At 39.8% G+C, this 288358-nt stretch overlaps 7 protein-coding genes across 12 annotated transcripts; 3 read left to right on the top strand and 4 right to left on the bottom strand.

Annotated features, from left to right (window-relative positions):
• Positions 1-9372: 9372 nt before the first annotated feature.
• fbxo45 (F-box protein 45) lies at positions 9373-23564 on the bottom strand. Its single transcript, XM_057824810.1, has 3 exons — positions 23074-23564; positions 16494-16850; positions 9373-11659 (listed from the first exon to the last, which is right to left on the bottom strand). Exons 1-3 carry the CDS (start codon positions 23389-23391, stop codon positions 11474-11476), a joined length of 861 nt encoding a protein of 286 aa, XP_057680793.1. The 5' UTR covers positions 23392-23564; the 3' UTR covers positions 9373-11473.
• A 9552-nt stretch (positions 23565-33116) lies between these two features.
• On the top strand, positions 33117-46175 carry fam168b (family with sequence similarity 168 member B). The gene is made up of 7 exons (XM_057824811.1): positions 33117-33268; positions 34817-34901; positions 35027-35110; positions 36505-36647; positions 36730-36928; positions 44559-44689; positions 44774-46175. The coding sequence occupies exons 2-6, from the start codon at positions 34832-34834 to the stop codon at positions 44675-44677; spliced, it is 615 nt and encodes a 204-aa protein (XP_057680794.1). The 5' UTR covers positions 33117-33268; positions 34817-34831; the 3' UTR covers positions 44678-44689; positions 44774-46175.
• Positions 46176-49119: 2944 nt separating this feature from the next.
• On the top strand, positions 49120-89930 carry rbbp8 (retinoblastoma binding protein 8). Of its 2 annotated transcripts, none has more exons than XM_057824764.1 (19): positions 49120-49267; positions 51712-51806; positions 51957-51999; positions 59921-60016; positions 60197-60288; positions 60404-60473; positions 65406-65587; positions 65689-65778; positions 66389-66450; positions 66539-66603; positions 66700-66973; positions 69551-69692; positions 76684-76772; positions 84611-84704; positions 84794-84922; positions 85252-85291; positions 88063-88150; positions 88228-88369; positions 88434-89930. In XM_057824764.1, the coding sequence occupies exons 2-19, from the start codon at positions 51716-51718 to the stop codon at positions 88529-88531; spliced, it is 1887 nt and encodes a 628-aa protein (XP_057680747.1). In that variant the 5' UTR covers positions 49120-49267; positions 51712-51715; the 3' UTR covers positions 88532-89930. The 2 variants fall into 2 exon arrangements, with proteins under 2 accessions (XP_057680747.1, XP_057680748.1); XM_057824765.1 differs by having other exon boundaries at positions 76687-76772.
• LOC130908867 (transmembrane protein 241) lies at positions 88675-109463 on the bottom strand. Its single transcript, XM_057824766.1, has 15 exons — positions 109253-109463; positions 103899-103945; positions 103711-103788; positions 103538-103619; positions 103386-103463; positions 101999-102024; positions 101875-101926; positions 101747-101795; positions 101606-101651; positions 95703-95738; positions 95592-95626; positions 95418-95487; positions 90936-91029; positions 90786-90850; positions 88675-88982 (listed from the first exon to the last, which is right to left on the bottom strand). Exons 1-15 carry the CDS (start codon positions 109322-109324, stop codon positions 88922-88924), a joined length of 891 nt encoding a protein of 296 aa, XP_057680749.1. The 5' UTR covers positions 109325-109463; the 3' UTR covers positions 88675-88921.
• Positions 109464-109696: 233 nt separating this feature from the next.
• On the top strand, positions 109697-155713 carry nsmaf (neutral sphingomyelinase (N-SMase) activation associated factor). Its single transcript, XM_057824231.1, has 31 exons — positions 109697-109812; positions 115246-115332; positions 117182-117260; positions 121139-121200; positions 121426-121462; positions 121639-121689; positions 122895-122966; positions 123058-123105; positions 123188-123240; positions 130654-130783; positions 130903-130974; positions 131055-131163; positions 131522-131698; positions 136594-136673; positions 136905-136995; positions 137080-137143; positions 137328-137379; positions 137989-138109; positions 139617-139748; positions 139819-139861; positions 139956-140122; positions 140232-140343; positions 140420-140478; positions 140544-140611; positions 144927-144994; positions 145073-145196; positions 145284-145367; positions 146290-146440; positions 150221-150323; positions 150397-150506; positions 154967-155713. The coding sequence occupies exons 1-31, from the start codon at positions 109775-109777 to the stop codon at positions 155059-155061; spliced, it is 2739 nt and encodes a 912-aa protein (XP_057680214.1). The 5' UTR covers positions 109697-109774; the 3' UTR covers positions 155062-155713.
• On the bottom strand, positions 152911-194904 carry LOC130908614 (cyclic nucleotide-gated cation channel beta-3-like). Of its 4 annotated transcripts, XM_057824233.1 has the most exons (18): positions 194493-194902; positions 189733-189874; positions 187843-187894; positions 184984-185147; positions 184616-184915; positions 182727-182935; positions 182601-182651; positions 182427-182513; positions 182160-182224; positions 181844-181966; positions 176722-176863; positions 176496-176655; positions 176320-176417; positions 170077-170160; positions 169865-169983; positions 158357-158509; positions 155779-155908; positions 152916-155657 (listed from the first exon to the last, which is right to left on the bottom strand). In XM_057824233.1, exons 1-18 carry the CDS (start codon positions 194583-194585, stop codon positions 155637-155639), a joined length of 2193 nt encoding a protein of 730 aa, XP_057680216.1. In that variant the 5' UTR covers positions 194586-194902; the 3' UTR covers positions 152916-155636. The 4 variants fall into 4 exon arrangements, with proteins under 4 accessions (XP_057680217.1, XP_057680218.1, XP_057680215.1 ...); XM_057824235.1 differs by lacking the exon at positions 158357-158509 and having other exon boundaries at positions 152913-155657; positions 194493-194904; XM_057824232.1 differs by having other exon boundaries at positions 152914-155908; positions 194493-194903.
• Positions 194905-195217: 313 nt separating this feature from the next.
• Positions 195218-220941, bottom strand: LOC130908616 (cyclic nucleotide-gated cation channel beta-3). Of its 2 annotated transcripts, XM_057824236.1 has the most exons (17): positions 220868-220941; positions 219755-220031; positions 215810-215964; positions 210298-210609; positions 210005-210213; positions 206324-206374; positions 206167-206253; positions 206034-206098; positions 205817-205939; positions 205447-205588; positions 200978-201137; positions 200781-200878; positions 199232-199315; positions 199024-199142; positions 198795-198947; positions 195568-195718; positions 195218-195472 (listed from the first exon to the last, which is right to left on the bottom strand). In XM_057824236.1, exons 2-17 carry the CDS (start codon positions 219979-219981, stop codon positions 195455-195457), a joined length of 2154 nt encoding a protein of 717 aa, XP_057680219.1. In that variant the 5' UTR covers positions 219982-220031; positions 220868-220941; the 3' UTR covers positions 195218-195454. The 2 variants fall into 2 exon arrangements, with proteins under 2 accessions (XP_057680219.1, XP_057680220.1); XM_057824237.1 differs by lacking the exons at positions 219755-220031; positions 220868-220941 and having other exon boundaries at positions 215810-215984.
• Positions 220942-288358: the final 67417 nt, after the last annotated feature.

A 288358-nucleotide genomic window follows, 5' to 3' on the forward strand; every position in this document is an offset into this window, starting at 1 on the left:
CATAGGCTTTACACTTATTGAAGACATTGTGCACGGTAGACACAGGAACATTCAGGTCTTTGGAGATGGACTTGTAGCCTTGAGATTGCCCATGCTTCCTCACAATTTTGCTTCTCAAGTCCTCAGACAGTTCTTTGGTCTTCTTTCTTTTCTCCATGCTCAATGTGGTACACACAAGGACACAGGTTGAGTCCACTTTAATCCATTTTAACTGGCTGCATGTGTGATTTAGTTATTGCCACCACTTGTTATGTTCCACAGGTAAGTACCAGGTGCTGTTAATTACACAAATTAGAGAATCATCACATGATTTTTCAAAGGGTGCCAATACTTTTGTCCAGCCCATTTTTGGAGTTTTGTGTAAAATGATAATGATTATTTTTTTTCCCATTGTCTTTTTTGTGTTATTTTCATTGCAAGCAAAATAAAAGAAGATATTACTACCAAAGAATTAGTGATTGCTATCATTTTCTGGGAGAAATTGAGCATGATGTGACAGAATTGCAGAGGTGCTAATACTTTTGGCCAGCACTGTATAAGGCCATTGTGGAAAAAAGACATTATGAAAAAAATGACATTGTGATAAACGCTTTTTATCTTGTAAAATCTCATTGTGCTGAAAAACGACATAGTTGTGGTCACTTTTGAAAGCTTAGGTTTGAAAAAAATTACGTATACCCATCTTGTTTCTTCTGTCCTCAAGTGGTTTGGCTAAGCAAAGCAAATGACCGTCTCTAAGGTACTAGTCACATGATCTGTTCGAAAATTCATTTTGATTTTGTTCATTTAATTCATTTTTGTTTTATTGCTATACAACTTTTATAGACAACATTTTACCGTTAAAGTCTTAATTTTAAATTCATATACTGGAAAGTCAATTGCATGAAATGACATTTTCGGCCCCCCTTGAACTCCGCGTATGCTACCTACATGTTTTTCCTTTCGTGATAATATTTCCTTAAATATAGTACTTATCTTGGTTAATATGAGAGTTTAATAATTTCCTTAATTGTTTATACTCATGGAAATTTGATTAGATTGGTAAGTGCAAGGCCGTAAGGCAGTTGGTTGAAACTAATCAGAGCATGTCTAATGTTGTGTTGACTAAATATGATTCTGAGGCACTGTTGTTTGTTGAGCTTCAGGGATTAAGGCCGTGATGAGGAACAGTGCAGTATGTAAATCTGTGTTCTATTTTTTGAACACTGAGTAGGTGGGAAAGTAGTTGCTCTAGCAGAAGGATGTGGGACATTTTCCTGCAAAAAAAAATCCACTAAGTATTCTATTTTCTGCTGTCTATAGTATATATATTTAGCCAAATATGTAGATATAGTATATTATTATTTCTACATACCGGTAAATGGTTTATTAATGGTTGATTACAGTCTGAGTACACTGTATGTGCTGATGTTGTGGCGGTATCAAATGTTGAGTCTTGTTAGCTCGAATTGCTGTGTTCAGCCGCCGCAACTCTGCTGCTCTCTGTGAACTCTCATGAACTCTGAACTCAGCCGGTGTTGTGCCGAAAAATGTCCCCCCCGCGTGAAATGTCCCCCCTGAGGGAGCGCTTATTTATGAGGCTTTATTGAGGTGAAAACGTCAAATGGTTTCATGGACGCATTACAGTAATGGATTTACGACTGTAAAATCAGTTTTAAATAAATAAATTACACAAAATACTAGTAATGTATTTTGGTAACAAATCGTGGACTGGGCCACATATAACCATCTTTGAACAGAAATGTATTAGTCTACAGGTTTTCACGACCATATCCCGATGACAATCACACAGGTATGACATTTATTAGTTCAAGCAGAGCAAAATAATACATATTCACAGTACAAGATTCATTAGTTCAAGCAGAGTAAAATAATGCATATTCACAATACAATATTTATTAGTTCAAGCAGAGTAAAATGATACATATTCACGGTAAAAGAAAGTCGTTTCTGTGTCCATCGATTGGTAAGAAAAAGCTGTTTGTACGACCGACGTGTGGGGGACATTTCACGCAGGCGGCTATTTTTCGGCACAACACCGGAACGGGCGTGGCTATTAAGTGTCTGTGTCACGTGACTGTGACGTAGTCGGTAACGCGCTCGGCCAAACGTACACACAAGTTCTGTTATGTTATATAATAAAGGGTAACCACACAGGTCCCCCCAGAATTCACCCACACAGGACGCCAGGCGCAACCCGAATCAACAGAACGGAACGGATGGTTTGCGCGGCCAGGGCGTCTGTGGAAGACGACCGAACAGACGATCAGGCGGCTGTCCAGAATGCCAGATACAGGACGACCGAGCAGAACAGTCTGGAGGACGCCCAGGATGCCAGGCGGCGGGCGACCGAAAGCGACGATCAGGAGGACGTCCAGGACGCCCGGCGGCGGACGACCAAAAGCGACGATCAGGCGGCCGTCCAGGACAAGGAGCACGTCGTGCAGCACCACCCAGGCGAGGCCTGAGAAGCGGACGCCGAGAGAGGTGGCACGCGTTGCTTAGCTGCGGTCGAGCACGATGTCGAGACGTGCGACGAGCAGGGCCACCCAGTCGAGGCTGCAGGCGAGGGCAATGGGCGCGGCGGTCGGAGCCAACCAGTCAAGGCCGGGGACGAGGACAACTGGCGAAACACACCAAGCCGACCGGACGCAGCAGAAGCGAAGGAAACGCCAAAACCGGAGTCGAAGAGACGTCATCGTTGTCCAAAAGCGGTGGATGAGGAGAGACGTCGGGGGCGGCGTCCGCAGGCGCTGGCAGAGGTGCGACCTCAGAGACTTCCGGAGGTGCCGGCACAGCAGCGAGGTTAGCGGCGGTGGCCAGCGGCGCTGGCAGAGGACTGACCTCGGAGACACCCGGAGGCGCAGGAGCAAGGTCAATGGCGGAGGCATCCAGCGGCGGCGGAAGTGTGGCGACCTCAGAGACTTCCAGAATCGCAGGTGCTGGAGCGATGCTAAAGGCGGACGGGGCGTTGTGGAGTAGGCCGTAGGCCGGCGCACCGTCATCGAGTAGGCCGCAGGCTGGCGCATCGGCGCCGAAGCCGAGAAGGCTGGGGAGGGGCGCAGCGGCGTCGACGGAGAGCAGCGCCTGAGCCGAGGCGAGCGAGAGCGGGGCCAGAGGCAAGACAGTAACGTCGGCGTCGGGAAGCGCCAGAGCAGAAGCGTGCCGTGGTGGCGTGGGTACCGGGACAGAAGTACGACTGCGAAGAACTGGGGCAGAAGCGCCGCCATCGTTGGCGGGAACTTCTGGCAGTAAGGCTCTCGAGGCGGGCACGCTGGGCGACTTCGAAGTCAACTTGTATGACGGTTCAAAGAGTCTGAGGAGGGGCGCCTTGAGCCCTGAATACTTGTCCACCTTCGGCGGATAAACCACGAAGCGCTGTGCTCTAACCACCGTCGAGTACCCGAGCGCGGCCACCACATGGTAGAAGCTCATGGTATCGTCGGAAATACCACGGAGGATGAACTGCTCCTTCGCGTACGTACAGTATCTTTGTACTCAACTGGTCGTCGCCATACATGCTTAAGACCATCGGAACCAAACAAATTAATCTTCGTCTCATCAGACCATAGGACATGGTTCCAGTAATCCATGTGCTTTGTTGACATGTCTTCAGCAAACTGTTTGCAGGCTTTCTTGGGTACCGTCTTCAGAGAGGCTTCCTCCTGGGGTGACAGCCATGCACACCAATTTGATGTATGGTCTGAGCACTAACAGGCAATGCTGACAGCACTCCTGTAGCGAGTCACATGACATTTTGGAGGGAAAATGACAAGCAGTACTCAATTTGGATGTACGTAGTTTCCATGCGGTTTACTCACTTTTGTTGCCAAGGGTTTAGATATTAATGGCTATATTTTGAGTTATTTTGAGGAGAAAATAAATTAACTCTATTATATGACCTGCACTCAGACTACTTTTCATTGTGTCAAAGTTTCATTTGTCAGTGTTGTCCCATGAAAACATAACCTTAAATATCTGCAGAAATGCGAGGGATGTACTCACTTTTGTGATACACTGTATCTTTAATTGATGAAAGTTTTAAAACGTTCACATGTCAAAAGTAGACAAAAGCGAACTAATGCAATAACGGGAGCAATTTTAACAACTTTAACGGTTGATTCAAAACATTAAATGACTTCCAAACACAGCAAAGGTTACTTTTTTTTTTTTTTTTTTTTTTGAATGAAAAAAAAAAAAACATGAAGGGTAACACCAGTTACTTTGCTAAGTAACTAATTACTTTTACGTTCAGGTAACTGTGTTACTAACTCAGTTACTTTTTGGGAGAAGTCATTTGTAACTGTAATTAATTACTTTAATTTTTTTTTTTTTTAAGTAAGATTAATAACACTGACCACGACTGAGAGGAGTGATTGCTGTTGTGTCATGAGTGTTCTGTTCATTCAAGTGTGCTGTTTATTGGGGTTGTGTGGTGTATGGGGTACAAGAACAGCAAATGTTAAAAACAAAAGCCAGTCTCTGTCATTCTTCTCCACGTCGCTCGCCACAATATTGACTTACCAAATCGATGTGAAGTAAGCATTGTTGTTAATAACGGCGTTAGAGCATAGCAGCGTTTCTAACTACATTTTTTTTCCCAATAGTGAGTAATCTAATTAATTACTATTCCCATTGCAACGCTGTTACCGTTACTGAGGATGTGAAGGGGCATGTTACTACAATTTTGGTTGATACACGAGTTGTCTGATTTTGTCACAGCTTCCTGGAAGAGAGCAGAGCTGACGGGGAGGAGGAAAGGGGGTGGTGATGCCATTGCAAACACTATGATGATTGGCTAGTTGGCTCGGACCGTTAGCATAGCATATGCGTTCTCTTTAGCATTAGCATTTAGCGATGTGAGTGTCATCTTAAACTCTCGGGTAACTTTTTTTTTTTTTTTCCATTTTGTGGGGTCTAGGTGAGTACAATTAATTAAGAATAATGTACTATTTTCCTGCTGAGTGGGCATTATCACCAATTTGGCATTATTCTTGTAGAAGCTACAATATAATATATACAAATGGCGGAAAAAACTCAGGTGACTTGAAGTTCTGCTCTGAGAATCCCAATTTGGCCAAATTTCAAAATTGTCTGATATAAATATGTGACACATCATTGGAAAGCTTAAAATTTTTGAACAGGAGGGCATTTAAAAAAAAAAAAACTTTTTAAATGAAAAAATAAAAATTTAATTCTGAACATAAATTTAAATAAAAATTTAAATAGCCAAATCCTACCTGGAGGTGAGAGCAAACGACCGCAGAATTACAGACACCATGACTATAACAAGATATTATTGCGTAAATACCTTGTTTCGATCCATTAACTCCATGTAGCATGTATCACTGAGTATCAAGACACAGCTCTGAATGGCCACAGCTGGATTTGGGGGGGATTTTATGGGTGACACATGGTAGTGTAACAAAGGTCACGATGCAGAAATCGCAGACATCAAGGAGTAATCGAGATTTTCATATATTTACACTTTTAAAACGCAATTCAAACCATCTATAAAATATGCCATATTTTTCTGTAAATTATATATTCTGTAAAATAAATTGTTTGAATGGAAAGATAAAACACAAGATGGATATATATACATTCAACATACGGTACATAAGGACTGTAGTGGGCATTTCACTCTACTGTCATTTAAATCTGTCTATGCTGTCCTCACTCCGAAGCGTCCACTTTTTCCAAAGCTAGACAGCTAGTGAACGACGCCTTAATAATTAGACTTCTTCCTTTTTCATCTGATTTATTAATAAAATGGCCTCAAACCATTGTCCTCTTTAGACCGTTGTAAAACTACAAAATAAAAGTACACAAGCATTGCATTAGCAACAAGGTTAGCTTAGCACGCTATACAGGTTCACCAAACATAAACAAAAAGCGTCTCATACAAAAAATATAACATTTCGCTTACTAACATAATATGTACATTCTTTACAACAACCATACTTACGGACAAATCTTGTCCAAGGATCATATAAGCACAACATTATCAGCCCGAGACGTCGTGCAGCCATAATGAACTGGCAAGAAAATAATAAACCATGTCGCAAAGCGACCACAAGAGTTCGCTGTTGGACAGCAAAAAAAGCCTTGCTGTAAAACTTACCAAAAGGCAGAATACTGTCTGAGCGGGACATGTGCGTTAATTGCGTCAAATATTTTAACGTGATTAATTTAAAAAATTAATTACCGCGCGTTGACGCGATAATTTTGACAGCCCTAATATATACATACATATAAATATATATATATATATATATATACACAGGGGTGAAAGTGGGCCAGAACGGTCAGGAATGCAGTTCCGGTATAAGATTCAGGGCCGGAATGCTGTTCCGGTACACGTTGCTTTGATTCCAAAAATATGACAGCAACTGTCAAAACGCTATGTAGGGAAAAAAAAAAACAATAATGTTAAGCTGCCACAAATGCATTTCATCTCCAAGAAGAAAACAATCTACCAACATCAGATTTACATACACAAGTGTTAACAACAAGCATAATAAAGTGCTTGTGTTGCGCAATCTGTTTCCACCGATATTTATTATTTATTTTATTCCAGGAACGGCATGGAGGTTTCCTCAGCTGCTGCAGTTATCTGAATCTGACGATGATGAGTCAAGTCAATGTGTGAATGCACGCAGCAAAGCAAAACGCCTGGACTCATTTATCTGTTCAATTGGTTGCATGTTTTCAGGAACAGCAAAAAAAAAAAAAAAAAAGTTTGTTGAATTTATGCGACAAAAAAGGGCAATGCAACAGAAAATTTATCAAATGGTGTTCTACTTATATAGCGCTTTTCCACCTTTCAAGGCGCTCAAAGCACTTTACACTACATCGCCATCTACCTACTGGTGACATCTTTGGCTTATTTATAATATTTAGTTTTATTTGCTCTGATGGGAAGGTTCAGAACATCTTAGCTGTCAATGTGCACTTTGGACTTATATTTGTTCATTTATGTTAGGCTACTTATTAATTTCCTTATGATCTAAAAAAAATCCATGTTTGCGCGATCTTCAAAATATATTCCATTTCACTCTGCATAATATACAGTGCCTTGCAAAAGTATTCGGCCCCCTTGAACCTTGCAACCTTTTGCCGCATTTCAGGCTTCAAACATAAAGATATAAAAATTTTAATTTTTTGTCAAGAATCAACAACAAGTGAGACACAATCGTGAAGTGGAACAAAATTTATTGGATAATTTAAACTTTTTTAACAAATAAAAAACTGAAAAGTGGGGCGTGCAGTATTATTCGGCCTCCTTGCGTTAATACTTTGTAGCGCCACCTTCTGCTCCAATTACAGCTGCAAGTTGCTTGGGGTATGTTTCTATCAGTTTTGCACATCGAGAGATTGACATTCTTGCCCATTCTTCCTTGCAAAACAGCTCAAGCTCAGTGAGGTTGGATGGAGAGTGTTTGTGAACAGCAGTCTTCAGCTCTTTCCACAGATTCTCGACTAGATTCAGGTCTGGACTTTGACTTGGCCATTCTAACACCTGGATATGTTTATTTTTGAACCATTCCATTGTAGATTTGGCTTTTTGTTTTGGATCATTGTCCTGTTGGAAGATAAATCTCCGTCCTAGTCTCAGGTCTTGTGCAGATACCAACAGGTTTTCTTCCAGAATGTTCCTGTATTTGGCTGCATCCATCTTCCCGTCAATTTTAACCATCTTCCCTGTCCCTGCTGAAGAAAAGCAGGCCCAAACCATGATGCTGCCACCACGTTTGACAGTGGGGATGGTGTGTTCAGGGTGATGAGCTGTGTTGCTTTTATGCTAAACATATCGTTTTGCATTGTGGCCAAAAAGTTCAATTTTGGTTTCATCTGACCGGAGCACCTTCTTCCACATGTTTGGCGTGTCTCCCAGGTGGCTTGTGGCAAACTTTAAACGAGACTTTTTATGGATATCTTTGAGAAATGGCTTTCTTCTTGCCACTCTTCCATAAAGGCCAGATTTGTGCAGTGTACGACTGATTGTTGTCCTATGGACAGACTCTCCCACCTCAGCTGTAGATCTCTGCAGTTCATCCAGAGTGATCATCGGCCTCTTGGCTGCATCTCTGATCAGTTTTCTCCTTGTTTGAGAAGAAAGTTTGGAAGGACGGCCGGGTCTTGGTAGATTTGCAGTGGTCTGATGCTCCTTCCATTTCAATATGATGGCTTGCACAGTGCTCCTTGAGATGTTTAAAGCTTGGGAAATCTTTTTGTATCCAAATCCGGCTTTAAACTTCTCCACAACAGTATCTCGGACCTGCCTGGTGTGTTCCTTGGTTTTCATAATGCTCTCTGCACTTTAAACAGAACCCTGAGACTATCACAGAGCAGGTGCATTTATACGGAGACTTGATTACACACAGGTGGATTCTATTTATCATCATCGGTCATTTAGGACAACATTGGATCATTCAGAGATCCTCACTGAACTTCTGGAGTGAGTTTGCTGCACTGAAAGTAAAGGGGCCGAATAATATTGCACGCCCCACTTTTCAGTTTTTTATTTGTTAAAAAATTTTAAATAATCCAATAAATGTTGTTCCACTTCACGATTGTGTCCCACTTGTTGTTGATTCTTGACAAAAAAATTAAATTTCATATCTTTATGTTTGAAGCCTGAAATGTGGCGAAAGGTTGCAAGATTCAAGGGGGCCGAATACTTTTGCAAGGCACTGTAAGTCATTTGTACTTATTTTTCCGAATGTATGTTACTTACAGTGGGGAGAACAAGTATTTGATACACAGTCAATGGGAAAACCCATTGGCAGTGTATCAAATACTTGTTCTCCCCACTGTATATCTTATTTTTAAAAAAGAAGCAAAAGTAAATGTTTACATTAACTTCAATTTTAATATACAGTACTCTGCAAAGGTTTTAGGCAGGACACCTGCCTAAAACTTTTGCACAGTACTGTATATATATTTTTTTTAATTATTAAATTTATTAGGATCATGGAAGCTTCCACTTGGGGAAAATTTATACATACAGTGTATCCTGTATATACATAATATAATAAAAATATACCTATGCCTAAAACTTTTGCACAGTACTGTACAACCTATGTTCTTAAGTAGTTAAAATTGAGATTTGGCATTTAGTATGTGAGGAAATGAGGGAAAATAAAAATTAGGAGATGGAGGTTGGGATTATTGCTGTTTTTGTTAACTTTTATTTTGCAAATCATTGAAAAAATATAATTTTAAATGAAAATCAGTATGTTGTCAGTTGTATGTGTGATAGAAATAACTGTCGCAAAACAGTTTTCTTTGTATTTCAGTAGTTTTAGGTTTGACCCCCCCCCCCCCCAAAAAAATAAAAATAAATAAACAAACACAATTTCTGGATCGCGACCTTCACGTCAGGGAGTTCCGGCAAGAAATTGCAGCCACTTTCACCCCTGTATATATATTATATAATTAGTTTTTACATTTAATTTTATTTTATTTTATTTATTATTAAAAATAGTCACTTGCCCTAAACTTTTCTTGAATGATGTATCCATGAACCTTGTGTTTTTTTTTTGTTTTTTTTAATCAAAACAACTAAAGCAAAGATTGGAGAGGCAGGAGATTCAGAGCCTCACTGCATATTTAAACATATGTCTATAGACTATATATTAGGGTATGACGATACACACAAGTCACGGTTCAGTTTGTATCTCGGTAGGGAGGTCACGGTTCAGTGCGGGTTCAGTAGAACAGGAAAAACAAAAAGGCTCCCCCCCCCATAGCGTTTGAAAGTTTGAGCTTGTATACCATAACACTAATTTAGGTAAATTAAAAAAAAAATTTTTTTTAAAGGTTAAAAAGTAAAAAGTGTGACATGTTTTTTTTTTTTTTAATGAAAAAGTTCTTTTCAATCACTTAATATAAACATCTTTGATGTGAAAGATGTTATAGAATGTATCATGTAATAACGTGTAGAACATGAAAAGTAACCAGTTACTTTGCTGAGTAACTACTTACTCTTACAGTGAGGTAACAGAGTTCCTAACACAATTATTTTGGGGGAAAAGTCATTTGTAACGAATCACTTTTTTAAAGTAGGGATAACAACACTGAAAGTAAGTGTAGATGTTGAAGAGAGCTCTGGTTATACTATATAAAGTTATTGTTCATTTCACACCAAGCAGTAACAAAACATTCAGCAGCATGTCAACAGCCAATGTTGCCTATGTCTAAAATGCATTGTTGAGCATTTTAAAATAAAGTTTAAATCCCCTGAGTTAATCCATTGAGTGTTATCCCTATATTGATTTAGGAGTACAGTCATTACTGTTTGAAAATCTGTTATTAAATTAGCATGTACTGTTTATATTGTAGAATTATTTCAGGTTAAAAAAAATAAGTTTACCTGCATATGACAATTGAGTAGCACTTAAGATAACTAAGGTATCACTTTAGTACTGGAAGCTCGCAATAAATAAATTACTGTAATCTAACTCACTGAAGTAAATTTGAGTACTGCAAATTCAATAAAGCAATTTACTATCATCCAACTCTTAATGTCGAGTCCTTAAAACTTGAATTAAGTAAATTGCATCACATTAATGTAACATAAATTACATTTTCTAAGGCAGCAAGTTTGCTTTTTCATTCGAGTAAAGTCAACTTATACAGTATTTTACAATGTACTTTTGCCACCTCTTGAATAGAAATAATTCATTGGGAGAGTTCTTTGTTGCATAGAGAGCATACCGCACATAGGGAAATTGCTACACTGACCTCTTGTGGAAATATTTTGAAATCAAAAGTTGATCGAAATCAGTCATTCTGTGGAAATAACAGATGCAGTGCCTGATCACTATACAGTGGCAATTTCAGCATCGAGACACGTCCACTATTGATGTGATCATCAATGAGATCTCACATCTTCATAAACTAACACACCATCATTCTGGAGTGGCATTTAGTATTACTTTATTCTCCAGCTTTAAAACCGTACATTATCTAACAGTACCATGGATAAAACAGAGAAATAAATAGGATAGTGTAATACTATAGCAACACACAGAAGACACACTGACATGAAATACAATTATTACTCTCCCTGTATTACTTCCCATGCATAAAAACTACTTGGTCAGGTTGTGTTGATGTGGCTTAATTAATAGTAAATATTAAACCGGGATTCTTTAATTAGATGTTTCCTGAACTCATACAATAGCGGGCTTTATTATATTAAAAATTTAGTCGTGTGTGCCACAGTCTAAAATCGTCTGGCTGGGCCTTTAAATCTGTGTTCAGCCCTGAATAGTGTAAAAAGTTGATATACTTGGATGTAAAAGGAGTCTGTATCCAAATTGTATTAGCTCCCACACTGACACATAAATAAACAGTCCTTTTTATAGCCCAAACATTTGACTTCATGTCGAGTTGGAGTACAAATTTTAACAACCCTTATTATGAATGGAAAGGACTGCTTTGGTGAAACAACAAGATGTGGCTCCTAGCCATCCAGTGGCTTCCCCAAGTACACCATGGTGACCTCAGTGTTGCCGTAGACCGCGGAGACAGCAGGGAACAGGCAGGCCTTTGGGAGTCCCCGAAATGCAACTCCCAAAAACTCAAAACCCCTCTCGAAGGCTAATGTCTTATCATCCATGTCGAGAATCACCCGTATCCTCTCTCCGATCTGCAGAGAACAACAAAATGAGCAATGTTTTCATTAATATTCATTTTTTATTTTTTTAGAAACAGGAGTAATCACTCCTTGATTTATAAACTAATAATGTGTGTAGTAGGGGTGGGAACCTCTGGGTAGCTCACGATAAGATACGGTTTGCAATACAAGGCTCACAATAACAATCTCATGATACAACAAATATTCTCTCGCCTCATCTCATCCTGTCTTTCCTCTGCACTTTGCTTTTGCTACTCGTTTTGTGAAATATCAACAGTGCTGTCCTGCTCATTAATGTTCCTTTCAGGTTCAAATTGAAAGGGCTGAACAGATGACATGTTTATGTCGCTAGAGCGGTGGTTCTTAACCTTGTTAAAGGTCCCGAACCCCACAAATTTCACATGTGGATTCACCGAACACTTCGGAATGAGATAATAAAGCATTTTTTTTCAAAATTCATTCGAAACTGATATATCTAAGCTAGCAAGCTAATAATTTAGCAAATTCCCGTTCAAAATTCTTCTCATTTTGACAGCATTTTTTTATGAGCAGGTCACAATTTGAGACTACGCTGCCCATTGGTCTGTTGTATTCCCTCATACCAAGTGCGAGTCAACCTTCCACTGAGCAAACCTGTTCCTCCTCCCATTAGACAGAGGACTAGCAGAAATGGATTAAGCCTGTATAATGGAAGCAAACCAGTCGAAAACCTGGTCTAAAAAGCTACTATGCCTAGATTTAATCAGCGTACAAAAACAGGGCTCTGCGTTTCTTAACCTTCGCCGAACCCCTTAGACTTACTCACCGAACCCCTGGGGTTCGATTCAACCCAGGTTCAGAACCACTGCGCTAGAGTGACTCTGAAAGCCCGGCAGCGCCACTCATTGACGTCACCGCCCACAGTGCATTGCGACGCCAACAACAATGGCGACCTAGTTGTTAAACTAATTTTATAAAAACAAAAACACCAAGAGGGGTTTTAATACCAAATTATTATAACTCATACTAACATTTATCTTTTAAGAACTAGAAGTCTTTCTATCAGTGGTTCCCTTTAAAAGTAGGTCATTTTATTGGTAAAAAGTCAGTCATTGTAAGTCAGCGGTTAAGTAATATGCCATTATTTTACAGGAGAAAGTACATGTCAAAAACATTATGTACTGAAGAATTGGTTTTAAAAAACAAAGAACAAACATTGACTGAGTCCACTATAATTCATCCATATTTGGATCATATAAAGTAATGCGGTTTATCATTGTGTCATTGGGCAAATTATTATTGCACTTTTCCCCTTGGCCAAAAGTATTGTCACCCCTGCAATTCTGTCAGATAATGGTTAATTACTCCCAGAAAATGATTGCAATTACAAATGCTTTGATAGTAATATCTTCATTTATTTTGCTCGCAATGAAAAAACACAAAAGAGAATGGGGACAAAAAATAATCATTATCATTTTACTAGGGCTGTCAAACGATTAAAATTTTTAATCGAGTTAATTACAGCTTAAAAATTAATTAATCGTAACTAATCGCAATTAATCGCAATTCAAACTATCTATAAAATATGCCATATTTTTCTGTAAATTATATATATATTCTGTAAAATAATTTGTTGGAATGGAAAGATAAGACACAAGATGGATATATACATTCAACATACGGTACATAAGGACTGTAGTGGGCATTTCACTCTATTGTCATTTAAATCTGTCTATGCTGTCCTCACTCCGAAGCGTCTATTTTTTCCAAAGCTAGACAGCTAGTGAACGACGCCTTAATAATCAGACTTCTTCCTTTTTCATCTGATTTAGTAATAAAATGGCCTCAAACCACTGTCCTCTTAAGAAAAAAAGTACACAAGCATTGCATTAGCAACAACGTTAGCTTAGCACGCTATACAGGTTCACTAAACATAAACAAAAAACGTCTCATACAAGAAATATAACATTTCGCTTACTAACATAATATGTACATTCTTTACAACAACCATACTTACGGCCAAATCTTGTCCAAGGATCATATAAGCACAACATTACAACGTAGGCGTCAGCCCGAGACGTCGTGCAGCCATATTGAACTGGCAAGAAAGCAATACACCATGTCGCAAAGCGACCACAAGAGTTCGCTGTTAGACAGCACAAAAAACCTTGTTGTAAAACTTACCAAAAGGCAGAATACTGTCTGAGCGGGACATGTGCGTTAATTGCGTCAAATATTTTAACGTGATTAATTAAAAAAATTAATTACCGTGCGTTAACGCGATAATTTTGACAGCCCTACATTTTACACAAAACTCCAAAAATGGCCCAGACAAAAGTATTGGCACCCTTTGAAAAATCATGTGACGCTTCTCTAATTTGTGTAATTAACAGCACCTGTTACTTGCCTGTGGCACATAACAGGTGGTGGCAATAACTAAATCACAAGTACAACCAGATGATTGATTAAAGTTGACTCAACCTCTGTCTTGTGTCCTTGCGTGTAGAAAGAAGGCCAAAGAACTGTCTTGAGAAGCAAAATTGTGAGGAAGCATGGGCAATCTCAAGGCTACAAGTCCATCTTCAAAGACCTGAATGTTCCTTTGTCTACCGTGCGCAGTGTCATCAATAAGTGTAAAGCCCCTGGCACTATAGCTAATCTCCCTAGATGTGGACGGGAAAAAAATTGACGAGAGATTTCAACGAACGTTTGTGCGGATGATGGATAAAGAACCTCGACTAACATCCAAACAAGTTCAAGCTGTCCTGCAGTCTGAGGGTACAACAGTGTCAACCTTGACTATCTGTCGGCATCTGAATGAAAGGGGACTCTTTGGTAGGATACCTAGGAAGACCCCACTTCTGACCCATAGACATAAAAAAGCCAGGCTGGAGTTTGCCAAAACTTACCTGAGAAAGCCAAAAACATTTTGGAAGAATGTTGTCTGGTCAGATGAGACAAAAGTAGAGCTTTTTGAGAAAAGGCATCAACATTGAGTTTACAGGGGGAAAAACGAGGCCTTCAAAGAAAAGAGCACGGTCCACACAGTCACACTTGGGGGAGGGTCCCTGATGTTTTGGGGTTGCTTTGCTTCCTCTGGCACTGGACTGCTTGACCGTGTGCATGGCATTATGAAGTCTGAAGACTACCAACAAATTTTGCAGCATAATGTACGGCCCAATGTGAGAAAGCTGGGTCTCCCTCAGAGGTAATGGGTTTTTCAGCAGGACAATGACCCAAAATACACTTCAAAAGCACTAGAATATAGTTTGAGAGAAAGCACTGGAGACTTCTTAAGTGGCCAGCAATGAGTCCAGACCTGAATCCCATAGAACACTTGTGAAGAGATCTGAAAATGGCAGTTTGGAGAAGGCACCCTTCAAATCTCAGAGACCTGGAGCGGTTGGCCAAAGAAGAATGTTCTAAAATTCCAGCAGAGCATTGCAAGAATCTCAATGATGGATACCAGAAGCTGTTATTCGCAGTTATTTTGTCTAAAGGTTGTGCTACCAAGTATTAAGCTGAGGGTGCCAATTTTTGTCCGGTCCATTTTTTGAGTTTTGTGTAACATGATAATGATTTATATATATATTTTTTTTATATATTTATATTTTTATATATCTATTTTTTATATATCTATTTTATATATCTATAATTTTTCCATTCCATTTTGTATTTTTTCATTGCAAGCAAAATAAACGAAGAAATTATTACCAAAGCATTTGTAATTGCATTCATTTTCTGGGAGAAATTGAGCACTATCTGTCAGAATTGCAGGGGTGCCAATACTTTTCGCCAGCACTGTATGATTTAATCAAAAATTAGTGAAAAAGATAACTTCTAAATTGTTTTCCCAAGTGCCTACTTTTAGCCACATATTATGCAGACTGGACTTGGTTGTAGGCTCTTCTTCTGGCTCAGTAAGTGGCCTTTTCCCCGTCAAAAAGTTGTCCGAAGACGTCGCTGCCTGCAGCACGCTGCCAACCGTACGCTGCCAACAGCAGCTAACGTTACTGTTTACATTGACTGACGCTTGGTAAACACCCCAGTGATGTCGGCCAACCACTGGAGGGCGATGTACACAAATCTCTACTCGGATTAGTCAATAAAGTAGACAGGCATATTGATGAGTCAAGAGGCACAGGCCAGGTTGCGGTCGTGAACAAATTATTTATAATTTCTCTGCTGCCCCGCAGACCGGTACCGGTCCCCGGCCCGGTGGTTGGGGATGACTCCCCTAATGAATAGGGAATGGCTCAAAATCATCCGGAACTAACCAGTAAATGCCTCAAAAGAACACGAAATGACCTGAAAACCCCCATAAAAGACTGGCTCTGAATACTCTGGTTTCAGTGCCATTGATGGTGCTAGATGTCCAATTCAGTCAAAATGTATTGGATGTCTAGCTCCGTCAATAGCAGCCAGTGAGCTAACGTACACACTATTCTAATGTATGATTTTGGATGCAAATGTGTTGGTTCCTTTTGGGTTTTTTTTGTTTCAAACAGTGACACCTGCTTAAAACGATATATCGATGCTTGGTGGGAGCATATCGATAACCTTTTGGGCTACAAAGCACCTTTTCCATATATTGTGACACTCCTAATGAATAGTCATAACTCTATACTAGAGCCACAAATACCAAATATACATGTTTTACTTTTGTGTGTGTACTATTCCTGTTGTGTGCATTAAACAAATACAGAGATTGTCTGCAGATTTCAGAAGTGCTATGCTATTCAAAATTTGGCCTTCCCAATTTGGTTCAGAACAACCTTTTTACTGTAAAACTTGTTACTGTACAGCAAATTTTAACATCTAATTGCTTATAGAAACAGTCCCATTGCTAACCATTTGTAGCTCCTACCTGATATTTGGGCGCATTGTTACATTGTGGAAAGTTCCCGTTCACCTCCCCATTGTGGAGAAGGTTGTTGTCAACCAGGTTCCAGCCCCAGCTCTGGTCATCACTGCCCAGAAGTGCCACATAGCCTTGGCACTGCATGGACGCCCGCTTGGTGGCGATGCCGATCACTGCCACTGTGCCCAGAGGACCTTCCCACCAGATCTCCCAAGCGTGTCGCCCTTCCGTGAAGCCGATCTTTCCCCGCGCTCCATCTGTGCTCTGTGCGATGGGGTTGCGGTGCAGGGTGAATCCATTCTTCTTCACGTACACATTGCGAGAGCAGTCATGGGAGCTCAGAGCGTGTTGGAAGGATTTGAGCTATAAGACATAGGGCATTTGTCAGAATTCAGAACATTTTACACATTGAGTTTCTAAAATCCTGAAAATCAGGATATTGAACCTCACAATTACTCAACTACATACATAGCCAGGGCCGGAGTGGGACTCATTTTCGGCCCTGGAATTTCATGCCTCAGACCGGCCCACTCATTTAAAATTATGTCATTATGCATACACGTGTTAAGTTCAGTGTTCTCTAAAGCCGTGTACTGTAATTCTGTGTATTCCAATTCAGTGCAGGTCATGGTTGTTTAACAAGGTGGCTTTATTTTAACAAGTGCAACACAACATATTTTGAACAAATTTAAAAATGGATTTTAAAAAAAACTATATTAAATGATACATTTGAAAAATAAATTAGGCCTGTCAAATGATTAAAATTTTTGATCGAGTTAATTACAGCTTAAAAATTAATTGTAATTAATCGCAATTCAAACCATCTATAAAATATGCCATATTTTTCTGTAAATTATTGTTGGAATGGAAAGATGAGACACAAGATGGATATATACATTCAACATAAGGTACATAAGGACTGTATTTGTTTATTATAACAATAAATCAACAAGATGGCATTAACATTATTAACATTCTGTTAAAGCGATCCATGGATAGAAAGACTTGTAGTTCTTAAAAGATAAATGTTAGTACAAGTTATAGAAATTTTATATTAAAACCCCTCTTAATGTTTTCGTTTTAATAAAATTTGTAAAATTTTCAATCAAAAAATAAACTAGTAGCCCGCCATTGTTGATGTCAATAATTACTTACACAATGCTCATGGGTGCTGAAGCCTATAAAATCAGTCGCACCCAAACGCCAGCGGAGGGCGGCAAAACTCCATAAAGCACAATTAACAAGTGGGCATGTCATTGTACTGTCATTTAAATCTGTCTGAGCAGGGCATGTGCGTTAATTGCGTCAAATATTTTAACGTGATTCATTAAAAAAATTAATTACCGCCCGTTAACGCGATAATTTTGGCAGCCCCAAAATAAATGAATAAATAAGACCTTTTCTGCAACATCAAATATTAACAAAATGAGTGCTTACAGATAAAACAAACATAGCAACATAACAATATGAAAAATAAAGAATACGTATTGCACATTGTAACAACTTCTAATGATACTATTATCCATTTTCCATTTCCACTTTAAAAACGCCACGTAATTGATTATATTAATTCTAATGTTCACTCGCTGAACGACATGGCAATCCTACCTTCCAGCTCTGCACCTGTGGTGTGTTCATTATGGCTAATGCTTGCTGCTACATATCCCTTGTGAGGTGCTACAAGAAGCCAAAGTTTCCACAATTACATATTGTCGTATCACACGGTGCAAGTTGCATTTTATTCGCCATCTGGCCTTACCACTTTCGTTGTAATCCTCTGTAGTTTGAGGCAGCAAGGTCGTTGCATGAAAAAAATTAGCTATTTTCGCGCATTTTGCCGATTCTTTCACGAGTGCTTTTCTCTTTTTAATTCTTATTTTTCAGCGCCACCCTTGCTCTTTTTATCCATCCGAGCACCGAGATAGCAGCTAATTTGGCTCAATACAGACTACAATTAGGGGGCGGAGCTGCATGCTGTATTTTTCGTCTGCACACGTGAGGATGAGTCTGGAAAAAAAAATAATACTGTTTTTTTTTTTTTTAAGACGGCCTACAGGGACAGCGGTAACAGAATGTAAGTTATACTCAGTGACACTGTCATAAATAAATACCAAACAAAAAATGATAACAGTGTAATTTATTTTTTTATTTTTTTTTTAATAAAACGCGGACCGGCCCATCTGGCCGGCCGGCCCTTCTGGAATCGTCCAGAAGCTCCCGATTAGTCACTCCGGGCCTGTACATAGCATACATTTTATATGCTGCTTGTCCTCATTAAAGTGAGGGACTAAGCTGGAGCCCATCCGAGCCATGAGTGAGAGGTGCAGAACACCCCTTGACTGGTCTCTAGCCAATGGCAGGGTACAACCATTGGCATTCACTCACATTCATAGGCGTGGATCATTTTTAATACAGTGTTACCTCAAGATTTGAAAGCAAACAGTTCATTTGACGAAACATTTTTCGACTCTATTTTTCGCTTCATATTATGAAGTATTATTCAGAATACAAAAGACAATACCTACTGTAACAGATCATTCCTGCTCGCAGCAATGCAATAATGTAACTATATTTGACTATAAATGTAAACAGACAAAATATACACACCACAATGTGCTTTACAATGCTCATGTATATGAAACAGGACTATGACTTACAAGCAATGCTTTTTCAATGCACAAACGGCGCACCTTTAGCTTTCTGTGTTTGCTATGAGCTCAATAGTCATGTGATAACGTCTGTAGTAGGGCCGCAGCTAACGATTAATTTTATGATTGATTTATTGGATGAATAATTAAACGATTAATCGGATAAATGTCTCTTTTTTACAATTACCTTCACAATTTAACTTCAAGTTGCTTTAGGCATGTTGCAAGAAACAATGACAAAGACAACAAAGACAAAATCAATGACTATTTCCTTCAAGAATAATATATTTTTTTAAACAGCTTCCTGAGTTAACTGTAGTCTACAACTGGTTTGTTTTAATAGATTTAAGTACAAGTTTTTAATAACGGTTCTGAATATAAAACTTAAACAATTTCTTAGTACACAAATCAGACAAAAGTCCTGTTCATTCAAATTTTTAAAAAAGTGCTGCTGATTGACATTTTTTGCCTGTGGGCAAAGGCTGATATAAATTGTATCAAAGACTCTTTTAATTTTCAAAACAAATCGAATGAGGAGGAAGCAGACAGTAATAATTCAGTTTTCTTGATCAAACAGTTGTTCATAAATATAACCCAAACCCAATTTCGCTTGTATGACAATTTACAGTTTATATGGGAGTTTGTGTTGAAAGCTATTACATGGATGGGTCTTATGTATGTGGTGTGGTGACCCTTCGTTCTGTGTTCAAAATTCACCCATGGACCTAATGTGGGGCATGTTGTGTTCTGAGGGGAAAGTATTTGTCACGCGTGTTACCAGCAAAGTTGGAAGAGACACAAGCGGCCGAACACGGCAACAAGAACTCAACTCAGCGAGCAAGAAGACTCACCAACAACATCTGCTACAGTGTTTTTTTTATTTTTTTATTTTTTTTAAATAAAACAGAAATGAGACGTTTTATCTAACAATAACTCGAGTGCTAATATTATTCTCCAAAACACAATATAAACGGACACATAAGACACTGATTAGCATAATCGCTAACTAGCTCAATGCTAAGTAGTAACGTCTCATCAACAAAAAATACAAACAATAAAACCTCTGTCGGAGACACGCTGGATCTAACAACACAAAAGACAATCTAACTCTTGACAGTTCGTAATATGGCATTATTGATTTAGCAACCCAACCTGAGTGTAGCAGCGAACTCTCTCCCTCTTGCTGTAATCAGGCATGAAAATGGGTCAGGGGTTAAAAAGGTGAGAAGGGTGTGGAGGAAATATGTTCCAGTACACTGTATTGTACACCCCAACAAAATATTGAGCTCTGTCGACCCACACTGTGTTTCAGCAGGGCCGTGCAGAGACCGGTGGAGGGGTGGGTGCTCGTAGATCAAAAGGGGCACATGAACAAGTATTTAATACACCTTAAAACAACATAACTTCAATTTTAATCAGCTTTAGATAATAATTGGCTGCGACTGTGACATACTTTAATTGGGAGGGGGCAACAGTGAATAGAAATCAAAACTGTCATCAACACTTTCTGGCTGTGACTCAGTCTGTCTGCCTCTTTTCTTCCTTCAACCTCTGCATCAAAACTTCTTTCTTCAACTTGTCCATCTGAGAACAAACCACATCAGATGGTCACTGAGCCACCAACAGCACAGTTTTCTTAAAACTATTATTTCATTATTATCCATACTTAACAACTCTAGCACCTAATGATTAAAAAAGCAATGACATAAAAATCTTATAGAAAAATAACATTGTAATTGTGTTTATAATTGGATTTAATGCCCGACTATCCTTGCAAACTTGTTCTTACCAGGTCTGCTATTCACCCAGCTGATGAGGTATCCACTGCCTTTAGCAGCCTCATCTAACTCCTTTTTTTATCCCTCAATCTCCTTCCCTACGACTCATGTCTATGTAATGAAATATAAATATTTAAAAAAACAAACAGACTCCCCGGTGGCTTTTAGTTTTAAAGCTTTCTTAATTTCTTTCTCACTCAATAACGATGGAGTTAGATTTGTGTTTTTATTATTCAATCAAAAAACAAAGTTACTTCTATCAAAAACAAGGTTGCTTCAATCAAAATACAGTATATACTTTTAATCCCAAAAAGTAGCTTCAATAAAAAAAAAAAAATGTTTTTGATTGCAATAATAAATTTGAGACAAAAAAAGCATTTGAAAACTATTTTTCTTGATTGAAACAAATTTTTCCATTTAAGTAATGTTTTGCGTTTGGGCCACATTTTGGCTAGGACATTTGTGTCTTTATTATTCAATCAAATAAGTTGCTTCAAACAAAAAAATATATATAAAAAGAAAAACTTTGCACATGTGCCAATCACCGTTTACCAAAGCCTGAGAGGGTTTGAGTAGACTCACTATGAAGCTTTTAATAAAGCCAAGCATTTTCTAACAACTTTATTCCTGTTTAAAAATAATTCGGTGGGGCAGTAACATGTTTAAAACTTATCATAATTCTTACATTTTGAAGTGCTTGAAAACCATTTATAAATGATACTTTGGTGAAAAAAGTGAAAAAACATGTATTATATATATGTATCTTTTTTCCAATGTAAAATCTGAATAAATGCATTGAACACGCACAAAAAAAAATGGGGTGGGGGTGGGGGGGCGCTACTTCGCGGTTTTCACTTATTGCGGCGGGTTCTGGTCCCCATTAACCGCGAAAAACGAGGGAATCCTGTATTTCTGAAAAGCTTTAAGAAGCAGGACTCATTCCCACCACTTGCCGGGCCGCTGTTGTACCGACACCGGCCGTCAGCTCAAATCCAAGCCGAAAATAACGCGTCTCCGGCGGACGACGGGAGCGATGTGAGGCGCCCCCCTCCATCCGAGAGAATGCCGCTTAATTTGACTAAACAGTGTGTTTCTGCGTTTATATTACCGCTAAATACACAAGCTTGACGCCAATTTAACGGGAGATATTTTTTTTCATGGGAGATTTGGCTAGCTCTGGCAGTGTTCAACGCAAGCTGCAACGAATGGCAGTAACTTTTTTATATCGCAAAACGTGAAAACGATTGAAACCATTACTCACCAAATTCAATCTGCTGGCAAATACAGGCAAGTGTGTATGCTGCGCTCTGGTCTGCCCCGATGTGGATAAGGCCTGCTTTTTGTTTTCGCAGCTTTACAATGCAACCGAAGGCTCTCCGAGCACTCCATGTACACGCGTAAGGAGTGCGCGCGTTTGGAATAATGGAACGCAGCTTGGGCCGATGATTGGTTCTCGTCAGCGAAGCATCTAGAAGGATTTGCTGACTGTGTTCTTAAGTGCTCAGTTTACGTACTAAGTTAATCACATGATGATAATAATAATAATTAAATAAAACCTCCCGACCCCCCCCCCCCTCCCAAAAAGAATTTCTCCTCGGATCAACGTAATTCACGTAGGTCGCCCTTTTTGACTTCAAAACGGCGAATTTCGCCGAAAGGTGAGAGATTTTCATGCCTGTGTGATTCACTGGCACGCACGTGGAGCCTCACATTACACACAAACAAGGACCCAAACGGGACTGTTAAAGCTTCCGCCAAAATCAATGATCAAATTCATTGGGAGGTAAGTTATTCATCGATTTTAATTGAATAGTGTTTGCAGCCTCAGTCTGTAGAATGAGCTGAAACCTAACAAATTAGTTACTTAGCGCCACGAGGCGGCGACAAAGCATTACAAATAAAGACAGGCAATCAGAGGAGGACATGACAGCCAACGTAATGTGTTTTAGTAAAGCTTGGAACGAATTAGGTGATTTACATGTAACACGTAATTCATTCTACAGGGGAAAAAAATCATGATACGAAAGCCACCCTGGAAAGATTTAATATCGTATCTTGAGGTACCACTGTATATGGGATCTATAAACTAACTGGCTTCCACTGACACAAATAGGTGTTACAATATGTGTTATGTTGGTGCAAATTCCACGTTAAACCCACCTTGCCCTTGTATGACGGGAGATTACACAGAATGTCAGATCGCAGAGCTTCTTCACTAAGAGTTCGAGCACCCAGGCTGCGCCACACCTCGCTATTTTCATCCGCCAGAATGTTGCTCCAATGCCAGCACACCAAAGCACACCGTGTCAAATCTGCCAGGTCTAAATACGAGAAAATGTGTTCCAGGACCCGAGCAGGTAGCCTCCCAGCCACTCCTGCTCCTCCCCCGGATGCCGCAGCGTGAACACCGGCGGAGCTGCAGCTAGCTCCTGCTGCTGCGCCCAGACAAGAGGAGCCTCCGCCAGCAGCGCCCGACATGGTCGTCCCACTGTTAGCAAACCAGTGAAAACAGGCACCTAAAACCGCAGAATGAGCCGCACGGTTCAATTAAATCTCGACATTTTAGCTGTTGACATGGACATGGGTGATACTGCTATCACAACAGTATGGATCCCATTCTTCCCAGTTCGAAGGCTGAAGGGAAATGATGCGTAAACGTCCTTGAAGAGAAATAAATACAGAATTATCATAGAATTATTCCCGGGGATATAGAGTGTAAAACCTTTTAGTTTTGTTCAAAATTCTAACTGTGCTTAGTTTGTGGTATTTGAATTGAGAAACAAGTATGAATCATCGCTACATTTAAATGTTGTTTTTAGTCACACACTAGGACCTGCAATGACGTCACAACACACGCATTGGCATGTTGTGCTTGCAGTCTTAATTCAAAAATGAAGTTTCTTTTAAAATAATTAACATAATTTATCCAGTTAGATATTTTATTTCGAAAGGGTTCAATAAGAACATTGACGTAAGCTGTACCGTTTGTTCTGCAGGCCAAGAGTCTGTTGTGTATTTATTTTAGCACTGCCCTTAGCGAGGGCGTAGGTTTGGTCTCAACATTGGTAGGGAGGATATGACAGCATAACCTGCATGTCCACTTTTTGCTCGGGACGGGACATTAATCAGAACAAACAGATTGGGTGAACAGGGGTCAGGGTTAAATTTCTCACGAATATGAACCTAATTCATTGATAGGCTAAATGATCCATGTAAAATAAATCTGTATTGACTGATATCAACCTTCACATGCATCTGTTCAGGTGGTACACCGTTCGGGTCAAACCTTTGTTTTCAAAAACTACTGAAGAAACATTTTGAAAACTTCCAATTTTATGAATTTTATTAGCAAAATTAAATTGCAAATTTGTCAAGAATCTCTAAAATATCCAGGAACACCAAAACTAAATTTCGTCTTTCCATAGGCGGAGGGTGACTTTTGGGGCGGGGGGGCACAACATGTTGATGACCCCGAAACGCAGCGTCAGCAATAAAATTAATTTACAAGAATATTTATAATAATACGTTGACAATGATTCCCCCCCCCAATTATTCTTGAGGGGAATTTTAAATCAGGCTGCTTAGGCAATACTTTTCGCCAAGATCGTCATCCATTCAGGGGCGGACTGGTAATCTGTGGCTTGTTATTGTCTCCTCTGTCAATCTAGTTGAATCTGCAACCATCATATGCTTTTGATAGCATCGTCGGTACGTATTTGATTTCTAAGATGTCATTTTGCATATATAGATAATTATTTTTGGTAAATTTAGTTATTGTGGAATATTATGTGAGAATTTATTTTGTCATTGTGCCTGATGGTTGTAGCGTTCTAATTAGCCAGTTAAAGAGAATAAATACAAGTGATAATAATTAACAAAGACGATTAATAGTATAAATACATGTTTAAATAGCAGTTAAAAAGCAGGTTGGTTTATTTCATTCACAAATTCAGTATATTTACATTGTATGGGAAAAAGATATTCATTTCATTTATTGTGTTTCAGTTTTACTCTTTACACGATGTCAATAAACCTGTGGACAATGGACAGCTGTCTTCAGAGTCGTGATGTCAAAGAGTTATCTAACTGCCAAGTAGTATCCAGCGTTCATATACCGAGGGCAGTACAGTTGTTATTGTCTCCTCTGTCAATCTAGTTGAATCTGCAACTATCTTATGCTTTTGATAGCATCGTCGGTACGTATTTGATTTCTAAGTTGTCATTTTGCATCTATAGACCAATATTTTTGGTAAATTTAGTTATTGTGGAATATTATGAGATAATTTATTTTGTCACAGTGTATGATGGTTGTAGCGTTCTAATAGCCAGTTAAAGAAAATAAATACAAGTGATAATTATTAATAAGGATAATTAATAGTATAAATACATGTTTAAATAGCAGTTAAAAAGCAGGTTGGTTTATTTCATTCACAAATTCAGTATATTTACGTTGTATAAGAAAAAGATATTTATTTCATTTATTGTGTGTTTCAGTTTTACTCTTTACACGATGTCAATAAACCTGTGGACAATGGACAGCTGTCTTCAGAGTCGTGATGTCACTAAAGAGTTATCTAACTGCCGAGTAGTATCCAGCGTTCATATCTGCCATGAAATACGATGGCGGAACGCCATTCCAGCAGACAATGCTTTTATCTCGAAGCTATGACGGCAACTGTCAAATGCCCATGTTTGAAAAAAAATATTTAAAATCTGCCACGCTGCCACACACGCATCTCCAATAAGAAAAAGCTACTAACGTCAGATTTACATACACAAGTGTTAACAAGCCAAATAAAGAGCTTGTTTAGCGTCATCTGTTTCCACTGATAGTTGCTATCCATTTATTCTACATAGTCCTTCCCAGCATCTCTATCTGACAAGTCACGTCGCCCTGCATACATATGGGGCGCCATTTGTAAAGCAGCACATGCAGAAATTTACGACAACATTTTCTCACATTTAGCGTCACGCAGTGTTAAAAATGTGTGAAATTTTTGCAGTCACTTTTTTTTTGTACATTTACAACATTATATAGCAACTTAAATATTTATTTTTAAATAATAAGTATTGGACTTGAATGTTTTAATCCAGAACTAAATATTTATTTAAATCTTAAATGTAAATCTTAAATTCATATTCTATATATATATTTTAAACTTATATCCTAAATACAGTTGTGGTCAAAAGTTTACATACACTTGTGAAGAACATAATGTCCTGGCTCCCTTGAGTTTCCAGTTATTTCTACAACTCATATTTTTCTCTGATAGAGTGATTGGAACAGATACTTCTTTGTCACAAAAAACATTCATGAAGTTTGTTTTTTTTATGACTTTATTATGGGTGAACAGAAAAAAGTGATCAAATCTGCTGGGTCAAAAAATATACATACAGCAGCGCTAATATTTGGTAACATGTCTCTTGGCCATTTTCACTTCAATTAGGTGCTTTTGGTAGCCATCCACAAGCTTCTGGCAAGCTTCTGGTTGAATCTTTGACCACTCCTCTTGACAGAATTGGTGCAGTTCAGTTAAATTTGATGGCTTTCTGACATGGACTTGTTTCTTCAGCATTGTCCACAAGTTCTCAATAGGGTTTAAGTCAGGACTTTGGGAAGGCCATTCGAGCCATTCCATTACCACTTTTGATGTGTGTTTGGGGTCATTGTCCTGTTGGAACACCCAACTGCGCCCAAGACCCAATCTTCGGGCTGATGACATTAGATTATCTTGAAGAATTTGAAGGTAATCCTCCTTCTTCATTATCCCATTTACTCTCTGTAAAGCACCCGTTCCATTGGCAGCGAAACAGCCCCACAGCATAATACTACCACCACTGTGCTTGACAGTAGGCATGGTGTACTTGGGGTTAAAGGCCTCACCTTTTCTCCTCCAAACATATTGCTGGGCATTGTGGCCAAACAGCTCGATTTTTGTTTCGTCTGACCACAGAACTTTCCTCCAGAAGGTCTTATCTTTGTCCATGTGATCAGCAGCAAACTTCAGTCGAGCCTTAAGGTGCCGCTTTTGGAGCAAGGGCTTCCTTCTTGCACGGCAGCCTCTCAGTCCATGGAGATGCAAAACAAGCTTGACTGTGGACACTGACACCTGTGTTCCAGCAGCTTCAAATTCTTGGCAAATCTGCTTTTTGGTGATTCTTGGTTGAATCTTCACCCTCCTGACCAGTTTTCTCTCAGCAGCAGGTGATAGCTTGCGTTTTCTGCCTGATCGTGGCAGTGACAAAACAGTGCCATGCACTTTATACTTATAAACAAATGTTTGCACTGTTGCTCTTGGGACCTGCAGCTGCTTTGAAATGGCTCCAAATGGCTTTCCTGACTTGTTCAAGTCAATGATTGTTCAAGTCAATAATCACTCACAAGAAATTGCTAATTCGTGTTGCTGTATGTATATTTTTGACCCAGCAGATTTGATCACTTTTTCTGTTAACCCATAATAAAGTCATAAAAGAACCAAACTTCATGAATGTTTTTTGTGACAAAGAAGTATCTGTTCCAATCACTCTATCAGAGAAAAATCAGAGTTGTAGAAATAACTGGAAACTCAGGAGAGCCATGACATTATGTTCTTCACAAGTGTATGTACACTTTTGACCACAACTGTATATATATATATATATATATATATATATATATATATATGAAATTTATATCCAAAATATATATCCTAAATCTGAATTTTATATTAAATCCTAAATGTATATGTTATATCTAAATACTATATTTAAATCTGGAAACAGTTGAAACTAAATATTGAGCGTAATATGCAAATTTACATGACGGGAGACCGGAAGTAACAAAATAAAAGCTGAAGCAGCTCAGACTGTTTGTTTATGTTGCTTGAAAATGAATAAAACCTACTCAACGGTGGCAGTCGGCTCTTGGACATGATTTATTGTGATAATAACAATATCTAGGTAAAATACACATTTAGGAGAAACCATTTAAGTAGTATTTTTTGCGGTACCCATTGACCGCGAAAAACGAGGGATCACACTATAACTCATTGATTTGATGATTATTATAGCCAAATTTCATACTCACAGGAGTAAATTTTTTGGAAAAAAGCCATGTTTTGCTGCGTTCTGCAACAAGTTCGAACATTATATTTTGACGACCAGACATTCTACGAATATTAAGGCAATTAAACTGTTTATGTATGTACTATGATTGGTATATTTCTATGATCTTTTTTTTTTTTTTTTTTTTTTTTTTTTTTAAAACCTTAGAGTTATAGTTGGTTATTTTGTATGTGTGAATCTATATATGTATATGGCGGAAAACACTCAGGTGACTTGAAGTTCCGCTCTGAGACCCCCAATTTGGCCAAATTTCAAAATTGTCTGATATGCCTGTGTGATACATCATTGAAAATGTTAAATCTCAATCTTCTGGGGGAATAAAAATTTTGAACAGGAGGGCATTTAAAAAAAAAAAAAAAAATTTTTTTAAACAGCAAAACCCTATCTGGTGGTGAGAGCACGCAAGAGCCGAATTACAGACACCATGACTTTAATGAGATATTATCGCAGACTTGCCTTGTTTCGATCCAAAAACTCAATGTAGCGTGTATCACTGAGTGTCAAGACATAACTGTGAATGGCCACAGCTGGATTTTTTGGGGATTTTATGGGTGAAACATGGTAATATAACAAGGGTCGCGATGCAGAAATCGCAGACATCAAGGAGTGGTCAAGATTTTCTTTTTCATATATTTACCATTTTAAACGTTTTATTTTTTTTTTTTTCCCAATTTTTCTTTGTTTGGATCAATTATTTATCATCTAACATATCGGAAAAAATGCAACAGTAGCAAAAAAAATACAATTAAGCGATAGTTATGAGGTAGAAATCCGTGACTTTTTTACAGACACCATTTTTTTCATTGTGACGTAATTTGTTTGTTTAAAATATGTGAGTGAATAATTTTTTAAAGTCGTTTTTTGTCTTTAAACAAAATATTAGACCTTAATTAATGATTCTAAGCTAAAAATGACAGACATTTTGAATGCTAAATATAATTAGTTACCTTCGTTTTATGGCTGGGTCAAAACAAAAGCGGTTGCGCGACGTCTGTAAACGGGGGTTTTCAGGGTAAAATGGACAAATTAAAAATAGTTTGGGAGCTTAATGAGCCATGAATCTGCTATGGCAGCATATAGACATATTGTTCTATCAAACACAACAGTTGTTTTGGCTTAAAATACAGCAGTTTCTCTTAAAGAGGAGTGGAAGAGCAGAAACTGCTTTTTCAGTCTTGTCTGTGTTTTCCGCCATTATTATTGTTATATATATATGCAATTAATCGCAATTCAAACCATCTAAATAATATGCCATATTTTTCTGTAAATTATTGTTAGAATGGAAAGATAAGACACAAGATGGATATATACATTCAACATACGGTACATAAGTACTGTATTTCTTTATTATAACAATAAATCAACAAGATGGCATTACCATTATTAACATTCTGTTAAAGCGATCCATGGATAGAAAGACTTGTAGTTCTTAAAAGACAAGTTATAGAAATTTTATATCAAAACCCCTCTTCATGTTTTCGTTTTAATAAAATTTGTAAAACTTTCAATCAAAAAATAAATTAGTAGCCCGCCATTGTTGATGTCAATAATTACTGACACAATGCTCATGGGTGCTGAAGCCTATAAAATCAGTCGCACCCAAGCGCCGGCAGAGGGCGGCAAAACTCCGAAAAACACAACAAGTACACCTTTCACTGTGCTCCCATTTTAATCTGTTTGAGCGGGGCATTTGTGCGTTAATTGCTCAAATATCTTAACGGGATTAATTTTAAAAATTCATTACCGCTCGTTAAGGTGATAATTTTGACAGCCCTAATACATACATATATATATATATATATATATATATATATTATTGTTATTGCCATTTTTCAAGAATTAATAAACATTGTTAAAAAACAGAGAGAAAAAAAGGTTGCAGTCTTAATGTTTTGGGAGTGTACTTAATCTTCACATTTTTTGGGTTGACCTGAACAATTTTATCAACTCTTAAGTTGAGCCCTCATTGAAAATAGTTTTTAGACATATTTTGTTTGGCCTGTCCAACCATGAAGAACTAGAAATAGATTAAAATATATGAAATACATATTTTCTTAATTTGAGCAAAATTCCACTTTCATTGTGTAAAATATGCAGTGGTGGATGAAGTATTTACTTTTTTTTTTACTTATGTAAAAGTACAGATACAGGTGGAAAAAAGTAGCAGCTTAAAAAAAATACAAGTAAAACGTAAAAGTATTTTCTCTCGAGGCGAAAATTTATGTATACAATATATATATATATACAATCACCCGCCACTTTATTAGGTACACCATGCTAGTAACGGGTTGGACCCCTTTTTGCCTTCAGAACTGCCTCAATTCTTCGTGGCATAGATTCAACAAGGTGCTGGAAGCGTTCCTCAGAGAGTTTGGTCCATATTGAGATGATGGCATCAAACAGTTGGTGCAGATTTGTCGGCTGCACATCCATGATGCGAATCTCCCGTTCCACCACATCCCAAAGATGCTCTATTGTATTGAGATCTGGTGACTGTGGTGGCCATTTGAGTACAGTGAACTCATTGTCATGTTCAAGAAACCAGTCTGAGATTATTCCAGCTTTATGACATGGCGCATTATCCTGCAGAAAGTACCCATCAGAAGTTGGGTACATTGTGGTCATAAAGGGATGGACATAGTCAGCAACAATACTCAGGTAGGCTGTGGCATTCCAACGATGCTCAATTGGTACCAAGGGGCCCAAAGAGTGACAAGAAAATATTCCCCACACCATTACACCACCACCACCAGCCTGAACCGTTTATACAAGGCAGGATGGATCCATGCTTGCATGTTGTTGACGCCAAATTCTGACCCTACCATCCGAATGTTGCAGCAGAAATCGAGACTCATCAGACCAAGCAACGTTTTTCCAATCTTCTATTGTCCAATTTCGATGAGCTTGTGCAAATTGTAGCCTCAGTTTCCTGTTCTTAGCTGAAAGGAGTGGCACCCGGCGTGGTCTTTTGCTGCTGTAGCCCATAAGCCTCAAAGTTTGACGTACTGTGCGTTCACAGATGCTCTTCTGCCTACCTTGGTTGTAACGGGTGGTTATTTGAGTCACTGTTGCCTTTCTATTAGCTCGAACCAGTCTGGCCATTCTCCTCTGACCTCTGGCATCAACAAGGCATTTCCGCCCACAGAACTGCCGCTCACTGGATATTTTTTCTTTTTCGGACCATTGTCTGTAATCCCTAGAGATGGTTGTGCGTGAAAATCCCAGTAGATCAGCAGTTTCTGAAATACTCAGACCAGCCCTTCTGGCACCAACAACCATGCCACGTTCAAATTCACTCAAATCACCTTTCTTCCCCATACTGATGCTCGGTTTGAACTGCAGGAGATTGTCTTAAACCATGTCTACATGCCTAAATGCACTGAGTTGCCGCCATGTGATTGGATGATTAGAAATTAAGTGTTAACGAGCAGTTGGACAGGTGTACCTAATAAAGTGGGGAGAACAAGTATTTGATACACTGCCAATGGGTTTTCCCATTGGCAGTGTATCAAATACTAGGGTTGGGGTTAGTTAGTTAGGGTAGGGTTAACTTAACGGCAAATACAATTGAACTACGAGTGCCAAAGATCGAAAAATGTAGGGAAAACTTGCCAGTTCGATACAGAGACAAACTTGTTACCACGGCGAAGGACAGATATGTGAGCAATTTTAAGGATGTGAACAATGTTGACCCTCACGAGCAAGCCGAACACAAATGGAATAAAGATGTCGACAAGCTTCCACCACTACGCGAAATGGACATCATGCTGTATTTAGTGTTTGGTGTATGTTACTACACTCATCAGCAATTCCGAAACTACAAATCGCTACAAAGCTACGAACAGTTTTGCTGCGGATGGGTGCAGGATCTGCACATTATGACCATAGCAAACGGCAACACCATCTTTCTAGCAAAGGTAGGCAATGTGTGTTTACATTAGTCTGTGACCACGGATGTACAAATTTTTTGTTGCAGAAAATGTAGCCTGTGTATAAATTCTTTGCCACTCTCTCACGTCAAAATATTACAGCTTTTTCATTTAGCAACGACAGGAATTATGTCTTATGAAGACAATGCACATGTATGCATGCTAGTTGTAGCTATAGCTAACAACAGGCCGACTTAGGTCGTAAAGTTACTGAAATTTGCGTAAACAAACGAAATTAACTTACCGGAGTGGAAGTGCATAGAGCAAACTCAGTGTGTAAGTGGAGAATCAAACGTTATGCCTTTCCTTCTGATCGAGGCCACCCATGCCATTCTTAGACGTTTGGTAAGTTCAGATATGACCTTTCCCTCGCCTTTTCTCCATGTAGGGATCCGGAAGAAACTCAGTGGTGTTCCGTCGAGCTGTACATTCTCCTTTCTATTCGATCGGTTGTTGCAATTCTTTACCGCACAATAATTTCCAACCATTTTTAAAAAGCGACCTGTGTTGAAATGCCTCACTGTTTATGTTTCTCGCTTCCAAAATGGCGATAGCAGCGGAAACCTCGCGAGTGCCACGTCATACGCTCGAGCCTAATAGACATATTGTTGTATCAAACACAACAGTTGTTTTGGCTTAAAATACAGCAGTTATTTTTTAAAGAGCAGTGCAAGAGCAGAAACTGCTTTTTCAGTCTTGTCCGTGTTTTCCGCCATATATAATGCAGTTATGTTTCATGAATAACATTTATATGCAAAAGATTTACATAAAATATTAATTTATATTTTTGTTTTTAGTTTCCGATTACATTTTTAACGCATACCATGTTCGTTTCAATATTGTTTGTGTTGTTATGTCACTTTTTAAAAATAACAATAAAACATACTTTTAAAAAATATATATTTTTTATTTATTTTATTTTACAAACACAAAAATTACAGACAACACTAATAACAAAAAAAAAAAAAAAAAAAAAATACAAACACAAATATGCCAGGGGGTATAAACACACCAAACATTGCGTAACAGAGAAACAAAAGATTAACGAATAATACTATGATCAACTATTCACAAAAAAGTCGTAGCTTTTCACAAATACCAACAATTTTTTCCGGTTTCCTATTCTTTGATTTTTTTCAGCAGATTCATGTACAATAAAACATACATAACGTTTTGCTGCTGGTCCACGTGACACTGCACGGAAGTGACGCGGGGCACTCAAAAGAGTTCAGCATCTGGGAGCAAAACACCAGCCAGCCTCATTTTTACTTGACATCGGGGATTCCAAGAAGCGTATTTGCAGACGGCAATAACCTCTACCAGTAAGTTATAGTAGTTTAATCGAGTATTTTGCATGCGTGTTGTGGTGTCTGCCATGTTGGGACATTCAGTGGTGCAGAACACAGCTGTCCGGCTGGCTGCCTCCTGAGCTGCGGCCTGGCGGTAAGATGCCTCCTCCTGGCTGCTGTGCACGTACTCCATACCTCCATAGGTTGTTGTTGTCTTTTGTTTTCGTGGTCAGACAGGTGCTTGGCATGGCGACCACCTACTAAATAACACGATAATCATCGGATATTTTACGCGCAAATCCATATGACAAACTGAGGTTGAGCTGCTAGTACGGCTCACGCGTTTTAAGCTAGCTAACGATAACAAAGCGTCGCACGGTTCACCTTCGCACACCTTGCCAAAAATTCCTCCACAGCATCTTCACTACGACATAGAGCGCAGCCATCATTGCTTTGTGATTTCTAATAAAATGAACTTGTGAATTTGTGATCATTTTAAAAGAAAATTTGTCAGAAGCCCGCCAGCAATCAACTTCTTATCATTTTAATCACAAATGTTGCTAAAACTGGGATGTAAAATGCGTATTCGGTTTGAGGTGAATGACATTTTCTTTTTTGACATTTAACGACTCATCTTGTCCGGTTGTGTACTCGGACTTGTGGATTGTGTATTTTTATTTTCACAACTGCGTAACGAGTATTTTGAGCCCCAGGACGCTCGACATCGTCTCAGCCATTGGTGTAATGATCACGGCCGCCGTTAGAGGGGGATCTGACGTAATCTCTTGGGTTCACAAGATTAAGACGTGAGCAGGTCCACTGTCCAGGACAATAAGCACACTTTAAACATGATCTCATTTACCTGATCATTAAGTTCATCTTGATCACATTTGAAATATAATGTGAAAACAAAGCATGAAAGAAGGGTTGCACCTATGTTTTCCTGCCATTGAAAATGAAGGGAAATGTTTGCCATTCGAAATGAATGGAACGACGTAAATGGCCGTCAATGGCATCTTCATTAAAAATGAATGTTTTTGGGGAATTTTGAGGGAACCGTAAATTTTGGGCAAATTCTGTTTACAACTTTTATCCTGCCTACCGTCCTGGAATTTTTGATGTGTAAATTATGCAATTTGGTCAAAAATTGTAGTACTAGATACGCTTTGATTTTTTTTTTTCCCCCCCAGAAAAACCCGTGTTTACGGGCGAACGGAAAATTTTGGGATGTCATTTGAAAAATTCCCTGCGTCGCGTGAAAATTCCGGTCATTTTGATATTTGAACAGTGACAGTCGGTCAAACGGTTTGGGCTGTGCGGCGCACCGAAAACACTCCATTTAAAAAAAAGGGAATTTTACATATGTGCCTTTGTCTTGCAAAACCCCATATGAAAGCGCTATATAAGTATAACACCATTTACCATAATAATGATAAAGCTGTGGCAACACCTCATGGCCCAAGGGGCAAATGAAGAGGACACTGGGATACACATACAGTCTCTTTTTAAGAGAATGTAATAAATACACAATTTTTTGTATACACCTTTTTTTTTTTTTTTTTTTTTTTTTACAAATTGCAGGTTTTGGTGGCCATCATGAATCCAGTGTACAGCCCTGCACCAACAGGGGTCCCCTTCACCAATTCTAAGGGTATAGGCTATCCTGGTAGGTTATTGGATCAAATATCACATATAATGGTACAATGCAAGCATTTAAATGTTTTTTGTTTGTTTGCCCCCCCACCCCCCCCACCCCACCCCCCACCCCTTCCCCCTATTTGCTCCTGAAAGCTGGCTTTCCTGTTGGGTATGCTGCAGCTGCCCCAGCATACACTCCAAATGTCTATCAAGGAGCGAATCCAGCCTTCTCAAGTGGTAAAGTCAATCTGTGGTGTGATACAGGGTTTATGCGGGTCATTAAAAAGCACTACAAGTCATGAAATGGATTTTGTCAAAACTAAAAAGCATAAAACTAAATTTCCGTGGCATTAAAAATTATGTAAACTTGATGGCCCAAAAAAATCTTTTTTTCCTCAACATAATTTATGAGTGTGGTATTATCGGTTAGCGAATAAGATCGGCCGAAAGAAGCATTTTAAAAGGATATCTGATAATATCGAGATTGGTTTTGGGCCAATATGCATGTTGCCTTCAAAGTGAATGTAGAAGCCTTTTGCCTTTGTACAAGGGCTGGTCACAGCTTAGCACAGTAGTTATGCCTATTGACCATTAGATTTCTCCAAACTAAGATGCTTGATTTGTTGTTTGAGCAGACCATTTGCATTCATATTGCAAAAATTAAACGAACAATAAAGGATTGAAAAATAACGAATTATAAACTCATTACATAACTCATTCACTGGACTGAAGCTGCGTGCTTTCGTTGTTATTTTGAGCCAGAAGCACTGGGTAAGGCATATGTGATATGGCAGCACCTTTTTGGCACTTTGCACTAACAGTTGTTTGAAAAACATGATGTTTGCATTATTTTGATTTCAACAATACAGTGTGTGTGTATATATAGAGGTGCCATATCAGCACTTTTTCATAACTTCAGTGGAAGTTCTTTTTTTCCCCACAGAATGTTTTTTGGGAAAATCTTGAAGTTGTTACATTTATCATTATTAAAGTATCTAGTGGGGCATCAATACAATTAGCCATATTATGGATGGGTGGATGTTAAGTTCACGACTGCATAAATCGGTATCGGATTTTTGGAGTTGGGCAATATCAGGATATCGGTTAAAAGGCCGGACAACTCTACTTACAATTTGTGTGTGTGAAACTATCTGCAGTCGGACTTGGGCATTAAATTAGTTTGAAGTAGTGTTAAAAAGCATTAAATGAGATTTGCTGATACCTGTAGAAACTCTGTTATAGTAATATGGGAATATTCCCATCTGTCAAAAATGCTAATCACATATAGTAGAATTTCTAATATAGTACAGTCGTTCATTTATTTAAAATAATGTGTTTTGTTCATTCATACATGCCACTGTCAAATAATGTGACGGATTACATCCTCTTCCACTAGCTAGAAGAAGGTAGCAAATAAACCTGTGTAACCACGTTTTGTAATATTTTTGTCAGATGTTTTTCAGTGTAAAATAAAACCACCTAAATGTTTCATTAGCATTTTTTTCCCATTACTGTACTGCAAGGAAACTAGTAAACTGTTAATTTAAAAGCCATGAAACTTAACATATTTTGCCTATTAATGTGATTATTAGATATGTGAATGCGTGTCATTCTTCCTCTCTATGATCCAGGTTATGCCCCTGGTGCACCATTCAAAATGTCCTGTTCCCCCAGCACTGGGACTGTCCCACCGTATTCGTCCTCCCCAAACCCTTACCCTGCTGCTGTATACCCAGTCAGGAGCACCTACCCTCAACACAACCCTTATGCACAGGTCTGTAGTACTGTGTGAAGTTGCCTATTTTAGAAATGACAAAAATACTAATGAATGAAATATCCTGCTTTGTGTGATCCAGGCATTGATTCCTTCACAACAGCAAGGTACTTACTTCACGCAGCCGTTGTATGCGGCGCCACCTCACGTGATCCATCACACAACAGTGGTTCAGCCTAATGGGATGCCTGCGGCCATGTATGCCCCGTCCATCCCTCCTCCCCGCAACAACGGGGTTGCCATGGGTATGGTCGCCGGGACCACGATGGCCATGTCAGCTGGTAAGTAGCTTTAAAGTAGTAAGTGGTGCCTTGAGATCAGATTTGGGACAATATATCTTTTGACGATATGAAACTTCACAATACGCGTCGACTTCGGAGAAATTGGATCGCAATATATAGACTAGATGCACTGCTACATGACTTTAGTAATGTAGCACATAAATATTCTAGTGAAATTGATGACCAATCTTAGCAGCTTTACAAGAAGTAGCCACTGACCATTAAGTGGCACTCGTAAGGCAGAGTAGTTCATTTTCCACTTACATTATGTAAGCAGAAGAACAGGCTTCCACCCTTTTCGCGAATAATGAGAAGGCTCTAGCTGCTGCCTGCAGACTCGCCAACCGCACCCCCTGCTTTCAACGACCCTTCCCCTAACCCAGGGGTGGGCAAACCGGTCCTCGAGGGCCGCAGTGGGTCCTGGTCTTTGTTCCAACTGATTCAACACAGACAATTTAACCAATGAGGTTTCAGTGGAAACAAGAAGCACCTGACGGCAATCAAGTGATTACACTTGTAAGAAACCAGATTGGTGAAAGGCTGTCCTCATGATGGGTATGAACAAAAACCTGCACCCACTGCGGCCCTTTGTGGAATAGTTTGCCCACCCCTGCCCTAACCTTAGTTACCAAAATATACAGGACAGTATATACCCTACCCACCGACGTCACAAAACCACGTGCTCGCTGTGTGGTTCCGCCCACTTGTCCGTCATTTTGTCTCTGTATTAGCATTGTTTTCAATTGATCGAGGAATTTAAAATGCATTTCATGGAAGACCCGGTGCTTTCTGATGCCGTAAACTCACTGGATGTGTTGCATAAAAGGCGTTATGTGGAAAAGCTTCGTTCTATACAGTCGCCAGATCCATATTTGATGCCCAAATCGATGTTTTTCGACCCACTGTCTTCGCCCTGTCTGCCTGACATCTGCTACGCTGATATTTACAATTATCTTGTCCACACAAAATCAGCCTATTCTCACGAAAATTTGAAAAACTTCAAGAGCTTGGAGGCTTATAAATACTTCGTTGCTGGTTGGGTGAAACAGGTCCTCGTCCACGAAAATTCGGCAGGAATCTATCTTGTGCTTGGAAAGGTGAGTTACGAAATTTTCAATTCAAAATCTTTTGTTATTGCTAACATCCACTGTCAAGTCTAGTGTATTTCATGTCGTTTGTCAATGGAGTTAAGGCTTTTAATGTTTATATGGTTTAGCGATAGCACTCTCACTACATACATACGTGTATGTTGTCGCCGATTAGCCTAGCAATGATCTTAATTGTGGTTATTTGTCAGCCCCGTAGACGAGGCCAGTTTCTTTCACTTGGTACCAGCTAAATATTATTCAAAAAATAACGATGGTGGAAGAAAGGGAAGTCACAAACATCTTGAATTTGAAACTATGTCGTACTACGTCGTATGTTGTCGGCGATTAGCCTCGCAATGATCTTAATTGTGGTTATTTGTCAGCCCAAAACCCTCTAAGTATATCTTAAATGCATCTTACCGGATATAAAATGATTACTACATAGTCTGTGGTGATTTTTTGGTGCCCAGTTTTCATGTCGAATTGCAGCCGTCCATTTCGCTCTCTTTGGATCCCTCAGAATACGGTAAAACTTCAAGTCTCTCCTTCCATCTTCTCTGTTAGTGCAACCAACAGCCACACACGCCGTCACCATTTTGATTATTAATGTTAAGGAGCAGAAAAACACGCCGTAAATAGGAGAAATGTACGTAGCCGTAACAGGTTAACACTATGTTTTGACGGACAAGTGGGCGGTACCATTCAGGAGAGCGGAGTTGTGACGTCACGTGGGTAGGGTCTATAGGCATGTGCCAGGATGCGATTCTGACGGTATGATAACCTTAAGCCAAAATATCACGGTTTTACTTTGAAATATCTGGGTTTAAAAAACAACTTTTTTTCCTTTGAACAGGATTTTTATTTTTCAAAACATATTAGTAAATTTAAACATAAGTATAATGTTAAAATTAAAAAAAAAATCTATATTCTAAATAAAATTAAAATAAATGCAGTCCTTTAAGTAAACCTAAACCCACAGCCACAGCTCAACTTTATTACCATCAAAACAAAAATAATTGAATACTTTTCCATAAAAAGCATGCGTGTATGACTCGTATCATGTTGACATTACACACTTTCTGAACACAGGCAGTTGCCAGAGAGAGAAAAAACTCCACATTTTACCACCGCTAGACACACTAAACACGCTGGAGTTAACTCGTAACTGGTGGGAAACGTACATGACTGTGTTTGCTAACATTTAATTTTGTATGAATGCGAAATCATATTGGAGCTATTGCCTCCTCGGTAGCCACTTTCCGCAAACATGTCTTCCATTTCGGTTGGCCCTGCTCCTGTAAGCGGCGGCCGTCTGTAACTTTTCTGTAGCCGAAGCATAGGCTTCATAACCTATTGACATGACATGGGAAGCGGGGCCGATTCGTAGGGGGCCTAGTTTCAAAAACTTCAAATATTTTCAAAACCAAAGCTGCTACCGACCTAAAACCAAAACGGCCACCTACCTTAGCCATATAGGAGTCTCCATGAGCAGCGGCATCAAAAAAGTCAAAGCCATTCCCTTATAAAATCCCGATATTAATTATTTTCTATGTAAGTATAACACAACTTAAAATGGCTATATAAGTTAGATTTTACACTAGATGCACAAAAATCACCAAATGCAGAGATAATCACCTATATTTTCAGGATCAATAGCAATATTTAACATATCGTGTAAGTTTTTACCAAAATAGCAACTTAATTTTTTTTATTTACTGCAAGTTTTCAACAGCTAATTAATCACTCAATTAAACATCAGAAACTTAATACTTGAGGAAAACATGCAGAATCAATCGTAGATAATATTGAAATAGATAATCAATCAATTCTATATACAATCACAACTTATTATAGAATAGAATATCCCCTTATTATCATTATACACTATATACTGTTAGCAAATGAGGCTAGCTTCAATCACGCATGCATGGTGCGAAAAATATATTTATCTTGAATCCTCGAACAAATCACTCCTGAGACAATGCTTCCTTTTTGTATGTGTTACAGCTTTTGTCGTTAAATCCAATCGTAAGTAAATCCAAGCTTAAATCCGACACGAGCGTGTGCCGTCGTCGGCTATTACTAAATGAAGCTCTGATAAGGCGTGACGCAAAGAATGACGAAGTGTCAGGTCAATAGATTTTTTAAGTCTATGGCTGAAGTAGTCCCATACCAGCGATTTCGTTTTCTTCGATGGGGGAAAAAGTTTTTACCTCCTCCAGCCATCGTGGAGCACAGCTTACTCACTGACTCTGAGCAACAACCGGTGGGGGTTGGTTGAGCCTTGCAGCTTGAAGTGAGGGATTTCTCCATGCATTATTGGGACATAAAAAATAGCTAATACCCTAGGGACGGTATTACGGAAAATTTTTGCGGTTTTGAAACCTAGACGTTTTCATATCACGGTATACCTTGAAACCGGTAATCGGCACAAGTCTAGTACAGTATAATAGGAACAGTTCATATAGATAACTGTGTGCCGAGAAAAAAAATACCATTGTTTTAAAAACAACAACAACAAAAAATTCAAACATCCTCAGCCAGTGGTTCTTAACCTTGCTAAAGGTACCGAACCTCACAAGTTTCACAGGTGCATCCACCGAACACTTCGGAATTAGATTTCAAATTCAATACTGCTATTTTGCTATATCTAAGCTAGCAAGCTAATAGCTAAAACATCCTCAGCTGGTGGTTCTTAACCTTGCTAAAGGTACCCAACCTCACAAGTTTCACAGGTGCATCCACCGAACACTTCGGAATTAATTTCAGATTCAATACTGCTATATTGCTATATCTAAGCTAGCAAGCTAATAGCTAAGTGAATTCCTGTTCAAATTTCTTCAAATTTTGACGGCATGTTTTTTGAAACTGATCAATATTTGAGTCCACGCTGCCAATAGGTATGTTATAGTTTTTCATATCAAGTATGAGTCAACCTTCCACTGAGCAAACCAGTTTCTGTTACAGTCAGATAGAGGACTGGCAATTGAAAGAATGGAATGGAGTAAAGCATGGGTGTCAAACTCATTTTGTTTTGCAGGCCACATTTGGAATAAATTAAAAAAAATATATATATATGTATATAGTGGGGAGAACAAATATTTGATACACAGTCAATGGGAAAACCCATTGGCAGTGTATCAAATACTTGTTCTCCCCACTGTATATATTCTAAATAAAATTAAAATCAGTCCTTTAAAGTGCATGTAACACGAAAAAGCATGTTTATTCATAATATACGCGGTATTTTATGCCCCTGAATGATATGGACCGCTTGGATGTGTGTGGAAGCGATCGCTATTTTTATTTAGTTTTTTGAATCCCGCGCCATGAAAATGAGTGACTTCCGGCTTCGGTCTTGCATTGAGGATGAGGACGCTGTGACGTGTACGGTAGAAGACGTCCTCTTCCCGCCACAGTGTACTGTTGTGTATGAGGACGAAGGATTCAGCTGATTTTGCGGATTAATACGTTTATTTTTCGCATCACGCCAGCCAAACGGCTGCGCAGAAAAATAATTCTGTATGAGGGAGAGGCGTATGCGCCTTTTTGGAGTTTCAAAAGGTTCCCCATTCACCGTGGATATTTACTGTGGGACCATTGGACTTACGAGGAAGTGAGTAAACATCTTGTTTTGTATTATGTCAAATACGAATACAGCGATTACAAAGTAAACACTACGTTTGATCATTGATAGGCATGTAAAAAGCTCTCCTCATGCTCATTAGCAGCACGTTAGCTGCACAACAACTCCAGCCACCCTCCTCCGGGGAACAAACTGTAAATTGCTCTCCGCCGGGCGGTTTGCCGATCCGCAAAGACAATCGACAACCGGGTCGTCATGTCAAATAATCCAGGCTAGTTATGTGTGATTTTCCGCTTCGAAGACAAAATTCATAATAACATCACTCGGTTCGGGTTAGCATGTCGGCGAGCTGTCACGCCTTCTGGTTTGTTTACATTCTCCGAAGCCAGGGAAGGGAAATGACATATGTCCGATTTAGGTGTCATAGAATATCGTTCGGGAGGTGCGACAGTAAAGGTGAAGTCGACAGTTTTGACCATTATGGAGTAATTTTGCTATGTCGTCCTGAATAAATGCATTTTTTATTATTTCATATTCCATTCAGCACAAGACTGTTATTTGTCATGACCATGCCATTTATTTAGCAATTGGGGAAAATACTTGGATAAAAAGAATATCCTGTAAAAATATTGAAGTAAAGAGACAAAAACAATGACATTTTGCCGCTCTCTTCGTCGCGTTTTCCTCGTTGTGAATAGTTCCCCCTCGACGGGCTGAATGGTCCTTCTCAAGCCATTTTTTAGCTATTGGGGAAAAATACTTGGATAAAAAGAATATCCTGTAAAAATATTGGAGTAGAGAGACTGAAACAATGACATTTTGCGGCTCTCTTCGTCGCGTTTTCCTCGTTCTGAATAATTCCCCCTCAATGGGCTGAATAGTAAAACCGATGAGCCCAGTCTACCGCTGACGTCATCCACCTGTTGGGGACGCTAAAGCTCTATAATGGTAGGCGTGGCTAACCGGCAGATTAAAAGACTGATTTCTCGTCATCTGCACTTTGCTAAATTGTTGTATATAGTCGAATCGTCTCAAAATGTGATTCTAATTCACATAATAATGCCATTTAAGACTTTTTTGTCTCGTGTCGTATGCTCTTTAAGTGAACCTAAACCCACAGGCACAGCTCAACATTATTATCATCAGAACAGAAATAATTGAATTATTTTCCATGAAAATCACACGTGTATGACTCGTATCATGTTGATATTGTACACACACACACTCTCTTTCTCAACACAGACAGTTGCCAGAGAGAGAAAAGCACCACATTTTACCTCCGCTAGACTAACTAAACATACTGGAGTTAACTCGTAACTGGTGGGAAACGTACATGACAGTGTTTGCTAACCTTTAATTTTGTATCAATTCGAAATCATATTGGAGGTATTGCCTCCTCGGCAGCCACTCTCCGCAAACATGTTTTACATTTCGGTTGGCCCTCCTCCTATAAGCGGCGGCCGTCTGTAACCTTTCTATAGCCGAAGTATTCCCATACCAGCGATTTCGTTTCTTTCAATGGGGGAAAAAGTTTTTACCTCCTCCTCCCATTGTGCAGCACAGCTTAAGCCTGAGTTATACTCCCGCGTTGCGGTGACGGCGTAGCGACTACGGCGTCATTCGACATTCGATAGTTCTGCGGTGAGGGAACGCGTTGCTCTGTAATTCACCGCCAAGCCACTAGAGGGATGTGGCGTTATGTTTGTACGGTTTTGGGGCATGATTGTTGACTACTTCCGCTAGTCGGAGAAAAAATAAACAATGCAAGATGGAACTCTTGAAAGTAAATATTCTGCTCATCAACACTGAATAAATATTGAACATACAAATGTTGACGGGCAGGCGACGCAGAAGACGGTTTCGAGGCGGTCTGGCCGACTTTTGATGCCGCACAGAGAGTTTTAGACTCGGGTGGAGAGAGCTAGCTGTGGCGGCTAGCTTCAAACTGGCGTCGAGCACTGCGTTCAAGGTCTGCAAAGCCCTCCAGCCTGATTTGTTTGCCGTGTCCTACAACCAGCCAGTGGGAAGCCATAGCAGATTTCTGGCGTCTAAGGAACTTCCCAAACTGCGTTGGGAGGCTTGATTTTAAGGTTATCATAAAAAGCACCGAGGCACTCTCAATCAGTGATGATGTATTGTGTGTGTGAACTGTCTGTTATTGAAAATTAAAGATCAAAACAACTCTTTGACACCAAATCTGTGCTTTATTCTTCATATACTTGAAACATATGTACACAGTAAATGATGAAGTGCACCAACCAAAAATACGACATAAAGTGATAAAAAGTTGGCAGTTTTTGGCCGACTGTGTCACCGCTTCGTGTGGCCACTCGATTCCGACCACCCACGTCTCGGTGGTTCTTCCATTTATTTATTTTTTCGATCGCCGACCTTGCCATTTGGCAGTCACAATAATAATTTCTTGACGAGACTTGCTCTTCGATGATACTCCCGTCGGCTCGGTGCATTTTTGCGTGTAGAAAATAATGTTTGATTCTATTCTACAATGGCGGTGTTTTCGCCCGGAAACAACAGTCTGAGCGGACCAATCACAGTCAGTTTTCGCTACGTCAACGCGTGTACGCGACGCGAAGGTTAGAAAAATCGAGAGGTGCGCGTCAGGCTACGGCGTAGGGTCGTAACTCGATTCTTCCTTGACGGCGTAGGTCTGACGCGGAAGTATAACTCGGCCTTTACACACTGACTCTGAGCAACAACCAGTGGGGGTGTGGTTGAGCCTTGCAGCTGCAAGTGAGGGATTTCTCCATGCATTTTTGGGACATAAAAAAAAAACTAATACCTTAGGGACGGTATGATGGAAAATTTTTGCGGTTTTGAAAACTTGACGTTTTCATACCACGGTATACCTTGAAACCGGTAATCATCACATGTCGATTTGTATGTAAAGTTAATGTCCTGGATTTACACTGTCAATCCCATTCACTCTGCATGACAGGAACTTTGCTGTCGACTCCGTCACCAGCGCCCGCTGCTCTCGCACCACACCCAGTCACCATGCCCACATATCGGCCAGCCGGCACGCACAGCTACAGCTATGTGCCCCCACAGTGGTGAAGTTGAAGCAGAGTGAGTATGACACATGGCCTTTTAACATGCTCAAAAAGTTATTTTTTTTTTGTTCTCACTATATGGACTTGTGTATCCCTGCAGGTGAGTTAGATATGCATTCACACGCCACTCCAGTGTTTTTTGCTAGAGGTGGTGGACCAACTCTGCCAGCATCTGCAACCAGTTTGTCTTCTTCCAGTATAATGTGAATCCAAAACCATGTAGGTCCATTAGGATAGAGAGGGGGGTCGGGGACGTTAATCCCCATATCTTAATGGAATTAGGCTTCATTCCATGCTGCACTCCTACAAGCCTGTTGCATATCTCACATCAAAACAGCCCAAGCCTCCATGCAATTGTTAATGCAGGCTCATGCAGATTTTTAGAGTTTTAACTAGCTTGTGGTGAAATCGGAGTTCGGAGTAGTTTATCCCCACCTGTTTCGGAGATGGCGTCTGATGTTGAATGCATGTTCTGTATGTTGATATGTTAAGTAATGCTAGCTCAATCGATCTGCTGTGACAGATGCAAACTCCTTCAAAAGGAACACATCCAAAGGACGTTAAAAGTAATAAATCCCCAATGCTGACTCCCCAGTCGCACCATGTTAAATGTGAAACAAAATGAGAAGTATTCATGCAAAAATAATAATAAAAACGAAGAGCAACGCTGCACTGTCATGCAGAACCAACTGTTCTGTTTTCACAGCTTTGTGTTTAACTAAGTGGAGCTTGTTTGTTTTATTTGATTTCTTTCGGTGATGCAGTACGTGCATTGTGTTTTACCGTTAGTGTATTTAAGGGGAAGAGTGTGACTTCTTGGCTACGGCTGAATGCCCGGTCCTTAAAATCATTTCAAGTTCTCAAAATCTCACAAATAATGGTTTCGTGCACAGGTTGAGGCAGTTTTTTGATTTGTACCTGAATTTTTTTTTTAAATGGAAAGGTGGTCAAGCTATTTTAGCCAGGACAGAGTGAATATACAGGAACCATTGTGTGAGTTTAGATTGATCGTAAAACCATAGGAAATTGTGCAGGCCATTAAATGGTCTCAATTATTTTTTTTCTTAGTAGGTCTTAAACACTACATCACTGCTAACTACTAAAATTTAAGAAACCATTTACTATTAAACCGTATCTGTGAAAAGCACTACTGATTGAAAGCACTAAGTGATTCTAAGCCGTTTTTGACATTGCTTGCAGTTGTAGCATCAGGCACTCTTCAAATCACTGTCTCAGCCTTGCTTTACGATGTCACCTCAGTCACCTGAGTTCAATAATCTGTTTTGTACATGTTATTTTGGTTCTTGTTTTGTATTCTAAAGAAAAGAGCAAAAAATAAAAAGGAATACAAGAATGGACTTGTTTGCTTTATTTGTATACATGTACTTCTTAATGTAAGGGCGTAGATTTGCATAGGGACGGTAGGGACGTAACACTGACAACTTTTTAGGTTTCTCAGATTGTCCCCCGTCTTTTAAGCAACCTTATTTGCATTAAATAATGACTTTAGTTATATAGGTAGTTTACATTGTTTTCCCATATGTTGTAAGGATAGAATTGACTCTACAACTATTAAGTGACAAGATGCCGCTGCCTCCGCTCCCTTCGGAGAGGAGGGATATAAAAAAAAAAAAAATTCGGCCAGCAGCAGCAGCTGCCAAAAAGATATCAATGTTGTGGAGGTGGGGAACGCACCACTAATTTTGCTACTGTAAGTCCGACCTGCCTCAGAGTTAGCGTAACATTAAACTGTGTGAATTTGCTAATCTGCAAAACTTGAGTAGGAAGCTGCTTAGAAGTGTCCTCCTGTAACTACTTTTAACGATAATTAAACTGAGAAATGTAGTGAACAGAGGTTTACCCCCCTTCTCCCCAATTTTCATTTTTATCTTATTTATGTGGTCTTAAAGCAGCCCAAAAGAGTTTTCATTTTTTGTTGCGTCTGCTTGTGGACAAAAGTACAAGTAGAAGTGTTTTACCTGAAGGAAGGCTCCATTGATATTTATTTTTGTTATTCCCTGAGAAGCTTGTATTTTTTTTTTTTTTTTTTTTTTTTGCATTCCTGGCTAGTTTAGAGATTATGAACAAGTTTTTAAATATTGTGTATGTTAATTTATGTTCAAATATTGCATTTTAAATGTGCTAATAAAATCCACACATTTATTCTTGAAGTTTTCAAAATGTTGCATTAGTATCTGAAAATACAGGTTTGAATCAAACGATGTATCACTTGAACCAATACAAATCAAAGTATAAGTCAGTACAGATTCCTTTTGCATTGATCACTTAGCCTATCAAATATTCGTTAGAAACGGTGCCCTGACCCCCGTTCACCCAATCTGTTTGGGCTTAAAAAATGTCCCGTCCCCAGCAAAAGTACATGCAGGTTGTGCTGCTATATCGTTCCAACCAATGTTGAGACCCAACCTACACCCTCGCCTTGGTGAGAATGAACATCAGTGTGCATTGTAATGTTACAGTTTAGGTTAACCTAAGATACTTATATCAAATGCTTGTATTGATACATAGTCTTACATGCATGCATTGGCATGCAAAATATTCAAATAATGTACATATGTTTATATTTTTTTTAGGGCTGTCAAACAATCAAAATTTTTAATCGAGTTAATTACAGCTTAAAAATTTATCGTAATTAATCGCAATTCAAACCATCTATAAAATATGCCATATTTTTCTGTAAATTATTGTTGGAATGGAAAGATAAGACACAAGATGGATACTGTATATACATTCAACATACGGTACATAAGTACTGTATTTGTTTATTATAACAAATCAACAAGATGGCATTAACATTATTAACATTCTGTTAAAGCAGTGGTCCCCAAACTACGGTCCGCGGGCCGGATACGGCCCGCCACCCCATTTGGTCCGGCCCCCTGAACAATTTATTATTATTTTTTTTCAATAGTGTTATTTATTTCCTGGCTTTTTTTTCTGTGAAGAACGCAGAGAGGGTTATTTGGTTATTATCTATTTAATTAATAGTTTTATTATTATTTATTATTATATTATGATATGATTTAATATAATATAAAATAATATAATATATCATAATATAATATATATATATTTTTAAAATTTTATTTACTTTTGGTCCGTGAAGAATCCAGAATGGGTTATTTGATAGTGGCTTTCTGAAAAACAATAAATTTTTACATTTAGGCACTCCTGCAATCGTCACACTTTTTCTGTTACAAACTGACCCGGCCACTCATCAGAGAAGGGAAAAGTTATGTGGCCCTCGCAGGAAAAAGTTTGGGGACCCCTGTGTTAAAGTGATCCATGGATAGAAAGACTTGTAGTTCTTAAAAGATAAATGTACGTACAAGTTACAGAAATTTAATATTAAAACCCCTCTTAATGTTTTCGTTTTAATAAAATTTGTAAAATTTTCAATCAAAAAATAAACTAGTAGCCCGCCATTGTTGATGTCAATAATTACACATTAAACCCATAAAATCAGTCACACCCAAGCGCCAGCAGAGGGCTACAAAACTCCAAAAAACACAAGTAACAACTTGGCATTGCACTGTGCTGTCATTTTAATCTGTTTGAGCGGGGCATGTGCGTTAATTGCGTCATATATTTTAACGTGATTAATTTAAAAGATTAATTACCGCCCGTTAACGCGATAATTTTGACAGCCCTAATTTTTTTTAGATATCAGGCCCCTAGATGGTGCGAATACACTTCTAGTTTTCCAATAAACAAGAGGAAGAAAGCCAGGTTGGGGGGTGGGTACACCAACATAGATGTCACATATATTGGACTAGATGTCCGATGCGTGCTGTGAGCCAACGGAGATAGGCGTTGTCACTTGTCGGCCATTTTGCGTCAGGCCCATTCAAGCGTTTCTTTAAAATAGCCTGCTTTTCAACCAGTTTTTAAACCGCTTAATTTAGCATAATAGCTAGAGATCCAGTAAATTTACTGCATACAAAAACAAAAATTACTTATTTTTACTTTTCAACACCAAGCCCTAATCAAAACACGTTATGTAATTTTGTTATAAACCAAACTGTTGCTAATCCGTCATGAATTCAGTATGTTAAGAAAATTTTACTGGTGAAAATCACTCAGTTACGTCCAATGCATTCAAACCCAACAGGGAAATCACCCGATGCAAGATGGCATGCTACTTTTATAGATATATCCTATGTTAGGCTAGATGTATAAAGCACGCCAAAGCCAAAGGGGACGGGCGTAATCAATTTTCGGCAGGTTTGCGTCGAGAACACTCCTTAAACAGAACATTGTAGTCAGTTGAATAAGTAATTATCAATTATCAACCAATTTTCAAACTCCTTTTTCTGTCATTAACGTCAGAGATGTTGTAAATTTACTGCATACTTAAAAAGCCAGGTGCAAGATGGCAGCCAGTGACTTACGCTGCCAAATCTAACTTTAGGCATCTAGCCTTATCTTAATGATATCTACGTAAGCAGTGTTTTACCGCGCGAATTTGTAATTAATATGGATTTCCAACTCGTCGTCAGCAGCATTCTATCTTGAAGGTTTTCATTTGAAATGCCAATTCCTCTGCATTCGGCATCATCTCGTACTCATTTGCGTGAGTTGCATTGATGTCGCCGTGTTGTATCTGGTTTGTCGTGTTTGTAAAATGAATGACAAAGTTCTTGTGACTAATTCAGTGGTCTGTAATGTTGTGTCCGGCATGCAGTATGTTTTTCTCTGGGGGGAAAAATGACATAAGTTAGCGACTTGTCTATTTGGTTTGTTCGTCATGGTATGGTACAATTCCTAAACCTGTGGTCGCATGTAATTTCCAAACACATTGGTGAGGTCTAGGCAACATTACACATTACGGTAAGCAGCGCAAGTACTGTATAAACAAAAGCTCGAAAATGACTACTGTATTGCATTGAGGTAAAGAATGTAGCAAATATAGTATGGGCTGAATTGCTTTTGAATCTTAACTCTCATTTACAGTATATGAAACGCTCCTTTCGTTGACTTAACAAATTAAAATATTTGTGCACAAAAATAGCTTCCCCAACCTTCATGGAGCTCCTATTAAAAAGAAAGAAGCTAATTAAAATGTGTTGCCATATCATTCCCATTGTTGTGAACTGACTAACAAAGTAAAACAATGAAGTCTTGATAAGTGAAAATGCAATTCACTTTACCTGTATGTTTGTTTGTTTCCCAAGTTAGAGAGCCAACCTTCAAATGCAAATTTAGGTGGTTTTAAGGCTGACACGAGACGCAATGGGCTTACCATAAACATTGTTCGGACTGACGTCAAACAATTATGTTGTCTGAGATTTCATTGAAAGGCAAGGCAAATTTATTTGGACAGCATAATTCGACAAGGCTATTCAAAGAGCTTTACATCACATGAATCTCCACAAACAGAGATAAATGATTCGTAACAATCACATGAAATTAAAAAGAAAGTTAAAAACAAAGACAATTGAAACAGGAAATAAAATGCATAAAAAATTCACATTAAATCATCAAGAGAATTAAAAAGTAATTGAAATCAGAAATGGAAATAAAAATGAATAAATAGGAAATAACTTGAAATTTGAAATATATTGACAGTTATGGATATGCTGTGGTAAACAATAGTGTGTTTAGACCTGATTTAAAGAAGCTAACAGTTGGAACACACTTCAGACCTTCACGTAACTTGTTCCAGAGGTAAAAAGAATTGTAACTAGTAAATGCTGCCTCGCCCGGCCTGGTTTTTGTTCTCGGAACATATAGCAGAGTGGTTCCAGATGACCTTAGGGCTCAAACAAATCAAGAATGTACTTTGGTCCAAGTCCATTAAGTTTTGTAGACGAGCAGTAGTATTATATGGTCTATTCTTTGACTCACTGGAGGCTAGTGTAATGATTTCATAACCGGAACCGGTGTAATATAGTCCACTTTCCTTGTATTTGTAAGGACTATGGCAACAGCATTCTGTACGAGCTGCAGCTTCCTGACTGATTTTTTAAAAGAAGACCTGTAAATATACCGTTGCATTAGTCCAGTACTTCTCAAATAATACACCCCCCCACCCCACCTCGGAGGGCGCAGAGCGATGCCGGGGGTGGTGCATGTGACCTCGGGAACATACTTTTTTGCCGTACTAGAATAAAATGTAATTGCACATGCACTCAGTGGGTGGCACTCTTTTTTTATTTTTTATTTTTCAACCAAACAAGAGCACATAGCAAAGAGCACTTTATTTGGAGACAAGGAAATATGACGAAGTGTATGTAGCATTTGGCTTTGACTTTTAATACCGTGAGAGACGAGGAAAGACCAGTCTGTCTACTGTGTCTTAAAATGTTTGCAGTGGACAGCAGGAAGAAAAATCAATCAATACATCATTTAAAGACATTAGACCCAGATCGTCCTGCTTTGTCATTGCCTGCCTTTACACTGCCTTATATCAGTAAACCAGCGAGCATTGTTAGCATCATATAAGGTGGCATACAAAGTTTCTCAGTGCAAAGTAACCCCACACCATAGCAAAGGAGCTGATACTGCCTGCAGCAAATAACAAAAAACTGTTTTTTTTTTTTTTTTTTTTTTTTTTTGGTCAAATTGTGTGGCATGTTGGCCTCCTGAGTTGCAATTCAATTTGAATTCATTCTTATTTATTGAACCTTGAGTGTATTTTTTACAGTTCGGATGTGATTTTATTTATTTATTTATTTTTTCCAGGCGAATTTGTGCACTTTAAGTGTTTTCTGTTACAAACAAAACAATGTCAATAAAGTTTACTTTATTATTTATTATTATTATTTTCTTAATATTAAAAAGGACACAATTTTATGCAGAAGTGTACTTATAATAATAATTTTATAGACAAATTATACGATTTCAGTGGCGGCAGGGAGTTGGGGGGGCGTTTACGTCTTCCTGGGGGCGGGGATGTAACCCAAAAAAATTGATAAGTACTGCATTAGTCCAATCTACTAAAAATGAATGCACGGATAAGTTTTTCCATGTCTTGTTAAGACAAAAGCCCCTTAATTCTGGCTATGTTTTTAAAAGGAGGATGACCAGCCCTAGAAGCACACCCAAACCAGCTGATCCCTTTCACACTTTATGGATACAACTACAGGAATGCCATCAAAAGGGACTTCAGGGTAACATCTTTACAAATTTAAAAATCTTACTTTCTCAACTCGGCGGGATAGAGATATGATTGAACGTTAGGCCTGTATTGGGATGGGTGATAACCATTGTTGTATCTTGTCTTTAGTGTTACGACATGCACATTATATTTCTACTTTCAGAACTTGAGGAAAAAGTGTGCAAGTTGAAAAAAGAACGTCGATTGTGAGTACAACACGTTACCCTATCTTTAAATATCCTGCTAAGTCCTTTTTTGTGATTTTTTTCCCAATAAAACTCTTTGGATATACTGTAGGTGCAGAGCACATGCAAAGACAAATCTATTTAATGCAGGTGTACAGTGGTCCCTCAATTATTGTTGTTAATTGGGCACCAGAACTGACTGTGTGAAGGGGAAAAAACACGTAGTAGTGTCACCGCTTTCACCATTTTTAACATGTTTTTGTGTATACTGTATATAATAGAGCTGGGAATCTGGGCACCTCACGATTCAAATACGATTATGATTCAGAGGCTACGATTCGATTATTAATCGATTATTGAAATTGTTCAAAAATCCTCTCAGGCTAAACCAAACTACTATTTCAGTATCAAGTTAACGGTTCAAAACAGTAAATAAAATACTCGAGTCCCCATTTTGTATCAGCAGCTTTAAACTACATTCAGTTAATTTAATGTTGTGAATCAACCGTTATTATTCCATAATTTTATAATTATTATAATTACATTTTTGATAATATTTCCATAATTCCGCATGTGAAAGTTTTAAAACTGTTTTATCAGTTAAAGATAGATTCAAGTCAAAATTTTGCCGATTTAGGAGTATTTTAGATAAAAAAGTTAAATAGGTTCGCTACAACAGAGAAGTCTACTGCTTTAAGATGGCGGCTGTTTACTAACGCCGGCAAGTCTGTCATTTTGCATCTAGTTCTTGTTAGAGTTAGGAAAATTGCGTATAACATAAATGTTGTAATGCTGCCGTCGTCTGTCTTTTCACCACTAGTTCCATATGTGATATCTACTGTAGCATTATGTGGACGTATGTTTGTAGCAACTAGCATCTGGGCGTTGTTTGAAGCGCCTGTCGGCCGCAGTCAAATATTATTGGGTTTTTATCTAGCGTAATGAGTTGAACATGATATTTACTCTCGTCCGTTTTTCATAGCGTCCCGAAGACCACGCTGACTGTTTTTTACTTCGGCTTTACCTGGTATAAATGAATAATCGAAATGTGGATGTTTGTGAATCGTTCTCGAATCTTCCACGGCTGAATCACTAATAATCTAAGAATCGGAAAATTTGCACGCCGTTAGTATATAATACCAATAAGTGTATATAAAACTAGTGATGCACGATAATACATTATTCAACCGATACCGATAACCGATAATTTCCTCCTCATTCCAACCGATAACGAATAATGTCAAGCTGATAATTCTATTAAAAGATTTATGTAAAATTTTAAATTATACACAAAAGAAATATTACTGTGCAAAAATATAATTTATTGCTCTTTTTTTCAACATAAAATATGAACAAGTCGTCAATTCAAACATCTAAATAATGACAGATTGTCTGACATTGTGTAATGGTAAACTTTTGGCAACAATTACTTAAAGAGTGATTGACTACTTTGTGCAACCTAAGTTGCACAAAAATGCCTTTCAAAGTAAGCTATTCCTCACATATATAACATTAATACACTGCAAAACACACCTCCTTAAAAGTAGTCAGTTGTAAGTGTAAATCTATTGGCAATAAGTGAAATTATCTGCCATCGCTTCAAGTGTATTTCTCTCAGATTTCTTGGAAGAAAAATAGCTAGCTGAAAATAATCTTAACAGCCTTGTTTTAAGCAATACATTATTATCCTTCATCCTAAAAAAAACAAAAACTTGGAAGAAGGAAAGATTTTGAATAATATTTGTGGCTACAGAATATTGATTTAAGAATTTGATTATCTACTGTGGCTGTAATTGATCAGAGAAATAAGTTAAATAATTTGAAAAGTGATTGCTAATGTTATATGCTTTGTTGCACACTGTGAAAATGATTAACTCAAAAGAGCGAGATGTCATGTACCCAATCTGCAGCGCTTTGTTTACATTTGCGGCTTTCACGACATTTGCTTTACAGCAGCTAAACTGATACACGGCAGTACTATTTGGACGGAGTTGGAGCTCGCATCCGCGTGCGTGTTTTTTTGTGCCTGAGTTTTGTTAAGCCGAAAATAAAGGCAGTGTTACAAAGTCATCTGACCGCTCATCATTTTACATACTGAATGCATTATTGACTGGCTGACTTCGTTTTCTCCATGTTTAAATTATCATCTAACCACTGTGCCGTCATGATAAGCTTGCTTACTGGAAATCACTTTTTCATGAAGAATGGAGATCGCATAAGCTGCATTATTTTTTTTATCCAGGGCTTTGGTTCTCGGGTCATTTAGGTTAAAAAAACCACAAAAAAAACATGTCTCGTCTCGGCGGCAGCTACGTTCGTACCGGATGATCCGCCCGCCCCAGCCGGTTCGCCGCCCTGGCTCTGCTCGCACACCGTAGGGGAACGCTCGAGAAACCGGGGTGTTCGCCGGAGGTCCCGAAGCCGGGGAACCGAGCTCGGCCCGCCCCGCCTATGGCGAGGCGGTGGCGGCCTGCCGGACTGGCCAGAGCGGCGGGCTCCGTCGGAAGACGGCTACTTGCCGACTATCGGTCTCCAGTCGTGCCGGTGTTTAGCCTTAGATGCGAATTTACCACCCGCCTTGGGCTGCATTCCCAAACAGCCCGACTCTGTATCGTCACAAGCCCTGTAGTTTAACTTAGTTAGTGTTTACAATAGCTTTAGCATTCCCGCTAGCAGCAGCCTCGTATTCGTTCCAAAAATCTTTGTGATGCAGTTTTAAATGGCTGCTGGGTTAGTGGTTTTGAATGAGGACACTTTCTTTCTGCCTCGTGGAACTTCTACGGTACGTTTCACAGATGGCGAGAGCGTCGTTTTTTAGTAACAGCCGCCATAATATTCAACTACTTCTTGTCGTGTAACTCCGCCTCCTCAACCCCTCCTCCCTCAGGGGCTTCAGAGAGGGGAGGGGTTGAGGAGGCGGCGTGCTGAATTCTTCGGTTGCACACATGTGGAGGCTAAATCAAGTATATAATTATCGGATTGCATTATCGGTTGAATTTTTTTATTATCTGGATTATCTGTGTGACGTCATAATTGCCATTATCGGCTGATAATTATCGGTGACCGATATTATCGTGTATCTTTAAACATTATAAATGTTGTAATGCTGCCGTCGTCTGTCATTTCACATCTAGTTCCATATGTGATATCTACTGTAGCATTATGTGGACGTATGTTTGTAGCAAATAGCACAGTACTTCTCAAATAGTGGGGCGCGCCCCCCCAGGGGGGCGCAGAGCGAGGCCAGGGGTGGCGCGAGTGACCTCGGGGAACATGTTTTTTTTTTTTTTGGCCGTACTAGAATAAAGTGTACATGCACATCCACTCAGTGGGTGGCAGTGGCGCTCTCATTTTCATAGTGCGCGCAGTATTTTTGAAGTAAGCAGGAGCACACAGAAGAGAAATATGAAGAGCTGTGCGCCGTTTTCGAAAGCCGTTTTTCGGCCGGACTCACGCAGCGACCCACTGTCTTCTCCGGTTCTCACGTGTCCGCCCAAGAAGCGCCATTTTCGGCTTGGGATCGTCACGACGACCGCCCTCACCTACAGTTCTCCTTCAGCCGCCGAGAATGCGCTTTTTTCGAGCCGTTTGCCTTTGACTTTTAATACAGTGGGAGATGAGGAAAGACCACTGTTTACTGTGTCTAAAAATGATTATATCGGATAGCCGGAAGCCAAATCAATTAGGACGCCACTTAAAGACATTAGACCCCAATCTCATTGATAAGCCGCTTGGTTGTTTTTCAGCGAAAACGTGCCAAATATTGCCAACAATCGTCCTGCTTTGTCAGTGTTATATCAGTAAATCAATGAGCACTGTTAGCATGCAAAATAACCCAACACCATTGCAAACTGGAGGTGATACTGTGAGCAGCGAGCAGCGAAAATAAAAAATGTCCTTCTGTCCAAAGACACTCTTTTTTTTCCTTCTTCTTCTTCTAATCAGTTTTGTTTTTTCGGTCAATTTTTTGGGCATATTGTCCTCATGAGTTCATGTTTCTAATCAATTTAAATTTGTTATTATTTACTGATTTTATTTTTCAGTATCAAATGGTCAAAGATGTACCTTGAGTGTATTTTTACAGTTTGGATGTGACTTTTTTTAAATTCAGGCAAATTGATGCGCGTTGTCTTTTCTGTTACAAACAAAACAATGTTAATAAAGTTATACTTCACAAGTTGATCTGTTATTTTGTCTAATAGAAAAAAGGACACAATGTGAGGCAGAGGTGTACTTATAATAGTAATATTCTAGACAAATTATACTATTTACAGTGGCGGCAGAGTTTGGGGGGGCGCGAAACATTTACGTCTTCTTTTGGGGGGCGTAATAGAAAATAATTGAGAAGCACTGAACTAGCATCTGGGGATTGTTTTTAGCGCCTGTCGGCTGCAGTCATATATTATTGGGTTTTTAATCTAGCGTAATGAGTTGAACATGATATTTACTCTCGTCCGTTCCTCATAGCGTCCCGAAGACCGCGCTGACTGTGTTTTAGTCCGGCTTTACCTGGTATAAATAAATAATCGGAATTTGGATATTTGTGAATCGTTCTCGAATCTTCCACGGCCGAATCGCTAATAATCTAAGAATCGGAAAATTCGCACGCCTCTAGTATATAATATAAATAAGTGTATATAAAATTCTATAAATGCATGTTATCATTAGAAGATTAATAGTTTGAAACATGTAAATATTTATAATATAAATAACATGCATAAAATGATGTATAAATAATACATACTCTACATTAATGCTCTCTCTCATATGATGTGGGGGTGTGTAGGTGTTAAAGGTTCCGATACTTAGATTATTCGGCCGCTGAAGATTTGAGAACGATTCACAAAAATCAATAATCTGATTATTTAAATATACTGAGTAAAGCGGAATTAAAACACAGCCAGCATGGTCTTCGGGACGCAATGAGGAACGGACCGAGTGTAAACATCCACAACTCATGCCGCTAGAAAAAAAAAAAAAAACAATAATACCTGACTGCGGCCGACAGTTGCTACAAACAATGCCCAATTGCTAAAAACTACCCCCACATAATGCTACGGTAGATATCACATGTATATAGAACTAGATGTGAAATGGCAGACTCGCTGGTGTTAGTAAACAGCTGCCATCTTAAAGCAATAGACTTCTCAGGAAGGCTCTGTTGTAGCGTACCTTCCGAGCGAACCTAATTAACTTATCTAAAATACTTCTAAATGGGCAAAATCTTGACTTGAATCTAGCTTTAAATGATGAAACAATTTTAAAATTCACATGTCAAAAGTAGACAGAAGGGAAATTATGGAATAACGGGAGCAATTTTAACAACTTTAATGGTTGATTCACAACATTAAATTATTGAATGTAGTTTAAAGCTGCTGATACTGAATGGGGACTTGAGTATTTTGTTTACTGTTTTGCACTATTAACTTGATACTGAAATATTAGTTTATTTAAGCCTGCGAGTATTTTTGTAACTAATGTACGAAACATGAAAAGGAGCTAATAATTGTGGGGGGGTGCATCAATAATCGATTTATAATCGAATCATAGCCCTGAATCGTAATGGAATCGTTAGGTGCCCCAAGATTCCCACCTCTAGTAGGTGCGTGTGTGTAAGTGTACGTACATTTCTAGATTCGTGTTGCAACAATTAATCGATTAACTTGAGTAGTTTGATTAGAAAAAAGCTTCGAATCAAATTATGCTGCTTCGAGTATTCGTTGAATTAGTGGCGTTGTAATGATTTGTTTTGAAAGTGTTGCATTTAGTTTTATTAATTTGGTTGGATACACTGCCCTCTTGTGGCAACAGTGAATATGCCATGGCTGAATTCAGATGCTCCCTGTTAAGACCAATATAAGATATATATATATATTTTTTTGTTTGTTTGTTTGTTTGTAATATGTTTGTTTATGCATTAGTTTACAAGTATATTTAGCATTTTTTGTGGGAATATGTGTTTGAACGTTTTGTTAAAAACTTAAAAAAAATAAAATATATATAAAATGCTTGTTTTTATTTTAAGTTGCACCGATACCGATTCCAGTATCGGCAGGGGGCGCCGATCCGGCCCGAATTGGTGGTATCGGTATCGGCATCGACGAGTACCAACATTTAGGTCGCCGATACCATGTACTGGCATCATTTGAACGCTAATATACTGTCCTCCCCACGTGAGCTAACTTCCCAAATCATTACATCTGTATGTTTTTGTCTCGAATTTACTACACAAAATTTACACCTTCGTCCTCAATATTACGGATGTACACTATAACGCATATCCGCGATGTTACGCTGCTCGTTTAACATGGTATTCACAAACGATTAGCATGCGTAAGCTAACGCTTGCTGTTGTAGCGCCGATGGGATCAGAAAGGCTAAGACCGTGGGACACTCAGCAAACTCATGGTTTCATGATGAACAATGAGTGGCAAATTAAGAGTGCCGTACTTCAAACTCGTCCTGTTTATGAAAGTCGATTGTAATATGCTGGTGTTGTGCAGTAATGAGTAGAAGTGACTTCTGTGGCCAGAAAACACTCAAGCGGCGCAGCGCGCACACTAGATATCATCAAATAGCAATCTAGATGTCCTGTGTTAGATCCCATGCCAACTCTCGCGCGCACACACTAGATATCATCAAATGGCAACCTAGATGTAATACATTAGATCCCATGCCATTAGCTGCGTGAGCCCAGAGCGACGCGTAGTCCATAGACTACATTGAGTAAATAGAAACCGCCATGACTGAATGGAAGTTTAGCAGGCCAAATCAACCCATACCAGTGACTATAGATAATGCTGCAAATACTGTTAATGCAGTACATGTTACAGGTGGACTCGGACCACAAATAGGATGTTTAAATATAGCTGCTAAGAGAGCTGCAGCAATCAACAGTGTGACCCACTTTACAAACAGTAAAAATTGTTCTCAGCACTTATATACAAAATTTTTCTTCAGATCAGTAAGAAGTAAGCACATAAATATTATGCACTAAAATGCTTGTTTATATGATGGCACTGTTATTTTTGCTTGTTAGAAAAAAAATAAAAATAAAATAATAATAATAATAATAACAGTTGTATTTTCTGTTTCAGAGCATTAAATGTATTGAATTGTATCGAAAATCGTACCGAACCGTGACTTAACTGTATCGTTGCATCCGTTATACGCACACACATATATATATATATATATATATATATGTTTTTTTTTTTGTTTGTTTGTTTTTTTGTTGCAAACAGAGTGGTATCGGAATGGTATCGGTATCGGCCGATACTGCACAGCCAGGTATCGGTATCGGGCCCAAAAAATGGTATCGGTGCAACACTAATTTTATAGCATTTAGGCTAGCGGACTTTTGCTTTGCAAGTTAGCCAATTGCTCTTTTGTCGTACTTAGATCCTCATTTATTAAGTTTTCTATACCGTTTGATGCTAAACTCGGGTATTTTTATTTAGTTTTAAATGCATGTAATGCTCTTTTGTAAGTGCAATCTTAGCAAGCTAAAATAAATATTTAGTTGCAAGAATAAACACGTGTTTCTTCTGTTTTACATCTCTTAAAATATATTCTTCAAGCCATTAAATGTTTGTAATCCGATTATTTGAACTAATCAATCAATAGATTAAACGATTATTCATCTAATCTATAGCTGCAGTCCTAACGTAGGTGTAAATAAAGCATACATAAATGTTTTTTTAAAACAATAATACAATATTTAAAAAAAAATCTGCAATGCACTGAGGGCACGAAAGTTGAGCTGTGAAGTAGCGAGGGATCACTATATAGCAATAAACTTTTTTTCACCACCTATTTCGCATTACAGGACATTGAAAGAATTAGCATCACAGTAGTTACTGTTTGTCACATTTAGCTCGGATTAGTTGTTCTTACTTGAGATACAACCAAGCTAAATTGATTCATTGTTTGTTTGATATAGAGATGCTGAGAGTCTTCAGCTGTTTTATAGTCGTAATCAGGAGCTAAAAGAGGAAAACAAAACTCTCCAGGATGCCAATAGTCTCTTGGAGCACAGGTAACTAAACCAGTGGACTGCTAACCTTCAAATTTCTGTTTTAAGGGAGCTTAGACATGACGCTAACATTTTTATGTGCTTATTCACAGTATGAAGTGTAATTTGTCAGAATTATTATGATAAGGTACTTTAGAATACAACACACAGAAATCTGCCCTCTCTCACTTAAAATGCTTTTAGACTGCGTACAAGGGATTGTGATCGATGTGCAACCTTGGAGGAAAACTTGAAAAATTGCCAAGATTACAGCGAACAGACCATCACCAAGCTGAGTGAGTGCTTGTGTGTCTGTATTCATTGTCTTGAGTGTTTCCTACGTTTGTAAAAAAAATATTTTACAATTAAAATGCACCAAAATGAGTGTTTTTTTTGTTTTGTTTTCTACAGAGCACGAAAGGAAGTGCCTGGAGGATGAAAACAGCAAACTCCACGCTGAGGTGCAGTTGTTAAGAGCATGGTGAGTGCACCGTGACTCATCTTTTAATGTGTTTAGGAGTCATTTTGTATCATATGTGCTTGGTTTTATGTAGAGTTGTCCCAGCCACATATTTTTGCACCTGAGTTTGAGTCTGAGTCACCTGATTTTGAGAATCTGCTGAAACAGTACTGATCTGAAATCTAGGCAATTATAGTGGTACCTCGACATACGATCGCTTTGACACGCAACCTTTTCGGAATCCGACTTACAATTTGACCCGCCATCGGGTTCTACATCCGACGACATGCTCGAAATATGACGGTTTATGACAGAGCAGTAGTTTCTTTGTTTTCTGCAAGACGGACGCACGGCGGATTTGAGAGCAATCAAAATGGGTTCGAAGAATGTTAGTGCAGGTGGTGAAAAAAGGAAAATGGTGAAGCTTACCATGGGAATGAAGATGGAAATGATAGAAAAATATGAGCATGGTGTGCCCGTCCATGAACTGGCTCGACAATACTGCCGTAGAATGGCTACGATCTCGACGGTCCTCCTCCGACCTCCATTCACCAGTCTTTATAAGTTAAGTTGACAATTTTTATGATTGTAAGCTCGCCAAAAAATCGCCATCTTCGTCAGATTTTCAATCATTTATAGCATTTTAGAACTTTTGCAAAACAACATGCCTACTCACCACTGCAGCTGAACATGAAAAGTGAAAGTTAAAAAGTCCTCTAACTCTGGCACATCAGCCACGTGGTGCGTTCATGTACACCACGCAAAACACATCCACCACATTAGAACCCAATTCATTACATTATTACAGGTATTATTATCGTTAATATTATTAATTATTATTCCGATTTTTAGTCATAATTTATTTGTTTTGCTCTGTGTAATTGCTCTGTGTTATAGTACCAGCAGCATTTACTAAGGATTTAGTGTAGGTTTTCGAGCTGTGGAACGAATTAATGGTGGTATAATATATATATAGTCGACATAGTCGACGTCATCGATGACGTAAATCCATCGACGAGCACAACATCCCGTTGACGGTTAATGAAGGGTTAAAAAAATATATGCGTGGAAAGTTAGAATGTCGGATGCTCTGTTTGCAAGCGGGGAAAGCGGCACAAAGCCAAAAAAAGCGCACCAGAGTGTCCAAAACATTGACTTATTTCAAAGAAACTAAGGAGAGTACACTCTTCTGTCCTGTCTCTTCAGTGCCAAGCTTGGCTGCACGTCGGCCGTGAATAAACACCTCAAGCGCCTTCACGCAGTTTGTAATTATTTTTTTTTTGTTTATTTTTTGTACACCAGAGGGTGCTGTCGCCTTACTAAATGTTTAATTGACAATGGGCCTATAAATGCTATTAGTATTGTTCTTAATGCTAATTGAAAGGTTTATTTCATCTTATGGTTTATTTTATGGTATAGAAAATTATATAAGGGTAAAAGGTCATAAATATATACAGTATATACAGTGATTGCACTCAAGGGAGAGATTGTCAATGATAAGGTAATAAGGTAAAGGCAATTCATATAGGCAATTCATTGATATATAAATAAGGTTTAAAAGGAAAAAGGTGAAAAGTTTTTGTTAATTTCTAATTGTGTTGCTTTATTTGTGTGCACCGTAGCTCTTACGGTGTGTTTACATCAAGGATGGAATAAAAATTGTAAACCATCAGTTTAAGAGACCATCTTTTAAATCGGGATGCTACACTAGTTAATTCTATCAGCATTTGAACTCATTGTTTATTTGTGATTTATTATTGTTATTTACGTGTTTATTTGTACTTTAATAAATGATTTGAGTGTTCCAGTATGTTTTTTTGTGAATTGATAAGCATCAACCAAAATTTCATTGCTAAATTCGTTTTAAAAAAAAAAAAGAAAAATTATTAAATTAGTCGACTAATCGTAAAAATAGTCGGCTGACTAATCGGGAGAAAATTAGTCGTTTGGGACCGCCCTAATATATATATATATATATACATATATATATATATATATATATATGTATATATATGTATACAGTGGTACCTCTACATACGAATTTAATTCGTTCCAGGACCTTGTTTGTAAGTCGAAATGGTCGTATGTCGAGCAGGATTTTCCCATAGGAATACATTATAATTCCATTAATTCGTTCCAAAGCCTAAAAACATACACTAAATTCTTAATAAATACTGCTGGCACTGTTACAAATGGCAATTAAACATAGAAAAACAAATAAGTTATAAATAAATAAGTCAGAATAATATAATAAGAAGAAGAATAATTAATAATTATTCCTGTAAATAATGTAACGAATTGGATTCTAATATGGCGGACACTTTTTACTGTCCCTGAACGCACCGCGAAGCTGACGTCACGGTGAGATAGGTCGGTGCGGTAGAGATAATATTTTCGTTTTCTTGAGAGCAGTCAACTGCTTAAGACAATGGGCGTTTTGTGTTGGATAAGTTCTTAAATAAATGATAAAAACGTGACGAAGCTGGCGATTTCCTTGGCAATGTTACCACAATAATAATTGTCACCTTAACTTATAAATAGTGGCGAACGGTGGTCGGAAGAGGACCATGGAGCTGTATTGTTGAGCCAGTTCAGGGACGCGCACACCAAGCTCATATTTTTCTATAACTTGCATCTTCATTTCAAAGGTAAGCATCACTTTTTTCCTTGTTTCTCCAACTGTATCAACTTTTTTTGAAAACTGTGTTGATTTCTCACACAAGAAAATCCACCGTGCGTTCGTTTGCAGTGCTGTCATGTCGTCGTATTTCGAGCAACTCGTCGGATGTAGAAACAAATGGCGGCTCAAATTTTACGTCGGATGTCGAAAAGATCGTGTGTCGAAGTGATCGTATGTAGAGGTACCACTGTATATATATATATATATATATTAAGGGTGTAACGGTACTTGTATTTGTATTGAACTGTTTCGGTAAGTGGTGCTCGGTTTGGAACGGAGGCGTACCCAACGAGTTTCTGACGTAATGTAACCCTTACTTTTTCAGGCTGTGAGTCGATCGGGTTACAGTTTCTTTGTGTAGATTATATTTACTCCGTCTTTTCTACTATAATGAGGACCAACACTGTACGACAGTATAACCCAGAAACGTCAACGGCGTGACAACGTGGCCGCCGCGAGAACGCAGTGAAACGTGGGCGCTAAAGTCAATCAGCCAATGCACACCAGTCGCAGTGCGGCCGCGTGTTAGATGCGTCCCAGAAGCGGCTAAACGCGACGCACGCGAAAAGAACGGCAGAGTTTATTATTTGACGTGAGACGCGACCCTCCTGCGTCACTACTACTACTGGTAGCTAGGATCGGGCAGAGTGGAAGTCACTCGTGTAAAAATACGGTGGATCCGGTCGATTTTCAAGCTAATATGCAATCGTAACCCACTTTTTGAGTCCATCAGATCTCTTGAGTGGTAGATCGGGCACAGTTGACTTGTCTTTGTTGATTTACTGCTGTCTTCTCTGCTATAATAATAATCAACATGGCCCCGTGTTCAATACAAAACCCTTCTACCACAACAAAACAAGTTGGAACTAATATTCACATAGGAACTAGTTGTACAACATAAAATATACAATATAAATGAATACTAAATCACATTTGTAAAATATAAACACAATGAATAATAGCCCAAATAAAATAAATTGAGCTTAAACACCTGTAATTAAATAATAAGAATAATACACAGATCCTGCTTACACAATTAAATTAATTAATTTCTGTGTGGCGCTTTAACTTGAGAAAATCCACCAATAAAGCTTTTGAAAACCGTTCATAAGAAAAATAAATATTCATCGAGGCATTTCATTTGTAAAATACATGTTAAAATCTTTGTCATTGGGATTACTTTTCTCTTTAGCTCAGGACTTCTTTTTTCTTCTTTCTTTCAGAAAGAAAGCTGACCAATACGCGGGGTCTGAAAGGCAAATTGTTGTTGGATTATCTTTAAATACCCGCTACTCTTTGAGCAGAATTCTATCTTTATATAGGCTAATGTTCCTATTGTTGAAAGCACAAAGGTGTGTAATAAACAACTAGCACATTTATATTTTGCATTTTGTTTTCTTACTGTACCGAAAATGAACCGAACCGTGACCTCAAAACCGAGGTACGTACCGAACCGAGATTTTTGTGTACCGTTACACCCCTAATTATATATATATATATAATATTCTTATGGGAAAATCCTACTCGACATACGATCATTTCGACTTACAAACAAGGTCCTGGAACGAATTAACCTTATACGGAGAGGTACCACTGTAATTAATTTATTAAATAACTACAAAACATCGTACATATTTTTAGTTTCTTTGACGATATCATTGTGGATCTTGATTATTTTGTTGCTTTGTCGGATTTAAAAAAAATCTTAACACAATCTTTTTTTCTTCTAAATATGTTGCGTGTTTCAAAACTAATTTTTGGGGTTTCTGTTGATGTGCCTTGTGCGTCTTATGTAGTTGCTTTTTCGCCCTTAGATTAAAGAAAATATCTTAAAAACACGATATTTTTCGTCTGATTCTGATCATCTAAAAATGATGTGATTTCCGACAACGTGATTGGATTGGATGACATATCTAATTGTTACACCTCTGGACAGCGTGAGACATCAAATTTATTTGCACTGGCAAGGCGGGCATTGAGTGCTTATGTTTCACTGACATTGACAGCAAAAGATATCCACTCCTATTTCAATTCCCTACCAGTAAAAATGGACTGGGCTACTATCACTGTCAATGAGTTAATACTTGCAAGTAAATCAATGCATTTTAAAAACCTGATCTTTTTCACCTGATTCAGATCTTCTAAAAATGACCGGATCGATTCCAATTACCGATCATGTGATCTGATCGTGGACATATGTTTTTTGTTTTTAAGTAGATGTAAGCTTTAATTTTAAGTTCCCTAAGCTAATTGTTTGATATTGTTATTATTAGCTCCAAACCGCTGGTAGCCAATTCCCCAGAACATGAGGTTGGATTCATCCCAGACTCGCCAGTCATGGCAAGCTCGCTTCCTGTGGCCAACAAAAAGAAGAAACGTAAATACACGGACAACAGCAAACACGTTCACTACGCAGAGGCGCCCTCATTTAAATTCAACAAGTCACTCTTCAAAGGTCAATTTAAAATCCGGTTTTTAAAGCTAAATAATGTTTCTAAATTGATATATGAAAAGGAAGGTTGATTTGTATTTTTGTGTTTTTTTTTCCCCCCTCAGATATAGAATCAAGCGACGCCTCAAAAAATGCTAAAAGGGCACAAGTACTTGTCCCTAACACATGTCAAATGGAAACATCACATATTTTAGGTAAGATTTGATTTGGTATTATTGTGAATTAGAGTACCGTATTTTCTGAACTTATAACAGGGTTCCCGCGGGCCCTTAAAAAGTCTTAACCCTTAAATACCTGCAACATGAAGCAATTATCAGAGAATCCCAAAATTTGAAAAATAAGGTCCTAAAGAAACTTTTTTTTCAAATTTGTAAAAAGAAAAGTCAAAATGAACATGTGTAATAAGCGCTCTAATATCTATAACCCTTGCTAAATCCTATTTTTTTTTTCTCATGGAACCTGCAGATGCATGAGTTGACTTGCAGCCATCATTTTTTTATTTTTTTTTTTTCAAAACGAAATGTCAAAATTCTGAATTGGTCTCAAAATCATGACATTTTAGGTGTATCAAATGTGATACATTTGGCAATAAAGGGTTAAAGTGTCTCAATTTTAAAGCACAGATAATAGTTCTTTAATGGAAAATTGCAGGAGGTATTAAATTTCCAGACGATGAGTTTAATGCCAGGCCACTGTAGTCTTGCCGTAAAACGTCTAATGGTGTGTATTTACTTGTATTTGTTGTATTTACTTGTAACTTCTTTTAAAATAAATTGATTCAAATTAGTGTCCATCTAATGTCAGATGAGGAGAATGGAGAAGTGATAGCAGAAACCTGCGGCCTAGAACTTAATACATCTCACGTGGTAAGTTTTTTTTTTTTTTTTTCCCATGTTTTCAAATCCCTTTCTTTGACTTCTCTTTCTGATGTGTGGTATAATTTTCTATTCTCAGAAAACCACAGCTGCAATTCAGCAAAGTAGTGCAAAATCACCCCAGTTGGCTGATGTTCGTCTAAAGTAAAGTTTTAAACAACAAAAGAAGATACTATCTAGTACGGTACCTTTTTTTGACCTCCTTAATAATTTAAGTGAAATTTGTGTGCTCATGAAAAGGCCTCGTCGTATCTCCTCGTCGCCCCAAGCCGTCTACAGTCCTGACTCAACCACAGCAAAGTCACCATCTATTGTCCCTCATAGTGAAAAGGTAACCGATATGAACCGTACTGGCAAAAAAAAGCTGGAAAAAGACGATGGACCAAAGAAGCTGGAGGAGGGACAAACATGTGACCAAGGAAATGGGAAGAAATTTGACATTCAAGTGGAACTGATGAAGAAAACCAGCAAGACCATTAGTGCTAAAAGCTTAAAGGAGCCTGCTGACAGCAAGGTTTGCTATGTATTCTCAAGATACAATGTGCCCCAACTAGTTACAATGTGCTCCAACTAGTTGCGTAATACAGTGATCTCTCGCTACTTCGCGCTTCAAACTTCGTGCCCTCAATACATCGTGATTTTATTTTATTTTTTTTCAATTTAAAAAATAGAGATAAAATAAATACAGATGAGCCCTGCTGCTCTTTGTCGGTCAGGCAGTGCACTGGAGTTGCTTATTAAAGTTAACGATGATAGAAAGACGTTTAATATTTGATCTTGCCACAGTTGAAGCTGAATCTTCAAAGCGCCGCATGCGTCAATCATCGTTTAACTTGTTAAACAGTTGCTATAGCAACTCATTGTGGGTAAGTGAGCAGCTTACATAATTAAATTAATTTAATAATTTGGTGGGACAGTAACATGTATAAAACTTATTATTTACATTTTAAGTGCTTAAAAACCATTTATTAAAAACAATATCTATACATAAAACTCCTAGACTTTATAATGTATTGACGGGGCGTGAAGCCGATAAATAGGGGTCATTGTTGGCCGTCAAAGTTGACCCAGTGGAATCACAGAAAAAGAGCTTTTTTCGTTAAAGATTCTTGTGAAATAATGCTTAAATCCCTGAATTCATTATAGATATGGACGTAAAACAGTCTCGATTCTTGGTTAAAAGCAATTTTAAAAAAGTGTAGTTAGCATTTATTTTGCGGAAACATGTCGAAGTACAATTCTAGTCTGTTAGTAAATGCAGCTAGCGGCTGCCATATGTAAACAGAGCTTTTCTGGTGAAAATTCTTGGGAATAAATGCTTTAAATCCACGAATTCTTTATAGATATGGACGTAAAACAGTCTTGATTCTAGGTTAAAAGCAAAAAAAAAAGTGCAGTTAGCATTTATTTTATGTAAGTATAGTGAAGTATGATGCTAGTCTTTTACTCAATGAGGCGGCCACCATATGTAAACAGAGCTTTTCCGGTGAAAGTTCTTGTGAATAAATGCTTAAACCCCTGAATTTTCTATGGATATGGACATAAAATGGTCCGATTCTTGGTTAAAAGAAAAAAACGTGCAGTTAGCATTTATTTTACGCAACTATGTCGAAGAATGACGCTAGTCTCTTTGCTCTCTGTTGTGTTAAGTTGGCTGCCACAATGGCTTTTTCCGTTGAAAATTCTTTTGAATGAGTGCTTTAATCCCCTAATTCCTTATAAATATGGACGTAAAACAGTCTCTGTTCTTGGTTGAAAGCAAAAAAAACAACAACAAAAAAAAAACGTGCATGTAGCATTTAATTTACGTAAATGTTGCGAACTATGAGGCTAGTCTGCAAGAAAATTAGCAGCTGCCATATGTAAACAAATAACTTTTTCTGTTGAAAATTCTTGTGAATAAATGCTTAAATCCCTGAATTCTTTATAGATATGGACGTGAAAGAGTGGATTCTTGGTTGAAAGCAAAAAAAACAAAACGGACAGTTTGCATTTACTTTATGTAAATATGTCAGAGAATGATCCTTATCGGTTAATTCCTCCCATTGATTTTATTCACAACATTTGAAAATGCGTGCATGGTACGAAAAATATAATAATTATCTTGAATACTCGAACAAATCATTCCTGAGACAATCCTTACTGTTTGCATGCGGTACAGCTTTCGTACTTTTTCAATCCTAAATCAGGCGTTGGATCACTGCATGTATTGACTCTGCGACCGACTGCGTATAACTGAAGCGAACGGTAGGGCGGCCCCCAACTTAAAGGCGTTGTGCAGTGAAGGTGGAATCTGACCCGTCAATCATTATGAAGTCTATGATGAAAGTTTTTTCACTGTAATGCGTCCATCTAGATTGATAGAAGACGGTCCTTGGATCAAACAGAATTGTGGCAGACTTTATAATATTGTATTGGCAAGTTATTGTATTATTGTTTAAGTCAGGGGAGTCAAAATAATCTTAGTTTGCGAGCCACATTTATGGCAATTAGATGTCATGCGTGCAGGACCAACCCACGGCAGCCAGTGAGTCAAATTGGATTGGACGCTGAGAGCCGTCAATGGCACTGAAAGATGAGCACTCACAGTGAATCCTGCCAGTTTAAGTGAATTGTATGTGTATTGTTGGCAATGGCAGGCAATGAGTTAATTTTGCATAACATCCTCGTAATTTTAAGATACTTATGGGTCACGGTATACCTTGAAACCGGTAAATGGCACATGTCTCGATTACACAAATCAAATACTGTATCAACTGTTTTACCGCGCCAATATAAAAAACATGTAATTTTGTATGTACTCTTTGAATGAGCTACATACAACGTGTCTGGTCGGACAGGACACCCCTCCCCCTCGCGGGCTGCACATTTGACGCCCCTGGTTTAAAGATATTGTTTTGTAATGTCATGATAGCACAAAAAATCCAACTCGATATTATCATTCCAATTAAAGTTATTATTTCGTGATTGATTTGGGGGGGGGAAATTACAATGGTATTGTAAAAATTACTGATAGGAATCTTACAACCACTATACAAACTGGTGACCCTTATGATTAGGCTTTAAGAATGGTTTAAAAATCTCTTACCAGGTTCCCAACCAAATGGTAGGTGATGAATGTGAGAGTCCAGCTTTTAAGAAGCCAAATATGAAACCTAAAGAACAAGCGCATCACAAACGAAGCCATCTTCAAGTCCAAAATGCCTCACTGAAACGAGCACATACAGAAGCTGGTAAGATTTCTTTTTGAATTGTTGATTACGGCATGGCCTAATGCAGAGTTGCCAACTATGTCGCTCGCGTTATAGAAAAATTAATATTCTTTTTCTTAAGGTTTGTCGTTATTACCATGTGTGACCACATAACCTCATATGTTGTTTAACAGAGTTCCCATACATCGATTATTAGATTCATCGCGATTCGACATGTGACGATTTGATTACGATTCATAAATGTTCAAAAACGATTATTTTTCATAATAACGTAATTACAGGAAGACAGCCGCTGTTCGCAGAACGAAAGTAAAAGACACGTCTGCCCTCCGGACACCTATAGGAACGCTGATGGCTGGAATGGATGTTACTGAACGGGCTATTTACTCCTCAGGCTTAAAATCTAGCGTTTGGAAAAGAATTTGGGGTTTTATCAACATGACAATAGAAAGGGCATTGACAAGTTATTCCATATGTAAGACATGTAAAACCAGGATTAAATACAGTGGGAACGCGACAAACACCAGCACCTCTACCGTTTCAACCCCGGTTTAGCGGAGAAGAATCCACCTGTTGTTGTTGTTGCGGTGCTAACAAGCGAACAATTGAAGGGACTGTCAAAACTTCCACGAAACACTGAAAGGGCGAAACGAATCTCGTCATCCTTCGCAACCTTTATCGCTAAGGATTTATGCCCATATATGATCATATGTCAAGGTAACTGCACGCTTTATGAGTGAGTTAAGCAACGACTGGGCGCTGGTAAGTTACGTCCTCCAAAAGAGGGTGATGACTGAGAATGATGACAGCAATGGTAGTGATAGAGACAGCAATGGTGTTGAGTAGGAGATAATTTCATGTTGCACTTAAATGTTAAAAATGTTAGGTACCGTATGTTTCGGAATATAAGTCGCACCTGAGTATAAGTCGCACCAGCCATAAAATGCCCAACCAAGAGGAAAAAAACATATATAAGTCACACCACAGTATAAGTTGCATTTTTGGGGGAAATTTACTTGATAAAATCCAACACATAGAACAGATATGTCATCTTGAAAGGCAATTTAAAATAAAAATACAATAGAGAACAACATGCTGAATAAGTGTACAGTATGATAATGTGTACATGATGCATAAACAACGAAATGCAAACGTGGCCGGTATGTTAACGTAACATACACTAGCTATTAAGAGTTATTCAGATAACTATAGCATAAAGAAGATGCTAACAAGTTTACCAAACTATCAGTGTCACTCCAAAGCACCAAAATAACATGTGAAATGATATAATAATGTGTTAATAATTTCATACAGAAGTTGCTCCAGAGTATAAGTCGCACCCCCAGCCAAACTATGGGGGGGGAAAAGAAGAAAGAAAAAAAGCGACTTATAGTCCGACAAATATGGTAAATGTTAAGACAGTTGATTGTTTTTTTTTTTTTTTTTTTTTGTAAAAGCACATAAATCTGAAAAAATGTTTCGTTTAAAGGTTTTATTTACTTCTAAGGGCACATTGTTTTCCAGAAAATATTGAATTCATTCCACAAGAGTATTTTTTAAAGTATTGTTAATTGGGAAATAAGTACTGCCTTTGAAAAAAAAGAAAAAAGCTTAAGTGCAGCTTTTTGTTGTATGGGCATGTTTCCATCATTAGTGTTGAATCATTAGGATATTTTAAATAACTAATGGACATAAATTTGTTTGGCTACTTTATTAATCAATACAGTATGGCACATCAATAATCGTGATCATCGTTTAATAATCGTATCGTAGCACCCCGAATCGTAATTGAATCGAATCATGCGGTGCCTCAGATAGCGCACACCCCTAATGTTGCTCACACAACATAATTAACGGTGTAAATCAGTGGTCCCCGAACTACGGATACGGCCGCCTCCACATTTTGGTCCGGCCCCCGGTCCCTACTTGTGTTATTTATTTCCTGTTTTTTTCTGTCAAGAACCCAGAGAGGGCTATTTGGTTATTATCTATTGAATTAATAGTGTTATTATTGTATTATGTTATGTTATGTTATATTATGTTTAGGGCTGTCAAAATTATCGCTTTAACGGGCGATAATTAATTTTTTAAATTAATCACGTTAAAATTTTTGACGCAATTAACGCACATGCCCCGCTCAGACAGATTTAAATGACAGTACAGTGAAATGCCCACATATTAATTGTGTTTTCTGGAGTTTTGCCGCCCTCTGCTGGCGCTTGGGTGCAACTGATTTTATAGGATTCAGCACCCATGAGCATTGTGTAAGTAATTATTGACATCAACAATGGCGGGCTACTATTTTATTTTTTGATTGAAATTTTTACAAATTTTATTAAAACGAAAACATTAAGAGGGGTTTTAATATAACATTTCTATAACTTGTACTAACATTTATCTTTTAAGAACTACAAGTCTTTCTATCCATGGATCGCTTTAACAGAATGTTAAAAATGTTAATGCCGTCTTGTTGATTTATTGTTATAGTAAACAAATACAGTCCCTATGTACCGTATGTTGAATGCAGGGGTCGCGTTAACCAAATATTTTCCGTCGTTGACCGGTTTTTTAAAACGGTGACGGAAAAAACTGAAGTCCGTCCGTCATTTTGACAGGTTGCAATTCACACCCCAGACCACAGGGTGGCGAGTGAGCATATTAATTAGCTATTGTCTCTCTTAATGCAGATTCAGCACCCATGAGCATTGTGTAAGTAATTATTGACATCAACAATGGCGGGCTACTATTTTATTTTTTGATTGAAATTTTTACAAATTTTATCAAAACGAAAACATTAAGAGGGGTTTTAATATAACATTTCTATAACTTGTACTAACATTTATCTTTTAAGAACTACAAGTCTTTCTATCCATGGATCGCTTTAACAGAATGTTAAAAATGTTAATGCCGTCTTGTTGATTTATTGTTATAGTAAACAAATACAGTCCCTATGTACCGTATGTTGAATGCAGGGGTCGCGTTAACCAAATATTTTCCGTCGTTGACCGGTTTTTTAAAACGGTGACGGAAAAAACTGAAGTCCGTCCGTCATTTTGACAGGTTGCAATTCACACCCCAGACCACAGGGTGGCGAGTGAGCATATTAATTAGCTATTGTCTCTCTTAATGCATGACATCGTTGGCTATTCTGTCAGAGTATTGTAGCGTCACCGGGGTCTGGCGGCGGCACCGTGATTGACACATCAACGCGAGGTTCTTATTGGTGCACCCGGTGTGCCAGCGCGTCATCCAATTGGTGGACTAGATTGCCGCCTGTGTATAGACCCCAATCACATGACGTCACAACTCCGCCCCCCTGACTGGAGCCGCCATATTGTGTGTCAGCTCGTCGTGTGTACACATTACCGCTACGTACATGCCTCCTATTACGGCGTGTTTTTCTGCTACTTAACATTAATAATCAAAATGGTGAAGGCGTGTGTGGCGGTTGGTTGCAGTAACAGAGAAGATAGACGGAGAGACTTGAAGTTCTACCGTATTCTGAGAGACCCGAAGAGGAGAGCGAGATGGACTGCTGTAATTCGACAAGAAATCTGGGCACCAAACGATCACCACAGACTATGTAGTAGTCATTTTATATCTGGTAAGATGCATTTAATATATATTTAGAAGATTTTGGGCTGACAACCACAATTAAGATCATTGTGTGACGTTGGTGATTGGGGTCTATATAGTTGCCTCTTTTTCTTTGGGGGCGGAGTTGTTGTTTCGTTAGTGTTGTTGGCGGTAAGCAGAGTAAAAAGAGGGAGAAAAATACCACGACTTCCGTGTCTAATTTTTCGCCGCCAAGCAAGCGTTACAATATTGATTAAAAATGAATGAAAACTAAATACTATTGAATATGTCATCATTATCATTTTAAAAATTTAAGTGACGGGTAAAAATAGATTATGACCGGATTTTTATGACCCTGACAGTCAAAATGACAGACAACGAAAATGTCTAGCGCAACCTCTGGTTGAATGCATATATATACATCTTGTGTCTTGTCTTTCCATTCCAACAATAATTTACAGAAAAATATGGCATATTTTATAGATGGTTTGAATTGCAATTAATTGCGATTAATTACGATTAATTAATTTTTAAGCTGTAATGAACTCGGTTAAAAATTTTAATTGTTTGACAGCCCTAATTATATTATATTATTATTTTTTGAATTTTATTTACTTTTGTTCCGTGAAGAATCCAGAAAGGGTTATTTGATTGTGACTTTCTGAAAAACAATAAATTTTTACATTTAGGCACTCCTGCAATCGTCACACTTTTTCTGTTAAAAACTGACCCCTGCCCCTCATCAGAGAAGGGAAAAGTTATGTGACCCTCACAGGAAAAAGTTTGGGGACCCCTGGTGTAAAAAAAAAAAAAAAAAAAAATGCAGTTTGCCCTCTAAATTGGATCCAAAACATGCTGTTCATTTTTATTTTGAAGAACACTTTTTAAAAGGTTTGTTTTGCTTTTAATGAAAGCAGGTTTTGTCACTGCAATACATATAACATAACACATGATAACATTGGTGAGAATTGTGTGGTAGCTTGTTTGTTTTCGATGACAATAAGTACCAGTGTTTCCCCTAGGATTTTTTGAAGCTGTGGTGGTGTTGGTGGGCCGCGTTAGAGTGGGGCAACACCATCATGTGCCGCGGCGAATTTGTTTCATATCATGACAAATAAGATTTTTTTCACAACATTAATTTTTTTCTAAGAACCTTAACCTTTGCAAAGTTTGCATCCTGCCTGCGAACATTTGATTTTACTGGACTAAAAATTAAATAAATAAAAAGGGAAATCAGCAATAAATGGTCAATTTTTAATGAGGCGTGCTGCAAGATGGTCCCCCTGATTCTCAAATCTGTCTTGACCTACACAGGAATAAGAAAAAAATGAGATCTAGGAAATGAAGACACTCAAGCATCTCTAACTTACATTGTACAGTTGACTATAGCCATGTCCACACGTAGCAGGATTTTTTAAAAACGAGTATTCTGCCCTAATATGTTGGGGAAAAATAATTGCAGCCACACCTGCACGTTTGTGTAGAAAAAAAAAAAACCTTCCAGAGCTAACCACTTGCACTAATTTTTAAGAGCATTCAAAACAATAAAATAATTGTCCAAAATACCCATTATTCAATAAGAAGCACAGCAAGAGTTTGTAAAAAAAAAAAAAAAAAGGAAGCAAAAAAGCGCCTATTTAATATACTCCAAATGTAAAAATTGGTCTCATGTGCGACATGAGGACAAAATTTGTCGCAGCCAGCGACGTAAAGCTTCGGTTATCAGTGTCCACATGATGGAGCCACAAACACAGAATTCGCACTTCTTCACTTTCCTCGTCGTTCTTAAAAACTCTGGTTTAAATTTGCGTGTGCGTGTGGATGAGAGGCCAAACCGTAGAAAAATAACTTCTTTTTGCCAAATACCCTGCTACGTGTGGACATAGCCTCAATGTCTTACTCTGTTCATTGCAGACAAATCTCAACAGTGAACTGTGAGAGATGGGCACTGTCAACACAATGGCCGACAGTTGCCGTCAGCAGCACTCCCCATTTATCAGTCTGTGATGCCATTTTTGACATCATGACATCTGACCTGGTCCATATTCTGAAACACATTCAATGTTTTACCCATTTGGATTTAAATCAAATATGTCTAATTTACATTAGTCAATCCGACTTCAGTTCAAACTGAAGTCTTTGTTAGAGTTACTTTTCTGATTGTTAGTGCAAATTCATATGATTTGTTTCAATGAGATGAAAAATACTTCTTTCAAGGTAAATACGCCATCTGTCTTGTAATTTTTTGTATAAAGCATACGCCTACGCTGAACTGTGCGCTTTCCTGATCTGCGTCTCCAGCTGTGATCTTGCCTCATTTTGAAAACTTTGTATAAACATTAAAATATACCGCTTGCCATAGCTATTTGTTTTTTCCTACTCCTCAGAACGTGAGAGCTAATACCTTCGGAACTGGGGCGCGTGTGCCTCACGTTCTGAAATATTCAATTAGCTTCAGACGCTAATTCAAAATTTAGACACATGACGGTCTAGATCACCACAACAATAATGGTCATTTTGTTAGCGGACCCTCGTATTCAGGAGCTTTTGTGTTTTCAAAATACTGTACTTCGAAATCCTCATCTGAAATTACAACGAGTGATGTCAGCGCCGAGCAAATGCTATGCTAGGAGGCGACGATTCGGGTCAAAGACACGCCATGAAGAACTTACGTCAATGTCAATATTAAGGTCGTTTTTACAGTATAAGCCAGAGGTAAATTCATTAACTTGGAATTTTTCTCCCCATTTCGATCTCCGTGCCGACGACGCGCAAACCTTCAGTAGGAGAACTGATGCGCTTTTCAAAATAAAGCGTGTAAAGGAAAAAATTGTATTTGTTGTGCTATTTCAAACGACTTATGGCAAATAGTGCGTAAAAATGAGCTTCTTATATTCATTTTACGTCATGTTGAATGATACAAATTAATAATTAGAATGAATTTTACAACAACAACAAAAATCTCATCTGCGAGGTGTGGCGGCTTTTATTTTGGTGTGGCCCATCGCCACTATTATTAATATGTAGGGGAAAGCCTGAGTACATTGGAACGTAACAGTGTTCATGGTTTTGTTTGTCTTGCTTTTGAAATGACTCATAATCATCTGACTATGAATACAAAGCTTTGTATACTGCAGGCTAAATCCGCAATGGATTTGACGTCAATGTGTTATGTGAGAAGAGCCTGTTGCACAACCTTATGTGAATCTTTATTTACTAAAAAAAATCTCTGCAGACAAAACAAAAATAAAATCGTCTGCATCTTAAACCAACCTAATCTTGATTCCAAATTCAAACGTTCACTTGACTAAAGCTAGTTAAAAAAGTTACTTTTCGCCATTCTCTGGTGATTTTTGCACATCATAAGCATAATCATGATCAATGTACTATAATTGGATTAATTTATATGTTTTTTTTTTTTTTTTACTTTAATAAGCAGAGAGGAAGCACAGAGTAGAGAATATGTGGAGCATTGACCCTGCAATCAACCTCTCCATGTATGACACTGAGCAAGGAGCAGATGAGGTATAGTATAGAAGAATTTTATAAGAATTTTCTTTTGCTTTGAGGTTAATACTGTGGGGCAAATAAGTATTTAGTCAACCACCAATTGTGCAAGTTCTCCTACTTGAAAAGATTAGAGAGGGCTGTAATTGTCAACATGGGTAAACCTCAACCATGAGAGACAGAATGTGGGGGAAAAAAACAGAAAATCACGTTTGATTTTTTTTAACGAATTTATTTCCAAATTAGAGTTGAAAACAAGTTTTTGGTCACCTATAAACAGGCAAGATTTCTGGCTGTCAGAGAGGTCTAACTTCTTCTTGCGAGGTCTAACAAGGCTCCACTCGTTACCTGTATTAATGGCACCTGTTTTAACTCATGTGTATAAAAGACACCTGTCTACAACCACAGTCAGTCACACTCCAAACCCCACTATGGCCAAGACCAAAGAGCTGTCGAAGGACACCAGAGACAAAATTGTAGACCTGCCCCAGGCTGGGAAGACTGAATCTGCAACAGGTAAAACGCTTGGCGTAAAGAAATCAATTGTGGGAGCAATTATTAGAGAATGGAAGACATACAAAGCCACTGATAATCTCCCTCGATCTGGGGCTCCATGCGAGATCTCACCCCGTGGCGTCAAAATGATAACAAGAACGGTGAGCAAAAATCCCAGAACCACACGGGGGGACCTAGTGAATGACCTACAGAAAGCTGGGATCACAGTAACAAAGGCTATTATCAGTAACACAATGCACCGCCAGGGATTCAAATCCTGCACTGCCAGACGTGCCCCCCTGCTGAAGCCAGTACACATCCAGGCCCGTCTGAGGTTCGCTAGAGAGCATTTGGATGATCCAGAAGAGGACTGAGAGAATGTGTTATGGTCAGATGAAAGCAAAATAGAACTTCTTGGTGGAAACACAGGTTCTCGTGTTTGGAGGAGAAAGAATACTGAATTGCATCCGAAGAACACCATACCCACTGTGAAGCATGGGGGTGGAAACATCAGGCTTTGGGGATGTTTTTTTGCAAAGGGACCAGGATGACTGATCTGTGTAACGGAAAGAATGAATGGGGCCATGGATCGAGAGATTTTGAATGAAACTCTCCTTTCATCAGCAAGGGCTTTGAAGATGAGACGTGGCTGGGTCTTTCAGCATGACAATGATTCCAAACACACAGCCAGGGCAACAAAGGAGTGGCTTCGTAAGAAGCATTTCAAGGTCCTTGAGTGGGCTAGCCAGTCTCCAAATCTCACCCCCATAGAAAATCTGCGAAGGGAGTTGAAAGTCCGTGTTGCCCAACGACAGCCCCAAAACATCACTGCTCTAGAGGAGATCTGCATGGAGGAATGGCCAAAATACTAGCAACAGTGTGTAAAAAGCTTGTGAAGAGTTACAGAAAACGTTTGGCCTCCGTTATTGCCAACAAAGGGTACATAACAAAGTATTGAGATGAACTTTTGGTATTGACCAAATACTTATTTTCACCATGATTTGCAAATAAATTCTTTAAAAATTAATGTGATTTTCTGTTTTTTTTTCCCCCACATTCTGTCTGTCATGGTTGAGGTTTACCCATGTTGACAATTACAGGCCTCTCTAATATTTTCAAGTGGGAGAACTTGCACAATTAGTGGTTGACTAAATACTTATTTGCCCCACTGTATTAAGCTCCTCTAATTTAAAGTAATGTTGAAGAAAAGATAAAAACTGGTCTTTGCGAGAAGGAAGAATTGGCCTCAAAAGGGGCGTCATTAGACGAAATAGAATATTGCGTCACAGTGGGGCATTGACGAGTGAGCAAAATTTTTTCCAGCACTTATCTATCATAAAAAGTCAAACGTAGTGCTTTAAATTATATATAAACGAACCGAAATACAAATTTCTGTGAAAAAAAAAAAAGTGACCTTTAATGTTTTTCAGCCATCAGTATTCAAAATTAAAATTGGGACATACCTTGTTGATAGTCAATTCACCTGTGCTCATGCTCATCAACTTCCATCTCCCCCTTACCTCTTCCTAGACACTGCTGCTCTACTTTATCTGAACAGAAATGGGAATAAAACACTGTAACTGTGATGCAATTAATCATTGTTTCTCAACTGGTTGGTTGTGACCTAAAAGGGGTTTATGTTGCCTAGGTGGGTTACTTAGCTTACCTCTCTCATTCCTGATGCCGGGTTATCCTTGCTGCGAGCAAATTACTTTCTAATATCCATTTGCTAGAGTAATGCTGTTTGAGTCAAATGCAAATAAAAAATAAAAAGATTTTGTTACAGATTACAGGGACTGCAGCAACAAATAAAATGATTGTAAAACATGGAAATTATGATGAGCACATGTACCTAATTGTTTGAGGCCATATCACATAGATAAGAAAGTCATACAGATTGATTCTATTCATTTTGGTTATACTGTATAAACAAATAGCAGTAAATAGCCTCAGTATTGATACAGTTCAAATATCACATAAGATATAAGCACAATATTAGATAAAGCTCTTGAGTGAGAGTCTCTCACTGAAATCACATTTGTCATTGTATTCAAAGCCAGTTAGCTCAAAGACAGCAGCTAATCTGCTAGTTCAATTTGCGACCAAGCAAATATCAACACAGAGGTAAAAACAAACGACAAGGATGAGCAGTTTATCTGGCACTAACCTGTAAAGGAGGTGAGAAGATTTAATTTTCACAATCGCCTGTATGATTGGCAGTTTGCAGGCATGAAAATCTCTCACCTTTTGGCGAAATTCGCCCTTTTGAAGTCAAAAAGGGTGACCTACGTGAATTGTGTAGGTGGGGGGTTCGGCAGATTTCTTTTAATGTTGGACGCTTAGTATGCAAGCGGGGAAAGCGGCACAAAGCCAAAAAAAAAAAAAAAAAGCGCACCAGAGTGGCCAAAACATTGACTTATTTCAACCAAACAAAGGAGGATACACTGTTGTGTCCTGTCTCTTTAATGCCAAGCTTGACTGCACGTAGGCCGTGAATGAACACAGCGCCGTCACGCAGTTGTAATTTTGCAAGACGACAGGAGACGATTACAAGCTGGCAGATTGTAAGTCCATCTGACTAAGGACATGTTTTATTGAAGTTGCTAAGCCTGTCACAATATTCAATGAGTCAATTTATCGCACAGTAAATAAAAAAGAGGGCGGTAATTTTCACAGCTGCGTTTTATCGTTGCTTTCGTGCATGCGTGAATGCTTACATCTGTGCGTGCGTGTTGATGGCAAATGAGACTCCAGTTCCTTTGCCAGATGTTTATTGGTCATCAACACGCCATAAAATTAAAGTTTAGACATACAAAATAAGGAAACACATCTACAGTGCTGCTCAAAAGTTTGTGAACCCCCTCAACATTTTGGAATTTTCTATTATTTCAACCTGATTTCCTAATCAATCAATTCAGTAGTTTTTTTTTTTGTTTTTTTAACAGTTGTGTTGTCGAGACTAAATTAAAAAGAGTTTTCATCAACTGATGTAGGTGCAAAATTGAACTGTTTGGTCACAACCAAAACCGCCATGTCTGGCGAAAAGTCAACACTGCATACCACCAAAAGAACCTTCTCCCAACAGTGAAGCATGGAGGTGGGAATGTCAAGATCTGGGCTTGCTTTTCATCCTCAGGACCTGGACAACTCCACATAGTCCAGGGAATCATGAATTCTGAGGAATATTGTCAAATCCTAGAACATAACCTGACGCCATCTGTTTTGAAGTTAAAGCTTGGCAGAAGGTGGATCATGCAACATGATAATGATCCAAAGCATTCCAGCAATACAACCAAGGAATGGCTGAAAAAGAAGAAGATTCGTGTTCTGGACTGGCCCAGTCAAAGTCCTGACCTAAATCCCATTGAAATGCTGTGGCGGGACCTGAAGCGAGCAGTTCATGCCAGACGCCCATCAAACCTCTCTCAACTGACTGCGTTCTGCAAGGAAGAATGGGCAAAAATCCCCCAAAGTAGATGTGAGAGGCTGATTAGTCACTACAGAAACCGTTTGGTTGAGGTAATCTCTGCAAAAGGAGGCGCAATATCCTATTAACTGAAGGGGTTCACATACTTTTGCACACATGATATCTGAGTTTTTCTTAAATCAACCACTTTTGTTAAATAAAGAATGACAATATAACTATTTCTTTTGTTTCAGTCCATTATTTGGAATGTCAGTATTGTGGATTTGGGTATAACTTAACATTTAATAAGGTTATTTTAGTTTTTTTTACAAAAAATCTGACCATCGCTGTGGGGTTCACAAACTTTCGAGCAGCACTGTATATTAAACACTATAAACGTTAGCATTGCTACACTGAGGCTAATGTGGAAAAAAGACAACCTACTTTAGCCTGCTATAAAACATTTGCAGACTTCTCCAACGCAAACTTGCGGTTAAAAGGTGACACTTCAAACATGAAAAATTGCTGGTTAACAACATTTGCAAATGAAAAAATGAAAAAAATGTATTACTGACACCACACACAATGACAAAAAGAGCTTTTTTTGCGGAGTGTAAAGCTTATGGTTAGCGGTTTAGCGAACGTACTTCCGGTGAACATTTAAAATAAAACCACGTCATGTTCGTCATATACATAACGATTTCTGGGGTTAATCCCACATACTGCAGAATTCAGATTCTACACTAAGAATAGCTTTAAAATGACACCCTTTATGAAAAATCTGATTGGCAATGATTATAATCCTATTATATATAGTAATATACTATAATATTAATGATAGATTTTTTTTTTTTTAAAGAATTGCTTTGAATCATGTTGGAAAGGCGAAGTCAGTGTTCTGAATCTGTTTACATTCCATTTTTTTGCACTAGTTCATACGATCAGCATTTGACCCCATTGTTTATTTGTGATTTATTGTTGTCATTTACGTGTTTATTTGTACTTTAATGAAGAATTTAAGTGTTCCAACAAATTTTTATACTGCGACATTGGTAAAAAAAAAAAAAAGGGGGGGGGGGGGATGATTAGATTAGTCGACGAATCGTACAAATAGTCAGCTGACTAATCGAGAGAAAATTTGTCGCTTGGGACAGCAATACCGGAACATATTTCCTCCACACCTTTCTCACCTTTTTAACCCCTTACAAAGCCTGAACGATATATTGTTTAAACATCGCCATCGCGATGTGCGCATGCGCGATAGTCCCATCGCAAGGACGCGCGAGTTTTTTTTTTCCTTTCCAATCCACAAACCTTTGATCTGCTTCATTCGCTCGCACAGCCTCTCTCACCCCCTTTCCCAGTGCTCAGTCACCGGCACTTATTAATGATGGCTTTGATCTGGTCAAAGAAGCCGGGCAGCAATCTGTCAATCATCGTTTGACTTGTTAAACAGTTTCTGCAAAGAAGCGCGGGCTGGGATGAATGTGTGTGTCTGTGGGGGGAGAATATGGAGACGTTCGAGACATATAAAATAAACGCCAGAAGTGATTATGAGGAGTTTGTCATTTCTACATGTCACTCCAAAAGTCACAGCCATGTTAGGTAAACAGAAGCATTTAATAAAGCCAAGCATTTTTCTACTACAGTACTTTATTCTTGTTTAAAAATGATTCAGTGGGACAATTATGTTTAAAACTGATCCTAATTATTACATTTGAAGTCCTTAAAAAGCATTTATTAAAAAAGATATGTAATATACATTTTTTAAAATCATATTTTGGGGGGAAAAAAGTGAGAAAAAACATGTCTTATATGTATCTCTTTCCAGTGCTAGATCTGAATAAATACACTGAACACACACACACACAAAAACATGGGGGGGTAGGGGTCGGGGATGCGCTACTTTGCGGTTTTTCACTTATCGCGGCGGGTTCAAGTCCCTATTAACCGCGAAAAACGATGGAATACTGTACTCTAGGCCTGTCGCGATAACAAATTTTAGTGGGCGATAAATTATCTCATAAATTATTGCGATATGCGATATTATTGCGCCCCCCCCCCGCCCCCAAAAATTAACCGATTTACAATAACGCAGTGAGAATACAGTATATATTTATATAGACCACCAACACCCATTTAAACGCAATAAATGTTTTCTTTTAAATTCAAAAATACCTTTTAAGAAATCACACCTAAAAACAATAGACCATGCCTCTTTCATGTAAAATACAACAATATTAATACCGCACAGAAACACATAATAAATAAAATGTCTTTTTTCGAGAAAAAATAAAATTGCACTTAATAACCGACGCATTTAGGCACATATGTATAAAGTTGCAGTAACAGTAATTTCACTTCAACAACAACAGAGAAAAATAGACTAATTAAGTTGCAGTAACAAAAATTTAGCTTCAAAAGGTATCAAATAACACTAAACAGAGGTTAAACGGTCTCATTTCTTCAGCAATGTAGCAGATTTCACTTTCCGTGAGGGAACCTATTTTGCGCGGTGTCGTCTGTATTTCTCACATCAGGCGAACACCTCTAATTGTCAATTAACGTGACGAGGAGGCTCCGCTTGTTGCGATACAGTTTTCCTACTAAGCAGTGAAAACTGGAGAGGGTGATAGTGTTTCAAATGAGCATGTAGATTTTTTCTGTTGGCCATCTTTGTTGAAACAACCTCCAGAAACATTTTGCTGACTGGTTCGTCCTCTTCCTCACTCCGCTCACTCATTGCTGTGCGCCGACAGTGCACTCGGCCCTGCCTCCCTCCATTGAATAACGGTCACTCAAACTCAAATATATAAAACGAACATACCCAGAAGTCAATAAAACAGAGTGAGTCCTCATCCCAGCGTGTTGCGTAGTTGGCAACAAGGAAGCTGAACTTTAAACAGTGCTGTCAAGTACGTCTGCCACACATCTGCCGCAAGTGCGTACGCACGCGTGCGCGCACGTGCACGCGAGGAGATAAATCGCAGCGGGAAAATTACAGTCTTCATTTTTATATACCGCGCGATAAATGGAATTATTGCATATTGCGGCAGGCTTACTGTACACTGTGGTCATGATGAGTCATCCAGTCTTTCCAAACAGCTATTCAAGTCATCTAGTAAAAATTTCTTTAAAAAAAAATACACAATATTCTAATTTTTTGAGACAGTCCCGTGTATATATACAGGACTGTCTCAGGAAATTAGAATACACAATATTCTAATTTCCTGACTGTCTCAGGAATATGTCGCAAACCCCCAAAAAATCGCAGCAATAGTTTTTTCCAATATCGTTCAGCCCTACCCCTGACCCATTTTCATGCCTGAGTTTGGCACACGCACTGTTGTTGGAGTAATTGGAAAAAATGAATCTCTATTACATGGTTTCTATAAAAAATGCCAAACAGTCACTCAACTTGTGATATATCGATGGAATATCAAAATGGGCTACTCTTTGTAGCAACCATGTTTTTACAATATTACAACACATAAGATTTTCCAACTTGGGAACTTAGATCTCCCGACACACATGAACGCAGCATAACTCCCGAAAGTGCATCTCAACTCATATGCCTATCACAGCCAAAGTTATGTGCATAAATTACCAAATTAATAAGCCATGTGCAGATTGTGTATATGGAGTGACTAGAGTAATATGACCATATTAAATAAATGCATTCTCTAGCTTATGCAATGTGGACTTAAAACTCCAAAGTATTTTTTTATTTTTACCGGTGAAAATTATACTGGGGCATTGCAGATCAAAACTGGGGCATGTGCCCCAGTGAAATATGTCTGTTGATGCCCATGGACCTCACTGCGAGCAAATGTAATGTACAGTAAATCTACCAGTACAACTAGATTTTTTTTTGTTTTCTGTCTTTGCCAGCATGAGGAATTACTTGATAGTGACCGCACTTGGATCAGTCTATTTTGTTTTCTGTCTTTGCCAGCATGAGGAATTACTTGATAGTGACCGCACTTGGATCAGTCACAGCATGCTTCCACGTCGTGGCGAAGAAGATCTGGATGAACAGACTGTGTCAGGTGAAACACTCAAATATTGTTCCCATCCCGTTTGACGTTTATTGGCAAATCTAGATGTTGTCAATTTTAACTGGTGTTGTCTTAAAAAGGTATTGGTGACAAGGCAAATGACAGTCTGGATCGAATGTTTGACACAACTTCCCACGAGGAGTACATATCTTATAACAGCTCACAAGTTGCCAGTCATCCCTGTGAGGATCATGAGGAGAAGGAAGATGGTACATATACTGTTGTTTGACAATATACACTCACCACAAACCACAACATTGTGTAGCTTTATGACCGAACACAAACTTTATCAACATTTCAAAATTATCAAATAATACATTGCAAGACGAGGAAACTTTTATTTTTAATCAGCATGTTTGTGATTGTAGTTTGCATGTGCTGACACTGTTAAATGAATGAGTACAACTGATGATCAAAACTCATCATTTGTATAAATTTTGTCATGAATTTGAATTTGAATGAATTGGTTCTGTTAATGGTATGTAAAGTATAACATAAAATGTACAGTATAATTTCAACCTATAATCTTTTCAACTAGAACAAGAGTCTCCAGGTTTGTCTCCAGTGCGTAAAACGCGGTGAGTTATTTACACTTTAACCTTCCCACACGTTAAGATTTCCCAAGATATTTGCTTGTGTCACTTGAACTCTTATTATTATAAATACAATCACTCTATTACATATCACCCTGTGAGTTTATGGCAATTGCTGTAGATTTAAGTCAGCTTGTCGCGAGATGCCATAAGTAGGCCTGTCACGATAACAAATTTTAGTGTGAGATAATTTATCTCATAAATTATTGCGATATTATTGTGCCCCACCCCCATTTTTTTAAAAACCAATTTACAATATCACAGTGAGAATACAGTATATATTAATAGATCAACTACATCCATTTAAACGCGATAAGAAATCACAACTAAAAACAATAGAGCATGCCTCTTAAGTAAAAGACAACAATATTAATACCGCACAGAAACACAGAATAAATCAAATGCGTTTTTCAAGGGAAAAAAAATACAATTGCAGTTAAGCATTTAGGCAAATGAAAACTTTTCCCCTCATAGCTTCTGCAATGGTGTTCCATAGGGATGCAACAATACAGTTAAGTCACTGTTCGGTACGATTTTCGATACGGGGGACACGATTTTCGATCTGATTCAATACATTTAATTCTCTGGGGAAAAAAATTACTATATTTTTTGTTTCGTTTTTTTTTTTTTTGCAAACAAGCAAAAATTAAATTGCCATCATATAAACTTGCATTTTAGTGCATAATATCTATGTGCTTACTTCTTCTGATCTGAAGAAATTTACTATAAAAGTGCTGAGAACAATCTTTACTGTTTGTAAAGTGAGGCGGGGCACCCTGTATGCAATGATCCCAGTATCTGACATAATACAAAACACAATGTTTACTCACTTCCTCAAAAGTCCAATGATCCCACAGTTGTCGGACTTGTTTTGGTCCATCTTGGGGTGGGGTTTTTTGAAACAAAACCCTGCTGCACATTTGGCTGGCGTAATGCGAAAAATAAACAAATTAATCCTCAAAATCAGCTGAATCTGCAGTCCATCTGCATGCTATAGAGCAATGCTGTCATGTCAGATGGTGACCCGGGACACGTCACATTCGCATTCCTCCTCCTTTTCATGGCGCGGGATTAAAAAATTTGAATAAATAAAACTATCGCTTCACGCACATCCAAGCGGTCGCGTTCATTTAGGAGCATAAAATATGAAATAAACATGCTTTTTGTTGTGCCCTTTAAAGTGCCTATGACACGAAAAAGCATGTTTATTTCATAATACACGCGGTATTTTATGCCCCTGAATGATATGGGCCGCTTGGATGTGTGTGGAAGCGATCGCTATTTTTATTTAGTTTTTTGAATCCCGCGCCATGAAAATGAGTGACTTCCGGCTTCGGTCTTGCATTGAGGAGGAGGGCGCTGTGACGTGTACGGTAGAAGACGTCCTCTTCATGCTACAGTGTACTGTTGTGTATGAGGACAAAGGATTCAGCTGATTTTGCGGATTAATACGTTTATTTTTCGCATCACGCCAGCCAAACGGCTGCAGAAAAATCATTCTGTATGAGGGAGAGGCGTATGCGCCTTTTTGGAGTTTCAAAAGGTTCCCATTCACCGTGGATATTTACTGTGGGACCAATGGACTTATGAGGAAGTGAGTAAACATCTTGTTTTGTATTATGTCAAATACGAATACAGCGATTACAAAGTAAACACTACAAACTTCCTTTAAATGAAGGATTACTTACGTTTGATCATTGATAGGCATATAAAAAGCTCTCCTAAGGGTCATTAGCAGCAGCACGTTAGCTGCACAACAAATCCAGCCACCCGCCTCCGGGGAACGAACTGTAAATTGCTCTCCGCCAGGCTGTTTGCTGATCCACTAAGACAATCGACAACCGGGTCGTCATGTCAAATAATCCAGGATAGTTATGTGTGATTTTCCACTTCGAAGACTTTGAAACATCACTCTGTTCGGGTTAGCATGTCGGCTAGCTGTCACGGCTTCTGGTTTGTTTACATTCTCCGAAGCCGGGGAAGGGAAATGACATATGTCCGATTTAGGTGTCATAAAATATCGTTCGGGAGGTGTGACAGTAAAGGTGAAGTCGACATTTTTGGCCATTATGGAATAATTTTGCCATGTCGTCCTGAATAAATGCATTTTTATTATTTCATATTCCATTCAGCACAAGACTGTTATTTGTCATGAACATGCCATTTATTTAGCAATTGGGGAAAATACTTGGATAAAAAGAATATCCTGTAAAAATATTGAAGTAAAGAGACAGAAACAATGACATTTTGCCGCTCTCTTCGTCGCGTTTTCCTCGTTGTGAATAGTTCCCCCTCGACGGGCTGACTGGTCCTTCTCAAGCCATTTATATAGCTATTGGGGAAAAATACTTGGATAAAAAGAATATCCTGTAAAAATATTGGAGTCGAGAGACTGAAACAATGACATTTTGCGGCTCCCTTCGCCGCGTTTTCCTCGTTCTGAATAATTCCCCCTCAATGGGCTGAATAGTAAAACCGATGAGCCCAGTCTACCGCTGACGTCATCCACCTGTTGGGGACGCTAAAGCCCTATAATGGTAGGCGTGGCTAACAGGCAGATTAAAAGACTAATTTCTCGTCATCTGTGCTTTTCTAAATTGTTGTATATAGTCGAATCGTCTCAAAATATGATTCTAATTCACATAATAATGCCATTTAAGACTTTTTTTCTCGTGTCATATGCTCTTAAAGGTAGTTAAACATGTATAGTAGCTTCAGTTAAAGCAGAATTGATTCAACGTTTCTCTCTGGTTTAGGCACCCGACATTTGCACATGTGGCAGTGGTCCGCAAGAAAGACGAAAGAAGAAAATTGAAAGGGACTACTTGCAAAGAATGTGAAATTGTAGGTTTTGTTGCGTGCCATATACCGGTACACAGAATTTCATGTTATTAATATGTATATCAACGTGCCTCTGCCAGTATTACATGCATCTCCCTGAAGAGGAGAAACAGAAGAAATTGTCTGAGTGCTCTCGGCACCGCCATCTCTTTCTTCCGCCCAACACGCCGGAGAACTTCTGGGAAGTGGGATTCCCGTCGACTCAGACATGCGTCGAAAGAGGTATTGAACTGCTTTCCCTGCGTGTTTGTGAACTAAAAATTGAGTTTGCTTTCTGTTTGAACAGGATATATAAAGGAGGAGAAGATTCCACAGTCTCGTTTAAGGAGGAAACAGCCTTTCCTTGCTCTCTTCTCCCCGAAATGTAGCCAGCAGGAGACCTAAGCACCATTCAAGTCGTGTCAAAACTGCTGCAGTTAAGGTTATTTCGTACATATGTACATACGTTATTAGTTCTACTCTCCACCCACTTACTAGTTTGACTTTATTGGCTTTGGAGATGCTGAATAAATGAATACTAAGAGAAATGTTACAAATGCAGATTTATTATTTTTTAATTTGACATTTTTGCTTTTGGTGTACAATAAGGCTTACAAAAATGGCTTTCATCCCATACTCTCATCCAAGTTACAAAATAGATATGTAAACAAATATTTTATTTGGTCTGTCGTGTATCAGAGCAACAATAAGGTAGTACAAATATACAAATACAGCATATATGAAGAACTTTTGTTCGGGAAGTGCAGGTTTTTAGGCCGTCCTGAAGTGTTGACATCACTGTGTTTCTCTCTCAGAATATACCAGCACAGCCTCGCTCACGTGACTGACTCCCATACTGCAACCAGACCAGTAAATAACATTTGACAACAAACATTTTCCAATAGAGTAGCGATTCAAATTTTCAGTCAAGTAGTGAGTAGTGCTGCAATAATTAATCGATTAACTCGAGTAATTTGATTATGGAAAAAAAAGCTTCGACTCAAATTTTGTTGCTTCGAGGATTTGTTTAATTAGAGTGTTGTTGTAATGGTTACTTTGGGAAAGGTTTGCAGTTTTATTGATTTGGGCGGATACACTCCCCTCAAGTGGCAAGAGTAAATATGACTTAACTCATTTAACATGGCTGAATCCAGCTGCTCCCTGTTAAGACCAACATAAGTTTTTGTATCCGTAATTTAATTTAGAAGTATCTTTAGCAGTTTTTTTGTGGGAATATGTGTTTGAAAGATTTAAGAGCATTGTAAAAAAAAAAAAAAAAAAAAAACCTTCGCATTTTGTAGCATTTAAGCTAGCAGACGTTTGCCTTCCAGGTTAGTCAATTGTTCTTTTGTTGTACTTCGATCCTCATTTATTTTTTATACTGTTTGAAGCTAAGCTCAGGCATTTTGCATAGTTTGAAGGAACACTCGGGAATCTTATTTTGTATTCACTTTTAATGCAAGCATAAACACTTTAGTTGTTTAACGTCTCCTAAAATGTATTCTGCAACGCATTAAATGTTCGTAATCAGATAAGTCGATTATTCGAACTAATTGATCGATGGATTTATCTCCTTCGATTACTTATAATAATCGATAGCTGCAACAGTTGTAGTGATTCCCAACCAGGGTGCAATAAATATCGGTTCTTTCCCATTCCTCATTTTCTACTTGTGCATGTGCTTTAATTATGTGGCAGAAATTTAATTAAACTAGCTCAATAAATGTTTGGAAACATTGAGCAGTGTTTGAAAACCCATCTATCAAGGAGGTATTATTACGGGGTGCTGTTTGTAAAGCAGCACATGCTGAAATTTACGACGTTTTCTCACATTTAGCACCACACAGTGCGTACATTGTGTGAAAATTTGAGAATTTTTTGTTGTTGCACATTTACAACATTATTCAGCAACCTAAAAGATTTTTAAATAATTAGTATTACACTTATGTAAATGTTTAAATTCAGAAGTAAATATTTAAATCTTAAATATGAATCTTACATCTAAATCTTAAATATATTATATAATGATATAAATAAATCTTAAATATACTGTATATCTTAAATGTAAATCTATTCTTAAATCTAAATCTTGAATATATATCCTAAATGTAAATCTTAAATATGAGTCTTAAATCTAAATCCTAAATCTAAATGTTGAATCTCATTCCTAAATCTTGAAACGGGTGAAACTAAATATTTAGCTAATGTGCGAATTCACATGACTGGTGACCGGAAGTAACAAAGTAAAAGATGGAGCAGCTTTGTTTGCATATTAGCTAAATATTTAGTTTCACCTGTTTCAAGATTTATGATTTACATGTATGATTTACTCTTTGGATATATATTTAGGATTTAGATTTCAGATATAAATTTAAGATACTGTATACACATGTACACATGTATGTAACGATTAGGTTTATATTTAAATTAAATATTTTAGTTATGGATTTAAACATTTAAGTCTAAAATAATTTATAATATTTTAAATGCAAAATAATGTTGTTAATTTGCAAAAAAAAAAAAAAAAGGGGTGACTTTAAAATTTTAGCACCGCATTTTAAACACTGTGGCACTAAATGTGAGAAAATGTTGTCGTAATTTTCAGCACTCTATGTTTTACAAACGGCACGCCAAAGTATTAACTAAACTTGTTACTTACCATATCATCGACGGCGTGTTCATGTCCATATAGAAAATAAGAGGTGACAGGAACATGGCAGTGACCTGTGACAAATACATTTGTTTACCAATGTGTAGAACTATTTTATTACCATTAACATTTGGCATTGCAAATAATGTATATCTTTACCTTGGACATAAAAATCCACACTGCAAAGTGCTGAAGGGATAATCCACTTTTTAGTTTGACTGTGGCCAAAAGCAGCAAAAAGCCCAGTAAGGCACTGTAAAATGACAATACAATGCAAATCTGATTAGTAATGTAATGTAATTTTCTTCTCTGCTTGAGTTTTATGTAAATTACTATCCATCAACCTACTGTAATTTCACATTTTAGTAGTAATTACAGCATTGTTTTAAGTGATGTTACGCCACACTGCACCGTCATCTTATTGGCTTCCATGAAGAGGTCAAAATTAGGGCTGTCAACCGATTAAAAATTTTAATCAAGTTAATCACAGCTTAAAAATTAATTAATCGTAATGAATCGCAATTCAAACCATCTATAAAAGATGCCATATTTTTTTGTAAATTATTGTTGGAATGGAAAGATAAGACACAAGACGGATATATACATTCAACATACTGTACATAAGTACTGCATTTGTTTATTATAACAATAAATCAACAAGATTGCATTAACATTGTTAAAGCAATCCATGGATAGAAAGACTTGTGGTTCTTAAAAGATAAATGTTAGTACAAGTTGGAGAAATTTTATATAATAAAACTAGGGCTGTCAAAATTATCGCGTTAACGCGCGGTAATTAATTTTTTTAATTAATCACGTTAAAATATTTTACGCAATTAACGCACATGTCCCGCTCAGAAAGTATTCTGCCTTTTGGTAAGTTTTACAGCAAGTCTTTTTGTGCTGTCCAACAGTGAACTCTTGTGGTCGCTTTGCGACATGGTTTATTGTTTTCTTGCCTGTTCATTATGGCTGCACGACGTCTCGGGCTGATAATGTTATGCTTATATGATCCTTGGACAAGATTTGTCCGTAAGTATGGTTGTTGTAAAGAATGTACATATTATGTTAGTAAGCGAAATGTTATATTTTTTTATGAGACGCTATTTGTTTATGTTTAGTGAACCTGTATAGCGTGCTAAGCTAATGTTGTTGCTAATGCAATGCTTGTGTACTTTTATTTTGTAGTTTTATGACTGTCTAAAGAGGACAATGCTTTGAGGCCATTTTATTAATAAATCAGATGAAAAAGGAAGAAGTCTAATTATTAAGGCGTCGTTCACTAGCTGTCTAGCTTTGGAAAAAGTAGACGCTTCGGAGTGAGGACAGTGGGGCAGGGTACACCCTGAACTGGTTGCCAGCCAGTTGCAGGGCTCATAGAGAAAACTAGCAGAGAATGGTATGACCCCGCTCTGACGCACTCAAGGCTACACTATGTATGTGCCCTGAAGCAGGAAATAAAAATCTGTCATTGTTATAACGTCTAAACATGGCAAGTTGTCATAAATAGGGTCAGAGAAAAAAGAAAAACGGGTGAAGATCATGGAGGTGAACAAGAAAAAATGATGGAAGTTTTTAAAAGGGGGGAAAAGAAGCCAGAGAATTAGGGCTAGAGTTTGCTGTGGACGGTGATGTTGTAAGTGAACAACAGCCACTAACTCTGAACGTTTACATTTGCGATCAGTGACCAAATCCCGATTCGAGTCTGTCACTGGACGTTTGTAGCCTATTGAGCTGCAGTATGACAAGACATGCTGCTCGCGTTGAGCCGAGGAGAGGGAAGGTGATGGGAGATCAGGGATATATGTTAGTCCGTGGGCAGCAGGTGCGCGAGGCTGAACAGACTCTGGTCCGGCGGCTGGATTTATCTTGGGTTTGGTGGGGCTTGCGTGCGGCTGGATGTGATTGGGTGGGCTCGGGCGGGGGGTCTCGATGCCGGGATTGGGGATGGGGCGGCGTAGGGTTGGTTGCCAATGGGCTTACACTCAGAAGGAATTCACACGATTACTGGGTTCTAGATCACAGAGCCTATTTGTGTACACTGTACCCCTCCCAATCACTTAGCTTATAGACTCCCCCACCCACCTCCCCTTCTTTCCCTGGTCAACAGGCCCCCCACATAGTGTCAACCGGAAATACATCTAGCTGATGATAGCACTAACATATTAATAGTTAGTGTAGGCGTTCAATGTATTTCTTGTTGTTGTGTTTTTCTTTTTTTCTTGTGCGTCTTCTGTTCCCCCATAACCCCTTCCTGTTCGCTGCTTTGTCATAATAAACGAGGTACAGTATACTCATACTCACCGGCCACTTTATTAGGTACACCATGCTAGTAATGGGTTGGACCCCCTTTTGCCTTCCGAACTGCCTCAGTTCTTCGTGGCATAGATTCAACAAGGTGCTGGAAGCATTCCTCAGAGAGTTTGGTCCATATTGACATGATGGCATCACACGGTGCTGATTTGTCGGCTGCACATCCATGATGCGAATCTCCCGTTCCACCACATCCCAAAGATGCTCTATTGGATTGATGGATCTGGTGACTGTGGAGGCCATTTGAGTACAGTGAACTCATTGTCATGTTCAAGAAACCAGACTGAGATGATTCCAGCTTTATGACATGGCGCATTATCCTGCTGAAAGTAGCCATCAGAAGTTGGGTACATTGCGGTCATAAAGGGATGGACATGGTCAGCAACAATACTCAGGTAGGCTGTGGCATTCCAACGATGCTCAATTGGTACCAAGGGGCCCAAAGAGTGCCAAGAAAATATTCCCCACACCATTACACCGCCACCACTGGCCTGAACCGTTGATACAAGGCAGGATGGATCCATGCTTTCATCTTGTTGACGCCAAATTCTGACCCTACCATCTGAATGTCGCAGCAGAAATCGAGACTCATCAGACCAGGCAACGTTTTTCCAATCTTCTATTGTCCAATTTCGATGAGCTTGTGCAAATTGTTGCCTCAGTTTTCTGTTCTTAGCTGAAAGGAGTGGCACCCGGCGTGGTCTTCTGCTGCTGTAGCCCATCTGCCTCAAAGTTCGACGTACTGTGCATTCAGAGATGGTCTTCTGCCTACCTTGGTTGTAATGGGTGGTTATTTGAGTCACTGTTACATTTCTATCAGCTCGAACCAGTCTGGCCATTCTCCTTGGACCTCTGGCATCAACAAGGCATTTCCGCCCACAGAACTGCCGCTCACTGGATATTTTGTCTTTTTCGGACCATTCTCTGTAAACCCTAGAGATCCCAGTAGATCAGCAGTTTCTGAAATACGCAGACCATCCCTTCTGGCACCAACAACCATGCTTTGTTCAAAGTCACTCAAATCACCTTTCTTCCCCATACTGATGCTCGGTTTGAACTGCAGGAGATTGTCTTAAACCATGTCTACATGCCTAAATGCACTGAGTTGCCGCCATGTGATTGGCTGATTAGAAATTAAGTGTTAACCAGCAGTTGGACAGGTGTACCTAATAAAGTAGTTTTAGAAATAATAGTATTTTTGTTGTACTTTCACAAAATGATACTGTAGTGACTTAACTGTTCTTAAATGCCCAAATGCATGATGGGAAGTTGCGCAGCCATGACTGTCAGTGGCGGCTGCAAATGGTATATCTTCTCTGCGTTGGGTTTAATACAGGGCGTTAAGAAAAAGCTCATCGCCTGTCATTCTTCCCCACGTTGCTCGCCACAATAGTTATAATTGATGCGGAAGAGATGCCAAAGCTTATACCAATAAATAGCGCGGCTCCCATGAATGCCTGTGTCCACTACACTCGCTAGTCTCTGCCTCTTAGCTCTCAATATACATAAAACAGCGCCATTGTTGTCTGTTCGCGACATTGCGTGAGTGGGTCGTTCCGCGCATGCATTAAATGCGTTAAATATTTTAACGTGATTAATTTAAAAAATTAATTACCTCCCGTTAACGCTACAATTTTGACATATAACACATATGTGTTCTAACCAAAACTGGGTAACCTAATTTGACCTTTTTGAATGTATATGCCAACCATTCAATGCTTCAGTAAACCTACTCTCTCACATTTCTCAAGGAAATGAATGGAGAAATTCACGTTTTGAGCGATGAGTCAATAAACAGTTCTTCCTCATCCTGCTGACAATTGAGATCAAGATCACAAGGGCAAGTTGTGACATTTACTTAACTGTACCTTTGGAATTGAATAGCTTCAAATCAGATGTTACTTAGGAGGGAGTGGTCACTGACCGTGTACAAAACAGAGAAACATGGAAGGGGATTCCCGTGGAAACTAAAAAAAATGTAGTGATACCGCTACTTACAAAATTAATTGGTTCTGGAAGTAGTTTCTTAACTTGAAAAATCTGTAAGTGGAGACTTGTTTTCCATGCAAATGCTCTAATCTGTTCCAAGCCCCCCAAAATTCAGACATAAATCTTTTATAATGCATCAAAAACTTGTAACAAATACATGTTACAATTAGATTACAGATCAGAGTTGCGCATAATGTAAAAAAAAAAAATAAAGAAAGAATAAAAGTTAATACACTCATGTAAAGCTACCATCAATGTGAGCATTTTCCATAATACCTATAACTTCTATTATATTGTAGGTGTTAGTATTTGTAACTTGCTATGGTGGGTTTACCTCACCTGGCACAGCAGCCCCCGCGGAAGTAGTACGACTGAAGCGAAGGGAACTCCAAGGCACTTGTGAGGTCACCTGCAGGGAAATGAAGGTCATTGGGTAAAGTGCAGTACTTCCCATTGCATATGTACTACATACGAGAAGACGTTCAAGACAACTGATAAAAAGTACATTGTCACCTGATGGATGAGCAGCCATTCCGAGAAGCAGAACGCTGTAACAAAATCCTCTTTTTAATATCCAGTTTAGGTAGTATAATCCCCAAAATATTCTGAATAATTTGTTATTACCTGAACAAGTAGTTAACGCATTGTTGTTCAATGTCGCTACATGAGAGAAGTCAAAAGGAAGAGAGTAAAAACATGATTAAGTAGAAATCAGGTGTCACTAGACCTAATACAATACTGGGACACAGCGGGGCACTGGCGAGCGAGCAACTTTTTTTTATTTTATTTTTCAGAAATAGCACTTCAAACTATATATAATCAAACCAAAATACAAGTTTCTGTAAAATACTGTTTTTTTTTTTTTGTTTTGTTTTTGTTTTTAAGCCATTTGTATTCAAAATACGAATTGGGACAGCCGTTGTTGATCGTAAATTCACCTCTGCTCATGCTCATCAACTTCCATCTCTCCTTCACTTCTTCCTACCATCTGCTGTTCTACCTTGTCTGGACAGAAATGGGCATATATCGCTGCAACTGTTATGCAACTATACAGCGATTCTCAACTGGTAGGTTGTGACCTAAAAGTGTTTTATGTTGCCTAGGTGTAAGGGAGTTCCAAAAAATCGGTTATTAGATGCATCGGGATTCAACACGTGACAATTCGATTACGATTCATAAAGGTTCAAAAACGATGACTTTGCCTAATAACCATATGACAGCCGCTCGTAGCGGGACAAAATTCAAGACACGTCTGCCGCCCGGACACCTTTAACGGACACATGGAGGTTAGATCTGGCCAAAAAAATCCAGCCCGATGCGGCCCGAGCCGGAGCAATTAACTTGATTTGCAGGCCCAAGCCTGAAAAAACTCTAAATGTTATGTTTTGTTTGTAGGCCCGAGCCCGAAAAAACCCCGAAATGTTATGTTTTATTTGTGAGGACTCAGGAGGAGGAAGAAATGCGGGGATGCTATGCGTGGGTGTGTTTTGTTCGATCACATTTGCGATGATGCCTGTGCATAATGATAACAAATTGAAGCCTGTCTTTTGTAACGAATTCCCCCAGTTAAACAAGACTGTAAGATGCATATTCAATAAACATTGTTTATATTTGTGTGTCTGTTCTATCAGTGGATTTGACATTTATTTTAATTAATAATTTTAATCAGAAAAAAAGTTTTCTAAATGTTTAAATAGTCTACATATTTTTATGATCATTATAAATGCATTTACACAACAAAATAACGCTGGAAATTTATTTATTGTATGAAAGCAAAGTGCCACATTCGTTTAGATTCAGCGAAGCCGACACAGGTTTCTGTATAGCATCTTCAACAATCAATTCGAAGCCCTTCCATACACTACTCCTACCACAGTGTTTGCTTTTCAATACCCCTGTCTGTGGTTTGTTTTTCACTTCTAGCTGCTCCATATCGAAAAGGAAATACCAGGATGCTCTTTGCACCTTCTTGTGAAAAAGAGTATTTCAAGATCAGCCGCGTGTGGTATGGGCATGTTGAGAAATAATTACTGCCTTTAAAATGGTTAATGTTTTTTGCACTTTCTTGATTTAAAAAAAAAAAAATAATAATACAGTTTAAGGGCCCCTTTTTGTTGTATGGGCATGTTTCCATCGTTCCTGTTGAATCATTAGGATATTGTAAATAACGGACATAAATTTGTTTGGCTACTTTATTAATTAGTAATGTACGATGCATCGATAATCTCGATAACCGTGATCATCGTCAATACCGTGATCATCATTTAATAATCGAATCGCAGCACCATCAATCGTAATTGATTCGAATCGTGGGGTGCCTAAATGGCACACCCCTACCGAGGTGGGTTACCTAGTTTACCTCTCTCAATCCTCCTTGCTTATTTATCCTTGCTGCGAGCAAATTTTGGTCATATAAACTAAGCTGGTAATCCTGCACTAACCTGTAAAGCAGGTGGTAAGATATAATTTGCACCATCAACTGTATGAATGGCTGTTTGGCACACGCACTGTAATATTGATGCTGCATTCACGTGTTGTTGGATTAATTAAAAAAAAAAAAAAAAATCAGTATTACATGATTTGTAACTCAACTTGTGATGTATCGTTGGAGCATTACAATAGGCTGCCATTCTTTGTGGCAACCATGTTTTTATTCGCCATTACAACAGTTTTTTTCAACCAGTGTGCCGCGAGAGATCGTCAGGTGTACCGCGAGAAATTATCCTTTCTCGCATTTTTTTTTTTTTTTTTAATTCGACGGGCCGAGTTGCAGTAGGAAGGAAGGATTAGATAGAAAGTTGCAGTCGTGTCCAGATGAGTGAAGTATTCCTCGTGTCGCGTTCAATAACTGCTCTGATTTCTAGCCATCAGCAACCTTGCTGTCCTTGTCACTGTGGACCAAATCACCACTACTGTACATCATTTGATTAGACTCGTCAAGACTCAATATACAGGAAAGTGTCCTTTCCATTTTATCCATATCTGACGACCATCAATCCTCCCCGTGTTTTGTTCCAACACATTGTCGAGGACAGAAAAATGGCTGACGGATAGAAATCCGAGCAGGTTTTGAACTCGACACGAGTAGCTATCCTAAACGTCATCTCCAAACGAAACACCTGTCACTTCAAAACTAGTCGATGGACAATTTCGTTCGCCTTCGTGAAAACACAGACAAACAGGCAACTTTTTTGAGAAAAACTACACAGGTAAATGAGAAAGCCCTCAAAGGCAGTAACCCTGTGTTACTAAATTAAAAAAAAGTCCCACACTGTGGCAGAGACCTTAGTACTACAAGCCTGCAAAGCTATTGTCAGCGGGCTGCTCGGCCCTGATGCGGTTAAAGACATTGCTAAAGTCCCCCTGTCTGTAATTCAGAGCTTTTCAAGCCTAACTGCTATAAAAAATAAATACAGAGACTGAGAGTTGTTGATGAAGATTCCTGCTAGGATATCGGCTTTGGATTCATCCAAACAGGCTCAAGTTTCACACTGAGTACGTAGAAATATTGAGAAATTATTTTAAAATTAAATATACTGTACAGAAAGTAATTTTGGAACATTTTGGTTTGTGGTGTGCAGCAAGATTTTTTTCCAATGTAAAAATGTGCCGTGTCTCAGAAAGGGTCGAACAACACTGATTTACAACATATCAAAACTATTTTCCAACTTGGGAACTCGGATGTCCTGACACACATGAACGCAGCATATCTCCAGAAAGTGCTTTGTGGAAGTATCAACACATACAGTATGCCTATCACAGCCAAAGTTACGTGCATAAATTACCATATTAAGGAGCCATGTGCAAATTGTGTAAAGTGCTTTGAAAAAGTATCTGAACCTTTTGGAATTTCTCACATTTCTGCATAAAATCCCCATCATATGTGATCTTATCTTTGTCAAAATCACACAGATGAAAAACCAGTGTCTGCTTTAACTAAAACCACCCAAACATTTACAGGTTTTCATATTTTAATTAGGATAGTAATAAAATAATGACAGAAGGGGTAAAAATAAGTGAGTGAACCATCACATTTAATATTTTGTGCGCCACCCCCCCCGGCAGCAATAACTTCAACCACATGCTTCCTGTAGCTGCAGATCAGTCTGCAACATCAATCAGGACTAATTTTGGTCCATTCCTTTCGACAAAACTGCTGTAGTTCAGTCAGACAGATTCCTGTCTGGTATGAATCGTCTTTCGGTCATGCCACAGCATCTCAATGGGGTTCAAGTCTTGACTTTGACTTGGGCACTCCAGAACATGTATTATGTTCTTCTGAAACCATTCCGTTGATTGATGAACATCCAGACTTTTAGAGATGGTTTAGTATCCTTTCCCAGCATTATACAAATCAACAATCCTTGATCGCAGGTCTTCAGACAGCTCTTTTGACCGAGCCATGACGCACATCAGACAATGCTTCTTATCAAGACATTACTGACTAGGTGTGTGTTTTATAGTGGGCAGGGCAGCCTTAAACCACTCATCAGTGATTGGGCACTCACCTGACTTAATTTTTGCTACAAATTGTTTTCAAAGTCTCAATACGCAGAGAGTTCACTTACTTATTTTTCCTCTTTCTGTCATTGTTAGCATGCTATCCTCATTAAAATACGAAAACCTATAAATGTTTGGGTAGTTTTAGTTAAAGCAGACGCTGTATTTTTTCATCTGTGTGATTTTGACAAAGATCAGATCACATTTGATGGGGATTTTATGCAGAAATGTGAGAAATTCCAAAATGTCCCCAGTGAAATATTTCTTGCATCGCCCATGGTAGAATTTGAATATTACTTTTACTCTGGATTAGGGCTGTCCCAAACAACTAATTTCCTCCCGATTAGTCAGTCGACTATTTTTACGATTAGTCAACTAATCTAATATTTTTTATTTTTTTGGTACTAATTTAATAATGAAATTTTTGTTGAAGCTTATTAATTCACAAAAAAATATTTTGGAATGCCTAAATTCTTTATTAACGTATCAATAAATAATAATCAGTAATAAATCACAAACAATGAGGTCAAATGCTGCTGGCATTAACTAGTGCAAAAAATGTAAACAGAAACACTGTGACCACCTTTTTAACAGGAGTCAAAACAATTCTTACATTTTTTTGTGGTATGTCATTGTCTAAATTTTTCTAAATGTTAAAATGAATCGCAATGTTCATTTCAAATCATTTTCAAAATACTTTGTGTGAGTTCAGATGCTCTTTCTGGTGTGTATTCTGCATTTTTTGGGGAGGGGAAAAACTGTTCAACTTTTGTTTGTTTTAACCTGAAAATAGATAAAGCAGAGGGCAACCTGAAATGTTACAATTATTTTGAATGAAAGGCACACATAGTCATGTAAAAAAAAACAACTGCTAGCATCGCAAGCGCCCGCCATTCTAAACTTACTTATTCTAAACGACCGTATGTTTTGCCCGTCGACGCATTTACGTCATCGATGACGTCAACAACGTCGACTCGTCGGAACAGCTCTACTCTGGATCAGGGGTCACGTTAACCGAATATTTTCCGTCGTTGACCGGTTTTTTAAAACGGTGACGGAAAAAACTGAAGTCAGTCCGTCATTTTGACAGGTTGCAATTCACACCCCAGACCACAGGGTGGCGAGTGAGCATATTAATTAGCTATTGTCTCTCTTAATGCATGACGTCGTTGGCTATTCTGTCAGAATATTGTAGCGTCACCGGGGTCTGGCGGCGGCACCGTGATTGACACATCAACGCGAGGTTCTTATTGGTGCACCCGGTGTGCCAGTGCGTCATCCAATTGGTGGACTAGATTGCCGCCTGTGTATAGACCCCAATCACATGACGTCACAACTCCGCCCCCCTGACTGGAGCCGCCATATTGTGTGTCGGCTGTGTTTACACATTACCGCTACGTACATGCCTCCTATTACGGCGTGTTTTTCTGCTCGTTAACATTAATAATCAAAATGGTGAAGGCGTGTGTGGCGGTTGGTTGCAGTAACAGAGAAGATAGACGGAGAGACTTGAAGTTCTACCGTATTCTGAGAGACCCGAAGAGGAGAGCGAGATGGACTGCTGTAATTCGACAAGAAATCTGGCCACCAAACGATCACCACAGAATATGTAGTAGTCATTTTATATCTGGTAAGATGCATTTAATATATATTTAGAAGATTTTGGGCTGACAACCACAATTAAGATCATTGTGTGACGTTGGTGATTGGGGTCTATATAGTTGCCTCTTTTTCTTTGGGGGCGGAGTTGTTGTTTTGTTGGTGATGGCGGTAAGCAGAGTAAAAAGAGGGAGAAAAATACCACGACTTCCGTGTCTAATTTTTCGCCGCCAAGCAAGCGTTACAATATTAATTAAAAATGAATGAAAACTAAATACTATTGAATATGTCATCATTATCATTTTAAAAATTTAAGTGACGGGTAAAAATAGATTATGACCGGATTTTTATGACCCTGTCGGTCAAAATGACAGACAACGAAAATGTCTAGCGCAACCTCTGCTCTGGATCCATATGCACACCCTTACCTCAAATTACTGGATTTATAGTGGACTTGAAACACTCGGTATGCCCCTGAAAAACAAATATTTTAAAGTCATCTCAAAAGCAAAAACCAAAAGTGATGCTTAAACAGTGTATACGTACAGAAGTTAAAATTCAAGACATACCAACACAGAATAGATGAGCAATGGCCCACATGTAACCGGTGAAGTCAAACTACAAAGTTTACAATAACATTGATTAACTTAAAAATAATACTGTATGTCTGTATGCTATTAAGAAAATGAAGATTTACCTGGGGATCATAGGCAGGAAGTTTGATGGCTGAAATCAGCATGAGACAAATGCTAAGAAAGGAGGAAGGAATAATGGAATTAAAGGGGTTCCTATTTTCGTGTTTAAAAATATATAATACAAACCTGATGAATTTCACCCACTCAATTTTCTGTAATGAGACAAACATTTGAGGTTCAAATAATACTATGGATTTAATAAATTCCCAGATTACGTGTTATATATAACGGCATTTACAGTGGTATGAAAAAGTATTTGAAACTTTTGGAATTTCTCACATTTCTGCATAAAATCACCATCAGATGTGATCTGACCTTTGTCAAAATCACAAAGATGTAAAACAGTGATTGCTTTAACTAAAACCACCAAAACGTTTATAGGATATACTGTATATAGGACACAAAACCATCTCTGGATGTTCATCAATCGACAGTCCAAGAAGTTGTCTACAAATGAAGAGAGTTTGGCACTGTTGCTTCTCTCCCAAGGAGTGGCCGTCCACTAAAGATGACGCCAAGAGTTCAGTGCAGAATATGCAGAGAGGTAAAAAAGAACCCTAGACTGTCTGCTAAAGACTTACATAAATCACTGGTACAGTCCAATATCTCTATGCACACATCAACTATATGTAAAACAATGGCCAAGAATGGTGTTCATGAGAGGACTCCACAGAAGATGCCAATACTGTCTAAAAAGCATTGTTGCTTGTTTAATGTTCAGTAAAAGGCACTTGGACACTGCACAGAAGTTTTGGCAAAATATTTTGTGGGCTGATGAAAGCAAAGTTGAATTGTTTGGGAGAAACACACATCGTCATGTGTGGAGGAAAAATGGACCAGCTCACCAACATCAACACCTCATCCCCACTGTGAACCATGGTGGAGGGAGCATCATGATTTGGAGCTGTTTTGCTGCCTCAGGGCCTGGACAACTTGCAATCATTAATGGAAGAATGAGTTCAAAGGTTTATCAGGATGTTTTGCAGGAAACCCTGAGGCCGTCTGTCAGACAGTTGAAGCCAAAAAGAGGATGGATGCTGCGACAAGACAATGATCCAAAATACAAAGGTAAATCAACTTCAGAATGGTTTCAGAAAAACAAAATACACGTTTTGGAGTGGCCAGACTTGAACCCCAATGAGATGCTGTGGCATGACCTAAAGACAACGATTCATGCCAGACATCCCAGGAATCTGACTGAACTACAGCAGTTTCGTCTAGAAGAATGGGCCAAGATTAGTCCTGATCCATGTGACGTACTGATCTGCAGCTACAGGAAGCGTCTGGTTGAAATTGTTGCTGCCAAACCTGGGGCCACAAAATATCAAATGTGATGGTTCACGTACTTATTTTTCCCCCTTCTGTCATTGTTTTATTACTATACTCATTAAAATATGAAGACCAATAAATGTTTGGTTGATGTTAATTAAAGCAGACAGTTTTTTCATCTGTGTGATTTTGAAAAAGATCAGGATCAAATACTTTTAAATACCACTGTACCATATACTCTTACCTCCCTATGAACAGCCTTTGAGATGGCATAGCTCACAACATGCGATGAATTCTGTAGAGTGAAAAAGAAAGGAATTTCCTGCAAGTAGAAAGAAATTTGATGATATTAAATTGATTATTACATACATTAGAAGGCTCAAGTAAGTGACTCACGAGAAGTGATAGTGCTCTGGAGCCTGCATAAATGTTCCCGACAAACAGGAGGGAGCCTGGAAGCCAGGCAAAGGCAGCTGATCTGAAATTCAGTATTTAAATGGATCAGACACCTTAACCTCTCAAAGTGGATGTAGTTTAATTCAAATGACTGAATTGTTAAGAAAGTATACCTGGAGATGCGGCTCATTTCCACCCAACCCAGCTTTCCAGAAAGCAGGAGCAATAGCGCGCCGATAAATGTCTGCCATCTTTAACCAAAGAGTAGAACTAGTTATGTTTGTAAAGCACCATGGTAACCAGTCATCCACTGGGCTGCTACACATAATAATAAAATGCCATACTTCAATATACCACTCACCCTTGGAATAAGGTCGGATAGGTGAATTTCATCACCGACAGGACAAACTGAAAAACAGTGGTTTCATGTGACTACATAGCAAAAAGATGTTGAAAACAAATTTAATCTAGTGACTAAATTACAACAGATTTTGCAATGTTAAAATTGATGTGCGTTAAAACACAGAAGAGAGCTAGTTAAAATGAACCTCGGACTTTAAGACTTGCAGGCTCTAATAAGCCACAATTCTTCTCTTTTCCTAAATTATGATGTTAGGAACACATACTAGTATATTATTGCCATTGATTTTAAAATCTATAATATTTATTATGTAAACTCTACTATATTTAGTCTCTAAACCGATCCTTGGCGTCATGCCAAGACATTGACTTGCTGCCATTTGACACTTTGTATATCCCTTCCTTGCTAGTTGCATCATTGCCTTGTTTTTTTTTTCATTTGTCTGTCTCATGGCGGTGTCTGTCTCCCTTTTTTTTTTGTTTGTTTGTTTGTTTGTTTTTTATCGACCCACTGTCACGGACACTTTTTGTGTCTCCCTTTTCATGATCGTTTGTGTTTTTTTGTGTTCAATAAACCCTTTTACTCAATCCCTTTTTTCTAATTCCGTGGTCAATCCAGCCGGACTTTCTTTTTAGTTGCGTTTCCCTTTCAGGTTTTACAGACAACGCATGTGGGTTGCAGTTGCTTTATACGGAAAATCATGACTCTGACGTCACGCGGAATTATAGTCCTGTTTTCTACGCGCTCGTCTGTCGCACGGGAATCTTTACCGCTCGGGTTCAAATTGGAAGGGCAGAACCGACGACATGTTTATGTAGCTAACGAGTGACAATGTGGAAGTATGGCAACGCTGCCCAGTGACGTCATCGCCCAGAGTACATTGCGTCGACTTGTCAACAAAATGGGCGACCTACTAGTAAAACTAATGTTTCTAGTTTTATAAAAACGAAAACATTAAGAGGGGTTTGAAAATAAAATTATTATAACTCATACATTTATCTTTTACGAATTACAACTCTGTCTGTTAATCCCCTTTAGGATATTTTTTATCCAAATTTGAAATGTATTAATCTTTGTTTTTCCTTATGTAGGCTTATTAGAACAAGGATTAATAGTGTAACAATTGGGTTGCAGCCATTGATTTTTTAAGTAATCGATTAATATATGAATTAGTCTGCAATCTGCAAACTGGCCGGTACAGACCCCAACACAGGACAAAGTCAAGACAAAACGTTCAAACACATACTCCCACAAAAAACTGCTGAATATGCTTCTAAACTACATAACGAATGCATAAATAAACATATTGGCTCAAACAAAAATATTCCCTATGTTGGTCTTAACAGGGACCAGCTAGATTCAGCCATGTTAGACGAGTTATGGCATATTCACTGTTGCCACTAGATGGCAGTGTATCCACCCAAATGAATACAACTAACTGCAACACTTTGGAAGAATGTTCTCTGGCCAGATGAGACAAAAGTAGAGCTTTTTGGGAAAAGGCATTAACATAGAGTTTACAGGGGAAAAAACGAGGCCTTCAAAGAAAACACACGGTCCCCACAGTCAAACATGGCAGAGCTTCCGTGATGTTTTGGGGTTGCTTTGCTGCCTTTGGCACTGGACTGCTTGACCGCGTGCTTGGCATTACGAAGTCTGAAGACTACCAACACATTTTGCAGCATAATGTAGGGCCCAGTGTGAGAAAGCTGGGTCTCCCTCAAAGATCAGGGGTCTTCCAGCAGGACAATGACCCAAAACACACTTCAAAAAGCACTAGAAAATGGTTTGAGAGAAAGCACTGGAGACTTCTAAAGTGGCCAGCAATGAGTCCAGACCTAAATCCCATAGAACAACTGTGGAGATATCTGAAAATGGCAGTTTGGAGAAGGTACCCTTCAAATCTCAGAGACCTGGAGCAGTTGGCCAAAGAAGAATGGTCTAAAATTCCAGCAGAGCATTGTAGGAATCTCATTGATGGATACTGGAAGCGGTTGTTCGCAGTTATTTTGTCTAAAGGTTGGGCTACCAAGTATTAGGCTGAGGGTGCCAATACTTTTGTTCGGCCCATTTTTGGAGTTTTTTGTAAAATGATAATGATTTATTTTTTTTCATTATATTTTGTGTTTTTTGATTGCAAGCAAAATAAATGAAGATATTACTCCCAAAGAATTTGTAATTGCAATTATTACTGGGAGAAATTGAGCATTATCTGAGAGAATTGCAGGTGTGCCAACTTTTGGCCAGCACTCTATATGTATACAATACAGTATATACAGGATGTTCCAAAATGTTTGACCCCACGTCGTACGCCAATAATTTTGACAATTTTCGTTGGAATTACCTCAAATTTTCACAGCTTGTGTAGAAACGTTTCAGGTTTTTGTGTGTAACGTTTGGCATTTCTATCTTTTCAGGTTAAGAAATGCCGTTCACTTCAAAAGAAAAAGCATTTTGATAAGGCATTTGCAGGAGGCGCTCATATTGAACATTTATGAACATCTGTCATAGAACCAACAAATATTTGTACTTTTCTTTGTAAATTTAACCAATAAAACTTATGACCTTCAACATATGTAAATGTATTTATATATATATATGGCGGAAAACACTCAGGTGACTTGAAGTTCCGCTCTGAGACCCCAAATTTGGCCCGATTTCAAAATTCAAAATTGTCTGATATGGATGTGAGATACATCATTGGAAAAGCTTAAAATCTCAATTTTCCGGTAGAAGAAAAATTTTGAAAAGGAGTGCGTTTAAAAAATTTAATTAATTAAACAGAGAAACACTATTTGGAGGTGAGAGCATGAAACAGCAGAATTAAAGACGCCATGACTTTAACGAGATATTATCGCGTACTTACCTTGTTTCGATCCCAAAACTCCATGTAGCATGTATCACTAAGTGTCAATGGCCACAGCTGGAATTTTTTGGTATTTTATGGGTGAAACATGGTAATATAACAAGGGTCGCGATGCAGAAATCGCAGACTTCAAGGAGTGGTCGAGATTTTCTTTTTATATACAGTGGTACCTCTACATACGAAGTTAATCCGTTCCAGGACCTTGTTTGTAAGTCGAAATGGTCGTATGTCGAGCAGGATTTTCCCATAGGAATACATTATAATTCCGTTAATTCGTTCCACAGCCCAAAAACCTTCACTAAATCCTTAAAAAATACTGCTGGTACTATTACAAATGGCAATTACACATAGCAAAACAAATAAATTATAAATCAAAATCGGAATAATAATAATAATAATAATAATTCCTGTATTAATGTAACGAATCGGGTTCTAATGTGGCGGACGCTTTTTGCTGACCCTGAACGCACCGCGGGGCTGACGTGCCAGAGACAGACCGGTGAGCTTGAGTTTCACTTTCACTTTGAATGTTTTCTTGAGAACACCGTCAATTGCGGCAGACAGAAGGTGTTTTTGTTTTGAATAAGTTGTGAAATAAATGATAAAAACGTGGCGAAGTTGGCGATTTCTCTGGAGATGTTACCACAATAAAAATTGTCAGCTTAACTTATATAGACTGGCGAAAGATGGTCGGAGGAGGACCGTGGAGATGTATTGTTGAGCCATTTTACGGATGCCCACCCTACGCTCATATTTTTCTGTCATTTGCATCTTCATTTAGAAGGTAAGCGTCAACTTTTTCCTTGTTTCACCACCTGTACCAACCTTTTCTGAAACCAGTGTTGATTTGTCACACAAGAAAATCCGCCGTGCATTTGTCTGCGGTGCTGCCATTGTCGTCGTATTTCGAGCATGTCGTCGGATGTAGAAACAAATGGCGAGTCAAATTTTACGTCGGATGACGAAAAGTTCGTGTGTCGAAGCGATCGTATGTAGAGGTACCACTGTATTTACCTTTTTAAACGTTGTTTTTCAATTTTTCTTTGTTTGGGTTGTTTATTATCATCTAACATATCGGAGAAAATGCAACAGTAACAAAAAAAAAAACAATTAAGTGATAGTTATGAGGTACATATCCGTGACTTTTTTGAAGACACCATTTTTTTTTTCATTGTGACGTCATTTGTTTAAAAGTTTAAAATATGCGAGAGAATCATTTTTTTAGTCATTTAATTTTTATTTATTTTTTAAACAAAATGTTAAACATAGATTAATGATTCTAAGATTAAAAATGACAGACATTTTGAATAATAAATATAATTACCTTCGTTTTATGGCTTGGTTGAAACAAAAGCAGTTGCGCAACGTCTGTAAACGGGGGTTTCCATGGTAAAACGGACAAATTAAAAATAGTTTGGGAGCTTAATGCGCCAGGAATCTGCTATGGCAGCATATAGACATATTGTTCTGTCAAACACAACAGTTCTTTTGGCTTAAAATACAGCAGTTTATTTCAAAGAGGAGTGCAAGAGCAGAAACTCTTTTTTCCAGACTTGCCTGTGTTTTCTGCTGTATCTACATATGTATATATATGTGTCAATATAGATTTACTGTATTTTGCATTGATCATTTAACCCAGGGGTGCCCAATCCCGGTCCTCGAGAGCCCCCTATCCAGCTTGTTTTCCATGTCTCCCTCCTCTAACACACCTGAATCAACTAATCAGGATCGTTATCAGGCTGCTGCAGAGCTTGCTGATGAGCTGATCATTTGATTCAGGTGTGTTAAAGGAGGGAGACATGGAAAACAAGCTGGATATGGGCTCTCAAGGACCGGGATTGGGCACCCCGATTTAGCCTATCAATTAATGAGGTTCATATTCATAATGTTCATAAGTTAGCCCTGACCCCTGTTCACCCAATCTGTATTATTGGCAAATGGCAACCAATTGGTATTATTAATTTCCCATCCCCAGCATAGAAGTGTACGTGCATAAAAGTGTACATGCATGTTATGCTGTTTTATCGTCCCTAACAATGTTGAGACCAAACCTACGCCCTTAACTAAGATGCATAACTAAATAATTAGAGGAAAAATATTATGGCTTTCCTCCAAACTCACCAATATTCTTGTTTATTTGTGTGTGTTTTTTTAACCATAAAGTAGCTACCCGGGTGTGACTAACACACAAGTAGCCTAAGATTTATCATTGTCACTTTACTTTTCGGGATGGTTTTAATTTACTGTACGAGCTTGTTATTATTTTTGACACGTGTTGCATCTCTGAGAATGTTGAAGTTCCTTTCATGACACTATTCTGGGTAACTAACTTCAAAAGGATGTAGAAAATGTTTCACTTTAATCTGCCCGTGAAAAAAACACACGTCCATTACTGTAAATGAACGTTCGAAAGAAATCTCTTCTAAAAGAGATGTATTCAAAAGTAATCACTTCCCCTTAAAAAAGGTGATATTTGTGAGAAACCTACCTTATTCGTGAAATACGATACAACAAAAAAGAAGCTAAAGGCGAGCCCGCAGAAATTCCTATTCCACTGCATTTCGACTTGCTAAAACGCAGCATGACTTCTGCGCAAACACTAATCCAATAATATTATTAGCATGTTTTCGACTACAGTACTATTATGTCGCAATACGAAACTTCTGTCACTGGACTGACTTAACTGACTGACACGTCAAAACGTCGTCAAACTAAGATCGTCTAATGAGTGAAGACTGCCTGATAAAAAGTATGATGAGAGACAGAAACAAATGAATTCCTGTGTCAGCTTGATCATACCTGATTATAAATATATATATAATAATGTCACGTAATTATTTTGCCATGTTCTTATAGGGTATATTTGTTAAATATGGTAAAAATATGTGCTATTGGATGTTCTGAACTCCCAAAGATCGCTTATGTGAGGTCACGTGGTGTCGAGGAAGTTTCCTTGTTTACAGGCGTCTGACTGAGCAGCTTCGGTGTCACAGAAGGATGTTTTACAGTCATGGCATTTTTGAAGACAAAAGAACGAACAAAGGAAAGGTTGGTATCTCTATTATTTTAGCGTGGTGCCTTGTCAATGTGTGTGCTGCAGCCTGCATTGCTAACGCTGTCGGTTTTCGAATGTGTAGAGAATCCCAGTAGAAACAGTCATACCCAGTTCAATTAGCTAATGAAAGATGCTGAACATGCTGTTCTGCGAACATTGACATATTTACCGACAGTTGTACGATTTGTGGAAGTAGTCTGGGCTTTGGCAATAGACTGGGGATTTATGGGAAATGTAGTGTTTTCTTGGACTGAATTTACTGCAGAGGTTATTGAATTTTATGCTATCCACACTTGACTTTGCTACATAGGATGCTGGCGTTCAATAAGGCAACATTCGATTCACCTCTACAATAAAGTGCCTAAATAAATAAACTTGTTTGTAAATAAAAAGTTTTTAAGCCCTTCGGTAGCATGTCATTGCAATATACAGAGGGACGAGCCCCAAAAGGACTGACATTTTCAACGGTGTATAAAGTACTTAAATTTTTTTTTTTTTTTTAAGTAAAAGTACAGATAAATGTGCAAAAATACTTAAGTAAAAATACAAGTATCTAAAAAATACTCAAGTAAAAGTAAAAAGGTACTTGCTGTAAAATTTACAAGTAAAAAGTAAGTATTTTCTCCCGATGCAAAGGGCAAGGAAAGGCAAATTTATTTATATAGCACAATTCAACACAATTTGTTACAGAGGTGCGGCGCATAATAACTACATGCTGCCTCACCCTGTTTGGTTCTTGTTCTTGGAACATAGAGTGTATCACAAAAGTGAGTACACACATCACATTTTTCTGCAGATATTTAAGTAGATCTTTTCATGGGAGAACACTGGCAAAATGACACTTTGACACAATGAAAATTAGTCTGTGTGCAGCTCATATAATAGAGTTCATTTATTTATTTTCCCCTCGAAATAAAGCCATTAACATCTAAACCCCTGGCAACAAAAGTGAGTACATTGCATTGGAACTACGTACATCCCTAAATGTCCAAATTTAGTACTGCTTGTCATTTCCCCCCCAAAATGTCATGTAACTCATTACAGGAGTGCTGTCAGCATTGCTGCAGAGATTGAAGAGGTGGGGGGGTCTTTCTCACCACCACGCTTGACTGTAGGCATGACACACTTATGTTTGTACTCCTCATCTGGTTGCCGCTACACATGCTTGAGACCATGGGAACCAAACAAATTAATCTTTGTCTCATCAGACCATATGACATGGTTCCAGTAATCCATGTGCTTTGTTGACATGTCTTTAGAAAACTGTTTGCGGGCTTACTTGTGTACCGTCTTCAGAAGAGGCTTCCTCCTGGGGTGACAGCCATGCACACCAATTTGATGTAGAGTACGCCGTATGGTCTAAGTACTAACAGGCTGACCCCCCCACCTCTTCAATCTCTGCAGCAATGCTGACAGCACCCCTGTAACGAGTCACATGACATTTTGGAGGGAAAATGATAAGCAGTAATCAGTTTGGACATTTAGGAATGTACGTAGTTCCCATGCGGTGTACTCACTTCTGTTGCCAGGGGTTTAGAAATTAATGGCTATATTTTATGAGGGGAAAATAAATTATCTCTGTTATATAAGCTGCGCACAGACTACTTTTCATTGTGTCAAAATGTCATTTTGTCAGTGTTGTCCCACGAAAAGACCTTAGGGGTCTAGATGTTTCCTAGGGATCCAACAAATAAAGCATATATTTTGGTCCAAGGCCATTAAGTGTTTTGTAGACGAGCCTATTGTACTTTATAGTCTGTCCTTTGACTCTCTGAAAGCCAGTGTAAAAATTTCAAAGCCGGCATAATGTACGGTAGTCCAGTTTCCTTTTATTTGTAAGGACTCTGGCAGCAGCATTCTGTACTAGCTGCAGCTTCCTGACTGATTTTTTTTTTTATCAATAACTGTAAATATACCTTTGCAATAGTCCAATCTACTGAAAATGAATGCATGCATAAGTTTTTCCATGTCTGAAAAATATGACTGCCTTGCATTTTTCCGTTCCTGATTATATTTGCGAAGACTCTTTGTAGATATCATAAAAAACCTTTGTTTTTTTGCCACCTGCGTTCTGCTCGTCTTCAATCTTGCTTTTGTTTTAAAGCTAGTTTGGCATTTCTCCAGGGTGACCTCTTGTTTCTTGACAAAGTTTTTGTCTTAAATGTATGTTTTAAAATGTAATATAAATGTACTGTATACTTCTAAACTAAATAAAGAATGCATAAACAAACATATTAGTTCAAACAAAAACATACCTTATGTTGGTATTTACAGGGAACAGCTGGATTCAGCCATATTAGACGAGTAATGGCATGTTCACTGTTGCCAGTAGAGGGCATTGTATTCACCCAAATCAATAAAACTAAAATGCAGCACTTTCAAAACAAACCAATACAGTCACTCTAATTAAACGAATCCTCAAAGCAGCGAAATTTGATCCGGGATGTAAAAGGAATTCATAGTACCTGGAGAAAGCTCAGGCTGTTACGTGTGAAACTTAATTTAGATAGTCAAGCCATAGGATTTAGTTTTTTTTTTTCGATGGCTAAATATTCCATGTAGCGGTTTAACCCTTTAAGGTCTGGGCCTATTTTGTCTGATTTTGCATGCCTTTGAAGTTGCCTTTATATTTCAAAGAAAGAATTGTTTACGATGGCCTGGTTTGGTCCCTTTTTTTGTGACACCTTGAACTTCATGTCCAAACTGTTGTTTCCTTCACTGACCAATTATAAATCATCATTTTGGGCCCAAAAAGACCAAAAATTCCAAAATCGTTTTGTGAAAATTTTTAATATTGATGTCCAATTGACAACCAAACATGCGTAAGGAACCGTTTTGAAACTTTATAATATTTATTCAACATGTTAGGATGAACATTCAACCAAAAAAATTTAGAATAAATAGTCTTATATTTGACAATTCAGCATATACAACAGGTATAGCCATAGGCGTTTTTTGGTTTTATACATGCTCTAGTCAAAACAGGTTATATACAGCAGACCAAACACTGAAGAACAGTGAAAAAATATATACAATCTAACACAAAAAGTGTTTAGAGGCCATCTCTTTATGAGTTTAGGTATAAAAAATATTTACAATAAACAAGTTAAATTTTTTTCAGGCATGCCACTCTGAAAAGCTGTTACGTCCTGGAATTCCTTGCCTTCCAATAATCTTGCACAGTTGGAAGTGAAACCAAAGACATGTACAAGAGGAGTCCAATAAATTTTTCAAGCTCCTCCACTGTAGTGTCTGTCCACACAAACTTTTTCCCAATCTCTTTTCGGACTCTGCCATACTGGTTTGTGTGTTTGCACATATTCATCAGTGTCGATGAGGTGAAGAACAGGTCAAAAAGTTCTTTTGGGGTGTATGCATGGTCACGATTCACCTGAGGTCCTGGTGGTCTCCGGGGTGTGAACCGGCTGCACTGTGGGGCAGTGTCTGTGTCTTGCTCTGTGCTCCATGGCACAGGTGCAGGCTGAGCCAGTGGTGATCGGCTTCTGCCGCGCTGACTTCTCCAGCCTCTCCTCCGCTGACATCTCATCGCTCTTCCGTGATGACCCCTTCTCCCTCGTCCTCTTTCCATTCGGGCAGTGAATGTAGATTTTTCATTGTCACTATAAATGTACATGAAAAAAAAAGTCAGTATTTATGAAAATAATAAAGTATAAAATAAAATTATATAAAGCAATAAATAATAATGGAAATCTATATGTATGACAATAGAAAGAATACCATAGCAATACCATAGCTGATGAATATGTGCTACATCCCTAATCTACATATAGAAAGAAGAACACAAATTATAAATTCCTGCCTGGGATACACACAGTGCACGTATGACTTTGATCTGATATGCACATTTTATTATTATATACACAAACACACACTTATATTGCATCAAAATGAACTTTGTCTTGCAACTTTCAAAAGAAACTTTTTCAGCATTAAAAAAAAAAAAGTGAGTTGGCTTACCTCTGCTCGTCGATGGCGTCACCCACGTGTTCAAATCCGTCACTATCTTCACTCGAGGACTCTTCCGAAGAAGACGATGATGACGAATTTAGACCATCCTCTTCCTCAAGTTGATCAAAAAGCACAATTGCTTGCGCTAAATTTAGTTTTCCGTTCATTCTCAAAGTCACACAAAGTCGCTGCTTGATCCAAACGGCCGCCGCTCGCCACCTCGCTGCTTCAGAACACTCCTCCCTCTCGTTCGGTGGAACCTCGCACGGCAGTTTTATTTATTAAAAAAAAACGCATTTTGTGCTTCCACTGTGACTTCGAAAGGGTTCGTTTGATTTGTGTTTTTTTTCATGGAGCTTCCGTTTTGAAAAAGGACAAGAAGTGATCGAAATATAGACATACTGGACTGTCTCAGAAAATTAGAATACACAATATTCTAATTTTTTGAGACAGTCCTGTGTATATATACAGGACTGTCTCAGGAAATTAGAATACACAATATTCTAATTTCCTGAGACAGTCAGGAAATTAGAATACACAATATTCTAATTTTTTTAAAGCACAGCCCTGTGTATATATACAGGACTGTCTCAGGAAATTAGAATACACAATATTCTAAGGACTGTCTCAGGAAATTAGAATATTGTGTATTCTAATTTCCTGAGACAGTCCTGTATATATACACAGGACTGTCTCAAAAAATTAGAATATTGTGTATTCTAATTTCCTGAGACAGTCCAGTAAACAAATGATCCATGCAGCGTTTTAATGTTTTTTTGAGAGGACAATAAAACTATCAAACTTAAATGACAATATCTCACGTTTTAGTTGGTCGATTGACTTAAAATAATAACGAGGGTAAACCGCAACTTCCGCACTTTAAAACGAGACCAACCAACGGCATGTGGGTGACGTAATTAAAACGTGAGGGCGCTTCAAAGAGGACGTGCGCTGAGGACGCGCCGGCGCGTCCTTCGACTCTCAAGGGTTAATCCATTCATGTATAACTGCTCTTACGTTCATGCGTGTTCAACAAACCCTGTAAAAACATTTTTTTCTTTTTACATGGGAATGAAAGCAGAAAACAACCGGAAAAAAATAAAAACGCTTGCCTCATCAAAAAGTATTTGACATTTCCCTAAACTCTCGTATGAATACCTGATATTGCGTCATACTTTCATGCAATTTCAGTTTAAGGTCACTATGGTGCCGTTAAAAGCTATCCAACCTGAAGATCCAGTATGACTCAGCACTTTTCAGCAATGAGTACAATGATTGATATAAAATTGTTCTGCTGTAATTATCTCAATGAAAGAAGTCTTTGCAAAGTGAAGTGATGATTAAGCGTGTGTAGAAGATGACCCATTTACAGTCACATACTTAAATGTTTGCTTGTTTTAAACATGTCTTCACAAGTGAGTAAGAAATTATTTTTGTGTGTGCTGAATCTTTTCTAGATTTTCTCTTTTGTTATTGGATTTGGAAGAATATTATTTTGAACAGCACACTGCATACAATGTGACAAGAAGCTCGGCCACGAAGAGGTAAGTAACCTTCTCATCTTTTGATATGTACTATCAAATGTTTTTGTATTGTGAGAGAAAGCCAGAGAAAAACCCATGAGGAAAGAATCTAAACTCCGTATAAGAAGGCCAGAAATCAGATTTGTAACCTATACATCGAATGCGAAAATTATTCTGTTAAATAAATATCATCGTGTTTTGAACATCCTTCTTTTTTCTCTCGATATGGTTATTAATATTATATACAGTGGTATGGAAGTGTATCTGAGCCTTTTGGAAATTCTCACATTTCTGCATAAAATCACCATCAAATGTGAACCGATCTTTGTTAAAACCACACTGATGAAAAAACTGTCTGCTTTAACTAAAACCGCCTGAACATTTATAGGTTTTTCATATTTTAATGAGGACAGCATGCAAACAATGACAGAAGGGGGGAAATAAGTAAGTGAACCCTCTGCCTAAGGAGACCTGAAGAACAATTGAAACCAAACTTTACCAAACATTTTAAGTCAGGTGTGTGCCCAATAACTGATGAGTGGTTTAAAGCTGCCCGGCCCACGATAAAAAACACACCTGGTATAAATGATGAGAAGCATTGTCAGATGTGCATCATTTCTAGGTCAAACAGCTGTCTGAAGACCAGCGATCAAGGATTGTTGATTTGTATAAAGCTGGGAAAGGATACAAAACCATCTCAAAAGTCTGGATGTTCATCAGTCGACAGTCAGAGAAGTTGTCTACAAATGGAAAGAGTTTGGCACTGTTGCTTCTCTCCCAAGGAGTGACCGTCCACCAAAGATGATGCCAAGAGTTCAGCGCAGAATACTCAGAGGAGTAAAAAAGAACCCTAGAGTGTCTGCTGAAGACTTGCAGAAATCACTGGCACAGTCCAATATCTCTGTACACACATCAACTATATGTAAAACTATGGCCAATTATACTATTCATGGTAGGACTCCAAGGAGGAAGCTACTGCTGTCTAAAAAAAAACTTTGTTGCCCGTTTCAAATTATTTTGTGGACTGATGAAACCAACGTTGAATTGTTTGGGATTAAAACACAACCTCATGTGTGAAGGAAAAATGGAAAAGCTCGCCAACATCAACACCTTATCCCCACCATGAAACATGGTGGAGGCAGCATCATGATTTGTGGCTGTTTTGCTTTCTCAGGGCCTGGACAACTTGCAATCATTAATGGAAGAATGAATTTAAAAAGTTTATCAGGATTTTTTGCAGGAAAACCTGAGTTTAAAGCTAATGATTTAAAGACAATGATCCAAAACACAGAAGTAAATCAACTTCAGAATGGTTTCAGAAGAGCAAAATACATGTTCTGGCCAAGTGGCCATGTCAAAGTCCAGACTTGAACCCAAATGAGATGCTGTGGCATGACCTAAAGACAGCGATTCATGCCAGACATCCCAGGAATCTGACTGAACTACAGCAGTTTGGTAGAGAACAATGGGCCAAGATTAGTCCTGATCGATGTGCCTGACTGATCTGCAGCTACTGGAAGCGTCTGGTTAAATTTATTCCTGCCAAAGGAGGACGGGGGGGGGGGGGGGGCACAAAATATTAAATGTGATTTTTCACTTATTTCCCCCTTTCTGTTATTGTTTGCATACTATCATTAAAATATATAAACCTACTGTATAAATGTTTGGGTGGTTATAGTTAAAGCAGACACTGTTTTTTCATTTGTGTGATTTTGACAAAGACCAGATCACATTTGATGGGGATTTTATGCAGAAATGTGAGAAATTCCAAAAGGTTCAGATACTTTTTCACACCACTGTATCAACTTTGTTTTTTTGTGCATTTTGCAGTCTTTGCGTTTCTAATTGTGTAAAACTATTTCATATCCAGAAAAATCAGAGGCTCATTCAAGGTCTGTTCCAGATCGGTCATTTTTGACCCTGAAGATTTTACAGAACCAATTTTAAAGGTATGTATTATTCATTTTCAGTCGGCACGTCCAATCTATATACAGGATACGTTTGCAGTGGTTAAAGTGGGATTTATAAAATTCTGCAGAATAGGGGAACTTCCATACATGTATTCTCAAAAGAGAAACACTGGCCAAATTAACAGGAAAAACATATATGGCAAGCTATTATGGCTAACTAACACAAAGGAAAAGCTAACTAAAAGCTAAACTAAAAGCGTAACACAGCAACTTTGACAAACACTAAAGTGAAAACCAAACAGGTGATTTAAACGAGACTTCACTTTTGTCCTGTTTTCTTCATGCTCCTCCATCTTTAACGACGAAACGGATATTAACACTGAGATTAGGGTTTCCAGCAGCTACTGTATATAAATACAGGCAGTCCCCGGGTTACAACGTACTCAATTTAGGCGATTTCGACTTTACAATGCTGCAGTCCCATCCACCATTTTGTCTCCAGTCATTTTTTTAAGTCGCATAAACAGTACCTTATTGTACCACACAGTATCTTATTTTTTACTTGACTTTATTACTATTATTTGGCTCTGAGGTGGCAGAGCTGAGCTTCGGAGGGCTATGGCTTACTTTAACCCCTGAGTATATGTAAAGTAAAAGTCTATTCTGTGTCCATTATGTCAGTGCTTCTCAATTATTTTCTGTTAGCCCCCACCCAGGAAGACGTAAACGTTTTGTGCCCCCCCCATCTGTCTCCCGCCACTTTAAAGAGTGTCATTTGTTGATAAAATTATTATTATTATAGGTACACCTCTGCATAACATTGCGTCCTTTTTAATATAAAAAAAAAAAAAAAAATTATATAGATCAACTTACAATAAAGTATCACTTTATTAACATTGTTTTGTTTTTCACAGAAAACTCTTAAAGTGCATCAATTTGCCTGAATTAAAAAAAAAAAGTCACATTGAAACTGTAAAAATATACTCATGGTACATTTTTTGACCATTTGATACTGAAAAATAAAATGCAATAAAATAAATAAATGATAATAAATTCAAATTAATTAGCAAGAGGGCAATATGCCAAACCGAAAAAAACAAATTAAAAAACAACAACGACAGTGTTATTGGACAGAGGAACAGTTTTTTATTTTTTGCGGCAAGCAGTATCAGCTCCTTTGCTATGGTGTGGGGTTATTTTGCCCTGAGCAACATAGTATGCCACTTTGTATGATGCTAATAGTGCTCGCTGGTTTACTGATGTAACACTGACAAAGCTGGATGATATTCGGCACACTTTCGATGAAAAGCGGCTTATCAATGTGATTGGCGTCTCATGTATTAAAGTGACGTCTTAAAAGCGTATTGCACGTAACACGTCACCTTTGCTCATTAATATTCATGACTTTAGCTTAGCATCTGTTGCTAGGGGGGGTCAAAGTTGCTTTTCTCCCTCATGCTAGATGCATGTAAATATTTGTATGAACGAGGTGTTTACTGAGCTTAACGTACCAATTCTGTCCAAAAATAATGTCCCTGATGCCAAATTCACTGGTGAAGATGTGGAAGAACATACAAATGTTCAGTTAAAAAGCTGACATGAGTGTCAAGGGCTGAAAAAGACGGGAAAAAGAGCTGACCTGATCCAGAAGTAGCTTTTTTATCGACACCTTTTTCTTATGTGCATTCATGCCTTACGCCACTGACAATGACATTCTCCTGTTTCAACAATCTATCCTTTACTACCATATTCCCTATGCCCTGTCTTTCCTATATATTTTATCCTCTGGTTGTCTTAAGTCTCTGACCGTTCTTGGGGGCAATTTACATAGGTATTTTTGTGTAGCGATCGCAAATGCTACTCAGTGACAGACAATGAACACTTTAAATTTTTTCATAAATAACAAATCTTAATTCTATTAATTTATTTACTATTCCTCTTGCTAAGGTTGTGTCTTTACAACAGAAAAAGTAAAGCTGTTAAATTTAGAGCCTACCTGTAGGCATGAACGGGCTTACTACAAAAAGACCAAGGCCAAACATGGCTAATTTGTTTAAAAATCCATATTTTAGAAAAATAAGCCTACATGACTGTTGTGATATAAAAATTTAATTTAATTTTTTTTCCAGGTCATTCATTCAAAACGCCACGCTAAAATACAAGTAAAAATATTAAAATGGTTTTCCACTTCGGGGCAGGCAATGGATCAGGATTGTCGATCTGTAGGACCATGCCCCCCAACATAATGTTTACTGCATATGAAGGTGAATGTCTTCACCTTGCTGGTGTTAAACTGGTCTTTTGGACGTCCGCATGAGTTGATCCATTGTTCACAATTTTTCCCTCTAAATTTGTGGCTTTGGGAAACGTACGACGGTAACATCCTTCATATGTGGATGGTCTTAACTCATTCACTCCCAGCCATTTTCACCGGAGCAAGGCCCTTCGCTCCCGGCCGTTTTAATGAATTTTGACTGATTTTGCAAGGCCCACAGAACATTCTGTTCTATGGCTATATAAACATGGAACACACCAAAAGAAAGATTAGGCTCTCTTCTTTCAGCAAGAAAAAAGTAATTTCATATCTTTTTCATTCTTTAGAAATCAGCATTAGAAAATAGCTTAGTTTTGGCAATTTTCCAATTTCTGATGAAAAAACAGAGAAATTGAGTTTTTTGTGAAAGCATACATTTCAAACATAACTTTGACTTTAACACAGCTATTTTTTGCTTTAATTACATCCCAAACATCTGAATAATGTTTTCCTTTTACAAAATATTATAAAAAACAAGACAAATAGAGCTTTTGATAGCAAAGTAACAATTTATTTACACATTACTAACTAAGCGATGACTCTGTTGTCGCCGAGATAACGCTGTTGTCGCCGCGACAGCCTAGTAAACTTTTCCCTCATCGCTGCCTGTCTCATAAAGATGGATTTTTTTGAGTCTCTGCGGGGTCTGCTCGGCGAGCAGCACGGACTCAACGGCATCTTCCGCTGCACTGGTGGTCCCGGTCGTTCCGCTCGGTCGTCCAGCACCTGGCATCCCGGGCGTCCTCTCGGTTGTTCTGCTCGGTCATCCGCCGCCTGGCATCCTTCCGCCGGCGCTCCGACCGTGCGGCTCGGCCGTTCGTTGTCGTTGAATCGGGTTGCGGGTCTTACCAAATGCGCTACTCCCTCCAGTGGCCAGTTTTATTGCTTTAAAATGGATTTTCAGCTTTGTGCTTCGGAGCTCAGTTGAATCAGAACCCAGAGATGTCTCTTATGAAAAAAAACATAAAAGACGTATAAATATGTCTTTAGGACACTGAAACAATTAGAAATAGAACGTGTTTATACGTTTTTGGGAGCAAATGACTTTATGTCTAGAGTCGTTTCTACAAGTTCCAAAGCAGCAGTGTTTACTCTGCATGTTCTTTTTTGAAAGATTACCGGCAGAAAACAAGCAGTACTAGCATGGGGTGTATGCGAGCGCACTTCTATGTTGACCCCCTTCGAGTTTACGATGGTGACGTCACGCAGCCTTGGGATCTGAAAAAATAGCATTGATGCTGTACGCTATTGATTTGGCTTCCTGCTGTCCGCTGCAAACATTTTTAGACACAATAAACAGACACTGTATTAAAAGTCAAATGCTACATCCGCTTTGTCGTATTTCCGCGTCTTAGCCCTTCATATCTCCAGTGCTCTTTGCTTTGTGCCCTTGTTTGGTTCAGAAATACTGCGCACTCTCTGAAGATGAGAGTGCCAATGCCACCCACTGCGATGGATGTGCAATTAAACTTTATTCTTGTACTGCAAAAATGTATTGTTCCCCGGGGTAACATGCGCCACCCCCGGCATCGTTCTGCGGCCCACTGTTTGAGAAGTACTGCATTAATTGTATAGTTATACGTCACCTTTTCTTTGCTTGCAGATTCCACTGCGTGACTGTAAGAAAATTGAATTTGCGGAGAAAGAGACCAACCCTTTCAATGAGTGAGTATATGAGGATCTGTGTGTTTTCCTTGCTTGGAGACTTTACCGTAATTTGTCAAACTTTCTTTGACATCAGTATGATTAATTGGGAGTGATTTTAAAAGACTGTCATGGAATTATCATTTAATCTGGAGAGCAAAACAAAACATGTAACATAATAATAATTTTTTTTGGTCATAATTATTTTGTCCTTTACACCAATTTATATATTTGTTTCCGTCCCAGACCCAAACCGTCCTCCATTTCAATTCTATGTGAACAGGTGAGATAAATGACTGACTACAAAACACATGCTTTCAATATCGCCATCATTTGGAATTACCCGTTTTTTTTTTAGTCCAATAATACTTTGATCAAAAAGTGCTGTATTTTGTTTCTGTTAAAAAAATCAAATTCTTTAAATCCAAAATCTTTAAAAAGTTTCCCTTTTTGTTGCAGGTTATTTACATCAAAGAAAACGGCATCATTTCACCTTACAGAAATGAGAGAGTGAGTCTGGTGTGAACATGCGGTCAATCAATGTGCTTTTCTATTTTTGCTTTGGCGATCACTTTATGTTCACCCTGAAGACAAGTGGTTGTGTGGACAAATATCTTTAGAGTCCACAATTAGCCACACTTTCCCTTGCGCACAAGAGCAGTATTGATACAATATAATTGCCTTTACTGAATTTATTAATTACAATTTTTTCCTGTGATGGCAACCATAAATGTTTAATTTGAAACCAATTCATTTGCCTTCGTTTTTTAAAAGGCTAATTTTCATACACTTCTGGTGTTGATCTCTAATGAGAGCTACTATTGACGAATCCTATAGTTCACTGCAGTGGTGTTAAACGTGCATCCTGCGGGCTAAAAGCGGCCCACCCGGGAGTCCAGTTTGGCAAGCAGCGTTGTTCTGCCTGGCAGGCACGGTGTAGCTCATTCATACTGTACATACAAGGGCTGCAACCAATGTTTCCTTAATTTTTTCATGTGTCTGAGCACAGTGAGGACCACTGTGAGCAACATCAGATGTGTACGATGTGGCCACACACCAGCCTGTTCAAAACCTTGGATCATAGCAAGTTACATGGCTGATTACAAGAATGAAATTACAGCAGCTATTTACATTAGTTTACTTTAAATATAATTGAGTTGGCCCATTTAAAATGAAAAGACAATAATCTCGTTGTTCATGAGATGTGTACTATGTTATATGTGAGAGTCCTGCTTCAAACAAAGGAAGAATCCTGCTTTGGCCTGGGTAAGGACAAGTTGTGGCATGGGTGAGTTCATTAATAAAACATAATGAACAACCACTATGGGAGTACAGTATATCCAACTCCCACATTAAAGCTGTTCAGACAATAAGGACACTCACGATTCCTATTCTCCGTGTTGACGTCCAGTCTATTTGGACTGGAAGGGGGCGAATGCAAATTCGGACTGGGAGGCAAATTAAGTCGGAATAGATTGGACAGTTGGATTGGATAGTTAACTTATTTGGCGAAAAATAAAATGGGAAATAAAATGAGTTAGAACTCCCCCCCCACCAACCCCCCATTCCCCCCCCCCCCCCCCCCCCCCCCCCCGCCACCCCGGTCAGCTAAGTCTCAAATCCAAAGCAAGCACACAATTTATTTTTGCCATACAGTCAAAATGATCACTTGTACTTTTCCGTAAGCAACCCAATTTATTTGCTTCAATCGACAGAGCATGAAGACTGTGAATTTTCAACTGGAAGTGTGGCGTAAAACGGAGGATGTCATTCATACATTACATCAAGTATGTAAGCCTTTTAGAATATTTGGAAAGTACCGTCTTCCAAATGCCAGTATGCTAGTGTTCACAGAAATTATTTGTTTTTATTTTCAAGTTACATAGAGCATCCTGTCTGGAAAAGCTTGGTGACCAGACTGCCATGGTGACACGCACACTAATGTTGGTTTAAAAGTAACCATGACACCGTCTCATTACACATCTCTTCGTTTGTGTTTTTTGTCTAGATTACAGCCAATCTTCAGTCCCGACTGGCAAGAACATCCTTTGACAAGTTCTGGTATGTGCAGTGTCCAGTTTTGGAACTATTTTTTAAAACTACTTTTTGTTGTAACTTCTAATGTAACGCGTTAAATTTTGTCATTCTATAATGGCCTTATAGTTATTCGTGAGCGTTGTCCAAGTTATTTGTGTTACGTGATCTAAGTAGCGATGTGGCACTCGAGTCTCTCTCATTTTACTGATGTCTCTGCTGCTCACTGTGAAAACAGAGTTCTTTGTGCTCTCCAGTGTTGTTAATAACGGCGTTAGAGTATAACAACGTTATTTTTTTCAGTAGGGAGTAATATTATAAATTACTTTTCCCATCTTTGCAACGCCATTACTGAGGATGTGAAGGGCGTGTTACTACAATTTGGTTGAATGAGGTCCTAGTTGTTGACAGTTGATTTTGTCTAGGGGTGCACGAGAACCATTTTTTGAAACCAATATCGATAACTTCCTGCTCCTCAAACCCGATACCGATATCGATAACTGATAATAAATATAGAATTTTTTTAATGTATATTTACCGGAGTTTTTGAACACCTTAAAAAAATAAAAATGGTGGATTCAACATAAATTTGCCTTTGACCTCACCAGAATTTTCATGACATGAACATTATTATAATGAACGAAACAAAGACAAGAACAGTCTTGACTTCAAATAAAGTGCCAATATTTATTTTTTTCAAATAAATATAATTTGAGTCAATCACAATCAGTCAATATGATTGAAGATGTGTTTGCTGAACAATGAGCACTGAACTAAAACATAAACCCAACAGGTATTGTGCTTTGTCATCAGATAAAAATATTTGGTGCTACAGGAGACTGTTGTGGTCCTGGTCCATGAAACAACTTTCTTAACCTGGGAGACAGGTTAGGACAGCAAGCCTATCAATAACCAAAAGGCCTCTCAATAACTTACTAACTTATAACTAACACTGTAAAATGCAAACATTATATAGTAAGGTTTATTACTCATTCCTCATAACAAAAATATGGTAGAACAAAAAGGATTAATGGCTTGCCTTATAGTAATCAATATAAATGGCAGTGAGTGAACCCATATTCAATAAAATATGAGGTTTCTTCTCTGCATAGTATAAAATCCTACCAAGCATTCTGACAGGACTAACATTACACGACAATTATTATATGTATGTATAGCATAGTACACTAGCTTGAGCTACTAGCCTTAAGCATTGGCTGGCTTCTATAAAACAACAACTTATGAAGTTCTGTACATATGACCCTTCACCACCGAAGTAAACATGTATTGCACATCCATATGTAATAGTAAACATAAATACTTACATATATTTCCGAGGCGGAAACATAAGTAACAGAAAGCATTCACGATTGTCAATGCTATCGCTAGACAGCGCACTGTGTAAAGTGAATGAGTTTGTGGGCCAAATTATAGATGCAGCGAATTATTCTGACCGGCAGGTGGCAGCGATGCCCCGCAAATGGTCAACTGATTTCCCAGCGTGCCAGCACAGTACATATTATCAGTCCAATTAATAATTTTATTGGATTTATTGGGATGACGTCATAATTCCTATTATCGGACCGATAATTATCGGACCAATTATTGTGCACCAGTAATTTTGTCACACATTAGTTGCCCCCCCCGCTTGCATAGAGCAGAGCGGGACTTGGAGGAAGCTAGGTTAGGCTCGGTGGCTTGGAGCGTTAACATAGCATTTGCGTTCTCGTTAGCATTAGCATTTAGTGTGGTGAGCGTCATTTCAAACTCTTGGGTTAGGGTTAGCTTTCTTTACATACAGTTCGTGGTGTCCAGGTGGGTACGATGAATTGTAAATAATTTACCGCATTTTTCGGACTATAAGTTGCACCTGTGTATAACTCGCACCAGCCATAAAATGCCCAACAAAGAGGAAAAAAAACATATAAGTCGCACCGGAGTATACGTGGCATTTTTGGGGGAAATTTACTTGATTAAATCCGACACATAGAACAGATATGTCATCTTGAAAGGCAATTTAAAATAAAAATACAATAGAGAACAACAAGCTGAATAAGTGTACAGTATGATGTTACATGATGCATGAACAACGAAATGCGAACGTAGCCGGTATGTTAACATAACATAGCTATTAAGAATTATTCAGATAACTATAGCTTAAACAACATGCTAACAAGTTTACCAAACCATCAGTGTCACTCCAAAGCACCAAAATAACATGTGAAATGATATAATAATGTTTTAATAATTTGACACATAAGTCGCTCCAGAGTATAAATTGCACCCCCAGCCAAACTATGAAAAAAACTGCGACCTATAGTCTGAAAATGCGGTACTATTTTTCTGCTGAGTGTGCATTATAATAGCCAAGTTGGCCTTGTCCTTATAGATGCTACAATATTCATTCATTAATTTTCCGAGCCGCTTATCCTCACGAGGGTCACGGGGGTGCTGGAACCTATCCCAGCTAATTATGGGCAGCATGCAGGGTACTCCCTGAATCGGTTGCCAGCCAATCGCAGGGCACAAGGAGACTAACAGCCATTCGCGCACACACTCAATTTAGAGTGTCCGAACGCTCCAATTTTATATACTAGTATATAAAAACTGTGCAAAATTTCCGATTCTTAGATTATTCGCGATTCGGCCGTGGAAGATTCGAGAACGATTCACAAACATCCAAATTCCGATTATTGAAATATGCCAAGTAAAGCGGAAGTACAACACACTCAGCGCGCCGCGCGGTCAATGAGCAACGGAGCGGGAGTAGCTAAACATCATGCTTCTCATTACCCGGCCCCTGCCATGCTCAACTCACGGCTCTAGCTCAACTCATGCCACGAGATAAAAAAACACAACAACATATCTGACTGCTGCTGAAAAGCTGCGCTACAAAGTACGTCATCCACATAATGTTACGGTAGATATCATTTATATAGGACTAGATGCGCTACGGTAGCGGTAGTAGCACATCTACAAAAAGCTAGATGCGGACGTAGTAAACGGCCGCCATCTTAAAGCAGTACACTTCCCTGCAAGGCTGTTGTAGCGAACCTTCCAAGCAAACCTAATTAACTTTTTATCTAAAATACTCCTAAATCGGTAAAATATTGACTCGAATCTATCTTTAAAATAGTTTTAAAACTTTCACATGTCGAAAGTAGACAAAAGGGAAATTATGGATAAACGGGAGCAATTTTATCAACTTTAACGGTTGATTCACCACATTCAATTAATTGAATGTAGTTTAAAGCTGCTGATGCAGAATGGGGACTGGAGTTTTTTATTTACTGTTTTTTTTGTATATTTGTTTACTGGTATATGTTAACTTGATACTGAAATAGTAGTTTGGTTTAGCCTGAGAGGATTTTTGAACAATTTTGGAACTAATGTACAAAACATTAAAAAAAAAAAAAAAAAAAAAAAAAAAAAAGGGAGGGGGGTGCATCAATAGTCGTTTTAGAATCGAATCGGAGCCTCTGAATCGTAATCGTAATCTAATCGTTAGGTGCCCAAAGATTCCCAGCTCTAGTATATATATATACAGTGGGGCAAATAAATATTTAGTCAACCACTAATTGTGCAAGTTCTCCCACTTGAAAATATTAGAGAGGCCTGTAATTGTCAACATGGGTAAACCTCAACCATGAAAGACAGAATGTGGGAAAAAAACCAGAAAATCACATTGTTTGATTTTTAAAGAATTTATTTGCATATCATGGTGGAAAATAAGTATTTGGTCAATACAAAAAGTTCATCTCAATACTTTGTTATGTACCCTTTGTTGGCAATAACGGAGGCCAAACTTTTTCTGTAACTCTTCACAAGCTTTTCACACACTGTTGCTGGTATTTTGGCCTATTCCTCCATGCAGATCTTCTCTAGAGCAGTGATGTTTTGGGGCTGTAGTTGGGAAACACAGACTTTCAACTCCCCCCAGATTTTCTATGGGGTTGAGATCTGGAGACTGGCTAAGCCACTCCAGGACCTTGAAATGCTTCTTACGAAGCCACTCCTTTGTTGCCCTGGCTGTGTGTTTGGGATCATTGTCATGCTGAAAGACCCAGCCACGTCTCATCTTCAATGCCCTTGCAGATGGAAGGAGATTTTCACTCAGAATCTCTCGATACATGGCCCCATTCATTCTTTCCTTTACACAGATCAGTCGTCCTGGTCCCTTTGCAGAAAAACAGCCCCAAAGCATGATGTTTCCACCCCCATGCTTCACAGTGAGTATGGTGTTCTTCGGATGCAATTCATTTTTCTTTCTCCTCCAAACAAGAGAAGCTGTGTTTCTACCAAAAAGTTCTATTTTGGTTTTATCTGACCATAACACATTCTCCCAGTCCTCTTCTGGATCATCCAAATGCTCTCTTGTGAGCCGCAGACGGGTCTGGACGTGTACTGGCTTCAGCAGGGGGACACGTCTGGCAGTGCAGGCTTTGAGTCCCTGGCGGCGCATTGTGTTACTGATAGTAGCCTTTGTTACTGTGGTCCCAGCTCTCTGTAGGTCATTCACTAGGTCCCCCCGTGTGGTTCTGGGATTTTTGCTCACCGTTCTTGTTATCATTTTGACACCACGGGGTGAGATCTTGCATGGAGCCCCAGATCGAGGGAGATTATCAGTGGTCTTGTATGTCTTCCCTTTTCTAATAATTGCTCCCACAGTTGATTTCTTTACACCAAGTGTTTTACCTATTGCAGATTCAGTCTTCCCAGCCTGGTGCAGGTCTACAATTTTGTCTCTGGTGTCCTTCGACAGCTCTTTGGTCTTGGCAATAATGGAGTTTGGAGTGTGACTGACTGAGATTGTGGACAGGTGTATTTTATACCGATAATGAGTTAAAACAGGTGCCATTAATACAGGTAACGATTGGAGCCTCGTTAGACCTCGTTAGAAGAAGTTTGACCTCTTTGACAGGCAGAAATCTTGCTTGTTTGTAGGTGACCAAATACTTATTTTCCACTCTAATTTGGAAATAAATTCTTTAAAAATTAAACAATGTGATTTTCTGTTTTTTTTTTTCCACATTCTGTCTTTCATGGTTGAGGTTTACCCATGTTGACAATTACAGCCGTCTCTAATCTTTTCAAGTAGGAGAACTTGCACAATTGGTGGCTGACTACTTATTTGCCCCACTGTATATATATATATGTATATGTGTATGTATATATGTATATATATATATATGTATATATACAGTGCCCTCCATAATTATTGGCACCCCGGTTAAGATGTGTTTTTTGCTTCTAATAATTTTTTTAAAATTCAAATAATATGGGACTTTAATGGAAAAAATGAGAAAAATCCAACCTTCAGTACAAGTGCATTTATTCAGTGGGGAAAAATTCCCACATAAAGAAATCATTATTTGACATCAAATAATGTGTGTCACAATTATTAGCACCCCTGGTGTTAATACTTTGTACAACCCCCTTTTGCCAACAAAACAGCACCTAATCTTCTCCTATAATGTTTCACAAGATTGGAAAAGGCAGAAAGAGGGATCTTCAGCCATTCCTCTTTGCAGAATCTCTCTAAATCCCAGACCAAGTGACGACCCATCTTCAGCTTTCGGGCAGAAGGCAACAGATTTTGATTTAAAATGTCCTGGTACAGTGGTACCTCTACATACGAATTTAATTCGTTCCAGGACCTTGTTTGTAAGTCGAAATGGTCGTATGTCGAGCAGGATTTTCCCATAGGAATACATTATAATTCCATTAATTCGTTCCAAAGCCTAAAAACATACACTAAATTCTTAATAAATACTGCTGGCACTGTTACAAATGGCAATTAAACATAGAAAAACAAATAAGTTATAAATAAATAAGTCAGAATAATATAATAATAATAAGAATAATTAATAATTATTCCTGTAAATAATGTAACGAATTGGATTCTAATATGGCGGACACTTTTTACTGTCCCTGAACGCACCGCGAAGCTGACGTCACGGTGAGATAGGTCGGTGCGGTAGAGATAACACTTTCGTTTTCTTGAGAGCAGTCAACTGCTTAAGACAATGGGCGTTTTGTGTTGGATAAGTTCTTAAATAAATGATAAAAACGTGACGAAGCTGGCGATTTCCTTGGCAATGTTACCACAATAATAATTGTCACCTTAACTTATAAATAGTGGCGAACGGTGGTCGGAAGAGGACCATGGAGCTGTATTGTTGAGCCAGTTCAGGGACGCGCACACCAAGCTCATATTTTTCTATAACTTGCATCTTCATTTCAAAGGTAAGCATCACTTTTTTCCTTGTTTCTCCAACTGTATCAACTTTTTTTGAAAACTGTGTTGATTTCTCACACAAGAAAATCCACCGTGCGTTCGTTTGCAGTGCTGTCATGTCGTCGTATTTCGAGCAACTCGTCGGATGTAGAAACAAATGGCGGCTCAAATTTTACGTCGGATGTCGAAAAGATCGTGTGTCGAAGTGATCGTATGTAGAGGTACCACTGTATTTCAAAGCATTCATGATGCCATGCACCCTAACAAGGTTCCCAGGGCCTTTGGAAGCGAAACAGCCCCACACCATCTCTGACCCACCCCCATACTTCACAGTGGGTATGAGGTGCTTTTCAGCATGCGCATCTTTCGTGGCACGCCAGACCCACTTAGAGTGTTTGGTGCCAAAAAGCTCAATCTTGGTCTCATCTGACCAAAGCACACGGCCCCAGTTGAAGCCTGGGACCGTGTGCTTTGGTCAGATGAAAATTGAGATTTTACGCTTTCCAATGATGTATCACACGTGCGTATCGGACAATTTTGAAATTTGGCCAAATTGGGGTTCTCAGAGCAGAACTTCAAGTCACCTGAGTGTTTTCCACCATATATATGTATGAGTTTGTAAATAAATGGAAGCGAAAAAACACCTGTGTAATTTCTCCAAATGTAAACATTGGTCACACGTGTGACATTGGGACAAAATTGTCACAGTAAGTGATGTTTCCACAGTTAAATTTTCGGTTATCATTGTCCACATGATAGCGCCACAAACGCAGAATTCGCCCTTCTTCACTTTAATCGCTGTTTTTAAGAAACATCATCTAAATGTGCGTGTAGATAATAGGCCAAACCGTCGAAAAAGTTCTTCTTTTTGCCAAAGACCCTGCTACGTGTAGACATGGCCTAACACACGTTGAAATGACAAGTGCGCCGAGCAACATTTCAACCAACGTTTTCAATTTTTTAAATCATTTTTTATGGTACTACTTTTTGAAAGTCACTTAAAGTAGTTACTTTAATTGAATAACTAATAGTTATTTTTTTCAGCGAAGTAACTATAACTCTTTACTTTTTAAAAGTATCTTGAACAACACTGACACTGTCGAACATACTCAGTGTCGAGATTTGTGTTTCGGCTGAGAATGAAAATGAGAGCCTGCACAAGTCGTTCGATACTATTATAGATCTGGTTTTGTAATGTTAAGCTTCCAGAATGTTGCCGAGAAGCCTCATATGGAATGTGCGGTGGAGATGGTCCTGCCTCTGGTGTCCAACCCTGGCCACGTTTGCATTACAAATGAGAATCTCTACTTTCAGCCGCTCAATGGATATCCGGTGAGCTGTCTCTAATGCTTAAGAGTGTGCTTACTTATAGTCTGAATCCTTTGGAGTCGCAGTGATGGAGCAAACTGATTAATGAGCTCATGAATGATGTAATTCCTCTCTCTCATCAGGAGCTCGTCATTCAGATCAAACTCCATAAAGTCAGGCGGATCTACAAAAGAAGACATGGCCTCCGACCCCTTGTGAGTACAAGTGCTCTGAGTTCAAGCACTCTCCTTTGGTGTGCATACAGAATGTAGTATTGATCTCTCGTCTCATGCAGGGGCTCGAAGTTTTCTGTTCTGAGAACGACTTCTGCTCAGACATCTATCTCAAGTTTTACAACACAGCGGACAGAGATGAAATTTATTATTTCATTGCCACATTCCTGGGTGAGGAAATGCAATGATGTAAAGTAAACAAATCCTCAATTTGTTTCATAATACTCTGACTGCACTGGATACTACAGAATCTGAATGCGATCTCTATTTTGTATTCAACTTGCAATTATGGGAAAAACTTTTGGAGACTGGAAGGATCAATATGTAATGCATTTGTGTTATTTACGACAGCGTTTAGTCCCTATCCATGAAATTTTAGTTCATAACTAAGATCTTTAAGGTATAACAACATGTACTGACAAATTCAAGTGAATCATATAATATTTACTATCATTCTAAATCAGTATTATGATTTTTTTTTAGTTTGGTGTCATTTACATTCATGAGCGCTATGATTCCTTTTATTCAGAGAACCACATGACAGAGCACACGGCAGAGAGCTACATGTTGCAGTGGCAGCGCGGCCATCTGAGTAACTACCAGTATCTCCTTCACCTCAACAACTTGGCTGACCGCAGCTGCAACGACCTCTCCCAGTACCCTGTCTTCCCATGGGTCATTTCCGACTACACAAGTACACAATTGGGTGGGTTGACAGCAGAGATCTACAACACACCAATACGCGCATGCTAAAAGTGTTTTATTTTTTATTTTTGCTAGTTTATCTACTTTATGTGGTTTATGACATGATTGCAATAGTGTTTTTTTTAAGTCAAATCGCAAATCTCATTACTCCTTCTGCAGCTACCTGCTGGCTAACAAATGCATACATACAAAATGAATTAATACAGGGGTATGAAAAAGTAACTGAACCTTTTTGGAATTTCTCACATTGCTGCATAACATCACTATCAAATGTGATCTGATCTGTGTCAAAATCACACAGATGGAAAAACAGTGTCAAACTAAAACCACCCAAACATTTATAGGTTTTCATATTTTAATGAGGATAGCATGCAAACAATGACGTATGGTATAAAAATAAGTAAGTGAACCCTCTGCCTAAGGGGACTTATTGAAACCAATTTTTACCAAACATTTTAAGTCAGGTGTGTGCCCAATCACTGATGAGTGGTTTAAAGCTGCCCTGCCCACCATAAAACAGACACCTGGTAAGAATTGTCTTGATGAGAAGCATTATCTGATGTGCATCATGGCTCGGTCAAAGGAGCGGTCTAAAGACCTGCGATCAAGTATTGTTGATTTGTAAAAAGCTGGGAAAGGATACAAAACCATCTTTAAAAGTCTGGATGTTCATCAATCGACAGTCAGAGAAGTTGTCTACAATTGAAGAGGTTGGTTGGTTGGCCGTTTTTTGCCGGGTGATAGGGAGCCGACTTGATGTGTTGAACCCCATTGGCTTGCAGGAATTCAACCATTTCTTTTGTCACAAATTGGGTTCTGTTATCTGACACGAGTTGCGCAGGGGCTCCGAAACGGCTAAACATCTCTCCTAACTTCTCAATTGTCTTTTCCAATGTCGTGGATTTCATGCTAGCTACCTTTGGCCACGTACTATGGGCATCGATAGCAACCAGCAACATTTGATTTTCGAAAGGCCCCGCAAAGTCAATATGAATGCGGTACCAAGGGTCCTGAGGAAAATCCCAAGGATGAAGTGGGGCCACAGGTGAATTGTTGCGAATCTTCTGGCAAGATGAACGTTTTTTCCCATCTCTTCTGTTTATTTAATCCTGGCCACCAAAAATAACTTGTCGCCATTTCTTTAATTTTAACAATACCACTGTGACCTGCGTGCAGTTGCACAAGCATTTTAGCACACAGTGACTGCTCCCCAACAGCAAACAACCTGATTGAACAGAAAGTTCCCACCTCCTATCCCAAAAAGGTTTGAGAGCCACTTTTTGTTATGTATTTCCTTAATCTAAGTACATGTAACACCGAGACTTGAATGGAACAACACTTCTTTATTCTGTGTGCTTCTGATCTTATGTGCACATGAATCATCACTTTGATGTCTTTCTAACAAAATACCACACCAATAGGAAGCGCATACCACACCCACAGGGAGAGCACAACTATGGCAACAGCAGTGTGACATAAATATGTTACAAGATGCTTTCGGTATTGTTGGTTTTAACGGAGGCGGCAACGCACTACGTAAAGTAGATAGCTGCTTTTTCAGCTACATTAGCCCGATATTAGCCTCTAACACAACTTAATAAAAAATGTTGTTATATGGACATACGATCCGCCAACATGTTGTCTTCCAAAATTATACCAGGCTGACAGCGCTTCAGGTGTTCATTCATGGCCGACGTCCTGCCTTTGTATGCGAGCTCGGCATTGCAGAAACTGTACATGACAGTGACACCCTCCTTTTTTTCGTTAAAATAAATCCATGCTTTTGCCACTTTGGTCTGCTTTTTGGGCTTTGTGCCGTTTCCCCGCTTGCGTCCCGAGTGTCCGCCATTCTCAATTTTCCATGAATATATGCAGTGAGGAGCAGAAGTATTTGCACCCCTCGTGATTTTACAAGTTCGCCCACTTGGAAAATAGGTGGAGGTCTGAAATTTCAATCATAGATGCATTTACACTCATAGAGTCATAATCTAAAAAAAAAAATCCAGGAATCACATTGTATGATTTTTTTAAATAATGCATTTGTAGTTTACAGGGGTTCAGAAGTATTTCTATCCCTGAGAAAATCAGTGCTAATATTTAGTGCAAACGCCTTTGTTTGTCATTATAGAGGTCAGATGGCTTCTGTAGTTCTTCACCAGGCTTTCACATACGGAAACAGGTATTTTGGCCCATTCCTCCACACAAATCTTGTCTGGATCTGTCAAGTTTCGGGGCTGTCGTTGAGAGAAAAACAAACAAACAAACAAAGTTGCAGCTCCATCCAAAGATTTTCTATTGGGTTGAGGTCTAGAGACTGGCTAGGCCACTTCAGAACCCTTATATGCTTTTTACGCAGCCACTCCTTAGTCAGCTTGGGTGTGTGCTTAGGATCATTGTCATGTTGGAATATCCAGCCATGACTCATATTCAAGTCTCTGACTGAGGGAAGGAGGTTCTTGCTCAAAATCTGACGATACATTTCACCATTCATCCTCTGCTTTATACAGTACAGTGGTCCTCTCCCCTTTGCTGAAAAGCAGCCCCAAAGCATGAGGTTTCCACCCCCATACTTCACAGTGGGGATGGTGTTCTTGGGATTGTACTCATCCTTCTTTTGCCTTCACACACAACGATTAAAGTTTGCACTGAAAAGTCCTACTTTGGTCTAATCCAGTACTTCTCAAATAGTGGGGCGCGCCCCCCAAGGGGGGCGCAGAGCGATGCCATGGGTGGCGCGTGTAACCTCGGGGAACATGCTTTTTATTTTTTTATTTATTTTTTTGTTGTTGTTGCCGTACTAGAATAAAGTGTACTTGCACATCCACTCAGTGGGTGGCAGTGGCACTCTCATTTTCAAAGTGCGCGCAGTATTTTTGAAGTAAGCAAGAGCACTCAGCACACAGAAGAGACTCACGAAGAGCTGGAGAGCTGTGCGCCGTTTTCGAAAGCTGTTTTCCGGCCGGACTCACGCAGCAACCCACTGTCTTCTCCGGTTCTCATGTGTCCGCCCGAGAAGTGCCATTTTCTGCTTGGGATCGTCACTACGACCGCCCTCACCTACGGTTCTCCCTCGGCCGCTGAGAGTGCGCTTTTTTCGGGCTGTTTGCCTTTTGGCTTTGACATTTAATACAGTGGTAGACGAGGAAAGACCACTGTTTACTGTGTCTAAAAATGATTATAGCGGACAGCCGGAAGCCAAATCAATTAAGACGCCACTTAAAGACATTAGACCCCAATCCCATTGATAAACCGCTTGGTTGTTTTTCAGCGAAAACGTGCCGAATATTGCCAACAATCGTCCCGCTTTGTCAGTGTTATATCAGTAAACCAGTGAGCACTGTTAGCATGCTCAGTGCAAAATAACCCCACATCATTGCAAACTGGAGGTGATACTGGGAGCAGCGAAAATAAAAACTGTCCTTCTGTCCAAAGACACTTCTTTTTTTTTTCTTCTATTCAGTTTTGTTTTTTTTTTTTCGGTCAAATTTTTTGGCTTATTGTCCTCATGAGTTAATGTTTCCAATCAATTTGAATTTGTTATTATTTACTGATTTTATTTTTCAGTATCAAATGGTCAAAAATTTACCTTGAGTGTATTTTTACAGTTTGGATGTGACTTTTTTTTTTTTTTTTTTAATTCAGGCAAATTGATGCGCGTTGTCTTTTCTGTTACAAACAAAACAATGTTATACTTCAAGTACTATATAAGAACTATAAGTTCATCTCTGTTATTTTCTCTAATAGGAAAAAAAGGATACAATGTGAGTCAGAGGCGTACTTATAATAGTAATATTATAGACAAATGATACTATTTACAGTGTCGGCAGAGTTTGGGGGGGGGCGCGAAACATTTATGTCTTCCTTGGGGGGGGCGTAACAGAAAATAATTGAGAAACACTGGTCTAATCTGACCTCATGACTTTCTCCCATGATCCCTCTGCATCATTCAGATGGCCCTGGCAAACTTCAGACAGACCTTCACATGTACGGGCTTCAACAGGGGAACCTTCTGAGCAATGCATGATTTTAAATCATTGCACCGTAGTGTTCTACTGAAAATAGCCTTTGAAACTGTGCATCCAGCTCTCTTCAGGTCATTGACCAGCTCCTGCCGTGTAGTTCTAGGCTGAGCCCTCACTTTTCTCATCATGAGTGATGCCCCACGAGGAGAGATTTTACATGGAGCCCCAGTCCAAAGTAGATTATCAGTCATGTTTTGCCTTTTCGATTTTCTAACAATTGCTGTAACTGTTGATTTATTCTCACCTTTCCAATCATCTCTTAGCCTTTTCCAGCTTTGTGGAGCTCAACAATTTTTTCTCTGGTGTCTTTTGAAAGCTCTCTTGTCTTGCCAATGGTAACAGTTGGATTATGACTGGCTGTGGGGTGCATTTATATGCTCAAATGGGTGGTGGGAGGGTTGTTACTCATGCGTTAAAGGTGGACTTTTTTCAAGGTATACTGACAACTCTTTGAGTGTCATAATTATTGCTTATTCTCAGGGGTACAAATACTTATGAACCCCTTTAAACTACAAATAAGTTACTGTATTTAAAAAATCATACAATGTGATTTCTGGATTTTTTTTTAAAACTCTCCTTTAACCATTGACAGTCGACGCATTCTAATTTAATGCTCTTTTGAAAGTTCAATCTTAGCAAGCCAAAATAAATATTATTGCAAGCATAAACCCTTGTTTCCTACGTTTTACATCTCATAAAATTTATTCTGCAAGTAAATGCTTTTAATCCAATTCCTCTATTATTCAAAGTAATTAAACAATAGATTAATCGATTATTTAAATAATCGGTAGCTGCAGCCCTAATCTAATTGCCATAAATCTGGCCCGCGAACCAAAATGTGTTTGACACCCCTGTCCTTTTGTATGTCTTCCAGATCTGACAAAGGCAACCACATTTAGGGACCTCAGCAAACCTGTCGGAGCGTTAAACAAAGAGCGGTTGGATGGGCTACTGGTGAGATCCACTCCTCTGAAGAATATAATGAGATCTCTTACTGTTGAAAGATGCTATCTCATGTACAGAGATAGCAAAGAAACAGTAATGCTTATCAAATGAACCGTTATTAAGGTTGTAGTTTCCAGTTGTTAAGAATTGCAGTGCATTACACTCTCCAACACATAAAATAAATATAGTTTTGTCAAAATGTCACAAACAGTAAATTCTGATACAACGTCTGAATTATAGTGTCGCTTCAGAGGCATGCCCGAGCCTCGATTCTTGTACGGCAGCCACTACTCATCTCCTGGTTACGTCCTTTTCTACTTGGTCAGAGTTGGTAAGTCAGCAATTTACATTGTTTATAACCTCTATATATGCATTGAGTCTCTCAGCATTGTGTTTTGGTTTACCTTCCCCACAGCTCCAGAACACATGCTTTGTCTCCAGAATGGTCGTTTTGACCATCCAGACCGCATGTTTAACAGGTAGTGTATTTTGGCATGATTTTAAACTCTGAATATTTGTTTAGGTTCATTCCATTTACGGCTCTATGTAACCTGTTATCTATATGATGTAACTGGCCTTTTGTGCGTAGAAGGAAATACATAAGCATTTACCGGTAATCTCTAAATCTCATTGCGGATTTAACCATGAATTTGTCTCTTACAGCATAGGTGAAACATGGAAAAACTGCTTAGAGGGAGCAACAGATTTTAAAGAGGTGAATTATTTGATGTAATGTTTTTATAAGATTATAGTAGTCAAAAGGCAATGCTGTGTAAAGTAGTTTGCTGATATGGATCTGATTTTTTTTTCTGGGACATACTGATTCAGGCCATGAAAGTGATGATTCTGTATAGAGATCGACCGTATGCTTTTTTTCAGGACCGATACTGATTATTAGTAGTTAGAGGGGCCGATAACGGATTATTGCAGCCAATATTCATTTGCTGTAAAGGAGTAAAAAATTGGCATAAAAAAATAAATAATGCAAACACTGAACTTCATTGAATTGTTGTAAAGCACTTTGAGGACCTTTCTTGTTTTTGTAAATGGCTATATAAATAAATTTGAGTTGATTTTGATTACAGCTGAAACAACCCAGTTTTTAACTGTTTTTTCCCATATTGGCTGGTCGGATTTAAAAAAAAAAAAAAAAAAAAAAAAAAAAAAAAGGCCGATACCGATATACGTCAAATTTCAAAATATGGGTGCCGATAATCGGTCTATTTCTAATGCTGTAACTAATTTGTAGACCATAGTTAATTAAGTGGTGTATAATTTGTACTTTGCTATGGTTCCAATTGATGGTTGTTCATTTATCACCCAGTTAATTCCAGAGTTCTATGGGGACGACTGCAGCTTCTTAGAAAACCACTTTCATCTTGATCTGGGCCGGCGGCAGAATGGAAGCTTTGTCTGTGATGTCCACCTACCACCTTGGGCCTCAGGTAACTTCCTGTTGGCATGCTATGACACGTGCACTCTAAAGGCCGAGTTATGCTTCCGCGTCGGATCTGCGCCGTCAAAGAATACCCGATTTACAACCCTGCGCCATTGCCTGACACGGTCCTATTGAGTTTTCAAACCCTAGCGTCACGTCAACGCAGATGACATTACGGAAATGGACTGTGATTGGTCCGCTCAGACTGTGGTTTCCGGTTCAGCTCGAAATCATTGCTGTTGTACACGCAAAAATGGACCAAGCCGAAGGGAGTATCATCAAACAGCAAGTCTCGTCAAGACATCATTAAGATTGCCAAATGGAAAGGTCAGCGATTGAATGAAAAAATGGAAGGACCACCGAGACGTGTGTGTTCGGAATCGAGTGGCCACATGAAGCGGTGACCCAGTCGGCCACAAACTGCCAGCTTTTTATCAATTTATGTCGTATTTTTGGTTGGTGCACATAAACATTGTTTATTGTGTACATATGTTTGCTGTGAGTCTGTGACTTATTTACGTGTCACACTTCAAGTATATGAAGAATAAAGCACTAGTTTGGTGTCAAAAGAGTTGTTTGGATGTATAATTTTCAACAACAGACAGTTCACACACGATACATCATCACTGATTGAGAGTGCCTCGGTGCTTTTCTGATAACGTTAACATCAAGGCTTCCAACGCAGTTTGGGAAGTTCCATAGACGGCAGAAATCTTCTATGGCTTCCCACTGGCTGGTTGTAGAACACTGCAAACAAATCGGGCCGGAGGGCTTTGCATACCTCGGACACAACGCTGGACGCAGTGCTCGACGCCAGTTTGAAGCTAGCCGCCACAGCTAGTTGGTTTTCACCCGAGGCTAAAACTATGCGGCATCAAAAGGTGGACAGACCGCCTCTGGACAGACCGCCTCGAAACAGGCCTGTGATACATCAATATCCCTGTCTACTCTATAGATGAATCCGAGTAAAGACTTGTATAGGTCGCCATCCTGTGGTTGACAGCAATAACTAGGGTGTCTGCACACCTATAGCAGCCCAGCGCCAGTAAACAGTAACTTTAGCTGCTGTTGGCTATGTGCTGCGAGTGGAAACGTCTTTGGACAGCTTTTTTACGGGGAAAAGACCACCTCCTGAGCCGGAACAGGAGCCTACAATCAAGTCCATTCTGGATATTATAACGAGGCAACAAAAGCAAATGCACTGAAAGCATCATACTTCATGGCGAACCGTATTGCTAAAGCCAAGAAACCTTTCACAACAAGTTTTAGGAGAGGCCACAGTTAAAAAAAAATGTTGATTCATTGTATGGTGAGGGACATTTTCCCTGCACTTAATACTTGTTTTTAGCCTTGATGTGTTATATTTACCGTCATTTTCTGCCACACGTTGCCGGTCCATGAAAAAGGACCACATTACACCAGTCCGTGGTGCAAAAAAAGTTGGGGACCACTGACCTAGAGGTACATTTGAGATCCTGAACAATATTACAATATAAAATCTCTTCCCACTCCAGATGCTAAGGATTTCCTGCAGAAGCACAAGATGGCACTTGAGAGTCAGTATGTGTCCGAGCACCTGCACGAGTGGATCGACTTAGTGTTTGGTTTCAAGCAGAGAGGAAGCGACGCAGTCGAGGCCAATAATGGTATAATAAGTCACTGTAATAAAATCCAGAAATGTGAGAATAGCTAACCTGCGGTGCAATCATCTTTCAGTCTTTCACCCATTGACCTATGAAGGTGGCATTGACTGTGACAGGTACGACACAGTGTGCATTACCTATGAATACAGTCAAGTTTTCAGTAAGGCTGAAACATAACAAATAAAGAAACATGTGTTTTCCCCGCCACAGTATTGAGGATCCTGACCAAAGGGTGGCCATGCTGACACAGATACTAGAGTTTGGTCAGACCCCCACGCAACTGTTCACCATTCCTCATCCTCAGAGGATCACGCCAAGGTCGCAGAATATCACCAGAAGCCCCAGCCTCACCTCACCCGTTAGCGACCTTACTCCAGGTTGGAGTCCCTGTCTCCACCAGCATTTATTGCACGCAAATGCATTGGATGTCTATCGGCATCAGTGGCCGCCAGTTAGTTAAATGTGAATGTTTCCTTGTGCTTCCAGGCTCTCTGAATGAGGACTCCTCTTTCGAAGACTTGACAGAGGAAAGCCGGAAGTTGGCATGGTCAAACATGGGCCGTCTGAGACCAGCCTCCAGACACAAAATCCATAAAGAGTGTGTGACCTCAGAACACTAAATGCGTGATGACAATGCTATATTGCTATGTTAGTAACATCGTACTAATGCACAGGGCAGTGACGGCCATCACTGTGACCCGAGATGGAACTTCTGTTTTCAGCACATCCCAAGGTACAAGTCATATTTCTCAATACTATGTCTATCCACAATGTTGATTTTACCCAATCATGTTTCAGACTCAACACTTAAGATGTTCTCCAAAGAATTAAAGGACTTCCAAAGGAGCATGTCTTTTTCCAATATGGTCAGTGGTTCATCTTCGTCTTTCCCATTGTTGTTTTTGGCAGCCCTTTTAATTCTCATCCTAGTTTTAGTCTTTTGGACGATAATATTTATTGGCCTTAGTCATGTTTTACACCTGCATAGCGTGCAGAAACCGTGGAACGTGTCTCAACTGCTTTTGCCGAGGAAATCGTGCTTTTTCTTCCAAGCAATGTCAAAAGATATCCGCTGTTATGGCATGTTTGCTAGCACTGTTGTAAAATTTCAGTGAAGAAATGATGTTGTCAGATTGCCACGCGTGAAGCTATGTTGACATTTTATTGAACCAATGATATAGGACATTTTTTATTGAAGCCACTCTTGGCGAATCACAGAACAACCGTGACTACCGTATCACCCTACTCGACACTAGGCATGTGCCGGTACGAGATTTTGACGGTATGATAACCAGTGTTGTTAATCTTACTTTAAAAAAGTAATTAATTACAGTTACAAATTACTTCTCTCAAAAAGAAATTGAGTTATTAACTGACATTAGCTGAATGTAAGGGTATTTAGTTACTTAGCAAAGTAACTGGTGTTACTTTTCATGTTTTTTTTCCATTCCAAAAAAAAAAAAAAAATAGGTCACACTATGTGAAGTTCAAAGGGTTTTTGGGACAATTGGCCCTAGCCCAATCCTTTACCCTAAACTCAACTAGACAGGGGTATTGTGGAAATTGCAATAACTAGATTGTAACCTTTGCTATATTTGGAAGTCATTTAATTTGTGACTCAACCGTTAAAGATGTTAAAATTGCTCCCGTTATTGCATTAGTTCCCTTGTGTCTACTTTCGACATGTGAATGTTTTAAAACTGTTTCATCATTTAAAGATAGGTTCAAGATTTTGCCAATTTAGGAGTATTTTAGATTTTTAAAAAGGTACTAGGTTCGCTAGGAAGGTTCTCTACAACACAGCCTTACTGAGAAGTCTACTGATTTAAGATGGTGGCTGTTTACTAACACTGGCGAGTCTATCATTTCGCATCTACTTCTCTAGTTCTATATCTATTGCAAGCATTTTACTGACTTTAAAGCTCCATCGCAACATTTTTCGAGTCTTCCTTGTTTTCTACAAATTTCTCTCTCAGTCCAAGTTATGATGCAAGAATGTGAGTATGTTCACCTTTTCTGGGTTAATATACCACTACTACTATTAATATTAATTAGTTGAATATTAATGGAGATGGAGCGCGTATGACTCATATCATTATTTACACATTATACCCACACATACTTCTCGCAACATAGAAAGTCAACAAAGAGAAAAAAATACAACAGGCTGTATTATGAAAATGTTATTTGGAACCAGGGGTCGCGTTAACCGAATATTTTCCGTCGTTGACCGGTTTTTTAAAACGGTGACGGAAAAAACTGAAGTCCATCCGTCATTTTGACAGGTTGCAATTTACACCCCAGACCACAGGGTGGCGAGTGAGCATATTAATTAGCTATTGTCTCTCTTGATGCATGACGTCGTTGGCCTTACTCGGAAAAATGTCAAGGCAACTGAGTGTTTGTCTGGCAAGGCCAGACTGTTCTCCCTGTATTTTTCAAACACTGAGAGAAAAGTCTGGGACACAGCCTCTCGAGTAGGTACAAAATCAATCGACAAATCAGATTTCTTTATTTGCGTGACGTGTTCTTCACGAGCAACGTCACTCTTGCGCGCCGAAAGTCGTCTCTACAACAACACGGATGGCGGGAGAGCCGAGAATATGTTCCAATCCGCGGTAAATTCAGTTTTAAATTAGCTAAAACACATCGACACGAGACATTGACAACAGTCTGTCTCGCGCTAGCCATGTTGAATAAACTCCGTTCTCCTCATATGTTTACTTCCGCGCGCAAGTCCCTCGTCCTGCCCTCGTCGCTTTGCTAACGGCACGTCTGCCCGTCGCTGATTGGTGCACTCCGCTGTCTGTCTTCCTCTTGTTAAGCTTGTTCGGACAGAATATTAATTAAAAATGAATGAAAACTAAATACTATTGAATATGTCATTATTATCATTTTAAAAATTTAAGTGACGGGTAAAAATAGATTATGACCGGATTTTTATGATACTGTCAGTCAAAATGACAGACAACGAAAAAGTCTAGCGCAACCTCTGTTTGGAACAGAAGTGTCCAATGGCAGACGACTTTACAAAAGTACGCTTATAGTGAGGAAACAAGTTAGCCATCTTGTCATGCTAACTAGCCACGTTAATAGCCTCGTTAACAAGCTTACATCCTAGTATTTGTTTTACAATTGCTAGACACATGAAGCACGCAGGAGAACTCTCATAGCTGGTGGGAAACGTTTGTGAAAGCATTTACTTACCTTAAATTTTGTGTAAAGTGACGAATGAGGTCACGTAAATGTGAAATCATGCTGAAAGCGTTTCCTGCATGTCCTTCCCCCTCTAAGCCGCAGCCGTCTGTGTCTTTTCGGTAGCCGAAATACCGTATTGGCCCGGATATAAGACGGTGTTTTTGCATTAGGGTTAGGGTTAGGGTCGTCTTATATTCGCGGTCTAGACATTATACCCATTCACAACGCTAGATGGCGCCAGATATCATTGAAGCGATGTTCTGTCATGACAGATCTCAGCTACTCTCCCCATTCACGACGCTAGATGGCGCCAAATATCATTGAAGCGATGTTCTGTCATGACAGATCTCAGCTACTCTCAAGTTTAACCAGTTTGCATTATTTTTTCCTTATTCAGATTTGTTTTAAGACTACAGTTAGTTAGACTTCACTTTGATGGTTAATGCAGTTATTGCAATTTTGTTGTTTTATCACAATAGATTGGTTTATTTACATTTCAAAATCCAGAAGCCATTCATTTACGAATGTGATTGCACTTTAGTTTACATATTTAAATGTTCAGATATTAAGATTTGAATGAGGCAAAATAACATGCTTTTTCTCTCAAATATAATGTTATAATCATTTGTTTCGGATGTACTGTAATTATTTTCTGTATAAAAATTAATTTGGTGTTCAAAAAGTCTTTTTTCAAACTTGAGTCTTGAAAAAGTCGTCTTATAATCAGGGCCGTCTTATATTCGGGCCAATACTTGCCTGGTATACCAGACTCACCGATGTTCCAGCGTTTGAGTCTTGCGACTGTCCGGCGGATCAAACCCCGAGGGCGGAGCAAGCGACAGCAAACAGACAGCGGAGTGGACCAATCAGCGACAGGCAGACGTGACGTTGTTAAAGCGACAAGTAATTACCGTGAGCGGAAAATGGAGAAGTTTATTCAACATGGCTATTGCGAGCCACGTTGACTGTTGTCAATGACTTGTTTTGATGTGTTTTTGGTCATTTAAAACTGGTTTTACCGCGGATTGGAACATATTCTTGGCTCTCCCGTTCGCCATCTGTGTTGTTGTAGACACGACTTTCGGCGCACAAGAGTGATGTTACTCGTAAGAATACGTCTCGCCAATAAACGAATTTGATTGGACGATTGATTTTGTACCTTGCTCGAGAGGCCGTTAATGGGCTGGGTCCCAGACTATTTCTCACAGTGTTTAAAAAATACAGGGAGAACAGTCTGACTGTCTGACAATACGGTACTAATATCTAATACCATACCAGCGACCCAGGACAGAGCAACAACTTGAGGGGGAGGGGTCAGCGCTGCCGCTCCAAGCCATTTCTCCCTGCATTTTTGGGACATAAGAAATCGCTAATGCTGTACTACGGTATGACGGAAAATTTTAGTGGTTTTGAAACTGTTACGTTTTCATACCACAGTAGACTTTGAAACCAGTAACCTGCACATGCCTACTCAGTACAGACCTTTAAAGGCTACAGCAACATTGCGTGTTTTCTCTGGCCAAGATAAGTCATATCTTACCGTGTGTGCAAGCTTTGAGACTGGAGAGGACACTGCACTAGTGATTGGTGGGGTGCAGCACGTCACATGAGTGACACAACCAGACACTGCTACGATGCAGGCTAACTACACATAAAATGTCACACAATGTGAACATGTGACGGAAACAATTGCGGATTTTTGTCTTTTTCTCTACTTATCAGACGAAAACTGCCATTACACTCGTCCTGTTTTAGTCTACCAAAACATGGTTTTAGCTTGTTATCGTCTCTTCATCGTCATGAAAAAATATTTTCATCACCATCATTGTTGACGAAAACAACACTGGTTTTTCCCAAGGAGATTTTTTTTTAATAATCATAATGGATTAGTGGGCTAATTAATGTCAAGGATTGAGTTCTTATTCTTTTTTAAATATACATGGAAAAATACTCTCTGTAGAGACAGTTTCAATTGTCTTTCAGGCCTTGTCATCATGTCTGATGCTGGCAGATGGTCAAATTGTGGTGTGTTCCTCGTGGGACAATAATGTGTATGTATCATATCAACTGACTGGTTCACGTACATGTGATTTGTGCCTTCTTTTGACTTGCTCTTTCATGCCCTTTAGGTATTTCTATTCTATCCCATATGGCAGGCGACAGGACACGCTCATGGGTCATGATGACGCTGTCAGTAAAGTGCTTTGGGCCAACGATAAGCTCTACACGGCATCCTGGGATTCTACTGTTAAGGTAAGCGTATAGATAACATGTTTTACAGTATTTACTTTGAAGACAGGAAAGAGCAGTGGAGTGTTGATATAGCTGTTCACTTTTTAGGTGTGGCAATGTGATCCTGATACTTTGTGCAGTCAAAAGAGATCGGGTTTCGAGCTGCTTGCTGAATTGGAACATGACGCTGGGGTGAGTTTGCCTTTTAAAATCATGGCATGATTATAGATATAGCGGTATTGTGACTTAAGAGTTGGATCATTTGCTGGAGCGGGATTTTTGACCAGGATTGATTTGTTACTTGTCAGGGGTAATGATAAGGGAAATTAGCCCTCTGGACCAGTGGCTTTTCAAGTTCACTGGCCCCACTATCAAAACCAACTATAAACTATAATATTAATGCTGGATATTTTTTCAAGAATTGTTTTGAATCATGTTGGAAAGGCGAAGTCAGTGTTCTGAATCTGTTTACTGTTTTACTTTTGCACTAGTTAATGCTATCAGCATTTGACCTCTTGGTTTATTTGTGATTTATTGTTATTCACGTGTTTATTTGTACTTTAATAAAGAATTTAAGTGTTCCAAAATGTTTTTGTGAATTAATAAGCATCATCAAAAATGGCTAAATCAGTAAAATAAAAAAAATAAAAAAAGGGGGGGGAATATTAGATTAGTCGACTATTCGTAAAAATAGTCGGCTGACTAATTGGGAGAAAATTGGTCATTTGGGACAGCCCTAGTTGTACAGTGTACCTGAACATATTTCCTCCGCACCCTTCTCACCTTTTTAACCCTGATCCATTTTCATGCCTGAATGTGAATTATTATTTTTACTTCGGAGCATTCTGGTGGCCCTAACGGTTTTAAAAGTATGTCCTGGCCAATGGGCCATTTATATTCTCAACCCCTGCTTGTATATCAACTCAATTTCCCCAGTTGAAATGATATTAATTAATCTGGTTTTAATAAAAGTGTTGCCCTGGGCCATCTTGGTGCCAAGGAACTGTACATAACCAATTACTGGTAGTCAGATTTGCACTGCTTGTGATATTTTTAATAACAAAGGAGCTTAACCGCCTCGTGTAAAATAGTAACTTGACTGTCCAAAATTCAGGTGAACGCTATCGGACTGAATCAACTGGGGACTCTTCTGGTGTCCGGATGCAAAGACGGGGCCGTCACCCTCTGGGACACGGACACCTACGGAACCCTGCAGCAAGTGGACTGCCATGCTGACACTGTCCACGGTGTGTCCTTCAGTCCAGGTCAGTTTGATTATAATTATTATGCAATTTAGTAACATGTATAATTACAATCACTGATAAAGCATGATCACTGACACCTGGTGTGTAATTGACTTTTACTGCCACAAGGCAGCAGCAAAGCATTACTGTTATTATGTATTTTCACCTTTATTTATTTAGAAAGCCCTGTGAGAGAAGCACTCTTCACCAGTGACAGTTGGGATGTTTCATAAATAAGTGCCACACTCCAACCCCCCCCCCCCCCCCCCCCCCCCCCAAAAAAAGTCATTGATTTTGCATGCTCTTCAAAGACCAGATTTTTAACAAGTGCCAATACAAAAGCAGTAATAAAAAAAAATTAAAACCCACTTCAGAATCTAATGTAATCAATTTGATATTGATATGCAAGAAGTTGATGTAATTAGTTGATTTTTTTCTTTTATCTCAGATCTTTTTTTTAATGTTTTTATTTACCTGACGTGTTTCGGCGACTACTTCCGCCTTCATCAGGGTGTCCGAAGTCGCCGACACATGTCAGGTAAATAAAAACCTAAAACAATTATTTGTGATAAAAGAAAAAAATCAACTGATCTATAAGTGTAGACAAAATTAACTCAATACAACTAAGTTGATGTAATGATTCAACTGGCAGTGATTTGGGTTAACGCAGTATGATACTGAAAGTGGCGCATGTGACCTCGGGTAACATACTTTTTTGCCTCACTAATTCAGTGTAATTGCACATCCACTAGGTGGGTGGCAGTGGTGCTCTCATTTTCAGAGTGAGTGCAGTATTTTTGAACCAAACAAGGGCACACAGCAAAGAGCACTGGAACTATGAAGATCTAAGATGAGGAAATATGTCGAAGTGTATGTAGCGTTTGGCTTTTGGCTTTGACTTTTAATACAGTGGGAGACGAGGAAAGACCAGTCTGCTTACTGTGTCTAAAAATGTTTGCAGCGGACAGCACCTTAGACCCCAATCACATTGATAAGTCACTTGATTTCTTTTAGCCAAAACGTGCTGAATATTGCCAACAATCGCCCCACTTTGTCAGTGTTACATCAGTAAACCAGCAAGCACTGTTAGCATCGTATAAGGAGGCATACCAAGTTCCTCCATGCAAAATAACCCCACACCATAGCTGGTACTGCCTGCAGCTAAAATAAACACTGTCCCTCTGTCCGATGACACTGTCGTTTTTGTTCTCTGTTTTCGGTCAAATTGTTTGGCATACTGTCCTCATGAGCTAATGCTGCTAATCAATTTGAATTTATTATTTATTAATTTTATTAAATTGTATTTTTCAGGATCAAATGGTTAAAAAAAACTTACCTAATCAAGCAATCAAAAAATAATAATCAATAATCAATTTAAAATTATTTTTATTGATTGATTTTCTTAAATTTTATTTTTCAGTATCAAATGGTCAAAAAACAGTTTAAGTGTATTTTTACAGACTGGATGTGACTTTTTTTTTCTTTAAAAAAAAATTTTTTTAGGCAAATTGATGCGCTTTAAGTCTTTTCTGTTACAAACAAACAATGCTAATAAAGTTATACAGTGTTGGCCAAAAGTATTTGTACACCTGCAGTTCTGTCAGATAATGCTCAATTTATCCCAGAAAATGATTGCAATTAGAAATGCTTTGGTAGTAATATCTTCATTTAATTTGCTTGCAATGAAAAAACACAAAAGAGAATGGGGGGAAAAAAATTATTATCATTTTACACAAAACTCCAAAAATGTGCCGGACAAAAATATTGGCACCCTTTGTGAGGCTTCTCTAATTTGTGTAAATAACAGCACCTGTTACTTACATGTGGCACATAACAGGTGGTGGCAACAACTAAATCACACTTGCAGCCAGTTAAAATGGATTAAAGTTGACTCAACTTCTGCCCTGTGTGCAGAGAACCTCGAATAACATCCAAACAAGTGTCAACCCGTACTATCCGTCGGCGTCTGAATGAAAAGGGACTTTATGGGATACCCAGGAATACCTAACTTTTGACCCAGAGACATAAAAAAGCCAGTTGCCAGAGTTTGCCAAAACTTATCTGAGAGAGCCAAAAATGTTTTGGAAGAATGTTCTCTGGTCACATGAGACAAAAGTAAAGCTTTTTGGGAAAGGGCATTGAAGGAAAAGAGTCGGGTTTTCCTTGTTACAGGTTGTTTTATTCTTATAACCAACAGGAGATGACAACACAGAATTCAGGAGTAAAAAAGAACAAAGAACTTACACTTAAAGACAGACAAACAGAAAATACATCACAGTTTGGTACCAGGACAGAGAGAGTGTCCCGCATCTCAGCTCCTACACTTTTTCTTACTTCCCCCTTGGGGGAGGGTTAACTCCCCTAAAGACTTGCTTGGAATGTGCAACGCCCAGCCCCTGATAAGATTACATACACAGGTACGAGGACAAAGGGCCTGTGTAAATATTGGAAGAAAAGCAAAGTGGCATCTTTCACATATGATTATTGTGAATAAATGGAAATATATTTCTGTAGCATCAACATAGAATTTAGAGGGAAAAAACGAGGCCTTCCAAGAAAAAGCACACAGTCCCCACAACTAAGGGACTCTATGGTACGATACCCAGGAAGACCCCACTTCTGACATGAAAATGCCCGGCTGGAGTTTGCCAAAACTTACCTGAGAAAGCCAAAAGTGTTTTGGAAGAATGTTCTCATTTTCAGATGAGACAAAAGTTGAGCTTTTGGTGAAAAGGCATCAACATAAGGTTTACGGGGGAAAAAACGAGGCCTTCAAAGAAAAGAACACAGTCCCCACAGTCAAACATGGCGGAGGTTCCCTGATGTTTTGGGGATGGTTTGCTACCTCTAGTACTAGACTGCTTGACTGTGTGCATGGCATTATGAAGTCTGAAGACTACCAACAAATTTTGCAGCATAATGTAGGGCACAGTGTGAGAAAGCTGGGTCTCCCTCGGAGGTCAGGGGCCTTCCAGCAGGACAATGACCCAAAACACACGTAGAAAATGGTTTGAGAGAAAGCACTGGAGACCTCGAAAGTGGCCAGCAATGAGTCCAGACCTGAATCCCATAGAACACCTGTGGAAAGATCTGAAAATGGCAGTTTGGAGAAGGCACCCTTCAAATCTCAGAGGCCTGGAGCAGTTGGCCAAACAAGAATGGTCTAAAATTGCAGCAGAGCATTGTAAGAAACTCACTGATGAATACCCGAAGCGATTGTTCGCAGTTATTTTGTCTAAAGGTTGTGCTACCAAGTATTAGGCTGAGGGTGCCAATACTTTTGTCAGGCCCAATTTTGGAGTTTTGTGTAAAATTATAATGATTTAATTTTTTTTTTTTCATTCTCTTTTGTGTTTTTTCATTGCAAGCAAAGCAAATGAAGATACTACTACCAAAGCATTTGTAATTGCAATCATTTTCTGGGAGAAATTGAGCATTATGTACAGAACAGACAGAATTGCAAGGGTGCCAATACTTTTGGCCAGCAGTGTATCAGTAGGCTTGTGCTGAAGTTTTTCTGACAGTTTTCTACTACTGTCCTGCTTATTATAACAACATAATAAAAACCTGAAATTATGGCTTTTAGTTTTGGTGTGCCGCCCCGAGATTTTAAGTGGCCCCATTTGCCCATCCCTATGAAAAAATTCTGGAGGTGTCACTGTTCCTGGGGTGGTGTAACAGAAAAGAATTGAGCACTGGGATAACGTATGTTCTAACTAGCGTCCATACTTCACCTGTGTACTTTTAACCAGTCAGAAAGGAAAGAACTGGTCTAACATTCAAATGGACCTTTCGATTTAGATAGTCGACATGTCCTCAGCATTGGCGCCGACTGCTTCATGAGGGTCATCGACGTTCAGACGGGAATGGTCATCTCCTCTGTGAAATCGGAGGAGGAGCTAAGGTAACGTGACGTAGAAATCACTCGAAAATAAATGTTCACTTAAATTAAATGGTCCCCGTTTGGCTTGTGTCAGGTGTTTCTGCTGGGACGGAAACTCGGTGCTGTGCGGGGGCCAATCGGGTGACTTACTACTGTGGGACTTGATGAGCAACGCGGTCATCTCCAGGATCTCGGCACATTCAGGTGCATTTCTCTTCCCAATGAACACACATTAAAGTGCCTATGACAGCAAAAAGCATGTTTATTTCATATTTCACCTTGTATTTTATGCTTCTGATTGAATAGACCGGTTGGATGTGTGTGGAAGTGGTCAATATATTTATTCCATTTTTTTAATCCCGCGCCATGAAAATGACTAACTTCCTGGCTTGACAAAGAATGCGAATGTGACGTCAGTGGGATAATCATCTTCAGTATACAGCCAATACTATACAGTATGCAAAATGACTGTGGATTCAGATGATTTTGCGGATTATTTAGTTTACCATATTTTTTGCATCACGCCAGTCTAATGTGCTGCAGGCGTTTTTTTGCTGCACCAGGGAGAGGCGTGAGCCTTTTTGGGTTTCAGAAAGTTCCGGTTCACTGCGGATAATGGCCAAAACAAGTCCGACAACTAGGAAGTGAGTAGGCCACGTGTTTATATTATGTCAAATTCTGGGATCATGGCACACCATTAAATGAGGTGGCTTGCATTTTGTGGGTAAAAATACTCTCTGTCGACTGAGAAGGCCATACGGCCAATTACCGGTGGCTTGTTGAACACCACGGTCGCTGGCCGATAAAGGCGTGTCCGCCGAGAATGCGCTTTCCTTGACTTGGCCACGAGCAGACCCTTGCTTCGACGTCTGCCGGTTTGACTGGCCGATCCAGCCTGCTCGGTCCTATTCGCGTGCCCTCCGAGAATGCGCATTCCTCAGCTTGGCAACATGCGGCCCCCGCTCCAACGTCAGCCGGTTTGTCCAGCGGTCATTTTCCAGCTGTGTCCCCGGCAACAAGCACTCCTGACCGCAGCAGAGGAACAACGAGCCAAAACTTGCTCACCGCCGGGGGCTAGCCGATCGGTAAAAAGAATCAACCGTATTTGACATGAGTGCGAAAGGCAGGAATAAGACTAGGAAAAGCTACTTGGTTCGAGTTAGCATGTCGGCTAGCTGTCACGCCTCCTGTTTTGTTTACGCTCCTTCCGCCGTCTCCGAAGCCGGGGCAGGGAAATGACGAAAGCCAGACTAACTCCAGTGGCATAAAATACCGTACAGTTTTGACCATTATGCAGTAATTTTGCCCAGTCGTACTGAATAAATGCATTTTTAATAGTTCATATTCCATTTATCACAAGACTTTTTTTTTATTTTTTAAATTTTATTTATTGATTTTCCCTTCAGGCGTAACCCGAAAAGAGAAGGGCAGACGGGAGAAGCCGAAGCTTATTGAATCCCGCTTCATTTGTCATGACCATACCATTTATTTGGCAATTGGGGAATAATGGAGTAGCGAGATTGACACAATGATGACATTTTGCTGCTCTTTGTCGTATTTTCCTCGTTCTGAATCATCCCCCTCAATGTGCTGAATTCTAAATCAGATGAAATCGTGACCCTGCCGACGTCATCAACTAGCTGGGGACGCTAGAGCGCTATAATGACAGGCGGGTCTAAACAGCAGATTAAAAGACTTAATTTCTCGTCATCTGCGCTTTGCAAAATTGTTGTATATAGTCGAATCGTCTCAAGATATGATTCTAATCTGGGGTGAAAGTGGCTAGAATTTTTTGCCAGAACTCCCAAACATAAAGTCGGGGGGTGGGTGGGTGGGTGGGTGGGGTTGTGCTTAAACCTCCTAAAACCACTGAAATGCTAAAACTGCTTTTGGCACAGTTATAAATATAACACACAATAAAACACAACAGGTTTCACACACACAGTGGTTAGCACGTTCCCCTCACAGTTCTGAGATCAACGGTTTACAATCCTGGGCTCCGGCCTTCCAGTGTGGAGTTTGCATGTTCTCATCATGCCTGCGTGGGTTTTCTCCTGGTAATTTGGTTTCCCACCCACATCCCAAAACATGCATGAAGGCTGATCAAACTCTCCAAATTGTCCCTAGGTATGATTGTGTGCGCCTCCCTGTGCCCTGCGATCGGCTGGCAACTGATTCATGTTGTACCCCATATACTGCTCATAGTTTGCTGGGATTGGCTCCACCGCCCCCATGACCTTCGTGAGGATAAGCGGCTAAGAAAAAGAATTAATGAATAGGTTTTACAGATGCATTAAGCTCCTGCATTACACTGGAACAAGGCATAAATGAGAAACTGATTTCCATTTAAAATTGTATGTTTTCACAGATCTAAAAAACATTCAATCCAAAACTCCATCTATTTTTTATATTTCCTCAAATCTTAAAGACAAACCTCAATTTTAACTGTTCAAGAACATATGATGTACTTTAAAATTGAAGATAATATAAATACTGACTTATTTTTTTAAATAAGATATAAGTAACATACAGTAAGAAAAGTACAAATGGCTTACAGTATGCACATTGAAGACGAAGCAAACATTGACTTTTTAATTATAGGGAAATAAAGAAGTAACCTTACATAAATGAACAAAAATAAGTTCAAAGTGCACATTAACATGGAAGATTTTCTGAACCACTCAAATAAAGTCAAATAAAATAAACCTCATTCAACTCTTTCCTTTCTCTTAAAGAGCTGATCAGTTTTCTGTTGCATTGCCCCTTTAATTCAACAAATTCGAGAGGAGCGCATCAGGCCACGGCGCAAGGTCGTAACTCGGGTCTTCCTTGGCGGCGCAGGTCTGACGCGGAAGTATAACTCGGCCTTTATTTCCGTGATCAAAGCACCGTATGTCGGAACGGCGTTCCGCTTCCGTATTTCATGTCGGAACGCCGATCCAGTGCTTTCCGGCTCACTTTCACCCCTAATTCTAATTCACATAATAAGGCTATTGAAGATTTTTTTTATGCTGTCACAGGCACTTTAAAAGCAATACTAGTCCTTCTAAAAAAATTTGCATCTTGTGATAAAGTTCATTATTTTCTGTAATGTACTGATAAACATTAGACTTTCATATAATTTAGATTCATTCCACACAACTGAAGTAGTTCAAGCCTTTTATTGTTTTAATATTGATGATTTTGGCGGAAAAAAAAGTCAAGAAAAAAACAAAAATTCCTATCTAACAAAAATTAGCATATTTCATCCGACCAATACAAAAAAGGGGTTTTTAAATACAAAAAAAAGTCAACCTTCAATTAATTATATCAGCTATGCACTCAATACTTGGTCGGGAATCCTTTTGCAGAAATGATTGCTTCAATGTGGCGTGGCATGGAGGCAATCAGCCTGTGGCGCTGCTGAGGTGTTATGGAGGCCCAGGATGCTTCGATAGCGGCCTTATGCTCATCCACAGTGATGGGTCTGGTGTCTCTCAACTTCCTCTTCACAATACCCCACAGATTCTCTATAGGGTTCAGGTCAGGAGAGTTGGCAGGCCAATTGAGCACATGAGCAAATGCCATGGTCAGTAAACCATTTACCAGTGGTTTTGGCACTGTGAGCAGGTGCCAGGTCGTGCTGAATAATGAAATCTTCATCTCCATAAAGCTTTTCAGCAGATGGAAGCATGAAGTGCTCCAAAATCGCCTGATAGCTAGCTGCATTGACCCTGCCCTTTATAAAACACAGTAGACCAACACCAGCAGCCTGACATGGCACCCCAGACCATCACTGACTGTGGGTACTTGACACTGGACATCAGGCATTTTGGCATTTCCTTCTCCGCAGTCTTCCTCCAAACTCTGCACCTTGATTTCCCAATGACATGCAAAAATTGCTTTCATCTGGAAAAAGTACTTTGGACCACTGAGCAACAGTCCAGTGCTGCTCCTCTGTAGCCCAGGTCAGGCACTTCTGCCGCTGTTTCAGGTTCAAAAGTGGCTTGACCTGGGGAATGCGGCACCTGTAGCCCATTTCTAGCACACGTCTGTGCACGGTGGCTCTGGATGTTTTTACTCCAGACTCAGTCCACTGTTTCTGCAGTTTTGGAATCGGCCCTTCTCAACAATCTTTCTCAGGGTGCGGTCACCTCTTCTGGTTTTGCAGCATTTCCTGCCACACTTTTTCCTTCCCACAGACTTCCCACTGAGGTGCCTTGATACAGCACTCTGGGAACAGCCTATTCGCTCAGAAATTTCTTTCTGTGTCTTAGTCTCTTGCTTGAGGCGGTCAATGATGGCCTTCTGGACAGCAGTCAGGTCGGCAGTCTTGCCCACGATCGCGGTTTATAGTAATGAACCAGGCTGGGAGTTTTTAAAAGCCTCAGGAATCTTTGAGTTAATTCGTTGATTCAGATGATTAGGTTAGTAGCTTCTTTAGAGTACCTGTTCATGATATGCTAATTTTCTGAGATAGAGATTTTCGGGTTTTCTTGACTTTTTTGCCAAGTCTAATGTTTATCAGTACATTACAGAAAATAATGAACTTCATCACAATATGCTAATTTTTTTAGAAGGACCAGTAGTATTCAACTGCATCGTATGGGAAAAGCAACAATAACCTATTTATGGTGTGTTCGTGTTATTGTCCGTTTTTGTGTGTCTTGTCCTTTTGTGATCAGGGCCAGTCACAGCCATGTGGATGAACGAGCTGAGTGCTACAGTGATCACTGGCGGAGAGGACAAAGAGATCATCTACTGGAAGCTGCACAATTAGAACGCAGACTCTTAAAAAAAAAAAAAACATTTTTGAAAAATAAAGCCATCCATGCAAAGCACCGAAACGGGCCAAAGGATCCTCGATTCTTCAGCAGCTTGTTTCAAACACCACTGGTCCAATTCTAGCATATTGCTTTTGAGAGAAAAAAAACTTGCAGATTTTGCTCATGACAATACGAAGCTGCTAACTATCTCTTATCCTTTTCTTTCCGTCATGTTTTTCTTTATCGACATGTGGAAATTTTTTGGCAATATGTGCGATCCTAATATGCAAATTAGATGTGTATTTGCAAAAGGTGACATGAAACAAACCCTTTAGTGCCTCTGCTTTGGTACCTATACTGTATGTACACATTATTATATTTGCATTAATGTGAACATTGAATCCAAAGTGTCAGTAAAGTATCAGCTCAAACGACTCCACTTTAAAAAGTAATCATACATATTTAATTACAGACAGTCACATTGTTTTATAAGTGGATTCACAAAATGTTGAATACTTATTTGTCATTGGTAGATGAAACCAGAGTCTAAAATGAAGCAAGTTGCAATGGAACTTATTTCAAATCTGGCTTACTCGCCCTCTTGTTGTTTCTGTGAAGAAAAGGGGAAAAAAACACACATTTACCTATACAGTAAGATCTACTCTTCTGGTCCTGCATCATCTGTTTATTTTTCATATTTATCAAAAGCTGCATTGACTAAGTGAAGTTACCTTAAGTTTGCGCAAGTTGGCAAATGCTTTCATTATTTTTGGTGTTGGTGGTTTGGGACCAAACATGGCCAGACCTTTTGGCTTTTCCTCATCTTTAGTACCTGCAGGAGCTTTGGCCTTGATTAGTTTCCTTTAAAAAAATGTACACAAAAATGCATATGCTTCAACACATTTAAATCCTTATAACCCAGTACAGTAAATGCCGTATTTTTCAGACTATAAGTCGCAGTTTTTTTCATAGTTTGGCTGGTGGTGCGACATACGCAGGATCGACTTATGTGTGAAATTATTAACACATTATGATATCATTTCACGTTATTTTGGTGTTTTGGCGTGACACTGATGGTTTGGTATACTTGTTAGCATGTTCTTTAAGCTATAGTTATCTGAATAACTTAATAGCTATGGCCACGTTCGCATTCTGCTTTTGGCAATGTGTGTTTAATTCTATTATTGACTTTTTTATATTGAAATGCATGCTTTTAGTTTGTGGCGCTTTCACGTCCACGTGGGGGCGCACTCGCATTTGTTTACGTGAAGAAGAACGCTCACACGCCAGAAGAAGACAGACCGCTATGCACTGGCTATGCAGCGTCTCTGAGCGAGTGGGCGAAAAAGAGAGAGAGAGAGAGACACGACTGCGAATGTACGTTCATTGTTTATGGCGGAAAACACTCAGGTGACTTGAAGTTCCGCTCTGAGACCCCCAATTTGGCCAACTTTCATAATTGTCCACTATGCATGTGTGATACATCATTGGAAAGCATAAAATCTCAATTTTCTGGGGGAAGAAATTTTTTGAACAGGAAGGCTTTTTTTTTTTTTTTTTTTTTAATGTTTTTTAAACAGCAAAACCCTATCTGGAGTTGAGAGCACGTGAGAGCAGAATTACAGACACCACGACTTTAACGAGATATTATCGCATACTTACCTTGTTTCGATCCAAAAAACTCCATGTACCATGTATCACCGAGTGTCAAGACACAGTTGTAAATGGCCACAGCTGGATTTTTGGGGGATTTTATGGGTGAAACACGGTAATATAACAATCGCATAAATCGCAGACATCAAGGAGTGGTCGAGATTTTTTTTTTTTCATATACAGTATTTAACCTTATAAGCTTTTTTTTTTCTTAATTTTTCTTTGGATCGATTATTTATCATCTAACACAGGGGTTTTCAACCCAGTCCTCAAGGCACACTGTGGGTCCTGGTTTTTGTTCCAGCCGATCCAGCAGAGACAGTTGAACCAATGAGGCTTCTGCTAAAACAAGCCACACCTGACTGCAATCAACTGATTGCACTTGTAAAACACCAGATTGGGGAAAAAGTGTTGTCATCTTGTTTGGTAAGAATGAAATCCTGCACCCACAGTGTGCCTTAGTGGAATAGGTTGGGGACCCCTGATCTAACATATCAGAGAAAATGCGACAGTTACAAAAAAAATACAATTAAGCGATAGTTATGAGGTAGGTTTACATGACTTTTTTACAGACGCCATTTGTTTAAAAGTTTAAAATATGCGAGGGAATAATTTTTACGTTTGTTTTAAACGAAATATTTGACTTCATTTAATGACTCTAAGCTAAAAATGACAGACATTTTGAATAAAATATAATTAATTACCTTCGTTTTATGGCTGGGTTGAAACAAAAGCGGTTGTGCGACATCTGTAAACGGAAGTTTTCAGGGTAAAACGGACAAATTAAAAATAGTTTAGGGGCTTCATGCGCCATGAATCTGCTATGGCAGCATATAGACATATTGTTCTATCAAATACAACAGTTGTTATGGCTTGAAAAACAGCAGTTTCTTTTAAAGACGAGTGCAAGAGCAGAAACTGCTGTTTCAGTGTTGTCTGTGTTTTACTCCTTATGCTTGTAAAATATCTGTATCATCTTTCCTGTTGTTTTTGTGTGTTTTCCACCCGCGATCGGACACTTACAGCCAGTTGTGTGGTTGTTTGAACGATGCGGTAATGCTAGTGAACGCATGCTAACCGTTTGTGTCATTGCTGTAAAAGTACCTAATTATCATTTATTTACGTTGATGCGAACCTGTTTGGTATCGAGGACGAAATTGATTCAGCAAATTATACGGACGTCCAGCATCGTCATTCGGAAGTTTAGCTCGCTGTATAGCCAGGACCGAGCCGTAGCGTCCTGGTGAGGACAGTATATTTGCATTTTGTTGTTCATGCATCACGTAACATCACGCTGTACACTTATTCAGCATGTTTTTCTCTATTGCATTTTTATATTAAATTGCCTTTCAAGATGACACATCTGTTCTATGTGTTGGATTTTATCGAGTAAATTTCCCCCAAAAATGCGACTTATATTCCGGTGCGACTTATATGTTTTTTTCCCTCTTCTTTGGGCATTTTATGGCTGGAGCGACTTACTCAGGTGCCGAAAAATAGGGTAGATCTATACACAAACATGCCAAAATCATAAGCATACACAAACACTGGCTTACACCATGACTCATTGACTTTCAAAAATGAGCATATATTTGAATAGTTCTACGAAAAAATCTTCATGTAAAATGATTCTCTTTCATTTAAGGCACGACTTACCTTCCCTTCCTGGCCAGCACCTTCTGAGATTCAGGATAGTGCACCAGGATATCAAACAAATCCTTCTTTTCCAAAACAAAAAGATTAGCAAAGCCATATGCTTTGACATTTGCTGTCCGTCTGTTACCTCCATCCTTTGCAGACTGCAGCAAACTGACAAAAAAAAAATTATACAGTGATCAAAATATAGAATATATATGGCGGAAAACACAGACAAGACTGAAAAAGCAGTTTCTGCTCTTGCACTCCTTTAAAAAAAAAAACAAAAAAACTGCTGTATTTCAAGCCAACACAACTGTTGTGTTTGATACGACAATATGTGTATATGCTGCCATAGCAGACTCATGGCGCATTAAGCCCCCAAACTATTTTAATTTTGGCCGTTTTCCCCTGAAAACCCCCGCTTACAAATGTCGCGCAACCGCTTTTGTTTCAACCTAGCCATAAAACGAAGGTAATTAATTTTAAGTTTTTAGCTTAGAATCATTAATTGATGTCTCATATTTTGTTTTAAAAAAAAAAAAACGACTTTAAAAAAATTATTCACTCACATATTTTAACTTTGAAGCAAATTATGTCACATTGAAAAAAATGGTGTCTGTAAAAAAGTCACGGATATCTACCTCATAACTATCGCTTAATTGTATTTTTTTTGTTACTGTCGCATTTTCTCCGATATACTCTCTCTCTCTCTCTCTCTCTCTCTCTCTCTCTCTCTCTCTCTCTCTCTCTCTCTCTCTCTCTCTCTCTCTCTCTCTCGATATAGATAGATAGATAGATAGATAGATATAATATAATATTGGAGGATAAATAATCGATCCAAACAAAAGAAAAAAAAAACAAAAACAAAAAAACGTTTAAAAGAGTAAATATATGAAAAAGAAAATAACACTCCTTGATGTCTGCGATTTCTGCATCGTGACCCTTGTTATATTACCATGTTTCACCCATAAAATCCACCCAAAATCCAACTGTGGTCATTCACATCTGTGTCTTGACACTCAGTGATACATGCTACATGGAGTTTTTGGTTTGAAACAAGGTAAGTACGCGATAATATCTCATGGCGTCTGTAATTCTGTTCTCGTGTGCTCTCACCTCCAGATAGGGTTTTGCTGTTTAAAAAACATTTTTTTAAATGCCCTCCAGTTCAAAAATTTTCTTCCCCCAGAAAATTGAGATTTTAAGCTTTCCAACGATGTATCACACATGCATATCGGACAATTTTGAAAGTTGGCAAAACTGGGGGTCTCAGAGCGAAATTTCAAGTCACCTCAGTGTTTTCCACTATATACATATATGTGACGGAAAACACAAGACTGAAAAAGCAGTTTCTGCTTTTGCAACCCTCTATAAAATAAACTATTTTAAGCCAAAAGAACTGTTGTGTTTGATAGAACAATATGTCTATATGCTGCCATAGCAGATTCATGGCGCATTAAGCCCCGAACTATTTTTAATATGTCCCTTTTACCCTGGAAACCCCCGCTTAGAGACGTCGCGCAACCGCTTTGTTTCAACCTAGCTATAAAAAGAAGGTAAGTAATCGTATTTATTATTCGAAATGTCTGTCATTTTTAGCTTAGAATCTGTAATCAATGTCTAATATTTAGTTAAAAAAAAAAAAAAAAAAAAACGACTAAAAAATTGTTCACTTGCATATTTTAAACTTTTAAACGAATTACGTCTCAATGAAAAAATTGGCGTCTGTAAAAAAGTCACGGATATCTACCTCATAACTATCTCTTAATTGTATTTTTTTCGTTACTTTCGTATTTTTGGCAGCATATTATATGATTAAAAAAAAACGTTTCAAAGGGTAAATATATAAAGAAAATTTCGACCACTCCTTGATGTCTGCGATTTCTGCATCGAGACCCATGTGATATCACCATGTTTCACCCATTAAATCCCCCAAATATCCAGCTGTGGCCCTTCACAGCTGTGTCTTGACACTCAGTGATCGATGCAACATGGAATTTTTAGATCGAAACAAGGTAAGTACGCGATAATATCTCGTTAAGGTCATGGCGTCTGTAATTCTGCTCTCGCGTGCTCTCACCTCCAGATGGGGTTTTGCTGTTTAATTATTATTTTTTTTTTTTAATGCCCTCTTGTTCCAAATTTTTAAGCTAATTTTAATTTAATTTTAAGCTTTCCAATGATGTATCACAAATGCATATTGGACAATTTTGAAATTTGGCCAAATTGGGGGTCTCAGAGCGGAATTTCAAGTCACCTGAGTGTTTTCCGCCATATACAGTATATACTATACAAAACAGTTCTAAAAGCATATTTATGTACGCTTTACTTACATGTATTTACACTTACACATTATCAATAAACATTTATTGAATGTTATTTATATGATTAATATCTTATTCACGTTTCAAATAAAGTCGTACCTATACATACAATTGAATCGACAATACGATACCTTCGACATCCGACGTAAAATTTGACTTGTCATTGGTCTCAACATACAGTGCCTTGCAAAAGTATTCGGCCCCCTTGAATCTTGCAACCTTTCGCCACATTTCAGGCTTCAAACATAAAGATATGAAATGTAATTTTTTTGTCAAGAATCAAAAACAAGTGGGACACAATTGTGAAGTGGAACAACATTTATTGGATAATTTAAACTTTTTTAACAAATAAAAAACTGAAAAGTGGGGCGTGCAATATTATTCGGCCCCTTTACTTTCAGTGCAACAAACTCACTCCAGAAGTTCAGTGAGGATCTCTGAATGATCCAATGTTGTCTTAAATGACCGATAACGATAAATAGAATCCATCTGTGTGTAATCAAGTCTCAGTATAAATGCACCTGCTCTGTGATAGTCTCAGGGTTCTGTTTAAAGTGCAGAGAGCATTATGAAAACCAAGGAACACACCAGGCAGGTCCGAGATACTGTTGTGGAGAAGTTTAAAGCCGGATTTGGATACAAAAAGATTTCCCAAGCTTTAAACATCTCAAGGAGCACTGTGCAAGCCATCATATTGAAATGGAAGGAGCATCAGACCACTGCAAATCTACCAAGACCCAGCCCTCCTTCCAAACTTTCTTCTCAAACAAGGAGAAAACTGATCAGAGATGCAGCCAAGAGGCCCATGATCTGGGGAGGGGCTATTTTTCAGCTGCAGCCTCCTGACTGTCCGGACCCCTGGCTGGATAGACGTCCTCGCTGCTACCCCCGTCTCATCTGACTAGAGGGACTTCTTCTTGCTCCTTTACTCCGCTGTATTTTTACGGACTATAATTTCGCTTGCTAATTCCCATTAGCCGTTCTGGGGTTCCTGTCTATCCGTCCTGGGAGTGGATCCCTCCTGACTGTGGTACTCCCCAAGGTTTCTCATTTTTCTCCCAATTGACTCTGGAGTTTTTGCAGTTTTTCCTTGCCGGCATGGAGGGTCTTAAGGATAGGGGATACCCAGGACTTGAACTGCATCTATTCATCTTTGTTGCTTCATTTCTAATTGTGTATCATATTGCCTCTGTAAAGCCCTTTGAGACTTCTGTTGTGATTGAGGGCTATACAAATAAAATTGAATTGAATTGAATTGAATTGATCACTCTGGATGAACTGCAGAGATCTACAGCTGAGGTGGGAGAGTCTGTCCATAGAACAACAATCAGTCGTACACTGCACAAATCTGGCCTTTGTGGAAGAGTGGCAAGAAGAAAGCCATTTCTCAAAGATATCCATAAAAAGTCTCGTTTAAAGTTTGCCACAAGCCACCTGGGAGACACACCAAACATGTGGAAGAAGGTGCTCTGGTCAGATGAAACCAAAATTGAACTTTTTGGCCACAATGCAAAACAATATGTTTGGCGTAAAAGCAACACAGCTCATCACCCTGAACACACCATCCCCACTGTCAAACATGGTGGTGGCAGCATCATGGTTTGGGCCTGCTTTTCTTCAGCAGGGACAGGGAAGATGGTTAAAATTGACGGGAAGATGGATGCAGCCAAATACAGCAACATTCTGGAAGAAAACCTGTTGGTATCTGCACAAGACCTGAGACTGGGACGGAGATTTATCTTCCAACAGGACAATGATCCAAAACATAAAGCCAAATCTACAATGGAATGGTTCAAAAATAAAAGTATCCAGGTGTTAGAATGGCCAAGTCAAAGTCCAGACCTGAATCCAATCGAGAATCTGTGGAAAGAGCTGAAGACTGCTGTTCAGAAACACTCTCCATCCAACCTCACTGAGCTCGAGCTGTTTTGCAAGGAAGAATGGGCAAGAATGTCAGTCTCTCGATGTGCAAAACTGATAGAAACATACCCCAAGCGACTTGCAGCTGTAATTGGAGCAAAAAGTGGCGCTACAAAGTATTAACGCAAGGGGGCCGAATAATATTGCACGCCCCACTTTTCAGTTTTTTATTTGTTAAAAAAGTTTAAATTATCCAATAAATTTTGTTCCACTTCACGATTGTGTCCCACTTGTTGTTGATTCTTGACAAAAAATGAAAATTTTATATCTTTATGTTTGAAGCCTGAAATGTGGCGAAAGGTTGCAAGGTTCAAGGGGGCCGAATACTTTTGCAAGGCACTGTATGACGACACGCTCGAAATACGATGCTTTATGACAGCGTTGCGTCGCAATTTCGTTGTTTTTCCCACAACACCTGTGCTTAATTTGTAAATCATAAGGTGCAGGAATGTAATGTACATATGACAGCGAAGGGATGACAAGATGGTCACAGGTCCCGGAACATGTGCAGAAAATTGTGCTGAAATAACACGCAAATGCAAACTTGCAATGCTGTGGACGTACAAGCTAGATGATATCCATCGTATAAATGTTATGACAACAATTTACAATTATTTAGGCTATACTCTGCACAGCAAGGGCAATTGCCTGCATAACCACAGGTGGTGCTTAAAGTACACTGTCAGCAATTAGTTTCTCAACAGGTCTAACTTGTAAAAATCAGAGATTACAATAAATAACACAAATCTCCCATTATTATTATTTATTATAATAACGGGTGGATTTGAGGAAGCTCTCTGATTGGACAGTTGCAGTGTATTAATCGATATAACATGGCTAGATGATTAATGAATGGCTAGGGTCTTACCACCAAATATATCACTGCGCCGTCATATTTGTGCCTTGAGTCTGTAGTTTGTTGATGACCCCGAAACGCAGTGTCAGGAATAAAATTAACTTACAAGAATAATTATAATACCGGTAATAAGTTGACAATGAGCGTTTTTTGTTTCCCATCATTCTTGAGGGGAATTCTAAATCAGGCTGCTTAGGCAATACTTTTTGCTAAGATTGTCATTCATTGAATATGGTACGCCCGTCGATGTCGTGCCAATGTAGTTACCCCAGTCAAAAATTGTTTCCCCTGGGCGGAGCCATATGGAGGGAGATTTCTGCGTTTATTATTCAATCACAAAATAGTTGCTTCAATCAAAATACATATTTTCAACCAAAAAAAAGTCGCTTCAAACAAAAAAATGTGTTTGAATGCAAAACTAAATTTGAAACTAAAACAAAATGCATGTGAAAGATATTTTTCTTTGATTGAATTTTTTTCTTTTTTTGATTGAAGTTTTTTTTTTTTTTTTTTTTTTAATTGAAGCAACTTTTTTGATTGATGTAATGTCGATTTGCGTTCGGGCCACATTTTGGCTAGGATATTTTTGTCTTTATTACTCAATCAAAAAATAAGTTGCTTCAAAAAAGTATATATTTTCAAGAAGAAAAATCGCTTCAATCAAAAAAAAATTGTTTTCATTCGTGGAAAAAGTTTTTGAATGCGAAAAATATTTGTGAAAAATTTGCATTTGAACACTTAATTTTTCATTGAAAAAGTTTTCTTTGATTGAAGCAATCCATTTGTATTTGGGCGATATTATGAGTAGGACATTTGTGTCGAAATCATTGACTCCCCCAAAAAATTGCTTCAATCAAAAAAAAAAAAAAAATTTTAATCAAAGAAAAAAAAATCATTTTTTGAAAATATATATATATTTTTTTGACCATCTAAGTTGCTAGTCACATGATCTGGTCGAAAAATAATTTTGACCCATTATAAAAATATATTTTTTTGGTTCATTTTTGTTGCAGTTTTATTGCTTAACAACTTTTAAATATATAGGAAAGTCAGTTACATGCAATGACATTTTTTGAGGGGCCTAACTGAGGGGCCGTTTACATGGTGACTCTCCGAAAATACGAAAAATTTCAAATTTGCATTTATATGGGCCCGTCTCCATTCGAACAATGTCGAAATTCCGCATGAAAACAAAGTAGTATTCATGCCAGGCCCTAGGTGGCAGTGCAGATTTACAAGGCGACAGGGAATGATGCACTTTGACCCCAACAAGCTCCTCAGCCCGGAAAAAAATATGCCCGCCACTCAAAGCAATGGCATTTTTTTTTTTGTTCAAAAAAGCACAAAAATAGAAACATTCAACATATTTAATTTAAAAATATTATTAAAACTGTAAATAGTGTACGAGTGCTGACGTTATCTGCGCGGTCTCGCGCTGCGGGAGCTTTTGATATTCGTGCGGAGCAAGCCCCTCTCAATCCACCGCAATCGAATTCTTCCATTTTGGAGGCAGGATTCAGAAATTTTCGTCTTCGCCGACACCATATGCACGCGAGGCGATTCGGCTACTTAGTCATTGCGTCTTTGTGTCGCAGAGTCGCCATGTAAACTGCCCCTGAGACACTATTATGGTGGAAGATTTTGTTAGCAATATGTTGGTTCCTTTTTTTTTTAAAGACATTGACACCTTTTTAAAACAATATTTCGATTCTTGCAGGAGCATATTGATAACCTTTTGGAATACAAAGTATCACGATATATCACCATTTCGATATTTTGTCACACGGCTACCTTCAAATGGCTTTATTTATTTATTTTATTTATTAATTTTTTTATAAACAACATGTAATTCTTGGGATCTGTTCTGTAAATGAAATTATGAATATTATTTTATTTTATAGCGCAATATCCGTAATTATGCACGGTCCATTTAAGAGACACTGGGAGTAGAGAGCTGTGAGGTAGTAGGAAGCGAGGTTGAGACTGGCGAGAAGCAAAAGTTAGCGGTCGAATGTGGTGGCAGTCCGCTGTTATTTAGTTCATTGTTTTCTTATTGTTGCCACAATAAAGTGGAGAAAGCCATGAACGACTCGTCTCCTTCTTTCACTCCCTTAAGGGGCTATTACAATACATTTAAAAAAAAACGTTTTTATATTATTATTATTTTCTATACACGAGAGGTGCCGGATCTGCCAAAATAATTCCCGGAACACAGGGAGGCCAAAATCAAGAGGTGCCAGAACTTGTTCCGGCTCAAATTAACCCCTGCACAACTCGGACGTGTGGCGGATTTTCTTGTGAAAGAAATCAACATGGGACACAAGAAGGTTAGTGCATGTGGTGAAAAAAGAGGGGGAAAAAGGTGACACTTAGCAGTGAAATTAAGATAAAAAAAAGGTTGAAAAATATGACCCATGGCGTCACTGAACGGGCTCGATAATACGGCCGGAATATGTCTTCGACGGTCCTCCTCCAACTTCCATTCGCCAGTCTTTATAAGTTAAGGTGACAATTATTATTATTGTAACATCGGCAAGGAAGTCGCAAGCTTTGTCAGATTTGTAATCATTCATTTCAGAACTTGTGCAACGCAACATAGCTACTGTCCGGCGTAGCCGACGCCAACAACAACAGAACATGAAAAGAGAAAGTTATAACTTCCCACTCTTCCGCACCGCTCTCATTCTCTCGTCAAGCGCACGGTGTGTTCAGGAACAGCATGCTAAACACAACTGCCACATTCGGACCAGATTCATTACATTCTTATTGTTATTATATTATTATTATTACTCCGATTTGTATTTATAACTTGTTTTGCTATGTGTAATTGCTATTTGTAATTGTACCAGCAGTATTTATGAAACATTTAGCGTAGGTTTTTGGGCTGTGGAACAAATTACCGTAATTTTTGGACTATAAGCTATAAACTACTTTTTTCCCTCATTTTGAATCCTGGGGTTTATAGTCCATTGCAGCTTATTTGTTGATTAATTCGGGTTAATAGGTAACACTTAATTTGACAGCGGCATCATAAGACTGAATATATTTTAATTATGCTTATAAACAGGGGTGCACATAATTTTTTTGCCCAGGTTCTCAGAGGAGGACCTGGAGATGTGACTTGGTCCTCATTGAGCTTGAGAGCCGACTCGCCTGATGCGATAAATTTATGACAAGCTTTACTTAGAGCCAATTAACTTTAATTAATTATATTAACAATTAATGCTTGATTAACATCAACTGGCACAACAAAATTGCCATTACTTTGAAGTGAAATGCAAAGAAATAAAAAGCACCAATTCAAAATAAAGGGCATTATGCGGCTCCCACATTAACTCCAAGCCTTTTTAAAAGTGGGATGTCCTCCTCATAAGACCTCATTGAACGTGCATGTTTAGCTTCGTAAAATGCGAGCAAAAACACGTTTGTCAGTGCATGTCGCTGTTCATTACCTTTATTCCGCCCTATTCCGCCACTTGTCCATAGGGCGAGTGGGGTCCTGTTTGACATCGACAGTTTGCTTAATTGCCACATGCTCTCTGTTTTTTTCGTGCTTTTCAAAGTTTGGATGGCCGAAATTCTTTGACCCTACATAAAATGCGCTGCTCTTATCGGCGACATTGGCATTCTCACGGCACATTTTGTACCGCATTTCCGTGCGAGCATCATTTGCTTCTAGCCATGGTACCTCCTGTAGCCACTTTTTAGCAAAAGTCCTTTTTTTCGGTAGCTCCGGTGACGTCTCTGTCGTCTGTCTTTTGACGGGGGTGGGGGAACACGGAAGTAATTACTCAGTGTGGCCTGCCTCTTCGACATTTTGAGAAGTTATTTTCTCGTGTCCGCTGCAAATACAGTGGTCAGCCATCGGTACGCAAAAGCGTATGGAAGCCGTTGAGGGCCAGCGCGTTTGTCTATGTCCAGTACGCATGCGCGCATGCAGACCACTTATGTGCACCCCTGCTTATAAAACACGATTATTGACTGCTGTGAAACTATTTACTTGCATGTGAGACTGTATTCAGGTTCGTGCGTTCCAAATATGTAGCTTCATGTATTTCTTTGAACACAATTCAAAAGGGTTCCTGTGGACTTTCCTATCTAATTTTCACTTCCTTTGGTGCCAGCCGCGGCCAGGTTCTCAAGGTTGTAAGTCACGATGTTTTTCTGTGGAAAACCACCAGAGTTGATACTTAAGTTTCACTTTCGTTTTCATAGGTATGATTTGATGGACTTTTGCCATGCAAGTTCACCAATAGTTCTTATGTTGTTGTTAGGTTTTGTGTTGATTCCCTCCTAGTATGTCCTTGTAATTGCCATTGATTTCACCTGGTGTACCGCTCCTTGTGTATCCTCCAAACTGCGTCCACCTGTGTCACCCATCTGTTCCTCATTGTCTCGTTACCCTTTGTCTGCGTGTGTATATAAGCTCCCAGTTTCTTTTCAGCCCTTGTTGCGTCATCGTCAATGTAGATGTCGAAGTCCTGTCCAAGCCCTTGTGTATTAGTCCCTCCGGTAAAGTAAGTTTTGTTTGAACCTTGCCTTTTTGATCCCAAGTCCTTTTGTTTGTACTTGTACTTGTTGTGCTTTTGTTAGTTATAATTAAAACCTTTTTTTGAGTTCGCTGCCACCTGCCTCGCTGCCTTTTTCGTTTCCCAGCATTTGGGTCCACACAACCTGCCTGCCTGCATTCCTGAGAGTTGTACTTCGATCCTCAGTTATTATTATTATTTTTTTATACCGTTTGAGGCTAAGCTCAGGTATTTTGATTTATATTTAAATTCATTTGTTGCCCTTGTGAAATGAAAGTGCAATTCTGCATACTTTGAAAAAAACACTAGGGAATTAAGTTTTGTATTCGGATTTAATGCTCTTTTGAAAGTGCAATCTTAGCAAGCTTTTGTTTTACATCTCCTATAATTGATTCTGCAACGCATTAAATGTTCCTAATCCAATTACTCGATTATTCAAACTAATACATTAATCGATTACTTAAATAATTGATAGCTGATGCCCAAGTTTCAAGTAAGATAAAGATGTTTAAATTGTATCATTATTATTATTAATTGGATTAGTTAACCCTTTGATGCACAGCATATATGCACACCCTGTAATGCACAACATGGGTCAAAAATGACCCACATTGATTTCCCATGTTATTTGATCCAGGATGAGTTCTTTGTAAATCCATGCATTTTATATTTGAATGTGTCAAATATTCTTTAAATACCTTGTTTTTAATAACGATTGATCATTTTTCTTCACATATGTTACGAGCAGTGCTTAATTTGCAAATCATAAGGTGCCCAAACGCAAAGTACATATGACAGCGCAGGGATGACGAGACGGGCACTGGTCCTGGAACATACGCAGAAAAGGGTGCCGAAAACAACACGCAAATGCCCACTTGTCATGCTGTGGGACTTTTCTTTTTTTCTTTCATTTCGTTGTGCTTTTCTGATTAATGCATATTATTATATTATTTATTTATTACTGTAATGTCTGTAACTATGTGTAGTATTCTGATATAATGTTTTCCGAGGCACCCAGAAGTGCACGCAACGTTACTGTTGTTTTGGTCATGTGATGCGGGAGTGAGATAGAGAGGCACAGACTGCTGAGGGCCACAAGTTCTGTTTCGTGCTGTTAGGTCAATGATGAGATGTACTCTAGATTCTCATCATTTAACCGCTGGTTGTCTAGATGGTGCCCAGAAAACGATATAGTCTTTATTGATAACTGGCACGCGTTTTGGGGCAAGTCCGGGCTCATGCGCTTGATTCAATTGACTCTGGAGTTTTTCCTTGCCGGCATGGAGGGTCTTAAGGATAGGGGATACCCAGGACTTGAATTGTATCCATTCATCTTTGTTGCTTCATTTCTAATTGTGTATCATATTGCCTCTGTAAAGCCCTTTGAGACTTCTGTTGTGATTGAGGGCTATACAAATAAAATTGAATTGAATTGAATTGAATTGAAAACAAGACACTATCCACGGTCCTTTTAAGAGACGCTGGGACTAGAGAGCTGTGAGTAGTAGGAAGCGAGAGGGAGACGGGCGAGAAGCAAAAATTTGCGGTCGAAAGTGGCGGCAGTCCGCTGTTATTTTGTTAATTTTTTTCTCATTGCTGCCACAATAAAGTGGAGAAAGCTTTTTCCTCCCATTCAGGGCTATTACAATAAATTTTTAAAAAACATTTTCATATTATTATTATTTTCTATACACGAGAGGTGCATAGAAAATAAGTCCCGGAATACAGTGAGGCCAAAATCAAGAGGTGCTGGATCTTGTTCCGGCAAGATCGGCACAAATTAACCCCTGGTTACAAGTAAAAATTGTTATTTTATGATATAAAACACAAAAGGGTAGAAAATATGACCCATTCTTCGACCCATGAGTGATTGAATAGATTTGTAATGCACACTAACCTGATCTCACCAAATACAGAGCCAGCCTTAAGTGTTACAAACACAATGCTGTTGTCAGGTCCTCCCACGACTTGCACTGCTCCACTCTTAATGATGTACATCTCTTTACCGATGTCACCCTGCAGAGATCACATGATGTCTGATTTGAGATCATATAGGTGTGTAGCCTGCATGTAGATGCTACAGACTACCAAGCAAGTAAATATACTCACTTTCTTCACCACAAAATCTCCAGGAAGATAAATAATAGATTTGAGCCTCAGCAGCATGTCCACTAACATCTGTTGGTCACAGCCCTGGAAGAAAAGTCATCTGTACATGAGGATGAACTGCTACTGAGTCAGTGCTGCAATTAAAAACTCAAATTTATAATATTAAGAGTTGTCTGATAATGACTTTACCGATATCCCGATATTGTCCAACTCCAAAAATCCGATACCAATATCAAACTGATACCAATACATACGATCGTGGACTTAACATATTATGGCTAATTGTATTGTGATGCCCCACTGGGATACTTTAATAATGATAAATGTAACAACTGCAAGGGTTTCCAATAAACATTCTGTGAAATGAAGAAAATCTTCAACTGAAGGTATATTGCACCACTATATTGTTGAAATCAAAATAGTGCAAACATCAGTTTTTTTTTTTTTTTTTATATATCAAGCGCAAGCGCAAAGTGCCAATAAGGCACCACCACATCACGTATGGCTCACACAGTGCTTCTGGCTCAAAATGACAACAAAGGCACGCAGCTTCAGTACAGTGAATAAGGAATGTAATGAGTTTAGAATTTATTTTTCAATCATGCTTTGTTCGTTTAATTTTTGCACCATGAATGCAAATGGTAACAAATCCAAAGCACCATATTTTGGTTGAGTTGACGGGACACAGGGCCCGGGGCCGATCCGTAGGGGGCCTATTTTCAAAAACTTAAAATTCAAATATTTTCAAAACCAAAGCCGCTAGCAACCAGTGACCTAAAACCAAAACAGGCACCTCCCCTATCCATATATGAGTCTCCATGAGCAGGCACATCACAAAATTCAAAGTCGTTCCCTAATTAAATCACAATTATTTTTTTTATAAAAGTATAACAAAACTTAAAAGGGCTATAAAATTCTCAAATTTTATGCTCGATGCACAAAAATCACCAAATGTAGGGATAATCGCCTATATTTTTAGGACCAATAGCGATATTTAACGTTTCATAGAACTTTTGGCCCAAAATAGCAACTTAATTTTTTAAAAATTTAGTGCAAGTTTTCAACAGCTATTAAGTCACTCTATTTTCACATCAGAAACTTAATACTTGAGGAAAGCATGCAGTATCTTCCTAATTTTATTTAACAAAAGAAAAAAATTAACTTATTTAGGTTGAATTCCGATATTACTATTGCCTCAGCACATTTTGCTATCTGGTCCTCATCGTTTTTAGATTGAAATGTTACATTAAATAAACACATAAAAGGCTTTTTTTTTTGTATGGACACAGAAATGTCTAAATTACTATTGCCAAACAAAAACGGGCAGTTGACCAAAAATTACCTGATCATTTGAATGTAAGCTTACACTACTGTGTAAGAAAACAACATGACGGCCATCACAAAACAATGAGCTTTTCTAAGTTGAAAATTCTTGTCAATAAATACATACATCACTGGAATTTCTATAGATATGAACAAAGAACAGTCTAGATTCTTGGTTTAAAGCAAAAAAACGGGCAGGTCTCATTCATTTTATGTAAATATTTAGAGCTAAAATAAGCTATTGCGTAACCCAATATGGCGGCCGTTTCAAAACAAAGAGCTTTTTAAGTTGAAAGTGCATGCATGGGGTTCTTTTATATAAAAATTACTTTAAATCTTCGACCAAATCACTCCTGAGACAATCCTGCCTGCTTGTATGCAGTATAACATTCGTCCTCGTTCCACCTAAATCCGGCGTTTGAACGCAGCGTGTTTGAGTTTATCACAGTGAAAGCCAACTCAGCTCGGCCTGGGTTGGCCCCTAATGGGAAGGCGTGGCGCAATGACAAATGACAAAGCGATAATGACAAACTACTGTAAGGATGTCCCCGATCTGATCACGTAATCAAAAATCGGGCCAATCAGGCCATTTTTCAAAGGATCCGAATCATGTCAAAGGGATCAGTTTTTAAATTTATGCTATATATAATTTTAAATAAAACTATTGTGCTGACTATAGTCGCCATGGTTTGGAACTAGTTAACATTTTACAGTACGTTACTGCCACCCTGCGGTCATAATAATTTACTGCATCCACTGTGTGACACAGTTTGAAACACATGCTCATTCACTTTTACTGTACACAGCCTGACAGTGGCATTGACACTGTTGAGGGCTTTACGTTACGTTTCTGCCTTGGAAACGAAATATCTGTGAGTATTTTACATCTACACCAACCAGTTAATATGCAGTCTATGCGTGTTTATGGGGAAAAGTTATCTGAACAAAATTTGTTAATAAGTCCTGCTGTATGGAAGCTAACCTATACTTATAGCTTAAAGCTAAAGTGAAGTGTGATGTCTACATGGTATTTGGATACCGGCGTGTATTGTGCAGTTGTGCTGAATGCATGCATGTTTCTTTGTTCCACAAACCTAAACGAATTACTTCATATAAAAACAAGAAAAGACCAAACCTTGTGTTTTATTGGAGGACATACAATCTTAGCTTGCTGTGGGCAGTGCACAAGGAAATGAATGTATTGGGCAGTACACATACATATATATATATACAGTGGGGCAAATAAGTATTTAGTCAACCACTAATTGTGCAAGTTCTCCCACTTGAAATATTACAGAGGCCTGTAATTGTCAACATGGGTAAACCTCAACCATGACAGACAGAATGTGGAAAAAAAAAAACAACAGAAAATCACATTGTTTGATTTTTAAAGAATTTATTTGCAATCATGGTGGAAAATAAGTATTTGGTCAATATCACAAGTTCATCTCAATGCTTTGTTATGTACCCTTTGTTGGCAATAACAGAGGCCAAATGTTTTCTGTAACTCTTCACAAGCTTTTCACACACTGTTGCTGGTATTTTGGCAAATTCCTCCATGCAGATCTCCTCTAGAGCAGTGATGTTTTGGGACTGTCATTGGGCAACACGGACTTTCAACTCCCTCCACAGATTTTCTATGGGGTTGAGATCTGGAGATTGGCTAGGCCACTCCAGGACCTTGAAATGCTTCTTACGAAGCCACTCCTTTGTTGCCCTGGCTGTGTGTTTGGGATCATTGTCATGCTGAAAGACCCAGCCACGTCTCATCTTCAATGCCCTTGCTGATGGAAGGAGATTTTCACTCAAAATCTCTCGATACATGGCCCCATTCATTCTTTCCTTTACATAGATCAGTCGTCCTGACCCCTTTGCAGAAAAACAGCCCCAAAGCATGATGTTTGCACCCCCATGCTTCACAGTCGGTATGGTGTATGGTGTTCTTCGGATGCAATTCAGTATTCATAGAACCTGTGTTTCTACCAAAAAGTTCTATTTTGGTTTCATCTGACCATAACACATTCTCATAAAATTTGCTGACGACACAACTGTTGTTGGCCTCATCTCCGGAGGAGACGAAACCGCCTACAGAGATGAGGTACAGCGACTGTCAGCGTGGTGCTCGGAGAACAACTTGTTTCTGAATTCCACCAAGACCAAGGAATTAATAGTGGACTACAGAAAGGTGCCTGCCTTGGAACCGGCACCTCTCTGGGTAAACGGAGTGCGTGTGGAGCGTATAAAGACCTTTAAATTCCTCTGCGTACACCTATCTGATGACCTCTGCTGGTCAGCTAACTGCTCGGCCATAGTGAGGAAAGCTCGCCAGAGACTCCACTTTCTGAGGGGCCTCAGAAGGAACAACACGGGCAAGGAACTAATGACTGCCTTCTACCGAGCAGCTATTGAGTCCATCCTCACCTACTGCATCCCAACGTGGTATGGAACCTGCTCGGTAGCGGACAAAAAATCACTGCAGAGGGTGGTGAAAGCAGCGGAGAAAATTATTGGCTCCTCTCTGCCACCTCTGGAGGACATTGCTGCTGCGCGACACCTTAAAAGAGCTAGGAACATTATTAAAGACTCTTCCCATCCTGCCCATCACCTGTTTGAACTGTTGCCCTCTGGCAGGAGATATAGGGCGATGAGGTCACGTACAACTAGACTCAGAGATAGTTTTGTTCTTAGGGCCATCCGCGTTCTTAATACTGAACAGCACTAATTCCTCATGATGCTGCTATGTAGCGACTTTTGCACAATAATTTATTCTTGTCTTTTATTCAGTGATGTTTTAGTTGTGTGTTATTTTATAGTCTTGTGTTTTATGGTCCCACGGAGTAGCTTTCCAATTTCGTTGTTTGCTCTGCTTGCAATGACAATAAAGGAATTGAATTGAATTGAATTGAATTCTCCCAGTCCTCTTCTGGATCATCTAAATGCTCTCTAGCGAACCGCAGACGGGCCTGGACGTGTACTTTCTTCAGCAGGGGGACACGTCTGGCAGTGCAGGATTTGAGTCCCTGGCGGCGCATTGTGTTACTGATAGTAGCGTTTGTTACTGTGGTCCCTGCTCGCTGTAGGTCATTCACTAGGTCCCCCCATGTGGTTCTGGGATTTTTGCTCACCGTTCTTGTTATCATTTTGACGCCACGGGGTGAGGACGGAGTTGAAAGTCCATGTTGCCCAACGACACCCCCAAGACATCACTGCTCTAGAAGAGATCTGAATGGCAACAGTGTGTGAAAAGCTTGTGAAGAGTTACAGAAAACGTTTGGCCTCCGTTATCGCCAACAAAGGGTACATAAAAAAGTATTGAGATGAACTTTTGGTATTGACCAAATACTTATTTTCCACCATGATTTGCAAATAAATTCTTTAAAAATCAACCAATGTGATTTTCTGCGTTTTTTTCCCACATTCTGTCTCTCATGGTTGAGGTTTACCCATGTTGACAATTACAGGCCTCTACTATGTTCAAGTGGGAGAACTTGCACAATTAGTGGTTGACTAAATACTTATTTGCCCCACTGTATAGGGCGGAATACACTCAGCTGACTCCGCTTTGAGACCCCCAATTTGGCCAAATTTCAAAATTGCCCTATATGCATGTGTGATATATCATTGGAAAGCTTAAAATCTCAATCTTCTTTTGAACAGGAGGGTACTTTAAAAAAATTAAATTAAAGGAAAAAAATAATTAAACCCCTTAACACGAACTGGAGGTGAGAGCATGAGAGAGCATAAGTAAAGACAACATGATTTTGACGAGATGTTATCGCGTACTTACCTTGTTTCGATCCAAAAACTCCGTGTAGCATGTCAAGACACAGCTGTGAATGGCCATAGTCGGACTTTTTGGGGATTTTATGGGTGAAACATGGTAATATAACAAGGGTTGCAATGCAGAAATGGCAGACATCAAGGAGTGGTCGAGCTTTTCTTTTTCATATATTTACCCTTTTAAATGTTTTTTTTTTTTTTTTTCCAATTTTTCTTTGTTTGGATCGATTATTTATCATCTAAGATAAGATCAGGGAAAATGCGACAGTAACAAAAAAAAAAAAAAAAAAAAAGAAAAAATACAATTAAGCGATAGTTATAAGGTAGATATCCATGACCTATTTACAGACACTATTTTTTTCATTGTGACGTAATTTGTTTAATACTTTAAAATATGTGAGTGAATAATTTTTTCAAGTAATTTTTTAAGTAACTATTAGACATCAATTAATGATTCTGAACTAAAAATGATAGATAATTCAAATATTTATAATTACTTACCTTTTTTATGGCTGGGTTGAAACAAAAGCGGTTGCGCACCTGTAAACGGGGGTCTCCAGGGTAAAACGGACAAATTAAAAATAGTTTGGGGGCTTAATGCACCATGAAACTGCTATGGCAGCACATAGACATATTGTTTTATGAAACTCAACAGTTCTTTTGGAATAAAATACAGCAGTTTATTTTAAAGAGGGGTGCAACTGCTTTTTCAGCCTTGTCTGCATTTTCCGCCATATATATTTTTTAGTTTTTAAGAGCTAAAAAGTAACAAAATAATCCAGGCATACAATGGCATTGCCAAAAAGTTTTATCCTGTACAAAACTCCCAAAAAAGAGGAGGAAGTACTGTAAACAATACGGTACTGTAACACGCTTGGAACTTTAGTTCAAATGAAAAACAAAACAAAAACATTTTTTTGGTATCGGATTTTTTGGTATCGACTCGGTAACGGCAGATTCTCAAAATCCGGTGACTCGGACTCAGGTGCAAAAATATGCGATAGGGACATCCCTATTAAAAATCCATATGATTTGATATCATTTTAAAATGCTTTTATCGGGCAATATGATCGGCTACTGGATAATATCGGACAACTCTAATAAAAAATGTTGTATTACCCAGGCCAAATGCTAAGTTACCTGAAAAAGAGCAATCTTCTGGAAGGTTGCTAAATTGATATCCACGGCAATGGCAGTTCTCATCACCAAAGGCATCTTATCCAACAGCTCAGACTCATCTAAAGGTAATCCACTTTATAAATGCTATTGTAATGTGGTAACTTGTAATTCCAGTATATTGTTCTGTGCAATCTCACCAAGCATCCCCTGAGAATCCCAAGTGTAGTTGTACCAGGTTCTTATTCTGTTCTGGACATACTTTGGAATTGTGTAGGTGTTCATGTAAGCTACACAGCCATCCATTGATGCCCGGAAATACGTCTGGCCTGCCGTTGCTGCACCAATGACGTCTCTCATCTAAAATTTAGAAAGATTAAATATGTCTAACAGAAAAAAACAACAACTTTTTAACATGATACTGACCTGGCCAATCAGGCTGGAGAACACAAAGACACCAATGAAAAAGTTGGTCATCTGAAACGTGATCTCAAAGGTGGTTGTCGGCTCTGGTAGCCCACCGATGTTTATCAGGCTGCGCACGGCAAAGTAGTAACACCGTATGTACCTGTGAAAGACACAATTACTGCAAATTAATAAGGCACTTAGGCTAACACTTTGACACAAGTACAACAATAAATAATAACTGAATTCCTGTTCACTTAATACAAAATTGTCAAAGATATTTTGGTTCACGGGCCACATTCATTCCAATTATAACTCCACCTGATAGTGAAGTCTATGATCTCATGTAATTTTTTTTTCACCAAATAAGTTAATTCACTGCTAGACGTCCAATCCATTTGGACTGGGAGGGGCGAATGAGCGAAGCCAGTCGTCCCAGTTAAATTCAACTGGCTGTCTATCGTTGTCAGTGGAAGCATAAGAGTTAACTTTGGGTCACTTCATTGTTAATTTTAGGGTACTTATAGGTCACTTACTGTACATTTTGGAGTATTGCAGTGTCACTTCCTGAACAATTTGATTAATTTCCTGTTGATTTCTGGCGAATTTCCGGTCTGCTTCCTGTTCACTGGTCACTTCCTGTTGATTTTGACGCATTATTAGGTTACGTCTGGTTGATTTGGATTTTGGTGCATTGTTGGGTCACTTCTTTGTTAATTTTAATGTATTTATGGGCCATTTCCTGGACATTTTGGATCATTTCCTGTTGATTATAATGCATTTCCGGGCTGCTTCCTGGTCATTGGTCACTTCCTGTTTATTTTGGGATATTTCCAGGTTACTTCTTGTTGATTTGGGTGGTAATGCCAAAACCAAACCAACAAACAAACCAAAATTCCAAACCAAACCAACAAACAAAACAAAGCAAACCAAACCAAACCAACAAACCAAACCAACAAACCAAAACCAACAAACCGAACCAAAACCAACAAACCAAACCAAACCCAACAAACCAAACCCAAAAACAACAACTAACCAAACCCAACAAACCAAAACCAAACCCAACAAACCAACTAACCAAACCCAACAAACCAAAACCAATGAACATAAAACCAAACCCAACAAACCATACCCAACAAACCATACCCAACAAACCAAACCAACAAACCAAACCAACTAACCAAACCAAACATACTAACCAAACCACACCAAACCAACTAACCAAACCAAACCAAACTAACCAATCTAACTAACCAACCAAACCAACTAACCAAACCAAACCAAACAAAACCAAACCAACTAACCAACCCAACCAACCCAACCAACCAACCAACCAACCAACCAACCAACCAACCAACCAACCAACCAACCAACCAACCAACCAACCAACCAACCAACCAACCAACCAACCAACCAACCAACCAACCAACCAACCTTTGGTAGTTCTAGAACAACCAAACGGGTGGATAATTTGATACAAATCCCTTTTGTATCCAAAGAAGGGTCATCTGACCCTAATCAGCATATATTTTGTGAGCATTGAGGTCCTCATTAGTCAATCCCATTTACACTCGCAAAACCACAGTGTTGGATTGCTCCAATTAGTATCTTGAGTGTTTGCAGGGCAGAGGTGCATTGTCTTTGTCGGACAGTGACCCGCTCAGGCAGGCAATTGTGCAGACAACCTTTTTACATCTTCCAAAAGCTCCAGTTTGCCTACTACAAGGGACGGTGTAATAAAAAACAAAACATTTTTTAATGTGGTGACATATGACACTTTGCATTTTTCCCAGGGCTTGGTGTTGGAGGTTGTTGCCGAAACAAATTTTCCTTCTGCGCCTTCTTTGCGCCCACATGAGAGTGATCCAATTCCTTTGCAAGACCCACCAAGAAGTCCACCCGTCTCTCTTGCCTTCCGGTGCATGCCTCATACAACACATATGCAGTGCTGCCATGTCAATTATATTGTAGAACACGGCGACTGGCTATCTCCGTGTTTGACATAGCCAAGGGAGCCCTGGATTTGCAAATAATCAAGATGCTAATTGCAGCTATCCAGAGTGACCGCCCCAGGCAGCGACTCCACAGGAGTGTGTAGGGGGGTTGTCTGCTTGATTGCTTGAGTGTTCTATTGTTTGACAAAGCCAAGTACTCAGTTCGGTATGGGGGTCATTTGACGCCTTTCTGGCCTTTCTTTATAGCCCCCCCCCCACCCCCCCCCACCCCCATAAAAAAAAATAAAAAAACGGGACTTCCAGTTAAAATACTCATTGGCGACTCAGTGATTGGGCAAACACCTTACTTAAAATGTTTGGTAAAAACTGGTTTCAATTGCTCTTTAAGTCTCCTTAGGCAGAAGGTTCACTAACTTATTTTCTCCCCTTCTGTCATTAGCCACGTTTACATGCTGACTTTTATTCATACCAATTCAAATCATTCCGAATGGAAATTTCACATCAGCTGTTTACATGTCACTTCATCTATTCCGATCCAGCGTTTACATGTGTCTGCCTTTATTCCGAAAGGACGTTTGACAACTGCCGTCTGACATGCGCAGATTAATCAAAACAAAGCGTCACGTTGCAAAACATGGAGATCGATCGTCAGATCAGCTGCTGTTTTAACTTTGAGTGGAAACAAAACTTCAGAATGACACGCCGTTCATTTAAAAAGTTGTGTGGGTGCGCTGTGCGTGTGCTTGGAAGCCATGTTGCAAGTGACGTTACTTACGTCACCAAGTGACGTCACCACGTCAGTACGGAGCATGTGCAGAAAGAACGCAACCAGACACCATTCCGCTTCCCTGTTTACATGATATAATTTTTACTTCTAATCGGTTTGGGAAAAGGAATATTCCACCCCTGTGAAACGGAATGAAATTCCATTCGGTTTGGGCCTGTTCATTCCAAATGAGGTGTTTATATGGAACACATTTATTCGGTTTGAACAAATATTCCGATTGTAATTGGAATATTTGGCTCCATGTAAACGTGGCAATTGTTTACATCCTATCCTCATTAAAATATGAAAACCTCTGAATGTTTGGGTGGTTTTAGTTAAAGCAGACACCGTTTTTTCGTTTGTGTGATTTTCACAAAGATCAGATCACATTTGATGGTGATTTTATGCAGAAATGTGAGAAATTCCAAACGGTTCAGATACTTTTTCATACTAAGGTTGCTTAAAGGGTGGTGGGGACAATTTGAGAACCCTGAAAAGTTAGTTGTGTTATGTCCCTATTGTCCATATGCAAAGCATAGGCCCTTGTTATAAAGTATACAGTGGGGCAAATAAGTATTTAGTCAACCACTAATTGTGCAAGTTCTCCCACTTGAAAATATTAGAGAGGCCTGTAATTGTCAACATGGGTAAACATGAACCATGAGAGACAGATTGTGGGAAAAAAAACCAACCAGAAAATCACATTGGTTGATTTTTAAAGAATTTATTTGCAAATCGTGGTGGAAAATAAGTATTTGGTCAATACCAAAAGTTCATCTCAATACTTTGTTATTTACCCATTGTTGGCAATAACGGAGGCCAAACGTTTTCTGTAACTCTTCACAAGCTTTTCACACACTGTTGCTGGTATTTTGGTCCATTCCTCCATGCAGATCTCCTCTAGAGCAGTGATGTTTTGGGGCTGTTGTTGGGCAACACGTACTTTCAAATCCCTTCACAGATTTTCTATGGGGTCGAGATCTGGAGACTGGCTAGGCCACTCCAGGACCTTGAAATGCTTCTTACGAAGCCACACCTTTGTTGCCCTGGCTGTGTGTTTGGGATCATTGTCATGCTGAAAGACCCAGCCACGTCTCATCTTCAATGCCCTTGCTGATGGAAGGATATTTTCACTCAAAACCTCTCGATACATGGCCCCATTCATTCTTTCCTTTACACAGATCAGTCATCCTGGTCCCTTTGCAGAAAAACAGCCCCAAAGCATGATGTTTTCACCCCCATGCTTCACAGTGGGTATGGTGTTCTTCAGATGCAATTCAATATTCTTTCTCCTCCAAATACGAGAACCTGTGTTTCTACCAAAAAGTTCTATATTTGTTTCATCTGACCATACCACATTCTCCCAGTCCTTTTCTGGATCATCCAAATGCTCTCTAGTGAACCGCAGACGGGCCTGGACGTGTACTTTCTTCAGAAGGGGGAGACGTCTGGCAGTGCAGGATTTGAGTCCCTGGCGGCGCATTGTGTTACTGATAGTAGCCTTTGTTACTGTGGTCCCAGCTCTCTGTAGGTCATTCACTAGGTCCCCCCGTGTGGTTCTGGGATTTTTGCTCACCGTTCTTATCATTTTGACACCACGGGGTGAGATCTTGCATGGAGCCCCAGCTCGAGGGAGATTATCAGTGGTCTTGTATGCCTTCCATTTTCTAATAATTGCTCCCACAGTTGATTTCTTAACACCACGCATTTTACCTCTTGCAGATTCAGTCTTCCCAGCCTGGTGCAGGTCTACAATTTTGTCCCTGGTGTCCTTCGACAGCTCTTTGGTCTTGGCCATAGTGGAGTTTGGAGTGTGACTGACTGAGATTGTGGACAGGTGTCTTTTATACCGATAATGAGGTAAAACAGGTGCCCATAATACATGTAACAAGTGGAGCCTTGTTAGAAGACGTTAGACCTCTTTGACAGCCAGTCTTGCTTGTTTGTAGTGACCAAATACTTATTTTCCACTCTAATTTGGAAATAAATTCTTTAAAAATCAAACAATGTGATTTTTTTTTTTTTTTTTTCCACATTCGCTCTCTCATGGTTGAGGTTTACCCATGTTGACGATTACAGGCCTCTCTAAATCTTTTCAAATATGAGAACTTGCACAATTGGTGGTTGACTAAATACTTATTTGCCCCACTGTACGTACCGTATACACTACTATTCAAATGTTTGGGGTCTAAGTGTGAAGAGACACATGTCAAAGTGACCCCAAACTTTTGAACTGTAGTGTAGTTTCTTGGAGATATGTGTGGTGGGGAATTGGGGGTTGGGGTTTTTCTTTCTTTAGATGGGCATGTCTGTTTGTTGCTGTGTGTGTGTGTGTGTTATTTTTTTGTTTCTTTTTTAATATGTGAAAAACATTCAAACCTCACTTCAGTGAATGTGTAAAAGAAAAATTAAGAGGACATACGCTGTTCCATTTCCGTCATAGACCCAGGTAGTGGTACCAAGGCCCTGGTTTACAGACGCAACATAGAAAGCACAGGCGTTAAGATGGAGGCAGTAGAGCAGGTAGCCTGTGGTGCGAGCCACTCTTTGTCAAAAAGAGAAAGACCATGAGAGAAACAGTTATGAGTCCAAGACGGGGGGAAAAAACACCAAGATGAAAAGTGTATGCTAACAAAATAATAAAAAAGATATTGACAGATATTGTAGGATGAAAAATGGTCCAATCCATTGAAAAACTGAAAACTAGTAAAGTATGACAGCCATTTTTTTCCTCTTACCTCCAAATGTAGGCTTTGGCCATGATGCTCTCAAGTCGATCACTGAATTCAAAGAAAGACTCGATCTATGACAAAAACAGATGAATGAGAATGAAAATGAAGAGTGAACAATAGTGATGTAGAAGAGTGGTGTCAAAAATATGGCCCGCGGGCTGGAAGCGGCACACCAAGGGGTCCGATCTGGCCCGCGTTGTTATTCTGCCATCAATGTGGCCCGCGAACCAAAATGAGTTTGACACTCTTGACGGAGAAGACAAGACTGCCTACCCTGATGAAGCGGTTGAGTCTGTAAACGGTGGAGAATTGAAAATGTAGGCAGAGAACGTCAAAAGGGAGGATGCAGATTAGATCAGTCTACACATACGAAAAAAAAAGACACGCGAATGAGGTCAAAGATATGAAACATTTACATATGTGTTTTAAATTTATCATGTTTCATACCTTAAAACGAGGTGATTTTCGATAATGTTCTTTTGTCATGGCTCTGTCTTTCTGAGATAAGAGGGACATTAAGTCTAACGATGTTATGTTTTCATACCACATATTGTTTACAGTGATTTCACTTACTATAATGTCTCCAGCTTTGACAAACTGAAGCCGAGGCTGCCAAACCATGATGTCTACGACGTTCACCACGTCACTCAGAATGTCCAAGAAGATCCAGTATCGGTTTATCGTGTCATTATGGTAGGGAAAAGCCAGGCGGGCTGAGCAGAACCAAAGATTGTAGTTGTACGCCACCGCTACGACGGCCATCCAAGCGATGTAACGGCGATCTGAAAACACCGACATTCTTTTCTAAGTATTTCAATGCATTTGTTTGCTCACTCACTATCCAGTGGTATGAAAAAGTAGCTGAACCTTTTGGAATTTCTCACATTTCTGCATAAAATCACCACCAAATGTGATGTGATCTTTGTCAAAATCACACAGATGAAAAAACACTGTCTGCTTTAACTAAAATCACCCAAACATTTATACATTTTAATATTTAAATGATGATAGCATGCAAATAATGACAGAAGGGAGAAAAAAATAAGTAAGTGAACCCTCTGCCTAAGGAGACTTAAAGAGAAATTGAAGCCAATTTTTATCAAACATTTTAAGTCAGGTTTGTGCCCAGTCACTGATGAATGGTTTAAAGCTGCCCTGCCCACTATAAAACACGCACCTGGTAAGAAATGTCTCGATGAGAAGCATTGTCTAATGTGCATCATGGCTCGGTCAAAAGAGCTGTCTGAAGGCCTGCGATCAAGAATTGTTGATTTGTATAAAGCTGGGAAAGGAAACTAAACCATCTCTAAAAGTCTGAATGTTCACCAATCGAGAGTCAGAGAAATTGTCCACAAATGGAGAGAGTTTGGCACTGTTGCTTCTCTCTCAAGGAGTGGCCGTCCACCAAAGATAACGCCAAGAGTTCAGCGCAGAATACTCAGAGGAGTAAAAAAGAACCCTAGAGTGTCTGCTGAAGACTTATAGAAATCACTGGCACAGCCCAATATCTCTATGCACACATCAACTATATGTAAAACTATGGCCAAGAATGGTGTTCATGGGAGGACTCCACGAAGGAAGCTAATGCTGTCTAGAAAAAAACATTGTTGATCGTTTAATGTCCGCAAAAAGGCACTTGGACTCTCCAAAGAAGTTTTGGAAAAATATTTTTGTGGACTGATGAAACCTAAGTTGAATTCTTTGGGAGTAACACACAATGTCATGTGTGGAGGAAAAATGGAACAGCTCACCAACATCTACACCTCATCCCCACCGTGAAGCATGGTGGAGGGAGCATCATGATTTGGGGCTGTTTTGCTGCCTCAGGACCTGGACAACTTGCAAAAATTAATGGAAGAATATATTCACAAGTTTATCAGCATTGCAGGAAAACCTGATTGATGTGCCAGACTGATTTGCAGCTACAGGAAGCGTCTGGTTGAAGTAAATCAACTTCAGAATGGTTTTAGAAGAACAAAATACACATTCTAGAGTGGCCAAGTCAAAGTCCAGACTTGACCCCCATTGAGATGCTGTGGCATCACCTAAAGACAGTGATTTATGCCGGACATCACAGGAATCTGACTGAACAACAGCAGTGTTGTAGAGAAGAATGGGCCAAGATTAGTCCTCATCGATGTACCAGACTGATCTGCAGCTAAAGGAAGCGTCTGATTGAAGTTATTGCTGCCAAGGGGGGGGGGGGGGGGGGCACAAAATATTAAATGTGATGGTTCACTTACTTTTTTTTACCCCCTTCTGTAATTGTTTGCATACTATCCTCATTAAAATATGAAAACCTAGATATGTTTGGGTGGTTCTAGTAAGCAGATACTGTTTTTTCATCTGTGTGATTTTAAAAAAGATCATATTTGATGGTGATTTTATACAGAAATGTGAGAAATTCTATGAGGTTCAGATACTTTTTCATACCACTGTACTGTATGTAGATGTTCACTCACCAGTGAAGGGATCTATAGTGGATCCCAGGACAGTGTCCAACTTTTCTTCTATCGGTCGAAAAAGGACATCCAACCAGGCAAAGTTGATATCTGGGAGAATCTTGTTTTTCTTCCGTACCTCTTCCGCCAATCTCTCCTCCTCTGCTTTTTTCTCCGCCTCCAGCCTTTTCTCCTCATCCTTCTTTTTCTTCTCCTCAGCCTTTTTGGCTGCCTCCTCAGCCTTCTTCTTTTCCGCCTCTTCTTTCGCTATCCGCTCTTCTTCCTTCAGTCTGTGATATTCGTCCTTCTTCAGAATAGGCGCTGAGGAAAAAGAAGATTTCAGTGACACTACCTGTTTATTGGTATCGATCATTTTTGTCTGTACTTACTGACAGGCGGGCTGATTTCTGGAGAGCTGGCATATGGATCATCGACTTTCTCTTTGAGCGTTGCTTGTTTCTCCCTCTTCATCTTGATCAACCATCTTATAGTTTCATCCGTGTAACGGGAGTAGACCACTGGAGGTGTAGGAGGTGACGCGGCATTGTCTTCGCTGAGAATATGATTGAAATATAATTTTAATATATTATATAGGTAGTCCCCGGATTACGGACGAGTTCTGTTCCTACGTTGGTGATGTAACCCGAATTTCTGCATAAATCGGAATTAACCCTTTTAGATCCCTTAAATACCCCCTAAATCTAAAAAAAACTATCCAAAAACATGGATTATTACGTTTTGGTACTGTCCCAAGATATAACAATACTTGGGAGGCATTTGTAATGCACTTTATAATATGATGAAGGTCAAACTTCCATTAAATCCACTTATATTACTCTTTGGGGTCATCCATGAGAGATAAGCATTACCTAACGGGGGGCGTACAATTATTGCCTTTTCAACATTGTTAGCTCGCCGCCTGATCCTTTTTAAATTGAAGGATGCAGCCCCTCCGACAATAACACAGTGGATCAAAGACTTGTTATTCCATCTGAAACTTGAAAAAATCAGACACGTGATGAGTGGCTCAGAACAAGAATTCCATCAAGTGTCTTTCTGAAATACGTTGGTCATCCTTCAACAAAGGAATGAAAATTCCGTTACATAAAGGCAGATTCAATTTGTATCCTGTTTTACGCTAATGCCCCCCAAATGTCCCCAAATGACCCGATATGAACATGACACCCCCCCAGAGGTCCCCAAGGGACCTGATATGACTAGGACACGCCCACCAAATGTCCCCAAATGACCTGATAGGCCAGGTCAGGCCCCCAATTGTCCCCAAATGACCTGATATGATCAGGACACGCCCCCCCAAATGTCCCTAAATGACCTGATATGATAAGGACACGCCCCCCAAATATCCCCACATTACCTGATATGACCAGGTCACTCCCCCCCAAATGTCCCCAAATGACCTGATATGACTAGGACACGACCCCCAAATGTGCCCAAATGACCTGACATGACCAGGATACGCCCCCTAAATGAGCTGATATGACTAAGATACGCCCCTCCCCAAATGTCCCCAAATAACCTGATATGACCAGGACAAGCCCCTCAAATGTCCCCAAATGACCTTATATGACCAAGGCACGCCCCCCAAATGCACCCAAAAGACCTTATATGACCAGCACACGCCCCCAAATGTAACCAAATGACCTGCTATGAACAGGACACGCCCACCAAATGTCCCCAAATGACCTGATATGACCAGGACACGTCCCCCAAATGACCTGATATGTCCAGGACACGCCTCCCAAATGTCCCCAAATGACGTGATATGACCACGACGACATGCCCCCCAAATGTCCCCAAATGACGTGATATGACCACGACGACACGCCCCCCAAATGTCCCCAAATGACTTGATTTGACAAGGACACGCCCCCCAAATGACCTGTTACGAATAGGACACGCCCCTCAAATGACCTGTTACGAATAGGACACGCCCCTCAAATGACCTGATATGACCAGGACACGCCCCCCAAATGTCCCCAAATGACCTGATACGACCAGGACGCGCCCCCTAAATGTCCCCAAATTACCTGATATAAACAGGACACGCCCCCCCAAATGTCCCCAAATGACCTGATATGACCAGGACACGCACCCCGAATGTTCCTAAATGACCTGATATGACCAGGACATGTCCCCCAAATGACCTCATATGACCAGGACGTGTCCCCCAAAAGTCCCCAAACTAACCTGGGCGGGGCTAAGATCTGTATCTCCACACAGCAAAGCCTTTGATTAATTTCTCCAGAAATTGCAGTTTCTCATAGCCTTAAAATATCTATGTTTGATGTACATACCAGTGACAGTGGGGAAAGGGTGTTTATTTATTTATTTTTGGTTTTCTGTTTTGGTTTTGTTCTTTTTTGTTTTTTGGGAGGAGGGATGTCTTATTTGGATTTTGGGGGGGGGGGATTCTCTCAAATCTGAATAAATACATTTAAACAAAAAAACATGTATTATATGTCATTGTACTGTTCTCACCAAGACATTGGAGCTACGTCCTATCGAGACATCTAGCTAAGCTGTCATCTTTCCCCTGTCTTTCTCACTCGCCTGCGCGACTTCTTTGTGGGAGGAAACGTGTGCACACTTCTTCCTGTGAGCAAATACGTTCTTCTTCGTGTGTACATGCATTCTAACTTGAGTGCCATTAGTACTACCTGCTCTACGATTCCTGCGCTAAGATAAAAGCATGCATTAGAAAACAAAGTTCATCATTATTAAAAAATTGAAATTAAACAGAAAACAAAAAAAAAAAGGGAAATTCAGGGATTGTAGTGTCGAAATCATGCAAGTTTGGTACGAGGTAACCCGGGAACTACTTGTACAGTCTTTAGAATGGCCCAGAAATATTCACAAAAGATCATTTGGAAGATTGGATCATTTTTGGCTTGCAATTTGACAATAGTCAATGTTTGTATTTCATCAATGTGGATAACCAAAAAGCAGAAGTAAAACTATCAGGATGGTGCTGTTTGTAGTCAGTTGAAAAGCACATTTTGTTTAAATTGTCATTGAACTTGCAGATTAAGGCATAAAAAATCCTTCCAGTGAATTGCTTAATCCGGTTTGTTAGGTCAAGTACAGTTCATTTACCTTAAAAGTCACTGCCAGACTTCAACAAGACTTGCATTTGTAGTCATACTAAATGTCAGCTTCTAGTTTTCAGAGTGGCTTGAGCATGCATCAAGGGTTCAAAAAGGCATTATGTACAATGATGGACTTCTTACCCTCCTGCTCCCTCTGGACTGACTGGATCTACTGGAGCTGCTGGGGCAGGAACTGAATGATAAAAAAAAAAAACATCAAACAGATCATTTTTTAATAGGGTGCCATTTATGTCCCCGGTATAAATAAAGCTGCATTTTCTACAAAGTTGGACAATTACTGATTCAACATATTTTTTTGTGTGTTATCAATGGGCGTCTATTATAAATTCAAGAGTGCAGGCTACTATATTATTATTATTATTTTTTTTTTTTAAATTTAATTGACTTGTGGTAAAAGGTTGTTATGGAATTTGCTATACCCCCAGTGTGTTTCATTCAAATATGAGGAAAAAAATGTATAATAATAATTGTTATAATTTTATTGTCCTGGATTGTCCTTTAATTATGTGTTTTTTTGTTTTTTTTTTAAATCAAAATATATATGGCGGAAAACACTCAGGTCACTTGAAATTCCGCTCTGAGACCCCCAATTTGCCAAATTTCAAAATCATCCGATATGCATGTGTGATACATCATTGGAAAGCTTAAAATCTCTATTTTCGAGGGGAAGAAAATTTTGATCGGGAGGGCATTTAAAAAAAAAAAAAAAAAAAAAAAAAACTTTTTTAAACAGCAAAACTCATTCTGGAGGTGAGAGCACGTGAGAGCAGAATTACAGATGCCATGACTTTACCGAGATATTATCACGTACTTACCTTGTTTCGATCCAAAAACTGCATGTAGCATGTATCAATGAGTGTCAAAACACAGCTGTGAATGGCCACAGCTGGATTTTGGGGGAGATTTTATGGGTGAAACATGGTCATATAAAAAGGGTCACGATGCAGAAATCGCACACATCAAGGAGTGGTCGAGATTTTCTTTTTCATATATTTACCCTTTTAAATGTTTTTTTTTTTCTTTTCTATTTTTCTTTGTTTGGATCGATTATTTTTTCACCTAACATATCGGAGAAAATGCGACAGTAACAAAAAAAAAAAAAAAAATACAATTAAGCGATAGTTATGAGGTAGATATCCGTGACTTTTTTACAGACACCATTTTTTTCATTGTGACGTAATTTGTTTAAAAGTTTAAAGTATGTGAGTGAATAATTTTTTTAAGTCGTTTTTTTTTTTTTTTTAACGAAATATGAGGCATCAATTATTGATTCTAAGCTAAAAACGATATTTTGAATAATAAATATAATTAATTACCTTAGTTTTAGGGCTGGGTTGAAACAAAAGCGGTTGCCCAATGTCTGTAAACGGGGGTTTTCAGGGTAAAACAGTCAAATTAAAAATTGTTTGGGGGCTTAATGCGCCATGAATTTGCTATGGCAGCAAATAGACACATTTTTCTATCAAACACAACAGTTGTTTTGGCTTAGAATACATCAGTTTCTTTTAAAGAGGAGTGCAAGAGCAGAAACTGCTTTTTCAGTCTTGTCTGTGTTTTCCGCCATATACTATATAAAAATCAGATTTGGCAGTTTTATGAAGTACCTTCAGTGCGATTGATCATAACGTGTCCACTCTGTTTAAAGCTCAATGAAATCGAATCATTCCAAAAGGTTTATTTGTAAACTTATAGATTTGTCGTCAATAAGCCAAATTCATGTTAGCTATTACGCCAGCAAAGCTAGGCTGATAGCTAACTTTAGCACAAAATGTCCCCTCTGTTAGTGAAAGGGGCTTCAGTGTCCACTCTGTTACGTCCAAATGGCATCCTATAAAAAAATGAGCCAGAGCAAAAAACAAAGAAAAATTATATTCCTTTAAAAAGCTGAGCAACATTAACATTACTTTTTAAAATGTTGTTTGGTGCAATATAATTTTTCAAAAACTGAAAATACGAACAGGTTTGAATTAATTTCTAGTATAATATTTACCGTGAAAAAACTGCAGTTACCTGGCTCTGGCTTTTCTTTTGAAGGTTCTTTCTTTTCCTCCTCTTTTTTGTTCTCTTCTTCTTTTTTTGGCTCTTCTTTGTTTTTCTCTGCTTGCTTCGCATCCTCCTTCGGTTGAGTGGGTTCTTCCTTCTTTTCAGGAGGCTATCGACACAAAATCAATCCAATTTGAACCACCTGTTAGCATGCGTAGGAGGTTTGGGGTGGGGGGGGTGCCTTCGTCCTTTGGGTCTATCTCTGGCTCTGCCCGCCTTTCTGGGCCTGTGGCGGCAGAAAGGCGGCAGGGTCATCGGCGGGCCCTCCTGGGGCCCTTGGGATCTGGGGTGGGACTTGTTGTCCCCTGCTGGTGGGGGTGGTTGTCCCCTGGTCTCTGGCACATGGTGTGGCACCTTTTCGGAGATGCGGGGATCTCTTGCCCTGTGGCCATTGGTCCTGGGGGATGTGGCCCTGCCTGTGGGAGCCTGCCTCTTAAACTCTTTACTTTTGCACTGTAAATATCTTTCTCCACTGGCACCTACACACTCATTCATGTTTTCGGGGAGAGTTGGAACGGGGTCGTACAATCCCGGGCCAGCCCCCCCTTGATTTTAAAGTGGGGGATGCGACAGTTGCCTCCCCGCCATCCCCGCACCTTTTTTAATGCACCTCACACATTACAATCCTGGGGTGGGGTGGGGTGGGATGGGGGAGGCTCCAGCGAGGGGCGGTGGGATGTGCATTTTGGAAGAACTTCCATGCGGCAGTCCCGCTGCTCGGGCTCTCCTATTTCAATGTATAGAGTGCACTGCCCTCCCCAGAAAATCCCATCATGGTGCTGGGTAATGGCTGCCAGTCGGGGACCTGGCAGTCACAGTAATAGGGTGGTAGGTCGATCCCACAGTTTTTCTGTATGGCGTGGCTCATGGGGTGTGGCCTCCTATTCACCTGATTGCCTGGGTGGGGGGGGGTTCCGGTTCTGCGCTGCACCGCGGCAGCTTCTCTGCGCTCGCTGGCTTCCGCCTTCCCCTCTCTTTTCTGCCCAGGTATCCTCCTTGGGCTCTGGCGCGGGTCGCTGGCCGAGTGCCGGTGGGGTGTCGCCCACTCTGGATGGGGACCCTGTCCTGCCCCGGGGCCTAGTGGACCGTGGGGGTCCCGTGGTGTGCCGTGTTGTTTGGGAGGTTGCGGCGGTGGGCAGTGATGGGGGCGGGCGTGGGGGTCGGTGGCGCATCCCCTCATCCCTTCCCTGAAGGCCAGTTAATGGGGGCGCGGATGGTCCACGGGACCACCCTGGATCCCAGGTGGATGATGCCAGCCTCCGTGTTGGAGCTGTAGGAGGAGGAAGGGGCTGCGTAGGCTCAGCCCCCCTAATTGGCTGGGGAGGGAAGGGCCTTGGCCCGGGGGCGGGCCCAGCGCAGCATTTCCACTTTTCTGCAGGACTATCACATGTCTGATGGGATTCATGCATGACTGGGCGCAATCAGACACACTCAAGTAGAGAAACTATTGGCGCCAGGACTAGCGATCAGGCAGCATACACTGCTGGCCAAAAGTACTGGCACCCCTGCAGTTTTGTCAAATGATGCTCAATTTCTCCATGTAAATGATTGCAATTACAAATGCTTTTGTAGTGATATATTCATTTATTTTGCTTGCAATGAAAAAACACAAAAGAGAATGAAACAAAAAATGAAATCATCAATTTACACAAAATTCCAAAAATGGGCCGGACAAAAGTATTGGCACCCTCAGCCTAATACTTGGTAGCGCAACCTTTAGACAAAACAACTGCGAACAACCCCTTCCAGTATCCATCAATGAGTTTCTTACAATTCTCTGCTGGAATTTTAGTCCATTCTTCTTTGGCCAACTGCTCCAGATCTCTGGGATTTGAAGGGGGCTTTCGTCAAACTGCCATTTTCAGATCTCTCCACAGGTGTTCTATGAGATTCAGGTCTTGACTCATTGCTGGCCACTTTAGAAGTCACCAGTGCTTTCTCTCAAACCATTTTCTAGTGCTTTTTGAATTGTGTTTTGGGTCATTGTCCTGCTGGAAGACCCGTGACCTCTGAGGGAGACCCAGCTTTCTCACACATTATGCTGCAAAATTTGTTGGTAGTCTTCAGACTTCATAATGCCATGCACACGGTCAAGCAGTCCAGTGCCAGAAGCAGCAAATCAACCCCAAAACATCAGGGAACCGCCGCCATGTTATACTGTGGGGACCGTGTTCTTTTCTTTGAAGGTCTCATTTTTTCCCTGTAGAGTTTAGAGTAGTATAGAGTTTCTATGTTGATGGCTCTTCCCGAAAAGCTCTTTTTTTTGGTCTCATCTGACCAGGGAACATTCTTCCAAATGTTTTGGCTTTCTCAGGTAGGTTTTGGCAAACTCCAACCAGGCTTTTGTATGTCTCTGGGTCAGAAGTGGGGTCTTCCTGGGTATCCTACCATAGAGTCCCTTTTTATTTAAACACCGTATGAGTTGACAATGTTGTACCCTTGGACTGCAGGACAGCTTGAACTTGTTTGGATATTAGTCGAGGTTCTTTATCCACCATCTTTCATTGAAATCTCTTGTCAATTTTTCCTTTCCGTCCACATCTAGGGAGGTTAGCCACAGTGCCATGGCCCTTACACTTATTGATGACACTGCGCATGGTAGACACAGGAACATTCAGGTTTTTGGACATTGATGTAGCCTTAAGATTGCCCATGCTTCCTCACAATTTTGCTTCTCAAGTCCTCAAACAGTTCTTTAGTCTTCTTTTTTTTCTCCATGCTGAATGTGGTACACACGAGGACACAGAACAGCGGTTGAGTCAACTTTAATCCATTTTAACTGGCTGCAAGTGTGATTTAGGTATTGCCGCCACCTGTTATGAGCCACAGGTAAGTAACAGGTGCTGTTAATTACACAAATTAGAGAAGCAACACATGATTTTTCAAAGGGTGCCAATACTTTTGTCCGGCCCATTTTTTGAGTTTTTTTTTTTTTTTTCATTCTCTTTTGTGTTTTTTCATTGCAAGCAAAATAAATGAAGATTACTACCAAAGCATTTGTAATTGCAATCATTTACATGGAGAAATTGAGCATTATTTGACAAAACTGCAGGGCTGCCAATACTTCTGGCCAGCAGTGTAGAACAGGATGTCAACATATCCACACTTACAAGTGATTCACATAATACTTTATACTTCTATGCCTCGCATTGCTTATTTGTGTACGCTCTGCCCCACCTAAACACATCTCTTTCTACTCTCCCCCATTTACTTTTTCCCCTCGGTCATCAGGCCCTCCACATGGTGTCAACCAGAAATTCAATTAGCTATCGATAGGGCTCACTCCTTATCACCTTGACATTCTCCCCACTGACTCTGCTCTGCACACCTGTCACCAATCACCACACCTGCCTCCACTCCACAATCAACCACCTGCCACTATACGGCCCCTTTCCCACTGAAACAATGGTGTCAACGCGCATTTTTTCCCAAGCCGATAGAACCCACTAGCAATTGGCATTTGGCACCTTTCCCATTGACAAAAAAAGCCGTGTCTTTTTTGTTTTTTTCACCCGTCTAACCCCCCAACCCTCCTCCGCCGTGAGTAAGGTTACGTGACGTCACCACGCTAAGATGCACGTCGACAACTGCGACCGAATTCATTCAGTTCAAGGAAGTAAACAATGCAGAGCAACATGGAAGCCTCTTTTCCGTTTGTGTTCTCTGTTTTCATGCTTTTTACTTCCCTCAAAATGGTCGAAATGCAGCAATACTCGGCTTGTGCTGAGGCAATGTAGGCGACGTGAATTTTGGTTTGAAATTCAAAGGAGTTATGATGCATCACGTAAGAGCCTACGTCACCACGTAGATTAGGGTGTTGACTGTTGACCCGGGATTTTGCTTTCACACTGCATGACGATCAGCGCCGAGGTGATTTTAACGCGGGTCGCTTGGCTGGTTGATTGACACGGGTCGAGGCGGGTCGCTGCACCTTTCCCACTGCCACCAAAAGTCGATTGTTAGTGGGATGACATAGGCTTTTTGGCCAGTGGGAAAGGGGTATAAGAGACCAGTTTGCACAACATTTGACACCAGAGCTTCACCTCACCACGCATGGTAAAAGTACAGGCCACCCTTTTGCTCACCTTGCGACTCATTTGTGCTTATTTTCTGAACAACGATACTGAGCCAACCCAGCCTTCCAGCACATTCAAGAAAACTGCAGAGCCACCACTTCTCACCAAATTTCCTTTGTTTAATAAACACATCTTGGACTTCGGATTTCTGACTTCTCTTTGCTGTGCTTTTGGGTCACACTGTCTCACCACCATAACAGAGTTAGTGTAGGCGTTGACTGTATTTCTCATTGTTGTTTGTTATTCTTTTCTGTCTCTCTCTTCTTTTCTATTTTCCGTTTGGTCCCCCCCTTAAGCCCTTCATGCTCGCTGCTTTCCCCTAATAAAAGCAACACGATGAATACATAGATACATACATACATACACATTAGGACTCAGGAGTATATCATACTCCCATGTGATACACCAAAACTGTTCAGACCAATAGGACACTCAGATTCCCATTTCCCATGTCAAGCAGCTGGACAAGTAAAAAAATCATTCAGCCATTAATGTGCACTATAACTAAAGAAAAAAAAAAGAAAGATTGAACCATTACACCTGTTAGCATGTTTATGAAAACTGCTGCTATGAAAATGTAACAGTTGCACCCAGACTGGAGCAGACTGACAGATATAGTTTTATAGTAAATGAGAAGCATCCAAGTCTTACCTTAGCCGGTGCAGCAGCTGGAGGGGGTACAGGATCAACCTGGGTTGGTGGAGGCTCAGGAGCCCCCACTATCCTCTTTAACCGTGCGAACATGGCAGAGTCGTCTACAGTTCTGCTCTCAGCAGACTTGCTGCTAATTCGTTTTTAGATAGTACTCTGCCGTCTGGCTCTCGCATCGACAAACAACGGACTGACGCAATTAATTCCGTTAACCCGAATAATACCCTTTGATCGCTGCCCTTTTTCTGCCAGGCTTCACCAGATCAGTCATCGCTTAACATCAGTCGGTGCCCAAAAAGCTGAACTGTCACTTGTCAGGTTCCAAATTGTAATCATATTATCATTAAAAGTCTTAATCAAATCAATAATCTCATGTGAACATTGTATTAAGTTGTTTCAAGTTCACCAAGTGGAATCCAAATTAACTCCATGGATTTATTTTGGTCTTTTCTGTTTGTAGGGAACCCAGTCTGGATAATGAGATTATGGTCAGGAGCGCTGCTCTCTCTCTCTCTCTCTCTCTCTCGCTCTCTTTCCCTCTCTCTCTCTGTTTTTCTCTTTCACTCTTGTTTCTGTCATGTTAACAATTCAACTACAAAAACATGGCGAACAAACACAAAACCAAAATAATGATTAGAGTAGTAACAGAGACGCCATTGTTGAAATATTGGGAGTCATTTAATGCAGCAGTTATTACATGATCAGGTTCACACAACAACTGAACATTGATACAAAAATGAATACAAGCAAGTGTAAACAAGTTGATAATATTTTATAAACAAACAGTATAGTGCAATTCTAAGGATATTTTTTGTGTAAATACAATATATGCATTGACCATTAAGTTAAAATTATACATTGTCTATTAAATACTTTGAAAAAAAAAAAAGTAGGTATGAAGTTTAAAACAGAAAATACACTCCCAAAACGGAGTTGATAAAATGAATCAATAGAAGTTTCTCTCAATTGCTGCCAGAAGACTGAAGACAAAAGATACAAAAGTTGATGATTAGCATAGCTAAAATGAAGATCACAAGAAATATTTAAAAAAAAAAAAAAAAAAAGTAAGTCCTACCTTGAGTTTGTCAATCATTTTTCTGTTGAAGCCACCGCCGAAGGCTCGCAATAATTTGGGTGTGGGTGGTTTGGGTCCAAAAAGTGCGAGACCTTTCTTCTTTTCCTCCTCTGCTTTAGCTGCTCCTGGACCTTTTGCTTTCATTAGTTTCCTGACGTACACACATGTTTATCTTATGTAAACAGGTATTCTAACAACAGATTAATGTAGGTCCACATGACAGCATCACTTCCTACATCACTCCTGAATTAACACGCCTTTAATTTAAAGGGAAAATACCGAGTTTTCCACTTTTTTACTCGCAACTGCCGCTTCTGGTCGAAAGCGTAACTGCAGCTCGTGCATAGCACGCATGCTTGTATGAGCGCGTACATTAAACAACGAGTGTTCCATCAAATCAGCACTAGGAATGTAAAAACAGTTAGTAGCAAGTCTTAAAGTGCCTGTGACAGCATAAAAAAATCTTAAATGCCATTATGATGTAAATTAAAATCATATTTTGAGACATTCCGACCTGAAACAAAGTCCACAGCAATGTGAGACATTATATACAACAATTTGGCAAAGTGCAGATGATGAAAAATGAGTCTTTCAATCTGCCGTTTAGCTAATCCTGTCATTATAGCGCTCTGGCACTGCCATCTAGGGTGATGACGTCAGCAGAGTAACAATTTCATCTGATTTATAATTCAGCCCATTGAGGGGGAAGATTCAGAATGAGGAAAATGCCACTGACAGCAGCAAAAGGTCACGATTGTTTCAATCTTTCGACTCCAATATTTTTACAGGATATTCTTTTTATCAAAGTATTTTTCCCCAGTTGCTAAATAAATTGTATGGGCATGACAAATGTGTATGGTCAAGACAAATAACAGTCTTGTGCTAAATGTAATGTTAAATATTAAAAATGCATTTATTCAGTATGACAGGGCTAAATTATTGCATAATGGTTAAAACTGCCGACTTCTTAAACCTCACGAACAGTATTATTTGCAACCGGAGTTAGTCGGCCCCTGTCATTTCCCAGCGGGGACTAGGAGACAAAGAAAGAGTGTAAACATAAGAGTGTGAGAGCAATACTACATGCTAACCTGAACCAAGCGGCTCCTCCAAGTCTCTTCCTTGCCTTTCAAAAACGATAAATCACACAAAACTACCCCGACTCATGTCACACACAGCGGCGGGGGTCATTGCCTTCACTGATCTGAGTTTTGGCTCATCGTAGAATGCCGAGCGCCCTCTTGGTGGACAAACCGGCCAACGTCCGAGCGCGTGGCTGCCCGAGCCCAAGCCGAGGATAGTGCTCTTTCAGCGGGCACACGAAGAGGGCCGAGAGGGTTGAAATTCTCTACACAATCGAAAACCGCAGACAAGAACGCTTGGCTGCCCGAGCACGACGTTCATCTGCCGGCGACATTGGTGTGTGACAAACTGCCAGTCGTCGGCCACTCTCGCCTTTTCCGTGGACAGGGAGCGTTGTCACCCACAAAATGCAAGCCACCTCCTTATCAAAACGTGTGCCATGATCCCAGTATTTGACATTATATAAAACACGTAGCTTCCTCACTTCCTTGTCTGTCCAATGGTCCCACAGTTGTCAAATTTGTTTTACCCATTCTTCATGGTAAACAGGATCTTTGTGAAACCCAAAAAGGCTCACACGCACTCCCTGGTGCAGCAACAAAAGCCTGCAGCACATTAGGCGGGCGTGATGCGAAAAAACAACAAATTAATCAGCAAAATCAGCTGAATCTGCTATCCTTCTGCATAGTAAAGTAATGGCCATTGTTGTTAATCTTACTTTAAAAAAGTAATTAATTGCAGTTTCAAATTACTTCTCCCAAAAAGTAATTGCGTTAGTAACTCAGTTACCTGAATGTAAAAATAATTAGTTACTTGACAAAGTAAGTGGTGATAATGTTCATGTTTTTTTTTTCTAAAAAAAAAAAAAAAAAAAAAAAAAAAGAAAAGAAAAAAAGAAAAAAACTGGTCACACAATCTGAAGTTTAAAGGGTTTTTGGGGCAACAGGGGTATTGCAGATATTGCGATAACTAGATAAAAATAATAATAACTAGATAATAACCTTTGCTATCATTTAATGTTGTGAATCAATCATTAAAGTTGTTAAAATTGCTCCCGTTATTGCATTAGTTCCTTTCCGTCTATTTTTGACATGTGTAAGTTTTAAAACTGTTTCATCATTTAAAGAAAGATTTAGGTAAAGTTTTGCCGATTAAGGCGCATTTTAGATAAAAAGTGACTTAGGTTCACCAGGAAGGTTCGCTACAACAGAGCCTTCATGAGAAGTCTGCTGCTTTAAGATGGCGGCTGTTTACTAACGCATCTAGTTCTTTATTATACGAATATGTTGCTAATGCCGCCGTGTCTGTCATTTGGGCGTAGTTTGTAGGCTATCGGCTACAGTCAGGTATTATTGGAGCCACCTAGCATAGTAGCATCGCGTTTGCAATGGCGTCATACTCCCTTGCCTCCTCCCCACTCCTGCTCTGCTCTCTCGTCTCCGTGAGTGAGTACGTCTTTTTCCAGACTTTTCTTGCGGCAGTCAACCAACATCGTAATGCATAGTAACACGCACCTTTTCCGCCTCAGTAACGGTAACGGCGTTGCCAAGAGGAGAAAAGTAATTAATTAGATTACTCACTACATAAGAAAATAACGTCGTTAGCAACGCCGTTATATTCCAACGCCGTTATTAACAACACTGGTTATGGCTGTTTTGTGAAGATGATTATTCCGCTGACATCACATTCACCTTCATCCTCAATCCAGATTCTGGCCGGAAGTCACTCATTTTCGTAGCGCAGGATTTAAAAAATTGAATAAAAATATCAATCGCTTCCACACACATCCAAGTGGTCGATTTCATTCAGGAGCATAAAATACCGTGTGAAATATGAAATTAACATGTTTTTGCTGTCAAAGGCACTTTAAGTGGGTTAGAAAATTGTTTTTGCCGAGTTTAGGCGCAGGCTCGGTGAAACAGCGTGTGAAAATTCACAGATGCGTGTTCGCTCAGAGTGGTTGACCCGAACCCACTCTACTGGATGTAAGAAAAAGGGCTTTTTGGGGAAGTGTCAGTTCAAATTCCAGCGCTCTGTGTACTCTTTGGCATTGTTGAAGCATGCATGGAGTAAAAAACTATTTTAATTTACTCTCAAATCCCATATAGTCCCATTTTTAATCGGAAAGCAGGCACTTGTCTCACCTTCCCTTTCTGGCCAATACTTTCTGAGATTCTGGGTAGTGGACAAGAATATCAAACAAGTCTTTCTTCTCCAGGACAAAAAGATTAGCAAATCCATAGGCTTTGACATTGGCAGTTCGCCTATTTCCTCCATCTTTGGATGACTGCAGCAGACTGAAAATGTACATATAAAATATACATGTAAAAATGTTTTCCAATGAAAAGCCTAAAACAGTATAAGATATTAGACCTGATTTCTCCAAACACACAGCCAGCCTTAAGTGTCACAAACACAATGCTGTTGTCAGGTCCGCCGACCACCTGCACGGCTCCACTCTTAATGATGTACATCTCTTTTCCGATGTCACCCTGCAGAGAAGGCGTCCAATAATTTCACAAAATGAAGGTGCAAAACACTGGTAATTCATTATAATGTAAAACAAGTATTCGAAACATACTTTCTTTACAACAAAATCTCCTGGCAGATAGATGATGGACTTCAATCTCAGTAACATATCCACCAGCATCTGCTGATCACAGCCCTGTAGGAAAATACATGTTAGTCTTACAAGTCAGAAACATGACTAAATTGGTATGAAAAAGTATCTGAACCTTTTGGAATTTCTTACATTTCTGCATATTACCAGCATCAAATGTTATCTGATCTTTCTCAAAATCACACAGATGTAAAAACAGTGTCTGCTTTAACTAAAACCACCCAAACATGTATAGGTTTTCATATTTTAATGAGGATAGCATGCAAACAATGACAGAAGGGAGAAAAGAAGTAAGTGAACCCTTTGTATAAAGCTGGGAAAGGAAACAAAACCATCTCTAAAAGTCTAGATGTTCATCAATCGACAGACAGAGCAGTTGTCTACAAATGGAAACAGTTTGGCATTGTTGCTTCTCTCCCAAGGAGTGGCTGTCCACCAAAGATGATGCCAAGAGTTCAGAGCAGAATACTCAGAGAGGTAAAAAAAGAATCCCGGAGTGTCTGCTAAAGACTTACAGAAATCACTGGCACAGTCCAATATCTCTGTGCACACATCAACTATATGGCCAAGAATTGTGTTCATGGGAGGACTCCACGGAGCAAGCCACTGCTGTCTAAAAAAATCCATTGTTTCTCATTTAAAGTTCGCATAAAGGAACTTGGACATTTCACAGAAGTTTTGTCAAAATATTTTGTGGACTGATGAAACCAAAGTTGAATTGTTTGGGAGTAAAACACAAGGTCATGTGTGGAGGAAAAATGGAATAGCTCAACAACATCAACACCTCATCCCCACCGTGAAGCATGGTGGCGGGAGCGTCATGATTTGGGTCTGTTTTGGTACCTCAGGGCCTGGACAACTTGCAATCGTTAATGGAAGAATGAATTCATAAGTTTATCAGGATGTTTTGCTGGAAAACCTGAGGCCTTCTGTCAGACAGTTGAAGCTAAAAGAGGATGGATGCTGCAACAAGACAATGATAAAATAACCAGAAGTAAATCAACTTCAGAATGATTTCAGAAGACCAAAATACACGTTCTGGAGTGGCAAAGTCAAAGTCCAGACTTGAACCCCATTGAGATGCTATGGCATGACCTAAAGACAGCGATTTATGCCAGACATCCCAGGAATCTGACTGAAGTACAGCAGTTTTGTAGAGAAGAATGGGCCAAGACTAGTCCTGATCGATGTGCCAGACTGATCTGCAGCTACAGGAAGCATATGGTTGAAGTTATTGCTGCCAAAGGTGGCGCCACAAAATATTAAATGTGACGGTTCACTGACGTATTTTTCCCCCTTCTGTCATTGTTTGCAGACTATCCTCATTAAAATATGAAAACCTATAAATATTTGGGTGGTTTTAGTTAAAGCAGACACTGTTTTTTCATCTGTGTGATTTTGACAAAGATCAGATCACATTTGATGGTGATTTTACGCAGGAATGTGAGAAATTTCAACAGGCTCAGATACTTTTTCATACCACTTTAAAAATACTTCTTTCGGCAGCCACCTTGAAAAGATCGATTTTTTGAAAAGTGGCCAGGTTGATGTCCACAGCAATAGCGGTTCTCATCACCAATGGCATCTTATCAAGCAGCTCAGACTCATCTAGAAGCATGAGAATAAAAATCAAAGATAAGATCCCCCCCCTGTATTTTTTCTTATTTGGGGTAAAACAATCCTTTCTAGAAATAAAATCACACTCACCCAGCATGCCCTGAGCATCCCAAGTGTACGTATACCAAGTGCGAACTCTGTTCTGGACCAATGATGGGATTCGATTGGTCACCATGTATGCCACAGTGCTGTCCATGGACGAGCGGAAGTATGTTTGTCCGGCTGTGGCAGCACCAATCACATCCCTCATCTGAAGTAGTGAGAATAATTAGAGAGGAACAGCAAAAAAATACATTATTTTGTGAAACAGATTGCCTTTAAAAAGATTTTTGGCAGTCAAGATGCCATAGGGAACCACAGTTATGGATGACATGCTAGTGATAGGACTAACCAACTGTAACTCCTAAATGGATTGTTATTGTCTATCACTACTCTAATCAACGGCAATAGTACGGTTTCCATGCTACGGGGATGATGTCTTTCTATTTTACCTGGCCAATCAAACTGGAGAACACAAAGACGCCCGTGAAAAAGTTAGTCATCTGAAACGCAATCTCAAAGACGGTGTGGGGTTCATTAAGACCCCCAATGTTGATCAGACTGCGGACAGCAAAGTAGTAACAACGCAGGTACCTGTAAGGAGGGTGAGGATGTTAAAGGGCTTGCCATTAAACATTGTGGACCGCATTGGTGTCTTCTTTGATCGAATAATGCTTTAGTAGTCCGTTCATGTCCTTAAATTACTTGTTTGCTTTAAGTCGGCTACCTTGATATCTTACTGCCAATTATGAAGTATGGGCAATTAGAATATTACCGTATTTTCCGCACTATAAGGCGCATCTAAAAGCATTCAATTTCACAAAAGTCGACAGTGCGATTTATGATCCGACGTGCCTTATATATGGATCAAAATAGGTTAGTCATGGCATTACATACCCTAGAGTGCAGCTCCATCTAGAGCAGGGGTGGGCAAACTATTCCACAAAGGGCCGCAGTGGGTGCTGGTTTTTGTTCATACCCATCATGAGGACAGCCTTTTACCAGTCTGGTTTCGTACAAGTGCAATCAGTTAATTGCAGTCAGGTGCTTCTTGTTTCCACTGACACCTCATTGGTTAAACTGTCAGTGCTGAATCAGTTGGAACAAAAACCAGGACCCACTGCGGCCCTCGAGGACCGGTTTGCCCACCCCTGATCTAGAGAATGCATAACACAACCACTACTGCTACTACTACTACTACTACTGCACCTTATAATGCTGTGTGCCTGATATACGAAAAGTTTTAAAAATTAATTGAAGGTGTTTCTTAAACTGTTGTGCCTTCTATTGCAGAACATACGCTAATTGATATGAATACAAAACTCCAATAAAAACAAAAACCTGTTTGCAGTCCCCATTTGTTTACTCCAATAAACCGTAATGATAAATATTGAGATCATGTAGTAAAAAGGAATGATATATTAGTTTACTTTTTCTTTTATCCCAGACATTTGTTTCAGGTTGTTTTAAATAACTGACATGTTTTGGCCAGCACTTCCGCCTTTATCAGAGAGTCACTGGTGTTGGAGTGACATCTTTATCAGCTAATGGATGAAGTTGTGACTCACCTATCTGAGAGACAGGCGGGTCACACCCTCTGCTGACCATTCACTCTTCCAGGATGCTGGTCCAGGTAGTAGAGAGCATGTAAGCCCCCTCGTCCCTGTTGATGGTCCTCGGGCCCCACTTGCGGATCTCAATGCCCTCCCTGATCCAGCGCTGATGTTTGCTTTCATCGGTACGGATGACTCTGGCCTTTTCCAAGTCCATAATGTGTTTTTCCTTTTTGCAGTGATCGGTGATGGCTGACTTGTGATGTTCCTGTTGTGCTTGTTCTTTTATTGCCCTTGTTTGTCTTATTGCTGTCTCCTTCTCACACTCCTTCTTGTGTACTGTTTTTCTTGTAATAAAGCTCCTCTATGTCTCGCCGATGTATGATTTATTGCATGGTTTGCATGGAATTTCATATATGGAGTTACATTTGTTTTCTTTGTGGATTTTGTCCTTTGGATGGACCAATATCTGGCGGAGTGTTGTATGAGTTGATTAAAACAACCTAAAACAATTGTCTGGGATAAAATTAAAAAAACAACAACAACTAAACTATAAGTGTAGACAAAATGAACTCAGTACAACAACAAATGATATATAATCAGGGAACACCACGTTGCATGTCAACAAAGGAGCCCCGCGTTGGCTAGGTTCAGATCACGTCTTCATGCACAATTCCGATTTTTCGTCATATTTTTTTTGTTTTTGTTTTGCATGCCTCTTCAGACTGCCTTTTTCTATTAAGCCCATTCAAGTATGACGTATGCGCACTAACTCACATCCAAAACCCACTGAGCGAACTGACCCACATGCGCAGAAGCATCAAAACAAATGACTACACATGCTGACTTTACCAATGGTGGAGGAAGTAGTCACTTTTTTTGCTTTAGTAAAAGTACAGATACAGGTGCAAAAAAAACTCATGTAAAAGTACAAAAGTACTTGCTTTAAAGTTATACTTTACATACTTTACAAGTAAAATAAATATAAAGTAAAAGTAAAATATACAGTACATATAATATATACATATGTGCATACATACAGAGATCTGAGTCAATATTCAAAGAATGAACCAGAAAATTAATTGACTGCTCAGTTATAATTCAAACTGCAGAATGGAAAAAAACAAGAAATAAAATTGACTGCACTGTAAACAGAAGCTTAACAAGCTAAAAAACTAAAAATTCAGCTTAATGGCCGATTGCAAGCAACTATCAGGTGTATACCACCACCTACTGTACAAGACTGTGGTGGTTTTTATTGGTCAATATCTTGTTCACCTGCTTTGCTTGCTTGTACGCGTGTTGCTGCCACTAGCACTCAGTTACGGTATAGGTGCACGGGGCTTATCGATTGCAAAATACTTAACTCTCATTGCCCTGACAACAGTAACGCCTGAATTCTCCTATCCAACAAACAATAATCCTAAACAACGCCCTAACACACCCTTCTTCTGGACCACAGCACGCCTCACCAGAGCCTTTAAAAGACTGAATGTTAAACTAAACGTTGTCATTTTCCTCGGGAATCTGTTGTTCGCGTGTGATAATGGTGACACTGGATCCAGTTTGCCTCCTTGCCTGGGTCTTTCTGTGCTGTACGATTGCTGCCGACTAGGAATGAATTGTCAACTTGTGTTTCGAAACCTTTTTCCAGCTTTTAAAATGGAGTCACTACAAGGGGGTACGACTAAGATGAACGCGCGTAGTTTGGCCTTTTGTCCAGGTTGTCAGGTTTCCGCTGGCCCGGGTCTTTGGAATTGCGCAGTTCCAGCGGTTTGGCTGGCGTGATTCCGGCAATCTGGCTAAAAAGTCTGATTCTTTCACTGCTGACCATGAAAAGCAGCAGTAGGGACAGTAAGAGGCTGTACGAGCATGAAGCAGAAAACCATACATAATATTTTAAATTAAAAACCTCGATCCTTTTCACCTGATTCAGATCCTCTGAAAACTGGTGTGATTGGCCCGATTTCCAATCACGTGACCGGAGCGGGACATCACTAGTAATTACTGCATGAATTCCAATTTGGGAGACTTGAGAGTTCAGACCGCCGACACATTTTGAAAAATGTGACCCAAATTGGATTTCAAACCACATACGGACGTGACCCTCTGTAGATCGGATTTGAAATGGTCTACTTCTGCGTCGACTTGACCCGTTACAGATGGTCAAGTTAATGCCTCACTCGAGTCGGAAAAAAATATGAAAAAATCGGATTTGTGCATTAAGATTTGCAGTACAAAACTAGCCTTTGATTCATGTCTGCGTGGTTTCTATCTGGATTACTTGCGTAGTTTCTATCTGGATTACATTTGGGGACACAATAATTGTCTCCCACGGCTGTTTGGAAAGACTGTGGAGTGCATTCAAAGGTTCTTGCTACTCCAGCTTCAAAAAACAGCTTTGTGCTCGTCAGAGGCTTTTAAACAGATGCTCTCCTGATGTCACACATTTGTCTGAGAGAACTTTTCTATACATGCATTTTATGCTTTATTTGAACAAACACGCTTGTACTTTGAATCACACTCAGGTATTCTCGAAATATCCAGTGTTTTCACTTATTTCATTTCACATTTCTTTATGGTTTTTGTCAGCACAAAAAGGCCTTTTCCTCTCATAAAGCAAAAAAAAATCACAAATAATGTCGAACCAAATTTTGGCGTAATTTCCAATTATCATAACCGCATTCTGTCAAGCTTTATTGGGACTATACCAAAACATGAAAAACAAGAAGGTGTGTTAGAAAGAAAAAAACAACATTTTTTTGTCATCTAAAATCAAGCAAAAAGTTTGGACTTTTCCTATTCAATGTGACCCAGGAGATCAAACAGCACTTCTTCAAAGAAATGCTTTAGCATGTGTTTTGTTTGTTCAATATTTTTTGTGATGCCAGTCCTGAAACTTTTCTGTCACACCTGATACTGTAAAGAAGAAAAGTTTAAAAGATTCTTAAAAAAAAAAAAATCTACCTGGGCAAGAATGATGGACATGAACAATGCACCAAAAAGGTAATTTGTCATCTGAAATATCATTCCAAACATGGTGTCTGGAATTGGCAACTCAGCGATCATCAGCAAGGATTTCTCCGCATAGAAGAAGCAGGTGAGGTAACTGCAGCCATGATGGCAAGAAAAAAAAAAGCACTGAATTATCTCTAATTTGTTTGGGTGTACTTCCTATGCACAGATCCATTATTGGTATAAAAGATAGTAATCCCTATTTCAAATACAAAAGTTAACTTCCATCTTTCTCCTCTATTTTTTGGCTTGACTGACAGAAAAATAAGACATTATACATAAAAACAGATACTAGTGCTTGTAAAATTAGAGAAATACTTACGCACTTCCCAGTCCAGAGTAGACCCACTTAGTTTTACCGATGCCTTGGTAGTCCGAAGCTACATAATAGAGGCAGGCATTGATGTGGAGCATGAAAAGGAGATAGCCAATGGTGCGAATAACTCTTAACAGCACAAAAAGAAAGGTAGTTTCTTTAGTATATCCATTCATAAATTAATCCATCAATCAATAGTTGAAGTTGCTCTCTGGTAATTTACCTCCAGATGTAAGCCTTCGCCATTATACTTTCCAGGCGGTCGCTGAACTCGAAAAATGTATCTACCTTGGAAATATATTTGAAAAGTCAAGAGCACAAACAAAACACATTAAAATTAAAACATAAATGCTTACCTTCAGCAAGCGGTTGGCTCTAAAAATGGATTTAAAACCAAACTGGAAGTAGAGTAAGTCGAAGGGTAAAACGGACAATACGTCGCTCTATGGAGTTTAGTGAGAAAACAAAGATCAGTTCCCCTTCACATAATTAAAATAACCCACAAAACCTCACCATGAATCTCTCATTTTCTCTGTAATTCTTCTTTGTCAGCATTTTGTCTTTCTGGGAAAAGAAAATGTGTTATTTTTAATATGAACAAGCACACGTGTGCACACAACAGGTTGAGGGCTGTGACGAACAGTGCACATGCTCTCTACTGGCTAAGCTGCAACCGACAGCAACAAAAAATCCATCTGTCCGTCCATCCATCTCTTAATTCAGGGTCGGGTCGTGGGGGCAGCAGCTTTTGCAGGGAAGCCCAGACTTCCCTTTCCCCAGTTACTTCAACCAACTCCTTTGCCAGGATTCCAAGGCGTTCCCAGGCCAGCCGACAGATATACAGTAGTCTCTCCAGCGTTTCTTGGGTCGACCTGGGGCCTCCCGCCGTTGGGACATAATTGGAACACCTCTCCAGGGAGGCGTCCAGGAAGCATCTAAACCAGATGCCCGAGCCACCTAAGCTGTCTCCTCTCAAAACGGAGGCGTTGCGGCTCGCTCCAAAGTCCCTCCCGGATGACTGAGCTTCTCACCCTATCTCTTACGGAGAGCCCGGATACCCTGTGGCCGGTTGTATCTGGGATTTTGTTTGCCGTAGGTGAGGGTAGGAATGTAGATCGCCTGGTAAATCGAGAGCTTTACCAAAGGCTCCAGCTCCTTCACCAACAGGGACCGGTGCAGAGCTCGCATCTGTCAGGGAATGGGCAGGCAGGTGGTGTGTGGACCCAAATGCAGGAAAAGGGAAGCGAGGCAAAAAAGGCGGTGCAATAATGATTTAATGAAAGTCAACAAAACAAAGTGCAAAACAAAGGCTGTGATGATCCAAAGAAAGTACAGAGGCAAACAAAACTGTTACTAACAAAAGACTGGGTATCAAAAACTTACTGAGGAACACAAGTGCTTGGACGGCGAAAACTTGAGAACAAATGCTGACGAGCACATGGGCATTGACAGCGGGGAGTCGGCGCGGGCACTTGACTGCGGGGAGTCAGCGCGGGCACTTGACTCCGGGGAGTTGGCGCGGGAACTTGACTCAGGGGAGTCGGCGCAGGAACTTGACTGCGAGGAGTCGGCGTGGGCGGCCGGGACGTCGCTATGGTAGCTTCGGGAAGCCACGACGTATGCAACGCCGCACGCCATTGGCGTTGACGACCACGCCTTTGGCGAGAGCGGGCACGGGACTGCGGGATGCCCCGACTCCCCGCAGTTAAGTTCCCGTGCCGACTCCCTGCAGTCAAGTACCCGCGCCGACTCCCCGCAGTCAAGTGCCCGCGCCCACTCCCCGCAGTCAAGTGCCTGCGCCGACTCCCCTCTGTTAATGCCCATGTGCTCGTCAGTGTTTGTTCTCAAGTTTTTGCCGTCCAAGCACTTGTGTTCCTCAGTAAGTTTTTGATACCCAGTCTTTTGTTAGTAACAGTTTTGTTTGCCTCTTTACTTTCTTTGGATCATCAGAGCCTTTGTTTTGCACTTTGTTAGGTTGGCTTTCATTCAATTATTATTGCGCCGCCTTTTTTGCCTCGCTTCCCTTTTCCTGCGTTTGGGTCCACACACAACCTGCCTGCCCGTTCCCTGACAGAATGACTCAACAAGGATTGAAAAGAAATTGGGTGCTTATATGCACACACACAGACAAGGGGTAACGAGACAACGAGGAACAGTTGGGTAACACAGGAGGATGCAGATTGGAGGATACACTAGGAGCATGCATAACAGGTGAAATCAATGGACAATCACAGGGACAAGTCACACTAGGAGAAAACCAACACAAAACCTAACAGCATCACTACAGACGCTGCACTGCTCCACCTGTCGATCTCCCGCTCCCTACCACCCTCACTTGTGAACCCAAGTCCTCAAGATACTTGAACTCTTCCACTTGGGGTAGGCTCTCATCCCCGACCCGGAGAGGGCACGCCACCCTTTTCAGACTGAGGATCATGGTCTAGGATTTGGAGGTGCTGATCTTCAACCCAACTGCTTCACATTTGGCTGTGAACGACTCCAGTGAGAGTGAGAGAGATGCCATGCTGATGACACTAAACCGGACCCACTCAATGCTTCAGCTGCGCCTCGCAATTCTGTCCATAAAAGTTGTGAACAGAATCGGTGACAAAGGACAACCTTGGTGGAATCCAACCCTCACTGGGAACGAATTTGATTTACTGCCGGCGGACAAAACTCTGACACCGGTCGTACAGGGACTGAAAGACCCTTACCAAGGGGCTTGATACCCCGTACTTCCAAAGCACCCATTCAGACAAAAACATTTTTAGTAGGGGTGTCAAACGATTAAAATTTTTAATCGAGTTAATTACAGCTTAAAAATTAATTAATCGTAATTAATCGCAATTAATCGCAATTCAAACCATCTATAAAATATGCCATATTTTTCTGTAAATTATTGTTGGAATGGAAAGATAAGACAAGGCGGATATATACATACAACATACTGTACATAAGTACTGTATTTGTTTATTGTAACAATAAATCCACAAATGGCATTATTAACATTCTTTCTGTTAAAGTGATCCACGGATAGAAAGACTTGTAGTTCTTAAAAGACAAATGTTATAGTTACAAGTTATAGTAATTTTATATTAAAACTCATCTTCATGTTTTCGTTTTAATAAAATTTGTAAAATTTTCCATCAAAAGTAGAGTTAATATAATAATAATAATAAGAATAAAAATAACAATAATAAGAATAGAGTGACCAAAGTCTGAGTAAGTTTTACGTGTATTTTGCATAGCTATTTTGATATGGAATGCCAGTTCATTTTGCATTGTTGTTTAACTGTGAGAATAGGGCCTCATTACTATAGACGGAAGTGCTTTTCTTTTTGTGAACATTATTTTTTTTGAGAGAGATAGGAATATTATTTTTGTTGTGCTTTCACCCAACGATACTTATGATTGTTGAGAAGGAGAAGCTTATGCCAATAAACGGCACGGTCCAAAGAACGCCTGTGTCCACTCACCTTTATAAGATATATATCGCTGCACATATCTTACCCAAAATACAACAAGAGACACATAATTGCCACTAAAAGAAAGAAAACTTAACCGAAATATGTGTGGAGCACAAATAGCAATTTGCATTGCATTGTGCATACAGCATAAACATCTCACAACTACTAATTCTCCCACGTTTAGAAGAAATAACATTAGTATGGAACGGCGCTGCCCCCAGGCGGCCGGTGGCATTCTCTTCGCTCTCAATGTCCATAAACGGCCTCATTGTAATCTGTTTGAGGCAATGTGCGAGCTGGTCATTCAGTGCATGCGTTAATTGCGTCAAATATTTTAACGTGATTAATTTAAAAAATTAATTAACGCCCGTTAACGCGATAATTTTGACAGCCCTAATTTTTAGTGAACGTCAACTAAAACTACACAAAATTAGTCTTGAGTTTTTCGTCAACTAAAACTAGACAAACACATTTTGAGAGGGCTAAAATATGACTGAGACTAATAAGTATAATTGTCCAAAAGACTCGGACTAAGACGAAAATTAAAAGGGCTGCCAAAAACAACACTGTAATAAAGGCTTTCTATTCTATTCTATTCTATTCTATTCTATTCTATTCTATTCTATTCTATTCTATTCTATTCTATTCTATTCTATTCTATTCTATTCTATTCTATTCGAGTGTTGAATTGATAGGCCTTCAGCCGCTTACAAAACTGACTACTTACAATAATGTCTCCAGCTTTGACAAATTGTTTGCGGGACTGAAAAATGATAATGTCTGTGAGGTAGATGAAGTCAGCCAGCAAGTCCACGATGAACCAGTAAGGGATCGACCATTCGGTGTGGTAGGGAAAACAGAGACGGGCAGTAATGAACCAGGTGTTGTAGTTGAAAGCAAGAGTTACCAGGCTCAACCAGGCAATGTAGCGACGATCTACGGAGGTAAATTAAAGTGTAGAATTGAATTAAAAGGTAACAGAGGTAACCTGATTTTTGTTTGAACACAATCTTTGTTTACCTGTAAAAGGATCTATAGTGCTCCCCAGCACAGAGTCCATACTGTCCTCTATGGGCTTCAGAAAGACATCAACAGACAGCCACATTTTCTCCTTCATGACAACCTTATAGTCGCGTTTCTTTTCTTCTTCTTTTGCTTCCAATTTCTTTTTCTCTTCCTCCTCCTTCTTCTTCTGCTCATTTTCTTTCTTTTTCTTCTCTTGCTCTTCTTTCTTCTTCTTGTCAGCCTCCTCCTTTTTGATCCGCTCCTCCTCTGCTTGCTTTTTTCTCTCCTCTAGTAGTTTAGCATAGTGGGGTTTGTGCATGAGTGGTGCTGAAAGCACAAACATGAAACCCATGTTTTTTAGCCACACATGCAACATTAGAAAGACATCTGTGGTCACTGTAGTACAGAGGTGGGTAGAGTGGCCAAAACTTTTACTCAAGTGGGAGTAGCGTTACTCCAAAATAATATTACTCAAGTATGAGTAAAAGTAGTCATCCCAAAAATTTACTCAAGCACAAGTAAAATAGTATTTGGTGTACTTTGGCACAAAGTTATCTACGTTATATGAATTGATATTATTATAATTTGCTATAACCTATTACATAACCACATTAAGCCAAAGAAATACAAAAAAAAAAAAAAAAAAAAATCATTGAAATCCGGTGAGAGAAAAATTGGCAAAACTGAAGCATTATTTGTCCAAAGAGCATGAGTGCCCTCTAGTGGAGAAAATAGTTCCTAGTTTGAATAGTTACATATTGAATATTTCTGTAGTGACCACGACATCCTTTCTACATAATTCACCTACAGAACTAAAGTGGGGGATGTTGTGTTCCGGAGGGGCATGCTTTGACGCAGGGTTCGGGGGTCAGACGGACTAAACACACGAGCGGCTGACATGCACAACACACCGGCTCAACGTCGCCACTGACTCATACACATCATCCACTACAGTGGTGACCCCATTGTCTGCCTCGCCAAAGTCTCTGATGCCTTTTAAGAACATTGAACGAAATGGCGGCCACTAGCTTTCTTGATGATCTTGAGCTCGATGTTTTGTGAGTCTGCTGCGGCCGCATGGCTCATGTGCGTAGAGGCGCAGTTTGCCCTCCGTGCTATTTCTGGTAATGCCACGCGTGTACTCACAAATCTTCACATTTCTGCAGATATTTAAGTATATCTTTCATGGGACAATACTGACAAAATGACACTTTGACACAATGAAAAGTAGTCCGTGTGCAGCTTATATAACAGAGTTAATTTATTTTCCCCTCAAAATAACTCAAAATATAGCCATTGATATCTAAACCCCTGGCAACAAAAGTGAGTACACCCCTTAGAAACTACATCCCTAAATGTCGAAATTGAGTACTGCTTGTCATTTTCCCTCCAAAATGTCACGTCACTCGTGTTACTAGGTCCAGGTGTGCATAGGGAGCAGGTGTGTTCAAATTTGTAGTGCAGCTCTCACACTCTCTCATACTGGTCACTGAAAGTTCCAACATGGCACCAAATGGCAAAGAACTCTCTGAGGATCTTAAAAGATGTATTGTTGCGCTACATGAAGATGGCCAAGGTTACAAGAAGATTGCCAACACCCTGAAACTGAGCTGCAGCACAGTGGCTAAGATCATCCAGCGTTTTAAAAGAGCAGAGGAGGCCTCGGGTTGGTTGTCCAAAGAAGCTGAGGACGCGAGCTGAGCGTCACATCCAAATGCTTTCTTTAAAAGATCGTCACAGGAGTGCTGTCAGAATTGCTGCAGAGATTTAAGAGGTGGGAGGTCAGCCTGTTAGTGCTCAGATCATACGCTGCACTCTACATCAAATTGGTGTGCATGGCTGTCACCCCTCTTCTGAAGACTGTACACAAGAAAGCCCGCAAACAGTTTGCTGAAGACATGAAGGATCAGACAAACAAAGGACATGGATTACTGGAACCATGTCTTATGGTCTGATGAGACGAAGATTCATTTGTTTGGTTCCGATGGTCTCAAGCATGTGTGACGGCGACCAGGTGAGGAGTACAAAGATAAGTGTGTCATGCCTACAGTGAAGCATGGTGGTGGGAATGTCATGGTCTGGGGCTGAATGAGTGCTGCAGGTGTTGGAGAGTATCAATCCATTGAGGGAGACATGAACTCCAACATGTACTGTGAAATGATGCAGCAGAGCATGATCCCCTCCCTCCAGAAACTGGGTCGCAGGGCAGTGCTCCAGCATGACAATGACCCCAAACACACCTCCAAGATGACCACTGCTTTACTGAAGAGGCTGAGGGTAAAGTTGATGGACTGGCCAAGCATTTATCCAGACTTGAACCCAAAAGAACATCTTTGGAGGATCCTCAAGCGGAAGGTGGAGGTGCGCAAAGTCTCAAATGTCCGGCAGCTCTGCAACGTCGTCATGCAGGAGTGGAAGAGCATTCCAGTGGCAACCTGGAAGAAGCTCTGGTCAACTCCATGCCCAGGAGAGTAAAGGCAGTTCTGGATAATAGTGGTGGCCACAGAAAATATTGACAGTTGACATGTTGTATGTTAATATTGACAACTTTCACTAAGGGGCGTACTCACTTTTGTTCCCAGATGTTTAGATATTAATGGCTATATTTTGAGTTATTTTGAGGGGAAAATAAATTAACTCTATTATATAAGCTGTACACAGACTACTTTTCATTGTGTCAAAGTGTAATTTTGTCAGTGTTGTCCCATGAAAAGATATACAGTGCCTTGCAAAAGTATTCGGCCCCCTTGAATCTTGCAACCTTTCGCCACATTTCAGGCTTCAAACATAAAGATATGAAATTCAATTTTTTTGTCAAGAATCAACAACAAGTGGGACACAATCGTGAAGTGGAACAACATTTATTGGATAATTTAAACTTTTTTAACAAATAAAAAACTGAAAAGTGGGGCGTGCAATATTATTCGGCCCCTTTACTTTCAGTGCAGCAAACTCACTCCAGAAGTTCAGTGAGGATCTCTGAATGATCCAATGTTGTCCTAAATGACCGATGATGATAAGTAGAATCCACCTGTGTGTAATCAAGTCTCCGTATAAATGCACCTGCTCTGTGATAGTCTCAGGGTTCTGTTTAAAGTGCAGAGAGCATTATGAAAACCAAGGAACACACCAAGCAGGTCCGAGATACTGTTGTGGAGAAGTTTAAAGCCGGATTTGGATACAAAAAGATTTCCCAAGCTTTAAACATCTCAAGGAGCACTGTGCAAGCCATCATATTGAAATGGAAGGAGCATCAGTCCACTGCAAATCTACCAACACCCGGCCGTCCTTCCAAACTTTCTTCTCAAACAAGGAGAAAACTGATCAGAGATGCAGCCAAGAGGCCCATGATCACTCTGGATGAACTGCAGAGATCTACAGCTGAGGTGGGAGAGTCTGTCCATAGGACAACAATCAGTCGTACACTGCACAAATCTGGCCTTTATGGAAGAGTGGCAAGAAGAAAGCCATTTCTCAAAGATATCTATAAAAAGTCTCGTTTAAAGTTTGCCACAAGCCACCTGGGAGACACACCAAACATGTGGAAGAAGGTGCTCTGGTCAGATGAAACCAAAATTGAACTTTTTGGCCACAATGCAAAACGATATGTTTGGCGTAAAAGCAACACAGCTCATCACCCTGACCACACCATCCCCACTGTCAAACATGGTGGTGGCAGCATCATGGTTTGGGCCTGCTTTTCTTCAGCAGGGACAGGGAAGATGGTTAAAATTGACGGGAAGATGGATGCAGCCAAATACAGGAACATTCTGGAAGAAAACCTGTTGGTATCTGCACAAGACCTGAGACTGGGACGGAGATTTATCTTCCAACAGGACAATGATCCAAAACATAAAGGCAAATCTACAATGGAATGGTTCAAAAATAAACGTATCCAGGTGTTAGAATGGCCAAGTCAAAGTCCAGACCTGAATCCAATCGAGAATCTGTGGAAAGAGCTGAAGACTGCTGTTCACAAACACTCTCCATCCAACCTCACTGAGCTCGAGCTGTTTTGCAAGGAAGAATGGGCAAGAATGTCAGTCTTTCGATGTGCAAATCTGATAGAAACATACCCCAAGTGACTTGCAGCTGTAATTGGAGCAAAAGGTGGGCCGAATAATATTGCACGCCCCACTTTTCAGTTTTTTATTTGTTAAAAAAGTTTAAATTATCCAATAAATTTTGTTCCACTTCACGATTGTGTCCCATTTGTTGTTGATTCTTGACAAAAAATTAAAATTCTATATCTTTATGTTTGAAGCCTGAAATGTGGCGAAAGGTTGCAAGGTTCAAGGGGGCCTAATACTTTTGCAAGGCACTGTACTTGAATATTTAAATATCTGCAGAAATGCAAAGGGTGTCACTCCAGTGGCAGCTCTTCCGGAAGTCTCTGATGTCGCTCCTCTGCCAGCGCCTACGAATGCCGCCGATGTCTCTCCTGTTTCGCTTCTAGACAAAAAGGACGTCGATTCATCTCCGATTTCAGCGATTTCAGCGAACTCCTGCGACCACCGGTCGGCTTGATTTATTCCGCCAGTTGCCCTCGCCCCCGGCTGGGCAACACGTACCGCCTCTCTGGTCGTCCGCTTCTCCGGTCATGCCCGGCGGTGCTGCACAACGTGCTCCTCGTTCTGGTCGTCCACCCGTTTGTCCTGCTCTGTCGTCCAACACCTGGCCCCCTGTACGTCCTCCTGACCGTCCTGTTTGGTCGTCTTCCACATGGCGCCTCGTGTGTCCGCCCGGATGTTCTGTTTGGGCGGGTTACGCCAGGCGTCCTGTGAGGGTGAATCCTGGGAGAGGCTGTGTAGTGACCACTATGTGCTCTCTACATAATTCACCCATGGAACTAATGTGGGGGATGTTGTGTTCCAGAGGGGAACGCTTTGACGCATGATTTAGGGGTCATACGGACAAGACACACAAGCGGCTGACACGCACGACACACCGGCTAAACTTGCCGCGATGACTCACACACATCATTTGCTACAGTTCCTTCATAGTTTCTTTTATGAAATTAAAAGGATCATATCTCTGGTTTTCCATGGTCAGTCGGCGCCAAATAAAAACTGTGAGAGAGAGAGGGGATAAAATCTCCGCTTTTGAGTCATTTTGAGGGCAGCGCTTTATGTCAAATACTTAATTTTTTACGGTGCCTTAAAGACCCCACATGATTCAACAGGCGTGATTATGGAATGGCAAGCTTAAATTTGATTAGTATACAGTAATGCAGTCATGTGATTATTGTTGCGACGTCTCATTGGTGAAACTGGCAGAGCAACTGTTGGCCTCCCTGGAAACAAAAGTAAAATCTAATATGAAGAATAAAGAGGAAAAATGTAACGACTAGTGTAGCCCAAAGAAGTAAGGGTAGCGCTTCTTCTTTACAAAACTATTCAAGTAAAAGGAAAAAGTATGGCGTAATAAAACTACTGTTAGAAAAACATTTTTCTCAAAAGGTTACTCATGTAAATGTAACGCATTATTACCCACCTCTGTTGTAGTATAGTTATATTTTTGTACTTACTGACAGGGGGACTGATTTCTGGCGATGAAGCATACTGATCAGCCACTTTCTCTTTGTAGATATCAAGTCTCTCTCTCATGCGCTTCACTATAGAGCGAAGCTGCTCATCTGAATAAGCGTTGATGACGATTGGTGGCGGGGGGGCTTCCTCTTTTCTGAATAAAAAAAACAACATTTTACATGTTTGCATGTTAAATTTTATAGTACAATGTCAAGTAAATGCTTCCCAACATATGCTTCTCAAATGTTGATATATAGCTTAAGCTTTATTATTGTACAAGTGTTATCTAAAAATTCATAATTCTGAGCACAGCAGTCTACATCTTGAGGTGAGGGAGGGCAGGCAGGCGCTCCAAAGGGTAAAGCTGTTCCTGAAAATCTACAATGTAACATTTAATTTGTTAAAGTGCGGCCTGGCCACCCACACTTCATGATATGACATATTTTGTTTTATAATCATGGGACCATTGTTTTACCAGTTTCCTCCACTTTCCAGTATTATAACAGTCCTCAAAGCTCTGCCATGTCAGAGCATCATAGTACTCCGTGTGTGATGGATGTTCTCCTTGTGATCATAAGTAAACTTTTAAAAGACTTCTGGAGTGAGAGCCTTTTTCTTCTAACAACAAAGGGAATGGATTTTCTCCCCTGACAAGTACAGTGATGTTTGCAATGGGAGGGTTAGGATTAAACCCTAACCTAACCCCCAAAGGATTTACATGAGCCTATGGCGCCCTCAAGTGGTTAACTTCAGTAACATCACGCTTGTCATAAAATAGAAGAATGGGAGTTATCAACTACTGGAAATGGTTAAATAATTTTTTAACTAATAAACACTGACTTTGAGTTAGCACTGTTAATGCAGTTTTCTTATGTCACTTGATGTAAATATTGTAAACAGGCCTTTTAAATTTACATATATACTGTATATACATACATATATTTATTAACCGTGAAATGACACATTAATCAGTCAATTTAATGTATGTGTAGGCCAGGGGTCGGCAACCCAAATGTTAAAAGAGCCATATTAGAGCAAAAAAAAAAAAAAAAAAAAAAAAAAAAAGAAAAAATATGTCTGGATTCGCAAAAAATTAAAAGCCTTATCATGAAGGCAACACATGGTGTATGTATCTATATTAGCTATATTAGTCGACTATCAAACTGACTAAGTTGGCTACGAATACATAATGAGCCTTCATGATGAAATATTTTCCCTGCAGTGCATCCTATAGAGAATGACGCACCACGTGACTACTTTGTTTTACGATACTGCCCCAAGTTTAACTTTATTACAATATTAATTAATTACAAGAATGTTTGTGTCATGTTTGTCCTCCTACAGAAACCATATTAAAACAGAAATATATTTCCCTCCCCCATCTTTTTCCATTTTCAAACATTTTTGAAAAAGCTTCAGGGAGAAACTAGGGCAGCGCTACGTGGCTGTAGAGCCGCTGGTTGCTGACCCCTGCTGTAGGGCGTATTAGAAAATATAAAAAAAACGTTTCTTAACTCATCAGCTGCCAATGACAGCCGTAATTGTCAGACTTCCAGTCAAAATGGCGTGACTTTCTATCACTGTCAAAGTCACTGTCAAATGAAAGCAAAGTAGTTAATAGCCACTCTCTGCTTGTCTCAGTATATAAAAAGGTATTCTCTTATTTTAAAAAAAAAATCTAGAATTCTTACTGGCCATAGACTTCATAATGTATTGACAGCTCGGATCGGTCATTCAAGTAGAGGGCCGCCCACATAAATAAGAGCTATTCACAAACCTACTCACGCAGCGATTGAACGTCGGATTTCTGTTAAAAAAGTACGAAAGCTGTACCGCATACAAACAGGAAGGATTGTCTCAGGAGTGATTTGTTCGAGGATTCAATGTAATTATTATTTTTTTCGTACCATGCATGCACTTTGTAATGTTGTGAAAAAAATCAATAGAAGAAATTAGCCGCTACTGCATTGGCATCATAGTTTGCAATATTTACGTAAAATAAATGCTAATTGCACGTTTTTTTTTTTTTTTTCTTCTGCTTTTAACCAAGAATTGAGACTGTTTTATGTTCATATCTATGAATAATTAATGGATTTAAGCATTCATTCACAAGAATTTTTACCTAAAAAGCTGTGTCTACATCAGGCGGCCGCTAGCTACATTCACTAACAGACTGGCATTCTACTTCGACATATTTACGTAAAATAAATGCTAATTGCACGTTTTTTGTTTTTTTTTCTTCTGCTTTTAACCAAGAATTGAGACTGTTTTACGTTCATATCTATGAAGAATTCGTGGATTTAAGCATTCATTCACAAGAATTTTTACCGGAAAAGCTGTGTCTACATCAGGCGGCCGCTAGCTACATTCACCAACAGACTGGCATTGTACTTCGACATATTTACGTAAAATAAATGCTAACTGCACAGTTTTTTTTTTTTTTTTTTGGCTTTTTACCCAAGAATCGAGACTTTTTTACAGCCATATCTATAAAAAATTCGTGGATTTAGGCATTTAAGAATTTTCACTGGAAAAGCTCTGCTTTCATCAGGCGGTCGCTAGCTACATTCACTAACAGACTAGCGTTGTACTTTGACATATTTACTTAAAATAAACGCTAACTGTACGTTTTTTTGCTTGTAACCAAGAATCGAGACTGTTTTACATCTATATCTATAAAGAATTCAGGGATTTAAGCATTTATTCACAAGAATTTTCCCTGGAAAAGCTCTGTTTACATCAGGCGGTCGCTAGCTACATTCCCTAACAGAGTAGCATTGTACTTCGACATAATTACGTAAAATAAACGCTAACTACACATTTTTTTTGCTTTTAACCAAGAATCGAGACTGTTTTACTTCCATATCTATAAAGAAATTGTGGATTTAAGCATTTATTCACAAGACGTTTCACCAGAAAAGCTCTGTTTACATCAGGCGGCCGCTAGCTACATTCACTAATAGACTAGCATTGTACTTCGACATATTTCTGTAAAATAAATGCCAACTGCACGTATTTTTTTGTTTGTTTTGCTTTTAACCTTGAATCGAGACTGTTTTATGTCCATATCTATAAAGAATTTGTGGATTTAAGCATTTATCCCTTCTTGAATATTCAATATTCTTGAATATTCACAAGAATATTCAACGAAAAAAGCTCTTTGTGATTCCACTCTGTCAGCTTTGATGGCTTCGTCAACAATGCAGGCCCCCTATTTATCGGCTCTGTGCCCTGTGTCTATGCAGTCTATGCACTGGCCTTGGCCTTTCACATGAACTTTCTACTAATTGGTGCAAAAGTAGTACTGTACAATGTAAATCTTCAGCCACTGTTTATCACTAAAGCATAAGACACATGAATGTGTTGTTTGTGTTTCTAAACCACCAAGCTGGCATCAATATACCGGTCATCCTATCTATGTCATCTAATTAAAAGTGAATAAGAGGTCCACTCATTTAGAGAAGTGTTTAAAAGTAGAAGGATCAGCTGCATCTGGGTTTGCCTGTCACCCACTGGTTTATATTGCTGGGCCAGAAGCGGCCATGGTGAGCTTCTTAAATCACAAAAGCTGAAAAGCTTTTAATCTACTTTGGGTTCATCCTCTCTTTAATATGCGTGCTGCTCCAAGGCATCAAGATCTCACATACTGTGTTCATCTCACAGGACTCTAGCTGTCATCTTGCCAGGGAATCTGATTAATTAACTACCCTCTAAGTGATTAATTTGATTGTGTGTGTGTGTTTTTTTTGACTCTGCCAATACTGCCACACTGTATTTTGGTTCCTGGTTGATTCAACTGAGAAGATAGAAATACTGCTCTACAAAATATCTGCCATTGCATGCTTTTTTTGTTCTGTGTTATATTGCAATGCTGAAGCAAAAATCCATTGGATTATATGTGTTGTTTACAATACAAAATCAAGACAGTAGATTGTATTTCTCACCCCTCTGGTCCATTTTGATCCAGGTTGGCTGTAGCGGGTGCTGGAGCTGGCGCTGTAGTGGATGCAGGTACTGATGCAGGTGCTGGAGCTGAGGCTGGCGTTGGTGTTGATGCAGTTGTTTTTGGTGGTGCTGGAGCTGGTGCTTGTGCTGGAGCTGGCATTGGTGTTGATGCAGTTGTTTTTGGTGGTGCTGGAGCTGATGCTTGTGCTGGAGCTGAGGCTGGCATTGGTGCTGATGCAGTTGTTGGTGGTGCTGGAGCTGGTGTTGCAGTTGGTGCTGAAATTCATTTTTGACACTTGAACGAATGGGCTGAGACAGCAATAAAAATCATATGTAATAAAAATATGACTATGCATAACCTTATCTTCTAAGTATTCTTGTTATGAAGAAATATTTTTAAATTCAGCTTGGGTTCTATTCTCCTTGTGAGCCCCCCACCTGATTACTTTCCAACTTTCAAAATTGTCCGATATGCATGTGTGATACATCATTGGAAAGCTTAAAATCTCAATTTTCTGGGGGAAGAAAAATTTTAAACAGGAGGGCATTTAAAAAACAAATGGAGTTAGGAGCAGGCGAGAGCATAATTAAAGACGCCAAGACTTTAAGGAGATATTATCGCGTACTTTCCTTGCTTTGATTCCACAACTCCATGTAGCATGTAACACTGAGTGTCAAGACACAGCTTTGAACGGCCACAGCTGGATTTTATGGGGATTTTATGGGTGAAACATGGTAATATAACAAGGGTCGTGATGCAGAAATCGCAGACATGATTGAGTGTTCGAGATTTTCTTTTTCATATATTTACCCATTTAAATGTTTCTTTTCTTTCAATTTTGTTTGTTTAGATTGATTATTTATCATCTAAAATATTGAGGAAAATGCGACAGTAACAAAAAAAAAAATACAATTAAGCGATAGTTATGAGGTAGATATCGGTGACTTATTTACAGACGCTCATTTTTTCATTGTGACGTAATTTGTTTAAAAGTTTAGAATATGCGAGTGAATCATTTTTTAAAGTCATTTTTTAAAGCTAAATATTAGACATCAATTAATTATTCTAAGCCAAAAATGACTTAGATGTCAAATAATAAATATCAACTCACCTTGAGGTTTGGCAGCATTTTCCTTTTTGGGAGGTTTATTGTCCTACAGGAAGTGATATGGTGTGTTAGTTCAGTTTTATTTATTGGAGTGACAATTATAATTTGAAACTAGACAAAGACAACAACAAAAAAAAAAAAAGAATGTAAATCAAGTGTGTGTGGGGAAAACTCTTTGTCTTTTCAGAATATCATAACATCAACATGAGAATATTCCAATTAAGTATTTGAATGATCAAGTGTACTATTGCAAACTCTGTAATATATGCTGCTACTCCTAATAGTTGCTGTACTGGATTTCATTTGATGTTGAGGCATCCTATGATTTTTTTTTCACTTACTACAACACAATTCTTTTCTGATTTAGGGCTATACAAACATGACTTGATTTAGTTTTGCCAACTATTTTGACCTATTTCTGGATGCATAATCCAAACTAAACTTAGTTTTTCAGTGTCGCACCATTTTTTTCCCCAACTATCGGATCTGTTTTCTTAGAAAATATAGAAAATACCATAGTTCACATGTACTTCATGAAAAATATTAACATACAATGAAATATGAAAGAAACAGGCACGACTGGAATAGGAATAGGTCTTTATTGTCATGTAACAATAACAAAATTATTGTACTTAAGTACTTTTTTGTGTATCTGTACTTTACTTGAGTACAGATATGAAGTGGAACTTTTTTTGCTTTTACTTCACTACATTTTACAGCAGGTATCTGTAGTTTTTACTACACTACTTTTCAAATTGTCACTTGTGTTACACGTTACTTTTGTTTGTTTTCTTTTTTTCTCATTTTGAATTGATAGTTTCGTTTTCATGCCTCCGGCGCAATCGATAAGCCCCGTGCAACTATATTGTAACTGAGCACAAGAGGCAGCAACACGAGTACAAGCAAGATTAGGCAGGTGAACAAGGTATTGACCAATACAAACCACCGCACTCTTGTACAGAAGGTGACGGTATGCACCTGATAGTTGCTTGCAATCTGCCATTAAGCTAAGTTTTGGAGTTTTTGAGTGTGTTAAGCTTCTGTTTACAGTGGAGTCAATTTTATTGCTTGTTTTTCGTATTCTGCGCAGTTTTGAATAAAAACTGAGCAGTCAATGAATTTTCTGGTTCTTTCTTGAGACTCAGATCTCTGTATGTATGTGTGGACCGTAATTTTCGGACTATAAGCCGCTACTGTTCCCCCTCATTTTGAATCCTGCAGTTTATAGTCCAGTGTGGGTTATTTGTTGATTTATTTGGGTTAATAGCTAACACTTAATTTCACAGCAGTGTCATAAGACTGTTGTAAGACCATCATAATTATGAAATGACACTATCATGGGCATTAATGAATGCTTATGACGAATGTCATTTTGTGTCAAGTTATGTCACTATATCAATTCATGTCCAGCTCGGATCTTTAACATCCATTCAAAGTGAGATAATTTGCTGGAGACACAAAATGACATCCGTCAAAAGCATTCAATAATGCTCATGGCAGTGTTATGTCAAAGCTATGATGGTCTTATGACAGTTTTATGATGCCACTGTCAAATAAAGTGTTACCGAATACCCATCCATCCATCCATTTTCCATGCCGCTTTTTCCTCACGAGGGTCACGGAGGTGCTGGAGCCCATCTCAACTAACTACAGGCAGTAGGCAGGGGACACCCTGAACTGTTTGCCAACCAATCGCAGAGCACAAGGAGACATACAACCATTCACGCACACACTCATACCTACGGGCAATTTAGAGTGTTCAATCAGCCTACCATGCACGTTTTTGGGATGTGGGAGGAAACCCGAGTTCCCGGAGGAAACCCACGCAGGCACGAGGAGAACATGCAAACTCCACACAGGAAGGGATTGAACCCTTGATCTCAGAACTGTGAGGCGGACGTGCTAACCACTCAGCCACTGTGCCGCCGTTACCGAATACCATAACTAGCAATTAATGAAACAACCACAACAGTAACTGAAGAAATAATTTGCACAACACATGAATTTTGATTGCAATTTACATAAGTAGCGATGCAGTGCATGCTAGGAGGCATGTTGGACGACAACAGTGTTGACAGGAGGTGGCAGCAGAGGATGACTGTCTCCCTAAAGGGAGCAGTGATGGCCAAATGAAGCTTCTTGAAGCAATGAAGCTTTGCAGCCAATTGGTTCAAAGCTTCATGGGGGTTCGTTTAGTCTTATGACAGTCTTATGATGGCCCTGTCTAATAAAGTGTTACCAGTTAATATCTTTTTGTGTAAATATTCCATGATACAGTGAGGAAAGCTACGGCTCATATTCCAGTGCGGTTATCTATGAACAAATGCGTTTTTCGTGTCATATTTGGTCAGTGGCATAAGGGACCGGGGGCGATGTGTTCCAATTATAGAGGGAACACACTCCACAGCCTCCCCTGTCAAGTCTGTTCAGGGGTGCTGGAGAGTCCTGTGGGGGGTGCTCCGGGAGTACGGGCTACTGAGTCCCTTGGTAAGGGGTATTCGGTCCCTGTACGACCGTTGTCAGAGTTTGTTCCACATTGCTGGCAGTAAGTCGAATTTGTTCTAGGTGACGGGTTGGACTCCGCCAAGGCTGCCCTTTGTCACCGATTCTGTGTATAATTTTTATGGACAGAATTTCTAGGCGCAGCCGAAGCGTTGAGGGTGTCCAGTTTGGTGACTTCTACTTTTTACGGATGATGTTGAGCTGTTGGCTTCATCAAGCTGCGACCTCCAACTCTCACTGGAGTGGTTCGCAGTTGAGTGGGAAGCGGTTGGGATGAAGATCAGCACCTCCAAATCCGAGACCGTGGTCCTCAGTCGGAAAAGGGTGGAGTGCCCTCTCCAGGTTGGGGATGAGAACCTGCCCTAAGTGAAGGAGTTCAAGTATCTTGGGGTCTTGTTCACGAGTGAGGGTAGGAGGGAGCGGGAGATCGACAGGCGAATCGGTGCAGCGTCTACAGTAATGCAGACTCTACACCGGTTCGTAGTGCTGAACAAGGAGCTGAGCAGAAAGGCAAAGCTCTCGATTTACCAGTCGTTCTACATTCCCACCCTCACCTATGTTCACGAACTGTGGATCGTGACCGAAAGAACAAGATCCCAGATACAAGTGACCGAAATGAGTTTCCTCCGCAGGGTGTCCTGGCTCTCCCTTAGAAGTAGGGTGAGAAGCTCGGTCATCCGGGAGGGACTCGGTGTCTAGCCGCTACTCCTCCGCGTTGGGTGGAGCCAGCTGAGGTGGCTTGGGCATGTGGTTCGGATGCGACCTGGACGCCTCCCTGAAGAGGTGTTCCGGGCATGTCCCACAGGCAGGAGGCCCCAGGGACAACCCAGGACACGCTGGAGAGACTATGTCTCTCGGCTGGCCTGGTAACGCCTTGGGATCTGGGAGCTGCTTGAAGTGGCTGGGGAGAGGCAAGTCTGGGCTTCCCTGTTAAAGCTGCTGCCCTCGACCCGACCCCGGAGCAAGCGGAAGATATATATATATATATACATACATTAGGGCTGTCAAAATTAACGCGTTAACGCGCGGTAATTAATTTTTTAAATTAATCACGTTAAAATATTTGACGCAATTAACGCACATGTCCCGCTCAGACAGTATTCTGCCTTTTGGTAAGTTTTACAGCAAGGCTTTTTGCGCTGTCTAACAGCGAACTCTTGTGGTCGTTTTGCGACATGGTTTATTGATTCCTTGCCAGTTCAATATTGCTGCACGACGTCTCTGTTGTGCTTATATGATCCTTGGACAATATTTGTCCGTAAGTATGGTTGTTGTAAAGAATGTACATATTATGTTAGTAAGCGAAATGTTATATTTTTTGTATAAGACGCTTTTTGTTTATGTTTAGTGAACCTGTGTAGCGTGCTAAGCTAACGTTGTTGCCAATGCAATGCTTGTGTACTTTTTTTTTTGTAGTTTTACGACGGTCTAAGGAGGACAATGGTTTGAGGCCATTTTATTAATAAATCAGATGAAAAAGGAAGAAGTCTGATTATTAAGACGTCGTTCACTAGCTGTCTAGCTTTGGAAAAAGTAGACGCTTCGGAGTGAGGACAGCAAAGAGAGATTTAAATGTGAAAATGAAATGCCCACTACAGTCCTTATGTACCGTATGTTGAATGTATATATCCATCTTGTGTATTATCTTTCCATTCCAACAATTTATTTTACAGAATATATATATATAATTTACAAAAAATTATGGCATATTTTATAGATGGTTTGAATTGCGATTAATTGCGATTAATTACGATTAATTGCGATTAATTACGATTAATTAATTTTTAAGCTGCAATTAACTCGATTAAAATTTTTAATTGTTTGACAGCCCTAAAATATATATATATATATATATATATATATATATATATATATATATATATATATATATATATATATATATATATATATATATATATAAATATATACTTGGGCTGTCAAACGATTAAAAATTTTAATTGAGTTAATTACAGCTGAAAAATTAACTAATCGTAATTAATTGCAATTAAAACCATCTATAAAATATGCCATATTTTTCTGTAAATTATTGTTGGAATGGAAAGATAAGACACAAGACGGATATATACATTCAACATACAGTACATACGTACTGTATTTGTTTATTTATATATATACTGTATATATATATATTTAGATATGTGTATAATATCTATATATGTATACATATATAACATCGGGAAAAAGTACTTTATACTTGTAAAGTACATTTTAAACAATGACTTTTGTACTTGAGTATTTTTTTTCTTAGATACTTGTACTTTTACTGTCTTTTTTATACACCTGTCACTGTAGTTTTACTTAAGTAAAAAAAAAAAAAAAAAAAAAGTGAGTGTTTCACCCACCACTGGTAACACTAAAGTCAGTTGTGCAGTAAAAACTTGACCTCATAGAAAAGAACTGAGACAGTTTTGGATTCAGCAGCCAGAAGATCAGTTATAAACGGCTATCAGAACTCAAGAAGAAGTTAAGTACAATTTATTTTACACCTAAATCATTAAAAAAAAAGATCCTAAAGGGCTTCACAGATAATACCTATTAGCATACAGACAAAAACAACTTTTTATTTTCTCATTTGTTGCCCGGTGCTATTATTTAATAATGTTTACCTTGCTTACAGCTGGAGCTGTAGGAGGAGCAGGAGTCGGTGCTGGGTTTCCAGGAGCTGGAGGTGGCTGTGGACCACTAAGCAAGCCCTTAAATTTCCCAAACATATCTAGCAAGCACCTAGTCACCCCAAGTAGAATTTGTCAATTTCCAAAACAGTGAAAGATCTCTTCTCTTTCTTCTTCTTCTCTTTCCCCACTGGCCGAGTTGGTTGCAGTGCTGTTGCTTCTTTTAGCACCACTAAGACGCTCGCAGAGAGAATAGCCCCCGTCACCACCACAAGTGACATCTAAGCCCATCACCATCTCATACAAGATCCCAAGAGGATTAGGGCTGACCACGAAAGCTCACACGAGACACTCACAAAGGAATAGATGAGGTTTACACCTAATAAGGAAATCAGTCAATTAATAGCATTCCCTTAAAGAGCATACGACATGAGAAAAAAAGTCTTAAATAGCATTATTATGTGAATTAGAATCATATTTTGGGACGATTCGACTATATACAACAATTTAGCAAAGCGCAGATGACGAGAAATTAGTCTTTTAATCTGCTGGTTAGCCACGCCTACCATTATAGGGCTCAAGCGTCCCCAACAGGTGGATGACGTCAGCGGGAGACTGGGCTCATCGGTTTTACTATACAGCCCATTGAGGGGGAATTATTCAGAATGAGGAAAACGCGACGAAGAGAGCCGCAAAATGTCATTGTTTCAGTCTCTCTACTCCAATATTTTCACAGGATATTCTTTTTATCCAAGTATTTTTCCCCAATAGCTAAATAAATGGAATATGAAATGATAAAAATGCACTTATTCAGGACGACATGGCAAAATTACTCCATAATGGTCAAAACTGTCGACTTCACCTTTACTGTCGCACCTCCCGAACAATATTTTATGACATCTAAATCGGACATATGTCATTTCCCTTCCCCGGCTTCGGAGAATGTAAACAAACCAAGAGGCGTGACAGCTAGCTGACATGCTAACCAGAACCGAGTGATTTTTCAAAGTCTTCAAAGCGGAAAATCACACATAGCTAGCCCGGATTATTTGACATGACGACTGGGTTGTCGTTTGTCTTTGTGGATCGGCAAACCGCCTGGCAGAGAGCAATTTACAGCTCGTTCCCCAGAGGAGGGCGGCTACAGTTGTTGTGCAGCTAATGTGCATGAGGAGAGCTTTTTACATGCCTATCAATGATCAAACGTAAGTAGTCCTTTATTTAAAGAACGTTTGTAGTGTTTACTTTGTAATCGCTGTATTCGTATTTGACATAATACAAAACAAGATGTTTACTCACTTCCTCGTAAATCCAATGGTCCCACAGTAGTAGGGCTTGTTTTGGCCAATATCCACGGTGAATGGGAACCTTATGAAACTCCAAAAAGGCGCGCACACCTCTCCCTCATACAGCAAGATTTTTCTGCAGCCGTTTGGCTGGCTTGATGCGAAAAATAAACGTACTAATCCGAAAAATCAGCTGAATCCTTAATTGTCAGGGACGCGGGCAGGCAGGCAGGTTGTGTGGACCCAATTGCAGGGAAACAAAAAAAGCGGCAAGGCAGGTGGCGGTGAACTCAAAAACGTTTTAATGATATCGAACAAAAATCACAAAGTACAAACAAAAGGACTATGGATCAAAAGGCAATATTCCAACAAAACTTAAACGGAGGGGCAGGTACACGAGGGCTTGGACGGGACTTGACTTCAACGTTGACAGACACTGACATTGACATAGACAATGACGCAACAAGGAGTGACAAGAAACTGTGTCTTTATATACACACACGCAGACAAGGGGTAACGAGACAACGAGGAACAGCTGGGTAACACAGGTGGATGCAGATTGCAGGATACACTGGGAGAACACACACAGGTGAAAGCAATGGGCAATCACAGGGACAAGTCACACTAGGAGAAAACAAACAAAACCTAACAGTACCCCCCCCCCCCCCCCCCCCCCCCCCCAAGGGACGGATCCCAGACGTCCCCTAGAAAACACAAAGACCTAAACATGGCGGGCAGAAAGAGGGCCTGGAGGAGGGAGCAACGTCAGCCCATCAGAGTTAGTCAGGCGGGTGATCTGGTCGCCAGACATGGGCCGACCACACGGGTCGATCGGGAGAGCGCACGGGGTGCCAGACATTAGGCGACCGCACGGGCAGATCAGGCGGGCGTCCCAGACGAGGTAGTGCTCGGTCGTCCATGCCGCCAAGTCGTGGCAGGAAGTGGGGAGCAGCATCGTCGGGGCGAGGGTCGGGAACTAAGTCGTCGTGCAGACCAGGAACAGAGTCGGGGGTCGTCGTGCGGACCAGGAACAGAGTCGTTGTCGTCTGCTGACGTGACTGCAGCGGAGTCGTCGTCGTCTGCTGGCGTGACAGCAGCGGAGTCGTCGTCGTCTGCTGGCATGACAGCAGCGGAGTCGTCGTCCTCTGCTGGTGGGACAGCAGCGGGGTCGCAGGAGTCTGCTGGCGGGACAGCAGCGGGGTCGCAGGAGTCTGCTGGCGGGACAGCAGCGGGGTCGCAGGAGTAAACAGGAGCAGTCGGCGTGGGCACAGGACTGCGGGGAGTCGGCGCGGGAGGAACTTGACTGCGGGGAGTCGGCGCGGGAGGAACTTGACTGCGGGGAGTCGGCGCGGGAGGCACTTGACTGCGGGGAGCCGGCGCGGGAGGCACTTGACTGCGGGGAGCCGGCGCGGGAGGCACTTGACTGCGGGGAGCCGGCACGGGAGGCACTTGACTGCGGGGAGCCGGCGCGGGAGGCACTTGACTGCGGGGAGCCGGCGCGGGAGGCACTTGACTGCGGGGAGTCGGCGCGGGAGGCACTTGACTGCGGGGAGTCGGCGAGGGAGCCTCGGGAAGCCACGACGTCAGCACCGCCGCACGCTGTCGGCGTTGACGGCCAAGCCGAGGCTTTTGCTGAGTGCCTTCAGGTGGCAGGGGCGGCAGAATAGCCCCATTAGGCCGCAGTGAGCCTGGGCGTCCCCGCAGACCACCCCGGGGGGTCCCCGATAGATGGCCCAACGGGATCCCAGGTAGGAGTCTTTGGCCAAGATTTCAGAACAGGACACAAAGTGCGACGGGTGGATAGAAAAATAACCAGGGGAAACAGAGGGGGTGAAATCAAAATCCAGGTCGGAGTCAGAATCGGAGTCCAAAAATATATGCCGAGGGAACACAAAATCGGGGGAACGGGCAGACAGCTGTTGGCGAGCACGCCGGTGCCGGAATCTTCCCGCTGGGTCCACAGGTGGTTGCGTCATTCTGTCAGGGATGCGGGCAGGCAGGCAGGTTGTGTGGACCCAATTGCAGGGAAACAAAAAAAGCGGCAAGGCAGGTGGCGGTGAACTCAAAAACGTTTTAATGATATCGAACAAAAATCACAAAGTACAAACAAAAGGACTATGGATCAAAAGGCAATATTCCAACAAAACTTAGTTAAACGGAGGGGCAGGTACACGAGGGCTTGGACGGGACTTGACTTCAACGTTGACAGACACTGACATTGACATAGACAATGACGCAACAAGTAGTGACAAGAAACTGGGTCTTTATATATACACACGCAGACAAGGGGTAACGAGACAACGAGGAACAGCTTGGTAACACAGGTGGATGCAGATTGCAGGATACACTGGGAGAACACACACAGGTGAAAGCAATGGGCAATCACAGGGACAAGTCACACTAGGAGAAAACAAACAAAACCTAACATTAATCCTCATACACAACAGTACGGCTGTATACTGAAGAGGACGCCTTCACCCGTACACGTCACAGCGCCCTTCTCCTCAATGCAAGACTGAAGCCGGAAGTCACATTTTCATGGCGCGGGATTAAAAAAAAATAAAAAATTTAGCGATCGCTTCCACACACATCCAAGCCGTCAATATCATTCAGGAGCATAAAATACCGCGTGTATTATGAAATAAACATGCTTTTTCGTGTCACATGCACTTTAAGCCAGTTATTTTGTGTTACGCCACCCCAACATGAAGACATAAATGTTTTGCAAACCCCCAACTCTCTGCCACCACTGTAAATAGTATCATTTGTCTATAAAAATATTATAAGTAAACTTCTACATAACATTGTTAACAGCTTTTAAAGTAGGCTATAAGCATCATTTATTTGCTAAATGCCAAACATAAAATCAGCTGTATAGTGTGTGCCCTGTTGTTGTCACCAAGCAGGCTTATTAATATTATTGATGTTATTTTAAACTTATCACTTGCAGCAGCAATCATGCTTCGAAAGGAAACAAGAAAATTAAAGTGTTTTGTTGACCCTTGATAGTTTTATTTAAACATAGACTTCATAATGTATTGACGGGACACGGGGTGCGGGGCTATTCATAGTGGACCTATCTCCGTCAAAGCTGACCGAGTGGACACACAGACAAAGAGCTTTTTCATTTTGTGAATAAATGCTTGAATCCCTGAATTCTTTATAGCTATGGACGTAAAACAGTCTCGATTCTTGGTTAAAAGCAAAAAAAAAAAAAAAACGTGCAGGTAGCATTTATTTTACGCAAATATTGCGAACTATGAGGCTAGTTAGTAAGGTAGTCAGTAAGCAAATTAGCGGCCGCTGTATGTAAACAAAGAGCTTTTTCCATTGAAAATTCTTGTGAATAAATGCTTAAATCCCTGAATTCTATATGGTAATGTACATAAAGCAGTCTCGATTCTTGGTTAAAAGCAAAAAAAAAAAAAAAAAAAAAAAAACGTGCAGGTAGCATTTATGTTATGTAAATCTTGCGAACTATGAGGCTACTCAGTGAGGTAGTCAGTAAGCAAATTAGTGGCCGCTCTATGTAAACAAAGTGCTTTTTCTGTTGAAAATTGTGAATAAATGCTTAAATCCCTGAATTCTTTATAGAAATGGACATAAAAGAGTCTTGATTCTTGGTTGAAAGCAAAAAAAAAAAAAAAAAAAGGCAGTTGGCATTTATTTTACGTAAATATTGTATTGTGAAGTATAATGCCAATGCTGTAGCGGCTAATTTCTCCCATTGATTATTTTCACACCTTTTCAAAATTCATGCATGGTACAAAAAATATAATAATTACCTTGAATCCTCGAACAAATCACTTCCTCAGACAATCCTTCCTGTTTGTATGAGTACAACTTTCGTACTTTTTCCAACCTAAATCCGGCGTTAGATCACTGCATGTGACCAACTGCAGATAAATGAAGCGAAGTGTAGGACGGCCCCCTTCGGGAAGGCATGACGCAGTAAATAGGGAATGTCATGTCAATACATTATAACGTCTATGATTTGAATACATAAATAAAAATGTGCGTAATAACATAATACACCTGCAATGTTTTTTCTGTCTTTTACTAATTCATGTTGGACTAACGAGGCAGCCAGGCTGGCAGTTACATACGCTGCAAATGTTGCCCTTTTTTTCCCCTCTGAGCACCTGCCTCACAAATTGTCTGTGCACGCCACTAACTGACTGTATCCCTTTTTGTGTTAAGTGTTTTCAAAGCGGTGTATTTCCTTCTCGGTTCATGTGACTTGAATGTAAATTCCCTGTAGCTATAGTTGACATTCTACAGTTCAAGCATATCATGTTTGTTTTAAATCCACTGTTATAGTGTTTAAAGCCCAAAATATGAACAAGAACTTTGTCGATGTACTGATTTTTATGGGCCCGAATGCATGTTTGGGTTTCGTTTTGCGCTGTTGATTCCACTTGCCGCATGAGAAAATGCCATTGTAATGCAGTTGAGACTTGGCATGAGCCGTAGGCTTGGTGTGATGTACCTCACGGACCATTAGGTTGTCGCAGGTGTAGTGGATGGGATTGTAAGAGGAGAGAGAAGAATACAAATGCAGTTATTGCAAGCCTTTCAATCTTACAGCTGTCCAGTGATGCAAGGAGATAGGTTGTTAGATCCTACCCCTCTCCACTGTTTAATTTAATTAGGCCTTGACTGTCAGGCTTAAGGCCTGACAGTGCTGTGAACGTGCTTGATACATCTCAGGGAGTTGGATTCTATTGATGTGCTCGTGTCAGCTGAGAAAATGCAGAATTCAATGTTTGATTTGCAAGAGTGAAGATTTTTTTAAAAAGATTAACTTCAATTGTTAGAGGATAATATAATACAATGCTAGCTCTACCTACGAAATGAACTGGTTCTGGAACTGGTTTCGTAACTCGGAAATTCTGTAAGTAGAGATGCATTTTCCATGTAAATTCCCCAATTTTTTTCAAGTCTCCCAAAATTCTGACATAAAACTTTTATAATGCATAAAAATGCATCAAAACATGTAAGAAATAAACATACAATTACATTATTGTACAATAAACATAAAATCAGAGTTGTGCATCATGTAAAAAACCAAGAATAAAGAATAAAAGTTAATACACTCATGTAAAGCTGTTGGAAAACGAGGGGCGAATGAAGAGGACGCTGGGATACACACATACACACACAGTAGAGGTCCCTCTTAGCCAATTCATGCATGCAAAAGATGTTAGTGTACTATACCTCTATTTGCACAAATCTAGTTGAAATCAGTTCTAGACAAAATATTAAACATCAATTAATGATTATGAGCTAAAAACGGTAGACATTTCGAATAATAACTATAATTACTTACCTTCTTTTATGGCTGGGATGAAAGAAAAGCGGTTGCGGGGTGTCTGTAAACGGGGGTCTCCAGGGTAAAACGGACAAATTAAAAATAGTTCGGAGGCATAATGTGCCATGAAACTCTATGGCACCATATAGACATATTGTTCTATCAAACACAACACTTCTTTTGGCTTAAAATATAGCAGTTTATTTTAAATAGGGGTGCAAGAGCAGAAACTACTTTTTCAGCCTTGACTGTTTTCCGCCATATATTCTTTTAGACATCATTTTAAATAATACAAATTATAAATTAGAATGTATCTTTGAATCTTGAAAAAATTTCATTTTAATGAGTGGCGGCTTTTATTTTGGTGTGGCAGTGCGCCACAATCTTTTCTATGTCATGGAAACCCTGCATTTGTTTTGATGGTCTTGCATATAAGGGTCAGTTTGCTCAGGGCATCTCAGACTGCGAATAAGTGCCAATGCATGATAAGGCAGTCTGAACAGGCACGCCAAAAAAACAGATATGACAGAAAATCGGAATCGTTCACTAGTGACTTCTTCAACGCAAACCTTTTGTCTTCATAGTACAGTGGCACCTCTACTTATGAAATTAATTGGTCCTAAAAGTGGTTTCTTAAGCAGAAAATTTCGTGAGTAGAGACCTGTTTCCCCCCCAAAATTCAGACATAAAACTTTTACAAATTTTGTAAAAAAACAACAACAAAAAAATGCATCAAACCATGTAACAAATAAATGTTACAATCAGATTATTGTACAATAAAAATAAAATCAGAGTTGAGCATATTGTAAAAAAAAAACAAGAATAAAAGTTAATACACTCATGTAAAGTTGTTGGAACACGAGGGGCGAATGAAAAGGACGCTGGAATACACACATACACATACAGGAAAGGCCCCTCTTAGCTGACTGGATGCCAGGAATCTTAGGCAATAGCCAATTGCAGTGCAGCTATAAGTATATTACGTTCAGTGAACTCTGGGAGCTGCGAGTATCAGCCAAACTGTATTTTTGCCTTTTGTATCCTGAAATTTCTTTTGTGACGAGAGGCAATATTTTCCCATTGTGAAGTGTCTTAACCTGAAAAGTCTGTATGTAGAGACGTTCGTAAGTAGAGGTTCTACTGTGTTAGGCCATGTCTTAGTGTTGCAACGATTTTTTTCACCTCGATACCGATACCTGGCTGTGTAATATTGGCCGGTACCGATACCAGACCGATACCACTTTGTTATAATAAACCTTTGGCTCTCAAAGGCTAAAATAGTGCTAAATTTGTGAAATTAAAACATGTATAATACTAGCCCAACATTAAGAAAGTATAAATACAATGAATGAATAATGAATAAACTTTTTTAAACCCTGAGTTTTGACTCTCAAAGGCCAAACAGTGCAACTTTCATGAAATTATAAGTAATAATAATTGTCTACAACATCCTGTCTCTCTATTAGTCTCCCTCTCTGTGCACCAGCAGCAACACACACTTAGCCACTTAGCTTAGCTTACTTGACTTTTGAATAGGCTTGCCACCCGTCCTTTGAAATAAGGAATCGTTCCCAATAGGGAATTGATAGTTGAACCAATACAGAATACATATAAATAGATACATTTCTATGCATTTTAGGAGTTTAGGGGATGCCCCTTTTTTTTCGTCCTCTGTATGGCTTTGGGCATGACGGGGGCATCCCTTATTTCTATTTCTGAAAGGTGGCAACTCTACTTTTGAAACAGGTCTCAAATTACTGCGGCATTTCTTTCAGTAAAAGACAATAGTAATAGTAAAAGTATAATAGACGACATGAGCTGACCTTTCTCATGGTAGCAGCTGCTGCTGTTGTAGCCTTAAACTCTTTGTGTTCGTTCACGTTTCGTCTTCAAATGTTTTATCAGGTTCGAGGTATTGAAACTGGCTGATTTAACTCCACCTCTCGAAACTTTCAGGCCGCAAATCTTGCATGCAGTTATTGTAATCGATGAAGTTTATAAACTGAAATATGTCCAGACCGCTGAAATTTTTGTCTCGTAGTTTGTTTTTCCTACATATGAAAAAGCTGCCCTGGCATTGGTTAAGAGCGGCAATTGGCCTGCTCTCATTGGTTTGGAGCAGGCCAATAGCGATAGCTGCTTGGCATGCAAAGTGATCATGTGTCATCACAAAATAGAGAGTGCAGTGGGCGTCACGAGAAAAAAAGACTGTGGTCAAGTGTTATAATACTGGACCGGTAAATGATATCGGCGCTGTATTTGTTGGTACTCGCCGATAACGATACTACCATTTCAGGCCGGCTCGGCCCCCCTGCCGATACTGGTATCGGTGTCAGTGCATCTTTATCATGTAGGTAAAGATGGTACACTTAGTAGGGTATTTGGCAAAAAAACATCTTAAAAACGCCATCCAAAGTGAGGATGTGCGAATTCTGCGTTTATGCGTACACTGATAACCGAAGATTTAATTGAAGAAACGTCACTGACTGCGACAAACTTTGTCCCTACGTCACATGTGAGACCAATGTTTACATTTAAAGTAAATTAGACAGCTGCTTTTTTGCGTCTATTCATTTAAAAACTCTTGCAGGCTACATATTGAAGAACACATGCAAGGATTGGGGTATTACGGAAAATTATTCTTCACGCATTGTTATGAATGTACTGTACTTAAAAATGAATGAATGTGGTTGGCTGTGGAAGCTTTTTTTTCTACAGACGTGCTGGTGTTGACGGAATTATTTTTTCCTAACGTATTGGGGCAGGAACCTCGGTTTGGGGGAAAAAAACTGCTAGGTGTACATAGCCTTAGACTTCAACATTTCATCCATTGCCATCATGCCCAAGTGTAGCAGGACTATCAGTCAGTCAACAGCCGAGTGACAATAGACCTTGACAGTCCTAACGGGTGGAGGTAAATTTATCGCACTGAGTGGAAGAGGCTGAATTCTCCAGAGGACATTGACATACTGTATGACTCACTGCTCGAACTGGTGTAATCCGATGCTGATCTCATCTAGGGGTGTGGAAACGATGAGAAAATACTTTACTTGGTCGAGGCAAAATCATCGAGTCGTGTCCGTGACTAAAAAAGATAGGCAGGTTTTTTAGTGCAGTTATACCTTATTATCATACATATGTATATGTTCATCGGTATATTGAGTATACCTGATAGATACAGTATTTGTAGACATTACATACACTTGAAATTAAACAACTGAATTGATTCAGTCAAAAAATCATAATTAATCAAAATTACTACATATTTTATGGTCATTTGTGATACATAAAAAAGCATCAGAGCACAGTTGGTTGTATTTCTCAAAGTCACCAAACGGGGGCAGAAAATGCCCACATAACTCTTCACCCCACTTTCCCAGTACCTTCATCACAACCGATAATGGAACCGTTTCGCCTCCAATTAGCCAGATGTTGAGATGCATTCTCTGCTGCCGGCAAGTGAAAATAGAAAAGACTCTCGTTTGACTTATGAACATTTAAAAGACACCAACATCTGGTGCCATGATACAACATGTTCCAAGAGACTCAAATCATTTTAAGTCTCTGAAGTAATCGAAGTTGTAAAAATTCTCTTTGTCAAAGCCTGGTTTCCAGGGGTCGTTAAACAAAGTTTCTTTCTACCCTTTTTGATGTATATATATTTTTAAACAATATACACTCATTCATAAAGTTATTCACATAAACTGTAGGTTCACTTTACTGCGCAATGATAAACAGATATTGGCCCTGGGACCATCCAGTTGATAGACAACTGTAATCTGACCCAAACTGAACTCAGTTTAAGTATAGTATTGTCTATTCCAAGTGTGTCAAGTTCATTTTGGTTCGCGGGCCATATTTATGGCCATTATAGCTCATGTGGTCCGGATTAGTTTATTTTTGGTCAAATAAATTAACTCACCGGCTGGCATTGACACCACTAGACAGGGGCGCTGGAAGTCACTCACAGCAGGGGGTGCTGAGGATCTTTTTTTAGTTTTTCCTATCCATAAACAGCTGTTTCGGTCCAAATTCATCATGCACGTTTTCTACATACAAGGTGTGCACAATGGCAGTACACACGCATGCTGGATAGTTAACCTACTACTAATAAGCTACTACAAAGACAGTGTTCTATTTCACTTACAGTATGTGTTGGAGTTTTTGTATTGGAAAAAAGTGCCTGCTACACGTCACAATGACACACAAACAACATTTAAAAACTAAAAGGTCCAATAAGCCTCGGTTTGACGCCCCCTTTTCACCAATAGCGCCTTATTCAACGTGACCGGGTAGCAAGGTGTCAGGTGATCATGTTATTTACAAAAAAAAAAAAAAAAAAAAAATTCAAAATATATATTTAATTCCCAAAGTTATATTCACTTTAATGTTTATGTTTTATCATAGACTTCACAATGATATTGATGGGTCACATTCGCCAGATACTGCGCCTTCAAGTAGGGGGCCGTCCTACACTCCTCTTCAGTCGGTCGCAGTTATTGACCACATGCAGCGATCCAACGCCGGATTTATGTTGAAAAAGGACGAAAGCTGTACCGCATACAAACAGGAAGGATAGTCTCAGGAGTGATTTGTTCAAGGATTCAAGGTAATTATTATATTTTTTGTAACATGCATGCATTTTGAGACGTGAAAAAAATCAATGGGAGAAATTAACCGCTACAGCATTAGCGTCATAATTCACAAAATTTACGTAAAATTAATGCTAATTGCCCGGTTTTGTTTGCTTTTAACCAAGAATTGAGACTGTTTTTCATCCATATCTATAAAGAATTCAGAGATTTAAGCATTTATTCCCCAAAATTTCAACATGAAAAGCTCTTTGTGGTGATAAGGCGGCGCCATAATGGCTTAAAGACTAGCAGCACATTCGACATATTTACGTGAAATAAATGATGACTGCCCTTTAAAAAAAAATTTTTTTTTTAGCTTTTAACCAAGAATCGAGACTGTTTTTCATCCATATCTATAAAGAATTCAGAGATTTAAGCATTTATTCCCAATAATTTCAACGTAAAAAGCTCCTTGTTGTGATAAGGCGGTGCCACAGTGGCTTAAACTAGCAGCACATCTGACATATTTACAGTACGTAAAATATATGCTAACTGCCCGTTTATATTTGCTTATAACCAATAATCGAGACTGTTTTACGTCCATGTTTGTGGCCAGATTTGTGGGTCACTGCGTCCTGTAACTCCGGGGATTTGCATTATAATACACGGGCATTTTTATTTCAGATGCAAAAACTCACACTGTACACACTGTAGGTGAAATATAACACTGTCTTTGTGGTAGCCTAGTAGTAGTACGTAAACTATCCAGCATGTGTGTGTACTGTACCGACATTGTGCACGCCTTTTATGGAGAAAAAGCATGAGCATGACAAATTTGGACCAAAACAGCTGTTTTTGGGTGGGAAAAACTAAAACAAAGATCCTCAGCACCCCCTGCTGTGAGTGGTTTCCAGCGCTCCTGGTACCGTATGAATGGGCTACAACGTACATCCCGTGGGCCGGATTAGACACCCTATCCAATGGCATTGAATAAAATAGAATAGAAAAGAAAGAGGTCACAGACTTCATAATATATTTTCGGGACATGGGGAGCGGGGGCTGATTATAAGGGGGCCTATCTCCGTCAAAGCTGACGAAGTAGAAACATAGACTAAGAGCTTTGACCAAGTAGAAACATAGACTAAGAGCTTTTTACGTTGAAAATTCTTGTGAATAAATGTGTGAATCCCTGAATTCTTTATAGAAATGGACATAAAACAGTCTTGATTCTTGGTTAAAAGCAAAAAAAAAAAAACCAAAAAAAAAAAAGATGGTTAAACAGTTATTTATTTTACCTAAATATGTTGAATGTGCTGCTAGTCTTTAATCCACTGTGTCATCGCCTTATCACTACGAAGAGCTTTTTATGTTGAAAATTATTGTAAATAAATTCTTAAATCCCTGAAATCTTTATAGATATAGATGTAAAACAGTCTCGATTCTTGGTTAAAAGAGCAGAAAACCAGACAGTTAGCATTTATTTTACGTAAATATGTCGAATGTGCTGCCAGTCTGTTAGCCAATGTGGCGCCGCCTTACCATAACAAAGAGCTTTTTGCGTTGAAAATTCTTGTGAATTAATGCTTAAATCCCTGAATTCTTTATAGACAGGGACGTAAAACAGTCTCGATTCTTGATTAAAAGCAAAAAAACCCCCAACAAAACCAGACAGTTAGCATTTATTTTACGTAAATATTGCGAAGTTTAACGCCAATGCCGTAGCGGCTAATTTCTCCCATTGGTTTTTTCACAACGTTTCAAAATGCATGTATGACACGAAAAATATAATAATTACCTTGAATCTTTGAACAAATCACTCCTAAGACAATCTTTCCTGTTTGTATGTGGTACAGCTTAGCTGTACCACATACAAACAGGAAAGATTTCAGCCTAAATCCGGCGTAGCAATGGTTTTAAGGATTACTGCCACTGTCTGTGAAGCATTACTCAGCCTTAAATAAAGCTGAGTGTGGGCAGGCCCCCTAACGTAGGCGTGGCGCAGGGTCTGGCGGAAGTGTCATGTTAATATATTATGAAGTCTATGAAGAGATATATGGCGGAAAACACTAAGGTGACTTGAAGTTCCACTCTGAGACCCCCAATTTGGCCAAATTTCAAAATTGTCCAATATGAATGTGTGATACATTCAATTTCAATTCAATTTTATTTGTACAGCCCTTAATCACAACAGAAGTCTCAAAGGGCTTTACAGAGGCAATATGATACACAATTAGAAATGAAGCAACAAAGATGAATACAGTTCAAGTCCTGGGTATCCCCTATCCTTAAGACCCTCCATGCCGGCAAGGAAAAACTCCAAAAACTCCAGAGTCAATTGGGAGAAAAATGAGAAACCTTGGGGAGTACCACAGTCAGGAGAGATCCACTCCCAGGACGGATAGACAGGAACCCCAGAACTGCTAAGGGGAATTAGCAAGCGAAGTTATAGTCCGTAAAAATACAATGGAGTAAAGGAGCAAGAAGAGGTCCCTCTAGTCAGATGAGACGGGGGTAGCAGCGAGGACGTCTATCCAGCCAGGGGTCCGGACAGTCAGGGTGCTGCAGCTGAAAAATAGCCCCTCCCCAGAGGGGAGGGGGGAAAGGGGACACAGGGTGACTAGTGATGAAGAGACTAGACAACTAGATATTAACATTGGAAAATAGAAATAAAGTAAGACAAGTGGTAGGTAGAGTAAGAAAAGGAGATAGAACTCAGCGGCTATACTGCCCCCAGCATTATATCTTCTAGTGCAGCTTAGACTACACTGTGAGTCTACTCTGACTTCAACTAGCCTAACCATAAGCTTTGTCGAATAGGAAGGTTTTTAATCTAATCTTAAATGTGCAGACTGTCTCGGCTTCTTTAATACTAGCTGGAAGCTGATTCCATAAAACGGGCTTGGTGGCTAAAGGCTCTAGCTCTGACAGTACTTTTATAAACCCTGGGAACTACCAATAGACCTGCATTCTGAGATCGGAGTGTTCTGTTGGGGCGGTATGGAACCAGAGCATCGGTGAGATAAGATGGCCCCAACCCATTAATGGTCTTAAATGTAAGAAGGAGTATTTTAAATTTAATTCTAAACTCGACTGGAAGCCAGTGAAGTACCTGGAGCACAGGGGTGATGTGCTCTCTTCTATTGGTTCCTGTTAAAAGTCTTGCTGCTGCGTTTTGGACTAGCTGAAGACCTTTTAGAGAGCTTTTAGGACAAGCTGCAAGTAGGGAGTTACAGTAATCCAATCTCGATGTAATGAACGCGTGAATTAATTTTTCTGCATCGCTTTTAGATAAAATATTTCTAATTTTGGCGATGTTGCGCAGGTGAAAGAAAGCCGTTCTACAGGTTTGTTTAATGTGTGCTTTAAACGATAAGTCATGGTCAAATAAAACCCCTAGGTTTTTAACTGTGGCGCTGGAGGCTACACTTACATTGTCCAGAGTGACTATCTGGGCAGCTAAAGAGTCTCTCACACTTTTCGGGCCTATTATAAGGACTTCTGTCTTTTCAGGGTTAAGTAGAAGATAGTTAGTGCTCATCCAGGTATTTATATCTCGGACGCAGGCGCTTAGTTTTTCTACTTGCCTGACCTGCTCAGGTTTAATTGATAAATACAGTTGTGTGTCGTCAGCGTAACAATGAAAGTTAATGCTATGTTTTCTGATGATATTACCTAGAGGAAGCATATACAGCGTAAACAAGATGGGCCCGAGGACTGATCCTTGCATCATTGGAAAGCTTAAAATCTCAATTTTCTGGGGGAAGAAACATTTTGAACAGGAGGGCATTTTCCCCCCCAAAATTTTTTTAAACAGCAAAACCCTAACTGGAGGTGAGAGCACGCAAGAGCATAATTAAAGACGCCACGATTTTAACGAGATATTATCGCGTACTTACCCTGTTTCGATCCAAAAACTCCATGTAGCATGTATCATCGAGTGTCAAGACACAGATGTGAATGGCCGCAGACGGATTTTTGGGGGATTTTATGGGTGAAACATGGTAATATAACAAGGGTCGCGATGCAGAAATCACAGACATCAAGGAGTGGTCAAGATGTTCTTTTTCATATATTTACCCTTTTAAATGTTTTTTTTCCCAATTTTTGTTTGGATTGATTATTTATCATCTAACATATCAGGGAAAATGCAACAGTAACAAAAAAATAAATAAATAAAATTAAGCCATAGTTATGAGGTAGATATCTGTGACTTATTTACAGACACCATTTTTTTCATTGTGATGTAAATTGCTTAAAAGTTTAAAATATGCGAAGGAATCTGTTAGGGCCCCTGCCCCTCCTTCCTGAGCCCTGCCTCAGGTGAGGGGGGTTTGCTTGATTACAGGTCAATTGTCAGATGGGTGGAGCGGCCAGCTGTGACTCATCATCAGCCAGCTTAAAAACTCAGCGGTCGCACCACCACGTCGCCCGATCAACTCGTCTGTTACGCACGTCAGTTGTATCTCGCATTCCTTACATGATATCTTTGCTCACTGGCTCACGACTACCTTGCTTTCGTCCCAGGTCCTGTTTTCTGCGCGCCCCTCGTCGGATTCCACGCCTGCCTCCCTTCCGAGCTTCCTCGTCAGCTCAACTACCCCGAGCCAAGCAAACTTCCACCCGCCACGCTCTTCTCGCGATCGCTAATAAAATACTGCTCGCCTGAAGTTGTCTGCATTGGGATCCCTTCCTGCTCACGCACATCCTAACAGTTTGATCGGGCCATAATGGATTCCGCAGACAAACCCGCCGACTCGTCCACGTCACTCCGCGACCACCACCAAGCCATAGAATTCCTCTTCAATTAGGTAACGGACATTTCCCGTTTACTCCAAGCCATACAAGAGCAGCTCACACCACTTCCACCAGCCCGATTAGCCCAGTCAGCCCCACGTCACGCCGCTAACCCCTCCGTGCCACATGCCGGTAAGCAACCCGGCGTCATCGACGACGGGCCAAGAGCCTCATGTCCCCGCACCGGCCCCGTACGACGGCACTTGTCGCGCCTTTCTGGTGCAATGTAGCCTGGTGTTCGAACAACAGCCATCTACTTACCGGGATGACAGGGCGAAGATAGCGTATTTGATCAGCCGCCTCCGCGAAGCCGCATTGGAGTGGGCTTCCTCCCTGTGGCAGCATAATTCCCCCGTGTGCTATTCCTACGCTTGCTTCACAGACGAAATGAAGAAGGTCTTCGACCACCCCGTTCGGGGCAAAGAAGCCGCCAAGCGACTCATGTCGGTGCGCCAGGGAGCCCGCAGCGTTGCAGAGTTCGCCATAGAGTTCCGAACGCTGGCGGCGGAGAGCCGATTTAATGACGAGGCGCTACAGGAAGTTTTCATCCGGGCACTGAGTGAATCCCTCAAAGATGAACTAGCCACAAGAGAAGCTTCCTCGCTTGATCACTTGGTCGCTCTTTCGATCAAGCTGGACAATCGGCTACGTGAACGACAGAGACAGCGCCGGGAGCAGCTGGAGGCTCCGCCCGCCCGCGTCTCTCTCTCCCGGCCACTTTCGCCTCCCGGTCCGCCACCCAGCGCTGCGCGCGTGCACGGAAGAGCGCCCCCGGTCAACAACCCGGAGCCTATGCAATTGGGACGAACCAGACTAACTACAGGTGAACGTGAGCGAAGATTCAACAACAAATTATGTATCTACTGTGGGACAGCAGGACATTTCCTTCGCAACTGCCCAATATGCCCGGGAAACTCGGGCTCGCCAGTAGCAGAGGGGCTACTCGTGAGCCATATGAGCAACATTCCCTCTCGCCGGCTCCAACTCCCGGTTACTCTCTCCTGTAAGGGTCAGTCGCGCACCATCACCGCCTTAGTGGACTGCGGCTCGGATGAGAATTTCATTGACGGGGACCTGGCTCATCAGTTGGGGCTGGCGACGCACATGCTCTCAGCCCCTTTGCAGACCACCGCTTTGGATGGCCAAGTCTTGTTCCGGGTGACCCATCAGACCGAAGCCATCAATATCCTCGTGTCCGGTAATCATCGGGAGGTGAGCTCCTTCCTCGTTTTCAGGAGCCCTCGCTCCCCCCTTGTCCTCGGGCTGCCTTGGTTGAAAAAACATAATCCCTCCATCGACTGGTCCCATCCCAAGATAACCGCCTGGAGCTCGTATTGCCACGCACACTGTCTTGTGTCTTCACTGACGCCGTCCTGCCCTGTCCCAGAAGTGGAACCACCTGACCTCTCCAAGGTCCCGGAGTGTTACCATGATCTCGGGCAAGTTTTCAGTAAAGAACAAGCCGCGTCGCTTCCTCCACACCGCCCGTACGATTGCGCTATCGACCTCCTGCCGGGTGCAGCCCTCCCCAAGGGGCGCCTGTTTTCAATCTCTCTACCGGAAAGGGAGGCGATGGAACAGTATGTGAAGGAATCCCTGGCCACTGGTATTATTCGGCCGTCCTCTTCACCAGTGGGTGCGGGGTTTTTCTTTGTGGGGAAAAAAGATGGCGGCTTACGGCCGTGCATTGACTATCAATCCCTTAATGATATAGCCGTGAAAAACAAATATCCGCTCCCGCTCCTCGAGTCTGCGTTTACCCCCCTTCAGGATGCCACCATCTTCTCCAGGCTTGACCTCCGCAACGCCTACCATCTCGTCCGCATCAGGGAAGGCGATGAGTGGAAGACTGCATTCAACACGCCCCTAGGTCATTTTGAGTACCTCGTTATGCCATTCGGGCTTACAAATGCCCCCGCCATCTTCCAAAACCTCGTGAATGATGTCCTCGGGGACCGGACCTGATCAATCGATTCGTTGTGGTCTACCTCGACGACATCCTGGTCTACTCCCGCACCCCCGTGGAACACAAGGAACACGTTCGCCAAGTGCTCCAGCGTCTACTGGAGAACAAGCTCTTCGTTAAAGCAGAGAAGTGCGAGTTCCACGTCCCCGAAACCAAATTCCTAGGCTACATCATCGGCAAAGGCCAACTACGCATGGACCCAGCCAAGGTCTCCGAGGTCCTGAATTGGCCACTTCCTGCTGACCGAAAGCAGCTCCAGCGCTTCCTGGGTTTTGCCAATTACTACCGCCGGTTCATCCGCAACTACAGCCGAATAGCTGCCCCTCTCACAGCCCTTACCTCCACAGCTACGCCGTTCCGCTGGTCTGATGCTGCCGGCGCAGCCTTCCGTGACCTCAAAGCCCGTTTCCCCACTGCTCCTGTATTGGTGACTCCTGACCCGGCACTCCAGTTCATCGTCGGAGTCGACGCCTCTGAGGTGGGGGTGGGTGCCGTGTTGTCCCAACGCAGGGCCGACGGGAAAGTGCACCCTTGCGCCAATTTTTCCTGTAGGCTGTCCCCCGCCGAACGGAACTACAGTATCGGCGATAGAGAACTCCTGGCTGTGAAGCTGGCTCTGGAGGAATGGCGCCACCACCTGGAGGGCACAGCCGTACCATTTCTCGTGCTCACAGATCACAAAAATCTTGAATATCTCAAGTCCGCCAAACGTCTCAACCCGCGTCAATCTCGGTGGGCCATGTATTTTTGCCGATTCAATTTTAACCTGTCCTACATTCCAGGTTCCAAGAATGCAAAATCTGACACCCTGTCCCGGCAGTTCCAAAGGAGTCAGTCACAGGCGGAGCCCGCAACTATACTCCCACCGACCTGCTTTCTTGCCACTATGGAGTGGGAGATCGAGGGGAAGGTGAAAGAGGCACTCAAGCACCACCCCGAGCCTCGTGATGGACCACAGTCAACCCTCTTCGTTCCAACGGACCTGCGTGCCAAGGTACTAGAATGGTCTCATTCATCTCGCTTGTTTTGCCACCCCGGCATTAGGAGAACACTGGCAGTGCTACGGCAGCGGTTTTGGTGGCCGACCATGGCGTCAGACACCTGATCATTTGTCCTGGCATGCACGGTCTGCGCACGCAGCAAGACGTCCACCAGGGCCAGCGCTGGACTTCTACACCCACTGCCCATCCCAAGCCGACCTTGGTCTCATATCGCCCTCGACTTCGTCACCGGTCTCCCTCCGTCCGACGGCAACACAGTGATCCTCACAATAGTGGACAGGTTTTCCAAGGCAGCCCACTTCATTCCTCTCCGTAAGCTCCCCACCGCCACAGAGACAGCTGCTCTGCTCACACAACATGTCCTCCGCCTACATGGTATCCCAGCAGATGTCGTCTCAGACCGGGGACCGCAATTCACCTCCCAGGTGTGGAAGGCTTTCTGCGCAACGCTGGGCATCGGGGTGAGTCTCTCCTCCGGCTATCACCCACAGACTAACGGGCAATGCGAGCGTACAAATCAACAGTTAGAAGCCGCCCTCCGATGCACCACGCAGGCCCATCCTGCCTCCTGGAGTGACCAGCTACCGTGGATTGAGTATGCCCAGAACTCCCTTCCGAACGCCTCAACCGGTATGTCCCCGTTCCTCTGCTCCCTTGGCTATCAACCGCCGTTATTCCCCTCAAAGGAACAAGACATCGCTGTCCCATCAGTCCAGGCCCACGTCAACCGGTGCTCCCGGGTCTGGAACCAGGCCCGCACGGCGCTCCAACGGGCCTCACAAACAGCGTCTGCCCAGTCCAACCGTCGTCGCACGCCTGCACCTGTTTACACTGTGGGCCAGAAGGTCTGGCTGTCATCAAAGTTCCTGCCGGTGAAGACTGGTTCGGCTAAACTCACCCCCCGGTTTGTGGGTCCGTATGAGATCGTCAAGGTGGTCAACCCCGTGTCCGTTCGTCTCAAGCTCCCTCGACATTTCCGCGTCCATCCCACGTTCCACGTCTCCCAGGTCAAACCGGTTTCCTCATGTCCATTGTCCCCCCCTGTTCCGCCCCCTCCTCCACCTCTGTCGGTCGATGGGGGTCCTGCGTTCAGGGTGCGGCGCCTGTTGGACGTCGGCCGCCGTGGCAGGGGGCTGCAGCATCTCGTGGACTGGGAGGGCTATGGCCCTAAGGAGCGCTCCTGGGTCCCGTCCCGGTGGGTGCTGTCTCGGGCTCTCATCCAGGATTTCCACCGCGCCCATCCCGGTGCGCTCCGTCGGGCGCCAGGTGGCACCCGTGGGAGGGGGGGTCCTGTTAGGGCCTCTGCCCCTCCTTCCTGAGCCCTGCCTCAGGTGAGGGGGGTTTGCTTGATTACAGGTCAATTGTCAGATGGGTGGAGCGGCCAGCTGTGACTCATCATCAGCCAGCTTAAAAACTCAGCGGTCGCACCACCACGTCGCCCGATCAACTCGTCTGTTACGCACGTCAGTTGTATCTCATATTCCTTACGTGATATCTTTGCTCACTGGCTCACGACTACCTTGCTTTCGTCCCAGGTCCTGTTTTCTGCCCGCCCCTCGTCAGATTCCACGCCTGCCTCCCTTCCGAGCTTCCTCGTCAGCTCAACTACCCCGAGCCAAGCAAACTTCCACCCGCCACGCTCTTCTCGCGATCGCTAATAAAATACTGCTCGCCTCAAGTTGTCTGCATTGGGATCCCTTCCTGCTCACGCACATCCTAACAGAATCATTTTTTAGTCAAGTGTAATCAAGTGTTTTTTTAAACGAAATATTTGACATCGATTAATGACTCTAAGCTAAAAATGACAGACATTTTGAATAAGAAATATAATTACTTACCTTCTTTTTATGGCTGGGTTGAAACAAAGCGGTTGCGCGACATCTGTAAACGGGAGTTTCCAGGGTAAAACGGACAAATTAAAAATAATTCGGGGGCTTAATGCGCCATGAATTTGCTATTGCAGCATATAGACATATTGTTCTATTAAATACAACGGTTCTCTGGGCTTAAAATACAGCAGTTTATTTTAAAGAGGGGTGCAAGAGCAGGAACTGCTTTTTCAGTATTGTCTGTGTTTTTCGCCATATACATACTGTATAAAAGTCTGTGATATACGCATACCTTATGCCTTTAAATACTTGGCCATAAATATAAAAAAATATGAACAAGGTCTGTACTGCAAAGATTCCAAACACATTACTCATGAGACTAGATTTCGTATGCTCCATGTGCTTTTTGATGAATGGTGCCGAATTGAAACAGCAATGGAGGTCACTGACAGAGTCTGATGCAATACATTGTTCTATCAATGTCACTATTTGTTTTGTATGTTGCTGCTGGTTTGCGTGTGGATGTATGTGTGTTTCAAGCCGTCTATTCCTGTGAGGCACATGGTGCTGAGGTGTATCATGTGGATTCATGCCAGGTTGCCTGCCTGGTGTAGCCTATGATGGGTAATCTGAATGAGTCCAGCCAATTAAAGCTGACGGTCACATGCTTGCTTCTGTCACAACATTGGCTGCCGGAGCACGCTCACTTACCTCAAGTCAACTTGCTGATGTAAGACTGCATGCTACACCTTTTTATGCCTCTTATACTTTGCATATTCAAGACAGTAATAAAATATCATTTTGTCTACTTTATACATGGAGGAACAGGAGAAATGAATGAATGACGCCATCAATGGAAAGAAAGTGAAGAAGAAAGCAATGATGATATATTGATGTCTGACGTCTGACACCATTATCATTTCTCATGAATGTTAACAGCGCAATTTCATCTTGGCCTTTTTAATGTCGCTGTGTGAGCTCCACCTCTTGCCACCAATCAGACGTCACACGTTCAAGCCTGCCAGCCTGCATTAAGCTACAGGTCACCTCATTACGACACTTTCCATCTGACAAAGGTCAAATTGTTGAAAAATATTACGGACTCGGTCAATAGAGTTCCGGAATTAGCTGCGCTTTCACTGGCTTTTGTGATGAAATGGAACTTTAATGATCTTGGCTGTAAAGTGGACATAGCAGCAGGATATTAGAAACTATAATCTTAAAAAGCCACAGCATGAATGGCACTATTATTTGATAGAAAGGCTTTAAGTGTATGTTCATGCACAGGTGACAAATTCATGGCCCGGTGGCTATATCCAGCTTGTCAAACAGGTGTTGTTTTTGGCAGCCCTTTGAATTTTTGTCTTAGTCTTCGTCATTTGGACACTTACCGTAATTTCCTGAATATAAGGCGCACCCGTGTATAATGCGCACCCCAAATTTACTTGTAAAATCTTGGGGAAATTATTGTACCCGTTTATAACGCGCAGCCTAATTTTAGCACCAATAAATAGAAGAATACAAGAAAACAGAGCTCGTGTGAAGATACAGAAATGTCATTTTACTGACTGGTGAAACACAGCACAAGCATAGCATATTGGTAGTTCAAAACATTACCATAAACTGACAATATTTACGGTAATAATATGATTTGACAACTTCTCCAACTTACCAGAATCTAGGAGAAAACAAAACAGATGTGACTTTTCTTTTAAAGGCTGCTGTATAACTAGCTCGTTTCATCATGATGAATAAATGTTTCTTCCATGGATTGATACGGTAAAATGAAAGTGAGAACATGAGTCGGAAATCCGAGAGCGCTCATCGCTGTCGACACAACAGTAACAATAGGAACTATTGTTATTTGGGTTTGAGTTTCCCGAGGGAGAGATATGGTTGACGGACACACACAGGAAGTCTGTGTTGTTACGTTTGTTATGGTCCGAGTTGTGGAGCTGCAATAAACGTTGACTCAAATGAGTTCAAGACACTAAATTCTGTGCTTTATGAAGAGTGAAAAAAGCAGAATTTAACACAGACGAAATCATTCGGCCGATCAGAGTGAAGTATTACCGAAACAAAATGGTGACGTCACGTACCGTAATGGTCGGCAACGGATCGCTGCATACGTTTCTTCAACACAACGCGGCCGTGTCAAAAAATAAATAAATCGGTTTATACATATATATATATAATGTCATGGCTCTCTTGAGTTTCCAGTTATTTCTACAACTCTGATTTTTCTCCGATAGAGTGATTGGAACAGATACTTCTTTGTCACAAAAAACATTCATGAAGTTTGGTTCTTTTATGACTTTATTATGGGTTAACAGAGAAAGTGATCAAATCTGCTGGGTCAAAAATATACATACATGGATCTGAAAAAGCGAATCATTGACTTGAACAAGTCAGGAAAGTCACTTGGAGCCATTTCAAAGCAGCTGCAGGTCCCAAGAGCAAGTATAAAGTGCATGGCACTGTTTTGTCACTGCCACGATCAGGAAGAAAACGCAAGCTATCACCTGCTGCTGAGAGAAAATTGGTCAGGAGGGGGAAGATTCAACCGAGAATCACCAAAAAGCAGATCTGCCAAGAATTAGAAGCTGCTGGAACACAGGTGTCGGTGTCCACAGTCAAGCGTGTTTTGCATCTCCATGGACTGAGAGTAGCCGTGCAAGAAGGAAGCCCTTGCTCCAAAAGTGGCACCTTAAGGCTCGACTGAAGTTTGCTGTTGATGGACAAAGATAAGACCTTCTGGAGGAAAGTTCTGTGGTCAGACGAAACAAAAATCGAGCTGTTTGGCCACAATGCCCAGCAATATGTTTGGAGGAGAAAAGGTGAGGCCTTTAACCCCAAGTACACCATGCCTACCGTCAAGCACGGTGGTGGTAGTATTATGCTGTGGGGCTGTTTTGCTGCCAATGGAACTGGTGCTTTACAGAGAGTAAATGGGATAATGAAGAAGGAGGATTACCTTCAAATTCTTCAAGATAACCTAACGTCATCAGCCCGAAGATTGGGTCTTCGGCGCAGTTGGTGTTCCAACAGGACAATGACCCCAAACACACATCAAAAGTGGTAATGGAATGGCTAAATCAGGCTAGAATTCAGGTTTTCGAATGGCCTTCCCAAAGTCCTGACTTAAACCCCATTGAGAACTTGTGGACAATGCTGAAGAAACAAGTCCATGTCAGAAAGCCATCAAATTTAACTGAACTGCACCAATTTTGTCAAGAGGAGTGGTCAAAGATTCAACCAGAAGCTTGTGGATGGCTACCAAAAGCGCCTAATTGAAGTGAAAATGGCCAAGGGACATGTTACCAAATATTAGCGCTGCTGTATGTATATGTTTGACCCAGCAGATTTGATCACTTTTTTCTTTTCACCCATAATAAAGTCATAAAAGAACCAAACTTCATGAATGTTTTTTGTGACAAAGAAGTATCTGTTCCAATCACTCTATCAGAGAAAAATCAGAGTTGTAGAAATAACTGGAAACTCAAGAGAGCCATGACATTATGTTCTTCACAAGTGTATTCTGGAAATTACGGTAGTCTTAGTCATATGTTATTCATCTCAATATGAGTTTGTCTTCATCTAGTTTTGTCTACGTTTACCATTTTTTTTGGACTATAAGTCACACCCGAGTATAAGTCGCATCAGCCCAAAAATGCGCAATGAAGAAGAAAAAAAAATTATATAAGTCGCACTGGAGTATAAGTCACATTTTTGGTTAAAATTAACTTGATAAAATCCAACACATAGAACAGATATGTCATTTTGAAAGGCAATTTAAAATAAAAATGCAATAGAGAAAAACATGCTGAATAAGTGTACAGTATGATAATGTTACATGATGCATGAACAGCGAAATGCGAACGTGGCCGGTATGTTTAACGTTAACATAGCTATTAAGAGGTATTCAGAACTATAGCAGAAAGAACATGCTAACAAGTTTACCAAACCATCAGTGTCACTCCAACACACCAAAATAATATGTGCAATGATATAATGATGTGTTAATAATTTCACACATAAATCGCTCCAGAGTATAAGTTGCACCCCCAGCCAAACTATGACTAAACTAACTTATAGTCCAAAAAATACAGTAATAAAAATGTTTTTGTTTCTAAGATAAAATTTACTCCAAAAATAAATAATAAATAAAAATAAATAAATAAATAAATAATAATAATAAATAAATAAATAAAATAAAAGTTTCCAACTATTTCAAATGAACATTGACAGACGAGCACTTATTGAAGCCAACACCAACTTGGCGATTATACACACTCAGTAGGAAAACAGTATATTATTTTCTACTACAGGTTCCTACACTGGCGGCGTAACCTGAATTTCAGCGTAAATCGGAATGAACCCTGTAAGTACTCCTAAATACCCTGTAAGTCTCAAAATAACGATCTAAAAACATGATTATGCGTCATTGTACTGTCCTCGCCAAGACAGTAGAGCTAAGTCCTAGGTAGACAGTGAACTAAGCTCCGAAATGACAATGTCAGATGTCCATGTGGTTTTTTGCTGACTTTATTCAGTTGCTAATAACATCAACACTTGCAGAATGAAACTAAAATAAAAGTTAAATTAAATCAGTTTCATCCTAAATAAACAGCAATTCAAATTTGTGTTTATAACTAGCTGCTGATCCAGCAATAACAATCCACACAAACGATTAGCATGTAACAGTTAGTGTCAAAACATCATCAAAAACAATCACATAAACTCGCTCCAAGTATTTGATCACAATTGAAAACGTACAATAAACAGTTTAAAATATGTTATATACAGGTGTTGTCTCTGTGGATGCTTCACAAGCAACAAATTAAACTTTAAACTGTCAAGCCTGGGTGAGGGTTGTCCTGTCTAGGTTTATTGTCGTCTCTTCCTGTTTTATTTTGAAGTCTCAACCTCCTGTTTCCACCACTCACACTTCCTGCTGCCTCACCTGTCTCTGATTGTGATTACCAATTGTTTCCACCTGTGCCTCATGTGCTTAACCCTTAGATGCATAAGTGGGTCAAAAATGACCCGTTGAGGTTGTTTTCTTGAAATATCTTCGGAATGAAACATTTTTATTATTTCATATTCCAGGTATTCCTCAAAAAACATGTTTTTGATATAATGCCATTCAAATTTTCGATGAATTTTCTTATACATTTGAAGAAATTGTCATTTTTGTATTACTACTCTAAAGGGGTCAAAAATGACCCACATCCATTTTCTATGGAATCCAGTGGGAATCTTTCATTCTTATCAACTTTGGCTGTCAGGAATAAATTTACCGTGGACCACACAGACTAGGTATGTAAAAAGTGACATCCCTTAAGAAGATTATTTTACACACCAAGAGCTGATACGTGTACTGTAAGTATTATGTCCATATAGTATTTTGTGTGTGTGTCTTTCATGACTCTTTTTATTATTATTTATCAACAAATTAATCTACTTCATAACTAGCTGGCTAACTAAGGCTAGGTTCATACCGCAGGTCCTAATGCACAATTCAGATTTTATGTCGTATCTGTTTTTTTGGCGTACCCGTTCGGACTGCCTTTGTCCATTGAGCCTGTTCAAGTATCACACATGACCTCTAATTCGCAGTCCAAGATGCGCTGAGCAAACTGGGCCACATGCGCAGGCGCATTGGAGCAGAGAGAAAACCGAGCATTGTCAGGTTTATCCTCAACCCATTTTATTTTTTTATGACTGTTGCCAAGCCCGCTCCTTCCTCAAAAGCTGCCGTCAAGCTAGGCGCTAACGCTAACGCACAGCTGCACCGCTACCGTAGCACCCAGTCTCTCTCGCTCTTTGCTGATGTTAATTGCTGCATGAATTCCAATGTGAGGGACTTGACAGTTCGGACCGCAGCCAAATTCTGGAAAAATGTGGCCAGGATGGGATTTTAACGACATACGAAACTGACCTTGATCGAATTTGAAATGGTCCACTTTTATGCGACTTTTCCTGTTCAGTCGAGTCGGAAAAACACGAAAAAATCGGATTCAAACCTAGCCTAGGTTAGCTAACATTACTGTATCTATATATAGTGTGTATATATTTATTTTTACAGCTACATATTGATCTATTGAAAACACTACTCTTATGTTTCCTTATCCAAAATGTCATAGCTGCTAGATTTACAGCTGAAATGGTCCTACAGATGTTGGATGATGGAGAGGCGGTGACGGGGTTGGACTCAAGTGTCCAAAATCTCTAATGATGAAGAACCAGACTATTGTTCAGAGCAGTGGCAGTTGTCCACCTGGAAATCCAACTGAACAGGATCAATCTGACTCATAAGATTCCACTTATGTGTCCTCAGAAATAGGTCAGTGCCTCCACAAGGGCTTAGCACCGCTGTCTCACCAAAAAGATGCATGGGAGCTCTTCATCATTGATGATAAAATACACGGAAGGATAAAGTCTATTGCTGTTCTGTTTTTTTTTTTTCTTCAAAAAATGTTAATTAAATTATAAAGATATTTCAACCATGAAATCATTCTTGTGTGGCCCTAAATCTAATACTAATTAATATTCAAGTGATTATTCCTCACCAAAACGGCATAAAAACACATTGGTTCTAATATGGGTAATTTTTGACCCACTTATGGAAGAGTGTAGGGTCCAGTAACTTGTGCATCTAAGGGTTAAATTGTTTGTCACTACATAGTCTCGTGCCAAGTGTCTTCGTCCTTCGTTGCCGCTATAGCCAGCCCCCATAGCTAAAGAGGTGTACTTAGTAAGTGTTCATATTGTTTTATCACAGTTTGTTATTTTATACCTCATGCCAAGTCCTTTGCGTTAGTGACCTACTCCAGTGCATTTTGCCTGGGTTCCTTGTTTCTTTTTTTTTTCTTTCTGTTTCATATCATTTCATAGCTCGTTATTTTCTCCTTCTGGATGGCCCTCAGTTTGTTCCTTCTTGTTTGTGTTTATAAAAGAATGTATTCTCCACGTGAGCCCGCTCCATTCCGTCCAAGTGTGATATAACTTAAACATTCCTCTCTCTTACATGGCTGTGCGAGTTCTTCGTTGGCGCAAATGCGCTCTTCCTCATGTGTGAATATACGTTGCTCTTTGTGTCTACATGCGCTCTTACTCGCATGCGGAAGTATTACCTGCTCTACGCTTCCAGCGTCGATATAAAAGCATGCATCACAAAACAAAAGTCAACATTATGATCAAATGCACATTCGCCAAAGAGCAGAACAGTCATATGAATATGTGGCAAAACAATACCCAAAACGACTGAAGTCAAAATGGTGGACGGGACTCAGGCATTGTAAAGTTGAAATCACGAATGTCGGCTACGTCGTAACCTGCCGACTATCTGTATTCATTTACCTATCTCATTTTAGCAAACACTTGGTTAAAACAATATGAATTTTATAAATGTGTACACTATGTTACGTAAAAGGGAAAAAAGTGCAAAATGACGATAAATCCTCTTAAAATAAACTTCCCATTCTCAACTTCTTGTTAACGCTTCGCCATTTTGAAAGTCTCATCTCGGAAACTATCATAATACCAAGGACGTACGCTACTGGCCAAAAGTATTGGCACCCCTGCAGTTCTGTCAAATAATGCTCCATTTCTCCCTGAGAATGATTGCAAGTACAAATGCTTTGGTAGTAATATCTTTATTCATTTTGCTTGCAATGAAAAAAACATAAAAGAGAATGGGGGAAAAAAATTAAATCATTTTACACAAAACTCCAAAAATGGGCCAGACAAAAGTATTGGCCTCCCACTGAAAAATTAAGTGATGGTTCCCTAATGTGTTTAATTAACAGCACCTGTTACTTACCTGTGGCAAAATCTAAATCACACTTGCAGCCAGTTAAAATGGATTAAAGTTGACTCAACCTCTGTCCTGTGTCCTTGTGTGTACCACATTTAGCATGGAGAAAAGAGAGAAGACCAAAGAACTGTCTGAGGACTTGAGAAGCAAAATTGTGAGGAAGCTTGGGCAATCTCAAGGCTAGAAGTCCATCTCCAAAGACCTGAATGTTCCTGTGTCTACCGTGCGCAGTGTCATCAATAAGTGTAATGCCCAAGGCACTAGAGATGGGAATCTTGGGCACCTAATGATTCGATTATTAGTTAAAGTTAACAGTTAAAATGGTAAATAAAAAACGTAAGTCCCTATTCTGTAACAGCAGCTTTAAACTATAGATTTAATTAATTTAATGTTGTGAATCAACCGTTAAAGTTGTTAAAATTGCTACCGCTATTCCATAATTTCCCTTCTGTTTACTTGCGACATGTGAAAGTTTTAAAACTCTTCTAAAGATAGATTCAAGTCAAGATTTTGCCAATTTAGGAGTATTTTAGATAAAAAGTTAGGTTCGCTACAACAGCCTTCTAGGGAAGTCTCCTGCTTTAACATGGCGGCTGTTTACTAACGCCGGCAAGTCTGTGATTTTGCGTCTAGTTTTCTATATATGTGCCGCTCACACCGTAGAGTCTGTTATTTTGCATCTAGTTCTACACACGTATGATATCTATTATCTGCCGCAGCATTATGTGGACGTAGTTTGTAACGGCTGTTGGCAGCAGTCAGGTATTATTGTTTTTTTTATCTAGCGGCATGAGTTGAGCCAGAGCCGTGAGTTGAGCATTGTCATTACCCGGGTAATGACGAGCATGATGTTTACTCTCGGGACTCAATGCAGTCTGTTCCTCATTGCGTCCCGAAGACCGCGCTGACTGTGTTTTAGTTCCGTTTTACTTGACATATTTCAAAAGTCGGAATTTGGATGTTTGTGAATTGTTCTCGAATCTTCCACGGCCAAATCGTGAATAATCTAAGAATCAGAAATTTCGCACACCTCTACATGGCACTGTGGCTAACCTCCGTAGATGTGGACGGAAAAGAAAAATTGACGAGGGATTTCAACGAAAGATTGTGCTAATGGTGGATAAAGAACCTTGACTAACATACAAGTTCAAGGTGTCCTGCAGTACGAGGGTACAACAGTGTCAACCCGTACTATCCGTCGGTGTCTGAATGAAAAGGGACTCTATGGTAGGATACTCAGGAAGGCCACACTTCTAACCCAGAGACATAAAAAAGCCAGGCTGGAGTTTGCCAAAACTCACCTGAGAAAGCCAAAAACATTTTGGAAGAATGTTGTCTGGTCAGATGCCACAAAAGTAGAGCTTTTTGGGAAAAGCCATCAACATAGAGTTTACAGGGGAAAAAAACGAGGCCTTCAAAGAAAAGAACACGGTCCCCACAGTCCCACAGTCCCCAAACATGGTGAAGGTTCCCTGATGTTTTGGGGTCGATTTGCTGCTTCTGACACTGGACTGCTTGACCGTGTGCATGGCATTATAAGGTCTGAAGACTACTAACAAATTCTGCAGCATAATGTGAGAAAGCTGGGTCTCCCTCAGAGGTCAATGGTCTTTCAGCAGGGCAATAACACAAAACACTCTTCGAAAAGCGCTAGAAAATAGTTTGAGAGAAACACTGGAGACTTCTGAAGTGGCCAGCAATGAGTCCAGGCCTGAATCCCATAGAACACCTGTATAGAGATCTGAAAATGGCAGTTTGGAGAAGGCACCCTTAAAATCTCAAGAGACCTTGAGCAGTTGGCCGAAGAGTAACGGTCTAAAATTCCAGCAGATCATTGTAAGAAACTCATTGATGGATACTGGAAGCGACTGTTCGCAATTATTTTGTCTGAAGGTTGTGCTACCAAGTATTAGGCTGAGGGTGCCAATACTTTTGTCCGGCCCATTTTTGGAGTTTTGTGTAAAATAATAATGATTTAACTTTTTTTTTCATTCTCTTTTGTGTTTTTTTCATTGCAAGCCAAGATATTTCTACCAAAGCATTTGTAATTGCAATCATTTTCTGGGAGAAATTAACCATTATCTGACAGAATTCCAGGGGTGCCAATACTTTGGCCAGCACTGTATAAGGCAAATAAGGTTGCTTAAAGTTGGTGGGGACAATTTTAGCATCCTGAAAAGTTGCATAATGCAATCCCACACATTCAATGTTCACATGCAATTTTAGACTTAACAAGTGGTATTCGCCATAATTACGACACCACAGCGTTATTTTCACTTCCCTCTGTCCTATTTAACTTAACCCAACCAACTGAGGCAGGAAGCTCCCCCCATGTTTGAATGGGTTATGTTTGAAGTTTAAGTTTTCCCTTGCTTCTTTCAGCGGGAGAACTTTGGATCTTGACCTCAATGACTGAAGTGCCTTGAGGTAAACTTTGTTGTGAATTGGCACTCTTACTCTCCCCGGAAATGGCCTTAAACCATTCACAGATCATTAAACACTAGAAAATAAAGTACATTCAAGAAAGATAGGGTAATAAATGTACAGCAGGTAAAGTAAAAAGACCTAAGAACTCAAATGTATTTGCTCCCATGAGCACACATAAACACACTGCTGTCTGTGAATGAAGAAGAGGAGGGTGAAGGTCAACGGAAGGTGTGTCCTTCATCTTGTCTTGTGCCGCCCTCAACAGATGGAGTCATTGATCATATTTTCTGGCCTACGGCTGCTTCCACTTCCTGAATAAGAACTCAGCAAAGCTTTTCCCCCCTTATATCCAGGCTATGGAGACCAGTAGTAATCAGTCATGCCTCTCTGTATGTGTGAATGCACTGTAAGGCTTTGATGGAACAAACAAAAATATTTTCTATCAAAGGGGAAAACACTCATTGCTGTGGCAATATATATATATTTTATATATATACTTCATGGCCACATAGCAGATTCTCATGAGAAATCACCAGGATGTTATTCAACCAACAAAAGACGGTGAACTTTAAATAGTAGAAGAGAGTCTGGATGAAGTGGCTTCACAGGCATGCATTTTCCCATTTATTTTGGTTAAAAATATTTATGAAACTCACCTAATACATTAATTGGTTCTAGGTAATCACATTTTGCAAAAGCTCTAACCGTGGTTAATGCACAATTTCTCATCAAAATAACCCACTTGACATTTTTGAAGACTGACCTCAAAATGCTTCCGTTAAAAATATGCTTTGATGAGCTCAAAGTTGAGTTGTCTGTGAAAAGACTTTTGCAAATAAGGTGCCGTTAGAGACATAATTCAGACTGTAAACATTTCAGGCAGGCGACAAACTGCCTTTCTTTGGTCAGTCTTGATTGAAAACCTCAAGGCTACTGATCGGCTATAGTAACATATCAAAACACTGCTTTCAATGCAGAAACCTTACTATTCTAATTCAAAGCCGAAAAAAATACATGTAAACACATCATGGGCATTGCCAGACATATTTCACTCAGGCACGTGCCACAGTGTTGATCTACACTGCCCCAGTATACATTTCACCAATAAATAACATACTTTGGATTTTTAAATTTACACAGCATAATCGAAAGAATGCACCAATTTAATAAGGTCATATTACTCTATTCACGCCATATACGTACAAAATCTGCACATGGCTCCTTAATATGGTAATTTATGCACATAACCTTGGCTGTCATAGGCATATGAGTTGATACTTCCGCAAAGCAACTTCAGGAAATATGCTGCGTTCAAGTGTGTCGGGAGATTTGAGTTCCCAAGTTGGAAAATTGTTCTGATGTGTTGTTAAGTTGTAATGCGGGATAAAAACATGGTTGCTACAAAGAAGGGCAGCCTATTTTAACGCTGCAACGATACATCACAAGTTGAGGGACTGTTTGGCGCATTTTATAGACAACATGTTATAAGCCCCTTTCACACATACCTGAACACCGTTTAAATCCCGAGATCTAAACCGATATCCCGTCTGTGTGAAAGAAATTTCCCGGGTTAACTGACACAAAGATTACGCGGACATTTACTGGGTCGCGTCCTAGTATAGTGTCCGGGGCATACCCGGGATGGGGCAAGTGTGAAAGCAGGTGTTGAATTCCCAGGTGACATCAGTGAATGCTGATGACGTAATTATCGTGCCGATCGTCATTTCCTCTTTATTCGAAGTAAGACAAAAAGTGGTAAACAAACGATAGCAAAATTAAATGCAAATTAGTGCTGTCAAATTTATCACGTTAACGGGTGGTAAATAATTTTTTTGATTAGTCACGTTAAAATATTTTACGCATGCGCGGAATGACCCGCTCAGGCATTGCCTCAAACAGATTACAATAATGCCTTTTGTTGCACAGTGAGAGCTAAAAGGCAAAGAAAGGCGAGTGGACACAGGCGTTCATTGGACCACGCTGTTTATTGGCAACTCCTTCACAACAAACTAAGTATCATTTAGTCAAAGCACAACAAAAATAATATTCCTATCGCTCAAAAAAAAAATAATGTTCACAAAACGAAAAGCGCTTCAATCTGTATTAATGAGGCCCTAAGCTCACACAGTTAAACAACAATGTAAAGAACTAGCACTCCAAATCAAAATAGCTATGCAAACTACGCATAAAACTTACTCAGACTTTGGTCAAACTCTATTCAAACATTTCGTTTGCTCAACAAATACACTGGATGGCAATATTTAGTCACAATATACAAACTATCAGAGGTCTCGTACGTTGTGAAGCCAGCACTCAAATGAACTTGAATCACAATAGACCCAGTCTAAAAATAAACGGGGAGCTCCGGTATCAGTCAAGGGACAAAACACACTCATTGGCTAGATTTCTAAATAATATAAAACTCGCCATTGACACCTTGTGGTGTATTTCAATCACTACCTCACGTAGTTAAAGACACTGTGGAAGAACTGCAGGGAGCCCATGTGACGTCACCGCTCGGCGACGTCAACAATTGTGAGCTACTAGTTTATTTTTTGATTGAAAATTTTACAAATTTTATTAAAACGAAAAAATTAGGAGGGGTTTTAATATAAAATTACCATAACTTGTACTAACATTTATCGGTCACAGTTTAGTGACCTATAAACAGGCCTTGCATACGACTAAAACCAGTTATTACTTATCCTTAATAGATGAAAACAAAAATAATCCTAGGTTTCTGTTCAGCACTGTAGCAAGGCTGACAGTCACAGCTCAATAGAATCTTATATCCCAACCACCCTTAGCTGTGATGACTTCCTAAATTTTTTTAACAATAAAATCGCAACTATTAGAAATAAAATAAATTAATTACTTCCAACTATTAGGTCTGATAAAGTGCAGATTAAAAATTCAGAATCTCCTATAAACCCCTCTAAAATATTAAATAACTTTACCACTGTAGAACAAATTGATGTAATTTCAATTATAATGTCCTCCAAACCATCAACGTGCCTCCTAGACCCGATCCCAACCAAACTTTTTAAAGAGATCCTGCCTCTAACTATTGATATTATCTTAAATATAATAAATACCTCATTAGTTACTGGCCACGTGCCGCAGTCCTTTAATATGCAGTTACTAAACCGCTTTTGAAAAAACCCATTCTTGATCCTGATATTTTGGCCAATTATAGACCTATCTCTAATTTACCATTTCTCTCCAAAGTCCTTGAAAGAGTGGTAATTGAACAGCTCTGTCAGCACCTACAGGACAATAGTTTATTTGAACATTTCCAGTCTGGCTTTCGAGCTCATCATAGCACTGAAACTGCATTAGTCAAAGTAACTAATGACTTGTTACTAGCCGCTGACGTTGGATTACTCTCGATCCTGATTCTGTTGGACCTGAGTGCAGCCTTTGACACAATCGACCATAATATCTTATTGCAGAGACTAGAATGTGACATAGGCATTAGAGGAGCAGCCCTCTGCTGGCTTAAATCATATTTATCTAATAGGTACCAGTTTGTCAATGTAAACCAGCAATCATCACCGTACTCTAGTGCAGGGGTCCCCAACGACCGGGCCGCGGACCGGTACTGGTCCGTGGCACATTTGGTACCGGGCCGCGCAGAAATAATAAATAATTTATTAACGACTGCATTCTGGCCAGTTGACTTTGGCCTGTGCCGCTTAACACACCATATCCCTGTCTACTCTAGATATAAAACTACAGGATAGGAGGTCGTCATAGAAATGCATTGATTGGGCTGTTAGCACTAAATCTCGTTTTGTATATCTATGCGCGCTTGGACTCGATAATAACGTATGACGTAGGTCGTCGCCAATCACATTTCTTCCCGGAAATAATTAGCCCCCACACTAGAATGACTGAATAACAGACGTCTTTGGACAGACTTTTTACGGGGCAAAGGGAACCTGACGGGACAGATGTGCCTACAACCTCGAAGAAAACAAAATTTATGCTACTTCCCAATCACTAAAGACCCACGAACTGCGAAGGAGTGAATTCGTGACCCGTATGTGAATAAACCAGTGATTCGAGCATGTCTGTGGAACAGGAATATCAGCTTGTAGAGATCGCAAATCCCGGCGACTTAAACGTACATTTGAGACAACAACTCTACCGAAGTTCTGGATTAAAGTCATTTCGGAATATCCTGACATCGCTAGGAGCGCGCTGAAAACTGTGCTACAATTTCCAACATCGTGTATTTGTGATGCTAGCTTCTCTCACTCTCCCATCTCGGGACAATCTCGTCTCAACGAAACAAACTCAGGCCTCCCACTGATTCAGCGGGTGAGTTGTATTTTTTCCCTGCACTTAACACGACGGGGCTAAAAACAAATGCTATTTTATATTAGCTGTATTTTTCTGCCGCATGTTGCCGGTGTTCTGACAAAGTTGGCATGCATGTAACGTTAAAAAGGCGTGAATGCAGCGATTCCAAAGTACACACTATAAACTTTCTTTAAAGAAAGGAATATTAACTTACGTTTGCCATGTTAGGTGTACACAACAACTGCACGTAGCCCTCTCACTTAACAACTTCGCCGTGTCGTTAAGCATTAATTTACGCCATTTCCGTGTTGCACGTGTATGTTTATGATGTAAATAGTTTTTTAGGACCATTGGATAACATTGAGAGTCCAACTGAATATAAAAGAGGGCTTTTTTCACTGCCACAAAAGCTTTGGGAGCAAAATTTGATAAGGATGCAATAATTTCACAGGACACCGGTCCGTGAAAAAAAGACCCAAATCACACCGGTCCGTGGTGCAAAAAAGGTTGGGGACCCCTGCTCTAGAGTTAGTTATGGTGTGCCGCAAGGATCGGTCCTCGGGCCCATCTTGTTTACGCTGTATATGCTTCCTCTAGGTAATATCATCAGAAAACATAGCATTAACTTTCATTGTTACGCTGACGACATACAATTGTATTTATCAGTTAAACCTGAGCAGATCAGGCAAGTGGACACACTAAGCACCTGCGTCCGAGATATAAATACCTGGATGAGCACTAACTATCTTCTACTTAATCCTGAAAAGACAGAAGTCCTTATAATAGGCCCGAAAAGTGTGAGAGACTCTTTAGCTGCCCAGATAGTCACTCTGGACAATGTAAGTGTAGCTTCCAGCACCACAGTTAAAAACCAAGGAGTTTTATTCGACCCTGACTTATCGTTTAAAGCTCACAATAAACAAACCTGCAGAACGGCCTTCTTTCACCTGCGCAACATAGCCGAAATTAGAAATATTTATCTAAAAACGATACAGAAAAATTAATTCACACGTTCGTTACATTGAGATTGGATTACTGTAACTCCCTACTTGCAGCTTGTCCTAAAAGTTCTGTAAAAGGTCTTCAGCTTGTCCAAAACGCAGCAGCAAGACTTTTAACAGGAACCAATAGAAGAGAGCACATCACCCCTGTGCTCCAGGCCCTTCACTGGCTTCCAGTCGAGTTTAGAATTAAATTTAAAATCCTCCTTCTTACATTTAAAAACCATTAATGGGTTGGGGCCATCTTATCTCACCGATGCTCTGGTTCCATACCGCCCCAACAGAACACTCCGCTCTCAGAATGCAAGTCTACTGGTAGTTCCCAGGGTTTCTAAAAGTACTGTCGGAGCTAGAGCCTTTAGCCACCAAGCCCCTGTTTTATGGAATCAGCTTCCAGCTAACATTAAAGAAGCCGAGATAGTCTGCACATTTAAGATTAGATTAAAAACGTTCCTATTCAACAAAGCTAGTTGAATAGAAACGCTATGGTCAGGCTAGTTGAAGTCGGAGTAGACTCAAAGTTTAGTCTAAGCTGCACTAGAAGCTATAAAGCTGGGAGAAGTACAGCCACTGAGTTCTATCTCCTTTTTCTCACTCTACCTACCACTTATCTTACTTTATTTCTATTTTCCAATGTTAATATCTAGTTGTCTAGTCTCTTCATCACTAGTCACCCGGTGTCCCCTTTCCCCGCTCCCCTCTGGGGAGGGGCTATTTTTCAGCAGCAGCCTCCTGTCTGTCCGGACCCCAGGCTGGATGGACGTCCTCGTTGCTACCCCAGTCTCATCTGGCTATATGGACCTCTTCTTGTTCCTTTACTCCACTGCATCTTTACGGACTGTAACTTTGCCTGCTAATTCCCATTAGCGGTCCTGGGGCTTCCTGTCGATCCGTCCTGCGAGTGGATCTCTCCTGACTGTGGTACTCCCCAAGGTTTGTCATTTTCTCCCGAAGACTCTCGAGTTTTGGGAGTTTTTCCTTGCCGACATGGAGGGTCTAAGAATACCCAGGGATACCCAGGACTTGAATTAATTTATTCATCTTTGTTGCTTCATTTGCTGTTTCTGATTGTGTATCGTATTGCCTCTGCAAAGCACTTTGAGACAACGTTGTTGTGATCCAGGGCTATACAAATAAAATTGAAATTGGAAATGATCTTTTAAGAACTACAAGTCTTTCTATCCGTGGAGCGTGGATCCCTTTAACAGAAAAAATGTTAATAATGTTAATGCCATCTTGTGGATTTATTGTTATAATAAACAAATATAGTACTTATGTACAGTATGTTGAATGTACATATCAGTCTTGTGTCTTATGTTTCCATTCCAACAATAATTTTCAGAAACATATGGCATATTTTAGAGATGGTTTGAATGCGATTAATTACGATTACTTATTTTTTATTATGTGATTAACTTTACTAAAAATGTTAATCGTTTGACAGGCCTAATGCAAATATAACGAAATTAAATTGCTACTGGATCGTTGAGCTGAGGAAGAGACAGTCCATGGTCCATCTTTGGAAATGTGTGGTTTATTTTGTTACAGATTACGACCAAAAACAACGTCATGACCAGATAATAAAATCTTGTTCCCCGCCATCCCCACACACAATCTGAAGTGTCCAACCTGGGTTATTACTGGGACATCTTCCCATGTCTGAAAGCCATGACACGCGTAAATCCCGCGTCACCTTACAAGGGAATTTAGCTGGATTTAAGTCTGAAAGGGGCTTTGGAAATATTTTTTTTCAATTACTCTCACAACACATAAATGCAGCTTTAATATTACGGTGCGTGTGCCAAACTGCCAATCATACAGTCGATGGTGCAAATTACATCCTACCACCAGCTTTACCGGTTAGTGCCAAGTAAACCGACCAACCTTGTTTGTTTTTACTAAAGTTGCACCGATACCGATACCAGTATCGGCAGGGGGCGCCGATCCGGCCCGAATTGGTGGTATCGGTATCGACGAGTGCCAACATTTAGGGAGCCGATACCATCTACTGTCGTCTCTTGAGCACAAATGAACTGTCTTCCCCACGTGAGCTAACTTCCCAAATCCCGATGCATGACATCTGTATGTTTTTGTCTCGAATTTACCAAACGAAAATATCATCTTTGTCTTCAATACTCAGGATGTTCACTACAATGCATATCTGTGATGTTACACTGCTTTTCTAACATGGCATTCACTAACGATTAGCATGCGTAAGCGAACGCCCGCTGTTCGAGCGTCGATGGGATCAGAAAGGTTAAGACCGTGAGAGACTAAGTAAACTCATGGTTTCATGATGAACAATGAGTGGCAAATTAAGAGCGCCGTACTTCAAACTCGTCCTGTTTATGAAAGTCGATTCTCATATGCTGTTGCTGTGCAGTAATGAGCAGAAGTGACTTCTGTGGGTAGAAAACACTCAAGCGGCGCTTCGCGCACACTAGATATCATCAGATAGCAACCTAGATGTCATATGTTAGATCCCATGCTAACTCTCGCGTGCACACACTAGATATCATCAAATAGCAACCTAGAAGTGCTACATTAGATCCCATGCCATTAGCTGCGTGAGCCCAGAGCAACCAGGCATGAAAATGGGTCAGGGGTTAAAAAGGTGAGAAGGGTGTGGAGGAAATATGTTCCAGTACACTGTATTGTACACCCCAACAAAATATTGAGCTCTGTCGACCCACACTGTGTTTCAGCAGGGCCATGCAGAGACCGGTGGAGGGGTGGGTGCTCGTAGATCAAAAGGGGCACGTGAACCAGTATTTAATACACCTTAAAACAACATAACTTAAATTTTAACCAGCTTTAGATAATAATTGGCTGCGACTGTGACATACTTTAATTGGGAGGGGGCAACAGTGAATGGAAATCAAAACTGTCATCAACACTTTCTGGCTGTGACTCAGTCAGTCTGCCTCTTTTCTTCCTTCAACCTCTGCATCAAAACTTCCTTCCTCAACTTGTTCATCTGAGAACAAACCACATCAGATGGTCACTGAGCCACCAACAGCACAGTTTTCTTAAAACTATTATTTCATTATTATCCATACTTAACAACTCTAGCACCTAATGATTAATAAAGCAATGACATAAAAATCTTATAGAAAAATAACATTGTAATTGTGTTTATAATTGGATTTAATACCCGACTATCCTTGCAAACTTGTTCTTACCAGGTCTGCTATTCACCCAGCTGATGAGGTATCCACTGCCTTTAGCAGCCTCATCTAACTCCTTTTTTTATCCCTCAATCTCCCTTCCCTACGACGCATGTCTATGTAATGAAATATAAATATTTTAAAAAACAAACAGACTCCCCGGTGGATTTTAGTTTTAAAGCTTTCTTAATTTCTTTCTCACTCAATAACGATAGTTAGATTTGTGTTTTTAGTATTCAATCAAAAAACAAAGTTACTTCTATCAAAAACAAAGTTGCTTCAATCAAAATACAGTATATACTTTTAATCCCAAAAAGTAGCTTCAATAAAAAAAAATGTTTTTGATTGCAATAATAAATTTGAAACAAAAAAAGCATTTGAAAACTATTTTTCTTGATTGAAACAAATTTTTCCATTTAAGTAATGTTTTGCGTTTGGGCCACATTTTGGCTAGGACATTTGTGTCTTTATTATTCAATCAAATAAGTTGCTTCAAACAAAAAAATATATATAAAAAGAAAAACTTTGCACATGTGCCAATCACCGTTTACCAAAGCCTGAGAGGGTTTGAGTAGACTCACTATGAAGCTTTTAATAAAGCCAAGCATTTTCTAACTACTTTATTCTTGTTTAAAAATAATTCGGTGGGGCAGGAACATGTTTAAAACTCATAATTCTTACATTTTGAAGTGCTTGAAAACCATTTATAAATGATACTTTGGTGAAAAAAGTGAAAAAACATGTCTTATATATATGTATCTTTTTTCCAATGTAAAATCTGAATAAAAGCATTGAACACGCACCCAAAAAATGGGGGGGGGGGGGGGGGGGGGGGGGCTACTTCGCGTTTTTCACTTATTGCGGCGGGTTCTGGTCCCCATTAACCGCGAAAAACGAGGGATCCCTGTATTTCTGAAACGCTTTAAGAAGCAGGACTCATTCCCACCACTCGTCGGGCCGCTGTTGTGCCGACACCGGTGTTCGGCCATTCCTTACTACGCGGCGAAACGTCCTACACAATGCTCAGGGCGCTTGCGAATGCATCCACACGCATGCGCACATCGGTTAGAATCGGCGAGTACTCACTATTTTTGTTTTTATTTAGTTATTTAGAACCTTTTCACTGCCTCAAAGATACTTTTTGCATGTATTACCCTCTCATACTTTTAACCATTGTGTTTTTTTGTGTTAGCTTTGAAGCAGTTGACCACATTAGTCACGTAGCGTATTTTAAACCGTCCTTATTTGATATAACTACACTTAAGTATTTTCTGCAGGCATTTTTTTAGTACCTTATTCCTGTATGCATCTAAACAAAACAAGTTTAGAGCGCACGGTAGTACTTTAGGTGTCAAATTCGACTAATGTAGGACGTTTCGCCGATGTAGCATATTTTGGCAGAACACCGGCCGTCAGCTCAAATCCAAGCCGAAAATAACGCGTCTCCGGCGGACGACGGGAGCGATATGAGGCGCCCCCTCCATCCAAGAGCATGCCGCTTAATTTGATTCAACAGTGTGTTTCTTCGTTTATATTACCGCTAAATACACAAGCTTGACGCCAATTTAACGGGAGCTATTTTTTTCATGGGAGATTTGGCTAGCTCTGGCAGTGTTCAATGCAAGCTGCAATGAATGGCAGTAACTTTTTTATATCGCAAAACGTGAAAACGATTGAAACCATTACTCACCAAATTCAATCTGCTGGCAAATATAGGCAAGTGTGTATGCTGCGCTCTGGTCTGCCCCGATGTGGATAAGGCCTGCTTTTTGTTTTCGCAGCTTTGCAATGCAACCGAAGGCTCTCCGAGCACTCCATGTACACGCGTAAGGAGTGCACGCGTTTGGAATAATGGAACGCAGCTTGGGCCGATGATTGGTTCTAGTCAGCGAAGCATCTAGAAGGATTTGCTGACTGTGTTCTTAAATGCTCAGTTTACGTACTAAGTTAATCACATGATGATAATAATAATAATAATTAAACAAAACCTCCCGACCCCCCCCCCCCCCCCCCCCCCAAAAAAAAAGAATTTCTCCTCGGATCTACGCAATTCACGTAGGTCGCCCTTTTTGACTTCAAAACGGCGAATTTCGCCGAAAGGTGAGAGATTTTCATGCCTGGCAACGCCATATTGTCCATTGATGAATTAGAAACCGCCATGACCGAATGGAAGTTAAGCAGGCCAAATCAATCCATACCAGTGACTACAGATAATGCTGAAAATACTGTTAATTCAGCACATGTTACAGATGGACTTGGACCACAAATAGGATATTTTGCTTATATGGTGAATATAGCTGCTAAGAGAGCTGCAGCAATCAACAGTGTGCCCCACTTTACAAACAGTAAAGATTGTTCTCAGCACTTATATACTAAATTTCTTCAGATCAGTAAGAAGTGGGCACATAAATATTATGCACTAAAATGCTTGTTTATATGATGGCACTGTTATTTTTGCTTGTTACCCCCCAAAAAAATAAAAATAATAATAACAGTTGTATTTTCTGTTTCAGAGCATTAAATGTATTGAATTGTATCGAAAATCGTACCGAACCGTGACTTAACTGTATCATTGCATCCCTTATACACACATATATTTATATATATATATATATTTTTTTGCAAACAGTGGTATCGGAATAGTATCGGTATCGGCCGATACTGCACAGCCAGGTATCTGTATCGGTATCGGACCCAAAAAATGGTATCAGTGCAACACTAGTTTTTACCTCTGTGTTGATGTTTGTTCGGTCGCCTATTCCTATGAAATGAGAATTTAAATAATCCAATTTTACTCTTTACGTATCAGGCAGTTAAGTGTGGTAAATGACTGTTCGCAAATTGAATCAGCAGATTAGCTGCCGTCTTTTAGCTAACTGGCTATCAATACATTGACAATTAAATGCGATTTGAGTGAGAGGCTCTCACTCAAGAGCTTTGTCTAATATTGTGTTAATATGATATGTGGAATTTGAACTGTATAAATACTGATGATATTTATTGCTATTTGTTTATGTGACAAAAATGAATACAATCTGTATGAATTGATTTGGGATATAACCTCTAACAATTTTGTAAGTGTGCTCATCATAATTTTTAGCTGTTTTAAAAGCGTTTTATTTATTACTCCATTGCCTGTAACGGTGCATTATATTTGTTTATTTTTATTTGACTCAAACAGCATTACTCTTGCAAATGGATAAAAATGGACAAAGTTATTTGCTCACAGCAAGAAGGAATGAGAGAGGTAAGCTAGGTAACCGACCTAGGCAACATAAACCACTTTTAGGTCACAACCTACCAGTTGAGAAACACTGATTAATTGCATAGCAGTCACAGCGATATCTTCCCATTTCTGACCAGAGCAGAAGAGTGCAGTGGTGAAGGAGGGGAATGTTAACTACAACTACAACAAACCCTAAGTCCCAATTTTGAGTTTGAATACTGATGTTTGAAAAACAAAAAAATGTCCCTTTTTTTTTTGTGCCGTGCCGGTTGGTGGACTGCGGCGGTTGTGGTGCGTCCGCTCGTCCCATCAATGAAGGCCGGTTGATTGTGGCGTTGATGGCCTGGAGGACCACTCTCGATCCCGGGGGGATGACGGCGGCCCCCTTGCTGGGCTGCGGGAGGAAGGCTCGCCCCCCCCCCCCGATTGGCTGGGGAAGGGCCGTGGCCCTGAGGAGTCTCCCGCCAGCATTTCCACTCGTCTGCAGGTCTATCACATGTCTGATGGGATTCACGCACGACTACGTGCAATTAAACACACTCAAGTAGAAAAAAAAAGGTGTATGGATTAGCGATCAGATAGCATAGAATAGGATGCCAGCATACTCACACTCACAAGGGATTCACACAAATACTGGATTCTACACTTCACAGGGCCGATTTGTGTACACACCATCCCTCCCAATCACTTATCTTTCTGACTCTCTCCCCCTCCTCTTTTTTTCCTTGGTCATCAGGCCCCCCACATGGTGTTAACTGGAAATACAACTGACTAATAATAGCACCAACATATTCATAGTTAGTGTAGGTGTTCAATGTATTTCTTATTGTTGTTTGTACTTCTGTCAATCTCTCTTCTTGTTTTCTTCTGTCTCCCCAAAACCCTTTCCTGTCCGCTGCTTTCTACTAATAAGAGACATGTTGAATGATCTCAAAGGGAGTATGTCATGTCAGGAATACGTGGGCAGACAGGTTGTGTGGACCCAAATGCAGGGAAAATTAAGCAGGGAGGCAGACCGGCAGTGCAAAAAGATGATGAAGTATCAAACAATATTGTGGGGATCCAAAAAACACAGAAACAAACAAAACTCAGGTCACTAACAAAAGGCTTGATATAAAAAACTTACGTCGAGGAACACAAGGACTTGGACGGAGAAAACTTGAGAACACTGACGAGCACATGGGCATTGACAATGAAGCAACAAGGAATGAAAAGAAAATGGGAGCTTATATACACACACGCAGACAAGGGGTAATACAGTATGGAGGATACATTAGGAACACACACAACAGGTAAAATCAATGGGCAATCACAGGGACAAGTCACACTAGGAGAAAACCAACACAAAACCTAACATGTCATACTCTCGTGATAAATTAAAACTGTTTAGACAAATCTGTGTCAAGCAGCTGAACAGGACAGGTTTAAAAAAGAAAAAAAAAGAAACTTTAATTATATAAAGCTCTATTTCTGAATTTTCATGACAAATAAGTGATACACGCAAGGGCGTAGGTTTGGTCTCAATATCGGTAGGGACGATATAACAGCATAACCTGCATGTGCACTTGCAGATTGGGTGAACGGGGGTCAGGGCTATATTTCCTAACAATATGAACCTAATTAATTGATAGGCTAAAAAACTAATGCTAAATAAATCTATATTGGCTTATATGAACTTTCACACTTATATAACTGCCGTCCCTCCCACTTCAATGGATTGGACGTCTATAGCCGTCTGTGGCAGCCAATGAGTAAATTTTGGGATATTTCAAGTCATTTCTTATAGGTTTTCGGCCATTTCCTTTTCCTTTTGGGGCATTTACGGTTCACTTCCTGTCAATTTTCGGTCACCCCCCCCCGTTGATTTTAGGGCATTTATGGGTCATATCCTGTTGATTTTGAGTTAGTGGGCCATTTCGTGTAATTTCCTGTTGATTTTCGGTCACTTCCTTTAACATTAACAGTAGAAAAGATACAGGAGGATATTTCTCTCAAAGCAGCCTCCTCGAGTTCGAGAAATTCACACAGATTAATGTCATGTTAACGCCGATGCAGGTGGGACTTTCAGTAGCAAAATTAGTGATGTGTTCCCCACCGCCACAACATTGACGTCTTTTTACATTACATACAGTGGCTGCTGCTGCAGGCGGGAAATAAAAAAAAATCTAATATCCCTCGTCTTTGAATGGGGCGGAGGAATCATTAGCCAATCAATCTTGCATTTGACGGGGGGGGGGGGGGGGGGAAATGGACTGGCACATTCAGCAAGTGAAAAGGGATCAGTATAAGTCTGAACCAGAGGTTGCGCTAGACATTTTCGTTGTCTGTCATTTTGACTGACAGGGTCATAAAAATCCGGTCATAGTCTATTTTTACCCGTCACTTAAATTTTTAAAATGATAATGATGACATATTCAATAGTATTTAGTTTTCATTTATTTTCAATTAATATTGTAACGCTTGCTTGAGAAAAGAGGCAACGTTATAGACCCCAATCACCAACGTCACACAATGATCTTAATTGTGGTTGTCAGCCCAAAATCTTCTAAATATATATTAAATGCATCTTACCAGATATAAAATGACTACTACATAGTCTGTGGTGATCGTTTGGTGCCCAGATTTCTTGTCGAATTACAGCAGTCCATCTCGCTCTCATCTTCGAGTCTCTCAGGTAGCGGTAGAACTTCAAGTCTCTCCGTCTATCTTTTCTGTTACTGCAACCAACCGCCACACACGCCTTCACCATTTTGATTATTAATGTTAAGTAGCAGAAAAACACGCCGTAATAGGAGGCATGTACGTAGCGGTAATGTGTACACACGACGAGCTGACACACAATATGGCGGCTCCAGTCAGGGGGGCGGAGTTGTGACGTCATGTGATTGGGGTCTATACACAGGCGGCAATCTTGTCCATCAATTGGATGACGCGCTGGCACACCGGGTGCACCAATAAGAACCTCGCGTTGATGTGTCAATCACGGTGCCGCCGCCAGACCCCGGCGACGCTACAATACTCTGACAGAAGAGCCAACAACGTCATGCATTAAGAGAGACAATAGCTAATTAATATGCTAACTCGCCACCCTGTGGTCTGGGGTGTGAAATGCAACCTGTCAAAATGACGGACGGACTTCAGTTTTTTCCGTCATCGTTTTAAAAAACCCGTCAACGACGGAAAATATCCGGTTAATGCGACCCCTGGTCTGAACATAATGAAAATACTCTTATTCACATAATAATGGTAGGGTCATATCTATCCTTACAACATATGGATAGAGAATCTAAATTACCTTTATAACTGAAGTCATTATATAATGCAACTAAGGTTGCTTAAAAGTTGGTAGGGACAATTTGAGCATCCTGAAAAGTTGCTAGTGTTATGCTCCCTACCGTCCCCATACAAACCTACGCCCTTGGATACACGGTTTTCCGGGTGAGAGGCTGACACGTGGGAAAGCACCGCTAAACTCGCTGCCTCCGACTCACACACATCGTCCAGTATAGACTTCCTAGTTCTTAATAATAGAACAATAAATGTGGTTTTAACTAAGGCTAGGTTCATACAACAGGTCTTATTGCACAAATCCGATTTTTTGCCACATCTGTTTTTTTGGCGTGCCCGTTCAGACTGCCTTTGTCCATTGAGAGTATCACACATGCGCACTAATTCGCAGTTCGAAATCCGCTCAGCAAAGAGACCCGCATGCGCAGAAGCATCAAAACAAATCACACATGCTAGCTGTATGTCATTCCAGAGTGATCATATTTTGATTTCCAAAAAAGGGACAAAAATAACAGACATTATTAATCCCCGTTTAGTCTTATATTAAAAGTTCATATAGACTAAAAGAACGCATACACGCACACACATGAGCCTTGACGTGTGTGCGTGAAATGACATGGGTGCGTCAGTTTGCCCCGACTTGGCCATGTGTGCAATAATAAAATATTGCTCATTCGGCACACAGAACGAAAATCGAAAACTGTAAGGCTTATTCTTTTGTTAATTTTATTTATTTATGACTGTGGTCAAACCCGCTTCGTGCTTAAAAACAGAGTTCAAACTAGGCGCTAATGCCTATATGGCTGCCGTCCTCCGTGCCTCTTACTCTTTGCTGACGTAATTGCTGCATGAATTCCGATTTGGGAGTCTTGACAGTTCAGACCGCCAGTCACGTTCTGAAAAAATGTGGCCCAGATCGGATTTGAACCATATACGAAAGTGACTCAGATCGGATTTAAAATGGTCCACTTCTATGCGACTTGTCAGAACATATATGGCAGAGTTTAGAGTTCATCAAATGACATGACCACTTGAAAGTGTAAGTAAAGGTGAGCACCTGTTGCATTTTCTTAAATGAGCATGCAAAAACAACATGCAGGATGGAAAACACTGAAAGCTGTAAAATGCATAACAGCTGCAATAATTTTAATAAAAACTTCAAAAGAAAAAACTATTATTATATTATTATATACTATGCTAACCAATGAATGCTATTATTTTTTTTCCCTGTAGTACAGTTTGCTGTCTTTAGCTTGGACCACTGTCATTGTAACTGATCTACAATATGTAACTGACTTGCTGCCTAGATATTGCCAGCAACAACAGTAGGTTTGACAATGAAACCCTTGAAAATGGGATTTGGGACGGCTTATCCCGGTGTGAGAAAATATTTTCTATTTATCTGGGCCAATTACTGGAAAGCTGGGGGGAAAATGTATTCTTACAAAGTTGTCTTACAGACTCTTCTAGATGTGACAGACATTCAAAATTTGTTTCTCGGAATCTTTGTATTGTCCTTACTATTAAATAACATAAAATAAAATAAAAAAGTAAATTGAGTATGCCGCTGCTGTGACAGCAACTTTCAATTTTTAAATGGTTTCCAACGAAGAATCATACTCATTACATTTCTATGGAGATAAAAATTAGTGTTGTATCGGTCGTGAACGATTCGTTCTTATTGAATGAATTGTTTGGATGAACGAGACCAAACTAATCACCTTCTGCACTGATTCGTTCTATGAAGTTGGGGCCTGTTAGCAGCGTGGGAGGGCGTTAAGCGGCAGCGTCTTCTGACATCGCACACGACCAATCAGACGCCAGCCTCATGGCGGGCAGGTGAGGGAGCGGAAACAGAATCAGGGCGTCTGTCACTCACTTCCACGTGTGGCCAATAAACAGCCAGCGTGCACGCAGGGGGCAAGACTGAGTTATGTCACTTCCCGTTCACTTACTCGGTCCTCCGACTCCTGACCGAGCTTGTTGCTATTTTTTTTAATTTTATTTTATTTTTTTATTATTATTATTATTAACAACAACATGACAGAATAAACAACAATACAAACACAACTAGACTTGCCAGTCACGCAGTGAACGAGTCAAAAAAACGAAAGGAAATGACTTTGTCACATATTTGTTAATGTGGAACCAATCATATGTTGCTCAAACAGACAAAAACACCACGCAAACCTAGCGAGGATGGTTTAGTGTACTACTTTTCTCGACAGACTCGGGACTACAGTAGTACAAACTCTCGCTAGTCGCAGGCAAGCAAAAGCTGAGCAGCGGACAGGTCACGGCAGCGCATGGGGGAGAGAACTGTCAATCTATGGAGGCTTCATGGCAGCGATATTTACCTCATCTGTGCACAGGAAAATGAATATTTAGTATGATCACCATAATACTGATTTGCAATTAAACAGTATTTACATGTCATTTTTTCCCGAGTGTTTTATTTTTTTCGTCTCAGAGCATGTCGGGTGCTGGTTGGTTTGACAAATTATGTACATCCATCCATCGTGTGCTACTCAAGCGCCCCAAAACAACGCACGCAGGCACGGGAGATTTCGCAATATGTCTTCATTTTTCTTAACAGACTAATGAGAGTAGAAAGGCAAAATCGTAAAGAGCAAACAATTATTTCTCGTCAGCATTAGACGATCTGAGATGAGGGGACGACAGGGGAGCTGACCGGATAATTTTATTTATTAAAACCAGTGCAAAAATTCAATACGATCATCTTTATACTGATTTGCAATGAAACTGTCTAATATCAAAATGTAGTATTGTTTTCATTTCACAGCAACACATTTGACAACTAGCTATTTACACTTTAGTTTTAACAATAGTTACCAAAAATAATAGTGATGAGCATAAAAACAAAAACACAACAGAGCGTGAGGTAAATATGATGTGTTGGTCGTTCCATATTTAGAAATTAAACTTTCGATTTATTTTTATTTTCGTGACAGCAAGCATGCCGCGTTGGCTGGTAGCAGCAGCATTGTATATTTGATCAAGATCATGCTAAAGAAAGTCCGTGCACCCCCGACCCCAAACCCCCAGTGTAACCGTGTCCTAAATCGAAATGCAAGCACGAGCCATGACTTTGATCCCATAGAAATGGGACAGACGACGCGGAAGTTCTCCCTCGCTTTTGCAGCAGCGGGAGGGAGACAGGCTCGGAAAGCAGAATGATATCGTCTGTCACTCATTTCTGAAACTACGACGGGCCTGTGTGCAAGAGAGGGAGGGACCAAGCAATGTCACTTCCCGTTCAGTTATACTGCGAAGCAGTCTTTGGTGAGTCGTTCGACAACGTCACTTCCCGTTCACTAACCGAAAGATTCATTTGGGCGGGGAGGGGGATGAGGGGGCAAACGATTCGTTGAACGATTTGTTTGAACGAGTCTTTTTACTGAACGAACTGGAACGGATTCGTTTTCTCAAGTGAACGACAGATCCCGTCACTAATAAAAATGAGACAAAACTAATGAACCAGCACATATATTTTGAGATGTCATAGAATACGATTTGAGAACTTGAACTACAAAAAAACATTTTTTTAATGATGGACTACAATGTTTTCCATCAGAGACTAAGTGTGACTGCGGACACGAAACTGAGCCAAGTGCAGTAGCATACGCACTCGATCACACAAATCACAAATTTTTGGTTTTACGACTCCCATATCAAAATAGAAGCATGTGATTTTGTATATACAGCGTGAAAATGACACTTGCTGATTACCGATTTCAAGGTATGCCATGGTATGAAAACGTCCCGGTTTCAAAACCGCATACATTTTCAGACATACCATCCCTACGGTATTAGCTATTATAGATGTCCCAAAAATGTAGGGAGAAATCCCTCACTTGTGCCTTCAAGGCTCAACCCTCCCCCACCGGTTGTTGCTCAGTGTCAGTGAGGCAGCTGTGCTGCACGATGACTGGAGGAGGTGAAACTCCTGAACTTTTTCCCCTCATCAAATAAAACGAAATCACTTGTATGGGGATACTTGGGCTACAGAAAAGTTACCGAGGGCCGCGGTTTAGGGGAGGACCTAAAACATGTTTGCGGAGGGTGGCTGCCAAGGAGGCAATACCTCCAATATGATTTTGCATTTATACAAACTTAAAGGTTAGTAAACACTTTCATGAACGTTTCCCACAAGCTACCAGAGTTAACTCCACCATGTTTAGTGTGTCTAGTGGTGGTAAAACGTGTTTTCTTTTTTTCTCTCTGGCAACTGTGTTGAGAACATGTGCTTTTTATGGAAAATAATTCAATTATTTTTGTTCTGATGGTAATAAATGCTGAGTTGTGGCTGTGGGTTTCGGCTCACCTAAAGGACTGCATTTATTTTAATTTTATTTAGAATCCATATATGGCGGAAAACACGGACATGATTGAAAAAGCAGTTTCTTCTCTTGCACCCCTCTTTAAAATAAACTGCTGTATTTTGAGTTAAAACAACTTTTGTGTTTGATAGAACAATATGTCTATATGCTGCCATAGCAGATTCATGGCGCATTAAGCCCCCAAACTATTTTCAATTTGTCCGTTTTACCCTGGAAACCTCCGTTTACAGACGTCACGCAACCGCTTTTGTTTCAAGCCAGCCATGAAAAGAAGGTGAGTAATATTTATTATATTTATTTTATATTCGGATATTAAATATTCGAATATTTATTATTCGAAATGCTTGTCATTTTTAGCGTAAAATATTTAATTGATGTTTAATATTTAGTTTAAAAAAAAGAAACGACTATAAAAAATTATTCACTCGCATATTTTAAACTTTTAAACAAATTACGTCACAATGAAAAATTTGGCGTCTGTAAATAAGTCACGGATATCTACCTCATAACTATCGCTTAATTTTTTTTTTTTTTTGTGACTGTCGCATATTCCCAGATTTGTTAGATGATAAATAATCAATCCAAACAGAGAAAAATTGAGAAAAAAAATGTTTAAAAGGGTAAATATATGTAAATGAGAATCTCGACCACTCCTTGATGTCTGCCATTTCGTCATCGCTACCCTTGTTATATAACCATGTTTCACCCATAAAATCCCCCAACAATCCAGCTGTGGCCATTCCCAGCTGTGTCTTGACACTTGGTGATACATGCTACATTGAGTTTTTGGATCAAAACAAGGTAAGTACGCGATTGTATCTCGTTAAAATCGTGGCGTCTTTAATTCTGCTCTCGCGTGTTCTTGCCTCCAGTTAGGGTTTTGCTGTTTTTTTTTGTCTTTTCTTTTTTTTTTCTGTAAAATGCCCTCATGTTCAAAGATCTTAAGCTTTCCAATGATGTATCACACATGCATATTGGACAATTTTGAAATTTGGCCAAATTGGTTGCCTCAAGCGGAACGTCTAGTCATCTGAGTGTTTTGCGCTATATATATATGTATATATATATATATATTAGGGCTGTCAAACGATTAAAATTTTTAATCGAGTTCATTACAGCTTAAAAATTAATTAATCGTAATTAATCGCAATTCAAACCATCTATAAAATATGCCATATTTTTCTGTAAATTATTGTTGGAATGGAAAGATAAGACACAAGATGGATATATACATTTAACATACGGTACATAAGTACTATATTTGTTTATTGTAACAATAAATCAACAAGATGGCATTAACATTCTGTTAAAGCGATCCATGGATAGAAAGACTTGTAGTTCTTAAAAGATAAATGTTAGTACAAGTTATAGAAATTTTATACTAAAACCCCTCTTAATGTTTTCATTTTAATAACATTTGTAAAATTTTCAATCAAAAAATGAACTAGTAGCCCGCCATTGTTGATGTCAATAATTACACAATGCTCATGGGTGCTGAAGCTCATAAAATCAGTCGCACCCAAGCGCCAGCAGAGGGCGACAAAACTTCAAAAAAGACAAGTGAAAAGTGGACATTGCACTGTGCTGTCATTTGAATCTGTTTGAGCGGGGCATGTGCGTTAATTGCGTCAAATATTTCAACGTGATTAATTAAAAAAATTAATTACCGCCCGTTTACGTGATCATTTTGACAGCCCTAGTATGCCGTATAAATATATATATTTTTTAATGTATTTTAACATTATACTTATGTTCCAATTTGCTAGTATGTTAAGAAAAATAAAAATTCCTGTTCAATTGAAGTTTTGAAATTTTTTTTTCTTTTTTTTTAAACTGAAATATCTTAATGTTAAACATTTTAGAGCTGTAATTGCAATACTGTGATACCGTGAAACAATCATAACTTCAGAATCCCATACCGGCACATGTCTAAGTATGAATGATGAAGGAGATAGTACCTTTTCTCGTAGGCACCGTTTAACTGTTTGCATTATTCTAACGCACTCGATATAGTAAAAAGAAAACATTTAACCATAGTTATATATTATTATATTATGATATAAGAATTATAATATACGTTATAATACACAACCCCCGAGAACAAGAAGAACTAAGTTTGATAGCGCGGCGCCTCGTCAAGGCAGGCCCAACGTCCCACCTCAGTTGAACTAAACAGCCCAAACTGCGATGGAAGATTATCGTAAACTCACACTTCCTCTGCCCACAGCCCGCCCCGCGAGAGCCTTCAAAAGACTGAATGTTTAACTAATTGTTGTCATTTTTTCTCAGGAACCTTTTGTTGACGTGTGATAGGGTGACCTTGCCTCTTCCTCTGAGTATGTTCCTTTTTCGCCTTAAATTGTTAGCTTGTTCTCGGTGAGCCTTCTTTAAACCTTTCAAAATGGAGTCCGTACAAGCATCCCGCCGGTCGCTGGAGCTGCGCCAGCGCAGGTCCGGCGGTTCGGCTGGCGCGATTCCAGCAGTCTGACTAAAAGGTCAGATTCCTTCAATGATATGCTACAAGGTGCCTGTCAGGCATAACAACTCTGAGGGCCCCATTGGACCACCTAGTGGACTGCTTCTGACCCGCAGGCCCTTGTTTGACACTCTTGCTCTAGTCCACACTAGATTGCCTTTTTTACAGCAAAGGTTATTTCAAACAAAACACCTATTCGAGAAAATCAATCTACAATAAATATTGACACTTTCTGTCACTTGGAATTTGCATCAATTTATGTTGTAGTTTATTACTATTTTTTGTGTAGTGATTGACAAACTACTCTACTGCACGTAGTTTTGTATACTGTCGTAACTAAACTGATTGGCTCTAATTTGGGGGAGAAAACAACTCCCTCTTGAGTTTCAGTTTCCTCAAAAAACTTCCCCGGGTTTTCCCAGAAACCAGAGCCCTCCTTGGCTGAAATATATTGAAAATTTTTGGTAAATATACAAAGTATTGGTGCCAGAACTTTTGGGTGGGTTTGACACCTCGTGTCATGTGAAAATAATTCAGTCATCAGTCTCTCTGATTGATGAAATAAACCAAAGAGCTACAGAATATTTACATGACCTGAATTCCACATTGAATTAAACACAATTCCCATATATCTTCAAGTACAGGACTAGTTGCTATACAGCATAGCACAGTACTCTTTGAGGATCCCCCCTTCCACCAAAAGATCCTTATCCTTCAGAAACTGGGCCTCATGGCATGATATGGGAACCTAACACATCACAAAGAATACAAGTGCTTTGTTAAAGAACCTGAGGGCAAAGGGCTAAGCATGCATTCAGACCTAAACCCTATTGAGTGTTCCTCTGTGTCGTTGTCATGGAGGAGTGAAAGTGAAGCTCTGACATGGAGGAGTGAAAGTGAAGCTCAATGCCCAAAAAGGTTATGCTATGCTGTAAGCTAACAACCACAAAAATGGAACACTTTGTCAACACTTTGTGACAATCTGTACAGGTAGTCCCCAGGTTACGACGTACCCGACTTTCGTGATTTCGACTTTATGACGCCGGAGTCTCGTCCGTTGTCTCCAGTCGTTTTATAATGTTGACTTTGTGTTTTGTGATGCATGCTTCCATATGTGGGACAGGTAGTGCAGAGCAGGTAAGTAAGTAAGTAAGACCGCATGTACACACAAAGAAGAATGCATGCGCACACACGAAGAAAAGCGCATTTATACCAACGAAGAAGTGGGTTAGAGACGAGTGAGCAACAGAGAGGGGACAGTTTACAGCTGCAAGCCTGCGTGCACATTTGTTGCTTGCGAAGCCTACAGTGGTATGAAAAAGTATCTGAACCTTTTGGAATTTCTCAGATTTCTGCATAAAATCTCCATCAAATGTGATCTGATCTTTGTCATAATCACACAGATGAAAAAACGGTCTGCTTTAGCTAAAGCCAGCCAAACATTTATAGGTTTTCATATTTTATGAGGATAGCATGCAAACAATGACAGAAGGGGGGAAAAAATAATTAAGTGAACCATCACGTTTAATATTTTGTCACCCCCCCCCCCCCCCCCCCCCCTTTGGCAGCAACAACTTCAACCAGACGCTTCCTGTAGCGGCAGATCACTCTGGCACATCGATCAGGACAATCTTGGCCCACTCTTCTCTACAAAATTGCTGTGTTTCAGTCGGATTCCTGGGATGTCTGGCATAAATCGCTGTCTTTAGGTCATGCCACAACATCTCAATGAGGTTCAAGTTTGGGCTTCGACTTGGCCAATCCAGAACGTGTATTTTGTTCTTCTGAAACCATTCTGAAGTTGATTTACTTCTGTGTTCTGGATCATTGTCTTGTTTCAGCATCCATCCTCTTTTTAGCTTTAACTGTCTGACAGACTTATGCCCCGGTCTAGGGGTTTCAGGACGTAACATGGGGTGGTTGCTCCTCCCGTCCAACACTCACCTAGAAAGGCCAGTGAAAACAGAAAATAAAGAGCAGTTTCTTTTATTGGCTTCAAAGGGAGACAGTCGCCAAAATAACAAACAAAACCATCGAACAAAACCCTACCTTCCCTGTCCAAAAAGAAAAATATCAAATCAAAGACATTTCCTTCACCTAACTCCTATCAACCAAAAACAGGAGAAAACAGTGCTCAACAAAAAGGCATCTCCCTCCTACATTACTGCTAAACTATTTACACCATATATAAAGGTTAAACGAAGCAGGAATCACTGCTGAGACCACAACACACGCGAACTGGCATTTCTGAATATAGGTATGGCTGGAGAGGAGGCAGAGTGCTTGTTGCAGGCTTCTTAATCAGGACCGGCTAGGGATATGATTCTCGCTTGGGGTGCACCTAATTCACTCAATCAGCCACACAACTCACGCAATCACACACACACACACAGCAGTGGAAAAAGCAAAACAAGAAGAAATGACCCACAGGGTTATAACACAGACGGCCTCAGGTTTTGCAAAACATCCTCATACACGTTTGAATTCATTCTTTCGTTAACGGTTGCAAGTTGTCCAGGCCCTGAGGTAAGAAACAGCCCCAAATCATGATGCTCCCTGCACCATGCTTCAGGGTGGGCATGAGTAGTTGATGTTTGTGAGCTGTTCCATTTTTCTTCTACACATGACATTGTGTATTACTCTAAAAGAATTCAACTTTGGTTTCATCAGTCCACAAAATATTTTGCCAAAACATCTGTGTCCAAGTGCCTTTTTGCGAACATTAAACGAGCAACAACGTTTTTTTTTTTAGACAACAGTGGCTTTCTCTGTGGAGTCCTCCCATTAACACCATTCTTGGCCATTGTTTTACATATACTAGAAGTTGATGTGTTCACATAGATATTGGATTGTACCAGTGATTTTTGTAAGAAGTTGTGATTGTTCATAGAAAAATGCAAAATTTGCTTTTGTTGAGTAAAATTAAGATGATTCTGCATGGTTTCCTCAAGTATTAAGTTTCTAATTTGAAAATCGAGTGATTTATTAGCTGTTGAAAACTGAAATCTTTTTTTTTTAGTGCAATTTTGATATAAGTCGCTATTTTGGGCAAAAACTTATATGATATGTTAAATAATGCTATTGATCCTGAAAATATAGGTGATTTTTAAATTTTTTGATGCCGCTGCTCATGGAGACTCATATGTGCCTAAGGGAGGTTTTGGTTTTAGATCGCTAGCGGCTTTGGTTTTGAAAATATTAGAATTTTTAGTTTTTGAAAGTAGGCACCCTACGGAGCGGCCCCGCCCCCCGTTTCCCGTCAACTGATAGTGAAGTCTATGGTTTGCTGTTATGCAAGCTGAACACGGACTTTGTACATTACAGATGAGTGATATTTCTTCAGTTTTGTAGCATGAAAGAATTTTAAAAAACACAGTAAGGGGCATACTTTTACTGTATATACTGTAACTAAATACCGTAGTTTTTGCATTATAAGGCGCACCTGACTATAAGCCGCCACCCACCGAATTTGACACGATAACGATAACGGCATTTGGTCATAGATAAGCTGCACTGGACTACTGTATTTTTTGAACTATAAGTCACATTTTTTTTCATAGTTTAGCTGGGGCTTTGACTCATGTGTGAAATTATTAACACATTATTTTATTATATGATTTCACATGTTATTTTGGTGTTTTGGAGTGACACTGATGGTTTGGTAAGCTTTTTAGCATGTTCTTTATGATATAGTTATCTGAATAACTTTTAATAGCTATGTTACGTTAACATACCGGCCAGGTTCGCATTTCGTTGTTCATGCATCATGTAACATGATCATACTGTAGACTTATTCAGCATGTTGTTCTCTATTGTATTTTTATTTTAAATTGCCTTTCAAGATGACATATCTGTTCTATGTGTTGGATTTTATCAAGTAAATTTCCCCCCAAAATGTGACTCCGGTGCGACTTATATGTTTTTTTTTTTCCTCTTCGTGCGCATTTTTGGGCTGCTGCGACTTATACTCAGGCGCGACTTATAGTCCGAAAAATACGATAAACGGAGCAGCAGTCCTCACTGTATTATAGGATACTTACATCAAAAGATATCAACCGGTAACACTTTATTTGACAGAGGCATCATAAGACTGTCATAAGACCAAATGAACCATCATCAGGCTTTGAACCAATTGGCTGCAAAGCTTCATTGCTTCAGGAAGCTTCATTTGACCATCACTGTTGTCTTAAGGGATAATCATTCAACCTCTGTTGCCACCTGCTGTCAACATTGTCGTCATCCAACATGCCTCCTAGCATGCATTACAGCGCCACAGATATAAATAACAAATCAAAATTCATGTTTTGTGCAAATTATTTCTTCAGTTACTGTTCTAGTTGTTTCATTAGTTGCTAGTTGTGGAGTTTGGTAACGATATTTGACAGTGACGCTATAAGACTGTCATAAGACCATCATAATTACGATATGACACTGCCATAAGCATTAATGAATGCTTATGACAGATGTCATTTTGTGTCATCCGGCAAATTATCTCCCTTTTGAATTGATGTAAAAGATCCGAGCTGGACATAATTGGAGTTTCTGACATAATTTGATGGATGACACTTAATCACATCTGTCACGAGCATTCATTAATGCCCATGACAATGTCATATCATAATTTTGACAGTCTTACATTAGTCTTATGATGCCGCTGTCAAATAAAGTGTTAACCTATTATCCCAAATAAATCAACAAATAAGCTGCACTGGACTAAAATGAGGGGGAAAAAGTAGCGGCAAAAATGACGGTAGTAAGAAAAGATTTAAACTAATTCAGAGATTCATCCCTCTCCAAAACATACAAAACAAAAAGAATATTGAAACACACGTACAGTTTAACATATTTGTGCTGGTGACCAATGAACTTATTATAATGAAAAACCTGTAAAAATAATTAACTAGATGTTTAAATGAGTGATCATGGTAATTAAACAAACATGTTTATTGCAAAGGAATGTGCACTGAACTTTCTCTCCCATCATCTCGGAAGGACAAGTAAAAATCCTTCATATCCTACAGTCACGCTACACATAGTGTGTACAATGTATTATTTACCATTTAAACTATTTCAGGTTTCTGGGTTATAGAGTCAACCGAGGACTCTGCAAAAGGGCCAAAGGAGGTTGTAGTTGATTCATTACAAATGCATGCCCATCCTCACTCCACAATTGCCGATGGAGTGCCTTCCAGTCTGCTAATGAAATGCAAATAAGACTCGAGAGCCTCCTGGGCTATCAAAAAATTACATAGTACATGTTCATATATGAATGTATATACTGTATATATATATATGTATATATATTAGGGCTGTCAAACGATTAAAGATTTTAATCGAGTTAATTACAGTTTAAAAATTAATGAATCGTAATTAATCGCAATTCATCGCAATTCAAACCATCTTTAAAATATGCCATATTTTTCTGTAAATTATTGTTGGAATGGAAAGATAAGACAAGATGGATATATACATTCAACATAGGGTACATAAGGACTGTATTTGTTTATTATAACAATAAATCAACAAGATGGCATTAACATTGTTAACATTCTGTTAAAGTGATCCATGGATAGAAAGACTTGCAGTTCTTAAAAGATGAATATTAGTACAAGTTATAGAAATGTTATATTAAAACGCCTCTTAATGTTTTTGTTTTAATAAAATTTGTAAAATTTTCAATCAAAAAATAAACTAGTAGCCCTATTCTGTCCTCAATGTGTGTGAGTACACAAATTGACAGATAGCGAACATAAGTTCCAAAAAGAAATCAGACAGTGTGGCAAAGTTGCATGGGCTTTACTGAAGTCATCTCTTTTTGACAGGAGCACGTTTGTTGTATTTTTGTAAAACTGAAAATAACAAGGCAATGTGTCAACAACTTGCATAAATCACAAAATAACATAAAATGTACACACACGTGTCCATTTGAGCAGTAGCACTAGCCAATTAGCTCACAAGCATCTAACAATGTAACTGCATTTCACCATATATGTGAACAAATTCAAATACACATCATCAATAACTATCTAATGCTCATGAATATAAACAAAGGAGGAATATAACTCACAAGCGATGCATGTATTAGACACAAACAGTGTGATGGGGCTATGAAAACTGCCACTGAATACTGGATGCGGACGTTAGCTGGTCTGAATAGCACTGTCTATTAGTGTGAGTTCGCGTTGACATATAATCACGTCAGAAAAGCTCACCGAAACCCAAATAATCAGCTGCACTGAATCGCCAGCAGAGGGCGACATTACGCCACATAACATATTCAAGTCACACCCAAGCGCCAGCAGAGGGCGGAAAAACTCCATAAAACACAATTAACAAGTTGGCCTTTCACTGTACTGACATTTACATCTGTCTGAGCGGGCCTAGTGCGTTAATTGCGTCAAATATTTTAACATGATTAATTACAAAAATTAATTAACGCCCGTTAACGCGATAATTTTGACAGCCCTAATATATACAAATATATATATATAGATGTAGGCTAGTGATTTAAATACGCCACCAGATGTCATTGGCGAGTTTTTGATTAACTGGGAGATAAAGACAATGTGTGTATTTTGACCCTTCACTGACGCCGTAGCTTCCTCTGCCTTCCAGTGCTGGCGTCATTGGGCCTTATGCCCCATTGTATTTCATGAAGGTAAGACGTGTGTTAATGGCTCCCAGCATCGAAGTTGGGGGCTAAATATTGCCATCCAGTCTATTTGTTAAGCTAAATGGGCTGCTAACATGTTTACAAAGAGTTTGAGCAAAGTTTAATTGAGTTTAATGTGAATTTTGCATATTTATTTTGACTGTGAATCTGTGAATGCCAGTAGTTTTCTTTTCATTGTTCTTTAGCTCTGAGTATATTGCCTTCTATTATGCAGATTGAAGCACTTTTGTTTTTATGAACTTTATTTTTTGGGATATACGAATATTATTTTTGTTTTATTTGCAATACTGTATATGACAATGATGCCCCATTGTATTTCATGAAGGTTGGTGAAGAAGAAGTTGCCGAGTTGCTTGTGCCAATAAACGGCGTGGTGCAATCTGCAAATCAGAACGCCCGTGCCCACTCGTCCTTTCTGCCATACACCCCGTCATCACTGAACCAACAAAAATACACAACGCAGAGCATCGTGGTGTACAGAGAGGGGTCGCACGGGTCGGGTTACATATATATATACATATATAATTGCACTTACTGATGCTGTGCATTGCTAAATAAGTGAATCACTTGTTCTCTGAAATGCCATTTGGGCTCTTTTTATCAGATGTCAGCAGTGTAAGAGAGAAATTTCAAATCCAGCAAAGGAATACACATTTTGTCAGATCCTGTACATGAAATCATAATTGCATTTGCAAAATTGGCCATTGAAATCATAATGCATTACCATAGACTTCATAATGATATTGATGGGGCATGGGGCGCAGGGCCGATTAATAGTGGGCCTATCTCCATCAAAGTTGACCGAGTGGAAACACAAAGAAAATGTTTGTGAATAAATGCTTAAATCCCTGAATTCATTATAGATAAGGATGTAAAACAGTTTCGATTCTTGCTTAAAAGCAAAAAAAAAAAAAAAAAAAAAAAAAAAAACGGGCAGTTTGCATTTATTTGACGTAAATATGTCGATTGTACTGCTAGTTTTTAAGCCACTGCCCCGCCGCCTTATCACCACAAAGAGCTTTTTATGTTGAAAGTTCTTGTGAATAAATGTGTAAATCCCTGAATTCTTTATAGATATGAACGTAAAATAGTCCTGATTCTTTGTTGAAAGAGCAAAGAACCAAGCAGTTAGCATTTATTTTACGTCAATATGTCAAATGTGCTGCTAATCTTTAAACCACTGTAGCGCCGCCTTATCACCAGAAAGAGCTTTTTACGTTGAAAATTCTTGTGAATAAATGCCTGAATCCCTGAATTCTTTATTGATATGAACATAAAACGGCCTCGATTCTTGGTTGAAAGCAAAAAAAAAAAACTGGCATTTAGCATTTATTTTACGCAAATATTGCCAATAATGATGCCAATGCCGTGGCGGTTAATTTTTCCCATTGATTTTTTTTACGTTTCAAAATGCATGCATGGTAAGAAAAATATAATAACTGCCTTGAACCCTGGAACAAATCACTCCATAGACAATCCTTCCTGTTTGTATGCGATACAGCTTTTGTACTTTTTCAACCTAAATCTGCCGTTGGATCGCTGCATGTGTTGAATAACTGTGACCGACTGCGAATAACTGAAGTGCAGTGTGACATGGCCCCCTACTTGAAGGCATGGCGCAGTGTCTGTGGAATGTGTCCCGTCAATATCATTATGAAGAATTACGTATTTAGAAATGAATTACAGGAATAAGGTCATGAATCAATCCCAGTGATTCCCAGCATCTTGGATTTGTTCCAGGCTGCGCCCTTAAGAAACACAGTGTGAAGCTACGCTGTGCTGTTTGCAATAGACTCTGTCTCTGCCCTTGTTGTGCAGTACAAGTCAAAGCATCAGTAAAGACAACATCAGACTTAAATCATTTAAAGACCGTGGCGGACATTCGCCCTCCCCTTGAAACGTTTCCTTCCCTTTAGTCCACACAATGCATTATCAGGTGACAGAAACGTCCCAGGCCGTGCTCTGCTGTCCGTGATGGATGGCCCTTCCCACTCCACAGAGGCCTCAGTGATTGGCTTGTGCTGATAAATCTCTAAATGGCTTCGGTAGGACTTTGGTTGCAGCACAATTCCCTAAAGACACAGCCAGGCAGCAACATTTGATACATCTATAGTGGAATTTAAATTTCTTTTCTCTGGTCTTTCATACACACATCCAACCTAAAGAATTGGGCTGGGGCATATTGAGGTATTAATACTGGAAGAAGTAAATAGTGATATCATGGTGTGGTAATTACAAGTTGTTAAAATTGACCTTTTTTTCGGGGGGGGGGCTTTATATTATTGCGAGCCAAAGCAACATTTAAAGTACATAGTTCATATATGCCATGCAGATTAACCCCCCCCAAATGGGACTCATCTGTCTTTATTGTCTCTAGGCCACGCTCCTTAAAGGCCAACATGCAACAATTCCGTGCATTCCGTGATGACATTTTATGAAATTCTTGTTTATTGACATTGTCCTATAACATGTTTTTGGGAGAAAACAGCAAACAATCGGACTCCAGTTACAAATTTGATGACTCGCAACTTGACTTTGAAGGGAACAGTTTTCTCATACTTACCGAAATACTGTTTGGTATTACTCTAACACACTTCATATAATCACTCAGGGAATAGTATCTTTTCTCGTATTTACTGTTTGACTGTTTGTATTACTCTAATGTACCCAATAATAAAATGAATAGCATTTATATCATAGTTTAAGGAAAACAAGCAGAATATACAGTATTTGACATAGGGCATAAGAGATACATGACGCCTTCTGATCACGGAAGCCCAATGGGTGCATCATGCAGCTGTCTGAGCAAGATTGACACTGACAACCAGGTGATAGGCAAGGCATCTACAAGCCTT

Source organism: Corythoichthys intestinalis, chromosome 20 (genome assembly GCF_030265065.1).
Source record: "Corythoichthys intestinalis isolate RoL2023-P3 chromosome 20, ASM3026506v1, whole genome shotgun sequence".
Classification (NCBI taxonomy): Eukaryota; Metazoa; Chordata; class Actinopteri; order Syngnathiformes; family Syngnathidae; genus Corythoichthys; species Corythoichthys intestinalis.

What these genes read in the sequence shown, in the direction of transcription:
- rbbp8 (XM_057824764.1), top strand. Translation starts at nt 51,716, where the DNA reads ATGACCAGCCCTAGAAGCACACCCAAACCAGCTGATCCCTTTCACACT. An exon ending in TCTCCAGTGCGTAAAACGCG is followed by an intron (nt 85,292 to 88,062) that starts GTGAGTTATTTA and finishes TCTCTGGTTTAG; the next exon opens with GCACCCGACATTTGCACATG. An exon ending in TCAGACATGCGTCGAAAGAG is followed by an intron (nt 88,370 to 88,433) that starts GTATTGAACTGC and finishes CTGTTTGAACAG; the next exon opens with GATATATAAAGGAGGAGAAG.
- fbxo45 (XM_057824810.1), bottom strand. Translation starts at nt 23,391, where the DNA reads ATGTCGGGCGCTGCTGGCGGAGGCTCCTCTTGTCTGGGCGCAGCAGCA. An exon ending in TCCCGTCATACAAGGGCAAG is followed by an intron (nt 16,851 to 23,073) that starts GTGGGTTTAACG and finishes TATGTCTTATAG; the next exon opens with CTCAAATCCTTCCAACACGC. An exon ending in ACAATGCGCCCAAATATCAG is followed by an intron (nt 11,660 to 16,493) that starts GTAGGAGCTACA and finishes TGTTCTCTGCAG; the next exon opens with ATCGGAGAGAGGATACGGGT.
- LOC130908614 (XM_057824232.1), bottom strand. Translation starts at nt 194,585, where the DNA reads ATGTTCGCACGGTTAAAGAGGATAGTGGGGGCTCCTGAGCCTCCACCA. An exon ending in AGAAATCAGCCCGCCTGTCA is followed by an intron (nt 184,916 to 184,983) that starts GTAAGTACAGAC and finishes CTTTTTCCTCAG; the next exon opens with CGCCTATTCTGAAGAAGGAC. An exon ending in TCTGTATTTGGTGAGATCAG is followed by an intron (nt 158,510 to 169,864) that starts GTTAGTGTGCAT and finishes TTTTTTTGTCAG; the next exon opens with TTTGCTGCAGTCTGCAAAGG.
- LOC130908616 (XM_057824236.1), bottom strand. Translation starts at nt 219,981, where the DNA reads ATGCCAGCCTCAGCTCCAGCACAAGCATCAGCTCCAGCACCACCAAAA. An exon ending in GATCAAAATGGACCAGAGGG is followed by an intron (nt 215,965 to 219,754) that starts GTGAGAAATACA and finishes TTTTTTATTCAG; the next exon opens with AAAAGAGGAAGCCCCCCCGC. An exon ending in TGTGTGTTTGGAGAAATCAG is followed by an intron (nt 198,948 to 199,023) that starts GTCTAATATCTT and finishes GTACATTTTCAG; the next exon opens with TCTGCTGCAGTCATCCAAAG.
- nsmaf (XM_057824231.1), top strand. Translation starts at nt 109,775, where the DNA reads ATGGCATTTTTGAAGACAAAAGAACGAACAAAGGAAAG. An exon ending in TCATTCATACATTACATCAA is followed by an intron (nt 122,967 to 123,057) that starts GTATGTAAGCCT and finishes TTTATTTTCAAG; the next exon opens with TTACATAGAGCATCCTGTCT. An exon ending in CTACACAAGTACACAATTGG is followed by an intron (nt 131,699 to 136,593) that starts GTGGGTTGACAG and finishes TATGTCTTCCAG; the next exon opens with ATCTGACAAAGGCAACCACA.
- fam168b (XM_057824811.1), top strand. Translation starts at nt 34,832, where the DNA reads ATGAATCCAGTGTACAGCCCTGCACCAACAGGGGTCCCCTTCACCAAT. An exon ending in TAAGGGTATAGGCTATCCTG is followed by an intron (nt 34,902 to 35,026) that starts GTAGGTTATTGG and finishes TGCTCCTGAAAG; the next exon opens with CTGGCTTTCCTGTTGGGTAT. An exon ending in CACGATGGCCATGTCAGCTG is followed by an intron (nt 36,929 to 44,558) that starts GTAAGTAGCTTT and finishes TCTGCATGACAG; the next exon opens with GAACTTTGCTGTCGACTCCG.
- LOC130908867 (XM_057824766.1), bottom strand. Translation starts at nt 109,324, where the DNA reads ATGCAGTGGAATAGGAATTTCTGCGGGCTCGCCTTTAGCTTCTTTTTT. An exon ending in GAAATGAGCCGCATCTCCAG is followed by an intron (nt 103,620 to 103,710) that starts GTATACTTTCTT and finishes ACTGAATTTCAG; the next exon opens with ATCAGCTGCCTTTGCCTGGC. An exon ending in TGCGTTAACTACTTGTTCAG is followed by an intron (nt 95,627 to 95,702) that starts GTAATAACAAAT and finishes ATTTTGTTACAG; the next exon opens with CGTTCTGCTTCTCGGAATGG.